Here is a 270,903-nt window from a genome sequence, read left to right on the forward strand (position 1 = left end):
AGAATCCATTCCACTTCATTCTGCAATATTATTTGTCTAGGACAGTTAATGAATGTGGTGTATGGCCACCAATTCATCAAAAAAATTAATCTGTGTCAGATGAATTTAATGTCCAGTGTAAATGTTATATTAGCTAATATGTCAGCAATGATGGATTGGAACATAGGCATTACAAGCCAGGGAAAGGTCAAAGCCCAGCATTGTTCTAATTCTACCATTCTGGGGACTGAAGCAGAGTTTTCATTTAATAGCAATCCAGAGGCAGACCGAGAGCTCCTGAGACATGAGTTCAAACCCCACCTCAGCCAAATTCCCGAATAAAATTGCTAGTTTCTTAATAATTTGAGCTGGATTTCATCACGTGCCAGGATCCCTGCTCACCTGAAGATGACATTCCAGCAATTTGTGCTGCCATCATTTGACATTCCCGTGAGCGTTAATCAGCTTTAGTTGGAACATTCTTCCCCACCCTCTGGGTCAGAGAGTTGCTGGCTGCTAAAACTGCCTGGCAGGCCTCTGGTCCCAGCAGCATCACCAGGAGCTGTGGTCACAGATAGGACTGCAATAGACTGGTTGACTCCCCAAAGCCCTCCTGATCAACTGGGGGCCTTGTCCCAAAATTATAAGAGCTATATACAGATTGGTCAAACAAGAGCTTGACATAGTCACACTCATGGAATCATACCTATAGCATACACCGCTATCACTCTACCTGGATATGTCCTTTCCCAGTGGCCGAACAGACCCAGCAGAAGTTGCAGAACAGTAGTATATAGACAAGAAGCAGCCCTCAGCATTGACTCGAAGCTCCATGAAGGCTCATAGCATCACATCAAACATGAGCAAGAAAGCCTACTGATTATTATGTACATAATAGCCCCACCTCTTCCTTTGCTGAGGAATCAGTTCTCCTCCATCTTGAACACCACCTGGAAGAAGCAGTATGGGTGGCAAGGGACAGATTTCAATGTCCACCACCAAGTGTGGCTCAGTGGCACCAATACTGCCCATCCTAATCATGTCTGAAAGGACACAGATGCCAGACTTGGACTGTGGCAGGTAGTGAGAGAAAAACATATTTGATCTTATTCTCACCAATCTGCCTGTCACAGATGTCCATGAAAGCATTGATAAAGATGACTGCCAATGACATTAAGGCAACATTCAATCACGTATGGTATCAAGGAGCCCTAACAAAACTGGACTCAATGGGAATCGGGGGTGAGGGGATTGAATTCTCCACTCATATTCTTACCTTACTCAAAGGAAGATAGATGTTGTTATTGGTCAGTCATCTCAGTTCCAAGACATCTGGGCAGGAGTTCCCCAGGGTAGTGTCCTAGGCCCAACCATCTTCAGCTGCTTCATCAATGACTTTCCCTCCAACATAAAATTGGAAGAGGATGTTCACTGATGGATTCATAATATTCAGCACTATTTATGACACCTCAGATACACTGAAGCAGTCCATGTCCTTAAGCAGAATGATCTGATTCCTGATGAAGGGCTTATGCCCGAAACGTCGAATTTCCTATTCCTTGGATGCTGCCTAACCTGCTGTGCTTTAACCAGCAACACATTTTCAACTGTGATCTGGATAATATCCAGGCTTGGACTGAAGCACCAAAGAAATATTCACAACTTACAAGTACCAGGCAATGACCAAGAGAGAATCTAAACATTGCCCCTTGACATTCAATGGCATCACCATCACTGGGGTCCCCCGTTATCAACATCATGAGTGTTACCATTGACCAGACACTGAGTGAACCAGCCACTTAAACATAGTGGCTACAAGAGAAAGTCAGAGGCTAGGAATACTGCAACGAGTTACTCACTTCCTGATTCCCGAAAGCCTGTCCACCATCAACAAGGTACAAGTTAGGAGTGTATTGGAATACTCCCCACATGGCTGGATGGGTGCAGCTCCAACAACACTGTAGAAGCTTGACACCAATCCAGGACAAAGCTGCCTGCATGATTTGCAAATTGTGCCAAAGTTGCACAGGGTTGGCAGCATTTGGCTCCTGAACAGGGGGCTCATGTGGTGGGTTCTGCCACTTCCACGCTGCTACATTGGTATCTTTGGTAATGTATTTTTGTTTTGGTTGCCCTGGGCCCTCCTCCTGATGTTCTCCTGTGGGACCCTAGGGCCCCGTGTATCTCCATCCTCGCTCTATCTCAGCTGGCAGCAACGGAAGACCAGCCAGGACCCCACTGGTCAACCCAGAACCAGGAACCGTCAGTCAATGCCCAGCGTCGGAGGAGGTTGTGGGACCAGTGCGGGACTGGAGGGAGCGGACAAGGAAGCAATGGTGTCAGAGGCAACAGGAAAGGAGCACATTGCTGGAAACAATGTCGGACAGCGGTGACTGGAGGTGCAGAGAGGGTGAAGTCTACGGAGCAGGAGAGATGAACTTCTGAAGCTGTTTCAGTCTTAATATTAATATTTATAATTTTAACGTTAATTTATTCTGTATTTAACCATTTATACAATTCATTCAGTAACTTCCTCTGTAATCCAAGGTGGTGCCAGAACGTGTCAAAATTATCCACTTCTCACAGTACCTAGGTACATGTGACAATATTAAATCAATCTAAATCCAAATCAAAGCATCACCCATCAACTTAAACATTCACTGCCCACATTGCTGACCGCACTTTGTAAAAGATAAGTGGCATCAAAGAACTGAGGCCCCTTTGACAGCACCTTCCAAATCTGGCACCTGGGAGGACAAGGGCTGTAGATGCATGCTAACACCACCTCCTACACCTTCCTTCCAAGTCCCACTTCCCTCCTGTCTCGCTGGTCCTTCGTTGACACTCGCCCATTTTCTGAGAACAGCATGTAGGTATCCCTATACCCCAAGGACTGCAACAGTTCATGAAGGCTACTCACCACAATATTCCCCAGGGCAATTAGTGATGGGCCGAAAATACTGGCTTCGCTGGCAATGATCAACATTGCCTTAAATGAATAAAACAAACTTCCCATCTAGGCAGAGCTGAAGAGGAAAGACAGTGATGATGAGCTTTCCAATGGTGTCAAGGTACCTTGAGGAAGCAACCCATTTACTTCCCTTCAGCTGGCCAGTGCATTAGGAGCTATTGGCCTGGATACTTGGCATAGACTTTTCGTACTGTTTGTTATAAATCCAACTGACTCTGGATTGGGGCCATTAATTGGTTTGTCGCTAGTAAAATTGCAGTGAGGTAGATGTTGCAATCAGGGAATTATGTCATGGCTTAAAACTGATTAGCTCAGTTGGCTGGATGATAATACAGAGTAAAGCCAACAGCGTGGATCAACTAACTCCTGTACTGGTAGAAGTTACCATGAAGGAGTCTGCTTCTCAACCTTTTGCCTTCCTGAGGCATGCTGACCCTCACCACCAGTTGTTTCTCTCTCATGAGAGAGAGAAGTCATCTGTTCTGTAAAGGCAGATGACTTCTATATCATTCTCTTCAACGGTGACTTCACTATCACTCTCTCCATTGGGGTTAGGCTCAATTGGCTGGATAGTTGGCATGCAAAGCAGAGTGGTAATAATGGTGTGGGTTCAATTCTCATCACTAGCTGAGGTTATCATGAAGGACTCCCCTTTTCAACCCCTCCCATTGCCTGAGGTGTGGTGACCCTCAGGTCAAATTACCACCAGGTATCACTCTCTCTCTCCCTAATGCGAGAGCAGCCCCCTGGTCTGATAGGACTATGACAACTCACAGAATCTCCTGCCAAGCCATGTAACATTTAACATTAACAATATACAGAAAGACCTGGAATTAATCTACATTTTAACACCCATAATTGTAACAATCCATGAATTTGTTTGGTGGGGAAGAGTCTCAGCTACTGGAGGGGTCAGCCTAGCGTGAGCACTGCAGCTCTGGAGTAGGCATTTGAACTGCAAGCCCCTGACTGTGAAACAAGGGAGTTAGCTGTGAGTGGACACTGACAACTGCAATTGCTTGCATATGAAATTAGGGTGTAAGTTAAATCTGGCAGGTTCTGTGGGTGAAATCCCAGACCTGTGTCCGCTCCCTTCAATGTTAACCTCCGATCCTCCCTCCCACTGCTTTGAGTTCGCAAAAGACTGCAGAAAATAATTCAAATCTGTGTAAGCACATCCAACGAAGTCTCTTCAAAGAATAGTAAGGTGGCCTCACCACTGTGTATCGCTCAGATAGAACCTAAATCAACGGATTGTCTGGAATTTTTAAATCTTTCTAAAGTTGCTTACTGCGTCCTCCAGCCAGCCCAAGGTTACAAGCAACACGAGAGATTCATGCATTCAGGATTTGCAAATTGTGCCAAAGCAAAAGCACAGATTAGATGGGCCGATTGATCTTTTCCCTCCCATTTTCTTCAGATTTTACTGTTGCTATTTGCTCTGCTTTACAATGTACAGGGAGCCTGGCAGGCCGAGCTATGGAATTTGGACAATAAGACAAGCCAATGTTTCACTCAAGAAATCTCATACACTGAGACTGAGCAGTTCCAACTATAAGAGATATGGTGAGCAGATATATAGACTCTCTCTGGCATGGAAACATTAGTGAATAGCTTCACACAGACATCTTGACATTCAGAATGATGGATAAGAAAATAAAACCTCCAACACTGACAATCCAAACATCTGACAAAATAAAACTCCTTTTATCTCTTCCTGTTTTGCACTTTTGCCAAAATTCTGGGACGATTTTAGAGAAGTTTCTGTTTCTCAGTTTTGAGAACAGATCACAGCGTGTACGCTGCCAATAATCCATCTCTTTTGTATCGTTGCGAATGCTTTCTTGTCACAAATAAAAGAGACCCTTGCACTGTGCACTGACAACAAAGCACCGGGATTATTTCTTAACTCATCCTTGGTTAACCAGTCAGCAGGGAACAGATTGGATGATCAGGGATGTGAAATAATGTTTCAAACATTTTCCTGCTGCCCTTGCTCACTGCAGACATGCACTAGCTATTCGCAAATGTTATCTTGTCCACAGCATGTTATAACAACAAGAGCACCTTGCATTTATATAGTCTCTTTAATACAGTAAACGGTTGCAACATGTAACGGACAAATGTGTAAAATTTGATCGAGCAACATTTAGGAATTAATGGGGAAGCTTGGTCAGAGAGGTAGGTTTAAGGGACATCTTAAGTTTGCAAGTGTTGCTTTCAAGGTAAAAAATAAACTGGATGATATGAGCACCTTCCTCTACTACTGCCTCATTTCCTTGTGGCTTTGTTCTACAGTATGGAAAAGGTCAGAGAATCAACAGTCATCTGCCTCCATTTTTATTTCCATCAGAGTGAATGGGCTGAATCTAATGTTTCTTTTGGCTAAATATCAGTTTTGTCAAGTTTCATACAAGTTTTCTCTCTGTGAAATGTCATGAGATCTTTCAGCATGTATTACCAGAAAGCAGGAGAATGGGATTGAGAAACATATCAGCCATGATCAAATGACAGAGTCGACTTGATGGACCGGCTAGCTAAATTCAGCTCCTATATCTACCAAATTTGCTTCACCAAATTACCTACCCTGCTCCTATGGTGTTACTTTCATCTGCTACTAACCCCAGTCAACCATTTGCACAACCCATCATGACCAGGATATCCTGGAACAGACCAACTTCCCTGGCACCAGTGCCATCTTTAAAAGACTTGTGCACCTGGCCAAACCCTTTCTGCGCAAAGCTGCCCTCACCACAGCCTGCCCCACTCATGACAGAGGAGGTGAATTGGTGCCATCTTTGAAGGCAGAGAGTCAGAGGTCTCGCTGAACAGGGGGGTACTGAGTCCCCATGTCCTCTTCCTTGGAGCAGTGGAAAGGGTGACAATGCCACAGCATGCCAACCTAGTCCAACGTTATTACCCAGGTCAGTGCAGTCTCAGTACGGCCCTGTAGGAAGAAGGTCAATGACCTCCACTCTGCCAAGGTGACTGCCACCATCTTCTCTCTGATACTTCACACTCACTCTATCTCTGCCAATGTACCCACCTCCCACCAGGTGATGCACTCCCCCACTCACTATTGCCTGCACCATCTTCCCTCACTCACCTTCACACATCTCAACATCTGGTGCCACTAATCCTGCATATCCACTGTGCTGCCACCTCATTCACTCAGGACACCTCCCACCTGCAGTAAAAATAACAGTTGAACCATTCACATTCATCCCCCTAAATACCTACAGCTTTCATTCCAGGAGATTAACAGTCCCCAGCAGAATCATGATGGCTGTTGGGTAGTGTGACATTCAGCTCCTCGCCTCTCATGAGGAGAGGATCCTGACTATGATGGCGGGAGCAAGCCTTTGATTGAATGAGCTGAGATCCCCTGTATGAAGGATGCCTCTCTTGACTTAACTGGGGACTCCTGACAAGCTTCCTGGCTTTGTGATTGCGCTAAATTGCAAAATAATACAACAGGATTGTGAGCTTGAAATCTCTGTCTAAGGACAAAGGTAATGCATGGTAGGGTTGCTGTGAGCTCTAGATAGCCTCAGTGTGAGTGAACATGAAGAGAGCAAGTGAATGGGGCTAGAGATGCAGCTTGGTCCAGTCTATAAGCTGGGTGTGAATCCCTGAACACACAGTGATTTTGCTGCGCCATTACAATGATAGTTGCCATTGCACCATGAGGTGCATCATTTAAGTACAGAACCATCCAGTAATCCAACCCGGCCAATTTCTAGCCCATCGGCCCACTCTTGATCATTAGTAGGGTGATGGAAGGTGTCATCAATAGTGCTGTTAAGCAGCACCTGCTCAGCAATAACCTGCTGATGCCCTAGTTTGAGCTCCATTCAGCTCCTGACATCATTACAGCCATGGATTAAACATGGATAAAAGAGTTAAATTCCAGAATTGAGGTAAGAGCCTTTGTTTTCAGGGCTGCATTCGACCAAGTGTGGTATCGAAGAGTCCTAGCAAAACTGAATCAACAGGAATTGGGGGAAAACTCTCCTTTGGTTGGAGTTATACCTGGCACATAGGAAGATGGTTGTGGTTGTTGGAGGTTAATCATCACATCTCAAGGACATCTCTGTAGGAGTTCCTCAGAGTAGTTTCCTAGGCCCAACCATCTTCAGCTGCTTAATTAATGAACTTTCCTCTATAATAAGATCAGAAGTGAGGATGTTCACTGATGATTACACAATATTCAACAGCATTCACAATTCCTCAGATACAGGTTGACATTCAGTCCCTTATCTATCTGGTACACTGGGCTTGAGCAAGTCATTGCTGAGCAGATGCTGCTTGATAGGACTATTGATGGAACCTTCCATCACTTTATTGCTGATTGAGCGTAGACTGATGGGGTGGGAATTGGCTGAGTTGGATTGTCACTGACAGGATGCTTCTGTACTTAAATGATGCACAACTATCATTGTAATGGTTCAACAAGATTACTGTGTGTCCAGGGATTCACAGCCAGCTCATAGACTAGACCAAGTTGTATCACCAGCCCCATGCACTTGCTCTCCTGTACTGCTTTCTAGGTATAATTGTTCTTTAATTGTGGATCAAAAATACTCTCCAAACTAACCTGACATCACACATCACTACAGAAAGCAGCGAAGGGGTTTGTTTAGCTCAGCTGGTTGGACAACAGCCAAGTCATACCCACAGCATGGGTTTATTCCCACACTGGCTGGGGTTGTCAGGAAGGTTTCTCTTTCTCAATCTCATCCCTCCCCTGAGGTGTGGCGACCCTCAGGCTAAAGCACCACCAGTCATCTCTCTCTAAAGAGGGTGTGGTATTGAGGTGGCTCTGTTTTTACCTTTGAAAATAACTGTCATAATATATAAGAAGGACAAATTAGCACTTCAAATCTTTCAGTGGAGAATTGCTCAGATTTGACTCCTGCAGTTCATTGAGGAGGCCCAGAACTGTGAGGATTGATGTATTTATGCTGCATGCCCACCTCCACACAGAGCCTGTGTGAGTCAGGGCAGACACGGTTCATAACTTCATTTTGACAAAATGTTGGCAGTAGGTAGGACGAGTCTGGTAACAACGTTAGAACACTTGTGTTCCTCTGAGCCCCTCTGTTCGATGCTGCGTTTAGCTGACAATCATTCCTGGTAAAAAGATTACAATGGCTTCAGTTGTCAAGGAGAACGGGAGCTTTCTAATTACGGCTGATTTTAATGATTACAAGACCGAGTGGAGTATCTTTCAAGGGACAAGGAGCGAACCATCAATATCACGCAGAATATTAGTGCAACGTGTTTCAAGATGTACAAAGGAAGATGGAACGTTGCTCTGGAATTCAGTTAGGTTGAGGGAAATGCAGAGATTAGACAGCACTGGTGAAACAGCAATCAGAATGGTGTCAGGTTTGACCTCACAACGTTGGATAAAAAAAGGAATAATTACAAAATGTGTCTCAGCAACAGGGAGGCTGACATGGAGCTGTGAAGATGGAAAATGTGGAGAGAAAAACGCCTGAAACAACTTGAATGCGTAGTGAATATGTATAAAAGATATATCAAGTTAAATGCAGATGTGTTTGATATAAATGAAAAGATGGTATTAAATCCCAAGATTAAGTAATGATGTTTTATAATCATTAAGTTGAAATATTAATTAAAATGGACAATTTCAGAAGGTGAAAATAACGTGCAAAAGAGGTTCCTTTACCAGAAAAGGGATGCCAAATGCTCAGATTTTTCTGAGAAAAGTTTTTTTTTAAATGTGCAACTAGATAAATAACGCTGATGAATAATGCCTAAATTTTACAGTCTTAAGAAAGGGGATACCATTCTAATAAACCCTATGCTGAAGAGAGCTTTCTTGTAAGTGGTACTCAGGACAGAAAGAAGCCATTTGGCTGACGATATATTTGATGGCTCTTTGGTAGAAGAAATAAAGAAAGCCTTCCATTTGTGTAAGACTTCTCACAGTTTTTAGGATGTGCCTAAGCAGCTTACAGCACAGTGAAGTATTTTACCAAGTATAGTCATGGTTGTAGTGTGGGAAAGATGGCAGTCAACCTCCTGCCCACAGCAATATGATGGCCACATAGCTTATTGTGGTGATGAACATTCCTGATGAAGGGCTTATGCCCGAAACATCAACTCTCCTACTCCTCGGATGCTGCCTGACCTGCTGTGCTTTTCCAGCAACACACTCGCGACTCTGATCTCCAGCATCTGCAGCCCTCACTTTCTTTCTTGCTGTGGTGAAGTTTGTTTGAGTAATCCAGGGAATCATAGGAATAGGAGTAGGCCATTCAGCCCCTGGACAGAAGTGGGTACTGCAGATGCTGGGATCAGAGTCAAGATTAGAGTGGTGCTGGAAAAGCACAGCAGGTCAGGCAGCATCCGAGGAGCAGGAGAATCAACATTTCGGGCAAAAGCCTTCAACAGAGCCTCATTCCTGATGAAGGGCATTTACCTGAAACTTCGAATCTCATTCAGCCTGGAGCTGATCTGTGGCCTAACTGCATACACCTGCCTTTGGCCCATGTCCTTCAATACGTTTGCTTAACAAAAGATATCTTTCTTGGATTTACAACAATCAATTCACCTAGCGGTAACTGCTGCTTGTGAAAGAGATTTCCAAATATCCACGAGCCTTTGTGTGTAGAAGTGCACCCGAACATTTCTCCTGAACTGTCTGGCCCTAATTCTCAGACTATGCCCCACAGTTCTGAAATCTTCAACCAATTGAAATAGTTTATCTTTATCTACCATGTCTTTTCCTGTTAATATCTTGAAGACTTCGATCAGATCACCCTTACCCTTCTATATTCTGAAAGAAACAGGCTAATTTGTGCAATTTCTCCCCATAACTTAACCCCTGAAATCCAGGTATCATTCTTGGAAACTACATTGTATTCTCTCCAAGGCAAATAATATCCTTCCTCGTGTTCCCAGACTTGCTCACAAGGCTCCAAGTGTAACTGTATCAAAACATTTGTGTCACTATGCTCCAGTTCTCTGGATATAAAGACCAGCACTCCATTAGCTTTCTTGATTATTTTCTGTCCCACGTACATTCGGGACACCACCCACACCCTCCACCTCCTCCATGACTTTCGTTTCCCCTGCTCTCAACGCCTCATCTTCACCATGGACATCCAGTCCCTGTACACATCCATCCGCCATGATGAAGGCCTCCGTTTCTTCCTCTCTCTCCGTCCCAACCAGTACCCCTCCACCGACACATTCATTTGATTGGCTGAACTGGTCCTCACCCTCAACAACTTCTTTTTCAAATCCTCCCATTTCTCCAGACCAAAAGGGTAACCATGGGTACCCACATGGGCAGCTATGTTGCCTCTTCATTGGATACGTGGCACAATCCATCCTCTACAGTTACATTGACACCATTCCCCACCTTTTCTCCACTACATTGATGACTGTATTGACATCACAAGGAAGTTGAACAGTTCATCAACTTCACAAATACCTTCTACCCTGACCTTGAGTTCACCTGTATCAATTCGGACACCACCCTCCCCTCTTCCTGCACCATTTCATCTCCATCTCCGACGACTGACTCAGCATGGACATCTACTTCAAACCCACCTCATCTGCTGTGTCCATTGCTCTTGATGCGGTCTCTTCTACAGGAGACAGGATGCCAACTCGCGGGATGTTTCAGGGAACATTGCCGAGACACACAGACCAAACAACTCCATCGTCCTGTGGCCGACCACTTCAAACCCTCCTCCAACTCTGGCAAGGACATGCAAGTCCTGGGTCTCCATCACCAACCAATCCATGCCACCCAATTCCTGGACAAAAAATGCCTCATCTTCTCCCTTGGGATTCTCCAACCACACAAAATCACCAGTTTCCTCATGTCCCTCCCACCACCTCATCCCAGATCTAACCCTTCAACTCAGCACCGCCCTCTTGAACTATCCTACCTGTCCATCTACCTTTCCACCTATCCACTTCACCCTGCCCTCCAACCTATCGCCATCACCCTTCACCTGCATCGACCTATCGCCTTCCCGGCTACCTCATCTCCAGCCTCACCCCCACCCTCCTATTTATCGCACAGCCCCCTTCCCTCCACCCAAATTCCTGATGAAGGACTTATGCCCAAAACATATCCTTCCTCGTGTTCCCAGACTTGTTCTCCTGCTCCTCGCATGCTGCCTGACCGACTGTGCTTTTCAATTGTAATCTCCAGCATCTACCATCCTGACTTTCTCCTATTTTCTATACCTGTCTAATTCATGTCACTCCTTGGTTCTTTTGTTGAAGCTCCTTTACAAATACATATTTAATTCCTTATTGAAGGTTCCCTTGAAATTTCTTCTGCAGCCTTCCCAGACTGTGCATTCCAGACTACATAAAAACTCACCACAAGAAATTAATTATCTTCATTCCTTTTTGTAGTTTCCTTTGCCCAATATTATAAAATTTGTTGAAAGGAGAAAGACAAAGATTCTTCCTGCTAACCTACAGAGGGGGAGTGGGTAGGTGTAGTGTTTGAAGGATCTGATTCATGTTTCATGTACTTCAGAGCAGCACTTCTCAATTTTCATGTTCAAAAACCCTGGTTCCACCATGAGAAACAAAATCCCACTTTTTCCACATGTATTTTATGTGTATCTGCTTTTTTGTATTATAATAAACATAAGTGGAATTTTTTTAAGGACATTAAAATTTGCAATGATTTTTAAGAGAATACATTTTCTTGCTGAATGCATTGACAAATGCCTGGACAGCACATCCTACTAATTATTGCCCCCCCATCAATTGCTACACTTCCTTCATTGCTGGAGTTGATGCATAACTAATTAAAACTGGTTAAGGAAGGGGTTCCCAAACATTCTCAGTACTTGCATTCAGCTCCCAGCTAAAGACCACTGAACTTTGTGCTCGGTAAAAGTGGGTACTGCAGATGCTGGAGACTAGAGTCAAGATGAGAGTGGTGCTGGAAAAGCACAACAAGGCAGTATCTGAGGAGCAGGAAAATGATGAAGGGCTTTTGCCCGAAATGTCGATTTTCGTGCGCCTCGGATGCTGCCTGACCTGCTGTGCTTTTCCAGCACTACTCTAACCTGAGCATTGTGTTAGCTAACTCAATGTAGGAGGACATAGAGTCATACAGCCCAGAAACAGACCCTTCGGTCCAACCAGTCCATGCTGACCATAATCCCAAACTAAACTAGTCCAACCTGCCTGCTCCTGGCCCATATCCCTCCAAACCTTTCTTATCTTACAGAATCCCTATATTATGGAACGTGTACTCATCTATATGTCTTTTAAACATTGTCATTGTACCCACATCCATCACTTCCTCTGGAAGTTCATTCCAAGTGCAAACTTCCTTCTGTATTAAAGAAGTTACCTCTCATGTCTTTTTTAAAGCTCCCCCTCCCACCTTAAAAATGTGTCCCCTAGGGAAATCCTCCATTCTATGGAAAAGAAAACCACCATTACTCTATCTAAACCTCTCATTATTTTAGAAACTTCTATAAGGTTACCTCTCAACTTCTATGTTCCAGTAAAAAATATCCCAGACTATCCAACCTTTCTTTATAACTCAAACCTTCTATACCAATGCCCTGGTAAATCTCTTCTGAACCCTCTCTAACTTAATAATATTCTTCCCAAAACTGGGTGACCAGAACCGGACACAGTATTCCAGAGGAGGCCTCACCAATGTCCTACAACCTCAACATGACTTCCTAGCTCCTATATTGAAAGGACTGAGCAATAAGGATAAGCATGCCAAATGTCTTTTTAATCACCTTGTCTATATGTGACACAAACTTCAAAGAACTTTGAATATGCACCCCTAGGTAATGTTCTACAACACTACCCAAGGCCCTATCATTAATTGTATCAGCCCTAGCCTTGTTTGTTGTACCAAAATGCAACACCTCACATTTATCGAGATTGAACACCATCTGCCATTTTTCAGTACATTGACTCATTTGATCAAGATCCTTTTGTAATCTAAGCAAACCTTCACTGTCTACTTTACCACCAATTTTGGTGTCATCTGCAAACTTAGTAACAATGCCTGCTATATTCGCACCCAAATCAATTGCAGAAATTTCAAACAAAAGAGAACCCAGAACCGAAACTCTGTCAAACACCGTTGGTAACAGGTCTCCAGTCTGAAAAGCATCCCTCCACCATCACTCTGTCTCCTGCCATTAAGCTAATTCTGTATCCAATTGGCAAGCTCAGCCTGAATCCCATGTGACCTAACTTTACTAATTAGACTACCATGCGGAACCTTAGCAAACGCTTTACTAAAATCCAAATAAACAATGTCAACTGCTCTGCCGTTATGAATCCTTTTCGTAACTTCCTTACAAAAACTCGATCAAATTTGTGAACCACAATTTTCCTCACACAAATCCATACCAGGACAAAGCGTGTCTGATGGGAAACATGTTTGACAAATTAATCAGAAGAAAGTGAGGACTGCAGATGCTAGAGATCAGAGCTGAAAATGTGTTGCTGGGAAAGCGCAGCAGGTCAGGCAGCATCCAAGGAACAGGAGATTCGACGTTTCGGGCATAAGCCCTTCTTCAGGAATGAGGAAAGCCACTCTGGCCTATCACCCTCACCTTGACCTCCTTCCACCTATCGCATCTCCAACGCCCCTCATATTAATCTTAACAAATTAATCAGCCTTATCACCTAACCCTTGAAGAAATTCTGTAATACTAGTGACGATGATGTTAAAGGTGATATAAAGCAAACATGTGGAAGAGGGAACCAAAGAACAATAGTATTTAAATGGAGAGAAATTGCAGAAAGGTAGATCACAATGGGACTTGCACAGAACACAGAAAGCTAGCACACAAGTGCAACAGGAAATCAGGAAGGCTAATGGAAGTTTGGCCCTGATTTTAAGGGAGAGTGAGGAATGGAGATATTAGAGAGTCAGCGTTAAAAGGTTTGGCACTGGAAAAGCACAGCAGGTCAGGCAGCATCTGAGGAGTGGGAGAGTCAATGTTTCGGGAATTCCTGATGCTGCCTGACCTGCTGTACTTTTTTTCCAGCACCATACATTTCAAACCTTATTTCAAGGGAGTTGGTGTATATAATTAGGGAACTCGTATCACACCGTAGAAGGTGCTGGTGAGACCACATCTGGTGTGCTGTGAGCAGTTTTGACCCTCTTACTTAAGAAAAGATATCATTTCATTGTGAGCAGTTCAGAGGCAGTTCACTAGAATGATTCCTGGCATGAAGGGATTGTCTTCTGATCAAAGGCTAAATAGATTAGGACTCCATTCACTGGAGTTTAGAGAAATGAGAGGTGATCTCATTGAATTATAAAGGATTGTTAAGGGGCTTCACAGGGTAAATGCAGAGAGGATTTTTCCCTACGTGGAAGAGTCCAGGACCAGCGGGTGTAGTCTCAGAATTAAAGGGCGTCAATTTAAGACTGAGATGAGGAGGAATTTCCTTTCTCAGAGGGTTCAGAGTCTTTAGAGCTCCTTGCCAGGAGAGTCCTTGTGTATAATTAAAGCTGAGATAGATAGATTCTTGATCAGTACACAAATTAAGGGTGAAGTAGAAAGGGCAGGAAGTGGACATGAGAAATCTCAGTTCAGCCATGATCCTATTCAATAGTGGAGCAGGTATGTGGGGCCGAACAACCTACTCCTGTTTCTATTTATAATGGTCTAACTATTTTCCTTATTTGTTGACCAAGATTTTCATTTACCACGGATAATGAATTCCTGATGATATTCATTCTCAATAGAGAATGATCTTTTCACCATACCATAGAGTCATAGAGATGGACAGCACGGAAACAGACCCTTCGGTCCAACCTGTCCATGCCGACCAGATATCCCAATCCAATCTAGTCCCACCTGCCAGCACCTGGCCCATATCCCTCCAAACCCTTCCTATTCATATTCCCATCCAGATGCCTATTAAATGTTGCAATTGTACTCACCTCCATCACTTCCTCTGGCACCTCATCCCATACACATACCACCCTCTGCCTGAAAAAGTTGCCCCTTAGGTGTCTTTTATTATCTTTCCCCTCTCACCCTAAACCTATGCCCTCTAAATCTGGACTCCCCGACCCCAGGGAAAAGACTTTGTCTATTTATCCTATCCATGCCCCTCGTGATTTTATTAACCTCTATAAAGTCACCCCTCAGCCTCTGATGCTCCAGGGAAAACAGACCCAGCTTGTTCAGCCTCTCCCTATAGTTCAAATCCTCCAACCCTGGCAACAATCTTGTAAATCTTTTCTGAACCCTTTCAAGTTTCACAACATCTTTCCGATAGGAAGGAGACCAGAATTGCACCCAGTATTCCAAATGTGGCCTAACCAATGTCCTATACAGCAGCAACATGACCTCCCAACTCCTGTACTCAGTACTCTAGCCAATAAAGGAAAGCATTCCAAACGCCTTCTTCACTATCCTATCTACCTGTGACTCCACTTTCAAGGAGTTATGACCCTCACTCTACTCAGCTTGCTTAAATGATTAGGTCCGTCCTTCCTACAATACATCAATATTTTTAATCAACCTATTAGTATCCACCTCTGGAACAAGTGGGCCTTTTTGTTCAGAGACTGGGACACTGCCATTGTGCCACAACAACCCTTCGCTACAATATATAACCAGTTGCATGTACATTTCCTATATTCTGTGAACTCTTCCATGGGATGTGAGATAAGGCCTGTATTAGCCGTCCACCCAATTTGCCTTTGATCTAAATTGTTTGCTGGGAAAACAGAGGGCAGTTTAGAATCAATCACATTATGCTGGTCTGGAGTCATATGGAGGTAAAGATGGCAGATTTTCTTCCCCAAAGGAAACAGATAGGCTTTTTATCACAATTGGTAGAGTTGTAGAGGTATACAACACAGAAACACGCTTTGGTCCAACTCATTCATGCCAACCAGATATCCGAAATAAATCTAGTTTCATTTGCCAGCATTTGGCCCATATCTCTTTAAACCTTTCCTATTCATATACACATCCAGATTCTTTTTGCATGTTGAAATTGTACCAACCTCCATCATTTCTTCTGGCAGCTCATTCCATATACGCACCACCAACTGCATAAAAGGGTTGCCCCTGAAGTCCCATTTTTATCTTTCCCCTATCTCCTTAGACCTATGTCTTTTAGTTTAGGACTCCCCCACCTCAGGGAAAAGTCCTTGCCTATTTACCCTATCCATGCCTCTCATGATGATATAAACCTCTATAAGGTCACCTTCCAGCCTTCGACACCCCAGGGAAAATAGCTCTAGCCTATTCAACCTCTCCCTAGAGCTCAAAACCTCCAACTCTGGCAACATCCTCATAATTTTTTTCTGAAGTTTCTAGTTTCACAACATCATTCCTAAAGGAGGGAGACCAGAATTGAAATACTCCAAAAGTGGCGGAACCAATATCCTCTATAGCCACAACATGACCTCCCACCTCAAAATTCTGATATGATAGCCTGATGGTTACCATTACTCAGACTAGCTTTCAATTCCAGAATTTTCTTTTAAATCTAGGTTCTATCAGCTGTTGAAGTGGGATGAAGGTAACTGTAAAAGGGTGAAAACAATGACTGCAGATGCTGGAAACCAGATTCTAGATCAGTGGTGCTGGAAGAGCCCAGCAGTTTAGGCAGCATCCAACGAGCAGCGAAAGCCTGATGAAGGGCTTTTGCCCGAAACGTCGATTTCGCTGCTCGTTGGATGCTGCCTGAACTGCTGTGCTCTTCCAGCACCACTGATCCAGAATGAAGGTAACAGTGTACTGGGGAAGTTCCACCCACATACTCATGCAAGAGATGTCATCAATACCGATTCTTTCTCTCACCAAACTGAGGGATGCTCTTAATTCAAGAGAGGATTGGACAATAAAGAAATTAAGAGTCTAATAATAACCACAAAACAATTGTTGATTGTTGGAAGACTACCTGGTTCATTAATGTCCTTTAGAGAGTGAAATTGCTGTCTTTACCTGGTCTGGCCTGTATGTGACTCCAGACCCACTGCAATTAGAGATGGGCAGTAAATGTTGGCCAAGACAACATATGCCCACATCCTATGAATGAATGACAAAAAAACACAGGAACAATGCATCTTAGAATAATAACCATGTAAAGGACATCCTGCTTCATCCTTGCTGTAGGAACACGACATTTTGAGTTAGAGGGTGTGCATCAAGTTTTACAGACATCTGAAAAAAGTTATGGGCTTGTCACCAGAAAATGAATTAAAGAAAACAAAGGCTTCCATCTCTAACTCCTTTTTAGGACCTCAGTATGCAACAAAGCATTTTTCAAACAATCAAGCCCCTCTGAAGTGTAGTTGTTGTAATGAGAGAAATGCAGCAACCAAATTATGCATAGCAAATTCCCCACCAAACATTATGATTGTAGCATGATCATGATTTGAATTTACCAATTAAATAAAAGATAAGCATGTAATTGTTCTTCACAAGATTTAGAGGACATGTAATCGTGATTCAACATCACAATCTCTAAACTTATTGAAAGACTAATCTTCCACAGCCCTCTGGTGTACAGAACTCCAACGATTCACCACTCTCTTAGTAACATAAATTGTTCTCATCTGCACGGCATCCTATTTAGTTATAAATTGTGTCCCTGGGTTCTGGATTCCCAAACCAGGGGAAACATCTTATCTGCATCTACCCTGTCCAGCCCTTTAAGTATTTTGTAGGGTTCAGGAGATCAGCTCTCATTCTTCAAAGTTCTAGACAGTACAAGTGCAGTTTGTCTAATTCTTCTTCTGAGGAAAGTCCTGCCATCCTGGGAATGAACGTGGTGAAGCTTTGTGGCATTCCCTCGATAACAATATTATCTTCCTTGAGATAAAACTGTGAAACCATAAGATGTAGGAGTAGAAGTTGGCTATTCAATGTCTGCTCCACCATTCAATGAGATCATGGCCTCATTTAATGTTGTGGCACGGTGGCTCAGTGGTTAGCACGGCTGCCTCACAGTGCCAGGGACCTGGGTTCAATTCCTACCTTGGGAGACTCTCTGTGTGGAGTTTGCACATTCTCCTTGTGTCTGTGTGCTCTGATGAGAGAAATGGAACCTCACGTTAAATTCCATCTGACATGTTTTTTGCCCATTCACTTAATCTGTCTATATCCCTCTGCAGACTCTTTGTGTCATCCTCCCACCTGGCTACTGTACATTCACTTTCTTCCCTCTTTGTGTCATCCTCCCACCTGGTTACTGTACATTCACTTTCTCTACCTAAATCATTAAATAAATTTTGTAAACATCTGCTATCCCCCGCCTTTATTCAAATTAACACACTTGACTGAGCTACCTCGCTTGCTAGTCTCCCTAGCAGCTTTGTAGTTCCAGTTGCCAACTTAACTGCCTTCAAATTTCAGTTGCCCCTCAGGTTCTCATCCTGGACCAACTAGTTTATTCCAGGATGTTGATTTAATCTCATGTGTGTTTGAAAACACGTAATGATCATTCAGTAGGAGGCCATTCGGCCAATCAGCAATTGGAGGATCTCACTTATGTGCAAACTATTTACCTACATTACAAAAGTAAATCCTTTCTCAATGTAATTAACTAGCAGCAAAGTAGGGCTTATTCCCAAAATGTCAATTCTCCTGCTCCTTGGATGCTGCCTGACCTGCTAGGCTTTTCCAGCAGCACATTTTCAGCTCTGATCTCCAGCATCTGCAGTCCTCACTTTTTCCTAGCGAAGTAGTTTAGTTTGATATGAATGGTGATCTCCGAAAGAGATGCCCATTTGTGCTCAGATGTCCTCCCACAACCCAATGATGAGAGGTTAGGTGGATTGGCCATGCTAAATTACTCATAGTGTCCAGGGATGTGCAGGCTAGGTGGGTTAGCCATGGGAAATGCAAGGTTACAGGGATAAGGTGGGCATGGGGGTGAGTCATCTTTGGAGGGTTGGTGTGGACTCAATGGGGTGAATGGCCTGATTAGACACTGTCAGATTCTATGTCCTTTATGATTTGGCAAGTTTGTATATATTGTCTGTATACAATCTGATGACACATTAAGGGCAGTACTCAGAGTGAACTCACAGCCAATAGAATGAGGTGGTTTTCACAGCTGGTAGTCAAAGGCGATGCTAAAAACATCATGGGATGTGGGAATACGCAGGAAAGTTGAAGATCAGCTGTGATCCCACTAGGTAACAGAACAGGCATGAGTGGCTGAATAGCCGACTCCTGCTCCTACTTCATATGCTCACCTCAACAGGGGGACTGGAACACAAACCCCAAAGGCAAGAGATAAAACAACTGCATGCTCATCATCCCACCTCATTTGCATCTGTTAATATTTTATGAAACAATATCTTTCTCTATCTCCTCCTGAAGACATTGACCCAGCAATGACTTATGATCCCATTGGTTATAGCACAGACAAATGCTCTTTAGCCCAGTGCATCCACATCAGTCAAGAACAACCATAAGACATAGAATCAGAAATTAGGCCATTTAGCCCATCGAGTCTGCTCCACCATTCAATCATGGCTGGTAAGTTTATCAACCCTATTCTCCTGCTTTCTCCTCATAACCGTTGAACTCCTTTACAATCAGGAACCTATCTATCTCCGTCTTAATTATACTCAATGCCCCGGCCTCCACAGCCTTCTGTGGCAGTAAATTCCATAGATTCACCACTCTCTGGCAAGAAGTTTCTCCTTATCTCCGTTCTAAAAGATCTTCCCTTTACTCTAAGGCTGTGCCCTCGGTTCCTAGTCTCACTCACCAATGGAAACATCTTCCCAACATCCACTCTGCCCAGGCCATTCAATATTCTGTATATTTCAATTAGATCCCCCCTCCCATCCTTCTAAATTCCATCGAGTATAAACCCAGAGTCCTCAAACATTCCTCATAAATTAAGCTGTTCATTCCTGGCACCATTCTTGTGAACTTCCTCTGAATCCGCTCAGGGGGCAGTACATTCTTCCTGAGGCATGGGACCCAAAACCATTGGCCAGGCCAGACCATTATACAGCCTCAGAAGTACATCCCTGCTCCTATATTCAAGTCCTCTCAAAGTAAATGCCATCATAGTATTTGCCTTACTAACTACTGACACAACCTGCAAGTTTACCTTGAGAGAATCCTGGACTAGAACTCTCAAGTCTCTTTGCAGTTCAGATTTCTGAATTTTCTCCCCATTTAGAAAATAGTCCATGCCTCTATTGTGCTTACCAAAGTGCATGACCTCACACTTTCTCACATTGTACTCCATCTCCCACTCTCCTAACCTGTCCAAATCCTTCTGCAGCCTTCCCACCTCCTCAATGCTACCTGTCCCTCTATCTATCTTTGCATCATCTGCAAATGTAGCTAGAATGCCCTCAGTTCCTTCATCTGATCGTTAATGTATAAAGTGAAAAGTTGCAGTCCCACCACTGAGCCTTGCGGAACACCACTTGTCACCGGCTGCCATCCTGAGAAGGAACCTTTTATCCCCACTCTCTGCTTTCTGCCAGACCGCCAAGTTCCTATCCATGCTAGCACCTTGTCTCTAACACCATGGGCTCTTATTTTACACAGCAGCCTCCTGTGTGGCACCGTGTCAAAGGTCTTCTTGAAGTCCAGGTAGATAAATCCATTGGCTCTCCTTGGTCTAACCTGCTCATTATGTCCTCAAAGAATTCTAGCAGATTTGTCAGACATGACCTCCCCTTGATGAAATCATGCTGACTTTGCCCTAATTTACCATACACTTCCAAGTATTCATACATCTCATCCTTCACAACTTTCCAGGATCTTACCCACGACTGAGGTTAGGCTAACTGGTCTGTAATTTTCCATCTTTGCCTTACTCCTTTTCTAATCCCATTTTCCAGCACTTGGCCCATGGACTTGACACAACAAGTGCACATCTAAACACTGTTTGTGGGGGTTTCTGCCTCTCCACCCTTCCAGGCAGCAAGTTCCAGATTCTCACCAGCCTCTGAGGGAAAAAAAACGTTTATTCCTCACATCTTAAATCCACGTTGGTGGCCCTGCAGAATTTAATCCAACTGATCACCCTTCTTCCAGCACATGGAACACTGTGCTATTCCACTGTGGAGGCCATCACAGTGGAGGCAGATCAGTCCTCAACTGACAGCCACACAAATGCATTTGCTATTGGAGTCCCTGCTTAATGAGCAGAAGCAGAGATGTGGATTTTTTTTATCGAGTTATCATTAACTCATAGAGATGTACAGCATGGAAACAGACCCTCCAGTCCAACTCGTCCATGCTGACCAGAGAGGCTAACCTAATTTAGTCCTGTTTACTTGAATTCAGTTTCACTGCTCCTGAAACAAAGCCAAGTCAGTAAAAATGATGAGTCTAGTTTGGTTCTTTTCTGTCTGATATCACATCTGGCAAAGTCTTTCCCCACGAGTCACTGAACAGCTCATCGTTTATTTCCCAATGGCTGTAAAACTAACACCATCTATCACTAACCACATCCATTGACTGAAAAGATTATGAAAATGTCCCGTGGTGTGAAAAATGCTTTATAAATGCAATGATTTGGAGGTGCCGGTGTTGAACTGGGGTGTACAAGTCTTTCTACTTTTATTAAAATTATTTCAGAAAAATGTCCAGCTTTAGGACAGAGCATATATTACAAAGATAGTGGCCAATTCTTGAGACTGCAGTATGTCTGAAAGACTAGTAGAAGCTGCTTTTCCGAGTTATCTTCACTTACTTACTAATCATAGACTCCATACAGTGTGGAAGCAGGCCATTTGGTCTATCAAGTCCACACCAACTCTCCAAAGACTATCCCACCCACACCCACCCCCACCTTTTCCCCGTAGCCCTGCACTTCCCGTGGCTAATCCACCTAACCTGCACATCTTTAGACTGCAGGAGGAAACTGGAGCACCCAGAAGAAACCCACACAGACACGGGGAGAATGTGCAAATTCCACACAGACAGTCGCCTGAGGCTGGAATCGAACCCAGGTCCCTGGTGCCATGAGGCAGCAGTGCTAACTACTGAGGACCTGGAAACAATCATTATCACAAACAAAGTAGTGTTGGGCAAGTTAATGGAGCTAAGGGTAGACAAGTCTGCCGGCCTCGATGGAATGCATCCCAGAGTACTAAAAGAAATGGCAGGAGAAATAATAAAAGCACTTGTGCAAATTTTCCAAAATTCAATGCACACTGGGGCAGTTCCAGCAGATTGAAAAACAGCAAATGTGATGCCACTGTTTAAAAAAGGAGGTAGACAAAAGATGGGGAATTATAGGCCAGGTTGTAGTGGGGAAAATGCTTGAATCCATTATCAAGAAAGAAATAGCAAGTCATCTAGATAGAAATTGTCCCATTGGGCAGATGCAGCATGGGTTAATGAAAGGCAGGTCTTGCTTAACTGGAATTCTATGACGACATTAAGAGCTCAGTGGACAATAGGGACTCAGTTGATGTGGTGTATCTAGGCATGTGGCTGTGTTGTCCCTGTCAAAGTGGTGTCCTTCCTCATCTGTGTGGAAGGATACTAGTGAGAGTGGGTCATGTCATTTTGTGGCTAGTTGGTGTTCATGTATCCTGGAGGCTAGTTTTCCAACTAGCCACAAAATGACATGACCCTCTTTCACTAGTATCCTTACATACAGATGAGGAAGGACATCACTTTGACTGGGACAACACATCCATCCTAGGACAAGCCAAACAAAGACTCGCACGAGAATTCCTAGACTATAAGACCATAAGACATAGGAGTGGACGTAAGGCCATTCGGCCCATCGGGTCCACTCTGCCTTTCAATCATGGCTGATAGGCATTTCAACACCAATTACCCGCACTTTCCCCATATCCCTTAATTTCTTGCGAGATTAAGAATTTATCAATCTCTGCCTTGAAGACATTTAATGGGCCTCCACTGCGCTCCATGGCAGTGAAATCCACAGGCCCAAATCTCTCTGGCTGAAGAAAATGTCTCCTCGTTTCCATCTTAAATCGACCCCGCTCTAATTCTAAGGCTGTGCCCACGGGTCCTAGTATCCCTGCATTACGGAAATAAATTCCCAGCGTCCACCCTTTCTAAGACATGCATTACCTTGTAAGTTTCAATTAGCTTTCCCCTCAACCTTCTAAACTCTAATGAATACAATCCCAGGATTATCAGCTGTTCATCGTATGTTAGGCCTACCATTCCAGGGATCATCTGTATGAATCCCCGCTGGACACACTCCATTGTCAGTATGTCCTTCCTGAGGTGTGGGGCCCAAAACTGGACTCAGTACTCCAAATGGGGCCTAACCAGAGCTTTATAAAGTCTCAGTAGCACATTGTTGCTTTTACATTCCAACCCTCTTGAGAAGAATGACAACATTACATTTGCTTTCTTAACCACAGACTCAACCTGCTAATCAACTTTTAAAGAACCCTGGACTAGCACTCCCAGATCCCTTTTACTTTGGCTTTATGAATTTTCTCACTGGTTAGAAAATGGTCCATGCCTGTATTCTATTTTCCAAAGTGCAAGACCTTGCATTTGCGTGCATTGAGTTTCATCAGCCGTTTCCTGGACCACTCTCCTAAACTGTCTAGGTTGAGTCGAAGTTGAGAGGGTCGACTTATAAGGAGGGATTGAGTCAACTGGGATTATATTTGCTGGAATTTAGATGAATGAGGGGGAAATTTTATAGAAACATATAACATTATGAAGGGAATAGGTAAGATAGAAATACAGAGGATGTTTCTACTGGCGGGTGAAACCAGGGCAAGAGGGCATAGCCTCAAAATTAGGGGGAGCAGATTTAGGACTGAGTGGAGTAGGAACCTCTTCACCTAGAGAATTGTGAATCTATGGAATTCCCTGCCCAGTGAATTCATCATTGAATGTTTTTAAAGCCAATATAGATAATTTTTGAACAGTGAAGGAATTAAGGGTTATGGTGGGAGGACGGGTAAGAGGAAGTGAGGCCACAAAAAGGTCAGCTGTGGTCTCATTGAATGGCGGAGCAGGCTCAAAGGGCCAGATGGCCTGCTCCTGCTCCTGGTTCTTGAGTTATGAGCCGTCTCATGCACTAGTCCAAAGGACAATCTAGTCTTCAATCTGGGAAAAGAAATGAGCATCTGGAGCCAAAATTCTTGATTATGACCCTTAATCTGATGTTTCCATTTTTATACAGTGGTGCCTTGAGGAATGTTTTCAGTCACATCCCTCAGGGTAGTTACATGATGAATATGAGTTAAATAAAGAGCTCTGATAAACCTGATACTGCATTGGTTTGGGGCATTTTCCTGACTGTATCCTTTCCGTCATCATTCCTACTGTTGCATTTTTCTGGAATTGACAGTATGCTTACTGACCTGAGAACATACTGTTGAGAGGTTTTGGACTTGAAAGGGAGATATTAACAGCTAAATGCTGGTAAGATGAGTTGGAATGCTGCTGTGACTGTGTACCTGATTTCATTCTTGATTTCATAGCTTTCTTGTTATGAAGAGACTTACATAATTGTCTTTTGAGACCTCATGCCTAAAAGATTGATTCATTTGAAGCACAGAGGAGATGGCTGGACAAGTTTTTTTTTTCATTGTGGAAGTTCCTTACTGGAAAGCAAATTACTTCAGTAACTGCCTGACCAACTGGAAGTCACATGTCTGAGTTTATGACTGCCAAGAGTGTGGCCACTTGAATAAATAAAACAAATAACTGTGGATGCTGGAGATCTGAAACTTCAAAAAAAAACAGAAACTCACCAGCACACGTGCATCAGAAAAACAGTTCACTTTTTCAGTCCACTGACCCTTTGTCAGAGCTGAAGGCAGCTGGGAAATGATAATATTTCTGCTGATTATAGGGTGGGGGTTGAGGAATTGGGTTGGGGTAGGAGGAGTGAGACCGATAGATGGAGACAGTGCTCTGACGCAGAGAGAGAGTAAAAGGAGTTAGACAAAAGGGCTGTTGATGGTAATGTAGGGAAGTTGAAGTGACAATGGGGATTGTGGATGGTGGAAAATGGGTTGTCTGTGCTCAGAGCAACACATACAGGACAAGGATCTGACCATATGGGGGTGGGTAGCATTACTGGAATGAACCCTCTGAAATTGAGGACAGATATGTGGGAAATAGAACAGACATGGCTGAAGGCACTGTCATCTATGGTAGTGGGGAATCCTCCATTGTGGAGAAAGGTGGACATGTCTGAGTCCTCCCTTTTCCCTCACACAACAACAAATGTCCTCACTTTCCACCCCATCAGCCTCCACATTCAAAGCTGCCATTTCTTCCACCTCCAGAGGGATGACATATATTCCCTTCCCTTCCCTTCTCAGCTTTCCACAAGGGCTGCTTACTCTGGGACACCCTGGTCCACTTTTTCTCCATTCCCATCAACCCCCTGCACCCCCGAGGTACCTTTCTATGCAATTGCAGAAGGTGCAGCATTTGTTACATTTCTCCCCTTCCTTCTCTTTTCAAGGTCCCAGACACAACTTCCAGGTGAAGCAACAACTTACTCACACTTCACTCAATCTCATCTGCTGTAATCGCTGCTCACGATACAGCTTCATCAATATTGGGGATTACAAAGCACAGATGGAGCGACAGCCTTGCAGAACACCTACGTTCTGTCTGTAATAACTATCCCAAGCTTCCAGTCACCTGCCAGTTCAACACATCACCATGTTTCCATGCCAACATTTCTGTCTCAGGCCTACTGCAGTGCTCCCCACAAAACTCAATGCAAGTTGAAGGAACAACACCATGTCTTCCACCTAGGTACCTTACAGCTTTCAAGACTCAACATTGAGTTTAACAATTTTGGAGCATAAGTATGTCTGTCTGCTTCCCTTTTCTTCGTCTCTCTCCAGATATTTAAACATCTATCAGTCTCACTTCCCCCGCACCTCCAGTCATCAGAATAAATACCACCATTTCCGAGCTGATTTGAGTGCTGATGAAGGATCACTGAAACCATAATCTTTTTCCTATTCACAGATGCTGCCAGACATACTGAGTTTTTCCTGCATTTTCTGCTTTTGTTGTGGCTCTTTAAGACTGTTTTGGGTTCACTTGTGGTGTAGTCTGTGAAGAGATAAGGTGCCCAGCTCAGCCTTTTTCGCTTTCTGAAAGACCTCTTGAGGATCCTATTTGAGTAATGAGAAAGCAAAACAGCTACTCTCCCTAAAGAGCAGCCTGAACAAAGTATATCAGAAGAGATCTCAGAGAGATGCTGTATGTGTATAGTGACAATGGTGAGTGAGCAATCTGCATGTTTATTCTCTGAGAATTAACAACTACTCAGGCCAAAGCTTTTGCTTTCCAGAGCTAATCTCTGCAGAGAAAGTTTCCTTGTTTTTTTTTATCTTGTGAACGTGTGTGTCTATGTGTGTGCATGGGGAGGGGGTTGTGCTTGGGTGTGTGAGTGTGTGTGTTTGCATGAGTGTACAGGTTTGTGCGTGTGCGTGAATGTGTACATGTCTGTGTGTGTGTATGTCATAGAATCATAGAAATGTACGGCATGGAAACAGACCCTTCGGTCCAACTCGTCCATGCTGACCAGATATCCCAACTCAATCTAGTCCCACCTGCCAGCACCTGGCCCATATCCCTCCAAATCCTTTCTATTCATATACCCATCCAAATGCCTTTTAAATGTTGCAATCGGACCAACTTCCACCACTTCCTCTAGCAGCTCATTCCATACACATATCACCAACTGTGTGAAAAAGTTGCCCCTTGAATCTCTTTTATATCTTTCCCCTCTCACCCTAAACTAATGCCATATAGTTCTGGACTCCCCCATCCCAGGGAAAAGACTTTGTCTGTTTATCTTATCCATGCCCCTCATGATTTTGTAAACCTCTGTAAGGTCACCCCTCAGCCTCCGATGCTCCAGGGAAAACAGCCCTAGCCTGTTCAGCCTCTCCCTGTAGCTCAAATCCTCCAACCCTGGCAACATCCTTGTAAGTCTTTTCTGAACCCTTTCAAGTTTCACAACATCTTTCCAATAGGAAGGAGACCAGAATTGCTTACAATATTCCAATAGTGGCCTAACCAATGTCCTCTACAGCCACAACATGACCTTCCTACTCCTGTACTCAATACTTTGACCAATAAAGGAAAGCATACCAAACACCTTCTTCACTATCCTATCTACCTGCGACTCCACTTTCAAGGAACTATGAACCTGCACTTCAATGTCTCTTTGTTCAGCAACACTCCCTAGGACCTTACCATTAAGTGTATAAGTCCTGCTAAGATTTGCTTTTCCGAAAAGCAGCACCTCACGTTTATCTGAATTAAACTCCATCTGTCACTTCTCAGCCCGTTGGCCATTTGATCAAGATCCTGTTGTAATCTGAGATAACCTTCTTCACTGTCCACTACACCTCCAATTTTGGTGTCATCTGCAAACTTACTAACTATACCTCTTATGCTCACATCCAAATCATTTATACAAATGACGGATTCTTGTGACACTCCACTGGTCACAGGCCTCCAATCTGAAAAACAACCCTCCACCACCACCCTCTGTCTTCTACCTTTGAGCCAGTTCTGTATCCAAATGGTTAGTTCTCTCTGTATTCCGTGAGATCTAACCTTGCTAACCAGTCTCCCATGGGGAATCTTGTCAAACACCTTACTGGAATCCATATAGATCAGGTCCACCATTTTGCCCTCATCAACCCTCTTTGTTACTTCTTCAAAAAACTTGAGTGTGTGTACATTGGGGTTATTCACAAATGTACTTCTTTACATTTTAATATTTCAAACTGCATGTTCATCAGTTTTGTTTCTTTGGTGGCTAATTATAATCAATCAATAATTTTGTTTAATTAAGAAACTTTGTTGATGGACCTAATACAGATAAGTTAAATAATCTGCCATGTCAGTTACTGTGTAAAACATTTAAATATATTTGATGGCCAATGGAGTAGTGGGTTTAAAAAGAGATAGGGCCCTCCTCTAGCAATAGATAGAAATTTCGTGAATCAAACCACGAGTCTATTGCAAAACCTTTACAAATCATTGTGGTCAGTACTGGCTTCCATTAATTAGGAAGGATATCAGAGTCCTAGACAATATGCAGAGGGAGTTTTCTACAGCTGTACTAAGGATAAAAGATTTTGGTTTGTGTGGAGAGTTTAGCGAAACTGGGACTAGCAAGGAGATTTAACAGTATTACTCCACAATCTAAAGGGTTCTGAAGATCAGACTATTCCAAAAGGGTCAGTAAGCAGAAGGCACAGATTTACCTTAATTGGCAAAAGAGCAGTAAGGCGATGAAAATGACTTTGTTTAAGCAGCACGTTATGACAAACTTTGGGGGCACTCCCAAAGGTTGGTGGATTTAGATTCAATCATGACATCGGAAAGGAAATCGAGTAAGGGGCTTGAATGGGAAAATGTTCAAATCAATATTAAAGACATTATAGCAGGGCACTGGGCAGAGTTGAAGATAATCAGGCAAAGTTAACATGGCTTTCTGTAAAAGAAGTCATGTTTAATTAGACAATTGGAGTTCTTCAGAGAAGTAATGCGCTGAGCATGAAGGAGAAATGTTGGATATACACTACTTGGATTTCCAGAAGACATTTAATATGGTGCTGCGTCAGATGCTCTTGCAGAAAAAAAAAGTTCCTAGTGTCGGGGATATCATTTTGGCATAAGGCAGAAGATTGGCTAGCTAACGGGAAACAGTGGGTAGCCATAGATGTATCATTTTCTTGTTAGAGACAAATATTATGCCACGGGAATTGGTGCTCAGACCTCAACTTATTACAATGTATGTAAGTAACATAGATAAAAACATCAATGGTATGATGGTTAAATTTTCTGATGATACAAAGACAGTGAATTGTGCAGGGAACGTTAGGAAGCTTCAAAGTAGAATAGATAGGTAATGAGTGAATAAAGATCTGGCAAAAGGATTATAAAGTGGGATAAGGTGAAATTGTCCAATTTGCCAGGAAGATTAAAAAGAAGCATATTATTTGAATGGTGAGAGTTTGCAGAGTTCTGATTTGCAGAAGGAACTGGATGTACTGGTGTATGAATTGCAAATGACCTGGGTGCAGGTACAGCAAGTAATTAGAAAGGTAAATGGAATGTTATGTTTATTGCAAAGATAATTGAATACAAAATTCCTGTTAGGGTGAAAGGGAAGGCTGGTAGGTATAGGGAATGCTGGATGACTAAAGAAATTGAGGGTTTGGTTAAGAAAAAGAAGGAAGCATAAGTCAGGTACAGGCAGGATAGATCGAGTGAATCCTTAGAAGAGTATAAAGAAAGTAGGAGCATACTTAAGAGGGAAATCAGGAGGGCAAAGCGGGGACATGAGATAGCTTTGGCAAATAGAATTAAGGAGAATCCAAAGGGGTTTTACAAATATATTAAAGACAAAAGGGTAACTAAGGAGAGAATAGGGACTCTCAAAGATCAGCAAGGCAGCCTTTGTGTGGAGCCACAGAAAATGGGGGAGATACTAAATGAATATTTTGCCTCAGTATTTACTGTGGAAAAGGATATGGAAGATATAGACTATAGGGAAATATTTGATGACATCTTGCAAAATGTCCAGATTACAGAGGAGGAAGTGCTGGATGTCTTGAAATGGTAAAAAGTGGATACATCCCCAGGACCTGATCAGGTGTACCTGAGAACTCTGTGGGAAGATAGAGAGGTGATTGCTGGGCCTCTTGCTGAGATATTTGTATCATCGATAGTCACAGGTGAGGTGCCAGAAGACTGGAGGTTGGCAAACGTGGGGTCACTGTTTAAGAAGGGTGGTAAGGACAAGCCAGGAAACTATAGACCAGTAACTCTGATGTCGCTGGTGGGAGGGACTCCTGAGGGACAGGATGTACATGTATTTGGAAAGGCAAGGACTGATTTAGGATAGTCAACATGGCTTTGTGCGTGGGAAATCATGTCTCACAAACTTGATTGAGTTTTTTGAAGAAGTAACAAAGAAGATTGATGAGGGCAGAGCAGTAGATGGGATCAAAATGGACTTCAGTAAGGCGTTGGACAAGGTTCCCCATGGGAGACTGATTAGCAAGGTTAGATCTCATAGAATACAGGGAGAACTAGCCATTTGGATACGGAACTGGCTCAAAGGTAGAAGACAGAGGGTGGTGGTGGAGATTTGTCTTTTAGACTGGAGGCCTGTGACCAGTGTAGTGCCACAAGGAACAGTGCTGGGCTCTCTACTTTTTGTCATTTACATAAATGATTTGGATGCGAGCATAACAGGTACAGTTAGTAAGTTTGCAGATGACACCAAAATTGGAGGTGTAGTGGACAGCAAAGATTACAACAGGATCTGGACAAGATGGGCCAATGGGCTGAGAAGTGGCAGATGGAGTTTATTTCAGATAAATGCGAGGTGCTGTATTTTGGGAAAGTAAATCTTAGCAGGACTTATACACTTAATGGTAAGGTCCCAGGGAGTGTTGCTGAACAAAAACACCTTTGAGTGCAGGTTCATAGCTCCTTGAAAGTGGAATCGCAGGTGGATAGGATAATGAAGAAGGTGTTTGGTATGCTTTCCTTTATTGGTCAGAGTATTGAGTACAGGAGTTGGGAGGTCATGTTGCGGCTGTACAGGACATTGATTAGGCCACTGTTGGAATATTGCATGCAATTCTACCTTTTTAGCCAGTTCCAATCTGCTTTTGAAAGTTCTTGCCTAATACCGTCAAAATTGGCCTTTCTCCAATTTAGAACTTCAACTTTTAGATCTGGTCTATCCTTTTCCATCACTATTTTAAAATGAATAGAATTATGGTCACTGGCCCCAAAGTGCTCCCCCACTGACACCTCAGTCACCTGCCCTGCCTTATTTCCCATGAGTAGGTCAAGTTTTGCACCTTCTCTAGTACATCCACATACTGAATCAGAAAATTGTCTTGTACACACTTAAGAACTTACTCTGCATCTAAACCTTTAACACTATGACAGTCCTAATCGATGTTTGGAAAGTTAAAATCCCCTACCATAACCACCCTATTATTTAGTTACATAAGGCATTGGTTAGACCATAGAGTATTGTGTCTCGTTGTGGACCCTGTATGTAGGCGAAAAACTGAATACATTGGGAGCAGTTCAGAGAAGGTTTACTGGACTAATAGTTGGAATGGGTGTGTTGTCTCACAAGGAAAGGCTTGACTGGCTCATCTCATACCTGGGTTTAAAAAGGTAAGTGGTGATTTGAATGAAACAAATGAGATCCTGGGGGGTGTTGACAGGATAAATATGGAAAGGTTGCTTCCTCATGTTGGACAATTTATAAACAGGTGTCACTGTTTTGAAAATAAGGATTCACCCATTTGAGAGAGATGCAAAGACTTTTTTCCTCTCACATGGGATTGTGAGTCATTGACACTCGATTCCTCAAAGAACAGAGTCTCTTCGTCTCTTTAAGACAGAGTTATGTATATTTTTGAACCTTTGAGACTTGATTCCTGAAAAGTTAGGATCCGGGGGACTGTTGCTGAACAAAGATATGTAGGTTCACAGTTCCTTGAAGATGGAGTCAGGATAATGAAGAAGTTATTTGGTACACTTGCCTTCATTGGTCAGCCATGATATGGAGGTGCCAGTGTTGAACTAGTGAGCCAAGACCTTCCCTATGCCTTCACTTCTCGCCTCCACACTCACACCCATGCACTCACCCTCTTACAGGTTTATACTCCGTCATACTCATGCACACACTGTACTAAACACGCACACAGGGAAAAACACACACACACACACACTTTCTCTCACTCTCTCTGTCCGTCACATACACACACACACACACACACACACACAAGTCTATGAGGTGATTTTGCATTTGCAGAATTGAAATTGCAGACACAGTCTATTTTGTTCAAAGCACACAAGCTGCAGGCAGTCAATGCAGGCTGTCAATCCATGTAACATTTTGTAAATTCCTACTTTGAAAATAGAACCAGTCTGACTCAGACGGACTCTAACCTCACACCTTTATTGCATTGTCTGAGCTGACTTTTTTTTATAAAGCCTTAAGTTATTTCGAGAATATGACTTGAAAGAAGTTCTGGGATTTACATATTAATGAACTGAAACCTGCAATCTATTCTGAAAGATGAAAGACTTAACAGCAATTTAGGTTTGTTCAATATATTGTATCAGTTGCATTACACTGTGATCTTTTGCTTTAAGTTCTGTATCTTATGATCCTGCTCCACAGCTACCTGATGAAGCAGCAGCGCTTTGAAAGCTAGTACTTCCAAATAAACCTGTTGGATTATAGCTGAAAATGTGTTGCTGTTGTTGGAGGTTGGGTTGGTGGGGGGTATGGACCTGACGAGGGAGTCACGGAGGGAGTGGTCTTTGCAGAACGCTGATAGGGGAGGGGAGGGAAATATATCCCTGGTGGTGGGGTCCGTTTGGAGGTGGCGGAAATGACGGTGGATGATACGCTGTATACGGAGGTTGGTGGGGTGGTAGGTGAGAACCAGTGGGGTTCTGTCTTGGTGGCGGTTAGAGAAGCGGGGCTCAAGGGCGGAGGAGCGGGAAGTGGAGGAGATGCGGTGGAGGGCATCGTCGATCACGTCTTGGGGGGAGTCTGCGGTCCTTGAAGAAGGCGGCCATCTGGGCTGTACAGTATTGGAACTGGTCCTCCTGGGAGCAGATGCGGCAGAGACGAAGGAATTGGGAATATGGGATGGCGTTTTTACAGGGGGCAGGGTGGGAGGAGGTGTAGTTCAGGTAGCTGTGGTAGTCAGTCGGTTTATAGTAGATGTCTGTGTTGAGTCGGTCGCCCGAGATAGAAATGGAAAGGTCTAGGAAGGGGAGGGAGGAGTCTGAGACAGTCCAGGTGAATTTGAGGTCGGGATGGAAGGTGTTGGTAAAGTCGATGAACTGTTCCACTCCACTCCCGGCACCTTCCCCTGCAACCGCAGGAAATGTAAAACTTGCGCCCACACCTCCTCCCTTACTTCTCTCCAAGGCCCCAAGGGATCCTTCCATATCCGCCACAAATTCACCTGCACCTCCACACACGTCATCTATTGCATCCGCTGAACCCGATGTGGCCTCCTCTATATTGGGGAGACGGGCCGCCTACTTGCAGAACGCTTCAGGGAACACCTCTGGGACGCCCGGACCAACCAACCCAACCACCCCGTGGCTCAACACTTTAACTCTCCCTCCCACTCCACCGAGGACATGCAGGTCCTTGGACTCCTCCATCGGCAGAACATAACAACATGACGATTGGAGGAAGAGTGCCTCATCTTCCGCCTGGGAACCCTCCAACCACAAGGAATGAACTCAGATTTCTCCAGTTTCCTCATTTCCCCTCCCCCCACCTTGTCTCAGTCGGTTCCCTCAACTCAGCACCGCTCTCCGAACCTGCAAACTTCTTCCTGACCTCTCCGCTCCCACCCCACTCTGGCCTATCACCCTCACCTTGACCTCCTTCCACCTATCACATCTCCATCGCCCCTCTCCCAAGTCCCTCCTCCCTACCTTTTATCTTAGCCTGCCTGGCACACTCTCCTCATTCCTGATGAAGGGCTCTGGCTTGAAACGTCAAATTTCCTGTTCCTTGGATGCTGCCTAACTTGCTGTGCTTTAACCAGCAACACATTTTCAGCTCTGATCTCCAGCATCTGCAGACCTCACTTTTTACTGTTGGATTATAACTTGGTGTTGTGTGATTTTTAACTTCATTGGTCGTTTCATTGACTACAGGAAATGGGAGATCATGTAGCTGTACAGTATACTGGCTCGGCCGCTTTTGAATACTGCATTCAGTACTGGTCTCCCTGCTTTAGGAAGAATGTTGTTAAACTTGAAAGAGTTCAGAAAAGATGTACAAGGGTGTTGCCACGGTTGGAGGCTTTGAGCTATAGGGAGAGGCTGAACAGGCTGAGGCTATCTTCCCTGGAGTGTCGGAAGCTGAGGTGTGATTATAAAATCATGAGGGACCTGGATAGGGTGAATAGTCAAAGTCATTTTCCCAGGGTAGGGGAGTCCAAAACTAAAGGACATAGGTTTAAGGCGAGAGGGGAAAGATTTCAAAGGGACCTAAGGGACAACTTTTGAGCCCTTCTGCTCATGCCCGAAATGTTGACTCTCCTGCTCCTTGGATGCTGCCTGACCTGCTGCGCTTTTCCAGCAACACATTTTCAGATCTGGAAGTTTATGCCCAACTCTGTACAATAATGTGACTTGTTATGTAATATTACAAGCGCAGCTGCCTGGAAGACTTACTGAGTGTCAGGCCTATTGCCAATTGAATCTACAGAGAGTCTAATCTTTTACACTAGAGCATCACATCTCATGATTTCATCGAGCTGTCTTACAAGGTATTGTGCCTTTCTGAGATCGGTGTAGAAATGTTACAGGAACACCATCACGTGCCCCACCCGATGAAAACAGCCTCCCCAGCATCCCATTGACATATCGAGATAATGACACCCGCTCAGAACTTGGTCAAAAGTCTTAAGTTGCTTTGAAAACCAACAGTGGTCCTTGAAAAACAACTTGATTGTAAAAATGCCAACGCAGTGAGTGAGGCGTGGTCCATTAACCTCCCTGATATATTTCAGATGTACAAAGCTCCCAGTGAAGGCAGTAGATTGTTCACGTTTTGGGTCGATTTTGCAACTAGTAGTTGGAACCCTCAGTACGTTGAGGACACGGCAATAACTGATCACTCACAGGGGGTCAGACTGATGTAGATTGTCCCAAGCATCCTGCTGTGTGTGTCAGCAGTTGCGGAGATTATCCTGCAGGAGGCGGTGCGCCGCCTGCAATGTGAAAGAAGCATTTCCAGTGCAATACTCTTTCTTAGTTTCTTTTTGCACCCCGTCTCTCTTTCCTTTTATTTTGAGCAGGCTGTTCTCTGACGTTTCACGACCAACGCCGAGTGTGAAGAAACACACCCGTCGATGAACTAGTCGGGAAGAGAGAGAGGTAGAGAAAAGGCAGGGGAAGAGTTAAAGACACGGTAGCAGCGCGTAGACCTGAACTGGGGGGGGGAGGTGGTCAGTCTCTGTTTCGCTCAAACCTACAAACGGCTCAGAATTCAGGGAAAAAAAGAATGCAAACTGATCGCCCCTTGCCAGACTGCAGAATCAGGAAAGTTTGTGCTGTTTTCTGCAAACCAGAACATGCATCTTTAAGAAGCAACTGAAGGCATCCTTACTTATCCATTTATTTATTGTCTTCCCAAAATCTGCTGGGCTCGGGACTGAGTGTTGGGAAACTCCCCTTCAACAAGCTGGCGGCAAGCTCGAAGGAAAACCCAGCGGCAGAACAACATTGAACTTTCTCCCAATGCGGAGGATTCATCCGAATGGGAGACTCTCTCTGGTGAATTAAGTGGAAAGAGGGTGAGTCTTGCTTCCTTTGAAACATGTGCGGTATTTAGATTGCTTGCTTTGTGCGTGTGTTTGTCGTCAAAAGTATAGTGTTTTTGAGTCAGGATACAAAGCGTGATTGCAGCTCGTGTGGGTTTTCATAACTGACGGGTTTTTAAAATATATATGAGTAACGTGTGCACAGAGAACCTAGCTGCCCCTAATTTGGGATGCAAAGTATTGTTTATCTGAGTTTAATGCACAACATCCCAGTGCGCTGGCTGGGGGGATTTAAATTAAAGTACAGGACAAAAATATGTATTCACTCTACACAGTGTTCTGGCATGGGGCTGCTGCGATATCAGATTGAAATTGTTTTTCAAAGGGTTAACTCTGCACGTTGTGAAACATGATCGATTATATAAATTTGGTGAGTTTTAGTCATTTCGAAAACTCTACAGTGTTAGATTATTTTGTTTGCAGCTAGGAATGTATTTGGCAAGTTGGCTGTTCAGGAAGGAAGCTACTTGTGTTGAATGTTGACAGAATCCACTGCACGGTGAATATGCGTTGGTCACTTAGAGCAGGAGGTGAAATTCCCTACTCAGTGAAAAGTGGTAGATTGCCTTTTTTAAAAAAAGGAATTGCGTGGTTAGTGCACCTCAAAGCTGCAGATTCCTGTAAATATTAGCGCTTTAGAAAAGAAAGCAGTTCATTTGGAGAAAATAGGCAGCCTTGTCTTTTATATTCTTCACTGATTGGATTTTTTTTTGTTGCAAGTCGTAGAACTACAGGAATTTTTAATCGGGAAAACAAACTTGGGTATAGTTGGTCATAAAGAAAAAACTTAAGGACAGTTAGGTTTAATCAGAATATGTTCAGCAGCTTGTTATTAGCTTGCTCAATTGGCTTTTAAGTATATTTTTAAAAAAAATTTTCATCAAGTTTTATGTCGTATACAACATGGGGATTTTTGAAATTAATAAGGTGACAGGAAAATGCAAATGAGGGATAGGAGGCTACACTGATTGCGTTGTTGAAGGTGTGTGGAGTATAAGTACCAGCATACATCCATCATTTGGGCCAAATGGCCTGTTTCAACACATTTTATGACAATCCACACCAAGTAGCCCAAACATGTACAAAATCCAGTGCTTAACTAATAACCTCCTTGCAGCACACTTTATAACTGTGAACACCGGTATACTGAAAGTATGGAGCTACTTAAATCCTCAGCATTGTGCAAGAATTACACGAAACCAAGGTGATTCCCAAATTATTCAACCTTTACAGAGGGCCTGACCATGAATGTGAACTACGTTTACAGACAAGAGTAGTAAAATGCTGGTGCACATCATTTGTTGCAAAAGGTTATTTAGTAAACATTGTTACTGCTTTTCCTTAATAAATATCCTTGACATTTTGAACTAGTTCTAGTGCACAGGGAACACAGCATTGAGCTGGAATGACTAGTGAGTGCTCAAGGAACAGGCTGAGTTTTCAATGGAGTGTCACTGTTGATGTGCTTTTAAATCAATATTGATTTTTTTTTTCTTTTGAGCTATTGTTGACTAATATGTCACATTTGCCTAAGTATTTCAATTCTGCAATCCATTTAGTAATATAGTAATTGTGTTTAATTACATGCAGGTTGAGGAAACTAATTGAGGTCTTTATTTGATCAGAGAGAGAGACAGGCATGGAAGCTGGTTGAGTTTGGAGGTGTATGTTTGTAATGCTCCACACCGTAAATTAATGTTGCCCTCTGTAAAGATGAGCTCCAGTACTATCCTTCACCAACTGGCTTTCTTGAATTTAGCTTACTTGAGACAATTTGAGCTAATTTTCACTGTAGCTAGTCTTGTGAAGTGAGACAGAATGACAGTGAGTTCAGTGGAAATGAATGACACTATTGTACCAGTCTGAGAGGTGGTCTTAATCACACCTTTCTGCCAACAAGGCATATTTATGTCTGTAACAGCATTATAGTTAAGTATTGCTATATTAATTTTTCATTAAGTATCTTTAACACACAATGGAATTGTATATTTTTTAATTTCAGCACTTGCCTATTTTAAGTTAAGTTTGCATTTTCCCTTTTCCCCCCACCCAGATTAATAAAGTAGATCTTTGAATCCTGGCTTTGCGGATCTTGCCACACGAGATTTGGTGATTGTGGTGTTTTGCTGCAGTACTTCAGGCCAACAGATCGTGGTGTGGACAGGACTGTTTTTGAACCTTCAGCTGGTGAGAGGACTAATGTATGACCTCAGTTAACCATCAGTGGTTTCAGACGTGATCCTCTCCAAGTGCCTTCAATACGTTAATACTTCATCCAAGCTGAAGCATCATTATGTTGATGAAAGAGTACAGGATCTGCATGCCTCTCACTGTGGAAGAGGTGAGTGATTTCCTTTGTTCATCATTTAGTCACCACTTTCTTTGAGAGCGCGAGAACGAGTCCTTAAAGTTCCTCTGTGGTTCAAATTAAAAACATGAGTTTGGGATGTAAAAATCTTCAGAACACTCCAGTTCCTTTGGAGTTGAAAATGCTCAATTCTTGAAGTGGGTTGTTTGAAAATACATGACGTGCCTCGTTACAATGTGACCCTTGGGAAAGTGACTACTGAACATTGTGTAAAGTGCACACTGCTCTACCAAGTGCAGTTACTTATCAACAGCAGCAATACTGTAATTAGTTGCATTTTCATGCGTGTGGAAAGATAATTTTGTACAATTCTGTTATTGGTAGTAAAACGTAGAAAACAGCCCTTCTGTTTCTGTCCATCTATGAGATGGTCACGAGTAAATACAAGTTAGATAATGACCCATTTTTGTCCTGTAAATTGCATGTAATTTTATCTAATATTTTCACTTTTTAAAATTTCTGTGCCACTTTATTTTTAAAACATTTTAGTTTTGGTTCTATGATTGAAAGCTAGAGAGCGTAATAAATGATTGAGCATCTGAGGGCTTCTCATTTCAAGAAGTCTGTACTTTGTACTATAACCTCCCAGTTTTAAAAGGAAATGTTTAACGTCAGAAAGAAGCAAGAAATGGTGAAAATGTATGCATGAGTTTCAAGAATTATACTTGCAGTGTTGTCAGTTTTTGTTTAATGTTCACCTGATGTGTAGGTGGAAGATGTGAAGTCCAGTTTTGTGCCAGTGACAGTTGCCATTTGTTCCCATGCACTTGTTGGATGAGTGAACCTTGTAGCTAGGCTGCAAATAGCGTTAATCCTGCATTTGATGAAGTAAATGTAACATAGTGCAAGGCAGGCAGTGTGCCTTGGTAAGGATTGCTTTTGACTCGTTGCTGAACTTAACCGTGTTTCAAAATCTCCATAGCAAGCTGATAAGAATTATGTATCTTCTGCAGCATCTTGGTGAGGTACAAATGATCTTGTAGAATGGCGCCAAGGCACTGAATGGCCTCCTTCTGTTCCAGGAGAGTAGACCCATTCCCTGGAGGATCACATCTCGCGGTGATAAATCTTTAGAGGTCAAGAGAATTTGAGTTTCCCTGAGAGTGGGCTGGAAGTTGATCTATTCAACTTGGGTGGTGGCAATTTCCAGCTAGTGGCAGTTTTCCTGTTAAGGGCTTGGTGAGAGTACTCTAGAACTGAGCAGAAAGGAACCCAGTATTGAAGGAGCTCCTTATCCAGATTTATAAGAATGAGTCAAGCTGTGTGCTTAGCCCTCAGCAAAGGTTGCAGATCTGCCTGTGGATTGCAGCTTCTACTACAGAGGGTTGCTCTGGCTTTGAACATTCACGGACGGTGTCAAGGATAATTTGGTCCCTCACTAGATGTGCAGCATATATCAGGGGATGACACAACTGTGTTAAAGAGCAGAACTACATGCTGTAAAATGACTCTGTGCCTTTGAAGTTCCTTGGGATATTTTGCTATCTCACATGCACTATATAAAATTGTGTTGGAATTGTTGTTTTAATGGGAGAATAGGTGGCAGTTTCACCTATTTCTCTAACTAGGGCCTAGACACATGTCATATTGTCGAGTGGTAACCCCACCAGATGACGGTTCCAAGCTGGCCTTTCTGAAATCCAATTCTAGTTGGCAAAGATTAGATTAGATGACTTACAGTGTGGAAACAGGCCCTTCGGCCCAACAAGTCCACACCGACCCGCCGAAGCACAACCCACCCATACCCCTACATTTACCTCTTACCTAACACTACGGGCAATTTAGCATGGCCAATTCACCTGACCTGCACATCGTTGGACTGTGGGAGGAAACCTGAGCACCCGGAGGAAATCCACGCAGACACGGGGAGAACGTGCAAACTCCACACAGTCAGTCGCCTGAGTCAGGAATTGAACCCGGGTCTCAGGCGCTGTGAGGCAACAGTGCTAACCACTGTGCCACCCACTAAGAGTCCTCTATACGAATGAGAATTTACTTTTTGTGTAACCTACAGCCCAGACCCTCCTCCAGCTATCATCCCAAGTATTACATATGTCTTCAGAGTGTTGAAAATGCCTGCACAGAGCATTTTGCAATGTGCCAACAGTTGTAATATTATGAGCATCAAAGTTTGTTTCATTGTTATATACAATCCTTAGTGATCCAAACTGGGGGTGACCAATGGCAGGCCAGTATGGAGAGACTTAAGGATTGAAGTGTCCCTGGCCTTGCACCCTATCAGACTCCACCCAGAGGATGTGGAGGCAAGCAATTTGTGGGCGGCAGTGGAGACTTTGTTCGCTCCAATTCCACAAAATAATAAAAACATTCACAACTTTTTGGGGTGGTATTTGTGGGACCTCCAGCAGTTGATTTTCAGTATCTCTGGCCTGGTTGCTCCATACACCAGGTATTATAATTTCCAATGTGGAGCTGATGGATTTGATCTTCGTGAATTGAAGCCTGCGTTCATTTCCAGAGAGCCTGCTGTGGTTCGTGGTCCCTCAATGCCTTAGTTTTAAATCGACCTCAATCTTAAATCCCTCTACAACCCTTGCCCTCTCCCTTTCTCTCCTCCATCCTCACAATTCTCCCCAATCTCTGTGCTCCTCCAACTCAGGCGTTCTCAGAGTTCCCACTTTTCATCACATTGCGCCTTTTGGTGCCTAATCTTAAAGCTTTGGCTTTCTGTTTTGCTATCTCAAACCCCTCCTTTATGTACCTCCTTCAAACCTATTTCCTTCACCATATTTGAAACTGCTTTATGTAGCTTCACATTGAATTTTGTTTGACAGTGCCTCAAGCCAACTTGACTTCGTTCATATATTTACATGTTACTTTTATCTTCATCTTGGGATTAGAATATAGAGCAGTCTAGAAATTCCCCAGTAGCATCCTATGGGATTAGTGCATTTATAAATTGTCTCCTATACTAACCATCAGGACTCCAATGAATGCCTTCTGTAGGATAGCATCCTGGGGGTTATCATTGACCATAAAATGACTGGAAGCTGCCATATAAATACTCTGAATCTGAGGGCAGGGCTGGGGCTGGGATTTTGCAGTAAGTAACTCCCTTCAAATCCACAGGATATAAGTCAGGAGTGTGATGGAACACCACCCACTTACTTGCATTCGTGCAGCTCCTACAACACTCAGGAGCTCAACACTATCCAGGTCAAAGCAGTCTGCTTGATTGGTATCCCATCCATCACCTTCAACCTTTGCTCCCTCCACCATTGGCTGCAGTGTGTGCCATCTTTTAAGATGTGCTGTAGCAATGCACCCAGGCTCCTTCAAGTGCACCTTGCAAATCTCCCAACCTCTACCATCTAAGAACGGCAAGGACCAATGTTACACCAATACCAACAAGATCACCTTCAAATCTCACACCATCCTATTCCTTCAGCATTATTTCATAAAAATCTCCCCCCCCATCCCCCCCCCAACTGAATTGTGGGTGTCCCCACACCACACGGACTGCGGCAGTTCAAGAAGACAGCTCACCACCACAACTCAAGGGACATTAAGTGTGAGCAATCAATACTGGCCCAGCCAGCAAATCTCACATGCCATGGAAACTTTTTAAAATTCCAGTTGTTTCCTATCTGGGGGACGCTACTCACTTCCTGCTTGAATTTTGGAAGGAACTGGAAAGTGAGTGAATCCGCAAGGGAGTTTCAGAGTTGTCCCAGCGATGGTTGGTTCTGTGATGTGTCCAGCAAAAGATGAACGTTAATAATCATAAAGCATGAATACAATTCATGTGACATTTGTGAAATCTAATTTTCATCAAAAAAGAATAGAATTAAAATGAATGTGACCTGTGCATGAGATTGAGACTTGAGCCATGTAATTACAATGGCACAATTAAATTTACATCACAAAATATCACTTTGAGAGAGCTATTTATATAATCGCTGTATCAGTCTGTTGACAATTTATTTACAATATCCAGTAAATCACTGAACTTGTTATGCAATATGATTTGAATAACTGGTTACAGTTTAATCTTATATGGGATGATATGCCCCTCTTTTATTTCATGTTGCAAGCATTATTCTAATTTTTAAAATGTGCATAATTAAAATTTGACACCTCTGTGAGTTGTTTTATTAAAATGGTTCTCTGATTTTTTATAACTCTTAATAGCATTTTTTTCCCTTTCTCTCCCTTAATTATGCACATAATATCATCATGAAAATGATTGGAAGAAAAAGTTGCATGTATATGGAGTTAGTGTCTCAGATCAGTCACCTTTTCACCTGCTCCAATGGAGGGTCACTACCCCAAAATGTTTGTTTCTTTCCACAAATGACTTTTTTTCCTTATTTTAGATTTTCATTTATGTAGCGTCTTACACATCAGAACATCATAAAGTAGCAGGAGTAGACCATTGAGTCTCTCTATCCTGTCCTGCTGTTTCAGTGCAGTCATGGCTGATTTGATTTGTTGCCTTTACTTCACCTTCTTGCCAGCCATAGCTCCCTTGCCAGTCAAACATTTGTATTGCTCATCCTCCACTCATCTGCTCAAAGGGTGGCTCAGTTTTAAGGGTGGCATCCCTGGATGCTATGAGCAATTCAGCACGGCCAATCCACCTAACTTGCACATCTTTGCACTGTGGGAGAAAGCTGGAGCACCCAGAGGAAATCCATGCAGACTCTGGGGAAGCTTAGGGCTAAGGGTGACACAGTGGCTATGGGGTTAGCACTGTTGCTTCGCTCTGCCAGGAACGTGGGTTCAATTCAATTGTTGGTTGACTCTGTTGGGTTTGTACATTCTCCCTTGTATCTGTGTGGGTTTCCCGTGGGTGCTCTCGTTTCCTCCTACAGTCCAAAGGTGTGCAGGTTAAGGTGGATTGGCCATGGGAAATGCAGGGTTAGGGGGGTGGGATGTTATATAGAAGGTTGGTGAGTTCCAAATGGTGTGCTCCTGCACTGTAGGGATTCTATAATTTCAATATTTTCAATGATCTCGCCCTCTCTGATCACTGGAGAAGAGAATCCCGAAGAATATCCACTTTCCAAGAGAGGGGGAAAAAAATGCCTTCCTAATCTCAGTCTGAAGTGAAGGACCCCTCATTTTTTTAATGATAACTCTTAGTTCTGGACTGTTTTATGAAAGAAATCATCTTCTCACCTACTCTAACAGATCCCCTCAGAATATTTCATGTTTCAAAATGATTGCATCTTACTCCAAATGATTAGAGGCCCAATCCTTCAACCTTGCCTGATACATCAAACCCATTATCACCAGAACAAAGTCAGAAACTGCTGTGAAAGCTCAGTTGGTCTGGCACCATCTGTGGAGAGAAAATCGAGTTCTCATTTCAGGTCCAGTGACCCTTCTTCCAAAGGGTCTGTTCTGAAGGTCCATGTACAAAGACACCCACATCTCTCTCTACCTCTGCACTCTGCAAAACACCTTCATTTTAAGTAATATATTGCTTTTCTGCAATGACATTTCAAAGCACTTTACAACAAATATTTTCTGATCTTGTCACTGTTATAATGGAGGGAATGTCAGCTATCTCGGCTTCCTCCGGTGTTCCCCAGCGTTATAGATACCAGTTTTCAGCCAATCTGATTCACTCCTCCTGATATCAAGAAATGGTTGGAGGCACTGGATGCTGCAAAGGCAATGGACCCTGACAACATTCCAACAATAGTACTGAAGAATTGTGCTCCAGAACTTGCTGCTCCCTGAGCCCAGCTGTTCCAGTACAATTCCCACACTGGTATCTACTTAACAATGTGGAAAATTGCCCAAGTATGTCCTGTCCATAGAAAGTAGGACAAATCCAACCTAGCCAGTTACCACCCAGTCAGTCTACTCTCGATCATCAGTAACGTGACGGAAGCTGATTTGAAAATATACTGCCATTCCTTCACTGTTGCTGTGTCAAAATCCTGGAATTCCCTCCCTTATGGTCAACCCACAGCAGGTGGACTGCAGTGGTTCAAGAATGCAGCTCACCCCCACCTTCTCAAGGGTAACGAGGGACAGGCAATAAATTCTGGCCCAACCACTGACGCCCACATCCCACAAATGAATAAGAAAAGATGTGCCAACCCATCTACATATAGCAAGGTTTCAGGTACAGCAATGATCAGACAACCTGCTTTATTGATGTTGAGGAATTAATATTGTCCTCAACAATCCTGCTTTTCTTCAGAAGGGCAACATGGTGCCTTTTCCATCATTCTAAGATGGTGGCAGAGTAGGACTCCTGAACCTGAATTCATTAGCTCCATCCATTTCTTTTGTTTTCTCCTCTCTTTCTTTTCATTTTTTTTCTTTTTCTTTTTCTTTTGACCTTCTGTCCTCAGGTGGTAATGTCTAAGGTGAAAGTCAGTGTGGACTCCCAGCCTCAGCATGGATTTGACTCCCAGCCTCAAGGTGAGGCCCAGCCTGGTTTGGGTCTGAAGGACTGATATTTTGAACTCTTACTTCTCTTTTTTTTACTAATTTATTGCTGGACTTCTTATTTCTTTATTTTTCTGACTTTTTTTTCCTAAGAATTTGAACTTAAGAATCTGTACCTGGCTACCTTAATACCTAACATGGCGCCATAAGTGGCAACTTGTAAACGTTACTCATGTGAGTACATGAGACAATAAAGCTAATTCAATTCAAACCATTGAGCATTGGTTCAGCTATTGTCTTAAAATTGCATTTGACAAGCAGTTCTTCCTCAATATTGTGTTGGCAACCCTGACCATAGATTTGATAACATTTCTGCAGGTGAACCTCCTATCCCCTGTGACTCAAGTAAGATTGCTAACAGCTGAGCCAGAGCTATGTAGCACCAGAGAGACCAGGACAAGGAAGGATCTACACTAATGTTGCACAGTGGCTCAGTGATTAGCACTGCTGCCTCACAGCATCAGGGACCTGGGTTCAATTCTATCCTTGGGTGGCTGACTGTGTGAAGTTTTTACATTCTCCCTCTGTCTGTGTGGGTTTTCTCTGGGTGCTCAGGTTTCCTCGTACAGTCCAAAGATGTGCAGGTTAGGTGAATTGGCCATGCTAAATTGCCCAGGGATGTACAGGCTAAGTGCATTAGCCATGGCAAAAAAGAAACTCATGCAGGTTTATGGAGTGGGTGCGTGTTATTGAGATGCTCTTCTGGGGGGGGGGGGGGGGGGGGTTGGTGTAGACTTGATGGGCAGAATGGCCTCTCTCTGTATTCTAGTAGTCTAGTATAAGACCATGAACTAAGTATAGTATAAGACCATGAACTAATTAAGATGTGTATGTACAAAATGGATAGACAGCAAAGTGGAAGTTCGGAGAGTTGAAAGGGAATGGCTTGGCCGACCGGAAAGGTGTACAAGTATTGCCAAATGGGCGACTTAGCGTGTGGGAGAGACACAATGGTTAATGGGACCAGAGTTTGGTGAGCGCTTGGAGAAATGGGTGATGAGAGAATTTGTGGTGAGAGAGCCTCCATGTGGAGCAGCAAGTTCTGGGGAGCAGCAATGAAAACATTGACTTTGGTGGCACATGCAGGATAGGCGAATCGGCCTCCTTCTGTGTGACCTATGACAGCAAAGATACAAAGTGTTTCTGCACAAACCATTATACCACAACAGTCATTGTGAAAACTCACTCTGATAAGGAGACATTGGGCAACTCCTCAGTCATGTTACATTAATAACGAAAGCAAAATGCTGAGTACAGTAGTCCATTAGACGAGGCCTCTTGCCTTAAACTTGAATATCTTCTGCATGTCTGAGAATGACAGCATAATTATTCATCTGGCTTTGTCTGCGTTTCAGTTCTGCTGCTTGGCTGATTTGATTTGTTTTGTGTGTTGCATTCAGTGCTAAGTTGCTTCACACTGGCTAAAAACCAACTGGTTTACTGCCAGTGCGCCATCTCCTGCCCTCTTGTATTCCTCAGGCATTTGGATTCCTACTTCACCTCTTAAGCAGGAGACTTTCACTTGTAGCTTTGTAGTGTCTGAAAGTGCGATAATGTCCTAGCACACCATGAGGAAGCTCCCTGTTCTTCAAGGGGTGGACTGGTACATGGAGAATGGAAATGATGAGGCAGGCAAGGGGAGAGAACTGCTGTGATGTGGCGGCAGTAATGTCTCTTGCCAGTGTATGGAATGTTCCCAGGTAACTACTTCTGGTACCTTGTGGAATTTGTGCTGCAGTTATGTGGTACCATTCTCGGTAAGTTGCTGCTACAAATCCTTCTTTGTCTTGGGTCAATCTGGTGATTAATGGTTGAGCATATACTACCATGTTCCTCTTGTCTTTTGTTCTGGGCACCCTTGCAGTCTGTTCAAATCATGACACCATCCCCTTCTGGGAGAAAGTGAGGTCTGCAGATGCTGGAGATCAGAGCTGAAAATGTGTTGCTGGAAAAGCGCAGCAGGTCAGGCAGCATCCAAGGAACAGGAAATTCGACGTTTCAGGCATAGCCCTTCTTCAGGAATTCTTCAGGAATTCCTGAAGAACGGCTTATGCCCGAAACGTCGAATTTCCTGTTCCTTGGATGCTGCCTGACCTGCTGCGCTTTTCCAGCAACACATTTTCAGCACCATCCCCTTCTGTGAAGATCAAAAAGAAAATTTCAGTTTGAAAGAAGAATCATACTGCACTCAAAACATTAACTCAGTTTCTTTTTCTACAGATGCTGCCAGCCTTGCTGAGTTTCTCCAGCATTCTCTGATTTCATTTCCGATTTCCAGCATGTGCAGTATTTTGCTTTCAATTGCCGTTTTGTTTGTCTTTCTCTTTTGGGCAATGGTTCTGTCTGTCAATGTGATTTGAGGAAACACTCATGCCCTCTATACTAACAGTTGTGTTGCGATTCTGTTTCTCATTCATTCACGGGATGTGGGCAGTGCTGCCCAGACCATCTTTTATTACCCATCCTAAATTACCCAGCAGAGTCAACCACATTGCTGTAGGAAGGAGTCACGTGAAGGTCAAACCAGATGAGGATGGTAGTTTCCTTCCTAAATAACAAGTGGATATTTCCCCGACGATCGGCAACTGTTTCATGATCGTCATTAGCTTCTTAATTCCATCATCTGCAGGACTCAAACCCAGAAACCTCCAGATTACGAGCATAATGGTAATACCACCAAGCCATCTCCTCTGCATTGGACTTCCTAAATATTGTCAGGACTGGATAGAATCCACCATGGAGACCCTATAGCCAATGCAGGCACTGGCCTCTCACTCACTGGCTCCCAAGAGGAATTAATGAATAGAAGAATGAATGAAAGCTGGTCGATGGCTTTTGGAAAGGATAGCTCACTGGAGACTCATCAAAATCACCATAGCATTGATATGAAATTGCAATATTGATTTTTTTTTTGCTGCCACCAGCTTCAGTTGATGCAAGTATATTTCAGTGGAGTTATAGCAGATTTGAACTTGCCTCAGCAGAATTCACTTGGTTAATTTTTTTTTCTCTTTTGGACTGAAGGGTAGATTGACTTGCGGTCTGCAAGTGTGAGATTCTGCCTTTCTCTGGGTGGAGGCATATGACAACATTATCTCTCTGGCCTGTTGCTTTATGTCAGCAAAACAGCTTCTGTTCCACTGATTAGCTTTTTCTTCAGTGGCTAAACCCAGTGGCCTCTAGTTCGCTGGAAACTTAAAACAGTTTACACAGCAAAAGAGCAGCATGAGGAAGCCAATCTGTTAGCAAATAGTGCCTGTAGTTACATACGTCATAAACAGGCAAAGTAGTGGGGGATGTCTGAGGTTTTGTAAATGCCTAACGGTGTGTACAGAACTATTAGGAGAAAATGAGGACTGCAGATGCTGGAGATCAGCGCTGAAAATGTGTTGCTGGAAAAGTGCAGCAGGTGAGGCAGCATCCAAAGAGCAGGAGAATCGACATTTCCTGAAGAAGGGCTCATGCCCGAAACGTTGATTCTCCTGCTCTTCGGATGCTGCCTGACCTGCTGCGCTTTTCCAGCAACACATTTTCAGCTCTGTACAGAACTATTGTCTAGTATGGTACGCTTGGCTTATTACTGATATTTTCAGCTCCTCTCTGATGCTTACTCTGAACCGAAGCAATCAACTGTCAACCCTTGGTTAAAACTGTTTGCATTAACCTGTCACCTGTTTAGCAAGGAGTTGAAGTTTGACTGCAGTAAGATGCTGACTTTAACACTTGCATTATACTTTTGTCCTGGAAATTTCTTTGTTGCAAAAAAAAGCACTTTGTCCTACTTTAATAAAACCAAATGTGAAGACATGATATGGAAAGGATCTTCATTTCAGCCTCCTCTTTGGGTAGAACCCATACAAGAGAAAGGGGGAATGTTAATTCTGCTCCCTATTGCATTGATAAACAGAGATGGAAAGGTAAAGAGTTGAGGCAGGGGGGTTATTACTTTGTCCTTTTACTTCAGGATGTATCCAGGCTGGGTCAATGGGATGAGCATTTGGCCTCTTCACTGGTAGGAAGTATTTTAGGAGAACATAAAATATAGAACAGGACCTTCAGCCCATCATGATCTGTGCCAAACATGATGCCATTTTAAACTAATCCTGTCTGCCTAGATTTGGTCTGTTTCCCTCTATTCCCTGGCTGTTACTCTGTCTGTCCAGAATCATAGGCTCCCTACGAGTCCACACTGATCCTCCCAAGAGCATCCCACCCAGACCAAGCCCATCCCTGTAGTGCTGCATTTCCCAAAGCCAATCCACTGATTTATAGACTGTGGGAGGAAACCAGAGCATCCAGAAGATAACTAGACGAGACATGCAAACTCCACACAGGTAATCCCTGAGGTAGGAATCGTTCCCAGGTCCCCACTGCCTTGAGGCAGCTGTGCTAAGCACTGAGCCACCCTGCCTATCCAGGCGTGCCTTTAAAATGTTGCTATTGTATCTGCTTCTACAACCGTCCCCGGCAGCATGTTCCAGATACCTATTGTGTTTAAAAAAAGGTTACCTCCCACATCTCTTTGCTTCTCTTGCTTTAAATCTATGCCCTGTTGTATTTGACATTTTCACTCTGAGCAAAAGACTCCACTATCCACGCACCTCATAATATTATATCCCTCTAACAGGCCACACTTTCACCTCTGACACTCTAACGAAACTGAACTCATTTTCTTCTGGTGTAGAATGGGGTTAGGGTGGCTTGAACATGTGATCTTTTGACACCCAAGGTGTGTATGACACCCGTGGCTGACACACATATTTGTATAAGCACTGTATGTAAGGTTTGAGAATAGTTGCATGCTGGAAATGATGAGAGGGAGCTGCCCATGTTTTGATACGCATTTAGCAATGTTGACTATTGGTCACATGTTGCATCCAGTTTCGGCTCTGCAGGAGCCTGAGTTTTAAAGTCTGGTCACCTATTCCGAACCTGCATTTCCAAAGGGATTTGTGTTCTCAAATGTACTGGAGATGGTACTGAACACAACATGACAGCAATGATAGAATATCTGTGTAGGGGGATGATCTGTTTGCATTCCCTCCCAGTTAATGAATGAGGAAGTTTTAGCAATGAGGAATCCAGAAGTTTAAATACTAAGAGTTTCAGTGCTGAGAATTAATTATCATTGTCTTTTTCAGTGTGAAATTGCTTTTGAAAGTGGCAGCAGCAGCAGAACCAACTGAGTCACTTTGAAATCTTGTTCACTTGGGTCAACACCTCTGTGACATCTCTCTTTGTAAGGGCTCCCGTCAGTCCTGCCGACTTGGCTATGCTGTACCCCACTGCCTGAATGCACCGAGCTCAGCATGTCACTTATTTTACGCCTCTTCAGACGAGGGGTTTATCTGAGCCGATGAAAGTTTTAACCCTTGTTGCAACACCAGCAGTTCTTGAGGTTGGACGTGAAAGGGTTCTGTTAGGGTGGGATCAGAATCCATTTCTGCTGGTGAGTGAAATCAAGAATCTTAAAACTGGACTGTAATCAGTGCGAATCTTTTCTGCATGCAGAATAATAGAACTGAGAATCCTCTTCCCCAACACACATGATTGTTCGACGTTAATGCCTATAGGGATGACTGGCTCTGGAGGATTAATTTTGAGGTCAAACATCAACTGAATCAAATGATGAAGCTGATGGTGTAGTGGTAATATCATTGGATTAGTGATGCAGAGTCCCAGACCAATGTTCTGGGAGCTATGTTTCATATCACACTAGGGTAGATGGTGAAATTTGAATTCAATAAGATATAGAAAGGATATTGTTAAGCTAGAGAGGGTTCAGAAGAGATCTACCAGGATGTTGCTGGGTGTGGAAAGTTTGACTTTTGAAGTACTTTTCTTTACTGAAGGTGACCTTTTATAGGCGCTTATAAAACCATGAGGGGTATAGGTAAGGTAAATGGTAGTCTTTTCCCTAGGGTGGTGGGGAATTTCAAGTCTGGGGGGCATATTTTTAAGATGAAAGGAGAAAGATTTTAAAAAGACATGAGGGGCAATTTTTTACACCGTGTAGAGTGAACTTCCAGAGGGAGTGGTGGGTGTGAGTTCAATTCCAACATTTAAAAGATATTTGGATAAATACATGAAGAGAAAAGGTTTACAGGGATATGGGTCAGGAGCAGGCAGCTGGGATTAGTTTAGTTTGGGATTATGTTCAGCATGGATTGATTGGACTAAAGGATCTGTTTCTGTGCTGTATGACTCTATGAAAAAGAGCGTCTTACTCCAAACGAATGCCAGCGAATTAGTAACTGTGTAGCCAGTGTCAATTATGTTGTTTAAAACCTCCAATTGGTTCACTAATGTCCTTTTAGGGGGAAAAAAATCTGCCAACCTTGCCTGGTCTAACCTATATGTGACTCCAGACCCACGACAAATGTGATTTCCTCTCCAGTTGCTCCCTGGGGAATTATGAATGGACAATAAATGTCAGCCTGCACTTCCTTTTAAAAAGATTTTTAAAAAACACTAATGTTCTACCTTATCAGATTTTGGTCAGGCCACTGATAGTGACCACAAGGGTTGAGGTTTACACTCTGCCACTCCTCAGTAGGTTTGAATGTGGTGGGGTTGAAAATGTGTTGCTGATTAAAGCACAGCAGGTTAGGCAGCATCCAAGGAATAGGAAATTCGACGTTTCGGGCATAAGCCCTTCATCAGGAATGAGGAGAGTGTGCCAGGCAGGCTAAGATAAAAGGTAGGGAGGAGGGACTTGGGGGAGGGGCGATGGAGATGTGATAGGTGGAAGGAGGTCAAGGTTAGGGTGATAGGCCGGAGTGGGGTGGGGGCGGAGAGGTCAGGAAGAATGTGGTGGGGTTGGGGATGGGTGTGGGGGAAAAGAAAGGAGAAACCTTAAAAAAAATCCTTTTGAAGAGTCTTCAAGCCACCTAATCTCAAAATGTCTGGAATTTTAGGTGGGTAAAGGGTCAGGGCTGGCTTCAGGAGTCTTTCCCTCCCCAAGTTCCTAAAGTGGCCAGTTAATTGCCCTATCTCCAAGGGGTGATATCTACTTGTTTGCAGATGGCATTGGAGCAGATGGCAGAGAGCCAGTGGCTAGGCCTGCGGGTATGTAACAATTTAAGGGAAGGAGTGGAAGTAAGGGGAAGGGTTTGACCCATTCAGAGAGGCTGGATCAGCTGGGGCTATTTTCCGTGGAGGGCCAGAGGCTGAGGGTTGACTTTGTAGAGGTTTATAAAATCATGGGGAGCATGAATAGGGTGAATAGCCAGTGTCCTTTTCCCAGGGTAGGGGAGTGCAAAACTGGAGGATATAGATTTAAGGTGAGAGGAAAAAGGAGAAACGTTTTAACACAGAGGGTGGTGCGTGTGTGAAATGAGCTGCCAGAGGAAGTGGTGGAGGCTAGTACAATTACAACATTTAAAAGGCACCTGGATGGCTATATGAAGAGGAAGGGTATAGTGGGATATGTGCCAAATGCAGGCAAGTGGATGGAGATTAATTTAGGACGAATTGGGCCAAAGGACCTGTTTCTGTGCTGTACATCTCTATGACTTTGAGTGGCTGTGCAGCGTGGAGATAGGTCTGCTTATCTCCCTTTATCTCCTTCTGTCATCCAGCAAAACTTGGTCTGTGATATGTTAGTGGTTTGTTGCTGATAGTAACCCCACCATTCATTTTAATTTGACTTTACCCCTGCCAAAGGACATTTTACTTTCACATTCTGCTGGTCTCCCATGGAGATTTGGATTGCCAAAGCTCATTTTTTCAGGCATCCTTTGTTCGCTCCATTGCTTTTTCTGCACTCCTGAAATTTTTAGAGCGATTTATTCAGCACCCACTTTCTGACAAGTTAGCAGATGATGGTCAGTGGTATTTTGGATTCCACATTATCCACTTGCACAGCTCAGAATCCTATCTATATGCAGAAGTTCGTGGATGGACAGGTTTTCATTATAAAGACAAAACAAAAATAAATGACAGATGCTGTGTGGAAGGTCTACTGTGAAACTAGGTACTGGAGAATTGTCCAATTACAAATCAAGGCCACAAACAGGTCTAGTGAAATTGACGAGTACTGGTTTATTTCTCCCAGTATGGTGGGGAGGAGAAATTGAACGGACTGGTACAAAATGGGCACTTTGCACAGTTAAGTCAAGGACTCTCCTCCCTGAGCTTCAGATACAGACAGTTCTTCTAGGGTTACAGTAGTGAAATGCTAATTACAAGACAATGCGGTTTCAATTACAGTTAATAGAAAACAATAGCTTGTCCAGCAGTATCCATTAGTTAACAATTGTAACAGGAGGTTTAACGAATCTGCAGAAATGGGTGCCAATGCATCCTAGCTTCATTAGGTCACTAGTGTAGTGTTCATTCCCGTCCGGTATCTTGGTGCCACCTAGTCTGCATGGGCTTTGTGGGGACTGCAAAGTTAAAAATCACACAACACCAGATTATAGTCCAGCAGGTTTAATTGGAAACACTAGCTTTCGGAGCGCCACTCCTTCATCAGGTGGTTGTGGGGATTGAGTGCCTGGGGAGACTTGGAATGCCCTCGGGGTGTCAGGGTTTCTATTGTGAGGGAGGGAAACCAGTGAGCAGATCATCTAGGTAGTGTATTCCTTCAGTCAGGGAAACCGCCTAGCTAATGTCTAATTTCACTGTTAGCTCCTGAGCTGAGTGGAGTCAAGTTGAGGTGCCAGTGGCATTATGGGTAGGCTCTATGGGTTGACTAAGAACAGACATGGTTTCCTTGAGCAAGGCAGAGTGGATGGTCTTCTCCCACAGTTGAAAAGGTGAAACATTCATGAACATTCGAGAGCTCTGAATGTCCAAGAGTCCACAGCTCAGAGCCACCCCAAGTCCACATTATTCTACATTTCAATCAGTATTATCAGTTGGATGAAATAATAGCTCACTTTTTTTGTTGTGGGATCGTTTTCAGTTGGTCCAAATGACCTACACTCAGAACTGAAGGGGCACAGATCCAGTGATATGATGGATCGAGGTGAGATGTCTTAAGTCTTTAATCATGGCATTGACAATCAAAGTTACAAGTGAAAGGCACCTGAAGCATTTTGTTTTCATTCAGCGATTTGGTGAAGAGTGCATTAAATTGCACATTGATTTGCTTACCCCTAATGGCATTTGTTTCAACCAGAAGGATTTTCCCATTTATGCAGCAGAGAGAGAGAGTGTTCAGCTCTTGCTAAGACTTTTCTAAATCTCCACGCCCACCATATCAAACAGGAGTAATAAACTCCTAAGCAAATGGAAGCTTGCCAAACTTTTTTTCATAAAACCCACTTTTGGGTAGCTTACAGTGAGATGGTTGGATCCTCTTGTGGTGTGATGGTAGTGCCTGTACCCCTGAGCCAGGAGGTCTGGGTTCAGGTCCCACCTGCACCAGAGATATGTACAAATATCTCCGTGCTGATTAGAACATTTCTACATGAGGTAGTTGGGAGTTCGTGTGGTGCAGTGATAATGTCCATCATCTCAGAGCCAGGGTACCTGGGTTCAAGTCCCTCCTACTTCAGAGGTGTGCTTTAACACGTGAAGAATCATAGAATCCCTACAGTGTGGAAGCAGGTCTTTCAGCCCATCAAGACCACACTGACCCTCCAAAGAGCATCCCACCCAGTCCCATTCCCTTCTCTGTAACCCTGCATTTCCCATGGTCCATCCACCTAACCTGCATATCTTTGGACTGGTGGGAGGAAACCCACACAGACACAGGGAGAATGTGCAAACTCCACACAGACAGTTGCCTGAGGATGGAATCGAACTGGGGTCCCTGGTGCTGTGAGGCAGCACTGAGCCATCGTGAAATTAATTGTTATAGAAAAAGTCTACAATTAGATAGTTCAGTATGCTATAAAATCCCTACACTTGGATTAAAATCTATTGCATAAACTGCATCTTTTCGATCAGGATGTGCTATCAAGTAATTTTTGCACACACTGTTTGTGTGAGAATCATGGGAATTAATTACCTTTATATCAGGCTAACATTTGTACTGGTTGTCATAGCAATACTTATACTATGCGTTTGTAAAGCTGAGATTTATTCACCGTACCTTGTAGGATTTAACATTTGTATTTTATCTGACTGCCTGAACATTTTAAGATTTCCTTTAGGATGGAGAATTTGGCACTAGAAATTTTTTCGAGAGCAATTTTTTAAAAAGCTGATTTCAGTTCAAGTTGCACTGTCCTTTTTATTATGTATGAGTGTAAGGTAATATTTAAAATTGCCAAGATTTAGTACTCTCAATGTTATTTTTCCACTGACTCATCATTTTCAGTGCTAATTGCCTATTGTGTTCTGCATACTCAAACTGCCTTGAGTTTGCTGTGGATTGTAGGCAACAGACTACCTTGACAACAGAGGGAGAAAGCAAGGATCGCAGATGCTGGAGATCAAAATCGAGAGTGTGATGCTGGAAAAGCATCAGAAATGTCATTTCTCCTGCTCCTTGGATGTTGCCTGACCTGCTGTGCTTCTCTAGCACCAGACTCTTTATGACTATCTTCACAACAGAATCTCTTCTAAAAACTGCTCAATATTAGAACTTTAACTGCAAGCAAGGGAGCAAAGCAATCTGATGGACTGAATAGCGGTCTGCCCAGTAGGAGTATTGGTGATAGGTTTTGAGTTGCAATTTTGAAGGAAGGTGTTGCTTTCACACTTTTAAACATTTAACATGCTTCTCATGGACTGTGACAATAGTGGCTTCCAGTTAATAGTGAGCATCGTTTTTGATTTTCATTTATTGTTCATTGGACATAGGCGTCAGTGGCAAGACCAATATTTATTGCATGCTTCTGATTGCCCTAGAGAAGGTTGTGATGAGCTGCCATCTCAAACTGCTTGGGGTATATGGACAAGCTGTATTACTATAGGGAAGAGATTTTCAGGACACTTGATCTGCTGATAGTGAAAGAACAGTGATATTTGCAAGTTAAGATGATGTGTGGCTTGGAGGGGGACTTCTAGGAGGTAGTGTTCCCATGCATCTGCAGCCCTTCTCCTTCATAAATGATGTCAATTACTAATTGTTCAAAATTTGTGTGTGTGTGAGAGAGAGAGGAGAAGAGGAAAGAAAGTGTAAGACTACATATAAAAAGAAGACCTTTTATGATGTACATTTGTAGATGTAAAGTTTGTCTGTTGCTGTGGATCTTAATTAAGGTGGTCTGTACTTACCAAACGTAGTCAATTATAATGTCAATGGTAGTTGCTCATGAAGGAATCTGAATGATATGGTTTCATACTGCACTGTTCAAGGGTTTTGAACAAACTCTCAGCTGACCTTCTGGTGTAATGCTGTGAGAGTGCTGCACTGTCAGGGGTGCTAACTTTCAGATAAGATGTTAAACTCGGTGTGCCCTCTGCAACAGACTGACCAGATCCCATTGTGTTGTTCCAAGAAAAGCAGGGAGTTCTCTGGGGTCAAAACCCCTGGAACGTCCTTTCTAACACCACTGTCGGTGCAACCACACCTTACGGAATTGTAAAGTGCTGGAAAGTGAGACCAATGCAGGTTGAGAATAGTGTGCCAGTGCAGATTGAATGGGCCAAAGGGCCTCTTCCATCATACAAGATTCTATGACTGCAGCTCACCTTGTCAGGAGTAATTAGGAATGGGCTATTAATTGTTGACCTAGCGAGCAATACCCATATGCCATGAAAAGATATAAAAGATGCCATTTTGCCAGCAGTGAGTTCAATCTCAGCTTGAATTCCATTGATCTTGATGGAATTGATACAATCATAGAAGCCTTACAGTGTGGAAACAGGCCTTTCAGCCCAAGTCCACACCAACCCTCTGAAGACTAACCCACTCAGACCAACTCCCCTACCCTGTTATCCTATATTTACTGCTGACTAATGTACCTAACCTACACATCCCTGAACAATTCACCCTAACCTGCACATCTTTTGACTGTGGGAGGAAACCAGAGCACCCGGAGGAAATCCACGCAGACAGGGGTGAAATGTGCAAACTCCACACAGACAGTTGCCTGAGACTAGAATTGAACCCAGGTCCCTGGCGCTGTGAGGCAAGGGATGATCTGGTCATTTAATTCACTGCTGTTGTGGAAGCTTGAATATAAATTGGATGTTTTCCTGCATTGTATCAGAACAGTTACTGTTGTAACGTAAATTCTTTTGGGGTCATATTTTAAAATGCTGCACATCACCATCCAGTTTGAGACGGAATGTGATGGAAAATCCCATGACTTCGTTGGTAGAATACAGCAGCTGTCTTACAGGTCAAATGTGTCAACATAGTCTCCTGCTTAATGTTATCTGTATCTGGTCTCATTTTCAAATAAAGAAGCTACATCCGTGCTTTGCCAGTTGCTACAAGCAGACACTGGGTGAGGTTACCCAATTTTGTTCTGGTTTCAAATCAGTTACCGAAAACTGTTATACCCCCGTCGAGGAAGGATGAACTGGGGCTTCTCTTCTTTATCCTTTTAACCCATACCTTCAGTTAGTTGCCAGAAGGATTATTTGAAATGAATCTATTTCCTTTTCAATTTCTTTCCCCATGACAACATGAACTTATGTTTCAAAAAGAGCCAATTTAACCAATCTCTCTTGAATTAACAAAAACAGTGAGTTTATTAATTAGTAAAAGATAAAATATTAGTCCCTTGTTCTCTCCTCTTCCACCCTTTTAAAGCCCTTCCCCTCCTTCGTCCCCTCTTCCCTGCACTTTTCCTACCTCCTACCTCCCCATCTAGTCTTACTGGACCTCCTCCCCACCTATTCCCCCCCTTTTGCCCCCACGCATACTTCTGTCTCTCTCTCTCTCTATTGCTCTGTCACTCTGTCGCTCTCTCTCTCTCTCTCTCTCTCTCACACATATACACTCATGCATTTGAAATAAGAGGTGGGTCAATAAAGAAAAAAGTAAAAGAAATCACACAGATCAGTTTGAGTTCTTCATGAAAAGCAGGTAGGACAGTATTATGAATATTATTGAGTTGGACCAGGGTTATTCATGTTGATATTTGAACAGGCAAATGTTGAGATTCTGAGTTTTGCAGGTAGATTGAAATCCCTTTGTCCTAATTCCTTTTTTAACAGGTTTGTAACAGTTGGAACATAGGTTGTTACTTACTTTTACCTGTGGTGCAAGGGTGCTTACTGGCTGTTCTCAAACTGTGGCTTCGACAGCAGCCTAATAACAACACACAGCCCAACTAGTATTGAAATTTTATTTTACCACTTCTTTTGTCCATTCTTGGAAGAAGACATCTCAAAATTGTCTGCAAGAGGTTACTATCTGTTGAGAAGGGTGGGTGCAAGGAGAATGATATTTAACCCCTCATTTGGTCAAGTCACACATGCTCCCTCTTTTCAAAGTTTCTTTGACACCTCACATTCAATTGGTCCCCCACACACATTTTGGCAGCCTATCGTTGAATTTATACTTGCTGTCATTTTTGTCCCTGTAGCAGACCTCTTTCTAAAAATAGCACATTTTGAAATTAAGAAATAAAAGTGGCCATAGTGCTTTGGGATTCTGACCTGTCATTGTAATCCTTAGTTGGTCCGTTTGCAACAAATTGAACATAATAGTATAGACGTAACACATTGGATATCCTGAGGTTTAAATAGATGCCAAATAATAACAAGTCTATATTGCATAAATGTTAGTGAAAGAGCTGAGAATCTTCTAACCGTTGTATGTGGGAACGTAGCAGAGGATTAGGTCACTTATACTCATCAGTTTGTTTAGCTATGCAGTGGTGAACTTACATCTTAACTCCGTCTACCTGCAGTGGAGCCGTCATGTTTAAAACATTCTCACCTAACAAAAATCTATTAAACTTCATTTCGAAATTTTCAGTTCATCCTGAACTTCAGCAGCCTGCAGAGAGTTCCAGATTTCGGCTATCCTTGTTGGGTCCCGGTGTCACATCTGAATGGTCTAGCTCGGATTTTAAGGCTGTACCCACATGTTCTGGACTCTACCCAGAGGAAATAGTTTCTCTGTATCCATCCTGTTGCATACTTCAATAATTTTAAACATCTCAATGAGATCTTCACCAAATCTTCTAAACTCGAGGGAATACAAGCCCACTGCTTGCAAGCAGTGCTCAAACACTTTCGTCTTTGTACCTTCCTGGTTGAGCTATTTGCAAAACCGCTAAATGTTGTTAACTTAGCTAACCACTGAACTGATGAATAGGAGTTGTTAGACTCGGAAAACCGTATGATGCTAGACGCCAGGATCGACATGGAAATGAGAAAAGCAATGTGCACTTTCCCTCTGCCGACCTTTGGAAACCAGATTGCTCAATTCAAACAAGATATCTTGATCTGAAAAGGTTTTTAATTCAAAAATGCATTGGGAGTAACCAGGCAATCAACTTTGTTTTTCTTAAGTGTTTGAGGAATACTTCCTGTTTTTGGGAAAATTCCATTGCTGCTAATATCAATAATGGAGCAGACTGCAAGTCTTTGTACACAATGGTTCTGGAATTTTTTTTTCCCTTAATTTACATTCTTTGTGGTTTTATCTGATCCTGGCTTTTCACTATTGGCTTTACTCTTTCTGATGTAATTCTCAAGTGCTTCCTGCAATTTTCCAATGCCGTTTTTCCTGGGTATATTTGCTGATTGCTATTCTAGTCCATTGGATTGATGCACATGAATGCTTTCAGAGTTGGGAAATGAATTGTTCAAGGTTGAATTGAGAAAACATTTTCCTAGAGTCTTAGCTCAGGGAAACAGACCCTTCGGTCCAACCAGTCCATGCTGACCATAATCCCAAATCAAGCTAGACCCATCTGCCTGCCCTTGGCCCATATTCCTCCAAATGTTTCCTATTCCTGTACTTATCTAAATGTTTTTGAAATATTGTAACTGTACCTGTAACCACCACTTCCTCTGGAAGTTCATGCCACATACTCTGTGTTTTAAAAAAAATGCCCCTCATGTCTTTCTCCTGTCACCTTTAAAAATATGCCCCCTAGTCTTGAAATTCCCCATTCTAGGGAAAAGATACCTCCCATTAACCCTATCTATACCCCTCATGATTTAATAAACCTCTATATGTTAACCTTCAGTGAAAAATGTCCCAGCCTTTATAGCTCAAACCTTCCATTCCCAGCAGCATCCTGCTAAGTCTTTTCTGAACCCTCTCCAGCTTAAGAATATCCTTCCTGTGTCCTTTCCCTTAGGCTTGTTGGTGTTGACCTTGAGATTATATTAACCCAATGGGAAATCCATGGCATTGATGAGATGCTAGTGTTGCATCCTGTTCCATATCGACACCAACAGACTGCAAATCAGGGAGGAAGCGGGATGTAAAATAATTGTTGTACCAACTCCTGCCAGTTTTGCATTGAGCACATTTCATTTAAAATAGTCCCTGTTATCTCTATGTGAATGAACCTGTAGACGCTCGGAATTCCCTTGAAAAGTAGCATGCTTGAGAATATCACCACAATGCAGCAAATGAGCTAGCACATGAGATCCCACAGTTGTCACTCAGAACATTTCCAACAAGCAGTCATCCTTTCAACAGGGCACTGAGGGCTTTGTGTTCTGCAGGAGTCAAGCGGAACCTGCCTAGAGTGGGTTTCCTCCCAATGACGTACTTCCCCTGATATGCCACTGTTTATGTTATCTCAGTAATGTAAGGAACTGGGTATGAATATCATATTCTTGAATAATATAATGGGTAATTATTATTACTGACTATTATGTGGTTGAGGAATGTCATGTTTATGTGAGAGTGTGTGGCTGTGCTTTAATTATATTAAACTATGACGTAGAAGTATGCTTCCACTAGACTGTCATGCTTCAATAAGAGACCTTTATGCCTTTATGTCACATGGTATGATACAGTGTTGACATGAGCATTTTTTTTAAAGGAACATTGACATACTGTTCGTGAAACATTAATACAATAACACGAACCTGTTCTGTTCTCAAAGATTGAAGAGCTAGATAGATTGAAAGTTCTGTTTGTGTTGCTGCCTTTTAGTTGCTCAGAATTCATTCTTTTCCTTAGTCATTGTGGGAAGGAGAATCTAGCGACCATTGTTTAAAAATAAAAAGAAAGTGTTAACCATTTAAGATATAGGTTTTGATTAGATTAGATTTCTTACAGTGTGTAAACAGGCCCTTCGGCCCAACAAGTTCATACCAACCCTCCGAAGAGTAACCCACCCAGACCCATTTCCTTCTCACTAATGCACCTAACACTATGGGCAATTTAGCATGGCCAATTCACTCTAACCTGCACGTCTTTGTGACTGTGGGAGGAAACCGGAGCACCTGGAGGAAACCCACGCAGACACTGGGAGAATGTGCAAACTCCACATAGACAGTCACCCGAGGTGGGAATTGAACTCTGGTCCCTGGTGCTGTGAGACAGCAGTGCTAACCACTGAGCCTTGAGATTTTTTTTCTGAATTGCGACCTTTTGGAACTCTCTTGCTCAACTGATGTTGGAAGCAGAATCTTTGACTAGTGCAGAGGTGGGAGCTGAAAATGTGTTGCTGGTTAAAGCACAGCAGGTCAGGCAGCATCCAAGGAACAGGAAATTCGACGTTTCGGGCCAGAGCCCTTCATCAGGAATGAGGAGAGGGTGCCAGGCAGGCTAAGTTAAAAGGTGGGGAGGGGCGATGGAGATGTGATAGGTGGAAGGAGGTCAAGGTGAGGGTGATAGGCCGGAGTGGGATGGGGGCGGAGAGGTCAGGAAGAGGAATTGCAGGTTAGGAGGGCGGTGCTGAGTTCAAGGGAATCGACTGAGACAAGGTGGGGGGAGGGGAAATGAGGAAACTGGAGAAATCTGAGTTCATCCCTTGTGGTTGGAGGGTTCCCAGGCGGAAGATGAGGCGCTCTTCCTCCAACCGTCGTGTTGTTATGTTCTGGCGATGGAGGAGTCCGAGGACCTGCATGTCTTCGGTGGAGTGGGAGGGGGAGTTAAAGTGTTGAGCCATGGGGTGGTTGGGTTGGTTGGTCGACCAACCAATCCAACCACCCCGTGGCTCAACACTTTAACTCTTCCTCCCACTCCACCGAAGACATGCAGGTCCTCGGACTCCTCCATCGCCAGAACATAACAACACGACGGTTGGAGGAAGAGCGCCTCATCTTCCGCCTGGGAACCCTCCAACCACAAGGGATGAACTCAGATTTCTCCAGTTTCCTCATTTCCCCTCCCCCCACCTTGTCTCAGTCGATTCCCTTGAACTCAGCACCGCCCTCCTAACCTGCAATCCTCTTCCTGACCTCTCCGCCCCCACCCCACTCTGGCCTATCACCCTCACCTTGACCTCCTTCCACCTATCACATCTGCATCGCCCCTCCCCCAAGTCCCTCCTCCCTACCTTTTATCTTAGCCTGCCTGGCACCCTCTCCTCATTCCTGATGAAGGGCTCTGGCCCGAAACGTCGAATTTCCTGTTCCTTGAATGCTGCCTGACCTGCTGTACTTTAACCAGCAACACATTTTCAGCTCTGATCTCCAGCATCTGCAGACCTCCCTTTTTAGTGCAGAGGTGGGTAGAGTGCTGATAACTTAGTGGTGAAAGGCTTTCGGGGGCAGCTGGCAATATGGCATGATTGGATCTGCCATGATCTTATTGAATCATAAAATCCCTATAGTGTGAAAGCAAGCCATTCAGCCCATTGAGTCCACACTGACCCTTTGAAGAGCATCCCACCCAGACTGGCCCCATTCCTGTGGAATCCACTACGACAGAAAGTGGTCGAGGCCAAAACATTGGTGGATGTTTTCAGGAGGATGATAAATATCATTGTTCGGGCTAAAGGGATCATCAAATGGCATGGGGAGAAAATGGGAACAAAGTACTGAGTTAGATGATAGGCTTAAATGAAGCAGGTTCAAAGGGCCAAATGGCCCATTCCTGTTCTTATTTTTAATGTTTCTATGACTCCATGTGGTTGTCCCTTTTTATTTTCCATGTGTTATTTAATTCTGGTAGTACTTCAACAGGATTTAATTTCCTCATCACTTCCACGTCCTGCTCCTAATTCTTTCTTTCCTGTTGGCCCCAGTGATAATCAGTTCATTGCCATACAGGGGGACGAAAGACAATCACTGAGTACAGACAATCGGAATTGACTAAGAACCCCACCATGGATTGGAATCCCAATCAGACTTGGAAATCTATTATCCATCCTCGGGGGATGATTGACAGGAAACAGTGTTTCAATCTTCTTTGATGAGTCAGAACAGTTGAAAATTTTGCCAATATGTTATTTTTTGCTACTGCTTTCCCTGGCTTAAGTGGCACTCTGGGAGATGTGTTCCGGATCCTGTCCTCCCTCTCCGGCTCTGTGTGACATTAGCATAAGCTGTTCATCTGACGTCCCAGATTTTCATTGTTTCAACATTTTAATGGCCTGGCCTTCAGCTGTGTAGATGTGGTACCCTGGAATTCTGTCTTTAAATGGCACTTCTACCCTGCGTCAGTAAATTGCAAGTTCGTTTGTAATATCCGCAAATCATCACCATCACAATTACGCCACACCTTAATATGAAACAATAAAGAACAATGTTAAGCATTCAGTTCCCATCTCCTGTTACAAACCAAGGCTGGTCAGAATACAAGAAGTAAAGGCCAATTGTTTCAGAACTGACTAGGACCCATGTTCCATCTTTTGGGCTCTCTTCTGATGACACTGTCTTAAGCTGGAATTTCCTTGTTCTGAACTATTCGGACCACTGTCTCATTTTTATTTCCCTGATTTGGAGATGCCGGTGTTGGACTGGGGTGTTCAAAGTTAAAAATCACACAACACCAGGTTATAGTCCAACAGGTTTAATTGGAAGCACTAGCTTTCGGAGCGCCGCTCCTTCATCAGGTGGTTCATCAAGGAGCAGCGCTCTGAAAGCTAGTGCTTCCAAATAAACCTGTTGGACTACAACCTGATGTTGTGTGAATTTTAACCTTTTATTTTCCTAGAGAGCATGATGACCTGTCACCTCTGTCACAGCAACTTTACATAAATTTTAATGCTGTGAGGTAAACTGTGGGATTTATATATTGCATAATATATTTAATATTGTTAATTTGTAAATTTTGAGTTTCTGGGTCTTGGGTTAATAACCTGTGTGCTTTCTGTGTTTTCAAAGTTATTCATTAACTTTATAAATTTTTTTAAAAAGCCTGAACATTTTGTGGCCTGGGTGATTTAAAACCGATTTTGTGGCCTGGGTGTGGAGTGAACGGGTTTTTGTGCATTTTTTTTGTTTATTTTTGGATTGTTTTGTAGCCCAGCAAGATAAATAATATTAGGTCTTAAACTCTGAAACTTCAGCTTAAGCTTAAGGGAAACACCCATCTTTTGGAGAGGGAGATTTTTCTTTTTCAGTTTTACTTCGAGTTTTTGGCAGTCTTGTGAAGTCCCTGGAATAAGACTTAGGCCACAGTTCAGCCCCAATCTCAATGAATGGTGGAGCAGGCCCGAGGTGCTGAATGGCCTCCTTCTGACAGGAGAAAGTGCATATGCTGGAGATCAGCACTGATGAAGGGCTTATGTCCAAAACGTCTCCTCTCCTGCTCCTTGGATGCTGCCTGACCTGCTGTGCTTTTTCAGTGCCACACCTTTTTGGCCTACTTCTGATCCTATCAGAAGAGGGAGAGGCTTTCATCTGGCACAAGATGTTGTTTGGTATGTGATGGCAATTGTAACATTGTAGTTACATTGTAACTCAGCCTGTGAGGAGGCCTAGATGACAGGTCTGTTCTTGTCAAGATACAACGCTGTTCTGTCTTTTCCCCCTACCCGTGTCCCCTTAATGACATCATGTTGGGTGGAGGTAGAGGCAGTCTCCAACACTACCCTTTTCGGAACCATTACAGTATACTTGATAATGAGATCGAGGCAGTGGAAGCAGAGGGCGAGTTTGACTCACGTGAAGGGAACAACATAATGAAGCGCAAGTCGGTGTGAAGGCTGTGGTGCCTTGAGACAGAAAACAAGGGCAGATGGGGGTGGTGCGGGGGGGCATTGACTCTGGTGTGTGTGGAGGAGGAACCTGGGGTAGGTTTGGGGTTTTTTTTGAGGGGGAAAGGCAAAGAGTGGGTTTCTCTGGGTATTTTTCAGAACATCCTCCTGCCATTCCCATTAAGAAGCACTCACTCCCTGCTTCAAGTGGAGTGAATGTATGCTGATAGGCCACCACCTCAGCCCCAGCTTCCTAACTTCCCTTGCATTCAAACCCATGAACAGCGCAAGGATCATCAGAGGTCCTCCCATGAACCCTAACCATTTGACGACCTAAATGATAAAGGCGTCACTGCTTGAAAATAAGGCATTTTCTCAAACTGGTAGACTTTAGGACTCAAGACTTGTGTTCAAAGGTTCCCTTGCATTGACAGTACGTTACTCGGAATGAGAAGTGGTAGTGAACTGAACTGATAGCTTTGTAGGTGTGTGGGCTTGTCATTGTGATTGTGATTCTCACCAAACAATAACCAATGTGAACCCAGGCATTGAGAACAGCTGCAACAACAGCTGCCTGATGTTTCAGGATCAGTGGTGCTGGGAGAGCACAGCAGTTCAGGCAGCATCCAACGAGCAGCGAAATCAACGTTTCGGGCAAAAGCCCTTCATTAGGGCTTTTGCCTGAAACGTCGATTTCGCTGCTCATTGGATGCTGCCTGAACTGCTGTGCCCTTCCAGCACCACTAATCCAGAATCTGGTTTCCAGCATCTGCAGTCATTGTTTTTACCTGACTGATGTTTCAGCCTGCCAACCACAGAACATTTCAAGCTGCTCACAAATGGGTAGATCAGAGCTCACTCTCTCAAGACCTGGCTGGATTGGAATATTCAAGAGAAGTGTACCAAGTGCAAGTTTCCTTAGTAGCAGTTCTTTTAGCTTCGAGTCCTGAAGTTAGCACTGCTTAATAATAGGTCAGTGATTCCTTTTTAAGAAGGCCTTCCACTAGAACGGGAAATGCCACCTCTGAAAACCTTTCACATGAGTGGCTGAGCTGGCTTCCATCCATTGAGTGTTGTTTTTCCTCAGCTGAAGATGACTACAACCTGAAACAGTGACCATCATTTTACTTCCTTTCGTCATTTTTGACGGGTGTTTGGTGAGGTGAGCAGCCAACCCATGCACAGATGAGGAAATGAGTTCACAGCATGGGAGGTGTTGCTCTGTTCATTTCCTGCCAACTCTTGGATGAAAATGGGCTAAGGTGTGGTCTTCCACGGAGTGGGATTCCCAGCCTCTTCCCTTAGAGGCAACTGGGGATAGGGTTTGGGAGGGAATACAAAGCATTGAAGAACTGCTTCTTGAAGCCCAGGTGAGCAGTCCAGGTGAAAAGTGGAGAAACCCTGATGGGGAAGGTGTACCTCCAGGTGTTGGATGAAAACTGCAGGCTTTAGGGCCTGATTTACACACAGATAAAGTCAGGCCCAATCGAATTGGGTGAGGATTACTTGCTGCGTGTTTTGTAAATCCTGATTTACTCCTGGACGGGTAAGTGACTCTCTGTTGCTTTTTACCTGCCTGTGTTCTAGCAAGAATGCATGGGTCAAATCTTTCCTCATTATCTTTGACCAGTGTTTTGGGCCTGCTCATTCAGTTTGACTATACCCTAATTACGGAAATGGTGATTCCGCCTCAACTGTGCTCGGTTCTGGGTCAATGTGAAGGCGTTTGCAAAGGTACAGAAAAGATCCACGTTCGAGGGAAGAGGAACTGGATAGATTGGAGAAGCTGCAGCTATTCTCTGTGGAGAAGAGGGGAGTTGATGGAAATGCTCAAAGTAAAATGGAAGAAAGCATTCCAGTTGGAAGGAGGTTAGCAAATTAGACAGCCCCATTTCAGGTGATGGACAAAGAAAGCAGCAGCTTGTTTTTGAAAGTGGTGAGTGATTAGGACCCTGAAGACACTGGCTGAGACTAGTGGAGGCAGATTCAATATGACATTGCAAAAGGGACTTGGATATTTATCTGAAGAGAAGAAATGATCAAGGCTGCAGGAAAAGGCAGATAAATGAGACTGTGTAAATTACTTGCAGAAACACCAATGAGCTGAACGTCTTCATTCTGTGCGGTGACTGTTCTCTGATCAGAGATCACATGGCTCAGTAAGTAGCACATCTACCTTTGCGCCAAAGCCTCCAGCTTCAATTCCCACTCCAGGACTTGCTGTTCACTATGGGAGTTAGCTGGCGAGGTTCATTATGCTAAACCTGCTGACATGTCCCCAGTATTTTTCCCATGGGAGAAGATCGTCTGTGAAGCTACCAAACAAACACATTCTGTGAAGTGGTAATACATCCATTAAAAATTCTCTCAACCTACAAAAGCTGTTCATTCTAATGCAACTGAAGTGGCGTGCCTGTGAGAGTTGGCTGGTCAGAAGTCCATTTACACTGTGCAAAATCAAATGTAACACATTGAAAGAAAATAACTTTAACCTATTACTAAAGTGTAAAACTTACCGTTGTTATCCTCTACTTGTTAAAAGCCCAGAGACACTTCAAATGCATCACAACAATAACAAACACTTCATTATCTATGGTGCACTTTGGAATGGCTTATAGCCATGAAAGGTGCTATTTAAATAGTGGCGCTCAATCCCTCCAAGCAACTTCTGCAATCATTTAAGATGTCTTTCTTGAAGTTTGAGGGGCTGTGATTTGAGAAAGTCTGCTCCCCTCCATGATATTAATCTTTTTTAATCATGACCACGTGCGTAAAAGGGAGTAAGCAAAGCCTGCAGATGCTTGGCAACCTGTAACAACAAAAGCCGAAGATGCTGGAAGCGCTCTGCAGGTGAATTGAAGATGAATTGATGTGTCATCATTCCTGACGTAAGTGAGATCAGAACTCACCATGCCACCAATCTTGGCGAGTTTGCCTGGCATGCTGTCTCCTGTTGCAATATAAATGCACCAAAAGGAGGGGAGGTCTAATTGCAGTCTGTAATGACCTATAGAGGATTTACGCTGTGGACATGGAAAGGATGTTTGCAGGGCTATGTAAGATGAGAGATTGTAATTTTAGGATAAGCGATGGTAAATTTTAAAAAGAGATGAAAAGGAATTATTTCTCTCAAAGAGTCATGAATCTGTGGAATACACTACCCCCAGAGTTGGACATTGAGCAAATTTAATATGGAGATGGACAGATTTTAATTAGTAATGGGTTAAAGGGTTATGAAGAGTGGGCAGGAAAATAGAGTCGAGGCCAAGATGAGATCAGCCATGGTTGTGTTAAATGTTGGAGCAGGCTCCAGGGGCTGAATTGTCAACTCCTGCTCCTAGTTCTTTGTGTTGTTTAATAGGCAAGTCCAGCAGTGAAGAACTGTACCAAGAGCCCTGAATCCCAGTGGAATTTAACCAATGGATTCACTGGTCTGTATGTGCCACACTATCCTTTCTGTAGCTCAGTGTCAAACTGTTGTCTAGTTGTTGCTTCTGTTAAAAGTACTCTACAAATGCAAGTTGTTATTGTTGTTGTTGTTGTTGTTATCATCAAAAAGATTAGGATTATAGTGGAATCCCATGCCTTCCTTATAAATAATAACACCGTTTCGTTGGTCGTTCTTGTGAACAAGCAAACATGGTTTGGATTGAATGTCTCGTCACCTGAAGATGATACAGCACTGCCCTGAAGTGCCATCTAAAGCAATGGGCCATGTGACCTTTCAATCCTCGACCTTCTCAGGTTTTACTTAGATTAGATTACTTACCATGTGGAAACAGGCCCTTCAGCCCAACAAGTCCACACCGACCCGCCGAAGTGCAACCCACCCATACCCCTACGTTTACCCCTTACTTAACACTACAGGCGATTTAGCATGGCCAATTCACCTGACCTGCACATCTTTGGATTGTGTGAGGAAACCGGAGCACCAGGAGGAAACCCACGCAGACACGGGGAGAATGTGCAATCTCCACACAGACAGTCGCCTGAGTCGGGAATTGAACCCGGGTCTCAGGCACTGTGAGGCAGCAGTGCTAACCATTGTGCCACTGTGCTGCCATCTTCCTTAGGAGAAGATGGGCAGGACCTGATTCCAGCAGCTGATTCCTGAGTTTGGGGTCAATCCTGTCAAATTCCAGCACTGATCATCACCAACTTCATAATAATCTTCCATGGGACTGTTAGAAACCGAAAGAACTGCAGATGCTGGAAATCAGAAACAAAAATGGAAATTGCTGGAAGAGCTCAGCAGGTCTGTTAGCATCTTTAGAGAGAAATCAGAGTTAATGTTTCGGGCCTAGTGACCTCTTTAGGAATTAGTAATTTCTGTTTTTGTTCAATGTTAACCTGCCTGGTTCAGTACTTCTGTGGGATTGCTGTGAAACACATTGGGTCATTTTCCAAGATGGAAGGTAAGCCATTGTGGTTGATCACTCCACTATAGAATTGACAGAGTAAAAAGTAAAGATTTCATTGCCGAACTCCATCAGAGAGGGAGAGAGAGAGAGAGAGAGATGTCTGATTGGTGGTTTAACTTGAGGTCACCACACTTTAGGTGAGGAGGGAGCTCTAGTCCTTAATGGTAACCTCAGCTGTTGCAAGAATTAGACCCTCGCTTTGGCATGACTCTGCATAGCTATCAACTATCCAGCCACCTGTGCTAACTAACCCCACTGCCTTGCTTGTTATACTGTTTCTCCGACGATACATAAAATGTCAGTCAGGCCTGCCCTCATAAAGGGCTTTAGATTTTCGATTACATTGTTTTGAAGATGAACTGGAGTTCTTCTCAGTCTCCTTGGTAGCATGGTTGTTCAATAGTTGCACTGCTGCCTCACAGCTTCAGGGATCCAGGTTCAACTCTAGCCTCTGGTGACTGTCTGTGTGCAGTTTGTATATCCTCCCTGGGTTTCTTCCCATAGTCCAAAGAATGTGCAGGTCAGGTGGATTGGCAGTGCTAAATTACCCATAGTGCCCAGAGATGTGCAGTACCTTGTATGACTTGGCTTTGCAAGAGCAGGTCTACATACTAGATTAGATTAGATTGCCTATAGTGTGGAAACAGGCCCTTTGGCCCAACAAGTCCACACTGACCCTCCAAAGAGTAACTCACCTAGTCCCATTTCTCTCTGACTAATGCACCTAACACTATGGGCAATTGTACATGGCCAATACTACTTCAATGCTGTGAGAGTTACTGCCTCTGTCACCTTTTACAGGTGGATTAACATAGGCAATGCAGAGCTACAGGGATAGGGTAGGCGGGTGGGATGCTCTTTGGAGGGTTGGTGTAGAATCAATGGGCCAAATGCCTGCTTCCGCACTATAGGGGCTCTATGATTCAGTGATCCTGGGTAAATCTAATGCCTCAATCAGCATTATGAAGACAGATCATATGGTCACGTGGTATTGCTGTTTATTAGAAGATTATCTGTTGTGTGGGCTACATTGCAATAGCGGCACTACATTTCACAAAAGGCTTCGCTGGCTGAGAAGGGCTTTGAGACAGTCAGACAGCCACAATAGGAGCGCAGTGGTTTTTTTTCCTTTTTGTCTGTTCTTTCTTTGAAGCAGTTACCCTCATTTAAAAGGCACATTTCCAGAACCAGAAAACATAGTAACCAACAAGGGAAATGTAGCAGCAGACTTTACAAGGACACAGGCAGGATATCGAAATAGCTGGGCTGATGGAATTCAGCACAAACAAGTGTGAGGTGATACTGTTTTGTCTTGTTGTGGGATGAATGAGGAGTGGCAGTACCTTATGACTTGGCATTGCAAGTGCAGGTCTAAATACTACCTCAGTGCTGTGAGGGTTTATGCCTCTGCCACTTTTTATAGGCAATGAGTTCTAGATTCCCACCACCTGTATGCAGCCGAGCTGATGCAAAGTTATGGGCATGGCACTGTTTGCTAGAAGTAAGACATTGGGAGCAATGATGTGCTTTGGCAACTAGGGGGACCCTTGTGTGGAGACCCTGGAATCTGCTGCTGTATCCCATTCTCAGCAATAGCATTTTGATTGTTAGTGAGAGCTTATTTTGATCTGCGCATTGGAGCTGGCAGATTCATGAGCTGTAGTTGCAAGGTCTTGTATGTGTGGCAAGTCAGTTTTCATATTAACCCTCTGTGGCATCACTCCTCCTTATCTCTGTCACCTCCTGCTCCTTCAGTCCTGTAAGTGTTTGAGAGCCAAGAATACCTCCTCTGCGTCCAACTTTAGTCATCTGTTTACACATGCCCTTCAGGAAGGGAAATCTGCCATCCTGTGCTGATCCGGCCTCCATATCATGCCAGATCCACAGCAGCATGGTTGACTCTTAATTGCCCTCCGCAATGGTCCTAGCAAGCCACTCAGTTCGAGGCTAATTAGGGATGGAAAACTGGCTTTGCTAATGACGCCCACACCCTATGAAAGAAAAAGTTGGGGAGAAAGATCTAAAACACTTGTCATCTCTGGTAAAAAAAGTATCTTTGGATGTAGGATTGCCACAGTGGACAGATATGTAAGGAAAGGGACTTAAACGGACAGTAACAGTTGGGGAGGGGTGGGCTGAGATGCAGGAAGACCAGATTATAGCCTTAAAAGGCACACTGTCATATTGACACCATGTAGCTCAAATAACCTTGAAGAGCAAGCTGAAGGATATATAACAACATGCGGTACTGTTAACACATGGATGTTACATTGTCACTGGCTGTGTGCCTTGGGCTCAGTGCATTACCAAAGGGGTTATAGCTGTTCCTTCTGCCTGCTGACTCTCGAGCTGAATGAGGCATACAGAGCATCTGTCAGTGTTCAATATGGACAAGTCAGCCTTTCACCCCATCTGCCAAAATGCAAATGTTTCACGGCAAAGCCCAACAGAACCCTGGATGCTGGAAACTAGACACAAAAACAGAAAATGTTGGAAACTCTCATTCTGTGTGACAGCAACTGTGGGAGAGATATCGGAGTTAACATTATGGGTCCAGTGACCCTTCTTCAGAACTGATGGCAGCTAGGAAAAGGATGGTGTTAATGCAGAAGATAGGGAGGAGGAGGTAAGGAGTAAATTCTAAGTTGGGATAGAGCTCAAAGAGGGAGATGGACAGTAGGACGGACAAAGGAGTGGGTAGCAGTCTGATGAAAGAATGAATAGCTGCTAAGGGGGATGTTAGTGGCGAGCGATGAAACTGTAAATGCTCCACCAAGCAGCTCAATGGTCTGCATTTGAATCAGAGGTTCCTGGTATCAACCCAACTGAACTCAGTTGATGGGCAGGACCCATCTGAGGCCATCAAATGGACATTCGCGTGGTCAGTGAGAGAAAATACTCTCATTCGCAGAAGGTGTGAAGGATGTTCCACTTGAAGTTTACTAAACCCTGTGAAGTATCTAGGGTCACATCACCTGGCTTCCAGCCGGAATATATGACAGACAGAACCTAGATTAAAGATGCTGAAAATGCAAAGCAAGTTGGGCAGCATCTATGGAGAGAGAAAGCAAGGCCAGATTTGAGATGGAGATCGAAGACAGCTAATATCAGCTCTAGCAAAAGACGTGGCAGGATCTTGACTTTTGGCAAAGTGACAATGATTTTACAGGAGCAGCTGGAGGAGATTCCTGGCATTGTTGCTAGTTTGCATACAAGGAAGTGAAATGAGCACCTTTTTGATTACAAATCTCTTGATGGCCCCATTTCCCCCATGTATATCTCAACAAAATCAGAAATTACTGGAAAAGCTTAGCTGGTTGGGCAGCATTTGTGAAGAGACATCAGAGTTAATGTTTCCTCAGAATCCTATCTCTTAATCCCGTTCAACATTCCACCTCTCTGGATCCCTCCATCCCTCCCTGTTCTAATCTTCACAAACAAGCCTAGGCCCTGAGTTTTGGAATCCAATTCTCAATGTCTCTCTTACTCTTTCCTCTTTTCAAGACACACTGTAAAACCTGTCTCTTTGACTAAACTCTGGTTCACCTGCTCTTGTACCTCTTTATATGGATTGTGACACATCTTGTGCAATATCAAGGATGCCATCTCAATGTGGGTTGTGGTTATTCACCTCTTCTGTGCAACATCTTCCACTGTCACAGAAAAGCAGTGGCTCATACAGAAATGCCGCCTTGCTATAGGAAGTGAAGGTAATGGAATCCTTTCTGGCATTTCACATGTACTGCAGCATGTTGGCCTTGGCAAAAAAGAAGTTGAGGCACCAGATTTGAATGAATTGGAGACAGATAGTTTTTGATTGTCTGTCATCCCTGTGTTCACTGATCCACGTTGGTACTTGACCAAGTGACATCTTTTTAACATTTTCGTCCTGGCTTTCAAATTCCTTTGTAGCCTTACAATCTCTGAGATATCCATTGTGTTCCTTTTAATTCTGGCCTTTTGTCCATTCCTGGCTGTGATTGCTCTGTCATTGGTGTCTACACTCTGGGTTTATCTCCTTGGAAGTCTCTACTTAATTTTTTTTTCTTTTAAAACACTTCTTAAACCTTATTTGACGCAGCATTTAGTCACCTGACTGAATAGCTCCCTATGTTTCTTAGCATTCCGTTTTAGAGTCGTAGTGATGTCCAACACGGAAACAGACCCTTCGGTCCATCTCGTCCATGCTGATCAGCTATCCTAAATTAATCTAGTCCCATTTGCCAACATTTGGCTAATGTCCCTCCAAACCCTTCCCATTCATATACCCATCCAAGTGCCTTTTAAATGCTGTAATTGTACCAGCCTCCACAACTTCCTCTGACAGCTCATTCCATACACATACCACCCTCTGCGTGAAAAGATTGCCCCTCAGGTCCTTTTAAGTCTTTCTCTTCTCACCCTAAACCTATGTCCTCTAGTTCTGGACTCCCCCACCCCAGGGAAAAGTCCTTCTCTATTTACCCTATCTATATCAGTTTTCTCAAGTTGTTATGAAACCACCTTAAGCTGTTTCACTACCTTATAGACCTCTTGCACAACTCCAGTTTGTAAATATAACTAGTTGCTCTAATCACAACAAACCTTTGTGTGTGTGGGGGGGGTGGTGGGGGGGGGGGGGCACGGTGGAATGGGCTTTGTGAACTCACACTCTCATGATGTTGTAAGAAATGAAAGAGTGGGTGGCACTGAATGTGGTGTTCCAGTATGAAGACCGCACTGTAGTGTTTAGGAAGAATTTTCTTCAAACGTTTTGTAAAACCCACAACATGAAAACCCAGCAGGAGGGATATTGACTTTGCTTTGGACATATAGCGTGGGTGAGAGAAATGGGCACGGATCTGAAAGACATTCATTGGAAGTGCACAGCACATTGAGTAGTTTTCCCCAGGTTCAACAGTGCTTCCTTTACCCTATAACATTTTGTTCATAATTATGTCAAGATGCAGTGCTACGTTAGCTGATTTCTCCCCTGGGATAGTTTCTATTGGCAAGTTAGCTGGCACCCAGAGACACTGATTTTAAATTAATTGACAAAACAAATGACGTTACTATCCGCTAATGTTCTGATCTGGAATGCTCTGCCTGAGGGAGTAATGGAAGCAGATTTACTGGTAACTACCAACAGAGAATTGAAGCCTAAAAATAACATTTGCATGTGTGTGGTGTAAAGAGCAGAACTGCAGGATGCTGTTCAGAGGATTGTTCGAGACTTAGTGGGCTGAATGGCCACTTTCTGCACTATAGGGATTGTATTCTATGAAGTTTGCCTTTTGTCCACTCCATCTGGGTGAACTAACTTGTCCTAGTTCATGTTTATCAACTAATCCACTGGCATCATGGCTGCTCTGAACCTCAGTTCCACTTATTTGCCTTGATTTCGTGCCCTTGCCCATCAAAACTCTGTCCACTGGTGCAGTTTTCTATTGCCATCTCAGTTTGAATTTGACACAGGTTCAAATCTCTCTATATCATGCCGTGTGCTGCTTTTATCATCTGAATTAGAATAAATGTAGGAGAGTCTATCTTCTATTGTGAAAAGTATACTTTTTTTAACATAAATTTCTACACTCTGTCATGAGATCACACTGACCCCTTCAAGAATTAGTAAAATTGACACATAATTGATGTGGTTTTTGTATCACTTGCATCCAGCTTCAGCATGAGATGTTGTGTGGCATAAGGCACAGTACATCCTGGTCTCTGAGCCCAGTTACAGAAAGGTCAGCGCAATATCAGGAGAAACTGACTGGAGCTTTAAAGGTTCCAATTCAGACTTTATAAATGCATCATTCCAGCTGCCTTTGAAACTTCACCCTCATTGTGCTTCAGGAAACACCTTTGACACTATATCCTGTTCAGAAGCAATCTTCAATGTCGCGACAATGCATCATGGAAACCCACATCAAGCAGTGGCTCAGTCGAGTCGTGTGATCTACAATTGGATTGGATGGTTACGCAAATTGGTTTAATTAAAGGTGATGTGGTACATTGACCACACAGTATGTGCAGCTTGATTTCACACAGCCCCATAACAATTGCATGATGTAGAGCCAGGAACTAATGCTCATTTCTGGTGTGTAGTCCCATGGGCTGTTTGTCATCTACACAGTGTACTTGATAATGGTGGAGGAGGCAGTGTTGTAGGGGTAATATGACTGGACTAAGGCCCAGGTTAGTTCCCTGGGGACATCAGTTCAAATTCCATGACAACTGGTGGAATTTAACTTCCATTAATAAAATCATTGATCCTTTTTCAGAAAAACCTATCTGGTTCAACTCCTCCCCCTTTTTAGGAAGGAAAATCAACCATCCTTACCTGGCTTGACCTGATAGATCTGACACCATATATATGTGGTCTACTCTTGACTGCCACTCAGTTTAATGGTTATTGAGAATGGACAATAAATGACGACCCAACCAGGGAGCCCACATCCCATTTACAAGTAAAGTTTAAAGAAATGGTTCCCACATTTCAATATCCATTGTAGCATGGAGAGGCCATTCAGCCCTCTTTGGTCCATTGAGCCAGAAAGGTAGACTGGGGCGGTTCTGCTCTCAACTCCATCTATCCATTTTGGTTCTGTAATCTCTAATAGCTTTGTGGAGGTGCCGGTGTTGGAGTGAGGTGAACAAGGTCAGAAGTCACACAATACAAGGTTATACTCCAACAGGTTTATTTGAGTTCAGCTTTAGGAGAAACTTATGCAGCCAGTGAGTGGGGAATTCACTGCCACAGAAGGCTGTGGATACCAGTTATTAAGTATATTTAAGATGGGTCCTTGATTGCCAAGGGGATCAAGGGTTACGTGGAGAAAGCAGGAGAGTGGGTTGAGAAACGTATCAGCCATGGTTGAATGGTGGAGCAGACTTAATGGGCTGAATGGCCTAATTTCTGCTCCTATGTCTTATGGTCTTCTGGTCTGTTGGACTATAACTTGGTGTCATATGACTTCTGATCTAATATTCTTGCTTAACTTAAAAAAACTATCAGTCTTTGTTTTTGATATTTTCAATTCACATTGGCCACAGCAGGGAGAGGGAGTTACTGATATTTGCCATTCACTGGGCAGAGGAATTGGGAACAGTCTGTACACAAACAACAATAAATCTCAGCTGGTTCTTCTTTCTAGGAGGCAGGCGCTGATGGTAATCCTAAATAAGTGAGCATTGTATTCTGTCTGGATGAATGTTTAAGACAATTAATTGAGTTGAGATCTCCATGGACAGTGATTGATAAAGCATATGACATAATGTTGGGAATCTTAATAATGGAATTAACATTCATTTAAAAAAATACAAAGCTGTAGAGTTTTATGGTTCACATCCATTACTGTATTGTCTCCACAGATAGGTCAGCCTGAACCAGACCAGGGGTTTTAGATGCTGGTTAAGTTGCTGTATGAATATGTCAGACCATATTCAAAGGGGACCCAGAGGGAAGGCATGCCCCTTGGATCTGAGCAGCTTAAGACCCCAAAGATCCAAAGACTTTGAGCATGTGCGTTGCCTACCATGTGGACCATGCATGATGTTTTATTGTCAATTGAGAAACCACTATCAGAGAAAAGAGACTTTGCCAAAAACAGCAACTGGTGCTAGTTCTGGTGAAGGGTCACTGGATTCCTGATGAAGGGGTTTTCCCAAAATGTCGATTTTCCTGCTCCTAGGATGCTGCCTGCCCTGCTGTGCTTTTTCAGCACCACACTCTTGACTGTAATTTCCAGCATCTGCAATACTCACTTTAGCCAACTGGATTCAAAACATTAACACTGCTTTCTCTCTTTACAGATGCTGCTGGACTTACTGAGTTTCGCCAGCACTTTCTGTTTTTGTTTCCGATTTTCAACATTTGCAGTTCTTTATTTTTATTGGAGTTTTGGGAATTGATCTTTAAAAATCATTGCAGAAAACAATTCGATGGAAGAATTATAAATAGGTAAAGGATTGGCAGATGCCAATTCAAGCTCCATTCATTCATGTTACCCAGTTCTGCATACTTAGTGTCCTCCTTGTTGTAGAGTACATTATGAAACCTATGTTGACATTTGTGTGGAAACCTATAACTTTAAAAGAAGTTCTAACTTTCAATTGAAATCTCATTTCAAATAAAATCTCCCTTTTTTAGTTATCATCTTTACGAATTTCACGACAATAAACAGACTCAAAGCATGATTGACTAAGCACTTCTTTTTGTGGGAGCAACTTGTTCTTTGGCTGAGATAACTTTCCCATTTTTTAACTTCTAACATCAGAGACTTACGGCCCAAGCTTCTCTCATGCTCTCTCACTTATTCTCTTTTTTTCTGTCTCCTCTCTCTTTCTCCTCTTCTCTCCCTCCCTCTCCTTCTGTCCAGCATGACGTTGGAGGGAATCCTGAGGGACAGGATGTCCATGTATTTGAAAAGGCAAGGACTGATCAGGGATAGTCAACACGGCCTTGTGTGTGGAAAACCATTGATTGAGTTTTTTAAAGAATTAACAAAAAGGACTGATGAGGGCAGAGCGGTGGATGTGATTTATATGAACTTCAGTAAGGCATTCAACAAGATTCCCCATGGGAGACTTGTTAGCAAGGTTAGATCTCATGGAATACAGGGAGAACTAGTCATTTGGATACAGAACTAGCTCAAAGGTAGAAGACAGAGGGTGATGGTGAAGAGTTGTTTTTCAGACTGGAGGCCTGTGACCAGTGGAGTGCCACAACGATCACTGCTGGGTCCATTACTTTTTGTCATTTATATAAATGATTTGGATGTGAGCATAAGTGGTATAGTGAATAAGTTTGCAGATGGCACCAAAATTGGAGGTGTTGTGGACAGCAAAGAAGATTACCTCAGATTACAATGGGATCTTGATCAGATGGGCCAATGGGCTGAGGAGTGGCAGATGGAGTTTAATTTAGATAAATGCGAGGTACTGCATTTTGGGAAAGCAAATCTTAGCAGAACTTATACACTTAATATAGGGTCCTAGGGAGTATTGCTGAACAAAGAGACCTTGGAGTGCAGGTTCATAGTTCCTTGAAAGTGGAGTCGCAGGTAGATAGGATAATGAAAAAGGCTTTTGGTATACTTGCCTTTATTGGTCAGAGTATTGAGTACAGGAGTTGGGAGGTCATGTTGTGGCTGTACAGGACATTGGTTGGAATATTGCATGCAATTCTGGTCTCCTTCCTATCAGAAGGATGTTGTGAAACTTGAAAGGGTTCAGAAAAGATTTACAAGGATGTTGCCAGGGTTAGAGGATTTGAGCTGGAGGGAGAGGTTGAACAGGTTGGGGCTGTTTTCCCTGGAACATCAGAGGCTGAGGGGTGACCTTATAGAGGTTTATAAAATCATGAGGGTCATGGATAGGATAAATAGACAAGGTCTTTTCCCTGGTGTGGGGGAGTCCAGAACTAGAGGGCATAGATTTAGGACGAGAGGGGAAAGATATAAAAGGGACCTAAGGGGCAACCTTTTTATGCAGAGGGTGGTATATGTATGGGATGAGCTGCCAGAGGATGTGGTGGAGGCTGGTAGAATTACCGTATTTAAAAGGCATCTGGATGGGTATATGAATAGGAAGGATTTGGAGGGCTGTGGGCCGGGTGCTAGCAGGTGGGACTCAACTGGGTTGGTATATCTGGTTGGCATGGACAAGTTAGACCGAAGGGTCTGTTTCCATGCATCTCTATGACTCTAAGACTCTCTCTCCTCTATGCCTCTCTCACTCTTTTCTCTCTCTCCCTCTTTTTTCTCTCTCTCTTTTTTCTCTCTCTGTCTCTTCTCTCTTTCTTCTCTCTGTCCAAATGGCATCCCAGGGAAGACTACACATCAAGCATGGGACAGGCTGGTACAATTGCAACATTTAAGAGGCATTTGGATGGGTATATGAATAGGAAGGGTTTGAAGGGATATGGCGGGACTAGATTGGATTGGGATATCTGGTTGGCATGGACGGGTTGGACCGAAGGGTCTGTTTCCATGCTGTACATCTCTATGACTCTATCTCCTAATAAATATAGAGTTTGGTTAGTTACTTTGCCTTAAGTAGACGTCAATCCTGCCCTCAGGCTATTCATCAGCTCACTCCAGGGAACTCAGGGGTGAGGGTCTGTTCCAGACTTGGTGATCCCTGGGAGTCTGGCGTTTGGGTTCAGAGACCTATGGGATAAAATCTTCAGATCCTTCAGATCTACTGCAAAGAAGGGGATTCAGCAAAGGAACAAGAAAATACTTAACAGAAGGTACAAATAGGAATAGCCCCAAATGAAGGCTCTGATTAACGTTCCATTCTGTTTAGCGATACTTTATAGGCTAGTTTGAATCTAATTGTCTGATGAGGATTCCAGCATTACTGTGATTAAAGCATCATATCTAATGACTTGTGTTTTGTGCATTGGACCAGAGTTAAAAATGTACCCATTTTATTACAGTCTGCATTTCAATTAGTCTGAAGTGGTGATTAATAAGTTATAATTAAGTCATTTATTTTATTAACATATGGTGTTCGTAGGAGGCATCCCAATAAGTAAAACCAAATAACCTAATTACTTGGTAATTTTAACAATTTCAGGCATGGTGGGAAACTACTGATTTTAATGTGATTAAGTTTTGCAAACCATAAAAATAACCAAATAAATCTTGGCGCTTTGAGCAAATTCAGTGTCTTTCGAAGCTGTTCAAACTCCCTCACAAACTGTCCATGCTGGTTTTGTTGTTACAATAAAGTCCTGACTTTGAATGGCTACCTGTTTCTTTTCGGGGAAGCGGGATTTCGGTGATGGCGAGTTCTGCTCTGTCGTGTTTTATTTTTCCTGCTGTGGTTGCAGGATTGACTCAGAGAATTGGAGCAAGGACACCTCTTCGGTGCCATCAGCTTCCTGTGAGGTAAGGGCACCAACTGCACATTGCGGAGACCGGGAACTAGAGGTTAGAGTCTGAGGATGCAGCACAGGCCGTTTAGGATTGTCGTGAGGATAAAGTTAATCGCCCAGGGAGTGGTGAGCCTGTGGAATTCTCAGCCATGGCACTCATGTTGAGGCCCAAATATTTGGAAAATGTAGATACACTGCTTAGGATTAAAGGCATCAAAGGGTAAAGCAGAAACAGGGTGCGATGATCAGCTGTGATCATAATGAATGACACAGCAGTCTCGAAGGGCCACATGGCCTACGCCTGCTCCTATATTCTATGTTTCTATCACCATTTAGGTGAGGTGATGGCCTAGTGATATTATCACTGGACTGTTAATCCAGACGTCCTAATGTTCTGGTGACCTGAGTTCAAATCTCACCATAGCAGATGGTGGAATTAGAATTAAATTTTTAAAAATCTGGTTGTAAGAGTCTAATGATGACCACAAATCTATTGCCAATTGTTGGAAAACAAGCATCCGGTCCAATAATGCCCTTTAGGGCAAGAAACTGCCATCCTTACCTGGTCTGGCTTACATGTGACTCCAGACCCACAGCAATGTGATTGACTCGGAACTGCCCCTCTGAGCAATTGGAGATGGGTAGTAAATGCTGGCCTAGCTAGATGCCCTCACCCTGTGATGAATGAATAAAAGAAAGCTACCAGAAGGATGCAGCCTGGGCAGATGGTGGCACTGACCGTGTGTAATACTATTTGGCATCAGAGCAGCCATTTTGATTACCCATCTGTGTCGTCTTCATTTCACACAACTCGACTCCTGCGGGCAGTAGCAGTGAACACTCCCCATCGGTGTGATTTAAAGGAATTGCCGAGGCCTATAGGAACTGGAGCAGTATGTTCAGGAGGACTTTGCTCTTATTTGAAGAATTCTGCACAAACCACCTGCTCCCACATGTGTGCACTAGAACCCTGGACTAATTACGTGGACTCAGGAAATGCACAGGGTTAACACTGGGCCCTTATTCCCCTTCAGGGCAGAATCAAGAACTCTGGTCAAAATTTTAAAATAAAAAGGTCAACCATGCAATACAAGGAATTTCTATTTTTATTTCCAAGAACTGTTCATCTTTGGAATTCTTTATCCCGCAGACCAGCCATTGAATTTGTTTAAGGCTGAGTTAATGTTTCTGGTCCAGTGACTCATCCTCAGAACTTGAACTGAAATATTCGATCTGATTTCTCTCAACAAATGCTGCCAGACCTGCTGAGCTTTTCCAGAAATTTCTGTTTTTGTTTCTGATTTCCAGCATCCACAATTCTTTCGGTTTTTTTAATTTAGTGAGTTTGAGTTTTTCCAATAATTCTCAATGCTCTTGTGGTCATTGGCCTCAATGTAGTCTCTTAATTCCAGATTTCTTTTTTAATTGAATTCAAGATCTACCCTGCGAGAATTCGTATCCAGGCAAAAGGATGAGTAGAGAATCCTAATGAAGGCTTTTGCCCGAAATGTCGATTTTCCTGTTCCTTGGATGCTGCCTGACCTGCTGTGCTTTTCCAGCACCACACTAATCTTGACTCTGATTTCCAGCATCTGCAGTCCTCACTTTCACCTTGAAAGGATGAATAGTTGAGCGATAATACCCCCAGAGCATGGCTTCCCCAGATTAACACTGCCAATGCAGTGCTGAGGAAAAAGAAGCCCTCCTGATGAAGGGCTTTTGCCCGAAATATCGATTCTCCTGCTCCTCGGATGCTGCGTGACCTGCTGTGCTTTTCCAGCACCACACTTTTCGACTCTGATCTCCAGCATCTGCAGTCCTCACTTTTGCCTAGTACTGAGGGGAAGCTGTATGGTTGGAGGTGTTGCCTTTCAGATTTGCAACTCTGATTTTAAAATGTTAATTGTGTGGGCAGGTAGCAAAGGTCAAGTGGTACATGGTGAACTCCTCGGTGGTCTGGGCAGTACATACCCACTTAAAAGCTTCACCAAAACCAATCCGCACATTGTGGGTTGGTGGAAGCTTGCTGCGCAGGTTGACAAATGTATTTCCTGTACTACTGCACCTCAGATATATCCCAGTGACTGTAAGAGGCTTCCGGAAGCCCCGAGTTTGTGGAATTTGCTGTATAACAGCAAGGCTTTCTTATATAACGCCAAACTATCAAAGACACAGATTGTTGTGATTTAAGCTTATGATTCTGGCTTGAGCTGAAAATGTGTTGCTGGTTATAGCGCAGCAGGTCAGGCAGCATCCAAGGAACAGGAAATTCGACGTTTCAAGCAAAAGCCCTTCATCAGGCTTTTGCCCGAAACGTCGAATTTCCTGTTCCTTGGATGCTGCCTGACCTGCTGCGCTTTAACCAACAACACATTTTCAGCTCTGATCTCCAGCATCTGCAGACCTCATTTTTTTACTCGAAGATTCTGGCTTGATGCAAGGATGGTCAGTCCTAGTTTTTTTTTCACCTTTAAAATGAAGCACTAGTTATTATTTCTGCCATGAGTCCATCAGAATGATTGGTCCACTTGAACAGGATGCTCAGAGTATTTGTCTGTAGTAGTGGTTTGAAATGTGGACAGATGCAATGGTGTTGACAGCTGATGTTTCTGTTAGTGCAGTATCATTTCACTTTCCATCCTACTTTAGCCTGTGAAGTGCTACACATTGAAATCATGAAGGTATCAATCTCTGAACTATGAGGGTTAAGTCACCAAACATGCAGTGTCCTAACACTTTTTCCATTTTGGATGTTAAAAGTTCCCTTTATTTTTACCCCCCTTTTAACATGCAGAGACAGCTTAATGATGGAATGTGCTCAAACAAACTGCGTTATTAAATTAGTGTGGTTAATGCCAGTACTAAAATCAAGCCAATTAAATCTCAAGCACAATTTTTGTAGGCTGTTTGCTTTCAAAGGATTTATTCCAAGTCTGCCCATGAGATGTTCTTTCTCAAATAAAGCTGAAAATGTGTTGCTGGTTAAAGCACAGCAGGTCAGGCAGCATCCAAGGAACAGGAAATTCGACGTTTCGGGCATAAGCCCTTCATCAGGAATGAGGAGAGTGTGCCAGGCAGGCTAAGATAAAAGGTAGGGAGGAGGGACTTGGGGGAGGGGCGATGGAGATGTGATAGGTGGAAGGAGGTCAAGGTGAGGGTGATAGGCCGGAGTGGGGTGAGGGCGGAGAGGTCAGGAAGAAGATTGCAGGTTAGGAGGGCGGTGCTGAGTTGAGGGAACCGACTGAGACAAGGTGGGGGGAGGGAGGAGGTAAAGGCCCATTATTTCAATTGGTGGCTTGAAATGCAGTGGTGTCTTGTGCTCTGATGGCTTGCATTCGTCACTCGTCAAGTGCTGGACTGGTTTAAATTCTAGCTGCAATTAGTCTTCAAGTAAAATGTTACATTTTAGTTGCTCCATCTGTCAAATTCAGTTTATAGCTACTGAGTTTCTCTCTGCCAGGTTTTGTTTAAAATGGCTGAAGTAAAAGCTGGGAATACTCAGCAGGTGAGGCAGTAGCTATGGAGAAACACAGAATTTAAACATTTCAGATCCTTGCCCTTTGATCAGAACTGTTCAAGCAGCTAGGGTAGTCACAGTGCCAATGGGGCATTGTAGGATAGTGAGAAATGGGGAATCAGACCTGATAGCTACTGGTTTGCCCTTGGATGGGAGTGGGGTCGGTGGCTTCATTACCCCAACAGCAATCCATATGCAGGACTGCAAATTGTTAAGACTGAAACAACATTTGCTTCCTGTCGTACAACGTGGGGTAAGCTGATACCAGGTGTGGCAATGTCAAAGCTCTTGGCCTTTGACCTCTTCGTTACTGGGGTGATGTGTTGCCAGCTTTTGTATTGATCTTTTAACTTGCCCCAGCTCTCTGTCAACACTCCAAATATTTAGGGCTGATGTGAGTAAAATATCGTTGGTTAAACTCGTTAAACTAATAATAACCCGACAAACAATGAAAGGCAAATGGCAGCTTTGGAAAATCAAGACCCAAGGTTTTTTTAAAAGGATCTCTCATTGCAGCTCCAGCAGGAGAGCATTAGGATTGTGCACGTTTAACTCAAATAGACAAGATGTTATACGAAAGCTAATAGAATGGTGGCTCCTATATCTCCAAGGGCTGGAGTACAAGGATGCAGACATTATGCTGTAGTTAACCTGAAACCCTGGTCAGACCCCACTTGGCCTACTGTGAGCAGATTCGGGCATCATACCTTAGGAAGGATAGATTGGCCTTGGAAGGGGCCCAAAGTAAGTTTACACGAATGATAACTTAACCCTTGACATCCAGGTATAAGGTACACAACTTAGACCTGTTTTCTCTGGAATTTAGAAGATCAAGGAGTCATCTGATCAAAGTCTTCAAGATATTAACAGGAAAACACAGGGTAGTTAAAGATAAACAATTTCCACTGGTTGAAGGTTCTAGAACTAGGAGACATAGTCTGAGAGTTAGAGCCAGACCATCCAGGAGAAATGGTAGGAAGCACTTTTACAAACAAAAGATGGTAGAGGTTTGGGATTCTCCTCCACAAGTGGCAGTAGATCCTGGATCAGTTGTTTAATTTTAAGTCTGAGATGGATAATTTTTTTGTTCAGCAAACGTTTAAGGGATATGGACCAAAGGCAGGAGTGTGGGATTAGGGCGTGGATCAGCCATGATCTCATTGAATGGAGGAACAGGCTGGAGGGGCTGAATTGCCGACTCCTGTACCTATATTCGGCTGAAAGTGCAGTGGAATGTGTGTTTGTCATCACAAAATGTGTCAGGCATAACTAACATTCTGCCATTTTGTTTCATGGAGGACTGTTTGCCTCGATAGTTGCTGAGATTTTCTGGTGCATGGTATCACTTTGTTGATATCACTGCATCCTTGATGCACCTTAGTATTGAATCATTCCCAGATTATTTTGTCATCTGTCACAAAATGTTATGAAATTACTTTCTCTTTAACCAAGTAGTTTTGCTCCCCCCGCTCTCTTTTCAGTGAATTGTGCTGCTGCACAGCTAAGGTGATTTCTCTGCCTTAAAGTAGCTCTGATCCATGATATTCCCAGAGATTTCCAATCCTGTTCCCCAGACCCAGTGGGTCATTCACCACAACCGCTAGTGAACCTTGCTGCTTTTGGGTATCATGTTTTGCACCACAGCATAATGTCACTGCACTACTGAAGTGAATTACTGTGAAGCAGGCCAGCACTTTTTGCCCTGTTAATTATTTTGATTAACAGCAAGTTGAGCACCAGAACAATACCTTCATTTAATCAAACCAAGGCAGAATAATTGGCTGTCATCACTTGCTCTGGCAAACTGCCGCTGATTCAGTAGCGTGTTCGCAGTTCGTTTTTCCTTAGAAGAATTCTCCTAGCTCTCTCTGAAATACTAAATGGCAAAATTTGAAGATTTGATTATTGCTGTTAGCTTGAGGGTAAGAAAATGGTCAACCAGATTTGTGCTATTTGTCCATCAGGTTTACTGCAGCTATATCTCTGCCCAGCTACCAGGCTCGAAAACAGCATCTGAATAATACCCAGTTACTCACAGGGGATTGAAAGGTGACAATAATTGAATATTTGTTAAGTGTGGTTTTATATTTAAAAGACGTGCTCCCTGATTGGAGGTAAATTTATTGCTACTTCCTATTCCATAAGCAGCGTAGGAGTAGAAGTGCATCACTGAGATTTTTCCATGACAATAACAGAGTATTATGGTGCAGTGAAAGTCTAACTGCAGAACTCACTTGGCAGTGTATTCCTGGAGGTAGTTGCAAGGACAAAAATGTGTTCCTGGTGATGGGGCCAGCAATGCTTTTTAAAACATCTTTCTCAAGAAGTCGTCACTGAAAAAGTGCTGCCCATTCCTGGTTTGCACCAGTGGAGTCACTGTGCGCTGGCGTTGCTATCTGGGAAGAGTCAGTCTCATAGGCCAGACTGTCTACGCGGTACTGTAGATCTAAAAAAAATTAAATCTAACTGCTTCATGATACCAATTTGCTTAATTTGTTTTCATTTTTAACTGAATTCATTCTCTTACCGATGAGATATGAACCTTCTCCAGATTGTTGCCAGCAGAGTAACGTTCACCCTATTCCTTGGCATGGCTGCATGAGAGGGAAAGGGCAAACGAGTTACTAGCATCTCCTCATGTATTGCAAACCAATCTGTAAATTCATGTGGTGTTTTAGGGCAAGGTTAGAAAATAGAAGTACTGACCTCTCCGTGGAGGGTAAGCAGCCAGCAGTCATGGTCCACGTTGGTCTGAACCACATAGCATTGAGGACCTGCAAAAGGTTTCAGGGAGTGAGGGAGGAAGTTGAAAAGCTAGGTTGTAATAATCTCCTGTGTCATGTACTATTGAGGTGAGAAATAGGAAGATCATGCAGTTGAATGTGTGGCTATGGAGTTGGTGTAGGAAAGAGCTGTAAGTAATCTAATCTAATCTAATCTAATCTAATCTAATCAGGGCTTCAGATATCTGGATCATTGGACAGGGCAGGAGTGGCCTGTACAACAAGAACATTCTGGATCATGTCATTATTAAGAAGGAGGATGTGTTGGGTATCTTGAAAAGCAATAAGGTCAATAAGTCTCCAGGGCCTGATGAAATCAATCCCAGGATACTGAGGGAGGTGAACGAGGAGATTGCTGGGGCCTTGATGGTGGTCTTTGCATTGTCTTGGCAACCACAGGTGGATCCCAGAAGACTGGAGAATAGCCAGTATTGTTCCTTTGTTCAATAAGGGCAAGTGGAATAATCCAGGAAATTATAGGCCAGTAAGCCTGACATCAGCGGTAGAAATTATTGGAAAAGATCCTGAGTCGCAGAATTTACTTGCATGTGAAAAATAATGTACTTATTAAGGGTAGTCAACATGGGTTTATGCAGGGGAGGTCTTGTCTTACAAGCATGCATGTTTTTGAGGAAGTAACAAAGGTGTTTAAGGGGGGGGCAGCGGATGTTGTTTACGTGGACCGAAGCATTTGGCAAGATCTGGATGTAAGTTTGCTCAGTGAGCTGGAAGGTTTGTTTTCAGATGTTTCCATACTAGGTAACATCAGTGAGCCTCCGGTGAAGCACTGGAATTAGTGACCCGCTTTTTATTTGTGTGTTTAGGCTTCCTTGGATTGGTGATGTCATTTGCTGTTCTTTTTCTCAGAGGGTGGTAAATGGGGTCCAAGTCAATGTGTTTTGTTATTGAGTTCTGGTTAGAATGCCATGCTTCCAGGATTTCTTCTCTGTTTGGCTTGCTCTAGGATGGATGTGTTGTCCACTTGAAGTGGTGTCCTTCCTCATCTGTATGTAAGGATACTAGTGAGAGTTGGTTATGTCTTTTTGTGGCTAGTTTTCTACCTGTTTGTTCAATGTCATGTTTGTTACAGTTCTTGTAAGTTATTTTGTAAATGACAATAGTTTTGCTTATTGTCTGTATAGGGTCTTTCAAGTTCATTAGCTGCTGTTTTAGAGTATTGGTGAGTTTGTGGGTTACCATGATGCCAAGGGGTCTGAGTAGTCTGGCAGTCATTTCCAAGATGTCTTTGATGTAGGGAAGTGTGGTTAGGGTTTCTGGATCTGTTTTGTCTGCTTGTTTGGGTTTGTTGCTGAGAAATCGCCGGACTGTGTTCATTGGGTACCCGTTCCTTTTGAATGCACTGTACAGGTGATTTTCCTCTGCCCTGCATAGTTCCTCTGTGCTGCAGTGTGTGGTGGCTCGTTGGAATAATGTTCTGATGCAGCTTCGTTTGTGGGTGTTGGGATGATTGCTTCTGTAGTTCAGTATATAGTCAGTATGGGTTGTTTTCCTGTAGACATTGGTTTGAATAAATGAAACCAGATAGATCCAACACTCCACACTTCTAAGGATTACCCAAACTTCACAAACCAGGAGCCCCCCTCAGACCCATCGTCTCACTATCTGGAACAACAATGGACAGATTAGCCAAGGAGCAACATCAAAACACTTAGTAGAAGACTCACACCACTCCATCCACTCCACCCAAGAACTCCTGAACACCAAAGACGCCAAGATAAAAGAGGATGAAATAATGGTCTCTTTTGACATAACAGCCCTGTTCACATCAATCAACATCAACCTGTCCAAGGAAACAGTGACTACACTATTAGAAGAACCAAAGACACAATCACCAAACACCACCAACTTCATCAACAAGGACAGTATCGTCACGCTGGTGGACCTATGCCATACCACCCACTTCACCTTCAACAACAAAACCTACAGACAAACCAACGGAACACCCATGGGATCTCTGATATCAGGGCTCTTAGCAGAGGCAGTAATGTAGAGACTTGAACAAACAGCTCTGCCAGCCAACCATCCAACCCAAACTTTGGGTCCGCTATATGGATGACACCTTTGTCATCATTAAACGAAACAAATTGGAGAAAACCTTCAAGACCATCAATAATTCCCTTACTGGCATAAAATTCACTAAATAAGAAGAAAACAATAACAACCTGCCATTCCTCGATGTCGCAATAGAGCGACCAGCCTGAGGGTGAACTGACCAAAGTATATAAAATTGAGATAAGGTGGTTAGTTGGAGTCTTTTTCCCAGGGTGGGAATGTGAAATTCTTGGGGGGATTGGTCTAAGGTGTTTAAAGGAGATGTGCAAGGCAAGGCTTTTTTTACACATGTGCTGCCAGGAGAAGTGGTAAAGCAGTACAATTGCCAGTTCCTTGGATGCTGCCTGACCTGCTGTGCTTTTCCAGCAACACACACTCAACTCTGATCTCCAGCATCTGCAGACCTCCCTGTCTCCCAGACCATGTACAGGCAGGGAATAGAGGGAAGTAGGCAATGTGCAGGTAAATGGATTTAGTTTAGAATGGCATCATGGTTGGATCAGACATGATGGGCCAAAAAGCATGTTTCTGTGCTGTACTGTTCCGATGTTCTGTGACTGTGTTTTTAAAGGAAGAACAATTTTTTTGAAGCTGTGAAGTTATTTTGGGCCACTGTTGAAAGCTAGAAATATTCTTTCGTCTGTGGTTGTTCAGTTTTGCTGTTGAATTGGTGTATAGTCAAAACCTTGCTGAAACATTCCCACAGTTCTGACTCTTGAGTGCTGGTGTCTTTTAGACAGTCAGTCACTCTATTTGAATGGTTCTAATGTAGACTGTGGACTGAGTGGTATCTAGGAAAGATCTCTGTGTGGTTTGTGAGCATTGTGTGTGGTGAATGGCTTGCTTTTGGAGTCAGGGCTTCTTTAAGGACCAAGTTAAAAATCACACATCAGGTTATAGTCCAACTGGTTTATTTGGAAGTGCAAGCTTTCAGAACACTGCTCCTTCGTGACGCAGCAGGTAGGCAGGATCATAGAACACAAAATTTAGACTAAACGATCACAGTGTGGTACAACTGATGTGATTTATTGAACAAACCCAGATTGCTGTTAAATCTTAATTGCTTAGAATGGGTTGCAGGTTTCAATTCATTAATATGTAAATCCCAGAACTATTTTCAAGTCACATTTCTGAGATAACTTAAGGTTTTAGAAAGGAAAAAGGTGACATCTCAGCTCAGACAATGCATTAAAGGAATGAGGTCCGAGTCTCTGTATCCCAATCTTGAGTCAGACTGATTGTATTTCCAAAGTAGGAATTTATAAAATGTCACGTAGTCCTGTGTGATTTTTAACTTTGTTCACCCCAGTCCAGCAAATGGTGTGTGTGTGTGTGTGTGTGTGTGTGTGTGTGTGTGTGTGTGTGTGTGTGTGTGTGTGTGTGTGATATGCACAGGTTGAGTATAGGTTGTACATTCCTACAAAGAAGGGTTTGGAGTCCACAGCCCTTCAGTCTGTCCACACACAAAATCTTACTTTTCTCTGCACCTCCCTCCTCATGACGCCATCAGAGTAAATGGGACTTACTTACCTCCAAGTATTGACCCTCTCCGATCCCTCCAGACTGGCCTGGCTGTTTCTGAATGAACTCAGCAAAGTCTTGTTTGCAGACTCCACACTTATTGAAGTGGAATTAGAGGTATGAAAGCATAATGATTAATCAAGCCCCCTTTTTGGAGAACGGAAGATGACTGCTGCAGTTTTAATGTGAAGTAACTTTCCTTGATGAGTTTATAAAATATTGTACATGGCTTCATCCATTTCACAATGAGGGCATGCTATCACCAAAATGTCTCAGGCTGTAAAGGAAAACATTTATATATTGAAATTTAGAATCTTCTGAAATAAATATGTGTGGTTTTCAAAGTCCATATGTGCACCTCATAATTTTCAATGCCTTCTCAACCTTGTTCCCTTACCACTTGAAGGTTATTTTCTGGGAGTATGTTCACAACTTGGGAGGTCAACAGTCACCTCATATTAACAGAACACCGTGGCAACGATTGTTGTTTCAGTACGGAACCACAGATAAATGGGTTGCGCGGTGGCTCACAGTGCCATGTACCCAGGTTCGATTCCAGCATCAGGTGACTATGTGTGGAGTTTGCACATTCTCCCTGAGTCTGCGTGGGTTTCCCCCAACAGTCCCAATGGTGGGTTGCCCATGAGGATATGCAGGGTTACAGGGATGGAGTGCATCTGGGAGGGCTGCCGTTTAGAGGGTCAGTGTTCGATGGGCCAAGCAGCATTCTTCCAGTCTAGGATTCTATGATGCTTTGTTCTTAAATATCCTCTTGGAACATTGCAACAGGAGTAGGCCATTCAGCCCATCAAGCCTGTTCTGCTATGCTGCTAGCTCATGGCTGATCTGTACTTTTACTGTACATACCTCATTGGTTCCAAAACCTCTCAAATCGATTGCTCCTTGATCATGTAGCTGGTACAGAAACAATGGGATGAATGGCTTCCTCCTGTCTGTGAAATGAAGAAATGCAGAGGGCTCTGATGGCACAGTGGTAGTGTCCTTACTTCTGAACCAGGAGGTCCACGTTCATATGTAGAGGTGTGTAACAGCATGTCTGAACAGGTTGATCTGAAACTACTTACAAGCCCAGTTAATGCAACCCATACAGTGTTAGATTTCAGGACATCATTAAGTTGCATTTTGCACACATACTAAACTGTAATGATTGCAATTGCTGCCTCTGTGGCAAATTCTGTACTTTATAATTAATAAAGATATTAAGCTGTCAATTACTGATTAATTAGGTACCATTCCCTTGGCACAATATTCTAATTGGCCCAAACTGCAGAAGCACATACAGTACTAGCGAACCGAAGCTTGCAATGTCTTCAGCATACCTTGTGTGATCGCTCTCTAATGATATCGCGTTAACGTGAATTGTTAGGTCAGTCACCTCTCAGTCTCCGTATAGGTCCAGTAAAAAGTCCAGGTGATCATGAAACCCCACAACAACGTTTGGCATCTTCACAGCTCAATTTAGCAATTGGCATAGAATCACAGAATCCCTCCAGTGTGGAAACAGGCCATTAAGCCCAACAAGTCCACACCTACCCTCTGAAGAGTAACCCACCCAGACCCATTCTCCTACCCTATTACTCTACATATACCCTTAACTAATGCATCTAACTGACACATCCTTGAACACTGTGGGCAATCTAGCATGGTCAATTCACCTAATCTGCACATCTTTGGATTGTGGGAGCTATGTTTGTGGTAGAGCTGTAGGCTGTGAACTCACCACCTTATTTATAAAGAAATGCTTCAGAATGGAAGTTCGGAGCCTACGCTTGAAGGGACAGAAACTTGCATGTGAGGCAACCTCCTCCATTTTTCAGGCATACAACTTGAAAGAAATGCAGGCGGTGCCAATCAATTGCTATGACTTCACTGAGCACGTGGAATCTGACTCCATGGAGTCGCTGTTGCCCAGGGACAAGGAGTGGGTAAGTAGCGAGACCCAGAACCGTGGGGATGGAGAGCGTTGAACCGTTGCCGGAAGAGAGAAATGTCAAGAATGTGGGAAATCGAATGCAAAATTTTGGAAAATGCACAGCAAGTCAGGCAGAAACAAAGTCAGGAATTGCTGGGGAAACTCAAGCAGCATCTGTGGAGAGAAAGCAAAGTTAACATTTCAGGTCTGGTGACTGGTCTTCAGAGCTGGTCAGGCAGAGTGAGTCAAGCAGCTTTTGTGGAGAGATGATTTGGAGCTGCTGGAGTTGGACTGGGGTGTATAAAGTTAAAAATCACACAACCACCTGATGAAGGAGTGGTGCTCCGAAAGCTAGTGTGCTTCCAATTAAACCTGTTGGACTGCAACCTGGTGCTCTGTGATTTTTAACTCTGTTGAGAGAGAACTTCTCAAGTCAATGACACTCCTTCAAAACTGATTAACCATTGGGTTAAATCTACATTGAACATTCCAATATGACGACTGTGGTAAAATGCTCAATGCAGAACCTTGATGTAGCTCTTTTAATTAGCCATCACTATGCCCCCAAATGGCTGCAAAAACTGATCATTCAAAAAGTGGAATGATATCGAGGTTTGGAGAGCTACACTCTAATCAGGGAACACTCTTTTTTTGCCTTATCTCCAAATACAATCACTCTTGAGAAAAACGATGATTTACTAAGACAACAGCCTGCTGTATCCCAGATGGTTATCACGCAGGTTTGCAAGCCTTTATTCAGCTTTTTTTATTTATGGTGCAAACACTAAATAAATACGCCTACAATTACCACTCAAAGAAACCATCAACTTTAATCTGATACACTTCAAAAGGAACTGATTTATTTTCAAAAGATAATCTCGTTCTAATGCTGATTTGCGTATGAGTACAGAAATGTTGGTCTTGATGACCTCCTGGGTAAAAACAAGGACTGCAGATGCTGGAAACCAGATTCCGGATCAGTGGTGCTGGAAAAGCACAGCAGTTTTCAGGCAGCATCCAAGGAGCAGTGAAATCGACGTTTTGGGCAAAAGCCCTTCATCAGGAATGCAAGATGAAGGGCTTTTGCCTGAAACGTCGATTTTACTGCTCCTCGGATACTTCCTGAACTGCTGTGCTTTTCCAGTAGCACTAATCCAGAATCTTGATGACCTCCAGTTCCATTCTTGCCATGGTCACTTATTTGATAAAAACCCGATGTAAGAAATTGTTGATTCTTTCCTTATGAAGCACAGACAAAACCGTGTGGGCGGCACGGTGGCACAGTGGTTAGCACTGCTGCCTCACAGCGCCAGAGACCTGGGTTCAATTCCCGCCTCAGGCGACTGACTGTGTGGAGTTTGCACGTTCTCCCCGTGTCTGCGTGGGTTTCCTCCGGGTGCTCCGGTTTCCTCCCACAGTCCAAAGATGTGCAGGTCAGGTGAATTGGCCATGCTAAATTGCCCGTAGTGTTAGGAAAGGGGCAAAAGTAGGGGTATGGGTGGGTTTCAGCGGGTCGGTGTGGACTTGTTGGGCCGAAGGGCCTGTTTCCACACTGTAAATAATCTAATCTAAAAAAAACAGCACGTGGGTGAAGTTCTGATGGCATGTGGGTGAAGTTCTGATGGGGCCAGTTGGTAATTCTTTATTCCTCCCCCTTTTGTCGTTGTCCGAAGGTTTCCCTCACTCTTGATCTCATCACTTCATTCTTTAGCTTCCACATTCAAAGCCCCAACGCATCCGCAACATGAAAAACATTGAACAATATTCTTCCCCTCCCCCCAACGACCTCAGCATCCCGCTGGTATTGAGTTAGTTACCTCAGCTGCTCAATGATAACTGTTAGAGAAATGTCATTTAAACTGTTAGTGCACATGTTTCTGCTGATTGGAAATGCCCCCAAAGGAATTTTAATCACCAGTGTCAGATCCCAATGAGGCGCTTCTATCTCCGAAAGGCTTTATCTCTGTAACTGAATACACTCAGCAAGTGCTTTAATGGAAACCCAGATGCGCAGGAACAGTGAGAATTTATTTTTGATTCTCCATTATATGAATGTACAAAGGCTTTGTACAGGATTTGATCAGGCCAGAGTCCCCTAATGCAGAGAAAGGAAGATGGGTTTCTTTAAAGTAAGTTTCTGTTCTTAAATTACAAACAAATTTATTATCCTGTGGAAGATGTGATTCACCCGAAGAAAGCATTAACAGTAACATGCGATCTGATTGAATTTCGTGTCTCATAGCTGCTCCACTATGTGTACAACCAAGCTGACTGCAGCTGCCTCAATATCCTGCTCAAGCACAGATAATTAATGTTTCCCCAGCGCTGATCAGATATTAAAGGTTGCTTTGAGCGACATTAATAGTATAATTTACTATTATCAACAATGATCACTTTCATTGCACACACACAATGCAGGAAGTGGCAATTAGGACAGTAGAAAAGGAAGATTCATGTTCCTTTTCTATTGAGTGACTGCAAGGAATTAAGTGTTTTCTTCAAGGTGCTGGTAAGTCACTGATGACACAAGGCTATATCTGACATCTAATGCTGCTCAATGTCTGTCCCACACCCCAGCTAATGAAAGTCGGACTAGCCCAAATGGATGGGCGATCTGCTTTGTCAAAGTAATGGCCACTGAGTGCAAAAGGTAACTTCGACCCATATCGTAATGTCTTTCTTTGATACAAGATCTTACTCCGTGAAATTAGCCTTGCAAGTAGATAGAGTAGTAAAGAAGGCGGGGCAAAAGTGAGGACTGCAGATGCTGGAAACTAGAGTTTAGATTAGAGTGGTGCTGGAAAAGCACAACAGGTCAGGCAGCATCCGAGGAGCGGGAAAATCGACGTTTCAGCAAAAGCCCTTCAACAGGAACGGAAACAGGGAGCCGCCAGGGTGGAGAGATAAATGGGAGGTTGGGGGAGGGAGAGGTGCTAGGGAGAAGGTAGCAAAGAGTACAGTAGGTGAATGGAGGTGGGGATGGAGGTGATAGGTCAGAGGGGAGGGTGAAGCGGAGAAATGGGAAGGGAGATTGGACAGGTCATGTGGATGGTGCTGAGCTGGAAGGTCGGAACTGGGGTAAGGTGGGGGGAGGGGAAATGAGGAAACAGATGAAGTCCGCATTGATGCCCTGGGGTTGAAGGGTCCCGAGGCAGAAAATGAGGCGTTCTTCCTCCGGGCGTCTGGTGGCGAGGGAATGATGATGGAGGAGGCCCAGGACCTGCATGTCCTTGGCAGAGCGGGAGGGAGAGTTGAAATATTGGGCCACAGGGCGGTGGGGTTGATTGGTGCGGTTGTTCCCTGAAGCGCTCTGCATGGAGGCGTCCGGTCTCCCCAGTGTGGAGGAGACCACATCCGGAGCAACGGATAAATGACATTGGTGGAAGTGCAGGTGAAACCTTGATGGGTGTGGAAGGCTCCTTTGGGGCCTTGGATGGTGGTGAGGGAGGAGGTGTGGGCGCAGGTTTTGCAATTCCTTCAGGTCCTGAAGTGTGGACCTGACCAGGTTGTCACGGAGGGAATGGTCTTTGCGGAAGGCGGAAAGGGCTGGGGAGGGAAGTATATCCCTGGTGCTGGGGTCTGTTTGGAGGTGGCAGAAATTTCGGCAGATGATGCGGTTTATGGGAAGGTTAGTAGGGTGGAAAGTGAGGATTGGGGGCGGGGGGGTTTCTGTCCTTGTTACGGTTGGAAGGGTGGGGTTTGAGGGTGGAGGTGCGGGATGTGGATGAGATGCATTGGAGGGCATCTTTAACCACGTGGGAAGGGAAATTACGATCTCTAAGGGAATACAGAACAAGAGTCAGGATGACATGTTGCAGTTTTATAAGACTTTGGTTAGGACACACCTAGAATATTGCATTCAATTCTGATTGACTCATTCCAGGAAGAATGTGGAGGCTTTGTAGGGGATGCAGAAGAGGGTTACCTTTACCGCTGCCTAGATTGAAAGGTGTGAGCTATAAGGAGAGGCTAGAAAAACTCTCAGATTATTTTCCTGGAGCGGCAGAGGCTGACAGGAGACTTGATAGAAGTGTATAAAAGTATGAGATACATAGATAGGGTTGGCGATCAAAGTCTTTTCCCCAGAGTTGAAATGTCTAAAGCTAGGGGGCGTGAGAGGGGAAAGTTCAAAGATGATGCGAGGGCCAAGTTCTTTTTTTAACCCAGAGAGTGGTAGGATTCTGGAACATGCTGCCAGAGGTAGTTGTGGAGACAGATACAATAGGGGTGTTTAAGAGGCTTTGAACTAAGTACATGAATATGCAAGGAATGGAGGGATATGGACCAAGGGCAGGCAGAAGGGATTAGTTAAATTTGATGTCATGTATGGCACAACATCTAAAAATCTGAATTCCTTGTGTTCTTCACTTTCTCTGGGTTAGAATTGTTATGGGGCAGAAGGAGGCCATTCGACCTACTGTTTCTGTACCAGCCCCCTTCAGATGAACGTTACTGCCTTTTCCCCATGATCCTGCACATAGTTTCTGGTCAAACAATCATCTGATGCATCCCCCAAGTGGCTTGATTGAATCTACCCACTTGCTCACTTCTGGGGAGTGCACATCAGAGCCGAACTACTTACTATGTCAAAGGTATTTCTCATCCTGCGTGCTCCTTCCTGCAAATTTACATTTAAAACCATGCCCTCTCATTCTCAATCCTTTTACGAGGAGGAGCAGCTTATCTACTCGGTCCTGGCTCCTCATGATTTTGAAAACTTCTGTCCAAGCTTCCTCTGTACTTCCTCCTTTCCAAGGTAAACAGTCCAGACCGCACCAATCTATCTCCAAAACTGAAGCTTCCACTGACAGAATACAAGTTTGAAATGGGAGTTGTATCAGTTAACTCAGCTGGCTGGCTGGATAGAGCACCATGTGGAATGATGCCAAGCGTGTGGGTTAAATCCCCTTTCCAACTTTATGGTGATATAGTGGTTAGCTCTGGTGCCTCACAGTGCCAAGGACCCGGGTTCAATTCCACCCTCAGGCAACTGTCTGTGTGGAGTTTGCATGTTCTTCCCATGTCTGCATGGGTTTCCTCTGGGTGCTCCGGTTTCCTCCCACAGTGCAGGGATGTGTAGGTTAGGTTGATTGGCCGTGCTAAATGTGGAGTTACAGGAATAGGGTGGGGGAATGGGTCTGGTGGAACACTCTTTAGAGGGTCAATGCAGATTCGATGGGCCGAATGGCCTCTTTCCACACTGTCGGGGATTCTATGATTCTCGTGGAGTGTTCCTCCAGAAGATGTTTCTTGCATCTCAACCATAGTCAATACATAACCACTTGTTCCCCTCCAAAGTGGAGGCACCTGCTGTCTCTTGTGGACTGTGGTTAATGAGGCAGGAGCATGAAAGAAATCTCCTTTTTAATACCTTTTCTAAAGAATTTTCCTTGCATGGCAGAGTTTCTGCCAAATTGTTTTGATGCAGTTCATCAAAATTCAAGAAAATTATGCAAAGGATTGATGAATTTCAGTTGCATGTTAAGTTCAATGTCCTCACCATCTTTTACACAGGTTTAAAAAAATGCTTTGAAATTGCCCAACCCAAACACTGCTAATATCTTCCTTTTCTTCTCCTTATTTCAACTCATCGCTATTGAGCAAATCTTCAAACTGCGCCCATTTGCAGACCTTAAATGTTAAACCTTATTTTAGGTACTTTTAGAATATTGTAAATATTAAGCAACAGTTAGTTTACTCAGGAACATATTACTAAATGCCAACTAAATATTCTTTTAAAGTTGTTTTCAGTACTTGAAATCAGTAAATTCACAGGCAATGGGCTGGAATCTCCTTTTCTGATATAATCTTAGAATTAGCTTTATTGTCACACGTACTCAAATGAGTACAATGAAAAGTATACAAGTTGCCACTTGCATCTTAGATTCAAAGGTTCCCAGGTACAGATTCTTAAGGACAAATCTGAGGGGAAACAAAATTTAGATAAATCGAGAAATAATGAGTCCAGCTTTACAGGTTGTAGGAGTATATTCTAAAAATAAAGAAATAAAAAGTTCTGAATAACAGTCCTTTCAACCCACACCACCTGGCACCTAGCCTCTAGTCCATGCTGGGCCTTGATTCCAAATCGCGTTGGACTTCACCTCAAGGCTTTTGAGGCTAGGAGATTGCTTCCAGAATCTTCTCAAGGCCAGAAGTCCATGCTGAGGCCTACTCTGCCGCCATCGTGGATCTGATAGCAACCCCTTTCACAGTCTCATTCAATACATGGTATCAGGTTACCTGGTGAATTTAGTATTGAAGGATTTTTAATGCAAAAGGAAAGAATGCTTACACTGCCAGATTTGCCTGGTTGAAGGGATATCTTCTGTTGTGATGTGAATATATTTAAATGAGAGCTGGCACCATAACTCAAAAAAGTAGCACAATTCTGAGCAGTCTGCACCCAGAATGTTGTTTGCACCCAAAATGGACATGTGATTTGGACAGGAAGTAAATCCCTAATTGCTAAAAATAAACAAAAATATAAGACAAGCCAGACCCTCTGTGCAGTCAACCTCCACTGCAGAGGCCTCAATACGAACCCCTTGTGCACTTGTAGAGAGATACAAACAATGCAGAGTAAGTGGTGGATTAATCTCCTTCAACTCAGCAAATGAGGAGGAGGTCACTTGGCTGTGGTAATCTGTATTTGCTGAATAAATATGTGCACCACAACTGTGATGCCACATTTCCTGAGACCAATGTTACAACTAGATACATGTGTATTCTCAGACGGGATAAAAGGTGCCAGGCTGCTACCTTCCGACTGGGGGAGCAGAATCTCCCTCCTGTGAGATTTCTGCAGTGCCTTGGCAAGCACCCTGGTGCCTTTACACAGTCAACCTTCACTTGTGACATTCCTGGCCTCTGTCCTGACGATTCCTGATTCGTTCTGATCCTTGAGTGAGGTCCCTGAAACTGAAATAGACTGATCACTTTCACTGCTGCGTCGCCTCAAGTGGGTGTGAAAGTTACAATTTACCCTGTTCTATAGTCTGAGATCAGGGTCTTAAATATTTTTGCATTCTCTCCCAAACTGTGTTGCTTTACATAAATTTTTACATAAATCTTTAACATAAAGAACAATCCGCACTTTTAAAAAAATCCACAGGAAATTTTCCTTACCTACAATGTGATTCAAATGTGAAACCGTATGGATATAATTTATATATGAGCAGTACAAGTGCGGTTTAAAGAGAGGAAATAACAAAAGGTTAGTGATATGATTGTGGAGCTTAACCACTGGTGCAAATCAAATGGGCTGAATGGCCTGTTTCTGTACTGTAAATTTAACATAAATATACATGTTCTTCAATGGCAAGCCAGCATTGCAGCTAAACTGCTTCAATCTCTATCTCAGTGTGGATAATAGTTATTGATGCCTTTTATGTTATCTTCTCTCAGACTGTAATGCTGAGACATGGAACTTTTTATTTGGTTTCTCAAGTTCCGAACCAAGCTATATACATGAGTAACTCAATACATCTTGTGGCATTCATTTTGAATATCTAGTCATCAATAAAAGAATTCAGTGTGGAGATTTGCTAGAGCTGCTTGGGAGGATTTAAACTAGTAAGGTGGGGTTGGGGGTGGGATTGGGACCCAGGGACATATTGAGGAAAGAGATCAATCTGAGACTGGTACGGTTGAGAACAGAAGTGAGTCAAACAGTCAGGGCAGGCAGGGACAAAGCAGAGAACAAGGTAGGACTGATAAATTAAACTGCATTTATTTCAATGCAAGGGGCCTAACAGGGAAGGCAGATAAACTCAGGGCATGATTAGAAACATGGGACTGGGATGGGCAGGACTGGCAGCTTAATGTTCAAGGATACAAACGCTACAGAAAGGACAGAAAGGGAGGCAAGAGAGGAGGGGGAGCGGCATTTTGATAACGGACAACATTACAGCTGTACTGAGGGAGGATATTCCCAGAAATACATCCAGGGAAGTTATTTGGGTAGAAATAAGAAAGGGATGATCACCTTATTGAGATTGTATTATAGACCCCTTAATAGTCAGAGGGAAATTGAGAAACAGATTTGTAAGAATAATAGGGTAGTTATGGTAGGGGATTTTAACTTTCCAAACATAGACTGGGACTACCATTGAGTTAAGGGTTTAGATGGAAAGGGATTTGTTAAGCACGTGTAAGAAAATTTTCTGATTCAGTATGTTGATATACCTACTTCAGAAGGTACAAATCTTGATCAACTCTTGGGAAATAAGGCAGGGCAGGTGACTGAGGTGTCAGTGGGGGAGCCCTTTGGGGCCAGTGACCATAATTCTATTAGTTTTAAAATAGTGATGGAAAAGGATAGACCAAAGGATATCTAAAAGTTGAAGTTCTAATTTGGAGGAAGGCTAATTTTGACGGTATGAGGCAAGAACTGCCTGGAGGAAGAACGCCTCATCTTCCGCCTTGGAACATTTCAACCCCAGGGCATCAATGTGGACTTCAACAGTTTCCTCATTTCCCCTTCTCCCCCCCCCCCCCCCCTCACCCTAGTTCCAAACTTCCAGCTCAGCACTGTCCCCATGACTTGTCCGGACTTGTCCTACCTGCCTATCTCCTTTTCCACCTATCCACTCCACCCTCTCTTCCCTGACCTATCACCTTCATGCCTTCCCCCACTCACCTATTGTACTTTATGCTACTTTCTCCCCACCCCCACCCTCCTCTAGCTTATCTCTCCACAGTTCAGGCTCTCTGCCTTTATTCCTGATGAAAGGCTTTTGCCCAAAACGCCGATTTCGCTGCTCCTTGGATGCTGCCTGAACTGATGTGCTCTTCCAGCACCACTAATCCAAGAACTTTCAAAAGCTAACTAGGTGCAGATGTTGGCAGGTAAAGGGACAGCTGGAAAATGGGGAGCCTTCAACAGTGAAAAAATGAGTCAAGAGACGTATATTCCTATTAGGGTGAAAGGAAAGGCTGGTGGGTATAGGGAAAAAGAAGGAAGCATATGTCAGGTATAGACAGGATAGATCGAGAGAATCCTGAGAGTATAAAGGCAGTAGGAGTATACTTAAGAGGGAAATCAGGAGGGCAAAAAGGGGACATGAGATAGCTTTAGCGAATAGAGTTGAGGAGAATCCAAAGGGTTTTTACAAATGCATTAAGGACAAAAGGGTAACTAGGGAGAGAATTGGGCCCCTCAAAGATCAGCAAGGCACCTTTGTGTGGAGCCGCAGGAGATGGGGGAGATACTAAATGAATATTTTGCATCAGTGTTTACAGTGGAAAATGACATGGAAGATATGGAATGTAGAGAAATAGATGGTGACACCTTGAAACATGTCCATATTACAGAAGAGGGAGTGCTGGATGTCTTGAAACGCATAAAAGTGGATAACTCCCCAGGACCTGATCAGGTGTACCCGAGAACTCTGTTGGAAGCTAGGGAAGTGATTGCTGGACCTCTTGCTGAGATATTTGTATCATCGATAGTCACAGGTGAGGTACCGGGAGACTGGAGGTTGGCAAACATGGTGCCACTGTTTAAGAAAGGTAGTAAGGACAAGCCAGGCAATTATAGACCAGTGAGCCTGAAGTCAGGGGTAGGCAAGTTGGTGGAGGGAATCCTGAGGGACAGGATGTACATGTATTTGGAAAGGCAAGGACTGATTAGGGATAGTCAACATGGCTTTGTGTGTGGGAAATCCATGTCTCACAAACTTGATTGAGTTTTTTGAAGAAGTAACGAAGAGGCTTGATAAGGGCAGAGTGGTAGATGTGATGTATATGGACTTCAGTAAAGCGTTTGACAAGGCTCCTCATGGGAGACTGGTTAGCAAGGTTAGATCTCATGGAATACAGAGAGAACTTGCCATTTGGATACAGAACTGGCTCAAAGGTAGAAGACAGAGGGTGGTGGTGGAGGGTTGTTTTTCAGACTGGAGGCCTGTGACCAGTGGAGTGCCACAAGGATTGGGCCTGGGTCCACGACATGTCATCATTTACATAAATGATTTGAATGTGAGCATAAGAGTTACAGTTAGTGAGTTTGAAGATGACACCAAAATTAGTGGACAGTGAAAAAGGTTACCTCAAATTACAGTGGGATCTTGATCAGATGGGCCAATGGACTGAGGAATGGCAGATGGAGTTTAATTTAGATAAACGCGTGATGCTGCGTTTTGGGAAAGCAAATCTTAGCTGGACTTACACATTTAATGTGTTGCTGAACAAAGAGACCTTGGAGTGCAGGTTCATAACTCTTTGAAAGTGGTGTCGCAGGTAGATAGGATAGTGAAGAAGGTGTTTGGTATGCTTTCCTTTATTGGTCAGAGTATTGAGTACAGGACATTGGTTAGACCACTGTTGGAATATTGTGTGCAATTCTGATCTCCTTCCTATCAGAAAGATGTTGTAAAACATGAAAGGATTCATAAAAGATTTACAAGGATGTTGCCAGGGTTGGAGGATTTGAGCTACAGGGAGAGGCTGAACAGGCTGGGGCTGTTTTCCCTGGAGCATTAGAGGCTGAGGGGTGACCTTATAGAGGTTTATAAATTCATGAGGGGTATGGATAGAATAAATAGACAAAGTCTTTTCCCTGGGGTGGGGGAGTCCAGAATAGAGGGTTTGGTTTAGGATGAGAGAGGAAAGATATAAAAGGGACCTAAGGAACAACTTTTTCACTCAGAGGGTGGTGCATGTATGGAATGAGCTGCCAGAGGAAGTGGTGGAGATTAGTACAATTACAACATTTAAAAGGCATCTGGATGGATGTGTGAATAGGAAGGGTTTGGAGGGATATGGGTTGGGTGCTGGCAGGTGGGACTAGATTGGGTTGGGATATCTGGTCAGCATGGATGATCTGGACCTAAAAGATCTGTGTCCGTGCTGTGCGTCTCTATGACTCTAAGGTATATTGTGATTTTAATTTGGTCAAGTTTATTCTGCCATCTGATAACAGCTATGCTCTGATGATGAATTACACTGGCACGCAATTACTCTTGTGTGATTCTTAAAACCATTTCTTGTGGTTTTTCCCTGGAATTGATTGAATTCCAGTAAACAATAATTAGTAATTATGCATCAAAGCTCCATACTCTGGAGTGCTCTGCTGACGTCAAGCATTATGTAACGCATGTTCAACCCTTATACCAATGTTTCAATATATTTTGAATAAGTGGATTATAAATGGATGAAAAAGAATTGGGAATCATTTAGAAATGATTTATATTAAAAGAAAACTGGGTCAAAATGGAAAAGAAGAGAAATTCAGCAAGAGAATTCTGTGGGGTATGAGAACCAAGCTGGAGAATTAATTAGCTTTGGATTGTCCTGGTAAAGACCTGACCCAAATCCACTGGGCCATCCCTGAGATGACAATAGCAACAGTATGGATTTATTTAGCACCTTTAACACAGGAAGATGTCCCAATTTGACCCCTAACCACGAAAATAGGTATTAGGGACAATAAAGCTTGTTCAGTGAAGTAGCTTTTCAAAACGCATTTCTTCCAAGAGGAAGAAGAGAGAGAGAGATGGAAAGGTTTGGGGAGGGAATTTCAGATCTCCGGGCCTGTGAAGGTAAAGGCACAGCTATCAATGGTGACAGTTAAAATTGTACAAAAGTCTCAATGGAGAAGCACTGAAATAACTCCACAGAAGTGGAGGTGCTCGTGTCGGACTGGGATGGACAAAGTTAAAAATCACACAACACCAGGTTATAGTCCAACAGGTTGATGTGGAGATACTAGCGTTCGGAGCGCTGCTCCTTCATCAGGTAGCTGTGGAGCAGGATCATCAGACACAGAATTTGTCGCAAATGATCGCACTCTCATGCCACTGAAGACAAAAGACTTAACAGCAATTTAGGTTTGTTCAACGTTGCGTTTCAGTTACATGACACTGTGATCTTTTGCTGTGCATTCAGTGTTCTATGATCCTGCTCCACAGCTACTTGATGTTGGAGCAGCACTCCGAAAGCTAGTGCTTCCAAATAAACCTGTTGGACTATAACCTGGTGTTGTGTGGTTCTTAACTTTGTCCACAGAAGCTGGTATCCTGTCACCAAGTCATCTTTTATTTGCATGTGGAAAGTCTTTGACACTGGTACTGCCTCAGCAGAGTCCATTCCCAGAGCCAACTCCCAGGATGTCTACAGACATTGCAAGTATTTTACCTCTGAGCTGTGGGACTGTAAGAGTTGACAGCAACAGAGTAGGGCTTGGCCATGGCGGGATTTCAAAACAAGTGAGATCAATTTTTAAATCAAACTGTTACTTCAATGGGACCCAATTAGGCCAGTGAGTAATGGGATGGGTGGTAGCTGAGCAGGACTCAGTACTAGGCAGGATATGGGGAGCAGAGGTTTGGATGATCGCCCATGGATAGAGAGCAGAAACCAGAAAATAAGTCAAGGTGTGTTCAAATGATCAAGTTCGGCGATAACAAAGACATGGATGAGGGTTACAGCAGCAGATGAACTGAAGCAGGGATACTGTCAGGAGATGACAGGACAGCACAGTGTCTCAGTGGTTAGCATTACTGCCTCACAGCCCCAGGGACCTGGGTTTGATTCCGCTCTCAGCCTTGGAGTTTGCACGTTTTCCCTGTATCTCTGTGGGTTTCCTCTAGTGCTCCAGTTTCTTCCCACAGTCCAAACATGTGCAGATCACAAGGGTGGATTGGCCATGCTAAATTGCCCATTGTGGCCAGAGATGTGCAGGCTAAGTAGATTAGCCATGAGAAATTCAGGGTTATATGGATAGGATAGGGGATTGGGGCTGAGTGGGATGTCTTCACAGTGTGGACTCGATAGGCTGAATGGCCTGCTTCCATGCTGTAAGGATTCATGATTTTGTGTGGAAGTAGGTGGCCTAAAGTGAGAGTGCAAGTATGTATTTAAAAGGTCCTCTCCAGATCAACTTTGAAACCAAGATTGGAGGCAGTCAGTTCCAGAACAGGCTTATCATGGAGAGGGAGAGAGTTGGTGCCCAGAAGGGCTTTTGCCCAAAACGTCGATTTCGCTGCACTTTGGATGCTGCCTGAACTGCTGTGCTCTTCCAGCACCACTAATCCAGAGCCCAGGACATGGAGATGACTACAGAATGACTTGACCCATTGAGACTATATGCTTTTTTAAATTGGATTTGACCATCATAATTTGGGCCAGCACTTACTACCCTTGAGGCGATGATGGTAAACTGTTTTTTCTGAGGAAAGTCATCAATGGCTTTATTTGTTTGAATGTTTCGTTCGAGGAAGATTTCTCAATCCAGTACTGAATGTTGGATAAGCAGTCTGATAAAATTAGTGAGCGCTGTGGGCAATTTGGAGACATAGTTATGAGGTGGAGTTGGGTGTCATCCTTATATGTCTGAAAGTTTTATTGGATGTTCTCAGTGTTGCCATTGAAGAATGACACTATTTTAACAAATGGGAGATGGTCAAGGGTAGATCATCGGGGAGCACAGGAATTAATGGTTTGGGAGTGAAAAGAGAAGCCTTTTAAGGTGATTCTCTACTACCACTGAGGAAATAAAGAATAAAACAGAGTCTTACCAAGCTGGACGATAGTGAGGAACGTTTGGAGGTGGATAGTCATGTTATATGCCAGGTCGTATAGAAATAAGGGAGAGAGGGAAAACCGATCTCTGCATTGTTTAGGAAACCACAGCCCTCTGTTTCTGATTGGTACACCTGGAGATACAGTCAGAAGTCACACAACATTGGGTTATAGTACAACAGGTTTATTTGAAATGACAAGCTTTCGGAGCACTCCTCCTTCGTCGGTAGGAGTTCACTTTGTCCATCCCAGTCCAACGCCAGCATCTCCACATCTTGAGAGATATAGTTCTTAATCAGCCTTGAAACGTGTGGAGGGATTAAAGTGCCTTTGGACGACTGAGATTTTGGGCTTGCTTTTTTGGCAGGACCATGATTATCATTCCCGCTTCTCTAAGAAATCAGTGGACACTTGGTGCTACATGAATGGTGTGCTATCATAAGCAGTGTCTGTTCCATCGGCACCCCATCTCACTTTGTATAAATGTAACAGCATCTTGGTGACAATGACTGTGCTGTGTCTCAAACTACAAGCCTTGATCAAAAACAATTTCTAGAGAAATGGGATTCCAGGAATATGGCCGTGGCAGGATTTCAAAACGAGAGATCATTTCTTAAATCAAACTGTTACTTCATTGGGACCCAATTAGGCCAGTGAGAAATGGGATGGGTGGTAGCTGAGCAGGACTCAGTACTCAGCCGGATTTGGGGAACAGAGGTTTGGATGTACAGAGAGCAGAAACCGGAAAACATTAACTTTGGTTAATGGTAAGAGCTTCTAAGGAGAGCAGACATCATTTTCATTAATCTGGAATTATTTTTTTCCCCTCAGCAGCTGTGAGGTACCATAATTCTTGCTTCTGCAGAATTTAGTTTGGCTGTTGATTTATTGTTCAGTTATGTTTTGTACTCTATTAATGATATTGTGGTGACCGCAGCAGAAGTACTGATAATTTTGCACATTGGGCCAATAAGTGTTTCTTGTTGAACATGAATATGTTGAGTGGTCCAAATGTATTGTACATTTGTGAAAAACTGTTTTGGGGTTGAGTGCACATTAGAAACACTTTTTTCCCCCTAATTTATAGAATAATCCACCATAATGGTATGTGATTGAACTATTGTGGTTGGTCAGTGAGTGAATTGACGGCATTGTTCCTCATGCTCAGAGCTTGAGGGCGGCTGGAGTCACTGTTGGTGCATCCATGAGGTTGACTGTTACATGGTTAGAGGTCATCACATCACACCACAGCTACAGGCCCTGGAGGCTGGAAGGGAATGGGTGACCACCAGGCAGTCCAAAAGGAACAGGCCTCTAGTGTAAGAATCTCCAGGGTCGCAGTCTCTGTTTTCCATTTTGGAAGCTAATGAGGATATTGGTCCTTGAGGGGAAGGCAGATAGTGCCCCAAATGTGGCTGCATGAGCAGCTCGGCTATACAGGTGGAGAAGAAGAAGGAACTAAGAACAATGTAAGAATGATCTTGATCAGATGAGTCAATTGGCTGAGGAATGGCAGATAGTGTTTAATTTAGATAAATGTGAGGAGCTGCGTTTTCGAAAGGCAAATCAGGGCAGATCTCATACACTTAACGTTTAGATCCGATAGAATGTTGCTGAACAAAGAGACCTTGGAGTGCAGGTTCCTAGCTCCTTGAGAGTGGAGTCTCAGGTAGATAGAATAGTGAAGAATGCGTTTGGTATGCTTTCCTTTATTGGTCAGTGCATTGAGTATGGGAGTTGGGAGGTCATGCTGCAGCTGTACAGGACATTGGGTAGGCCACTTTTGGAATATTGTGTGCAATTCTGGTCTCTCAACTATAGGAAGGATGTTGTGAAACTTGTAAGGATTCAGAAAAGATGTATGAAGCTGTTGTCAGAGTTGGAGGGTTTGAGCTATAGAGAGAGGCTGAATATGTTGGGGCTGTTTTCCCTGGAGCATCTAAGGCTGAGGGGTGACCTTATAGAGGTTTATAAAATCATGAGGGGCATGGATAGGATAAATAGACAAAGTAATTTCCCTGAGTTCGGGGACTCCAAAACTCGAGGGTGAAGGTTTGAGGTGAGAGGGGAAAGATTTAAAAGGGACTTGGGGGCAGCTTTTCCATGCAGGCGGGGATGCATGTGTGGAATGAGCTGCCAGAGGAAGGGGTGGAGGCTGGTATACATTTAAAAGGCATCTGTATGGGTATATGAATAGAAAGGGTTTGGAGGGATATGAGGCCAAATACTGGCAAATGGGATTCAATCTAATTAGGATATCTGGTTGGCATGGACGAGTTGGACTGAAGGGCCTGTCTCCATGCAGTAGCTCTCTGTGAGTCTAAGACAGCCATTCCTGTACCCATGGAGATGACTCCATGTGGGTTTGTTGCCAGGGTTAAGGATGTCACAGAACAGCTGTAGGACGACCTGGGGCAAGGCAAACAGCCAGGGGTCATGGCGCACATTGGTGCCATTGACCTAGGTGGGAAGAGGATTATGGTCTTGCAATCTGAATTCAGGGAGCTAGTTAGAAAATTAGTAAGCAGGATCTCCAATGTTGGAATCTCCAAACCACTCCCAATGATACATGGAAGTGAGTACAACAAGAAGAAGGTAGAATAGATGAGTGCAAGACTGTCGAGAGAAGCGTTTATATTCCTGGGACACTGGTACTGACTCTGGGGCAAGTGCCACCTGTACAAGTGGGAAGGGTTGCTCCTGAATAGGGCTGGGACTGGCTTACTTGCAGGGTATTTTGTTACTGCTGTTGGACAGACCGTAAACTAACTTAGTAAGGCATATGGGAAGCAAGAGAGAATGTTAGACAAGAATTCCAGGTGGGCAGAATACTTTGACATTTGTGATGTATTTTTTTACATTTACGTCCATCTCTTTGAAGCTTCCTTTTAACACCTTCTTCAAACGTGACATTTCACACTCTCTCTCTCTCTCTCTCTCTCTCTCTCTCTCTCTTCCATCGTCTCATGCAGCTCTCTGTAGCACTAATGCATCAATGTGGAATTTATCCGTGAGTGTCTGTCTGAGAGGCCTAACTGTGTGACTGCGGGTGAGGCAAAAGTGAGGACTGCAGATGCTGGAAATCAGGGCTTAGATTAGAGTGGTGCTGGAAAAGCACAGCAGGTCAGGCAGCATCCGAGGAGCAGGAAAATCGATGTTTCAGGCAAAAACCCTTCATCGGGAATTAACCTGATGAAGGGCTTTTGCCCGAAACGTCGATTTTGCTGCTTCTCAGATGCTGCCTGACCTGATGAGCTTTTCCTGACTGCTGGTTAGGCTGTCTCTCCACTCCATGCGCTCAATATAATTGAATTGCTTGTTCCAATAATTGATGAAGGAGGTGCACTAAAACGAGACTGTTTCACAAAAGTATAGCGAAGCCCTGCATGAGTGAAAATGACCTCTGACTGAACCAAGGCTGTGTGCAACTGGAAACCCCGTTGTTTGTAGTTTGTCTGTTTATAAGTAGTTATGTATGTTGACCACAACGGAAGTGTTGTATGTATAGATTGTCAGTCGATCCATCTTTCTTCCACAGTGATCTTAATTGGAGAGTGTCAGCAGCAATTATTTGTGTGTTTTTCACTGAAAAGTCTTAGATTTGGCCCGACATGCTCACACTTGTTCTAGCAACCATAAAGTATCACCCTTTTTATTTTCCATGGCCCTGCAATTTTACTTTCTTTTCAGATCATTGTCCAATTACCTTTTGAAAACCATTAAAGAATCCACTTCCACCACATTCTTAGCTGGACCATTCCAGAATCCGAACCACTTGATGTAAAAAAATGTTTTTCCTCCTGACCCCTCAGCTTCTTTTGTCAAATCGGTGACCCCCCCACCCACCTTGGCCTGTTTTGTCCTTCCCATGTATTCTATCCAGACCCCTCATAACATCTTTACCAGGTATCCTCTCCTCTTCCCAGGGAAATTGTCCTAAAACATTTACTGCGCTGTGGGGAAAATACTTTCAGATTTCAATTATTAGGAAAACAGGTGGTTGCTTGTGAAACGTGACTGCGGAGTTTGCAAGGAGACCCCTGGCTTTTCATTGCTTTCTGCAGATCTTTCCCCACCCCCACCGTGGTTTTTTTTATATCAAAGTTACAAAGCCGTCTGGGTACTTTTAGGAGAAAGTGAGGACTGCAGATCCTGGAGATCAGAGCTGAAAATGTGTTGCTGGAAAAGCGCAGCAGGTCAGGCAGCATCCAAGGAGCAGGAGAATCGACGTTTCGGGCATGAGCCCTTCTTCAGGAATGAGGAGAGTGTGCCACGCAGGCTAAGATAAAAGGTAGGGAGGAGGGACTCGGGGGAGGAGCTTTGGAAATGCGATAGGTGGGAGGAGGTTAAGGTGAGGGTGATAGGCCAGAGTGGGGATGGGGGCAGAGAGGTCAGGAAGAAGATTGCAGGTTAGGAGGGCGGTGCTGAGTTCGAGGGTTGGGACTGAGACAAGGTGGGGGGAGGGGAATGAGGAAACTGGAGAAATCTGAGTTCATCCCTTGTGGATGGAGGGTTCCTCCCTGCAACCGCAAGAAATGCAAAACTTCCGGCCACACCTCCCCCCTCACTTCCCTCCAAGGCCCCAAGGGATCCTTCCATATCCGCCACAAATTCACCTACACCTCCACACACATCATTTACTGCATCTGCTGCACCCGATGTGGCCTCCTCTATATTGGGGAGACAGGTCGCCTACTTGCTGAACGTTTCAAAGAACACCTCTGGGACACCTGGACCAACCAACACAACCACCCCATGGCTCAACACTTCAACTCCCCTTCCTACTCCGCCAAGGACATGCAGGTCCTTGGACTCCTCCATTGCCAGACCATAGCAACACGACAGCTGGAGGAAGTGCGCCTCATCTTCTGCCTAGGAACCCTCCAACCACAAGGGATGAGCCTAGATTTCTCCAGTTTCCTCATTTCCCCTCCCCCCACCTTGTCTCAGTCAAATCCCTCGAATTTCCTAACCTGCAATCTTCTTCTTGACCTCTTCGCCCCCACCCCCACCCCCACTCCGGCCTATCACCCTCACCTTGACCTCCTTCCACCTATCGCATTTCCAGCGCCCCTCCCCCAAATCCCTCCTCCCTACCTTTTATCTTAGCCTGCTTGGCACACTCTCCTCATTCCTGAAGAAGGGCTCATGCCCAAAATGTCAACTCTCCTGCTCCTTGGATGCTGCCTGACCTGCTGCGCTTTTCCAGCAACACATTTTCAGCGTCTGGGTACTTTTTAATGAAAAGTAATAACCTAAATCGCTTCGAGTTGTCAAATACAGGGTACTGATTCAGTTATTTTGTGAGCTTTGGAATCCCAGTCTTCCTGATGTAACTTCTTATTGAATTTATGAAAATTGAGATGATTTGAAGATATGGTGGCCCAGCTAAGAAATGAAATGTCAAGAGTTGAGCTCACTACACAATGTCTTCCTGGATGGAGGGGAAGACTGGTGTTTATTCATCTCACAATGGGAAGGTGGGACAGAGATTGACGGGCATGGGTGTGTTATACAAAACTTGAAACCTGTTATGTGCGTAGAAGGAGTTTACCTCTGCTCCTCTTTAGAAAGCAGGGTTGCTGGCTCGCCATAATTATCAGGAGAAGTCCAAGAATTCAAAATTAATCTCCTGGATGCAGCTGCAAGCAACCCAGGCGGAAAACTGTAGGGGATTTGTGTTTCAGTTACATGGAGTGCTTGGCTGCAGTGAGTCACAGAAATGGCACAAAGGGTGATTTTCTCTTTACCTTCGGAATGAGCCATTGGTAAGAACCAATGCTCAATTGCATTGACAAGAAAGGCCTGAGTTTTGTCAATCAACGTTGGCATTACAAACAGTGTTGACCCTGTCCAGTTTTGCAGTGAACTTGATAGAATCCTAATTTATCTGTATTTCTTATGTATTTTAACTACATTACGAATCAAAGGAAACTTTTTTTTTCCTCTTTCTCCCCCTTCATCTCTGTGCAAGCATTGGCAAGAAAAATTAAACCAGTCGTATGGCACCTGGTTGGCGTCATGTTGAGTTGAAAAGGCCACCTTTTGATGAATTGGTGTTGAAACCTCTCTATTGATTTTAATAATTGATCAGTCTTCCTTGTGCAGTGTGCGAAATGAGGCTTTACTGTTGAGTCAGCAAAGTAATGCAGGCTAATAATAGCTTATTGACCACTCTGTGAAGGAGAAGGTTAGGATTAACACCATTAGTATAGCAGGCTTGTCATCTCTTAGGTCTGTTACAGTGTGATAGAATTGTCAGAATCTTCCACTTCAAACAAAGACTTTTCCACTTCAAGCGAAGGCAATGTGGATGGAAAAGGTATGGTAAAGTTGGACTTGTTCTTCCTATTCCCCTGCATCAGCTTTGTGTTTGGCTCCTGAGTTGGGAAAGTAGACGAAGGAAATCGCCACCCTTTGCCTTATACCTCATAGGTTGGCCTCAGGTCTTTGGCTGATGTGAAATAGAATAAAGTTTGAGCATCTATTGTTGAATTCACAACTGAAAACAAATTCTGATTTTAAAAAAAAAGGTTTGTTACATTTATATTCCTTGAACTAGCTAATCCCTTCTTAAAAAGTAGCGTTGATATTTATAGGCTCAATGCAAAATCTTTTGTAAGCATTTGGAACTGTCAGTTGCAAGATGACAGGCACTCCACTGTGATTATGATTGATTGTGAAATAAGTCATGCAGCACAAATACTAAAGTAACCTTCAGGCTTATGTCAGCAGACAGAGTGAAATAGCACCATTCAAAGATTAGGAGATTTAAATGTCTTGATCGCATGGCAGTTCTCTTACCAGTTTCATTATATTTTTCCTATTTTTCCATGCTAACATGTCAATCTTAACAACCCCCCCAAGGGCACATTAACTCTCCCAAAGGTATCCTTTGATCTATCCAAAACCTACCCATTCCCAAACACCTCTAGTAGCTTCAGAGCTTCTCATGATAAGTGTCAGGTGCCAAAAAGTCTTGTGTTAATTCCCCATGGATATGGTTGAGGGGAGCTGCACTTCATGTGATTCCCAGATGTACAAAGTCTAACAAATTTCTGTTCCACCCCCTCCCGTGACAGTGGTGGGTGCCAGATTTTGGGGGCAAGACCTTTGAATTTGGGACTCAATTTCCGTTTTGGCTCAGCTAAGGTGTATCTCCAGCATTGCGAGGATTTACGTCCTAGTACTTCCCATACTTCATGTTCAGACTGATGGGGAGGGACAGATGCAGCGATAGAAAGACAATATTATACAATCTGTTATCTCGGAAGGTCATTGTTGGTTGGATAGGTGGTTTGCAATGCAGAGTTGAGACCAACAGCGCAGGCTTAATTCCAATAGCAGCCAAGGTTACTATGAAAGACTTTCCTTCTCAACCTCTCTCCTCATCTGAGGCTGGTGACCCTCATGTTAAACTACCATCAGTCATCTCTCTTTCTTTCTTCTCTCTCTCTCTCTTTTTCTCTCTTTTTATAGACAATAGGTGCAGGAATAGGCCATTCTGCCCTTCAAGCCAGCACCACCATTCATTATGATCATGGCTGATCATCCTCAATAAGTATTCTGTTCCTGCCTTATCCCCATAGCCCTTGATTCCACTATCCTTAAGAGTTCTATCCAACTCTTTCTTGAAAGAATCCAGAGCTTTGGCCTCCACGGCTTTCTGGGGCAGAGCATTCCATACACCCACCACTCTCTGGGTGAAGAAGTTTCTCCTCAACTCTGTTCTAAATGGTCTACCCCTTATTTTTAAACTGTGTCCTCTGGTTCGGGACTCACCCATCAGCGGAAACATGCTTCCTGCCTCCAGAGTGTCCAATCCGTTAATAATCTTATACATCTCAATCAGATCCCCTCTCAACCTTCTAAACTCAAGTGTACACCAGCCCAGTTGCTCTAATCTTTCAGCGTAATACAGACCCGCCATTCTGGGAATTGGTCTTGTGAACCTACACTGCACGCCCTCAATAGCCAGAATGTCTTTCCTCAAATTTGGAGACCAAAACTGTGCACAATATTCCAGGTGCGGTCTCACCAGGGCCCTGCACAGCTGCAGAAGGACCTCTTTGCTCCTATACTCAATTCCTCTTGTCATGAAGGCTAGCATGCTATAAGCTTTCTTCTCAACCTGCTGTACCTGCATACTTGCTTTCATTGACTGATGTACAATAACATCTAGATCTCATTGTACTGTCCCTTTACCTAACTTGACTCCATTTAGGTAGTAATCTGCCTTCCTGTTCTTGCCACCAAAGTGGATAACCACACATTTATTCACATTACACTGCATCTGCCATGCATCCGTCCAATCTACTAGCCTGTCCAGGTCACCCTGTATTCTCCTAACATCCTCATCACATTTCACCCTGCCACCCAGCTTTGTATCATCAGCAAATTTGCTAATATTACTTTTAATACCTTCATCTATATCATTAATGTACATTGTAAAGAGCTGTAGTCCCAGCACCGATCCCTGCGGCACACCACTGGTCACCGCCTGCCATTCCGAAAGGGAGCCGTTTATCACTACTCTTTGTTTCCTGTTTGCCAACCAATTTTCAATCCATGTCAGTATTTTGCCCCCAATACCATGCGCCCTAATTTTGCTCACTAACCTCCTGTGTGGGACTTTATCAAAGGCTTTCTGAAAGTCCTGGTATACTACATCTACTGGATCTCCCTTAACCATCTTCAGAGTTACATCCTCAAAACATTCCAGAAGATTAGTCGAGCATGATTTCCCCTTCATAAGTCCATGCTGACTGTGACCTATCCTGTTACTGCTATCCAGATGTGTCGTAATTTCATCCTTTATAATTGACTCTAGCATTAACCTCAGTGGTGGGAAAAGACTAACTGGTCTATAATTTTCTGTTTTCTCTCTCCCTCCTTTCTTAAAAGTGGGACAACATTAGTCACCCTCCAATCTGCAGAACATTGGAAAATGATCACCAATGCATCCACGATTTTCAGAGCCATCTCCTTCAGTACCCTGGGATGCAGACCATCAGGTCCCAGGGACTTATCAGCCTTCAGGCCTAACAGTCTCCCCAACAGCATTTCCTGCCTAATATAAGTTCCTTTCAGTTCAGGTCCTTCAGCCACTATTACATCTGGGAGATTGCTCGTGCCTTCCCCAGTGAAGACAGGTCTAAAGTACCAATTCAACTCTTCTGCCATTTCTTTGTTCCCCGTAATATATTCACCCGTTTCTATCTTCAAGGGCCCAATTTTAGTCTTAACCATTTTTATTCTTTACACATACCTAAAAACACCTTTACTATCCTCCGTTATATTTTTGGCCAGTTTACCTTCGTACCTTATTTTTCCTTTGTGTATTTCCTTCTTAGTAATCCTCTGTTGTTCGTTAAAACCTAGTCCTCCGATTTCCCACTTATCTTTGCTATGTTATACTTTTTCCCTTTTGTCTTCTTATGGTCCTTAACTTCCCTCGTCAGCCATGGTCGCCCCAGCCTCCCCTTAGGATCTTTCTTCCTTTTTGGAATGAATTGTTCCTGCATCTTCTACTTTATACCCAGAAATACATGCCATTGTTGTTCCACTGCCGTCCCTGCTCGGGTATTACACCATTGAACTTTGGCCAGCTCCTCCATCCTAGCTCCATAGTTCCCCTTATTCAACTGAAATATTGTCACTTCCAATTCTACCGTCTCCCTTTCAAACTGCAGATTAAAGTTTATTATATTGTGGTCACTACCTCCTAAAGGTTCCTTTACTTCAAGATCCCTGATCACTCTTTTTCTCTGTCTCTTTTTCTCTCTCTCTCTCTATCTATCTATCTATCTATCTATCTATCTTTCTCTGTCTGTCTATCTCTCTCTCTCTTTCTTTCTCTCTCTCTCTCTCTCTTTCTTTCTCTCTCTCTCTTTCTTTCTCTTTCTCTCTCTCTCTATCTATCTCTCTCTCTCTCTCTCTCTCTCTCTCTCTCTCTCTCTCTCTATCTCTATCTCTCTCTCTATCCCTCTGTCTCTCATTAGAGAGCAGCCCTATGATCATCATGTTTGTATGTAACTGTCCCAGTGTTAGAAAGGGTGCTATACAAGACCAATTCTTCGTGTTCTCCTCAGGTTAAAAAGAGTTATAAAGATAAAGAGTTGAAAGCCATATCTCTCGGATGTTCCCGGGAGGACCCCCATCTAATTTAGTTCTCTGAAGTGCGGTCACTTTGTAGACAAAGTGGCAAATGTTTTGACAATGGCAATTGTTCCCCACACAGCCATAAAATGAACAAGCAGTTCTTTTGTTGTTCGATGTTGTGCAGGAATTCTTCGTGGCTGAATATTGATGGAACACAGCGCAGTCACAAACCAATAAATGCTCCGACTGCTCAGAAGGTCATTTAGTGGTGTATGTGTGGGGTCATTCAGGGTCAGATGAAAGGGTGATCGACTGTTAGTCTCCCAATCTCCCTGGTAGTTAACTGTTTTTGTTTCCTTATCTCCAGTGTCAAGCGGGTTATTTAGTCCTTGGTTTCCCTTCAGGCAACAATTGATAAAGACTGGCAACATTTTGCATTGTCTTTCTGACTTTGAGTCATCACCTGGTATCTCTTGATGAAGATTAGGTTTTGAGGCAACATTATGTCAGCTGGGTTTGGAATTTGGAACGCCAGGGAGTGAACTGTGGTGTCTCAGGACTTTGAGGGGAATTGGTTTAGTAACTGGTCAGAGAAGTTATCCATGGATGAAGGAGTCAAACGCAAAGAGGCATCACCTTATAATCAGTCCATTCAGGAATGCAGTTGAGAAATACCTTTGCATTAAAGAGGGAGATTTTGTTTTTAACCTGTTTGAGTTGTGATGTGGAATGTGCCACCTAAAAGGCCAGGGGAAACAGATTCAGGAGGACCTTTCAAACGCATTTTTACTTTTGCCTATCTTTAATCACCCTTGAACTGAGTGGCTTGCTAAGGCCATTTCAGAGGCCAGTTGCAGAGACAACCACATTGCAATGGGTCAGGTGTTGGCCAAATCAGGTAAAGCCGGCAGATTTCCTTCCCGAAAGAACGTGAATGAGCTTTTTTTCAGATTACTAAGAGTGGAAACAGGCCCTTCGGCCCAATAAGACCACACCGACCCACCGAAGCGCAACCCACCCATTCCCTTACCTTTACCCCTTCACCTAACACTACGGGCAATTTAGCATGACCAATTCACCTGACCTGCACATCTTTGGACTGTGGGAGGAAACCGGAGCACCCAGAGGAAACCCACGCAGACACGGGGAGAACGCGCAAACTCCACACAGACAGTTGCCTGAGTCAGGAACTGAACCCGGGTCTCTAGCGCTGTGAGGCAGTAGTGCCACTGTGCCGCCCGTAAAGGCCCGTAAAGCTGGAAGGACTTTCACAGCAACAAAATAAAGCAAAGAACTGCAGATGCTGGAGATCGGAAACCCAGCAGAACAGAAATTGCTGGAGAAACTCAGCAGGCCTAGTAGTGAGGAGAGAGAAAACAGTGAACGTTTCGAGTCCAGTGACCATTGTTCTGAAGAAAGTCACACTGGACTTGAAACATAGAACAATACAGCACAGGAACGGGCCCTTCAGTGCATGATGATGTGCCGAACATGACACCAAATTAAACTAATCCCTTCTACCTGTCCTTGGTCCTTATCCCTCCATTCCTTGCATGTTCATGTGCTTATCTAAAAGCCCCTTAAATGCCCCTATCTTACAGGTTGTTCTGCTATAACGAGCCTTTCGTTAATGCGAATTGTCAAAACACAATTGACGAATTGCGGACACTGTTTCTATCACGCAAATGCATTAAGTGTGTATTGGTCCTAACGCGATTCTGGCCCCATCAGTTTAAATTACACAATTTTCTTATGGCACACGGGGTTGCACAGGATGGAACTACCACTTTACAGCAGAACAGACTGTATCAGCAAACATTAACTCTGTTTCTCTCTCCACGGACACCGTCAGATCTGCTGAATTTCTGCAATAATTTCTGATTTTATAACAATCAATGATTACTTTCGTGGTCAGCTAAGACTAATTCCAGATAAATTGTAAGTTTACAAATTGAAATTAATTCCATGTCCAAAGGACATGGTACCTAGGTACCCAGGTGAAAGTGAGGACTGTGGATGTTGGAGATTAGAGTCGAGAGTGTGGAGCTAGAAAAACACAGCTGGTCAGGCAGCATCTAAGGAGCAGGAGACTCGAGGTTTTGGGCAAAAGCCCTTCATCAGGAAGGGTTCTAGTACCGAGTCTAGTGACATTGCAACTGTGCCTACATCTCCCTTGTTTAACCCTGAAAGGTGGAATTTAATTGAGGGGTTTGATATGGTTTATATACAGAACAACATATCTCCGGGTGTTTGGCAGGTAAAGCAGCCGAGGTATACAAGTATCGTCTTTTATCATGCATTGATGAAGTGTTGATCACTCTGCATCTCACTTGCAGCATCGCTGGGTATAACCAGGTGAGCTGTAAGTGCAGTTGTTCCATCCTGGAGCTGAGAGAGATTTGGGGTGTCTTTAGGTTAGATGAGTTTTTTGCTCTGTTTTGGTTGCAGGTGGCAACTTGCCAAAAGCTGCAAAATGGGTACAACAGGAGCTTTGTTTCTTATGGAAGAATAATTAGAATCACTCATGATCATTCCTGTTAGCGGAGGAGAGAGTTTATCGAGATGGTGATGTGGGAGGCGTGTGAGTGGAATCTGAGCTGCTGAGCAAACTGCTCTAATCTGAGAATTTAAATGGCCCAGTATTACTCACAAGAAGCAGTTCCACACCGCTCAGCTCAGGGTATAGGAAGCAGGCAATAGCAGATAAATAAAATCTGCATTGCTTGGACTCTGCCTGGCCTTGAAAGTGGCAGAGGCCAGCTGCAAAATCAATAGGAAGCCCTCATAATACTGAAACGCTTTTTGTAAAAGTTGCTTTAATGTCAGCCTGGTAAATTTCTTAAATGCACTTCAAATCTTCCTTGTTCATTTCTTAGTGTTTCTTTTAAGCAAGCTGCTATTTTCTTTTTGACTCTGTGTCTCATGTCTTTGAAAACATCCATCTTTTAATTTATTTCCACTGTTGTACCAATTTTCTTTTTTACTGAGTTCATCATATTTCATCCTGTGAGTTTCCTCTATGTGTGGGAGACTGCTGCCAGGGAACTGGAAGGGGAATGAAAAGGATGGGGATCAGCAGGCAATTGGTTAGGTTCCTTAAAGAGTCAGAATCCTCTCTTATCTGTTGGGTCCGTCCATCGCCTCCCTAAAATACACACTGCTTGTCACAGCTTTGATGCTTATTCGGTGATATTAATTGTATCTCACCTGCATATTGAAAGGACATTCATTCAGATTGGTGAAGAATGCAAGGACTTGCATTTACTTCGTGACAATTTGCATTTGCGTTATCGTTTCATCAGCTTCCCAAGATGCCTCCCAGGCATTTTATCAAACACATACAGTCAGCAGGTCCCTGCAAAGGACAAATGAGCAAGCAGTCTGTTTTTGATGGTTTTTTTGCTGGTCATGGAGGCAGATTCAATTACTCATTCTGTATGGTGTGAACTGCACTGTGATGTGCATGAAGCAAGCTGGATCTTCAGAAATAGCTTTGGTTAAAGAGACTCTCTGCTAATTGAATTGTCAGAGTGATTCGTGTTCCAATGTTTTATTTCTCTTCACAGGCTACTGTACAGAACTGAACTGCCTTAGTGACTATGCATGTATACAAAGATATTTTTATGAATAAAGTACATGGTTGAAATTTTTAAAATGCAGTTTCTGGGTTCAACACTAAAGCTTGGAGCAATTGTTGCCAAGCTGCAGTGGGGAAAGACCACCGTCTAAAGTCTTTCTTCCAAAGTATAACGAAAGTCTGTTTCAGTTATCAGACCCCCCGAAAATGAACATGAACAGTTTCCTACAGAAGTAGGAAATGCCTTTGATTTTGCAACAAAAGAGAAGCTAAGAAATGTCAGAATTTTGATGGGCTTGTTTTCTGAACTGATTACGAACCTTTGTATTTACTACTTGTTGTTGTTTTTTTTAATGAATAAAGTATACTTTGAAGTGGGAGATTTTTTGGGTTCAGACCATAAACTAAGACACACACACCAGACTTCTTTTAGATCAGCAATATGGCCTACCCATCAGTCTCTTCACTCATTAAGAAGTGAAAGGTGACCTTATATACACGCTATTGGGTAACCTGGGCATTAGGCATGTTTTCCGGTAATTGAAGATCAATCCTCTCCCTGATTATGACACTTGAGCTATAACCTATGAATTCAAGCTACCTGAAGGGAAAACCAAGCAGGACCCCTTCAAAGTAGATTTCAGCACCTATCTTGGAAATCTTTAAGGCACTCCAAAACGACTTCACTGAACCTTGGCAAGTGTATGCAGCATAAAATCTATTCAGAAGGTTGAGTCCACCTACCGAGGCTTCACATGTTTTCCCCTTCTCCCTGTAGTTAGGAAAAACTGAGCGAGCCAAACCTGCTACATTTTGTTTTTTGCCTGGGCGCAAAGCCTTTCCAGCAACATATTCCCCAAGAAATATCCCTTTGGACGTCTGGCTGTGTGAAGTGGGTTAATGAAGTTCTGATTTTGGAGACATCTGAAGTTATTACTCATCAAACACAAGGTACTGTGGATAGCTGATGGTATTCCAACCAGCCTGGATGGGGTGGCTCTAGTTTCAGTGATTAGCACAGAGTCCAAAATAATGATGACTTTGCTGTTTGCTTCTACACAGCCACTGTACTCCAGCAGCTAACCTGTCATGGTTAGAGTCTACGTACTCTAAAGCTGTTTCATGGAATCCCTATAGTGTGGTAGCAGGCCATTCAGCCCATCGAGTCCACACTGACCCTCTGAAGAGCACTCCATCCAGACTTTCCCTATCCCTGTAACCCTGCATTTCCTTCAGCTAGACCACCTAGCCTGCATATTCCTGGAAACTATGGGCAATTTAGCATAGCCACTCCACCTAACCTGCACATCTTTGGGCTGTGAAAGGAAACCGGAGTACTTGGAGGAAATCCACACAGACACTGGGAGAATGTGCAAAACCCATACAGACAGTCGTCGAGAGTAGAATTGAACCCAGGTCCCTGGTGCTGTGAGGCAGCAGTGCTAACCACAGACCCATGTGCTGCCTAGTGATATTATTATGCATTTCTTGGAGCAGGTGAACCTTGAACCTAAGCCTCCTGGTTCAGAGGCAGGGACCTGCCAAGGCTTCACTAACAGCCTTCACCAAACTATGACCTCCCCCACCCAGAAGGACAAGGGCAGCACATGTATCAGTACAGGGTCTCTTTGAAGATCACTTTCAAGTCGTTGAAATATATTTCATTGCAGGGTCACAATCCTGCGGCTTCCCTATTTAACAACATTATGAGAGCACCATAACCACAGTCTGTAGGAGTTAAAGTGTACAGTTTCCTACCACCACCTCAATCAGAAATTGGCAATAAATGCTGATCTTGCCAGTGAAGCAGATAACCAGAAAATGGTTTTGGAAAAAGACATGAGAGTGGAGCAGATTTGATTATTCTTCAGCTTTATTAATCACTGTTTCAGTGGGGAGAGGGGAAAAAGGGTAAAGAAAGTTCAAATCTAATTAGGGGGGAGTAAAATTAACTCAGTTTGACTTCTACGCTATTGCATCATTACAGCGACATGCTTTTAAGGCAGGAAGTTACATTTTAGAAAATATTGATCAGCTCTGTGAACCAACTATGAGACATATTTTATAGTCAGGTCTTGACTCGTGTTAGTTTTAATAACAAGCTCTGCCATTTGATGCTTGCTATTGATTTTTGACGAGATTGCTGCGTCATTTGTTACAGTCCCAGAAATTGGGTAAAGGGTGACCGTGGACTTTATCTCTCAAAATAATGCTCTGAAATTGTAGAGGTTCAGCAGAAAGGTTTGTGCAGGTTAATAACCTGAAGACCTAGATATCTGCTGGGTTGGCTGCTCAAGATTTAATGTTCAGTTCAAATGCTAGAGCTGTCACTTCCAAGACTGTAATTTTAGATGACCAGCTCTCAAACTGATGGACAATCGTTTTCATTTTTCTTTTGTTTCTCCCCATGATCTCTTAAACTCCCACGCTCAACATCAGATGATGGGAAATCCAGCATTTTGAAGACTGATGCACTGCTGTTAATCAGAGAGGGTTAGGATGCACATTTGACATCCACTCTCCCCAGGTCCCCAACTTTAGATATTCTGTTGTGAATAACAGAGGAAGGGACAGAGCCTCTTCTGCTCAGTGGGAATAAGGGGACCTTGTAAGGATTGGCTGCTTCTGTTATGTGCGCTTCTGCCTTCATATCTCAATACAGTAAAACAACCACATTTGAGTTCATGTGACTATGGCAAATCTCCAATGCCTGGTTCCAAGCAGGGATATATTCTACACTGCAGCATTGATCAGACTTACAAAAGTGCTTCTGCAAATCTTTCTTTATTTTGTCCAGGGATCGTTTCTGAGTGTTGCTCTTCAATCAGAACATCATTAATAGAGCCTTGGGAAAGAGCCTTTTCCTCTCGCCTGGAGCATGTTCCCAATATAAGCTGATCAAGGGAAGCAACACTACCTGCGTGTAACCTTTAGATTATTCCTGTTGACTCTCTCATTTAATCAGCAACCTTTTCACAGGTTTAGCATCTTTAGAAATGGTACTGAGAAACTTCAATGACTGTGTAAGTTGAGCTTCAATTATCAAAGTTACTGGGCCGTACAGCTGGGAGATGTTGCCACACTGTGCTGTTGGTGGAGGCACTGAGTGTTTATTCACCATAGAATCACGGAATACCTACAGAGGCCATTCGGTCCATTGAGTCCAGATTGACCCTTTGAAGAGCATCCCACTCAGACCACACCCCCCTCCCCTATCCCTGTAATGCTGTACTTTCTACGGCTAACCCATCTAGCCAGCACATCCCTGAGCACTATGGGCAAATTAGCACAGCCAATCCACCTAACCTGCAGATCTTTGGACTATGGCATAGGGAACATCATGATTCTTGCATCTAATAATTCTGCAGTGTAGCACTTAGAGGATTTTGTCTCTAATATTCATCCTTTCTATTGGTTATACTTTTTATTTCACAAGCACAGAATCATACAGTATACAGGAGTCCCTCCAGCCCATCCAGTCTATATTGCCAAAGACATTTTTCTAATGAATTAGTTTGTAAATTCTCTCTGTAGCAGTTGCCCGTAGTGTTAGGTAAGGGGTAAATGTAGGGAAATGGGTGGGTTGCGCTTCGGCGGGTCGGTGTGGACTTGTTGGGCCGAAGGGCCTGTTTCCACACTGTAAGTAATCTAATCTAATAACCTTTGACCATTCTCTCATTGGATTAGGAGAAGTAGTTGCATCAGTATTTTAAATAAAGGTGCATATGTGCAAGTATCAAAGGGAGGTTAGAGCTGCTTGGTAGATGCTAATGAGCTAACTCTTATATTGCTTCGGAATTTATTGCAAACAATAAGATATGTCTTCCCTTATCTCTGTGGTTAATGATGTTCATTATCTTGGATAGTCTTTGATCCCTTTGTGTGTGTTAACAAAAGGGAACAGTGGCAGGTTCACAAGCAACAGTAGTGACAATAATGTGTATTTATGCGGAGCATTTATAATGAAGTAGAATCTCCCAAGGTGCTTCATTCAAGCATTATAGAACAAAACATGACATTGAGGCCACATCTAATGATCAAAAATCTGGTCAAAGGTGACAGGTTTGAGGAATGTCTTAACAGAAGTGAGGTGAGGCAGTGTGGTATTCCAGAGTTTGCAGTCCAGAGCCACTCGTGATGGAATAGTTAAAAATCAGTAATGCACAATTTGCCAGAGTTAGAGGAGCAGCAACAGAGTCACAGAGATGTGATGTGTGGAAACAAACCCTTTAGTACAATTCATCCATGCCGACCAGATACTCTACGTTATTCTAATCCCATTTGCCAGCATTTGGCCCATATCTGTCTAAATCCGATTCATATCCCCATCCAGCCTTTTAAATGCTGTAATTGTACTAGCGTCTACCACCACCTCTGGCAGCTCATTCCTTAAACGCACCACCCTCTGCAGGAAAAGGTTGCCGCTGAGGTCCCTACTAAAATTTTCCCCTCCTCGCTTCAAATCTACACCCTCCCGTTTTGGGCTCCCCTACCCTGGGAAAAAGACCTTGCCCCTAATGATACTATAAATCTCTATAAGGTCACACCTCAGCCTCCGACACACCAGAGAGAATAGCCCCAGCCAATTCAGCCTTTCCCTCTAGCTCGAACCCTCCAACGCTGGCAACATCCTTGTAAATTTTTTTCTGGATCCTTTTGAGTTTCACAACATCTTTGCTACAGCAGGAGTGATATGAACTCACAAGCATCTCTGGACATTGGAGTTCGGTCCAAGAAAAATAAACGATGTTTAAGGGCTGGACGACTTTACAAAGGTAAGGAGAAGCGAAGCCACAGGGAGGTTTGAAAGAAAGGGCATGAATGTTGAAAGCAAGGAGTTTCTTGACCAGGAGTTCGTGTAGTTCAGCACACACATGGGTAATGAGGGAAGTGAACTTGTAAAACTGAACTTTGCACATGGAGTCAAGCTTTTGAATAAGACTAACTGTAGCACTGGAAACCTGGGGGAAGGATGAAAGGCAAAGAGCAGTTCAAAGTGTTTTTTTTTAAGAGACAAGGCTATCTTCTGATGCATAATAGCACAGTATGATGATTGTTTTTTGTACCATAATGTGAAGAACACTTGAACGGATTGAGATCTATTATAAATATCGCTCTGCATGCATTCTCATGCTGAAATAAAGCAGTATAATGATTCGGATCTATGCACCGAGTTGTTCATCCAGGCCACCTACAGAGGAATTATAAGTCAACACGTGCAAAAGACTCAAAACCACTTCAGATCGCAGAGGGATATTATGATTATTGTTGTGTCCCTCGGCCAGGCTAAGGGACGCTTAATTATATGAGTCAACTCCCCTTAAAAACAACAGAGAGGGTGGGGAATTATAGCATTGAAGCCAGCAAATATATATGTATATATCTTGTGTGCTGGCCCCAGATTTGAAAAAGCCTTCCATCTTCTTGCTGGTCTTGATACAAGCGTTATTGGAATTGCTATCGTTGGACTATGCAGTAGCCACTGGTACAGTATGCTACAACAAAGTGAGGCATATTTAAGCCGCGCAACATTGACGTCAGTGGAAGTGAGAATCGCTCAGTTTCAACAACAGGCCCCTTCCATAATGCTTGTTGTAATCATGGATGCCAAGCTAGTGATCTCTCCCTGTATTGGACATCAGATATAATGGCCTTGATTTATTTCAGTAATTTTAAATAATTACTTTACAGTAAGAGGACACAAGACATCAAAACACTTTGTTTTGCACTCATCAGGACTTGGATGCTAGAAAGCTACTTGTAAAAGAACACTATCATTGCTATGGCGATACAGCAAGAAGTTAACTGCGAACTAGGATTGACAGTTAACTGTTCTTGCTGCATCTCCATGCCAATGCTGACTGACTAATTAGCGCCACCTCCTCATTTTGTATAAATTGGTGACCCTTTTTTCCAGGCCTATCTTTACCGTCCTATTCCTGATTATTGCAGGATGATAAGCTTCAATTTGTATCTCCTTTTAGCAATGTTTAAGATTAGTTACTGCCATCCCATGTACTATGAATTGTAAATCCCCTCTCGAATTAGATTGTAGAGTGCCAAAAGGAGGTCATCAGTGCGATCAAGCAGCATTTGCTTCTCACGACCTGTTCACTGATGCTCTGTTTTGGTTCTGCTCGGACCACTCACTTCCTGGCTGTTTGAACTGGTGTGGTATCCCACAAAACTGGAGTCAGTTGGAATCAGGGGATCATTTCTTTGCTGATTGATGCAAGAGAAGATGATTGTTGGAGGTCTGCCATACAGTCATGTAGAATGGAAATGGACCCTTCGATCCAACTTGTCCCAGCTGAACATATATACAAAGTAAACTAGTCTCACCCCTCTGCATTTGACTCGTATTCTTCCAAACCATTCCTATTCATGTACTTATCAAATGTTTATTAGGTGTTGTAACTGTACCTGCATATAAAACTTCCTCTGGCAGCTCATTCCACAACTGAACCACCCTCTGTGTAAAACGTTGCCCATCCTGTCTTTTTTAAAGCTTTCTCCTCTCACCTTTAAAAAAAAAAGCCCCATAATTTGAACTCTCCCACACTAGGGAAAAGACCCTTGGTGCTCATCTTATTTATAACCCCGCATGATTTTATAAACTTCTATAAGGTCACCCTTCAACTTCCTGTGCTGTGGTGAAAAAAGGTCCTAGCCTATTTTTATAACTCAAACCCTCCATCCCTGACAACATCCTGGAGAATCTTTTCTGAATCCTCTCCTGTTTAATGATATCTTGTTGTCCAGAACTGCACACAGTTACAGAAGAGACCTCACCAATATCCTTTTCAACCTCAACATGACGTCCAACTCTATACTCAAAGATCAATGAAATCAGCTCAGCCCTGCATATGTTCAGTGTGGTGAGCTAGGCCCAACTACCTTAGCTTCTTCATCACTGACCTTCCTTCCTTCTTTCCTTTATAAAGTTAGAAGTGGAGATGTTCCCTGATGATTGCACAATGTTCAGAATCATTTGTACCATCTCAGGTAGTGAAGCTGTCCATACTCAAATGCAGCAAGACCTGGACACACTTGAGATGACAAGTGACAAGTAACATTTGTGGCACATGCAAGCCTGGCAGTAACCATCGAGAGAGAATCTAACCACTGCCCCTTGGAAAAATCAGTGGTGCTACCATCACTGAATCCCACACTATTGACATCTCGGGGTTACCATTGTCCAGAAACGGAACTGGACTAGCCATACACAAATACAGATGTTACAAGACCAGGTCAGAGGCTAGGAATCCTGCAGTAAGTAACTCACCTCCTGACTCTCCAAAGTCTGTCCACCATCTGCAGGCACAAGTCAGGAATGTGATGGAATACTCCCCCCCTTGCCTGGATGAGTGCAGCTCCAACAACACTCAAGAAGCTTGGCACCATCCAGCACAAAGCAGAAAGTTTGATTAGTACTACCTTCACTAAATATTCATTCCTTCACCGACACTCAGTAACAGCAAATGTGCACTATTTACAAGATGCACTGCAGAAATGCACCAACACTCCTTATCACCTGCCAAACCTATGACCACTTCCATCAAGAAAGTCAAGGGCAGCAGATATATGGGAGCACCACCACCTGCAGGTTGCTCTTCAAGCCACTCACCGTCCTGACTTCAAATATATTGCTGTCCCTTCAGTGTCGCCAGGTCAAAATCCTGGAATCACTCCCTGACAACATTGAGGGTCTACCTACAGTGCATGGACTGTGACCATTCAAGAAGGCAGCCTACCACCCTAAATTACCTTGAGGAGGTGATGGGTAGCAAATGGGTACCAAGCCAATGACAGCCACACCTCTTAAAGGAATTATTAAAAATAGTGGGAATATTACAGGGAACACTAAAGGAAATATTTGTTGCACAGCTCGTGGCTGGTTTGAATGAACTAAATTGAGGGATTGTATCTTCACATTGCAACTCTTTATAAGGACGGCCGTTGAGTGTATGTTGCACCTGTTGGATTAGAATATTATCGAACAACAAATGACCCACGAGGAGATATGAAGGGATGTGGCTGGAAGCTTGGTGAGAAGCAGATTGAGGAGCACCTTAAAGCAGAAGAATGAGTATGAAAAACAGAGAGGTTTCAGCAAGGAAATTCCAGGGCTTAGGATCTTGTCAGTTGCACACACAGTATTGCAACTGACAAGGGTTGCATTTTTAAGGTGAGAGGAGAAAGATTTAAAAATACGTAAGGGGAAACTTTTTCACATGTGGAATGAATTTCCAGGGAAAAGGGTGGATGTGGCAACAGAACCAATATTTCAAAGACATTTGGGTAAGTGCATGAATAAGAAATGTTTGGAGGGATAATGGCCAGGAACAGACAGGTGGGACTAGGTTAGTTTGGGATTATGGTTGGCATGGACTGATTGGACCAAAGGGTCTGTTTCTGTGCTGTATGACTCTATGAATGAATATTGTCCATGGTATCAAAGATAGTTCCCTGCCCCTCTGACAGATACACCCATCTGACAGAACAGGTACGGCCTTGATTCAGTGTCTGATCCAACCGATGGTATCGTAAACCGTGTCGTGACCCTTCAGTACAGAGGAACCTCAATTATCCGGTGATCAATTATCCGAATTTTGGATTATCCAGGAAAGATTGCAAGGTCTGGATGCTTGGCTAAACTGTTACCTGGCGTTCGATTGTCCAAACACTCGATTGTCTGAACAAAATACTCCCGCCCGTGTTGTTCGGATAATCAAGGTTTTTTTTGTACTGCAGATCTTTGCACTCCATCTGGGAAATGGGTCCCGATCCTCCACAACTCTGAACTCAGAGGTGAGAGTTTCTCCAGGCAGGTAACATGTATTTACCGTGTTCATTCAGGTTCTTTTGTTTAATGCTATAGAGATCTCAACGATGTACACAATGCTTTCAGATTGCACAGAGAATGCAGTGCAGTCCTTTTTGCCCGATTGTATGGAGTGGCACAGCAAATTGTGAAGCTAATTGATAACCTCTCCTTGTACATTGGAAGATTTATTGGCGAGTCTTGCAGCCCTTAGCACTTTTCTCTGGAGAATGTGCTTGAACAGCACTGAAGTGTGGCCAGTTTTCTCATTTGCAACCAAATCATTAACTGCAACAAAGCAGGCAGCTATTTTTAGCTGGCTCTTGACATCAAAGTGACGTGGCTGCCTCACTTGTGTTATTTTAGGAGCCCAGGGAGGAAAGAGCTCATCTGTTAAACATCACACTGCCTGGGTGAGAGGGGAGTTAGACCCTGGTTGAGATGATGGATTGTGTGTGTGTGCGTAGAATATTGATAGGGGCAGAATTGGAAAATTTGGCTCCGAGCTCCCATTTGAAGAATGAATGAATGAATGATTTTTTATTGTCACATAGATTTCACAGTGAGAAAAGCAGTAAAATGCAGTGGAAAGCTTTTCCACTGTCACCACGGTCGGGCACCATTTTGAATGGTTTTAAGAATAAGAATAAGATATGTGGATATGGACCAAGGGCAGGCAGAAGGGATTAGTTTATGTTCAGCGTCATGTTTGGCACAACACTGTGGGCCCATTCCGGTGCTGTATAATTCTATGTTCTATAGCGTAAAGAGATGCCATCAGTCCGAACCACTTCATCATCAATGACACCTGAACCTCCATCCCTCCTCCCACCACCTCATCACCATCTACACTGTACCCAACCAGTGTTGAAGTAGCCAAAGTTCAGGTGCCGTATTTTGCCGCTGAGCCGATTCTCCTCTGCCCACTGTTTCACTGCAGTCTGCACCACCCCCATCAATATCACAGCCCACCTGTGATGCCCCCTCACCACTGCCAGTGCCGGACCCAACCAATCATGATTTCGTCAATCCTCAGGTGCCATCTTTCATTGCTGGGCCTACCTTGTCAATGTCATCAATGTAGCAGGCGCTGATTCCAACGTCAGGCCCAGTGCTTGACCTGGAAACATAAGTAGTCCCCTACTTATGTTTCCAGGTCAAGCATGAGTCCTGGCATTGGAATTAGCGTCTGCTACATTGGTGATGTTGGTGAGGTAGACTACCACGAAGCCTGCGCTGGGCCCATTCAAATCCGCACCGGGATTCCTCGTTACTGCCAATGGGAAGGGACGTAAGTCAGTTAGTAAAGTTTAAAAAAAACCAAGAAATGAAATAAAGAACAGTGAAGCGATTGGAGGACAGGAGCCCTGCTCCCACCACCAACTTGATGATGTGAAATCTCACGTGCACATGTCTGAAAGAGCCATCTGCTCCTTTGCAATCTCCCAAAGTGTAAGTTGCAAAACCTTCGCATGACATTGTCAGTTCATTCTCTTGACAGTAAAAACACTCGCTGACCCCACTGCGCGCTGAATTGTTTCAAAATAAGTTTGGCCCACTTGAAACAAAGGCGTGCATTTATGTCGCATCTTTTATAGCCCCAAAACATCTCAAAGTGGTGGAGGTGGGTGCTGCAAATGCTGGAGATTAGAGTCATGATTAGAGTGGTGCTGGAAAAACGCAGCAGGCTCAGGCAGCATCCCCGGAGCAGGAAAATCGATGTTTTGGACAATGATGAAGAGCTTTTGCCCGAAATGTCGATTTTCTTGCTCCTTGGATGCTGCCTGACCTGCTGTGCTTTTCCAGCACCACTCTAATCTAGACTCAAAGTACCTTATGGCCAGTGAAGTACTTTCAAACTAGATGTTGAAAGCAGCCAAGCAGCAGTCTCCGACAGAGAAACGGAGCTATTTTGGGAAATGACATTTCATCAGATTTGGGGAAACATTAGAGGTGTAACTGGTTTTAAACAAAGGACTGGGCTGTGGTTGATGAGTGTGTGAGAAAAGGAACTAACCAAAAAGAGGATGTGATCTGAAATTGTTGGGCTGGACGTCGAGTCTCAATTGCTGTGACATGTATGGGTGAAGATCAATACCTTATTGTTTGGATTAGCCTTTCTCAACATGCTGCCTGTCACTGATCCCTTCCTGCTGTCCTTTCTTCCCCATCCCTCCCCACATCCTTGCCTCTGCATTTGTTTACAACCCCATTCCATCTCTCAACTTCGCCCCCCCCAGCCCTGAAGAAAGACCATTGAGCTGAAATATTAACTCTGACTCCCTCGTGACCTGAGCAAGTCCTGCATCTCTACTGCAAAGAGGGCACCATTCTTAGGCAACAATCAATGTACACACTGCAAGCTCCCACCAGCAGTAAAATAATAATAATAACGACCCAGACAGCACAGGACTGGTGGAACTTCAGTGTAAAGTCTCATCTGTGACACAGCAGCTCAGACAAATTGGGGCTCCCAGCCTCAATTTTGTACTCAGGGGGGGACTTGAACTCACAACTTTCTGATCCAGGAGTGGGGATGCTATCCACTGAGCCACAGACCTCTCATTGCAGCCTCATCCTTAGAAGGATGGAGCTCTCTTGCTGTTCCTACTCCATAACTCCCTGTCAATTAAAGTGCTACCTCATCTTCCAACCTTCTCCCACCTCAGCCCAACCATCGAGCTGAGCGGATTCACCTGGAGGTTAACAAAACCAGATTTCTGGAGAGAACCCCGAGTTTTATCCTTGATCATAATTTACCGATCGGAGTTAGTGAGTTAATGGCAGGAAAAAAGGAATTTAAATGTTTCCGGCCCCTTAAAATGAGTCAGGACATCCTAACTGTCCTTGCAGTCAATAAGTGAAGGATTCTGAAGTGTGATAAAATCATGGAGACCCTATAGTGCAGAAGGAGACCATTTCAGCCGTCAGGTCTGCACCGACTCTCTGAAAAGCATGCCAACCAGACCCACCCAAATTCTGTAACCCTGCATTTCCCATGGCCAGTCCACTGAATCTGCACATCTCTGGACTCTATGGGCAATTTCCCATGGTCATTCCACCTAACCTGCACATTTTATATGCTTCTGTACACTTTTGTACCTAAGATGACGCGAAGGACTGTGTAATGCTTCCAGGATGGTAGCAGAGTAGGGCTTCTGAGCCAGACCTTGTCTGCACTGAGTACTGGAGGGTAGGTCCACCGTAGACCTTGAGTGAGCCCTATGTGGATCTCGAGTGAAGCCAGCATTGATCTCGAGTGAGCCCAGTGTTGAATGCGAGTGAGCCCAGTGAACATCAGCGGAGGTGAGGTTGGCAAGGTAAGCCCGGTAATGATAGATGGCAGCTAAGGATCAGCAACTTTGACGTTGGTTGGGTCCAATGTGGATGGTAGCAGAGGGATGGCCATGCAGCCGCCATTGATGATGAGCTGGCTGGGGACTGATGAATTCTGGTTCAGCTGTACTTTTCTACTTCTTTCCCTTATTCTTAAATTATTCAAAATGGTGCCAGACTGTGGCGACATTGGAAATATTTTTCACTGTATTTTATTGTTCTCATTGTAAAATATATATGACAACAATTCAATCCAAGTTCTCAAATATTTTTCCGTAAGAATTTGTACCATACTTAGTGTGGAAACAGGCCCTTCGGCCCAATAAGTCCACACCAAACCTCCGAAGAGCAACCCACCCAGACCCATTCCTCTACATTTACCCCTTCACCTAACACTACAGGCAATTTAGCATGGCCAATTCATTTAACCTGCACGTTTTTTGGACTGTGGGAGGAAACCAGAGCACCCGGAGGAAACCCACGCAAGCACTGGGACATTGTGCAAACTCCACACAGACAGTTGCCTGAGATGGGAGTTGAACCTGGGTCTCTGGCGCTGTGAGGCAGCAATGCTAGCCACTATGCCACCATGCCACCCGTAAAGGTGCTATAACTGGCGACTTGCAAATGTTTCACTTTACATGTAACAATAAGGTTAATCCAAACCTAATGTGGGAGGAAACCCATGTAGACACGGGGACAATGTGCCAACTCTTATGCAGTCGGTCATCCAAGTCTGGAATCAGACCTGGGTCCTTGGTGCTGTGGGGTAGCAGTGCTAACCACTGTGGTCACTATTATAACATAGGATGAAGTGAATCTGTTTTAAGCATCAACACAAACCAATTCTATTGATTAATTTTCTCACATTTGGGACAGTTTAAGGCTGAAAAACAATCTGAGACTCATTATGGCTTTGATTATTTTGTATAAGGACAGGCATAATCCATTCAGCTCATCAAACCTGCTCCACATTCATTAGGACTATGCTCGGTCATCTACTCCAATGTATCTCTCCCCCACACAATTGCCGTTGGTGTTTAGAAATCTCTACTTTGAAATATATTTCCAGATTGCACTTCCCCAGCCCTCTGGGTAGAGAATCCCAATGATTCACCACCCTGGATGTCAAACCAAATAAAGGTTCTCCTCATTTTTGTCTTAAATAAGTTCCCCTTATTTGGAAATTACATTCATGGTCAGAGAGTCTTTACTCTTTCATGAGATGCGGGCATTGTTAGCAAGATCAGTATTTAGTTGAATGTCATTCCTTTTCCCCCCCCATTATTAGGTCAGGCTTTGGGATGTTCATTGATGATTGAACAGTATCCTACTCTGGGGAAAGATCCATGGCTGTAGAAAAGGTGAATAGGGGTAGGGGAGTCCAAAACGAGAGGGCATAGGTTTAGAGTGAGAAGGAAAAGATTTAAAAGGGACCTGAGGGGCAACTTTTTCACACAAAGTGTGCTGCATGTATTGAATGAGCTCATTGCCAGTTGTTCTGGTGCAGAGTGGCTCGTTTACCCATTTCAGACTTCACTACATTGTTGTCCATCTGCACTCACATATTGACCAGACCAGGCAGGGACAGCAGATTTCCATCCTTAAAGGGTATGACTGAACCAGATTGGTTCTTGCTGTAGAGTTCATAGTAGTTTCACATTCCCCGTTACTGAAAGTAGCTTTATCTTCCAGATTATTAATTAAATGTACCTGGTAGAATTTAATCCTGCATCCTCAAGCATTAATCTGACCTTCTGAAATATTAAAGCAATGACATTACCTCCTCCCACCATCTCACATCTCTGGGACACAAGAAGCAGTTCACCTCTTGAGTCGCTCCATCCGCTTTCTGACAGAGGTTCGTATTTTCCCAATTACCCTTTTCGTTTCAAAAAAATTTAAACAAAGCTGCTAACAAACTCATTCTGCTCCCCTCACGGTTCCTGGATGGCAATCACTGCTGAGTCAGACAAGAATTGAGCAATGTGGTACTGAAATGGTTTTTCTTCTCTCTCTTTCCTGCTCACAGTACAGAATAGGACAACTGTACACCATCAGCAAACACAGTCACGAGCAGAGCGATAAAGGCGAGGGGGTGGAGGTGGTAAAGAACGAACCCCACGAGGACCCTGTACACGGAAAAGGACAGTTCACGGAAAAGAGGGTCCACTTGTCCAGGTAAGCCATCAGTCACCTGCGAGGGAGAGGAACCATTCTGAGGTTTAACCGGGGGAGACTCCAAGTAGGCCCCAGAAACACTGGAAGATTAAAAACCTGGGAAATGAAGCATGTCCATTGCTCTCTTGAGACAGCCATAATGCAAAGTTTTTAATCTGAGGTGATTGGAAAGAATGATAACATTGGTTAACAGAGAGGATAGATGCTATAAAAGGGATGGAAGGATTGAAGGTTACTTATTTCCAGAGTTCACCTATGAATTTCTCTCCATCATAAGGTTAGAGGTTGTGATGTCCATTGATGATTGCACAATATCCTACCCAGAGGAAAAGACTCTGGCTACAGATAAGTTAAATATCCTAGGTCTTTTCCGCAGGGGAGGGAAGTCCAAAACTAGAGGGCATAGGTTTAAGGTGAGAGAGGAAAGTGTGAAAAGAGACCCAAGGGGCACCATTTTCATGCAGACGGTGGAATGAGCTGCCAGAGGAAGGGGTAGAGGAGAGCACAATTAATGTTTGAAAGACATATGGACAAGTAAATGGATTGGAAGGGTTTAGAGGGATATGGGCCAAACACAGGCAAATGGAACTAGTACAGCTTGGTAAGCTTGGTCAGCATGGACAAGTTGGGCCGAAGGGCTAATTTCTGTGCTGTATGACTCTATGTCTCTCTGAATAAGTAAGTACTGACTACAGTTTTGGACAGAGGCTGATGGAAATACTCCCATGTTGGTTGCTGCGGTCTTGTCTTCTTTTTGAAATCCCACTTGCGCTTTCATGGAACTTAAGGGAATTGGAAGCTTGTGTAACTTTTTCTTTTCTTTTCAGTGTTTGTGAACTGGCAAATAGCAGGGTTTTGTGATCAGGGTGTGTTGTACAGTTGTGGCAATCAACTCCAACCGATTCTGGAGCCAAGATTAACATGTGTGCCAGATGTTCAGTCCCTTTCAGGAATGCAACCTCCTGTTTTCAAAACAAAGTAAAATTATCCCTGCTGCACGCATTTCTCCTTCTGTACAGTTCAAACCAATGCACATTACACTTTAACCCAAGTGTGGCTGCCAGACCTTAATCCCACGTTCTAAACCCTGCCAGAAAATATTTGGTATTCCCATTGTTCTTCTTTTTCCAAAGTTATCTATAACTCAAACTTTGAGACAGGGAGCAAGGCATCCAAATGATTCAACTCAATTGGCGTGCTGTTCCATCTTCCAAGCAAATAGAGTTTTGAGTTTGCTTCAGAATGATTCATACAATCTAATCTTCCAGATGTTAATAGTTACACTCACAATGGGAGAAATGTGCCAGTGGGAAGCTCATCAGACACTGAGAGAAAAAATCCTCCTATTCCTAATTCCCTCTCCCTTCCCATTGTTGATTCAATTGCTTCATCATTAATCTGTCCCTGTTTTTGCCTGCTGTACACAGGAATCCTTTCGACACATCAGTCAATCTATGTAGTAAGAAGCTGTTGGTACCTGTACTCGGCTTAAGTCTCCTGTGTCCCTTTTTGACTCAGAATTAGTTTGAGAGTTTTTCTGATCCTGCCTTTTTTGTGCATTTTTCACCTCCTGCACTGTTTTACAATGTTATCTTTCAGCTGCCATCTTCCCCACTTGCAAAGGCCATGTTTTCTGGGCATGTTAGCTCTTGGATCACTGTATCTGAATAGCCTCCACCATGCCGCCATATATGAACACACTAATCCGAAGGATGTGTACTGCGCATTTGGCGCGTTGAGTCTGTATTAGCAGCATACTCTGGAAAAACCGAAATAACTGCGGATGCTATAAATCAGAAACAAAAGCAGAAGTTGTTGGAAAAGCTCAGCAGGTCTGGCAGTATCTGCAGAGAGAAATCAGAGTTAACATTTCAGGTCAAGTTCTGAGGAAAGGTCACTTGACCCATAACTTTTTTTTTATTATAGCATCCCTACAGTGTGAACCATTTGGTCATCGAATCTACATCAACTCTCTGAAGAGCATCCCACCCAGACCCATTCTCCACCCCTGTATTTTCATTGCTCACCCACCTAGCCTGCTCATCCCTGGACACTATTGTTAATTTGGCCATTCCACCCTAACCTTCGCATCTTTGAACTGTGAGAGGAAATCAGAGCACCCAGAGGAAACCCACACAGCCCCAGAGGGAAATATGCAAACTCCACGCAGACAGTCACCTGAGGATGGAATCAAAACTGGGTTCCTGGTATGGTGAGGCAGCAGTGCTAACCAGTGAGCCACCACTTGACCATTGTTAGCTCTGATTTCCCTTCACAGATGCTGCCAGACCTGCTGAGCTTTTCCAGCAATTTCAGTTTTTTGTTAGCAGATCTTTTCTGCAATTGATTTGTCCACATTCAAGGCCTTTAACCAGTCAGAGTGATGTGTTTGGGCATGAGAGATGAGGTGCAAAGGGCGACAAAAGTGCAGGAAGTGAAAAGTGAAAGAGTGCATACAATGGGCCAAAGGTGGATGAACACATAGAGTCATATGTCTCTGTGAAACCTGACATTACAACCCAACACTGAGATTGATCCATGTTCTCACAAGGGAAGCCTGGAAGACTGACGGGCCATTTGGTCAGCACGTCACTCAGGCCTGGTAAGACCACTGCATTTTTTGCAAAAGGAAAGGGCCCTTGGTTTAAAGTGAGGCGCCCTTGATTGCCTTTGCCAGCTCCTTCTCTGCCTTTTTAAAATGTATTCACTCCTGGGATGTGGACATCGCTGGCTGGCTGGCCAGCATTTGTTGCCTGTCCCTAATTGCCCTTGTGAAGGGGGTGGTGAGCTGCCTTCTTGAACCACTGCAGACCATGTGCTGTAGGTAGACCCACAATGTCCTCAGGGAGGGTCTTTGGTGAATTTCTGCAGTGCATCTTCTAGATAGTATACACTGCTGCTTCTGAGGGTCAGTGGTGAAGGGAGTGGATGCTTGTGGATGCAGTGCCAATCAAGAAGGTTGCTTTGTCCTGGATGATGCCAAGCTTCTTGACTGTTGTTGGAGCTGCACCCACCACACTCCTGACTTGTGCCTTTTAGATGGTGGACTGGCTTTGGGGAGTCAGGAGGTGACTTAATTGCCACAATATTCCTAGTCTCTGATCTGCTCTTGTACCCACCATGTTTATGTGCCGTGTCAAGTTCAGTTTCTGGTCAATGGTGATCCCCAGGGTGTTGATAATGTGGGATATAGTGATGGTAACATCATCAAGGGGCAGTGGTGAGATTGCCTCTTGATGGAGATGGTTATTGCCTTGTGTTTGTGCGGTACAACATTACTGCCTCTTAGACTGAGAATTGCCTTAATTCAGCCAACAGCACTATCATAAAGTGATCATCCAGTTTTGTTTCCCCTGTTGGACGTGTAGCCACCTCCTGTCAATGACTCCATTCCCTGAGCTCAGGTTATCCTACTGGGACTGTCCCTTTGGGACCCAGTGATGTTTATGCTGTTCTCAAAGTAGGAAAACTGTAGAACTATGGCCCTGGTACCTCAGTGGACTCGGCTAGTGGTCTCGCCCTGTCAATGGACTGAATCTTCCACATTAGCTTTCAGTGTGGTGATCTGTTACAGCACTAGCCCCATTGGTCCTGAACCCGTCACTTTAATGAAGCCCTGCAGTTTTCACAATTACTCTTTCCAGCGAGCGGTTTCAAGTGAACTGTTTAGGGGTCAGCAGCCTTTTCACACTGTCCTGCTCTACTAAGCGTCAGTACACAGTAGATGACAGAAGGCTGAAAATGACCAAAGGTGGGGACAGACCACACTCACCGAATGGTTCGGCAGTTCTACTGTCAGCTCAGCTAGGGCTGACTGACAGAGCTATGCAGAGTTCTACGGCTCTGGGTTTTGAGAAGCCTCAAACCACTTCCTGCCTTCTGTCTGTAACTGACCTGCATGGGTCTGCTGGTGGAGTTTGCAAGATGAATTGTGCACAGGTTTGGGGAGGCGACTGCCTAGTGGTATTATCACTGGGCTGTTAAATCCAAAACCCAGAGAATGTTCTGCAGATTCAAATCCCACACCACAGATGGTAGAATTTTAAACCAAATAAATAAGTCTGGATTTAAGAGTGTAATGAGTTCATTGTCAACTGTTGGGGAAAACCCTCCTCTAGTTCACTAATATCCTTTAGGGAAGGAATCTGCCATCCTTACCTGATCTGGCCGACACGTGAGTCCAGTTCCACAGCCATCTGGTTGACTCTTAACTGCCCTCTGGGCAATTAGGGATGGGCATATAAATGCTGGCCTGGCCAGTGGTGCCCACGTTCCATGAATTAATTTAAAATATATAATGTCCTGTCAGTGGAACTTCTTATATCAGTAAAAGAAGAATTAGAATTAAGGAGAAATGGTTACAGTGCAGGAAGAGACCATTTTGGCCCATTGGCCAATGCTGGCTCTCCCCAAGAGCAGAAGATTGATGAAAAATTATCATGGTCTGACAGCAGTCCCCACTGATGGCCAAATATTGGCTGGGGAGCACTAGCAGGATTCAGGTGAGAAAGATTACTCACCTGTATGTAAATATTTTATAATATTTACACACATGTGTGTAGAAACAATGAAGGAACCTGGGAATGGGGGTATCATAGATTGCAATGCAGAAAGCTCTCTGCAAGAATAACTCGAGCTAGCCTTACTCCCCAGGCCTTTTCACATAAGCGTGTCATCAGATAATGATCCAGTTCCCCTATGGGAGTCACAGTTGCATCTGCCTCCACCACACTGTCAGGCAGTGCATTCCAAACTCCTCATGTTGGCTTGACATTCACCTGACATCAGTGTCGTCTGATTCTCCCCTCTTCCTCCAATGTGTCCCTATCTATGCTGTCCAGGCCCCTCCTGACAGAACGCCTTCATCAAATTTCCTCTCAACATCTCTTTTTTTCTCTCACCAACAGTAATGCCAGCTTTTCCAAACAATTTACATAACTGAAGACTCTGTTCTCTGAAGCCATTCTCATGAATCTGTTCTGCATCCTCACTGATGCTTTCATATTCTTCCCACACTGTAGTGCCCAGGATTGGATGCCGTGCTACTGTTCAGGTCAATCCAGTATATTGTGAAGGTTCAGTCTCCTATTGTCTTTCGTTAGTTTTTGATGCTGGGATTTTTGCAGACAATCCGTTTCTTATTCTTGAATTACAACCTGTGCTTGGCTTTCCAGTTATACCAAGTGCTGCAACATTGAGAAACCTTGATAGATTTCATTTCAGGTGTCAATGTGATATCGATCGAACCGTGCGACATATGGTGTGTTGCAGGAATGGCTGAACTTTGTGTCAATAGTCGGGTTGATGAGGAGGGGGGAGAAAAAAGGTTTGTAAGATATGTGTTTCACCAGCTGTTCCCAACACATTGTGATAATTAATTTATCACCTTAAATTGCTGACTGGAAAACTGGTGCTCAAGCGATTTGATCAAATTCATTTGGGCTGACCAGTAATCCTTCCTAGACCTTCAGAAACTTGGTAATGTAATAAAAGACTGTTTAACTCTAAATAGGACTGCATATAATTTTTTTAAGTTTTGAAATTTGCCGTTTAAAATACACTAAATAAAAGCTTTTAAATGAAAGGTGTACTCTTCCATATCCCAAATGACAGCTCTGAACCTATTACCGCCTTTAAGTGGCTGAAATTACAGTCCACTGTGATTATATTGCGTGGGTTTCATGTTTTTCTCAACTTGGACTCCTCCACCAGGAAAATGTGGGAGCATTTTCATCAGCGGCCTGCTTTAAATCTGCAGCCTGCTTTATAATCTCCCTTCGTGACACAAGGCGAGTGTGAACAGCTTTCATCCCCTTCTCCTCACTTGTGAAGCAGGCCAAGAGCTGCACTGGTTGAGTTGTGAGCTGCTCAAATGTACAGAATATTTCACATGAAACAAAAGAAATCAACCTCACAGCACCAGAGTCCCAGGTTCGATTCCAGCCTCGGGCGACTGTCTGTGTGGAGTTTGCACATTCTCCCCATGTCTGCGTGGGTTTCCTCCGGGTGCTCCGGTTTCCTCCCACAGTCTAAAGACATGCAGGTCAGGTGAATTGGCCATGCTAAATTGCCCATAGTGTTAGGTGCATTAGTCAGAGAGAAGTGGGTTTGGGTGGGTTACTCTTCGGAGGGTTGATGTGGACTTGTTGGGCCGAAGGGCCTGTTTCTGCACTGTAGGGAATCTAATCTAATCTAATCTAAAAAGACTGCAAGGGTCTAGCTTATAAGGAAAACATGTAACAACAATGGAAGACCTGCAAAAATAGTGCACCAGAACAGCAAAAACAGGTACAGCGGAACTAGCTGGAGTTGTCTGTTTTTCCTTCATTTAGAATAGACTGATCTGTTTCCTGGTAGAAGTGTTCAACATTTTGAAGGTTTGATAGGCTGAATGCAGAAGTGTTTCCGCTTGGGGCAGCACGGTGGCTCAGTGGTAAGCACTGCTGCCTTATAGTACCAGGGTTGCAGGTTCGATTCCAGCCTCGGGTGACTGCCTTATGGAGTTTGCATATTCTCCCCGTGTCTGTGTGGTTTTCCCCTGGGTGCAGTGGTTTCCTCCCACAGTCCAAAGATGTGCAGGTCAGGTAAATTGGCTGTGTTAAATTGCTCATAATGTTAGGTGCATGAGTATGGGGTAAATATAGGGTGCGGGAAATGGGCCTGGGTGCGCTACTCTTCGGACAGTTGGTGTGGACTCGTTGGGCCGAAGGGCCTGTTTCCATACTGTAGGGAATCTAATCTAAATTTGAGCAACTTAAGTATGACAGTCTCTAATAATCATGTGGAGAATTTGGGAGGAATGTTTTCACATAGTGAGAAGTGTAGAATGAGCTACAATAAGGAACGGTTGAGGCAAGTAGCATGGATGCATTTTAAAGGAAATTAGATCAGGGAGGGGATGCAGAACAGAACAGTGGCGTTTGCTGATAGCTTGGAAGGAGGTGTGTATAGAACAACATAAAACACTTAGCCTGAATGACTTGTGTCTGTTCTGTAAATTGTATGTCCTTAATATATTGTCTCTGCTTATTTCCTTGTTAAAAAATTGAAGACCAGTAGTTGAAATACTCTGCACCGATTGATGCACAACATATGAGGAAGTCAATGGCCATTCATACTTGCAGCTTAGCACTGTCTCTTCTGTGCATTTCAGGGCCTGACCTACATACAAGGGCAGATTCCACTGTCTGTAGGCCATGTCTTCCCTTCAGATGTGTTACTTTTATCGGGGCTATATCCTCAAATAATTTTCTTTGTCAAAAAGATCCATCTTGAGAAGTCAACATCCAATAACAGTCACTGCCTTGTTAGCCCAGCCACAGAAATGATCCTACAATGGAGCATCTCTGTTGTTGAAAGCTGGAGTAGCCCTTCCTGTTAGATACCATGTTGCTTAGAAACGAGACATTATGTCTGACCGGCTAGATGCCGTCACTACCACTTTGATCTTTGTACCTTTTTTATCTCGCCAAAGATCTGTGTGCTTTTCTGCGTGGTTAAAAAGGTTCGGCGTTTTACAAAAGTGAGTCGTAATTTTTCCATTACAGATGTAAAGGTCAAATGACCACATTTAATTGAAGGAAGAAATTATTACTATAATCCTCACAATTGCACGAATGCAACATAGTTATCAGAGTTTGCGGAAGCAATGGAATCTGCTCACTCTGGCCATATTAGTAACTTTAATTAGTGCTTAATGGCTTGTTTCAGTCGTGCCCTGGTTTTGTTTTGCTACAGTAAAGTATACTGAAGGAAGTTCTCTTTAGGGCTGACTGTAATCTCCCTCGTATTTTAATCGAGTTGTTTCAATAGAATGCTTATCTTGTCAAGTGTTTCTTGAACTGAGATCTTTGTTGAATTCCTTTCTTGCTGTGAAACCAGTATATAAAGGCCAAATCTTGACTACTTGGTGTCAAGTGTGATAACGAGTCAATGTCTGACTCTTTTTGCATAAGAACAAAGGAATTGGGAGCAGGAGTAGACTCTTTGACCCCTCCAATCCACTTGGCCGTTTAATAAGATCATGGCTGATCTTTCATGCCAATTCAACTTAACTTTGCTTTTAATGTACTCAGTGATTGAGCATCTATGGCGTTATGGGTGGAGAATTCTGAGTAAACAAATTTCTTTTCATTTCAGTCTGTAATAATTACCCCTGTAACCCTTCTGGCTGAAAGCTGATTCACTGGTGCCTATTTTACCTTGGTTCACAAACACCAGGTTGGTTCCCAAGAGGGTTAGAAATGGTTGTCTTTCAGCAGGGGGTAATCTTCTCAGATACATACTGGCTCTTGTCTCACGACTTATCTGTCCAGTCATTAGATATTCAGCTACCTATACAGACTGTGTCCATTAATTTGGAATGAATTTTCTCGACAACGTGGCAAAAACAAAGGTGGATAAGCATATACCTGGGAGGGGTGATGAGGAGGGGGGGAAGTTTCGAAGGGTGGCTGGGGATAGAAGCAAAGGCTTTCACAAAGACATCAAGGCAAAGGACAATAGCCTGTTTATATTGAATGGAAAGGACATGTTGATTAGTTGCCAAATAGAATTGAACAGTTAGATGATGATTAACTACCACGAACAAAAACAATTTGCTGGAAAAGTTCGGCAGGTCTGGCAACACCTGTGAAGAGAAATTGGAGTTAATCTGAAATGCTGCTCCAATTTCTCTTCACAGATGCTGCCAGACCTGCTGAGCTTTTCCAGCAACTTTTGATTTTGTTTCTGATTTACTGCATCCACAGTTCTTTTGTTAACTGCCACACTTTGTTTTAATGTAATCCAGACTGGCTGACTCTAGAAAATATTGCCCTGAGGAATGATCACATATTATTTTGATGAGTTGGAGTAGGCACAGTGTGTGGAAAATTATTTTGTCTGCAAAGCATAGATCCCTGTGTATTAATGTACGCAACTTCCAGTTTGCAAAGTGTGCCATAAATGAGCCCAACTAACACCCTTTAATTGTCAGCTTAATTCTTAACACGCTCTGGATTGTTTCGCACATGCTGTCCATTATCAATGTGATAATCATCAAGGGCTACATACTGCCACCATCACAATCGTCCTCCATTATTCTACAGGGTTTGATTCCTGATGAAGGGCATACACTTGAAATGTCGATTTTCCTACTCCTCGAATGCAGCAACACACTCTCCAGAATGCCATACTTCTTTAATAGTTTAGTTCTGGGGAAATTAGAGTATGGGTCTTCGTTAGCGTGAAGCTGAATACATCCAATCTTTGTTTCCCTTTGATCCATCAATTGTTCCAGAGTTCTCATTCTGTATCCTTCTGTAAAACTCTGAAAAATGGGACTAGACAAGGTAAACACAGGAATGATGTTCCCAATGAGTTCAGAACCAGGGGGTCACAGTCTGAGGATACAGCGTAGGCCATTTAGGACTGAGAGGAGGAGAGATTTATTTCTTCACCAAGAGAGTGATGTGTCTGTGGAATCCTTTGCTACTGAAAGCCGTTGAGATCAAAACATTGAATGTTTTCAAGGAAGTGTTGGGGATATAGGGATCAAGGATTGGAAGAGAAAGCGGAACAGGGTAACTGAGTTGGTTGATCAGCCTGAATGGCAGAACAGGCCCGAGTAGCCTACTCCTGTTCATATTTTCACCGTTTCTGTATAAAATAAAACCTTATTTGTAAATAAACCAATTTTTCCGATCTGACACTTGATATTTGCTTCCTGTTAGAGTAGGTTAAGATGTTTTAGAGTGCTTTGCAGCACAATGTCTTGAGATGGTGGCATGGCGACCAGGTACTGGGTTAGTAGAACAGAGACTGAAGCAACGATCTGTGTTCAAATCCCAACATGTCAGCTGATATAATTTAAATTCAATTAATTTATCTAGTGGCAGTAATAGTGAGCATGAGGCTATCATTGATTGCTTCACTCATGTCCTTTTAGGAAAGGAAATCTGATGTGCTTACCTGGTCTGGTCTACATGTGACTCCAGCCCGAGTGCTGTCTGAAAGGCAAAACACAGCTCAAGGAGCCGTTAAGGATGGTAAACAAGTGCTGGGCTTACCAGTGATGCTCTCGCCTTGGGACATGTAATCTCTAAGGAGATGTAATGTTTAATAGCGAGTTTGCAATATTGTGCATCCAGTAGCTGCCTATCTGCTGTCCACCAAGCACATCAACACTAATTGTGACACCTCTAATGACATCCGATGACTGAGAGTATCTCACAAACATGAAGGACTTCAAAGATAAAGCAATATCCTTCAGAGAAGCGTCAAGTTACTGCTGGTAGCTGTGATTTACTGAGTGTCTATTTTCATTCAATTTGTTAACTTTTTTTAATATTTGATTATCTCCATGCTCAGAGATTTGCCTTGAAAACAAATTTTTCAAGGAGCACCAACATTTGGGAAGGGCAGCAAAAGATTGAGTGAAGTATTTATGGAACTACACAAGTAAATAAACAGATTTCCACAGTGGGACTGCAAGATCTAGAGCTACTGATATATACATCCACACATACTGTCTTGCAAATAGATTTCCACTGCAATCTTCCCCAAAATTTCATACTATACTGCTCATTCTGTTAGTGCTACAGTTTTGCATGTGTTTAAACTGCAAACTAGTAAAAAAATCAGAAAATGTAATTTCCTCTAGCTTAATGTTAACTGTGTGCATTGTACATGAAATACATGGTAGCTGTTGCAGCAATACACTGCGTTACATTATAACGTGCCATAACATAGATTCTAATGTGTATTACACCTAATCTGGATCCTATGGAAACTGACAGCTGTGAGTATGTCAAGCTCCATTAAGTTCTCATTCTTTGTGTAGAATGAGTCTGCAATTGCTGTTCCTGCTAAGGTATTTGTTGGCATAGTTTGCAGTTCACCTTTTCCTTAGGCCTGCCTTGAACATTCATCATCTGCAACTGTGATTTTATGTCCATCATTCGATCATGCCTGGATCAAACTCCCTTTCTTCAGTCCTGCACTGAGTCCTCTCAACCGCTCCTTTTGTCAGTGTTCATTCTTGTCAATTAATTTGAAGGTGGTGTTGGTGGCCATTGTTGATTGTCATAAAAATATTTGACTCACTAATGTCCTTTAGGAAAGGAAATCTGCTCTCATCCATGATCTGTTCTACGAGTAACTCCAGACCCACATCAGTGTTGTTTCCTCTTCATTACCCCCTCAAGTGGCCTAGTAAGCTACTCCTGTGTATCAAGCCACTACAATATCTATAAAAGAGATTTAAACCAGAGGGGCCACTTGGTATTTTCCTGAGCATTGCAAACACCAATGGTAATTCCAATCCTATAGCCCCAGCAGAATCTTCCTTAGCGACACCTGGGGACTTGTGGCAATGTTTGGAAGAGCTGTCTCATGGATCCATCAAGCAACATCCTGACATAAAGATACCCATGGAATCTCAGCTTGCAGTGTCATCAGCATTCACTCCCTCTACTACAAACACACAGTGGCAGCGTTGTCTACCATTAACTCGGATGAATTGAAGCACTCACCTAAGCTCTTCTGATAACACCTTCCAAATCCTTGACTTCTGCCATCTAGAAGGAAAAGGACAGCAGATACATGGGAACACCTTTCACCATCCTGACCTGGAAAAATATCATCACTCCTTCACTATCACTGGGTCAAAATCCTGGCACTCCCTCCCCAAGAGCATTGTACCTACTCCCATGGGTCTGCAGAGTTTTCAAGAAAGCAGCTCACCACCACCTTGGGGCAAATAGGGATAAGCACTAAATAATGGTCTGGTCAATGATCTCCAGATCCCATGAATGAATAGATAAAGAGATAAAGTTAAAAATCACACAACACCAGGTTATAGTCCAACAGCTTTAAATGCAAGCACTATCTTTCAGAGCGCCACTCTTTCATCAGGTGGTCCTTCATCACCTGATGAAGGAGCGGCGCTCCAAAACCTAGCGCTTCCAATTAAACCTGTTGGACTATAACCTGGAGTTGTGAGATTTTTAACTTTGTACGCCCCAGTCCAATACTGGCACCTCCAAATCATAGATAAAGAGAGCCAGTCAGATCTTGATCTTATCCACCAATCACACTTCAGTTAATGGCAGAACTCTCTGCTGGGTCATTCAGGGGGATTGTGGTGAATTTTCATTTCGAAATGATATCTCTATAATGTGAACATTTGTAATCAAAACATACAAGACTGAAAATACTCAACTGGTCAGGCAGCATCTGATCAGAGAGAGATAGCTGGCAGTTTGGGTCAAAGATCCTTTAGCAAAACCCTTGCTAGCATTTACGCCTGTCATTTCAGACCACCATCAGTATTTTGCTTTGAGTGCCTTGTTTATTTTGGTTTCCAAACCCTATCTTTGCTTGTATCTTTATTTTTCAATTGTATTTTCAATTGGAACCACTCCCAGGAGGCTCATACACAATGCATTGTCAGTATGAACAGAGCTATATTTTGACAGCGTGCGAATTGCCAAAGCTAAGCAGTGCATCCCTGTTAACATATACTCTGATTTTTACATTCTCTAGCCAGCTACATGGTGCCTTTGTGGTCTCTTCCTTAGCAATTCCAGTCGACTTCACCCTGCAAATTGCACCTCAGGGCGAAACTGTATCGAGCCAGATTATTGTGTCAGTCGTGATCAAACAGTGCTATGTAAGCCAGTGATGGGCAGGAAGAGTTTCCTGGTCAGCAGGGCCCTGTGTTAGCTGCAGTGCAGCCTTCCCATGTTAAAAGACTCCACACACCTGTATTTGGCATCAGCTGTGATGTTAAACAGTGGCCAGGAGCAGGATGTCTGACAGATAACTCCTGTGATTCGAGACACCAACGGTGGAGATCCAGCTGATTGGTTTGGTTGTGATTAGTTAACTCTGCCCTGGCTGGCAGAGATATCTGAGCTTCTCTGATCTGGGTGGTTGAGTTACACCCCCACTTTATCATCGAGTCATTGCAGGAGCTAAAGTGCAAGGGATCCAGGTTTGATTTCATCATCAGAGAACTGTCTGTGTGGAGTTTGAGCATTCTCCCCGTGGATTTCCATCAGATGCTCCAGTTTCCTCCCACAGTCCAAAGATGTGCCAGTTAGGTAGATTGGCCATGCTAAATTGCCCCTAGTGTCCAGGGATGTGTAGATTAGGTGGATTGGTCATGGGAAATGCAGGGTTACAGGGATACAGTGAGGGTGTGGGTCTGGGTGGGATGCTCTTTGGAAAGTCCGTGTGGACTTGATGGGCCAAATGGCCTGTTCCCACACTGTAGGGATTCTATGATTCTAAGCAACTCCATCAGCAATGAAATCATAAAGTGCACTGCTTGACAAAGATCGAAGTGCTCTTCTTTGCAAAACAAAAAAGGCAGCAATCAAATAAATAGGTTAATCTGAGCTTTTCGGATAATTATTACACAAAGGCTCATTGTAAATGTTGTGAAGGGCAAAGGAAATGTTAATGAAAAACTGAAATGCATACCCCAAAAAATTGATTTATTACACCACTTTGTTGTGACTAAAGATTTCAAGGTTTGGACTCGGTGTGTGCTGCTTTCTGATTTTCCTGCTCCTCGGATGCTGCCTGACCTGCTGTGCTTTTCCAGCAGCACTCTGATCTAAACTCTGGTTTCCAGCCTCTGCAGTCCTCACTTTTGCCTAGTTTCTGTCACTGTCAGGACCAATACAGGCTGAAGAGGGGCAAGAGTGCCTTGTTTGTGTTTACCAGCAATTCTCCACTACATCATTCTCCCCATACCATTCTCCCAACATTTCTTGTAGACTGGGCGCAGGGATTGACCCTTCTCTACTTCTCTCTAATTCAGTGGATTCTTCATGGGATACTGATCCTTTAGCCTGGCATCTAGAGTTTTCTGACTGGGAATGAAAGTATCCCTTTTGTCAGGCTCCCAGACATCTGCAATTACCCTGGTGTCTCCAAGAATAAAATTAATCCATAGGACACCGTAGTGGGAGGTCATTAAAAGGGACATTAAAGAATTGTGTTTTAGAACCATTTTATTGAATTCTTTTGCTTGCCTTTTAAAGAATAGAAATTGGGGCTGCACAGTGGCTCAGTAGTTAGACCTCTCTACACCCTGGGTTCAATCCCACCCTCGGATGACTGTGAGGAGTTTGCACATTCTCCTCATGTCTGTATGAGTTTCCTCTGGATGCTCCAGTTCCCTCCACAGTCCAAAGATATGCAGGTTAAGTGGATTGGCTAAATTGCCCGTTGTGGTGCCCAGGGATGTCAGCAAGATGGACTGGCCATGGGAAGTGCATGGTTACAGGGGTAAAAGGTAAGAGGATGTGTCTGGGTTGGGACGGTGTGGACTGAATGGCCTGCTGCCACACTGCAGGGATTCTGTGATTTATGAAATACATTAGTCGTGGAAAATGTGGTGTGAAAGTGATGGAATGATTCTTGATTCATGAAAGGTCCAATCATCTTCTGAGATGGCAGTGTTATTTGAGGATGACTATGTTGGATTGCCGGTGGTGGCTGTTTGGGGGGGTGGGTGCAGAGCATTTGGAGGCAGTGGGTAATGTGAAGGTGCATATTCAGCCTGAATTGGCAACATTCCCACTTGGGGAGAAGAGTATCCTTTTTAATCTTCTGCATCTTTAACTGGGCAGACATTAACATTCTGAAATACTTTAGCGCATTATGAAGTTCAAATTGGTTATTAAGCTTTACCGAGATGTTGTTTACACACTTTGAAATGCAAGCGCTTTGTTTCAGTGAATGTTGGTATGTTATCAATCTATTACAGTTCTCACAGAATTGATTTGTTGACACCAGTCCATTTCTGATGAAAGAATCACAGCCATCCATTACTGTGAGGTGAAACATATTTAATAACTCCCTGGATCAAATCTGAGCAGGTCTTTCTATTCTTTAGTGTGAATTTAATAATTAATAATGTTGCACTCTGGTTTTCTTTCACTCTAAAGAAGCACAGACTTCTCAAAGATAAATCTTCTCAAAAACCTTAAAGCACAGACCTCTCTATTTAACAGTCTGTCCTTTTATTAAGTCTTGAAGATCTACTAGGTGAAGGATGGCAAGGGATGGATTGCATAAGCATTCATTGGTGACATGTGCAATTGGTTTCTTCATTAAGCAGACATTAATCTCTGCAGCTAAATATAGAAGTGTTGAAGCCCATTATCCAATTATTTTTGTCTCGCATTTCCCTAGTGCCGTTTTCCAATTTAAAACCCGAGGCTGCTATTTCTGGAACCACATTATTCAAAGCTACCTTGAAGCCTTGTACAGGGAATTGACAATATTTTGCACAATGTTAATAGATTGCCTGCTGCCGCCATTTTTGTCAGAATTGTTTAGGTAGCAATTTGACATGATGCTCTGGTCCTGCATGTGTTATTGGGCCGTATTTTAGCACTTTGGGGTCAGACGTCACTATGTGCTAAACTAGAGTCAAGACTACTGTGCCAATACATCATGTGGAATTCACAAGACCGTCCAGAGCTGAACAACAAAGAACCACAGAATATTTACTTTTATTCACAGAATGTTATTGAATGAAAACGTCCCAAGTCAGGATGGAGAATTAATAAACATTAACTAGTAAATGTTGTCAGGACTATGACCTCCATTTGTTCCAGCCAACTTGCTGGAGTTGACCCGCAGAATAAATGCAACTATATAGAACATTTTATTCACAGATTGCTTGTATATTAATTGTATGCAATTCCAGCCATTGAAGAAGCCAGTAGCAACCAACGCATGTTTGGCATGGTTTAAACTTGCAATGACTCTCCTTTGCTGTCCTTGAAAACATAATTACCAGTGGTATGTGGAGGATGGTCAGGTAGTATTGCTAGCAGTGGTGAGTCCTGAGTTAGAAGGTCGAGTGTTCAAGTCCTATTTCAGAGAGTACAATATTGGGCTTCCTATAACTGAGGGTGTTGCTACACTCTCAGGGGGTTCCTCCTTCAAGATGAGAAGTTAAACTGAGGCTCTGTCTATCCTCCCAGATGGATGTTAAAGATGTCATCGTACCATATTGAAGACGAGCAAAGGAGCACTTACCAGCTTTGTGATATACCTCAATCAACACTACTAGCACAGATTATCTTGATGCTGCTGATGGGACATCTTGAAGTTTTGACAGGCACTGTATGAGTGCAGGATCTTTGTTTGAAGCCTTTGGTAGATACAATGCAGAAAGGCAATGGCCTAATGGTGTTATTGATATACTGTTTACCCAAACAACAAGGTAATGTTCTAGGAACCCATGTTCAAATCCCACCACAGCAGATGGTGAAATTTAAATTTGATTTTAAAAAAATCTGGTTGTAAGAATCTAATGATGACCATGAATCTGTTGCTGATTGTCAGAAAATCCATCTGGTTTACTAATGTCATTCAGAGAAGGAAACTGACTTCCACCCTTCAGGCTCTCGGCCTGTATTCCTGATGAAGGGTTTTTGCCCGAAACGTTGCTTTTCCTGCTCCTCAAATGCTGCCTGAACTGCTGTGCTTTTCCAGCACCACTCTAATCCAGAATCTGGTTTCCAGCATCTGCAGTCATTGTTTTTAACCAAGGAAACTGCCTTACCTGATCTGGCCTACCTGTGACTCCAGACCCACAGCAATGTTAACTGCCCTCTGGGCAATTAGTGATGGGCAATAACTAGTGATTAAATGCTGGATGCAGATGCTGGAAACCAGAGTCTAGATTAAAGTGGTGCTGGAAAAGCACAACAGGTCAGGCAGCATCTGAGGAGCAGTAAAATCGATGTTTCAGGCAAAAGCCCTTCATCAGGAATAGATGCTGGGTGCCTGCAGAGTGGAGAGATAAATGAGATTGGGGTGGGGTGGGTAGAAAGTAGCATAGATTACAATCGGTGAATGGGGGTGGGGATGGAGGATGATAGGTCAGAGAGGAGGGTGAGGGAATATAGCAAAGAGTACAATAGGTGAATGAGGTGGGGATGGAGTTGATAGGTCAAAGAGGAGGGTGGAGTGGCTTGTTGCCCTCATACCGAGAAAGACCAAACAAAAATAAGGTTTAATCTGTTGAGAAGAGAAATGACTCAGTAGTATTTAAGGGACTGTGAAATGGCACTATCTATTTTAAGACCATAAGACATAAGGGCAGAACTGAAAAATGTGTTGCTGGAAAAGCGCAGCAGGTCAGGCAGTATCCAAGGAGCGGGAGAATCGACATTTCGGGCATAAGCCCTTCTTCAGGAACCAGAAAGGGCAGAAGGAGACCATTCAGCCCAACGAGTCTGCCTCACCTTTTGATGAGATCATGGCTGATCGGATAATCCTCAAGTAAAAAATGAGGTCTGCAGATGCTGGAGATCACAGCTGCAAATGTGTTGCTGGTCAAAGCACAGCAGGCCAGGCAGCATCTCAGGAATGCTCGAAACGTCGAATTCTCTATTCCTGAGATGCTGCCTGGCCTGCTGTGCTTTGACCAGCAACACATTTGCAGCGGATAATCCTCAACTCTATTTCCCAGCCTTTTCCCTGTAACTTTTGATTCTCTTAATGATTAAAAATCTGTCTCACTACACAGTCTCTGTAGACCTCTGCAGTAAAGAGTTTCATTGATTCACTAGCCTCTGAGAAAATCCTCCTTATCTCTGTTTCAGGTGTGTGACTCCTTATTCTGAGATGATGCTCTCTGGGGCTGGTCTCCCACAAGGGGAAATATTCTTTCTACATCTACACTATACCTCGTGCTGTAACAGTGGCTTGCATGATTTCAAATCTTCCATTTTCTGAGCATTAAATGTCAGGGAAAGGCTCACAAGAAAGAAAGAAAGATAAAGTCTCCTGTTAGCCACCTTGGCAGATGACCATAAGTAGAATTTTCATCTTGATGAGCGAAATAGCTGGGGAACCGTGTCTCCAGACTGAAAGGGAGGAAAATGGGTAATGCCCTACACAACACAGTTCTGGTCATCCTGTTAAAGGGAGGATATTATTAAGCTGATTGGGTTCAGAAAAGATTTACTAGGATGTTGCTGGGTGTGGAAGGTTTGAGATACAAGGAGAGACTGCATATACTGGGTCTTTTTTCACTGGAGCATAGGAGGTTGAGCAGTTTAGAAAATCATAAAGGGTAAGATAGGGTTAATGGTCAGCATCTTCTCCCTAGGGTGGAGGATTTCAAGACTAAGGGTTATATTTTTAAGGTGAGAGGAGGGACATTTTAAAAAGACATGCGGGCAATTTTTTTTTTACGCATGTGGGATGACCTTCCAGAGGAAGTGGCGGATGCAAGCACAGATACAACATTTAAAAGACATTTGGATAAGTAGATGAACAGGAAAAGGTTTGGAAGGATATGAGTCAGCAGCAAGCAGTTTAGTTTGGGGTTATGTTCGGTAAGGACTGGTTGGACGGAAGGGTCTGTTTACATGCTGTAATACCCAATGACTCTATAACAGGAGTAACGGGGAGATATCTTTTTCCTGTGTTTGAGGCTGTACAATGGGGTGGAATGCAGTACTGTTTGCTATATAGAGATTGTGACTTTGTATCAGAAACTGGATTGCTGTCAGTTGCAGTCTTGAAAGTTTATGTAACCACATTTTATAACTCTGCGTGCCTGGAACATTGAATTATGCCTTTTCAGTGAAGTTGATTCTTGCAGAATACACCACATAATTGATTATGAAATGTCTGTCAAAAGGCAGCCAACTGAATACACACAGTCCCATTTTGTCACTGTTTGGTAAATGCTTTGACTGAGTCCCTTGCTTATTATCTGTGAAAGCAGCATTGTATAGAATTGCCTTTGTTATTCCTATACTTCCTTGTGGCTGTATTTCCATAATCTGAAAGCCAAATGTCAGAAATCACGTTTGTTCTTCTTGACAGGGCCTGCCGCTAATTGGTTTAAGTGTCTGTTTGCTTTTCATTTGCTGTCATTATTTTCTTGGTCTCCCAATTAAAGTTGCAACTGAGGATAGCTGGTCAGGAGATCCTCTTCAAAGCCTCCGTCAGTACCACTATGTTTTTGACGATTACCTTGTCAGAGCCAGAGAGTATTCACTCACCTTCTCATAGAAACCTGGAAACTAGCAGCAGGAGTAGGCCATTCAGCCCTTCGAGCCCGCTCCGCCATTTAACGTAATCATGGCTGTTCATCCAACTCTGTACTCTCTCCCACTTTCTCCCCAAACTTTTTGATTGCTTTAACACTAAGGATCTGTTTTCGTCCTGTCTGTCTCTTTGACTACACTGTATGATTTTATTACAATTTCTAACTCCTTCTTGAAAACAATACTTTGGCCTCAACTGCTTTCTGTGGCAGAGAATTCCACAGGCTCTGGGTGAGGGCCTTTCGCCTCATCTCAGGTCCTAAATGGCCTATACCATATCCTTAGACTGTGACCCCTTGTTCTGGATAGGGCAGACCTATCTCAACACATCTTCACAGTGAGATTGTTGTGGTCAGGAACTCAGCAACAAGAGGGTTTTTTAAGGAAACCAATCAATTTGCCATCACTGTGGAGCCATTGTCACTGTTATTATCTGAAACGAGACCCAATTTCTTGGTGCAATGTCAGCATCTCTTCTTTTGGTCAGAAGCTCAGTGTTCAAGTTTCGGTGCTTATTGGTTTTGAGTATGGCTTCCTGATGCAGTTCAAACATACTTACTGTTCCCTAAAAGCTAAAAATAGTGTTTACAAGCTGGATGAATCACTGCTTGGTATGGCAACTGCCCTGCCTAGAAGCAGACAGTTTTAAATACAACCCATTTCACCACGCAAGCCAACCTTCCATCCACTGACCCCATCTATACTTGCTGCCTCTGGATGGCAGCCAATGTCACCAAAGTCCCCTCTTACCCAGTTAGAATCTCTTCCAACCTCTTCCATTGGGCAGAAGGTACAAAAGCTTTAATCACACATACCAACAGTTTTAAGAAATTTAATTTTGGTCTCGTTCTTTGTGCACCTTCTCTGCAGCCATAACATCGTATTCCTTACTTTGTTAGACCATAAGACCATTAAACATAGGGGCAGAAGTTAGGCCATTCAGCTCATTGAGTCTACTGCGCTATTCAATCACCCCGTAACCTTTGATTCCCTTCGCAATCAAGAACTTAACTATCTCTTTAAATATACTCAATGACCTGGCCTCCACAGCCTTCTTTGGCAATGAATGCCTCAAATTCGCCATTCTCTGGCTAAAACATTTCTCCTTATCTCCATTTCAAAAGGGTCTTCCCTTTACTCTTGGGTTGTGTCCTCTGGTCTCTTCTCTTCTGCCAATGGAAACATTTTCCCAACATCCACTCTGTCCAGGCCATTCATTATTCTGTAGGTTTCAATCAGAACCTCCCTCATCTTTCTGAAGTCCATCAAGTATAGTCCCAGAGTCCTCAAACATTCCTCATAGGTTAAGCCTTTCATTCCTAGAATCACTCTCATGATTCTCTTCTAGACCCACTCCAGGGCCAATACATCTTTCCTGAGATATGGGGCTCAAAATTGCTCACAATGCTCTAAATATGTTCTGATTAGAGCCTATAAAGCCTCAGAAGTAAATCCGTGCTTTTATGTTCTAATCCTCTCAAGATGAATGACAACATTGCATTTGCCTTCCTAACTACTGACTCAATCTGCAAGTTTACTTTAAGAGAAACCTGAACTAGGACTCCCAAGTCCCTTTGCACTTCAGATTTCTGAATTTTCTCCCCTATTTGAAAATAATCCGTGTCTCTATTCTTCCTACCAAAGCGCATGACCTCACACTTTCCCACATTGTATTTCATCTGCCACTTGTTTGCCCACTCTCCTAACCTATCTAAATCTTTGTGCATCCTCCCTGCCTCCTCAGTGCTACGTCCCTCCACCTATCTTTTTAATCATGATTTGGAGATGCCGGTGTTATAACCTGGCGTTGTGTGATTTTTAACTATCTTTAAATTATCTGCAAACTTAGCCAGAATGCCCTCAGTTCCTTCATCCAGATCATTAATGTATAAGCGTTTTGCACTAGATTACATTTTTGAGAAAGCAATCACTTCTCCTTCATTATATTACATTTGGCCAGGTTCCATAAAATCTCACTTTCACAAATTTATCTATCCCCCTTATGCACTTTGTATGGTATGATCTGCCCATACTACGTGCAAAACAAAACTTTTCACTGTACCAAGTACATATGACAGTAATAAATCAAATCAAATATATACTTAACATTGAAGATTTGGGGAAGTGACTAGTGAAGAAATATAAAGGGAATCTGGCATTAATACTTTCTGTTTGAGGGTGAGAAGAATGGATCTAAGACTAATGTTTTACACTTAAATGTGGCAATAGTGAGGATATAAAGACAGAACTGGCTAAAGTAGTGCGTAAAAATAAGTTAAGGGATAGGTTAGTAAAGATAAAAGGGCAAACATTTAATGAGATGTTTCATAAAATTCAACAAAAATACATTCTGGGGAAGCACACATTATCTGTGAATACCGAGGAAGGGGAAAGATAAAGTGTGGCTCTGGATAAAGCACAGCAGAGTGACCTGCTTTGCTTTTTCCAGTGTCACACTTTATCGTCTCTGACCTCTCCAGCATCTGCAGTCCTCACTATCTCCAAATGAAAGATTATGAGGACAATTCGCCAAAGATTAGTGACATATCAGAATTTAAAAAACTGGTTCTTTAACATATATTTACATAGGAAAGCAGTAGTAAAGTGAGCATTAGTCATCCAGCGGGTCCAGGAAATTAATAGAAAACAGGAAACTGGTGATGCATAGCACAGTGATTCCTGGATACTTATAACACAGAGGGAGGCCATTCAGCCCATATTGGCCATACTAATAAATCATGATCTGATTGTGTTTCCAGCTCTATGCCCATTGTCCTGCAGGCTGTGGGAACGCAAGTGAATACTTAAAAGCTGCTTAAACGTTATGAACATTTCTGACTCAGCGTCTTTTCAGGCAGTGAGTTCCAGACTCCCACCACCCTCTGGATTAAAAACATTTCTCTTTAAATCTGTTTCTCCTGGTTATTGACCACTCTACTAATGGAAATTAATAGATACCTTCCTATCAACCCTTTCTATGCCCCTCATAATCTTAAACACCTCTATCAGGTCCTGTCTCAACCTTCATTGCTTCAAGAGAAACAACGTAGACAGGCAGGAGGCTGGAAGAGCACAGCAAGCCAGGCAGCATCAGGAGGTGTAAGTGTAACCCTTCTTCACTTCCTAGCTCAGACTCTCCAGACTAGGCAGCATCCTGGTAGATCTCCTCTGCAATCATATCCTTCCATATAATGTGATGATCAGAACTGCATATAGCAAAAACTGCAGATGCTGTAAATCTGAAACAAAAACAGAAATTGCTGTAAAAGTTCAGCAGATCTGGCAGCATCTTTGGAGAGAAATCAGAATTAACATTTTGGGTTGAGTGACCCTTCCTCAGAACTGATGGTAGCTAGAAAAATGTCAGTTTATATGTAGAAGGTAGGGTGGGGGGGGGTGAAGGAGTCAACAATAGGTGGAATAGAGCCCAAAGAGAGAGAAGAACAGTTGGGCAGACAAAGCAATGAATAACGATCTGGCTAGGATGTTAATGGGGACTGTCAGTGGCTAACGATGGGTTGTGATAACAAGATCTGACGTAACCTCCTTCTCTCTTTTTGGTTGCACTTCAGTCCCACGCTCCTGATCTTCGGGCACCCAGTACGGAGGAGGGAGGGAGGTCTGAAGACCTCCTCGTGGATCTGCTCCTGGGCCTGACCAAACTGGCCATAAACAGGTCCAGGTAGCGGGCCGTGGAGGAGGTCGTTAGGGTCGACTGCCTGCCCCTCTTCCGTGGTTACGTTAGAGCCCGGGTGTCCTTGGAGAAGGAGCACGCAGTGTCCACCAACACCCTGGAGTTGTTCAGGAAGAGGTGGGCGCGGCAGGGAGTGGAGTGCATTATTTCCCCCTCCAACTCTATTTTGATTCAATCCCTGCCCTCCCCTTCACTGTTTGATCACACAGTATTGTGCTTTGAAGTGAAGGGCACTGCTTGTCACTGGCCACTTAGGTGTTCTCTTCCTTCCTGGTGGTGAAAATTGAATAAAGATTTGTACACCTTGTGTCTTTCGCTGTGTCTCACACCTGCAAACACACAACATGAAAAAAACAAGGGCTGATGTGTGGGGAGTGGGATAATGACATAGGAAAACTCAAGCCCTAAAGTCATTGAACTCGATATTGAGCCCAGAAAGCTGCAGGGTCTCCAAACAGAAAATGAAATGTGGGTTCTTCCAGCTTGCACTGAGCTTCACTGGAGCACAGCAGCAAGCCTGAGACAGAGAGGTTGGCCAGGGAACAGAGTGGTGTGTTAAAGTGGGCAGGCAACTGGAAGCTGAAAATGTGTTGCTGGTTAAAGTACAGCAGATCAGGCAGCATCCAAGGAACAGGAAATTTGACGTTTCGGGCCAGAGCCCTTCATCAGGAATGAAGGCTCTGGCCCGAAACGTCGAATTTCCTGTTCCTTGGATGCTGCCTGACCTGCTGTGCTTTAACCAGCAACACATTTTCAGCTCTGATCTCCAGCATCTGCAGACTTCACTTTTTACAGGCAACTGGAAGTTCAGGTTCTTACTATTCCAGTAGTGGTCTCGTCAGAATAGCTGCTGAGATAGTTGCAACAGTTTTTAATCTTCCAAATTCTGGAAGGGTGCAACCAGGTTGGAAAATTACAAATGTTATTTCTGATTTCCATAAAGGAGTTAGACACAAGCAGGAAACTGTAAATCCATTAGCCTAACACCTAGCATAGGGAAAATGCTGGAATCTATTATTAAGGAGCTTAAAGTGGGGCACTTAGAAAATCTGAATGCAATCAGGCAAAGTCAGTGTGGTTTTCTGAAAGGAAAATCATGTTTGACTAATTTATTAGGGCACATTTGAGGAAATTACAAGCCAGGTGAATGTATCATCAGAAGACAAGGAGCTATGGACCTGCGCTCAGGCGGTGCACACAATGTGCTGTCTGATAACTTGGGATGTATTACATCTTGTTTGGGATTCTGAGGTCTGTGGTTGTTAATTCAAAAACACAAAAATATAAATCAGCTCAGCCTATCTTGGCTATTGCACACCCTTCATGCTCAGTGTGGGATTCTAACACTAACAATACTGTTTTTACTTTCCTCTTTCTTCACAGCAAACTCCCAGGCTGGGCAAGGGCTGTGGTACCCCGAATATTTTACATCACAGAAAAGGCATGGAACTACTATCCTTATACCATCACAGGTAAGAAGACGTTCCAAATACTTCTCTGGCTATTCAAAATCATTATTAATCATTAGAAAATGTACCAATTTACCTCCAAGAGCACTAGGAATCATAAACCTATATTCTTGATGAAGGGCTTTTGCCTGAAACGTTGATTTTCCTGATCCTCGGATGCTGCCTGAGTTGCTGTGCTTTTCCAGCACCACTCTAATCTTGACTCTGACCTCCAGTATCTGCAGTCCTCACTTTCACCTGTCATAAACCTATACCCATCTGCACAGCTTTTCTGATTATGTTTATAATTTGCATTTTCCCCCAGTGTTCATTTTGGGATACCTTTGCTTCCTGCCTGCCCTTTGGATATGAGTTACTTTGGACAAGAGGTAGACTGCATTCAGCTGGAAAACAAACTCAAAGAGGGCAAGGTGTTTTGGGACAGATTGATGTGGGCAGAAATGATGGGCCAAATGGCCGCCTCCTGCACCATGGCACGTCTGCAATTTTTTGATTTGCCATGATAAATGGCTGGTACAGGCACAAAGGGCTGAATGGCCTCTTTCTATGGCTTCAAGTGGTCAGATTTTAGCATTTGCATCAGTATTGGCGAAAGTAAGTACTTCAGATCTGGAGGTTAGAGTCAAGATTAGAGTGGTGCTGGAAAAGCACAGCAGGTCAGGCAGCATCCAAGGAGCAGGAAAATCGACATTTTGGGCAAAATCCCTTCATCAGGATTCCGCCTAGCAACCGGATTGTGAAGAAACACATTCCCTTCAAATTTACTAAAGCTGCCAAAAGGGCATAATTATAGTAACACCAACATGTCATATCATTCATGGGGTGTGGGACTAGGCCAGCATTTACTGCCCATCCTTAATGCCCAGAGGTAATAAGAGTCAATCCTTGTGCAGGTCAGGAGTAGGCTAGCCTCAGTAAGGACAGCAGATTTCCTTCCCTTTATGAACCAGATGGGTTTTTACAACAACTGACAGTGGTCATCATCAGACTTTTAATTCCAGACTCTTAATGAAGGTACACTCCACCACCTGTCGTAGCAGGATTCAAACCCAGGACCCCAGGGCATCAGAATCAAAGCAAAATACTGCAGATGCAGGAAACTTGCAGCAAACTCACAATGCTGGAGAAAATCAGCAGGTCTGGCAGCTTCCACAAAGAAAGCAATGCCATCAATATCTTGAGTCGAGAATGGCTCCTCTTCAGAACACCTTCCCCAGCCTGTGGATTCAAAACGTTAGCTCTGTTTCTCTGTCTGTTGATGCTGCCAGACCTGCTGAGTTTCTCCAGAATTCTGTCTTTTTCCCTGGAGCATTAACCAAGTCTCTGGTTTGCTAGTCCAATGACAATACTATTGGTCATCACCTCCCCTAAGGAGCACCATATCCAACTGCCTTGGGGACCTTATCATATGAGCGTTGAAAGTTCTGATTAGATTAGATTCCCTACAGTGTGGGGACAGGCCATTCAGCCCAACAAGTCCACACCGACCATCTGAAGAGTAACCCACCCCACTCTGACTAAAGCACCTAACAACTATGGACGATTTAGCATGGCCAATTCACCTGACCTGCACATCTTTGGACTGTGGGAGGAAAACAGGGTACCTGGAGGAAACCCACACAGACATGGGGAGAACTCCACACAGACAATCACCCAAGGCTGGAATTGAACCTGGGACCCTGGTGCTGTGAGGTAGCAGTGCTAACCACTGAGCCACTGTGCCACTCTTTCAGTGTAGTCTTTGTGGGGCTACCAGATTTTAATTCTGCTGATGATTGATTGAAAGGAACACACCTCCTTTGTGCTGATCAGGGATCATGCTTGGAACGATATCAAATTCTCAAGCATTTCTCGCAAGCTAAATGCCACGAAATTTGATTAGCAGACTTTATTTTGAGTCGCGGGTTTGTTTTCCTTTTTAGCTTGTACTATAGTCGACACTGAAGTGTGAGGTACAGTTCCACGCTGAATCAAAACTGGAAAATGTGATGCTGTTCTTTCTCAGGACCTTGCTACTAGGCAACCACTCTTTGTTCTCGATTCGTAAAAGACTGCAAAGTCCTTTAGGCGCAGGGTGAACTCACTTAAACCTACTTGTTCAAGCATTTTCAAATCAGCTTATATATTAGACATGTTGATTGAAATTGCCTCCTTGGGTAACTTTTGGATCTGACGTCACCTTGAGATAATTTTAATTATTTATTGTTCCTTTTTTTCCCTCTTCTCTCCCTGTTCGTTGCCTCTGTTCCATTCTGTGCAACTAGAATACACTGTAAGTACTTTCATGATTCATATTCTGTACATGAATAAGTAATATGGTGCGTAATGTCAAAATGGGTAAAAAAAAGTCTGTAAAAGGGAACTGCTCTACACTGTTACACTGCCCTGCTAATGGATGGCACCACTGTTTACCTGCAGCCATCACTCTCCTGAATAGGTTATCCAAGTTTAAACATGCTTGTATAATTTAGCACGAGATAGCTGTCTGTGTTAAATATGTCAGTGTCCCCCATACCTGTCTTTAGAACAGTCACTGATTCAGGAGTTTTTGGAGTGATGTACAGTATGATGAGGGATTTGGAGCAGGTAAATCAGGAGAATTATTTTGACTGGAATCAGGGTTGGTGACCGTATGATATAAAGAACGTTTTAATATAAAGAACCAGAGATGAGGTGAAGGGACAAACCTTTCATGCTGTGAGCTGGATCGTAGCGCTTAAGTGACCAGTGGAAGCGGATTCAACACTCAGTGTCAAAACAAGAGTGGGAGAAATATTTGAAAAGAACTTTGCAGGGAAAAGCAGAGAGTGGAGCTTATTGGAAAAGCGTCAAAGAGCAATTCGGTTATCTCATATGTGCTGGACTTGGGAGCTGTATTTTTCTGTGATATCATTGTCTGATTATTATAACAGCATGCTGTTCATGCAGTCACCATCAACCAGTTAGACAATTCATTTTCAAACCCAGAAATTCAAACCTACTACAGGCAGAAGGAGGTCAGGGGAGTAAAACAGTTCACTCAGCATTTCCCAAGACTTTACCAACTCACTAGTTCTTCAGATCCTGTTGACCTATTCTCCTCTCCATCTCCTACTCCCACCTTCAGTGTCTAAAACTACCCCTCACCTCCACCATCCCTTGTAAGTTCCTCTCCAAGACACACACCATCGTGACTCAGGACTATATCACTGTCCCTTCATTGTTGGGTCAAAACCCTGGAACTTCTTCCCTATCAGTATTGTGGGTGTAACTCCATCTCATGGACTGCAGCATTTTCCACAACTAGCTCAGCTTCATGACGACATTTAGAGTTGGTCAAAAATGTTGGCTTTGACAGTGATGCCGTTGTCCTGCAAACAAGCTTTTAAAAAAAATCCTGATTCCTCAATTGTGCAACGAGTTGGGATGTCATGTTAAGGTTGTATATGATGTTGGTGAGGTCTCTCCTAGAGTTGAGAGGGTGGTGCTGGAAAAGCACAGCAGGTCAGGCAGCATCCGAGGAGCAGGAGAATCAACATTTCGGGCATAAGAGCTTCATCCTGATGAGGGGCTTATGCCTGAAACGTCGATCCTCCTGCACCTTGGATGCTGCCTGACCTGCTGTGCTTTTCCAGCACCACACTCTCAACTCTGATCTCCAGCATCTGCAGTCCTCACTTCCTCCTAGATCTCTTGTGGAGTACTGTGTGCAGTTCTGATCAATCTGTTAGAGGAAGGATATTTCTAAACTGGAGAGGGTTCAGAAAAGATTTGGAGGCTGAGAAAAAATGGAGGGTTTGATATATAGAAATAGGCTGGGACTATTTTCACTGGAGTGTAAGAGGTTCAGGGGTGACCTTATTGAGGTTTATAAAATCATAAGGGGCATAGAAAAGGTGAATGACAAAGGTTTGTTCCCTAGGTTGGGGGAGTTCAAAACTAAGGGACATATATTAAGATGAGAGGAGAAAGATTTAAAAAGGATATGAGAGGCTACTTATTTCTATAGGGAGTGCTCATATGTGGAATAAACTGCCAGAGTAGTGGATGCAGGTATGGTTACAACATTTAAAAGACATTTAGGTAAATGCATGACTAAGAAATGTTGGAGGGATATGGGTCAGGAGCAGTCAGATGGGACTAATTTAGTTTGGAATTATGGTTGGCATTGACTGGTTGGACTGAAGTGTCTGTTTCCGTGCTATATGACTCTATAACTGGCTAAAACTCCCTGATACAATGAACGGAAGCAGCAGAAGGTACCCTTTTCTCTTGCTGAAAACACAAATAAATCTTAATACCACATTAGGTTAAGACACAAGCTAAAAAATACCCAGTCTCTATAATTAGATCAATATTTTTCTCAGTTATTATGACTAAAAAGACTTACAGTAAAGAGTGTATGTCGAAGCAATAAATAACTGACATTGAACTTGCATAGAGGAAATAATTTTGAGCAAAAAAACTTTATTTTAAAAATAATCTCCTCAGCTTCTCATCAGTTCTTAACATAGCTTTTAGAACTTCTTGATGAAGTGTTACGATGGGATTTTCAGAACATTTATACCATATTAAGACTTCTTGGGCTAAAAAGACCTGGTTTATTATAAATCCTCAATTTAAGTCACCCACTTAGCATTATTTCATTTTAAAGCTGTTTTACCTCTAATGCTTTTTCCCTCAAATTACATTGGCATTTCTAGTTTGCCACAACCCTATTCCATTTGCTATGGACCCAAATTGGTGGGCATTGTGCAAAGGTTGTGTGGTCTTAACTACATTACGCCCAGGGAAAGTGCGACTTGACCTTTGAACTTCTGACCCAGAGTCTGGGACACTACCACAAGACCCCTCACCCTTCTACTACTCTACCTTCTCCCTACCCCCCCCCCCCAACCTTGAAGCTGCTTTTCCCTGCCTTGCTTCCAATCCCCTGGCTTTGGTTCTCTCAGGCATTGCCTCCCTCTGACTTTGCCTCCAGTATTTCCCCGCAACCGGCCTTGCCTCATTCTGCCCTTGTCTCGCCAATGCTTCTGCCCTCTGTCCTTTCTTTAGGCTTCTCCCCATTGATGCCCCTCCCATGCCATTCTGAACTCATGCAGAAGTGCCTCATCTAGTGGCAGAAGTTGGTCGATGCAGTCCGATGTACTCTGACTAACTGTGACTCAATGGAGCCTGGTCAGTCTAAAAGCACAGACAGATGCAGTTTTTAAAATACTTTCTAAAACATTGTGTGTGGGAAATACTATATTGTATTAGTATTGTATATCTTATGTTGCAAGTTATTTCAGCCAGGATTGCAGAGTGCTGGACATGTATGGGACACTTATTTTCTTACTGACAAAAAAATGTCTGAAGGAACCTAACTCTAACCTTATCATTATTTCTTATGAGAACCTATGATTCACTTAAAATCATTTTAGTTCAAGTTACAATTTTCCATAACTTTCGCGAGGACTTGCTATAATTGAAAACAACTCCATTATCCAAATGTGCCCTGGTCAATGTGACTAATTTTGAAATGGAATCCCTCAACTTGCATCAGGGACAATTTTGAAATGTGCAATCGAACTTGTGCCTATTCTAAGGAAATATGAATGGGTGAGGGGTCTTGTGGTAGTGTCCTAGACTCTGGGTCAGAAGTTCAAGGTTAAGACACACCTTCCAAGGAGATAATGTAATTAAGGAGACACAACCTTCATTCAGTGCCCACCAATTTGGATCCAAAAGAAATGAAATTGATTTGTAATGTCTTCATCATTGAAAACTGAAGGATTCTAAGCAAGGTTGACATGTTGCTGGCTGAGAGGATGTTTCCACGTGTGGGGAAGTGGAGAACTAAAGGGCATCATTTCAAAAGAAAGGGCCTCCCACTTAAGATGAAGGAATGGAAGAATTTCTTCTTGAAGAGGGTCACTGATATCTGGAATCCTCTCCCATAATGAGCAGTAGAGCTTGCATCATGAAATATATACAAGGTTGAGGTAGACAGGTTTTTGGTTGAGTGAGTAGAGAGAGATGTGGGCAATTGGGTTAATGCCAAAATCAGATCAGCTATGATTTTATTGAGTGGTGAGCAGGTTCAAGGGGCTGAGTGGCCTACTTCTGCTTCTATGTTCCCACAAAATGCAAAGTATCAGGTGGTTAGGTAAAACTTGGTTATCGTGTTGAGTAGTTCCATTGGTAAATGGCTGTGACCATTTTGCTATAATATGATCATAGACTGCTTACCATAAAATGCTAATGTCGTAGGTCAGTCTACTCACTAGACTGGTAACCGATTCCACTGGGTGGTGTTGCAAGATTAGTAAGTTAGTTCTATCATCATCTTGGAAAATGAGAGCCACATTGTTTGCAGCACTGAATCTCTCCCATACAAAATGCAGCAACCCACAATTCTCATCTCTTTAAACCCTCAAGTTGAATCCATCAGTAAGGAGTTGCTTTTCACTATGAATCCCTATTGTCTGCTGTTTGGGTTAAATGTGCTGCACTTAAGTCACTTGTTAATCCTACTTTCGCACTATGACCAGCTGCAGAGTACATGTTCGCTGTGTTTATCGAGTACAAACCTGCCCACTTGTTCTATACTTTGAACTTATCATCTGTTTCAGCATTATTAGAGCTATGAACTGCCCCATTTTGGAGAGATTAAGCTTTGACAGTGAGCCTAAGTAAATCTGAAGGACTGAAATCCTGAAAGATGCTATTACTGAAATCTGATACTGATTGAATTGTTACACAAAGAAATCCATCTTGTTCATGGGATTGGAGGTGGTTTTCAATTAAACCAGGGATTTCCAACACAAGATTCAGTTAGAAACCTTGTAATAATGTCAATTGTCACAAACAGCTGTAGTCATTTAAGAATATTGAATACTTGTGAGAAAGTATAGCATCCAGTGTTTAAACCTTTTCTTCCCAACTGCATTTTCCAATGTACTTTATTTTTTGTTGTAATCCACTTCTTCACAGATAAAGAGTCTCTATCACGGTATTAATTGGGAGGAGGAGGTTAACCTATTTAAGGAGATTGGGTACTTTCTCATTTGTAAAACTGATGCCACATCGACACAATGTTAATTGGATAGGTTTTACTGCTTGCTTTCAGTGGGATAATTATCTTCATTTCTTTCTCTGTCTTGTGGTGTGGGCTTGCGCTGAACAAAGGTGGTTACAAGAGGCAGCTCACATTAAACAGCCCTGATGGTAGCTGGGGCAGTGAACAGGCACCTGGCACTTGGACTGTTGGCACTGCTCAATGATCTGGTGGATCATAGGTTGTCTACAGTGTTTCTATATAGTCAACTCATGGCAATGTCAGTGATGCAGTCACCTAAGGTGTACCTAGTTATAAATGAGCTCAGAACATTGATCCCAACTTTAAAGGGAAGATCTTGCATGTTTGCAGGATGTTGCACATTTGATCTCAGCCTGAAACCTCCAGTGTGTCATTCAATATCATTCACTGCTGTGCTGGTACTAATTGGAAACGTTTCCTTCATTAAATCTCCAACACCTGATCTGATGAAGAATTGAATGCTCATTTGAGAGAGTGTGCAGCGTCAGAAGCCCGTTCAAGCAGTATCAGCAATAGTAAGGTCTTCATTAAGGACCTTGGCTAGGTCCTATCAAGTAAGCTTTATTCCAGCCCTTTCCCTGCTTTCGTTACTCCATCTTTCAGGGCAGGAAGGAGCACAGATTATTAACCCTTTTATCCCAGTTTGATGTTACTTTATTCATTAAAGTGTAAAAGAAAGCACAAGTACAATTAGTCACTGTCATTGAGAATCCACTGAGTCTGAGTCTGGATGTAGATCCTTTCTGACCACAGTGCATTATAAATGTGTTTAGGGAGCTAATCTGATAGGATCACAAGAACACTACCTACAGTGAAAGTCTTTTTCCTAGGATGATGACGTCAGCTTGTACTAGGGGTCATAACTACAAATTGAGGGGTGATAGCTTTAAGACAGATGTTAGAGGCCGGTTCTCTACTCAGAGTGATAAGGGCATGGAATGCCCTACCTGCCAATGCAGTTAACTCAGTCACATTGAATAAGCACATGGATGATGATGGGATAGTGTAGGGGACGAGCTGAGAATAGTTCACAGGTCGGCGCAACATTGAGGACCGAAGGGCCTGTTCTGCGCTGTATTGTTCTATGTTCTATGTTCCAAGTTTAGAAAGAACAAACCAGAAACTTGCTCAGTGAGTAATGGAGAGGCAGTGGTGTATTGGTTACATCACTGGGCTATCAACCCAGATCCCTACGCTAATGTTCTGGGGACATCGGCTTGATTCCCATCATGACAAATGGTGAAATTTGAATTCAATGTTTATTTTTTTAAAAAAGCCTGCACATCCCTGGTCACTGTGAGCAATATAGCATGGTCAATCCACCTGCAAATCTTTGTACGGTGGGAGGAAAATGAAGCGCGCAACTGTAACCCACAGAGAGAATGTGCAGACTCCACACAGACAGTTGCCCTAGGCTGGAATCGAACCCAGTTGTGTAGTGCTGTTAGGCAGCAGTGCTAACCACTGAGCCACTACACAATCCCAAGGATCAGTTGCATGGTTGTTGGCAGGTGAAAGGTCTTTGTCGTTGATAACTGGTCACTAGTCCATTGACCAGTCCTTTTCTTGCCAACCAAATCTCCATCTGTACACCACCCCTCAACTCCAGTTTGTCTGCAAACACTTCTGTAACCCACAGCTGTATGAACCATGCTCGCTTTCCAACCATGCCTCAACCCTTGGCTTTTAAACTGTTCTTTTGTCATTGCAATTCATAATTAAAAAACACAAAATAAAAATACACGGTCTTTACACAAGAGCACGGTAAAGAGTTCTAGGTCATCTGAAATTTAAAGTCTGTTTTGCCTCAGATATCCCATGTAGTTTATTGGTTCTTCAATTATACATTTCTAAAAAAAAGAAACAAATCATCAAAAGCAAAAATAATCCCTTAATATAGGGCAGAAATATCTCCAATGTTGAGTTTAGGATTTTGCTAGCTTGTCAAGTTAATGTTTAGTTCAGTTGGCGGTTGCGTTATGATTTGGGTACTTGATCTCTTGAATAAGAATCCTCTGTTGAAAGTGTGTTTGGTACATTAGGTATATTCCACTGAATAACATGCTGCCTATTTGATTGACTTGATTTGATTAATTATTGTCACATGTACCTCAGCACAGTGAAAAGTTTTGTTTTGCATCCAGTGCAGGGAGATCATACCATACAAAGTGCTTTAGAGTAATAGAACAGATGGAGGAATACAATGTTATAGCTGCAGAGAAGGTGCACAAAGAGCAGGGTTGACATTAAGTTTAAAATTTGAGAGGTCCATTCAGAAGTCTAATAACAGTGGGGAAGAAGCTGTTCTCGAATCTGTTGATATGTGTGTTTAGGCTTTTGCATCTTCTGCCTGTCAGAAGAGGTCGGAAGAGTTTAAAACTAGGTTGGTGATAGTTATCATTTAGATTAGATTACTTACAGTGTGGAAACAGGCCCTTCGGCCCAACAAGTCCACACCGACCCGCCGAAGCTCAACCCACCCATACCCCTAACCTAAAACTATGGGCAATTTAGCATGGCCAATTCACCTGATCCACACATCTTTGGACTGTGGGAGGAAACCGGAGCACCCAGAGGAAACCCACGCAGACACGGGGAGAACGTGCAAACTCCACACAGTCAGTCGCCTGAGTCGGGAATTGAACCTGGGTCTCAGGCGCTGTGAGGCAGCAGTGCTGAGTATTCTCAGTCTTTTAGAAATAAATAGCTGCTTCCCTCCCACTCACCTACCCTCTTGTCCACTGATATGTAAAAGATGACTTGTTAGCGATCTGAAATAGGTGCCATGTTGATCAGTCCAAGAATGAAAAGTCTATGATTCCACAAACAGTGATGTGCTAGTAGGCAGGAGCTATCTTCTCTCCTGTTGTCCCCATAATACTTCATCTCAGATACAGGCAGGATGCTGCCAGACTTGAACTTAGATCTGAATTGAAAGAAAGAATAACTTCCATTTGTATAGCAATTGCCAAAGCCACAGGACATTCCAAAAGTACTTTACAGTCAATGAAGTACCTTACTGAAGTCTAGTCATTGTTATCCTGTAGGGCACCAGATTTGCACATGGGAAACTCAAAACCAGCAGCATCCATAATGGCTGGATCATCAATTTGAATGCATTTTGGTTGAGGGAAAGACATTGGCCAGAATGCTGGGGAAACATCCCCATTCCTCCTGCTGTCAGATCTTTAACATGTGCCAGACAGGGTCGACACGTCCTCAGTTTAACCAACTGTTTATGCTGTCTCAGTGCTTCCTTTAGTGTTTTGTTTTAAGCCAGAATACTGACGCTGAGGCCTCCTGAGCTTTAATGTTAACAAACATCTGTTTGAAATAAAAGCTCTCGGGTTCGACAAAGTTCTTAACATTGTTGTGTAGGTGGCAGTCAATGACGACAGGGTGAATGTTCACCATCAGATCCACACAGTCTCAATCTCAGCCCAGCCTTCTGCAGAGATCCTGGATGAAGGCCAGGCACAGCGTGACAGACAAGGGGTGGAGGTAAATTCAGGAACGGATCGCCTCCAGGATCTTGCAGCCCCTCCCACTCCCGGGCTCGCCAAGCAAGGCATGAACACTCCAACCCTTAACTCAAGTCAAAGCTCTCTCCACTGAGAGAGGGAAACCAGCTGTAGAGGAAATGGGGGATTAGAAATAACGATACAACATATAGTCATTTGAGATGTGTGAGCAGTTCTTTCACCTTGGGTGGAGTGTGCTGTAAACTGTAAATAGGCTCCCTCCAAATGTCTCCTCCATGTACAGCAATAGTCTTTATTAATTCAGGCAAGTGGGCATCACTGGCTGGGCCAGCATTCTTTATCTGTCCCCAGCTATTCTTGACAAGAGCTGCACATCAGTATCTTTTTAAATTCACTCACAGGATATGGCCAGGCCAGCATTTATTGTGCATCTCTCAATGCCTAGAGGATAGTTAAGAGTCGGCCACATTGCTGTGGGTCTGGAGTCACATGTAGACAGACTCAGTAAGGATGGCAGATTTCTTTCACCAGTTGGTGAACCAAATGGATTCTTCCAACAATTGACAATGGCTTCGTGGTTCATCTTTGGACCCTTAAATCCAAATTCTTTATTGAACTCCGATTCCAGCATCTGCCATGGTGGGATTTCAGCCCAGGTCCCCAGAACATTAACTGAGTTCCTGCAATTAATAGGAGAAAGTGAGGACTGCAGATGCTGAAGAGTCAGAGTTGAAAAGGGTGGCGCTGGAAAAGCACAGCAGGTTGGGGAGCATCCAGGAGCAGGAGAGTTGACGTTTCAGGCTTAAGCCCTTTGTCAGGATGCTCTGATGAAGGGTTTATGCTAAAACGTCGACTCTCCTGCTCCTCGGATGTTGCTTAACCTGCTGTGCTTTTCCAGCGCCAACCTTTACAATTCTGGGATTAATTGTCTACCGATGAGATCACTTGGGGCTTCCCTTCTATGCATTGACTGCAAAGCATTTTGGGATAGCCCCATGATGCAAAAGGAGCTATATAAATGAAAAGCAGCTGAGGTAAATTGAGCGGAAATTTCCCTGAGGATAAACGATTGGGCAGCCAGCTCAAGAAAACTGGCTGAACCTTGACGGGTTTAACTGTGTTCTCTCAACCCATTTAGCGGTGTGCGGCCCAGGAAAGGTTTAAGAATCTTTTTGCTGAACTTGGAAGATTAGAATGTTGCCCAGTCACCTGAATCACAGCTATCAGAATAGTTCCTGAAGTTTTATTCAAGACTGTGTGTAAAACGTCTACAATTTCCATTTAGACATGATCCAGGCACAGTTAGTGGTGGCGACTGAAGCATAGTGAGAAGCTGACTTAAGTCGACTTCAAGGGTTACCTTCGGAGGATGGTTACATAAAGTTTGTGCTGCCTTAAATAGACAAGGTTTAAGAAGTGAACTGATTTGATGTGCTTCATGTGGTTCAAGGACTTGTCTGGACTTGGAGAGAGAGAACTGATTTCCGTTGATGGCAGAATCCAGCGCAAGGGGCTTGGCTTTAAAATTAGAACTCAATTGTTCATGTGTCACATCAGGAAGCATCTCTTCACAGGAAGTATAATAGCAATCTGAAACACTCTGCCCAAAATGCAGTTGAATACAAGTCAATGGTAAATTACAGAATGGAGATTGATTTGGTTTGTTATTAATCAAACATATTAATCAAGCATATTAATTAAAGATATGGATTTGAGTTGGATAGATGAGAGTAACAGTCAACCATGATTTAGCAGAGTAACAGAAGCAGCTTGAGGTTTGGAACAGCCTCCTGTTGTTCCTATAAATATCAAGCAAAAAATTAAGAATTAAAGTCTCCATAGTCTGGTAGGGCTGCTCTTTCATTGGAGAGAGATGATGGTGGTGCTTTAACATGAGGGTCTGCATGCCTCAGGTGAGGGGAGAGATTGAGAAGGAGAGCCCTCCATGATAACTCAGCTGGTGAAGGTTTTTTTTTAATTTCAAAAATATACTTTATTTATAAAATATCTTTTTGTATATAGTTGCTGAAGCAGTTCGGTTCTGTACAATACCACGTGAAGGAAAAAAACATATATTGGAGTAATCCAGCAAACAAACAAAGGCATTTCTTACTTGTACAAAATAATATTTGAGACGTCACTGAGCTGATAACTGAACAGACCCCCATTTAATTTCAGCAGAAAGACCTTAGGCTGTGGTCTTTCCCCACTGTGCCTTGGCAGTAGCTGCCTCAAGCCCTAATGCGTCCCTCAGCACGTAGTCCTGGAGCTTGGAATGTGCCAGGCTGCAACACTCAATCAAGGTCAACTCCTTCAACTGGAAGACCAACATGTTTCAGGCAGACCAAAGATCATCTTTCACTGAGTTGATGGTCCTCCAGGCACAGTCAGGATTTGAACCCACACTGTCAGCGTTATTAGATTGCAAACTGGCCATCTAGCTGTATTGTTTAGGTGTAAACAATACCCTTAAGGAAGTTAAGCTTGTTCTTAGTTTTGAGTAAAAAATTATTTTTTTTTGTCTGAGCCAGTCAATTTGCTGCTGTTACGGGAGTGATTCTTGTGAACCTTGAAATTAAAAAAAGTGTTTCAATCTTCAAGAATAACACCTCGCGTCTTGATGAATTTGTTAACCACCTGTTCAAGCCAGTCCTTTAATGTATAAAGATTAATGGAGAACTTGCTCCTTGACTCCGGATGTATTTTCACAAGAGACGTGTGAAGGGTCTGTGCTTGTGTTTTACTTACTTATTTACCCAACTAAAGCAACACATCAGTGTCACCAGAACACAAAATAACCCTGCTATAATGGATATTGGGACCCAATCTTTGCCACTATGTTTAATAGCTACTGCAATAGCAGAGCGACATCAGAACACGCAATATTTCTCTGGGCAAAATACCAGGTAGAAGTAGACATGGCTACATTAGCATTCTAGCTGGTTTCAACTGGCATTTTTTTCCACCAAGTGGTACTTGTGTCCCTGAGCCACAACTCAACATGGTCCTTTAATCGAATATGTACATGGGAGATTTACCAGCCCAGTTTATTTTGTTTCAGTCTACTGCCTTGACAGAATTGAAAGAAGCATTAAAAGACTCTTTTGTCAAATCCACTCATAAACCCATCATTAGAAACCAAAAAAACAACAAGCTTCATCACCTTCTCAAAAGGTGTTAAAATATTTGGTGTGAAAATGCTTTGGTTAGCAACAGTCAATTACGTGTGAAGGAGCGAGCTTCCTTACTGAGTTGCTGGCTCAAAGTTATCGTACCATATTCAAGTTGGTTTCAGAATAAATTAGTGCTCTGATAAATGGCCAGATCCCTTTCTTCTGTTGCAGGATTATCTTCATCACGTGTGAGTGAAAACCAAAGATAATTGATCCCTTCTCACATGATGAAAAGCAGTCAGTTACTTCAGGGTGTGAGAGCTAACCCCCAAATGTGATTTGACCCAGGTATATTGGAGCACGGGAACTTTCTGTCTTTATGACCCTGCCTCACCTCAACACATACCCTTCAATCCTTCAAATCAATTTTGGTCAATTCGGAATCAAAGTAGTATCTATTAAAGGATGCAAAACAAATACCAAATGGAAAACAAGTTCATAATGTGAGTCACACAGACAGTGAGTAATGACTGACTGTCTCTCCAGCCCATTGTGGTGAATGTAGGTCATAGAATCCCTATTGTGGGGAAGCCAGCTATTTGGTCCATCAAGTCCACACCAACCCTCTGAAGAACATCCCATCTAGACCCACCCCATCCCCCGTAATCCTGCATTTCCCATGGCTAATCCACCCACCCTGAACATCCCTCGACACCCTGGGCAATTTAGCACAGCACTCCACCTAACCTGTACATCTTTGGACTGTGGGAGGAAGCCAGAGCACCTGGAGGAAGCCCACGCAGACACAGGGAGAATGTGCAAACTCCACACAGACTGTCACCCGAGGCAGGAATCATACCTGGGTCCCTAGCCACCTGCTAACCACTGAGCCACCATGCTGGCCGAAATGAATGTGACCAGCTGGTACTAGGGTGCTTGACAATTTTTTTCTAACTGTGGTGCAGTGAATGACTTGACCTGAGATCAAAAGCCTTTAAAAGTAGTAAGTTGAAAGTGAAGATCACTCCAATGTCTCAGTACTCACTGGAGCTTGAAAATTAAATACTCTTCGAAAATTCAGTGGTGACAACTGAGAGATTGTGCTCAGCAATTTCTCAATCTCATAGTCGCCCTTTTCTTCCAATGTTCAGGCTTGCAGTTTTCTTGAAGGAAACATTAATGTATTAATGCAAAAAGTTTCTCTTTGCAACAGAGAAAATATTGAAGTCAAATAGAGAAAAGACCTCGGACTAAACTTGAACAGTTGAGTCAATGATCTGAAGCATGGCCAATGGAGTTTAATTTGCATAAATGTATTGCATTTTGAGAGAAACAGACAAGGGCAGCACTTAGACAATTAAAAGTAGGGCTCTGGGTAGTGTCGTAGAACAGGGAGACCAAAGGCATCAGGTACATAATTCTTTGAAAATTGCCTCAGATGTCGACAAGGTGGTTAAGAAGACATTTAGCACACTTCATTGTTCAGACCTTTGAGTATAGGAGTTATGTTGAGTTAGTACAGGATAGTGGCGAGGTCTATTCAAGTTCTGGTCACCCTGTTAAAGGAAGGATATCATTAAGCAGCAGAGGATTCAGAAGAGATTTACCAGGATGTTGCCAGAATGGAAGGTTTGAGTTATAAGGAGAGACTGGATAGGCTGGGACTTTTTTAAATGTGTGTAGGAGTTTGACCTGAGAGGGGTTTATAAAATCATGAGGGAATCACATAAGGTGAATGGCAGGTGTCTTTACCCAGTGGTGGGAGATTTCAAGATGAAAGGGATAAATTTTAAGGTGAGAGGAGAAAGATTTAAGAAAGACATGAGGGATTTCTTTTTACACAGACATTCATGTGTGGAATGAACTTCCAAAGAAAGTGGTGGGTACGGGTACAGTTACAATATTTAAAACAAATTTGGGTAAGTACATGAATAAGAAATGTTTGGAGGGATGTGGCCCAAGTGTAGGCAGGTGGGACTAGTTTAGTTTGGGATTATGGTCAGCGTGGACTAGTTGGACCCAAAGGTCTGTTTCCACACTGCATGACCCTAAACCCTCTAAGCCAAGGAGGGATTTAGTTTCGGTCTTCCTGATCTCAAGTAATGGCAAGGAATGTTAAAGTTGTTTTTGGTCTGGCAATGTCTGCTGTCAGCTCCTAACTCAGCAATACCTGTTCACACATTTCTCCTGCACTCGCTGGTCTACATTGGCTCTTGGTCCAGGAACATCCTTGAATTTAAAATTCTCGTCCACGTTTAAGTCCTTCTACTGCTGTAATTTCCTCCAGTCCTGGGACACGCTGAGATCTCTCTGCTCTTCCAAGTCTGGTAGATTTGTGCAAACCCTGAGTGCCATCACTCTATCATTATCAGCAGTGACTTCAATTGTCAAAGCTTTAAATTGTAGGATCCGCTCTGTAAACCTCTCCATCTCCATACCTCATTCCCCTCCACAAAGACACCTCTTAAAAATGACCACTTTGACCAAATGTTTAGCTCCTGTTCTAGCGCCCTTATCCCATGTGGCTGTGTCCATGTTTTCTTCAACTCTGTTCCTGCAAAGTTCTGTGGAATGTTTTCCAATGTCAAAGACACTGGATAACTCCAAATTGCTGATGGAAGAAGACCCAAACGAATATTGAATTGAGACGATCATTCTCAACTGAAAATGTGTTGCTGGAAAAGCGCAGCAGGTCAGGCAGCATCCAAGGAGCAGGAGATTCAACGTTTCGGGCATAAGCCCGAAACGTCGAATCTCCTGCTCCTCGGATGCTGCTTGACCTGCTGCGCTTTTCCAGCAACACATTTTCAGCTCTGATCTCCAGCATCTGCAGTCCTCACTTTCTCCTCGATCATTCTCAATTACCCTGCAGCCTAACAGCAGTTCTGTAGGTAATCCTGTTTAGTCATTATCTGTTTCACAGCTCCTGATGAGTAAAGGGAAACTGCTAGTCAAGGTGTAGAGCATAATAAATTTAGCAGGTACAAGGTTGGTGCCCCATAAAATGTACTCAACCCCCGTATTGATATTTCTAAGTTCCCTTTCCATCTTAAGAAGACTCCATAAAGAACCAAATTTAAAGATTTAGATATGTTATGCGCATCAAAGATGGAGGACAACATAAGGTTGCCAATCCTTCAAGATTGACCTGGTGTCTCCAGGAAAATGGGATTAAAATTCAGTGCACTGTTATGAGAAAATACAGGAGAGAAAACACCACAGGACATTAAAAAGGAATCACGTATTGTTTTTTGTATTTTTCTTCATATGTTTCTGTTGAATTGTGATGATGTTTGGGGAAATCTTCCCATTGTATAGTCAACAGTTTTTTTTCCCCCAGTTGAGTAGGTGGGCACTGCAGGAATGGACAGGTCCGACAACCAATGGAAACCATGTGAAGTGGAACATTTGGAGTTGGGAAGTCAAACGATGATACCCAGAATTGTCCACCTTAGAAGCATGTAAAATATTGCTGTGTGGATGATGCAATGCAGTGGTGCATGGTGGGAGGTAGATTAGCATGAGCCGTTCATTCTTAATGGCTGTACCATCTTTAACCCCAACACCAGGTTAAAGTCCAACAGGTTTATTTGAGGCGTATGACCCTCTGGGTAAACCACCACCAGCCATCTCCCTTTATTGGGAGAGTAACCCTATGGGCCAGTAACATTATTACAACTATTGATCATAATTGCCCTGATAGTCTTTGAATATTCAGTAGATTTTGCTGGTTTTTAAGTTTCTGTTTAAATGTGAAGCAGAGTTTTCATGTGATAACTATCTTTAGTTGAACACATAGTCAAAATTCCTCAAGGGTGTGTTGCTCCTTCATCAGGTTCACTTCCAAATAAACCTGTTAGACTATAACCTAGTGTTGTGTGATTTTTTTAACTTTGTCCACCCCAGTCCAACACCAGCACCTCCACACTATCTTTATTCCTGACATGGTGCCTATTCAGTTGAACTTCTTGTCAGTAAAGAAACTTAGTGAGTCTTGATAAGTATTGTCTTTATCCTGAATGCAATAACATTGCTCTGAGGAGATTAGCAAAATACCTTATGCTGGAATAAAATTGCAGGCACGTTAAAGCAAATATGACACATCTGAATTAACCAATATTAGCACACGGACTTCTGCCTTCTGAATTCTAGAATATTATTTATTTATTTGGGTCCCTGAGGAATTAATTATGAGCCAACTTTTAACAAGTGCTGAAGAATATTTACCATAAGAATCAATTCACGGATTATGTTATAGCATTGATTCCAATATCAAAGAGAATAGAGTAATTAAAGATGGTCAATTTTTTGTATAGTAAATGATCTACATGGAAGTGAATAGTCAATAATTTTCTTCCCTTGAGGAATTTTCACTATGTGTTCAACTAAAGATAGTTATCACATGAAAACTCTGCTTCACATTTAAACAGAATCTTAAAAACTACCAAAATCTACTGAGTATTCAAAGACTGTCAGGGCAATTATGATCAATAGTTGTAATAATGTTACTGGCCCATAGGGTTACTCTCCCAATAAAGGGAGATGACTGGTGGTGATTTACCCAGAGGGTCATACGCCTCAAGCAAGGGGAGAAGGAGAATCCTTCATGATAACCTTAGTCACTGCAGGAATTAAACCCACTTTCCCAGCATCACTCTACATTGCAAACCAATGGACTGAGCAAACTGATCCCCTGTCTTTCAACTTTTGTTTAAGAGGGCATCCTGACAGACTTTGACTTTCTGTGCTGAGAAACCGTGGCTGTTCTGCTGCTGCTTTATCATGCACAATGTTGCCTTGAGTTAGGTTTTTGCCACTTTGGAAATGTCATTCTTAACAACAATATTCTTTGTTGATTATTCATGGTCTAGAATTTGAGAAATAAAAAAAAACATTATTTTCTGTTCAGGCGGCTATTACTTTCCAGCATTTAAAATTATTTACAAGTTTGTGTTTAGCAAAATTTCTGATGCCTATTCTGCCTAAATCCACATTTAAATTTAACACTTTCATTGCTGGTTTAATCTCATAATTTTATTTACATCATCATAGTGACCTCACACCCTTAAGATTTTGAAAGCTTCTTAAGTTGAGAGGGCAAAGAATCTGAGCATGAATCACTATGGAGCTGTCTGAGGCAATTTATTATGTTTTCTCTGGATTTTGGAGAACAGTTAAGAGAAAGGAGAGAAATTAGGAGCTCAGAGACAACCCATTGCTATTTGTGAAAAAAGCGTCATTTGAATTGAAATTATTTCAGCCAGTTTCCAATTATCGTAGCCACTCCACCAACCACAACTATCTGATTTTTCTCCCAGTGTTGCTTTCACTAATTATTGTTTCCAATGTTTTAGACTCCAAAAATCGTGACTTCCAATTTACAGAATGTGCACACATGAGCAGAGATGGGGCATGTCATTTTTGAGAGTAACGTTTTGGCAGCTAATACAGACACTTCACCAGTGTAGCATGGTGGTTGCTATGACGAACTTTGAATTGAAAAGCACAACCCAGCTCACTGAACCTTGCCAGTGATATAATTAGAAAAAGCCGTCCTTTTGTTCAGCTCCATTGAGTTGATAGAAAATGGACAAGTCACTTTCTATCTTCCGAAACTCGGCGCGTATCAAAGTATCAGTCCACTGCTTGTACTCTGAGGAGTTCAACCATTTGCATCTTTCCCCATTTGCAACCTTTGCACTTTATTTTCCCCAGTGCGTACTTTCCCTGCAGCACTGCTATTGGAAAAATAATGTTTGTTATGCGGCAGAATTGCAAAGCTGTCAGCATGGTTCCAGGCTGGATGTTGCAGTTGAGAGCTGATCAGAGATGAGTGATGCACTTATAGGGGACTGTCGTAGCTACTGTAAATTATAGGGGGAGGTCATGTTGCAGCTGTACAGCACATTGGTTAGGCCACTTTAGGAATACTGTGTGCAATTTTGCTTTCCCTGCTATAGGAAAGATGTTGTGAGACTTGAAAGGGTGTAGAAAAGATTTACAAGGATGTTGCCTTGTAAAGGGTTTGAGCTAGAGGGAGAGGCTGAATAGACTTGTGCTATTTTCCCTGAAGTACGGAGGCTATAGGGTGACCTTATAGAGGTCAATAAATCATGAGGGGCATGGGTAGGATAAACAGATAAGATCTTTTCCCCAGGGTGGGGGAGTCCAAAACTAGAAGGCATAGGTTTAAGGTGAGAGGAAAAAGGTTTAAAGGGACCTAACGGGCAACTTTTTCATGTGGTTTGGAATGAGCCGTCAGAGGAAATGGTGGAGGCTGGTACAATTACAACATTTTAAAGGCATTTGATGGGTATGTGAATAGGAAGGATTTGGAGGGATATGGACCGGTTGCTGGCGAGTGGGGCTAGATTAGTTTAGGATACTGGTTAGCATGGATGTGTTGGAACGAAGGGTCTGTATCTATGTCGTGCGTCTCTATGGCTCTATGACTTTGTTTTTGCTTCTTCCATCATATGATTCGGACACAGAAATCTTGGTTAGCACTGACATGACATTCCATTCATCAAAAAAACTGAGCAGGATGTAAATAGATTTCTTTTTGCTCCATCCCTGGATATAAAATACAAAGGATTGCTATGAAATGAAAAGAGCCATATAAATCGGAAAAACTGTGACCAGGATTCATCTTGCAACCGTGTTTCCCCAGACAATTAGATCGTTTATTGACTCATTATCCCTTGATACCTCTAACTAATGAAAGCCCAACTATCAATGTATTGAATGCTCCCATTCACTCATGTTCTTGTGGCACAGCGGTAGTGTCCCTGCCTCTGAGGTAGGAGGGCCAGGTTTGATTCCCATCTGCTTCAGAGGTGTGCCCCAGCACTTCTGAACACTTTGGGTGTTTGTAGTCATTCTTTAACCGGTATGATTTGGTTATTATCACACTGTGGGATCTTGTTGTGCATGTACCTGGTAGCTGCGTTGCGTATGTTAACAATAGTGACATCTCTTCAAAAAATATTTCATAGATTGGAAAACCCCTTTGGGATGGGGTGGGGGTGGGGTCCTGAGGTTGTGGAAGGTTGTGATAAAGGCAACTTTTTCTCAGTTCATTAAAACAAAAAATGGGCTGAAAGATGACATGTTTAGTCTAGTTTTAGCGTCTGGTGCTCATCAAGACATTTTGCAAGAATAGCAATGAGAAAAGGTGAGTAACATTTTTTACTTGTTAGCTGTGCTCCCAGTTCCAGTTTACTTGGGAAACAGCGCAGCCTGTATATTTGGTTAGCAGCCTGGCCTGAGTGACGGTCACCCCCTCCCAGCAGCTTGTTGAGTACCTTGCTATTGTGCATGGCCAACTGGAGAGGTCTGGGATTGAGGTGGGTCATCTTGTTGTCCATTTTATACCTTTGAGAGAGGAGGATGCTGAATTGTTGGTCAGTCGGCCCTGATTGGTAGAGATGTTGCCATGGAGAATTCACACCAATCAATCAATCAACGCTCTCTTCTTGTGCAGTTGAAAGTATTGTTTCCCTCGACAAAGAAACTAGGCGCGGAAGTAGGCCATTCTGCCCTTCAAGTCTGCCCTATCATTCAGTATGATCATGGATGAGCCTATACCTCAGTGCAATATTCCCAGTGCAATTTCCTTCATAGCCCTTGGTCCCTTTAATATCTAAAAATTAATCGTTAATTGTTTTCTTGACATTGTCCTTCTTGATGAGCACAAGATGGAAAATCTCAAAAAAAGTCTTTTGTTTTCCAGCAATACTCAAAGTCTGTATTACCAAACAAAAACAAGAGAAGTTGGCTTTCACAGTGCTTTAGAGCTGAAAATGTGTTGCTGGAAAAGCGCAGCAGGTCAGGCAGCATCCAAGGAGCAGGAGAGTCGACGTTTCGGGCATGAGCCCTTCTTCAGGAATGCACAATGCTTTCACAGTGCCTTGTATGTTCCCTATAGGTTGGTGGGCATTGGTAACTGCTACAGGAGGGCATGTCTGATGAGGTCTCATTTACAGCCCTAAACACAACAAGTGAATTAACAGACTTAGAGTTGACAGGTCCTTAGCAGTGAAGAAGGCCCTTTGGCCCATTGAGTCTGTGCCAGTCAAAAAACAATCGCCTAACTATTCTAACCCCGTTTCCAGTACTTTGGTCCATAGCCGTGGCATCGCAAGTGGACATCTAAATATTGGTGGAAATTTAGGAGAGTTTCTGTATCTACCACTTTCACAGGGAGTCTCGTGTGCATTGGGAGCTAGATCTCTCTCTTTTCTCTGTCTGGCACCAAGAGTTCCAAATTCCTATCACACTCTGACTTAAAAAAAAGATTTCATCTCCTCAATCTTCTGCTGATTATTGTCAATCTATAACCTTCCGGTCACTGATTCCTCCATCAGTAAGAAGATTTCTACACTATCTACACTGTCTAAGCCCCCCCCCCCCATGGTTTTATGCATGTCAATCATGTCCCACCCCCTTTCAGTCTCCTGAGCCCCAAAGAAACTATATTGTGGTTTCCTACTGATGGAGAGAGACCAGATTCTACCCTGTCGGACATTATGGAAAGGGTGGTCCAGCACTATCACCAAATAACAAACCATCATCGGTGTGGGGATTGACCACAGTGCCGGATCCACCAAAGCCCCCAGAGTCTGCAGCCTGTAGCTGCAATTGGGACAAAGAAGAGAGGGGGGATTTAACGTAACAACCTGCAGTCCCCCAACATTCCCCGGATACGGGTAGAAAGAATTTAGAAACATTCACTAACACGACACGAGTGAGACACCTGCAATGATAAAGATTACTCCTTGTGTGATGAGATCCATTGAATCTAAAATGGGAACATACCCCGACTCAAGATATAACACCTTCTTTCCAACACATTTCGTGATTTCACAGTTTCCCCAGGTGCCTTACAGCTAATGAAGATGATAGTAGAGGAAAACATAACAGTCATTATGTGCACAGCAAGATCCCACAATGCAATAAATGGCCAGATTAAGACATTTAGATGTTAGTTGAAATATTGGCCTTTAGGATGTTGGGTAGAATTTAGCTATTCTAAATTAGGTAACGCCACAAATTTGTTTTGTTTTACTTGGTTGAAATTGTAGATGGGACCTTGGGTTAAGGTCTTATCTGTAAGACTGCCCTTGGAATTGAACTGAAGTGAGCTTACCAGTGCAGGCATGATGGGCCAAAAGGCCTCTGTCTCTGAGATTCTCATACATATACCATTCGAAGCATGCGAGTTCATTGAATCATTTTACTTTTTCTCCTCCCTTTTCCCCAGTGTTCCTTTTTGCCGAAATTCTCCATTTACATTGAGACAAAATATGAAGACAACAACGGCTGCAATGATCATGTAAGTCCTCTTGTGGGTCAGAGCATTAGACACCGTCACACCGAAACCATCGCACTGTCGAGCTGAGTACATATTTATTCTAATGTTTGTTTTTCCTGATTGAAGGTTGATCTGCCCTGACTTACATTTTTCATGTTTGTGTTGCATGACTCGTTGTGGTGCTGCTAAGCTACTGGGGACAAAGTCTTTGTCATGCAATCACGCGTGACATCGAGAGCCCGATCTCTCTCTATACCCGGTCTGGCACCAGGAAAAGTAGCCAATCCTGCTGGTCAGCCCCAAAAGGCCACAACACCAAACTCAGTCTGGAGAGGGGAAATATTAGCCATTCTTGCTATCTCCTGGCCCCTTTCCCAGTCCTGGCAGAAATGGAGTCAGGGATTAAAATGGAGCTGTTCCAGTTGTCACACAGTTTTAGCTAATTTTAGACATTGAGTAAGTTTCGCCTTGCCCCCTACCTAATGACTTTTGCCGTCTGCCTGAAACCCGAAACCATCTGTTCCTGCCCATCCACCAGCCCCTGCTTTCTTTACCCATTTTGGAGGTGAAGGAAGGGTACCATTAGTTAAAGGCTGGTGTATGTAGGCATCAAGAACCAACAGTTCACCTCTCCAATGTTATAGAGCTCCAGTAGATGCCTTAAGAGAAAACCTGTTTGGGACAACACTGTAACAGAGCTGGGTGGGCAACTCACATTAAACTGTGTAACCGATGCCCCAATTACTCCATCCATGCACAGAGGAAGGTGTGAGCTGTATCCCCTGTGTAGACTGGGAGGGTAAAAAATCTGAAAGAAGTGCACATCTGTCCAAAGATGTGCAGGTTAGGTGAATTGGACATGCTAACTTGCCCGTAGTGTTAGATGCATTAGTCAGAAGGAAACGCATCGGGGTGGGTTACTCTTCGGAGGATCAGTGTGGACTTGTTGGGCCAAAGGGCCTGTTTCCACACTGGAGAGAATTTAATCTAATAACTGTGTTCCCAAATGCTCCATTATGGTGGAGGCACTTACTGACTCAGAAGGAGCACTTCTGAAGAAGAGTCAGTGTTCGTTCTGTTTCTCTTTCTGCTGCTGAGATCCTCCAGCAATCCCGGTGTTTATTTCAGATTTCCAGCATGTGCAATATTTGGTCTTTAATCGCTCAGCCGATTCCTCTCCTGTATCCCGACAGATTTTCGACTCAGACAAAAACCACACGGATCACGAGGTGTGTTTCCTGGACATCGCTTATGACGAGATTCCGGACCGTTACTACAAGAGTTCAGAGGTGAGTGTCCCTTCGCGGGTCCAATCCCAACAACAACTGGGAGTTGATGCTGACCGACCAGTTCACAATGCTGCTTATTCACAATGCAGTTTCCCATTTTGTTGATGTTTTTGCACAGTGAGGCCGCTGCACCTTAGAAATGAGCCTTTCTGTGTTTATGTTACTCAAGAACTTACGCTCGGAACGTTGACACTCCTGCTCCTCAGATGCTGCCTGACCAGCTGTGTTTTTCCAGCAGCACACTGTTTGACTCTGGTTTCCGTGTCCACCATTAATTACGCCTCTCTGCATAAGTCAGTCTGCATTGGGCGGGGGAGGGGAGTGGTGAATGGGCTGGTTCTGTCGTGGGCATACACTCATGTCTGTGTACACTCCTGTCTCATTGAGCTGAGCAGTAACCTCACCTTTTCATTGGATAAGATGCTGTGAAATGCTGTTTGTCAGCATGTAGGCTGTTTGATTCTCAGCAAACTTAATTTGGAGTAGCACAAGCAAAATCTTTGTTGTCCATATTCCAGGTTCCTTTATTCCTTTATTCTGTGAGGTGACTCCACTTGTTGGAACTGGATTAATAATCTGTGGAACGGCAAGCACTTGTTGGGGGAGGATGCAGAATGGGCGATGTATGTCACCTAGGATCACTGTGAAAAGAAAAAAATGATTTGTACTTAAACAGCACCTTTCACATCCCCAGAATGAAACATCTTACAGCCAATTGGTGCACAGCGAGGTCTCAAAAACAGCAACACACTAAATTGTTTGAATGATTGAGGGACTTAAATGTTGTTTGAAAAGTGTGGCACTAGAAAAGCACAGCAGGACAGGCAGCTTCCAAGGAGAGTCACCGTTTCAGGCATTAGCCCTTTCATAATGTTGACAAGGCATTGTGGGGTGGGAAAAGGATCTTTTATGTCTTCACTGAACCCAAAAGACAGCACCATCGACCATGTGGCCCTCCCTCAGTGCTGCAGTTAAGAATCAGCCTAGATTGATCAGCCAGCTTCTGGAGTGGCATTTGAACCCAGAACCTTCTATTTCTGAGGGAATAGTGATACCCTCCAAGCTATGGCATCCCAATAATGAGGGGCACTTTGGCTCGATGGTGCGAGAGCGGTCTTCTGGATGCCAGGATGGAAGGGAAGTGGGAAATGTCAGTTACTTTATTTATTAATATCATTCATGGGACATTCCTGTCATCCATAATTGCCCCAGAGGGCAGCTAAGAGCCAATGATATTTCTGTTGGTTGGGAGTGACATGGAGGCCAGACTAGGTGAGAATGGTAGATTGTCTTTCCCAAAGGCTATTAATGAACGAGTTGGGTTTTTCCTGACAATGGTCATCATTCCAGATTTTTATTGGATTCAAATTCAAATTCTACCATCTGCTGTGGATTTGAACCCAGGTCCCCAGAATATTTATTGGTTAATAGTCTAATGATTTAATACCTTTCCATTACCATTACCTCTCCAATACACAACATCAGCTAATGACCTTCCCCAATGTCTAATACTGATCCAGTTGGTTTCACTTCCACTTGCCCTTTGAAAACCTTTAACATGGCCAGGAGATTGTTCACCCTGTTTGCCTGGCAATGCCCACTGCTTTTCATCCGTTCCTACACTTCATCAAATGAATGTCTTGCACCAACAGGACCTCCGATATTTTGCGTCGGTGAAGACTGGACGGGGTCCGCTGAAGGAGGGTTGGAGGGATGACCCCTCACCCGTCATGTGCTCATACAAACAAGTGACAGTCAAGTTCGAAGTCTGGGGTTTGCAGACAAGAGTGGAGCAGTTTGTTCAGAAGGTGAGCAACACCGAAAGGTGATTGTGTGCCTGTTGTGATTGTTACTTCTGTTTGCGTTTGATCTGTTAAGGTTACCTCGGAGTAATTATCTTAATGATACTCTTAACCTCCCCATTGCACCTCAACGTTGTAAAGGTGAAAGCTATAACCAAGAGCAGAATCAAAAGTTGCTTCTATAGATTCTAAGCCCAATTTTCATCTTGCTGTGCTGGCAGTAAAGGGGCAGGCACACAGTTAAAATATTAAAATGTTAACGTTGCTCAGATCATTGAGTATCGGAGTTGGGATGTTATGTTGAGGTTGTACAGGAGGTTGGTGAGGCCTCTTCAAGAGTACTGTATCAGGTTCTGATTGTCCTGTTATAATATCCTTCCTGTTAAGCTGGAGAGGGTTCAGTAGAGATTTACCAGGACATTGATAGGAATGGAGGACTTGAGTTATAAGGAGAGGCTGGATACATTGGGACTTCTTTCACTGGAGCATAAGAAATGAGGGATGTTTGAGTATCAGGGGTTCTGTTCACCCTGAGCTGGTTCTAAGGGAATTGGATCAGTGTCAAGTCCTCTCCACATGTAAATGAAGGGTGACTTGGTGACAGGATACTGGCCTCTGGAGTTATTTCTGGTTTGAGAACTCAGAACCTTTGGTTGCACAGTGAATGCCTTAAACTGCTCAAAAATGATGAGGTCATCAAATGCTGTTGCAGGGGCAACACTGTCCTCGGTTTCCTCACTGAAATAGATCAGTAACGGCAAATAGCTGAGTTATTCATTCATGGGATGATGTTAGTCCACTTCAAGAGGACTCTGAAAATGGTCAGTTTTTCTCCACATAAGGTCAGGTTTTAGTTGCTGAAGTTGTTTGGTGTTAAATCATTTCCACTGGCTTTATCATCTGCTTGGAAAGTATGTGATTGGATTTGAAAGAAAGCCCTCAAGATTTTTCTGAAGCCAACGTTTACAAGCCGGAAAATGAAACCACTTTATGGGATTAAGGGAGCACTGATTAAATATAAATGTCTTCATGGCAGCTTGACAAAGAGCTGATTTACTCACTCATCTGGGATCTGGGACAGCTGGCTTCATGCAGTTGAACGTCACACACACATTCACTGAGCTACCATAGAATCCCTACAGTGTGGGAGCAGGCCATTTGGCCCATTAAGAGACAAAGAGGATTTTACCCAGACCCACCCCATCCCTGTAACCCTGCATTCCCCATGGCTTATCCATTTAACCTGCTCATTCCTGAATACTATGGGCAATTTAGCCTGGACAATCTGCCTGATCTGCACATCTTTGGATTGTGGGAGGAAACCGGAGCACCCGGAGAAAGCCCACACAGTCATGGGAAAGAACATACAAACACCACACAGGCAGTTGTCTGAATCGAACCTGGGTCCCTGGTTCTGTGAGGCGGCAGTGCTAACCACTGAGCCACCATGCTGCCAGGAACAGGAAGATCCCAGGTTTGATTTCCCAGTCTTTGCTGAGGCATAGTGCAGTGATTCATGTTAGTACACCTCCCCACACACCATTTGATCTGTGGAGGAGCTCGGCTTCCTACTAATCCCCTGCTCGACAACATGTCTAGATAGAGATCAAAGGCAGCAGTTACAACTGAGCCACTTGGGAGAATACTCCTTGAGTCTTTGGATCTGAATGCTGGTTTTCCACCCAGTCTGATATCTCTCGCTGTTGATTCACAGAGAGTTAAGTGAGGCAGGAAAGAAAGCAATCCAATTGATCCATGAATTTTCAACCCTTAGACCAAGACACAAGGATCAAACTCCACGAGGACACCTTCCTGGTTTGTTTGCCAACTTCTGTACATGAGTAATGGGGAATAGGGCAAGGGACTGTTCATCACAGGAAAGAACCTGTCAGGAGAATAATTCCAGGAAAGAAAAGGGACAGGATCCTGGCGGTAAGATCAGGAAAAGACTGATTGATGATCTCCCAGCATTTGCAAAGGATTTATTCTCAGAGTGATGCATGCAGGAAGTATGGGTGGATTCTCAATGACCTCATTTCCATTCTCACAGTTGCTGCTGGGCTTTGAAATGTGTCAAACTCCCCAATGACGTCCTGCAAACCGCGTGAATGCCGGAGGTACTCAACAGGTCTGGCAGCATCTGTAGAGAGAGAAATGGAGTTAATGTTTTAAGTCCTGTCTGACCCTTCTTCAGACCTGATGATGAGGAACTGGGACAGAGTGATAGGAATGACCTGTACATGTTAACAGAGGGATCAATGTCCGTAGGGCGTGGATTGAAAATAATCGGGAGAAGGATTCAAGGGAAATTGAGAAACTCTTCCACCTGGATGACGTTGGGGGATCTGCAAGTCGCCTACAGAGGTTGAGAGAGATGGAAGACTTCAAGAAATTTAAAAATCGTTTGATCTACCATAGGCTACAGGGCTACAGGTCAAGAGTTGGAAGGTGGGAATAAGACTAGATAGGCCCAATGGATGGTTTTTGGTGCAGTTAATATCTAATGTTCCTATAAATTGATCATTACTCACCTGTTTCTCCCACAGCCACCCAAACTCTGTCGGTCTCTGGTAACATTTTGCATTTTTGGAATCAGTTCCTTAAATGGTTATTGCTTTGGCCTCTTTAAATGTAACAGATATGAGTTACTGGTCTGACTTCTTATTTTCACATAATTGTTATCAAAGAGTAACTGAAGACATTTGCAACCTGCAAAAATGGATTGGAACCAATTGTACTTCTTTAAAGAGACTGACAGATGTTCGTGTCAGTGTTAGACACTAGACTGGGCCGAAACAGAACCACTCCGAATCGGGATGGAGTTCCTTGGCAGTCAGGAACTTTGTCCATGTCCAAGAACCACAGTGGAGCCCCCTGCTGGTTGTTCTCCTGCACTACATTAGGTGAAAATAAAGGGTGGATTTTAATGCCCTCCCTCAACCCTGATTAAGTAACTGGTGGGAAGGGTAGTTTAAGGCCCTATCTCACTGCGACACAGATTGCAGTGGATGGAAGTGGCACACTAATTGTGAGAAACAAGTCGGGGACTGGATTGTGGGCAACCAGAAGCAAGAATCTGTCAGTCGCAGGCACTCAGTGGCTGATTGAGAGGCCCCACTACCCTTGCTGATCAACAATGCACCCGACCTGTGAAGATATTAGACATGGAATGGTGGTGGTGCTTCCTACAATAGAGTTGTTATCCTGTCATTCTGATAGACTGACCAACAGAAAATAATCACGAAGGCTAATGGAATATTGGTCTCAATGTCTAGAGGGCTGGAGTACAAGGATGCAGACATTATGCTGCAGTTATACAAAACCCTGGTTAGACCCCACTTGGAGTAGTGTGAGCAGATCTGAACACCACACCTTAGAAAGGAGAGATTGACCTTGGAGGGAGTACAATGTAAGTTTGCAAGAATGATGACTGGACTTCAGGGGTTAAGTTATGAGGAGAGGTTATACAATTTTAGGCCTAGTTTTCTCTAGAATTTATAAGTTTAAGGGGTGATCTGATGGGGGCGGCACAGTGGCACAGTGGTTAGCACTGCTGCCTCACAGCACCTGAGACCCGGGTTCAATTCCCGACTCAGGCGACAGACTGTGTGGAGTTTGCACGTTCTCCCCGTGTCTGCGTGGGTTTCCTCCGGGTGCTCCGGTTTCCTCCCACAGTCCAAAGATGTGCGGGTCAGGTGAATTGGCCATGCTAAATTGCCCGTAGTGTTAGGTAAGGGGTAAATGTAGGGGTATGGGTGGGTTGCGCTTCGGCGGGTCAGTGTGGACTTGTTGGGCCGAAGGGCCTGTTTCCACACTGTAAGTAATCTAATCTAATCTAATCAAAGTCTTCAAGTTATTAATGGGAAAAAGAGAGTAGATAAAGATCTACAATTTCCACTGGTTAGGGATTCTAGAACCAGGGACAATAGCCTGAGAAGAAAGCACTTCTACAAATAAATGGCAGTGAATATTTTATCAGTTCATTTTAAATCTAACATTTTTTTAAACAAAGAGATTTGTGTCAAAGGCAGGTATATGGCGATAGGCCACAGATCAGCTATGATCGCATTGAATGGCCTACTCCTGTTCCTGTATTCCTTCTCCTAGTATGATGGATGCCTGCACATCAGGGGTCCTTGGTTCCAGAGAAAGCTTGCTGCCAGTCTGGCAATTAATCTGAGGCCAAAAGAGAAAATGCTGGAAAATCTCAGCAGGTCTGACAGCATCTGTAAGGAGAGAAAAGAGCTGATGTTTTGAGTCTAACTGACCCTTTGTCCAAGCTCTTGTCAAATCTGAGGGGCTTCACTGAAAGAGACAAGACTTGGAGGTGGTTGAGGGGGGGAATTAGCTAGCCCTGGTTTGTGAGAGGGAGAGCAGGCTGAGAAGGAGAGTGTTTCATGGTAACCCCAGCTGGTGTGGGAATTGAACCCATGCTATTGGTGTTGCCATCCAGCCAACAGAGATAAACTCCATCTTCAGCTTTGAATGCCAGCCTTGATTTGGAATAGGAAAGATACCTTCACATCAATAGACTTCAGACCCAGGGGTGGCTTTGGAAACTTTTCTGTTGAACTTTTAAGGCCCCTTTGTATTTGGCAATTAAGGTAAACCACTACAGGGATTTTCAAACTGCCTATATTGAGCTGTAATAATTGTGACACATTTGTCTTTATGCTGAATGTTTAACAGTCCTTTATTGTAATTGATCCTTGCAATCAAATGAGGGCTTTTTTTTTAACATGTTGCTGTGGAGATGAAAATCCATTTCTGCCCTTGGCTTACAGTTTGTCTTCTCTTTTGAAAATGTAATTACTTGAACTAGAAAAGGTGTCATTAGTTAAACTTGTCTAACTGTCGATCTATGGGAAAATAAAATCACACTTCATATTATCACGATTTGTTTCAATTTAAAAATAGCTTTGTAATGCTCCAGATGCCCTGCTGTTAATTACTATGAAAATTCATAAGGAAAAGCAAAATGCTGTAGTTGCTGGGAACATGCAATAAAAATGGGAACTGCTAGAAATACTCAGTAGGTTTGGCAGCCTCTGAGGAGACAGGAACAAAGGTAAATCTTTCAGTTAATGAGTTTGTGAGAGTTGAAGGAAATTGCAGACTTTAAGCACAGTTTTTAGCATCAGTAGAGACTTCTCAAATATTAAAGTAGTCCGAACCTACATTCAGCAAGACCTGAACAACTTCCAGCTTTAGACTGATTTATAACGCAAACATCAAAGCAGTTACCAAAGTTCCAGGTTGACCATCTTCAACAGGAGAAAATCTAACCATCTCCCCAAGGCATTTAACAGTGAGGAATCCACCATCAGCAACAGCCTTGGGGTCACCACTGAGCTGAAATTGAACTGGATCAGCCGGATATGTCATGTGGCTACAAAAGCAGGTCAGAGGTTGGGAATTCTGGGGAGATTAACGCATCTCCTGACTCTCCCAAGCTTGTCCACCATCAACAAGGGGCAAGTCAGGAGTGTGATGGAATAGTCCCCACTTGCCTGGATGGGTGCAGCTCCAACAACATTCAAGAAGCTTGATGCTATCCAGGACAAAGCAGCCCATTGAACAACACCTCATCCAACACGTTCAGTATTCTCTCCCTCTGCCAGCAGCACACAGTGGCTGATGCTTGCATTATCTGTAAGATACACTGCAGCTTCCTTCAACAGCACCTTCCAAACCTGTCACCTCTGGAAACACACACAGCATGGTGGCACAGTGGTTAGCACTGCTGCCTCACAGCACCAGAGATTAGATTACTTACAGTGTGGAAACAGGCCCTTCGGCCCAACAAGTCCACACCGACCCGCCGAAGCGCAAACCCACCCATACCCCTACGTTTACCCCTTACCTAACACTACGGGCAATTTAGCATGGCCAATTCACCTGACCTGCACATCTTTTTTTGGATTGTGGGAGGAAACCGGAGCACCCGGAGGAAACCCACGCAGACACGGGGAGAATGTGCAAACTCCACACAGTCAGTCGCCTGAGTCGGGAATTGAACCCGGGTCTCAGGCGCTGTGAGGCAGCAGTGCTAACCACTGTGCCACCGTGCCGCCCACAATTTCCACCTCAATTTCCACCTCATGCGACTGACTGTGTGGAGTTTGCACATTCTCCCCGTGGCTGCGTGGGTTTCCTCCCACAGTCCAAAAAATGTGCAGGTTAGGTGAATTGGCCGTGCTAAATTGTCTGCAGTGTCAGGTGAAGGGGTAAATGTAGGGGAATGGGATTGGGTGGGTTGGGCTTCGGCGGGCCAGTGTGGACTTGTGGGCCGAAGGGCCTGTTTCCACATTGTAAGTAATCTAATCTTAAAAAAAACAACTCCACGACCCTGCGGCCGACCACTTCAACATGCAAGTTCTGGGCCCCCTCTTCTGCCAAATCCTAGCTACCGGACACCTGGAGGAAGAGTGCCTCCTGTTCCACCTTGGGACCCTCCAACCACACAGGATCAATTTCACCAGTTTTCTAATTTTCCCTCATCCCAGAGCCAACCCTCCAACAGCTCAGCACCGCCCCCTTGAACTATCCTACCTGTCCATCTTCCTTCCAACCCCCGCTCTGAACTATCGCATGACCCCCCCACCTGTATCTATCTATCACCTTTGCAGCTACCTTCCCCCAGCCGCACACCCCTCCCATTTATCTCTTAGCCCCCTTGCCCCCCCCAAACATTCCTGATGAAGAACTTATGCTCAAAATGTCAACCCTTGTGCTCCTTTGATGCTTTTCCAATGCCACACTTTTCAAACTTGTGAACTCTGCCAATTTAGAAGTAACATTTCCCTCAATGACCCCCTTTCCACACGGGTACTGCATCTCCCGCTCTCTGCCTCCCAGAAGTGCCCTCTCCCCAACTATTTGTTTTGATTTGATTTATTACTGTCACGTGTACCGAGGTACAGTTAGAAGTGGTGCCTTATCTGCTTTACAGGCAGATTGTACGATACAAGTGCATCAAGGAAATGGAACAGAGCGCAGGCTACAGTGTTACATCTCCGAGAAAGTGTGGAGAGAGCTCAACATTAACATTAAAGAGGTGCATTCAAAAGTCTGATAACAGTGGGAATCAAGCTTTTCTTGAATCTGTTCATACGTATATAGAAATGTTTGTATCTTCTTCCCAATGGAAGATGGTGGAAGAGAGTATAACCAGGGTGGGAAGCGGTCTTTGATTACATTAGTTGCATTCCTGAGACATCAGGAAATATAGATGGAGTCAGTGGAAGATTGGTTTGCATGATGGTCTGGGCTGTGTTCACAACACTCTGTACTTCCTCTCGGTCTTGGGAAGAATAATTGCCTATCAATCTGTGATGCATTCATCCATGATGCACGATAAAAATTGATAAGAGTCATTGTGGACATGCCTCCTGAGAAAATAGAGGCATTGTTGCGCTTTCTTAGTGTCAATGTGGTTGGACCAGGACAGTTTGCTGATCACTCCCAGAAACTTGACGGTCTCTGCCATCTCCGCCTCAGCCTCATTGATGCAGTCGGGGCGTGTTCTCCACTCCACTTCCTGAAGCCAATGACCAGCTCCTTTGTTTAGCTGATGTGTGTATAAGGAGTATAGTGTGGGGCTGAGTACACAGCCTTGCGGGACACCAGTGATGAGGATTATCATGGGGGAGGTTTTGTTGCCTATCATACTGACTGTGGTCTGTCCGTCAGGAAGTTGAGAATCCAGTTACAGAGGGAGAGAGCAGAGACCTGAGTGTCTGTGTTTGCTGATGAGTTTGTTTGGAACTATGATGTTGAAGGCAGAGCTGTCGCCAATAAGTAGAAGCCTGACGTAGGTGTCCTTATTGTCCAGATATTCCAGGGATGAGTGTAGGGCCAGGGAATTGGCATCTGCCCTGGATCTGTTGTGCCAATAGGCGAATTGCAAAAGATCAAGGCAATCTGGGAGGCTGGAATTGATGTGTGCCATGAGCAAGCACTTCATAATGACACAGGTCAGAGCCACTGGGTGGGTGTCATTGAGGCACGCTGCATGATGTTTCTTTGGCACTGGGATGATGCTGGTCTTTTTGAAGCAGGTGGGAATTTCAGATGGTATTAAGGAGAATTTGAAGATGCCTGCGGATACTCCCGCCAGCTGGTCCACACAAGATCTGAGTGCACAGCTAGGAACTTCATCCAGGCCATTCGATTTCCACAGGATCACCCTTAAGAAAGTTGATCTAACATCTGCGGCAGTGACCATGGGTACAGGTGCATCTGAGGCTGAAGGGATAGGTGATATTGTTCCACTGCCTTTCTGTTCAGAGCAAGTGCAACCTAGCTAACCTCTGTGCCAAGGTGCCCAGCTCATGCTCCCACTCCTCCTCTCATCGTACCAATGACTTCACCCCTTCCCTTCTCCCACTTTTCCTGGTCAAGAAACTGGGTATTGTTTGTAGTTCCATTTCTGGCCACTGATGGCACTGGTGGGACAACAGAGCTGCAGTCCAATCAGATTGGCCATCATCCTTGAGGTGGGGCTTTATCTGGGTGTGACTGGCGGCCGTGAACTCCAATCAGTTAACACTCCTCAGGGTGTTAAGTTGCTGTAGGACAGCCAGTATTCCCACTGACTCTCATAGTAAGGTGGAAAACCCTATTCATGAGAAAATACTTCTGTGAATCCTCAACATCTTCTAATCACCGGCACAGAGATGTTATTACCCACCAGTGACGTGGGTGGGACTTGAATCTGGGTGTCCTGGTTCAGAGATAGGGACAATACCACACCATATGAACCCTCTAGTGTATTTTATGCTCTTAATCCTTTGAGAATTTCCTGGATACATTGTCAAGTTCCAGGACGGCTGAATGTGACAGACCATAAAGTTCAACTGAAACTGAGACCCTGTTGACAGATATAAACAATACTCTTCCCACAGATAATAATGTCTGATTAATGGGAAGCAGCAGGACACAGGGTTATTTTGAACAGCACAGAATTATACACGGTGGTGACTGCTGATATTTTCTTCTGCCTTGATTTCTGGGACATTGCCCAGAGTGAGGCAGCTTTCCACAAGGATGTTTATAGAATGAGAGCTGGGAGCTAAGGACTCGACTTTGAGCAGTCATTTTCATTCAGATAGACTGTTGGGTGTGAGAGCCCAGCGTTTGGAAACTTTATACAGATTTGTTACATTGTTGATTGTTTAATATTCCATTACTATCGATCAAATTGTTGGAGAGGAATGATTAGATTAGATCCCCTACAGTGTGGAAACAGGCCCTTCGACCCAACTAGTCCACACCGACCCGCTAAAGAGTAACCCACCCAGCCCCATTTCCCTCTGACTAATTCACCTAACACTATGGGTAATAAAATCTGATTGAAGATTTGTAGCTCGGGTATCCGTTGTTGTGGTTCTGCTCGCCGAGCTGGAAGTTTTTGCTGCAAACGTTTCGTTCCCTGGCTAGGGAACATCATCAGTGCGGTGGGAGCCTCGTGTGAAGCGCTGCTTTGATGTTTCTTCCGGTATTTATATTGGTTTGTTCTTGCCGCTTCCGGGTGTCAGTTTCAGCTGCAGTGATTTGTATCTGGGGTCCAGGTCGATGTGTCTGTTGATGGATGTTCTTGCCGTTTCCGGGTGTCAGTTTCAGCTGTAGTGGTTTGTATATGGTGTCCAGGTCAATGTGTCTATTGATGGAGTTTGTGGATGAATGCCATGCTTCTAGGAATTCTCTGGCTGTTCTCTGTCTGGCTTGTCCTCTGACAGTGGTGTTTTCCCAGTCAAATTCATGTTGCTGGTTGTCTGAGTGTATGGCTACTAGAGATAGCTGGTCGTGTCGTTTTGTGGCTAGCTGATGTTCATGGATGCGGATTGTTAGCTGTCTTCCTGTTTGTCCTATATAGTGTTTTGTGCAGTCCTTGCATGGTATTTTGTAAACTACGTTAGTTTGGCTCATGCTGGGTATTGGGTCCTTTGTTCTAGTGAGTTGTTGTCTGAGCGTGGATGTTGGCTTGTGTGCTGTTATGAGTCCTAAGGGTCGCAGTAGTCTGGCTGTCAGTTCTGAGACACTCCTGACGTATGGTAGAGTGGCTAGTCCTTTTGGTTGTGGCATGTCCTCGTTCCGTGGTCTATCTCTTAGGCATCTGGTGATAAAGTTGCGTGGGTATCCGTTTTTGGTGAATACCTTGTATAGATGTTCCTCTTCCTCTTTTCGCAGTTCTGGTGTACTGCAGTGTGTTGTGGCCCTTTTGAATAGTGTCCTGATGCAGCTTCGTTTGTGTGTGTTGGGGTGGTTACTTTCATAGTTTAAGACTTGGTCTGTGTGTGTTGGTTTCCTGTGTATCCTTGTGGTGAATTCTCCGTTGGGTGTTCTCTCTACTAACACGTCTAGGAATGGGAGTTGGCTATCCTTTTCAAACTCTGGATCAGATATGTTGATGACACCTTTGTAATCATCAAAAACACAGATATAGAAAAAACACACAGAATCATCAATGCCACACTCACAGGAATCCGATTCGCACGAGAAGAAGAAAAGGATAGCCAACTCCCATTCCTAGACGTGTTAGTAGAGAGAACACCCAACGGAGAATTCACCACAAGGATACACAGGAAACCAACACACACAGACCAAGTCTTAAACTATGAAAGTAACCACCCCAACACACACAAACGAAGCTGCATCAGGACACTATTCAAAAGGGCCACAACACACTGCAGTACACCAGAACTGCGAAAAGAGGAAGAGGAACATCTATACAAGGTATTCGCCAAAAACGGATACCCACGCAACTTTATCACCAGATGCCTAAGAGATAGACCACGGAATGAGGACATGCCACAACCAAAAGGACTAGCCACTCTACCATACGTCAGGAGTGTCTCAGAACTGACAGCCAGACTACTGCAACCCTTAGGACTCATAACAGCACACAAGCCAACATCCACGCTCAGACAACAACTCACTAGAACAAAGGACCCAATACCCAGCATGAGCCAAACTAACGTAGTTTACAAAATACCATGCAAGGACTGCACAAAACACTATATAGGACAAACAGGAAGACAGCTAACAATCCGCATCCACGAACATCAGCTAGCCACAAAACGACACGACCAGCTATCTCTAGTAGCCATACACTCAGACAACCAGCAACATGAATTTGACTGGGAAAACACCACTATCATAGGACAAGCCAGACAGAGAACAGCCAGAGAATTCCTAGAAGCATGGCATTCATCCACAAACTCCATCAATAGACACATTGACCTGGACACCATATACAAACCACTACAGCTGAAACTGACACCCGGAAACGGCAAGAACATCCATCAATAGACACATCGACCTGGACCCCAGATACAAATCACTGCAGCTGAAACTGACACCCGGAAGCGGCAAGAACAAACCAATATAAATACCGGAAGAAACGTCAAAGCAGCGCTTCACACGAGGCTCCCACCGCACTGATGATGTTCCCTAGCCAGGGAACGAAACGTTTGCAGCAAAAACTTCCAGCTCGGCGAGCAGAACCACAACTATGGGTAATTTGGCATGGCCAATTCACCTGACCTGCCCATCTTTGGATTGTGGGAGGAAACTGGAGCACCCAGAGGAAACCCACGTAGAATGTGCAAACTCCACACAGACTGTCACGAGAGGCTGGAATTGAACCTGGGACCCTGGTGCTATGAGGCAACAGTGCTAACCACTGAGCCACTGTGCCATGCAGCCAAAGCTGACGAGAGGATGAGCAACAGTCCCTCAAAGTGACAAACTGCACACATTTGTTTAATTGGTCCTTGCATATAAACGTGATGCATTTATATAGCAACTTCAATGTAGTGACGCTTCTTGTGATGCTTCACATGTACATTCTCAAACAAAATGTGGCGCTGTCATGAAATATTAAACAAGTGACCAATATGTTGCTCAAAAAGACACAGAATTTATGGAAGCTGTTACTACTCTCCAGCAGATCTAGGCAAGCCATTTTATATTCACATCAGAACAATATTTTTCAGAATTATTATGCTGTGTGTAGGAGGCCATTGGGCCCATCATGCCCACACCACTTCTATTATCTAGTGCCAATCTACTGCCTCTTCCCCAAATCCCTGCACATTATTCCCATCCAAATAACCATCTGAGGCCTCTTGAATGTCTCCGTTTGAACCTGCCTACACCTCACTTCTAGGCAGTGCATCCCATACCCTAAAACTCTCACCTCACATCCCTCTTGTTTCCTTTTCGAGCTTCACCCTATCTAATGTATCCAGCCCGCTTATAATTTTAAAAACCTCTAACAGCTCTCATCTCAACTGCCTTCTGTCCAGGGGGAAAAAGTCCCAGCAGTCAATCTGTCTGCGTAGCTGAAGTTTCTCATTCATGGAACATTCTAGTAAATCACTTCTGCACTCTCTCTAGAGTACTTACACCTCTCCTATAATGTGGCACCCACAACATTTTCCATCTATTTCCCAAACCTGAGACCTCAGCTCCTATTCCCGAGGTTGACGACAAATTCTGAGGACCAGCAGTCACCAGCGCACAGTTTGCTTTGCACCAATCATTGGGGTTGATGGGATTCGAAGAGGCAACTATCCATATTACCTGCAAATTCTCCCTCCCCCGTACTAATCACAGCAGCAACAACGTTGGGCATCTAAGACTCGTCAAGGTACTCCTGAGGAGCAATTATCAACCACAATTTGATTTTGAGCCACACAAGGAGCTGTCGACAGGCTTATGGCGTGTGTCCCTTCCTCTGAGCCAGGAGCACTGTGTTTAAGTCCCATCTGAGGATTTGATGGCTGACCACTGCAGATTCTTCCAATACAGAAGATGGCGCCATAACCATCATACCACTGGCGCAGGCTGGTGGTAGGAGGGTAAACATGGGTTGAAATCCCATCATGACAGGAAGTGAGATTTAATTTAACTGTATGAAACTTGAAGTGAAAGCTACTCTCAGTAATGGGGCCCCTGAAACTGTTGTCAATTGTCAAAAGTTCATTCATGCTCCCCCTATCCTGGTGATTATCATTGACCAGAAACTGAACTTAACTCCTCATATATGATAGGGGTCTTTAAGAGACATATAGATAAGCGCATAAATATGCAAGGAACGAGGGATATGGACCAAGGGCAGGCAGAAGGGATTAGTTTAATTTGGCGTCATGTTCAGCGCAACATCATGGGTCGGAGGGCCTGTTCCTGGTCTGAATAGTTCCATGTTCTATAAAAACTGTGGCTACAAAATAAGTCAGAGACGAGGAATCCTGCAGCAAGTAACTCACCTCCTGCCTCCCCAAAGCCTGTGCACCATCTACAAGGCACAAGTCAGGAGTGTGCCTGGATGGGTGCAGCTCCAACAACCCTCAAGAACCTTGACACCATTCAGCACAAAGCAGCCGGCTTGACTAGCAACGCATCCATAATCTTCCACTCCCTCCACCACTGACGCTCAGCGGCAGCAGTGTGTACTAGCTACAAGGTGCACTGTAAAAATTCGCCAAGACACTTTCAATAGCACTTTCCAAACCTGAAACCACTACCACCTAGAAAGACAAGAGCAGCAGACACATAGCAACCTGCAAGTTCCACCCCAAGCTACTCACCATCCCCACTTGGAAATATATCGTCATTCCTTCACAGTTGCTGGGTCAAAACACTGGAACTGTCGCTGTAATGGAATAGTGCGTCTACCTAAAGCACATACACTGCAGCAGGTCAAGAAGGCAATCGAGAGTCTGGTGCTGCAGGTCAGGCAGCATCCGAGGAGCAGGAGTATCGACGTTTTGGGCAAAAGCCCTTCATCAGGAAGATTCCTGATGTAGGGCTTTTACCAGAAACATCTCCTTCTCCTCGGATGCTGCCTGACCTGCTATTTCAGCACCACACTCTTGACTTGAATCTCCAGCATCTGCAGTCCTCACTTTGGTCTAGTTCAAGAAGACAGCTCACCTCAAGGGCACCTTGGGATAGGCAAAAATGCTGGCCAAGTCAGCAACACCCACATCCTATGAATGAATATTTTTTTTCAAAAATGTCCTTGAGGAAAGGAAATTTGCTGTCCTTCTCTAGTCTGGGCTATATGTGAGTCCAGACCTTAAAGAATGTGGTTGACTCTTAACTGCCTTCTGAAATGACCTCACAATGATTCAAAGTTAATCCTGGCCTTGGCAGTGATGCCCACACATCAGTGAAATGGGGTTTGTTTTTGAAGTGGCAGGCAGTAAGACTGGGAAAGACTCCTAGGCAGCCGTGTGAAGGAAAGGATATCGGAGCCCACACCGTCTTATCCAGAGCTTCTGAGGACAGCATGTGGAATTAGTCAGGAATCTGGAAACGCAGACTCCCTGAGTGAAATGTCTCATACCACCATGTAAGGACAGTGACCAAAAGCATGGATCACGTCAGGGCCCTTAAGGGACATCTTAAAGTTAAAGAGAGAGATGGGTATGTTTAGGGAAGGATTTCCAGAGTTTAGAATCCAGGCAACCAAAGGTACAGTCATCATTGGTAAAGCAATTACACTCACGGATGCTCAATGATAAACAATTGGAGGAATGCGGAGCTCACAGAGCAGCACTAAAGTCAGGCATTGAAAAATGTTTGATCAGAAATTCCAATTCCTTCCAAACTAAAGAATTCCCATTGGGAGATGCCATGCAATAGGAGGAAGTAGGCAGTAATTTTCTTTTATTCTTTCATGGCATGTGAGCATTGTTGGCAAGGTTAGCACTTACTGTGTTGTCTATCCAAGGAGGTGGTGATAAGCTGCCTTATTAAACTGCTGCAGTCTGCCCTGTAGTGCCAGCAGCAAGGGAGCTCCAGGACTTTGGATCCAATGACATTGAAAGGTGATGTATTTCCAAGTTAGGATGTTGACAGGTGATGGTGTTCTTAATTGTCTCAGTGGTAGAAGTTGCAGGATTGGACAGTGCTGTGTCAAATGAGCCTGGCCGAGTTGCTGCAGTGCATCTTGCCAATGGTACACAGTGCTGTTGGTGGAGGAAGTGGTTAGTTTAAGATGATGAGTGGGATCCCAGTCAAATGGGCTACTTTGCCCCCATTTCTGTCCACCTTCTCAAGTGGATACTTCAGTTGAATGAGACAATGGGATACCCGAAGAGTGATTTTAAAAGGGAGGGATTCATAATAGAGAAATGTTTAATCAGTAAGGGAATCCAATGTTGTGGGGAATAGGCAGGGAAATGAGAATGGCAGGTTAGGCAGCATCCAAGGAACAGGAAATTCGATGTTTCGGGCCAGAGCCCTTCATTCCTGATGAAGGGCTCTGGCCCGAAACGTCGAATTTCCTGTTCCTGGATGCTGCCTAACCTGCTGTGCTTTAACCAGCAACACATTTTCAGCTCTGATCTCCAGCATCTGCAGACCTCACTTTTTACTACAGGGAAATGAGAATGATCAAGTCAGCCATGATCTCATTGAACGGCAGCATAGACTCAATGGGCTGAATGGCTTATTTTTGCTCCTATTTCTTATGGTTTTATTCCGCCTCAGTGATCCACTTTGCAGATACTTTACACTCTGTGAGAGTTGAGCTTATCAAAGATTCACCTTCACTAGCCTGAGACGAACCAGATAAATTGTGTTAAAATGTTTCATTGTTTAACAGCTGAAAGAGGGATATTCAGCTGAATAAAATTCTAAGTAAAATGTTATCACCAGTGCTGCAGTGCTTAAGCAAAGAAACAACTGCAAAAGTGATCTTAATCATGATATCTTCCTTGGTTTCAGGTTATCAGGGATATCTTATTAATAGGCCATCGGCAAGCCTTCGCCTGGGTTGATGAATGGTGTGGTAAGTCCATCTAAGTAATTGTACTTGTTTTTAACATTACATATAGTACTTCATCAATATCGAGTAACCAGAGCTCTCTCTCGTATTTTAAGTGGGAAAGGACAAGCAAAGATGTTTGGCGTCATTGCTGGGTGGATTAGGATATTTTGCAGACTTGCTGACAATAGTACATGTCCATTTTCCAATAAATCCCAACAGGAGCAATCTGGCACTTAGTGAACACAATAGCATACATATCAGTGATAGTAAACACTCCATTAGTTTTGGATCATCCATTTTGTTTAAGGTTATTGTGATCTGAAATGTTCACTCAGTTGCTTATCACTGTTGCTGTCTGACCTGTAACTATTCCAGCATTTTCAGATTTTGAGCAGTATTTTGCCTTTGTTTAAATCTAATTTAGCTTAACAGTCCAGATCAGTCACCCTCACTGCAACTGAGAGGGCTACAGGCTCCTGGTCTGAATTCACGTGTTCAATTTTTATATAGCTGAGTACATTCAAATAAACAGATTCCTTCTACACTTCCATAACTGGGAGATTAATCCAATGTTAATTTCCAAGATGAGAAATGGATATTGTTTGTGTTTAACTCACAGATGGATATTCTCATAGATATGCTTACTGCCAAGATACCCAGCCTCAATGCTTATCATTCATGTTTTGTTTTAAAATAATATTCTAAGAAAAAGGAAGTACATGACTAGACACTTATTTTGACTGTCAATTCAAAACAAGAAGGGGAACATTTAGTTAAACCCTTCAATTTGCTAAACCCTTCAGACCATTTCAATAAGGATTCGGACAGCAGTTTGAAAAGGTCAATAAGTTTACTGACAGCACTGCTGCATTTTGTTGCAATGGATCAACTGTTTATAAATGAACTTGTGTGTTCCACTAAGTTTTAACTGGAACACTTCGACAGCATGGCAAAATACCATGGAAAGCAAGGTAATGGTCTGCGCAGTGTGTGCCCTGACTTTGCAAACAAAACCATTGTAAGAACATCAGAATGAGGAGCAGTAATAGACCATTCAGCCCCTCAAGCCTGCCCCACCATTCATTACAATCATTGGCTGATCTCATCTCAGCCTCAACTCAACTTTCCTGCCCTTAGCCCATAGCCCTTCATTAAAAATTTATCTCTTTCTTAAACTTACTTACTGTCCCAGCATCCATCACACTCGTGGGTAATACATTCCACAGGTTGATGACTATTTGAGAGAAGCATTTTAATAAAATTATGAAGGATAGAAGCAGGGGGGTTGTTTCGACTGAACTAGAACTGGAGGGAATAGCGTCAAAATAAGGGAGAGCAGATTTAGGACTGAGCTGAGGAGGAACTTCTTCACCCAAAGGGTTGTGAATCTGTGGAATTCCCTGCCCAGTGGAACATTTGGGGTTTTCTTGTTGAATGTTTTCAAGGCAAATTAGGTTTTTGAACATTAAAAGTTATGGTAAGCAGGTGGGTAAGTGGAACTGAGTCCTCAAAAAAGATCAGCCATGATCTTGTTGAAAGGAGCATACATCCTTTCCCCATCTATTCTGTTAATCCCCTTCAGCATCGTATGTACTTCAATTAGGACACCTCTCATTCTTTCAAATTCCAAAGGGTTTTAGGCCTAAACATTTTTCCTCATTAGCCTCATCCCTGGAATCAATCTAAATGAATATCCTCAAAACTGCCTCCAATACAAGTCCATCTCTCCTCATGTAAATTATGTGCAATACTCCAGATGTGGTCTCATTAAAACCTCATACAGTTGCACAACACTTCTATATTTTTATACACTATTCCTTTAGCAATGAATGTCAAAGTTCCATTTACCTTATTACCTTCCATACTTAATATACGAGCTATCTGTGATTCATGCACAAGGGCACCCAGATCTCTCTGCACTGACACACTCCAAAGTTTTTCTCCATTTTGGTAATAATTTCCGATTTATCAGGAATAAATCTCATCTGCCACATGTTGACCAATTCACCCACCTAACATTAGTGAGGTCTCTTCTGGAGTTCTGTGTCCAGTTATGGGTCATCCTGTATTTGAAGGATGTGGAGAGGGTGCAGTAGAGATTTACCAGGATGTTGCAGGGAATGGAAGGTTTGAGTTGTAGGGTGAGGCGGGATAGGCTGGGACTTCTTGCAGTAGAGCATAGGAAGTTGAGGGATGACCTTATAGAAGCTTATAAAATCATGAGGGGCATGGTTAAGGTGAATAGCAGGTGTCTTTTCCTTGTGATGAGGGATTTCAAGACTTGGGGCCATATTTTTAAGGTGAGAGGAGAAAGATTTAAAAAAGACGCAGAGATTGTGTGTGGGATGAACTTCCAGAAGAAGTGGTGGATTATGAGGACAGTGACAACATTTAAAAGATACTTAGATAAGCGCATGAGTAAAAAATGTTTGGAGGGATATGCTGCCTGACCTGCTGTGCTTTTCCAGTGCCACACTTTTTGACTCTAACTCTCCAGCATTTGCAGTCCTCACTTTCCCCTTGGAGGGATATGGGCCAGGAGCAGGCAGGTGAGACTAGCTTAGTTTGGGATTATGGTCAGCATGGACTGGTTGGACTGAAGGGTCAGCTTCTATGCTGTATGACTCCATGACTCTATGGCCTACTCATGAGGAAGTCCCAGTTATATACTTGTTTCACAGTAACCACACACGTCACAGATAGGAGTTGTCTCAGAACATGGAGAGGGAAAAGATGTTGAATATGGCTGTGGGGTCAGGACCCCAACATTGGGTGTCCTAGTGGGTTGTGATCCACATTGCTTGATGTCCAAAGTGAGTTTCAACAAGCAGTCCATTTAAATGGAGAGTGTGTCTGATCATTGTCACGTTATAGATGGCGGGATAATGGGAACCCTTCCAATGCTGAAAGACTAGCAGTCCGACCGTCTGAGGTAAGCAGGAGGGTACAAGGGCTGAAATACCCTTGAAGAATTTTTTTAATGTCCGTTCCCCATCCCCAGGCTAATTTCGCCTCCAGGGGCCCAGCAGCCTTAGCTGTGGTCGTGTGACCAAGGTGGGTAAGGGAGAAGGGGAGGGGTCTCCCAATTGGAGCATCTCTCTCATTCCTCTGTCTGCCTCCAGGGGTCTTCATACCAATTGGAATTTAATCAGCATTTGGAGCGTGACCTTAATTGGTCCTATAATCGGCACTGTGAATTACCCTGTGCACAGGTAACTAGATCCTCTCCTGCGACAGGATCAAAACCTTGTTCAAAAATTCAGCCCGTTGAATTTGTGGTTTTAGTCAAAGCTAAAGGATTGGAAGTGTTCACTCCGCCTCCCCCATGCACTGCCACTGCCTTGTCCCCCTGTGTGCTCCTCATGATTTCTGTTTCCATTAGTAAGGTGACTGGCTCGCGAGATGCCAGAGACATGAAATCATCTCAAGTGCAGGTTGCCAGGGCAACCGAATCGGGAAAGAAATGACTTTGACGAATTCTCAGTAAAAGTGCTGCAGGTTAAATTGGGACATCAGCAATGTGAAGTCAGGATTAATTTGCAGCTCTTTGACATTTCTGCTAGTCCACCTGTCCCTGTTAAAGGAATAAAAGTGCTGAATTAGCACTGTTAATTAAACTGTAAAATGCATACACACCAATCTGTTACTATGATGAAGAGCTGTTGTGGTGCAGTGGTAGTGTTGCTAGTAAAAAAGGCTGGGTTCAAGTCCCACCTTCCCCAGAGTTGTCATCGCAGGCTAGTTGAGAATAACTTAAAACCAGTTGATACTTTCTGCCATGTGGAGTGTGTTATACCCCCTTGTGGGGCCGGGGTGGGGGTGGGGGGGTTGGAGTGGAGGGTGGTAGTTAGACTGGTGAGACCATTGAAAGGTTAAGGGTTTGGAAAGCAAACTCAAGAGGTTCTGTTACAGGTAATAGCTCTGCTAAATAATTCTGAAGCTCATCAACAACAACTGCATTTGTCTAGCACCTTTTTATTGCAGCAGGCTCATGCAAAAGTGCTTTGCGAGCGATGATCAAATAAAATGTGGCATGGAGAGATTTGGCCAACTGATCAAAGGCTTGCTCAAAGGTTGACATTTGAAGTAATATTTTAATTGAGAAGACTGAGGGAATCATTTAAGAAGCCTTTGCCCTGTTGAGCCTGTTCAGTCACTAAGATTATGGCTGAGCTCATCCGCGGACAACATTTTCATTCCCCAATCCCAAGATCTCTCAGTGTTCAATGATGTGTCACTCTCACTGTTGTCTTGACTGAGCATCCACTGGGCTCTTAGACAGAGAATCCCTACGATTCACAACACTCTTGGTGAAGACATTTCTTTTCTCAGACCAAAATGGCCGACCGCTTACTCTGAGACTGTGCTTCCTGGGTTCTAGAACAGCACTTCCCAACCTCTGACCCTTAATCGAGGCTTGAAATCCTTAGTGGAAGAGAAAAAGGCTGTGAAAGCGAGAGCACAGTTGTCACAACTCATTTCGAGAGCCATGGTAGCTGTGCTTGGCAGCTCAAAATTTCAGAGCTAAACCAATGCCCTCCCCAAAGCCCGCTCCCCTCCCACCTCCTTCAAGCTTTGGGAAGCTGTTCCAGGTTTTCCAGTTGGGACAAAACAGCCTGCCACTCCATCTTAGAAACGTTATATGTTTCAATGAGAGCCCCTCTCATCCTATTGAAACCGAGAGAATATAGGCTCATTCCACTCTGTCTCTTCCCATATGGCCCTCTCATCCCAGGAAGCAGAGAGGCTGAGGAAGGGGATTGCAGTGCTGAGAGCCCAGGCAGTCAAAGGCCTGGTCACCACTGGCAGAGTGAAGGCAATTGGGAATGTGCAGGAGACCTTAATAACCAGCCAATGTGCCATCTCTGGGTTCACTGAAACCAGGACCTTTGGTATTGAGGGGTACATCCCAGTAGATCAGTAAAAGAAGACTTGAGGATCAGGAAAGGTAAGCCCTCATAGGCCTTTTATTCCTTCTTTCAGAACAAATTACTGAGATGTGAAAGTAAGGGTCCTGTAGATAGTTTCTAAACTGAGGTGTTATGGAACAGATGGTACTTGACTCCAGACCTCTTAACCCAGAGGTAGTGGCGCTACCAGTGTGCCACAAGACTCCTCAACGTGATTAACAAATTGATCGGGGTAAAAGACTGCTGATGCTTGCAGTAAGGAAGAGGAAGTGAGGATAAAGCCTTAAACCTGATCTAATATTAATTCTGGTTAGTGGGATTTTCTGATGATCCCAGTGATTATAAACTGCTTCAGTCCTATATGCCTATTGACAATTTCATTTCCCCAAAGAATATGAATGATACTGTGGCGTGTAGCAATGCTGTGTCATTATTGATTTGCCTCTAGACCCCTGTAATTGATGGAATCGTGTTAAGACCTATTAGCCAAGGCCATTTTCCAGGTCTATTTTCGGATACCTGGGCTGACAACCATTGATTACTTGCTGTAATGGACCCCACCCTCAAAAGCATTTGTGAAAGACCGTCTTATTTTGGAGGTTCTAGTTGAGCTCCTTCCCTAACTCGAGTCACATGAAGATGCTAAATGACTTTCTGTTACAATCTCCCAGACAGGGTCGCCACCTCTGGTTGGTTGGAGGTGTTGCATCGAATGAGTGCCATTTTCCAATCAATGAACACCTTTCTCCATTGGTTGAATCTGAAAATGAAAACTGAGGCTTTGTTGTTTTTAGATTAGATTAGATTCCCTACAGTGTGGAAACAGGCCCTTTGGCCCAACAAGTCCACACTGACCCTCCGAAGAGCAACCCACCCAGACCCATTCCCCTTCATTCACCCCTGCCTAATGCACCTAACATTACTATTCCCATTTTACACAAGAGATGTTCACACAGTGTTACCCAGGTCACTAGTCATTGCTTGCATTTCATTTTGCACAGTTCCCAAACTAACACTAATAAACATGGTGGACTTCCCAGGGTGCAGGACAATGAGTTAGCTGGAAAGCAATGGGGAGAGAGAAGATGGGGGAAAACATTGAACGATGAGGAAAACTTGAGTTGTTTTGAACTCACAGGGGAACATGGGAATCCTCTGTTTCAGGTTCTTTTCCAGATCCAATTTTTCTGGATGGTCGAGTGGTATTATGGCTCGATCATTAATCCAGGGATTGTAATAATGTTCTATGTTCAAATCCTGCCCTGGAAGAAGATGGAATATAAAGTCAATAAATATCTGGAATTAGAAGTCTGATGGTGACTGTGAAATCATTGTTGGTTGTCAGGGGAAAACACTATCTGGCTCACTAATATCCTTTAGGAAAGGAATCTGCTTACCTGCTCTGGCTGACATGTGACTCCAGACACACAGCAATGTGGTTGACTCTTAACTGTCCTGTGGGTAATTAGGGATGGGCAATAAATGCTAGCCTGGCCAGTGATACCCACATCCTGTGAATGAAAGTACATGGTGGATTAAATGTAAGTGTTTGTTTTTGAAACTGTGCTTGACTTGCTGAGTTATACTAATTGACACGTTTACACCACCAAAGTAACAACCAATTTAAACATTGCTATTGCTGTTTAGATTTAGCCACGTTCCCTCGAGTTCACTGTCACGTCACTGTGGTGTGTAATGAACTGTGTGTGCATTATGTAAGGTCTTTTTCTCAGAAATATTTGCATTGTCTTGGCAAGACTTACTGCATTTAATTGCTTACGCACTCGATGTTCTCCATGTTGGTCTGAGATCTGATAATCCCACTAGGCCGATGGTGGTGCTGGGGGAGGTCCTGACTCATTGTGAAGTGTTTCTGATTGTGTACGTAACCCATGAAGAATTCCTTTCAGTCCGAAGGTGACCATTTAAATCCCACTGGGTTGTGGCTTGCAACCTCTGACCTTTCCTCTCACCCCCGAATTCTGCAGGCCCAACCTTTATGAGAATGAGCAGAAGCAACCTTCTTGCTTTTGGATCACCAAAGAGTAGGCCTCACCTGGCAGGCGTTAGACCTCAGAATCTACTGACCCCTGATGAACCTGCGGTTCCTGGTGACCCAGGGTCATGAACCGTCAAGGCCTGTGATAAGGCCTTGGCTCCTGTGCCTGTCGGTTCTCAATGAGCTGATTGGACCACCCATAGCTGAGTTACCTTGCTTGTAGGGGAAATTGCCACCAAACATGCTAACTTTAAAAAAGGAGAAATTCTGGTGATGTTAGGAGCAAACCTATTTAATTCCAATTAGGCCTCAGTTAGAGAAAATGATGAAAGACAGAACAATGGAATACAATGTTCAAAACAACTAACATCACCAACGCTAACTGCTAATTGAGCCTAAAAGATGTCATTTGAGGCACCTCCTCCCCCCACCTTCATGTATACCTGTTTCTCAAGCCTTGTTTCAAAAGCTACCAATATGATTCAGAGGCATCATCCCATTATTTGTACAGATTATACTGCACAGAGCAGTATTACCAAAAATAGAATATTGTGCAGTTCCTCCCGCTGGTTCCGTTGGGCAGAACAAAACCTTAGTCAGACACTCTTTTGTTTCTTGAAGCCTGCGGCCACTTTAAATTGCAGCACCTTGAGCTTTCACTCTGTCCTGCCCTTTCTCCACCTTCACGTAGTGCCCGATGTTGATGCTGAACTGTGGCGGACAGCAAAGCAACATTTAAGAAAAGCATTCAGGCTCACATCACCAAAGCAGTTTGCAAAAGAGAAATTCAGATCTTACAGCATCTGAAACATTTCATCGGCTGTACGAGGAGGTCCTGATTTACAAATGTTCACCTAACAGCACCCGCATGTGGTTTTAAAATTTGAAGACCCCAGCGTATTAACGTTTCCTGTACTTACAAACAATTTCTTCATATTGTTTTCTACCTTGTGTACAAATCGACTTCATAGAATCCCTTCAGTACATTCAGCCCATCAAGCCCACAACAACCCTCCAAAAAGCATCCCATCCAGACCAACCTCCACCTACCTTATTGTCATAACCCTGTATTCCCCATGGTTAATCCACTAAGCCTGCAAATCCCCAGACACCATGGGCAATCCAGCATGGCCAATCCACCTAAGTTGCACAGCTTTGGACTGTGGGAGGAAACTCACAGGACGGAACCCGTTCACTGCCCAGGACTGTCTGTGAAGCTCTGTGGGATGTCCTAAAATGATGACAGACACTTTTACATTTGTTTAAGGGTTTCACAGTGAATGATTATTTTTTAAAGTGTGGCCACTATAACGTAGTGAAAAATTCACTGTTACTTTGTGATCAGCAAAGCCTCATATCACAGAAATCCCTACAGTGTGGAAGCAAGCTGTTGGGCCCATTGAGTCCATACCAACTCTCTGAAGAGCATCCCACCCAGACTCAACCCCCTACCCTTTAACCCTGCATTTCCCATGGTTAATCCACCTAACCTGCACATCTCTGGACAATTTAGCATGGCTAATCCACCTAACCTGCACATCTCTGTACAATTTAGTATGACTAATCCACCTAACCTGCACATTTCTCCACAGTTTAGCATGGCTAATCCACCTAACCTGGACATCTCTAAACTGTGGAAGGGAACCCTGGCAGATGTGGGGAGATTGTGCTAGCTTCACACAGGCAGCCACCCAAGGGGAGAATCAACCCCCCCCCCCCCCCCCCAGTCTCTGATCTTGTAAGGCAGTAGCCCTAACCACTGAGCCACCATGCCACCCACAAATGGGAAATGAGCATATAGCAGCTTGTCATGAGAAAGGAATGTTGCTTGAGACTCCTGTGCTTCTTTGAGTAGTGTGTTGGGACCTTTTGCCCTTGAGCATTCAGGTTGTCATTGGATCATTTTGTGAAGGACAGCACCTTAGACCAGTTGGTATGTGTCCAGTATCCGTGTCTATCTACCAGATTTGCTCAAGTCCTAGTGAAGGAAGAATGATTGGAATGAGCGAAGTGAATGTCCTTTAACCTAGTTGCAGGTGACACAAAAATAGCTGGCAAGGCAAATGGTGAGGATGACACAGAGTCTGTAGAGGGATATGGACAGGTAAATCGAGTGGGCGAAAACTTGGCAGATGGACTGTAATGTAGGAAAATGTGAGGTGATGTGCTTTGGCAGGAAGAATAGAGGAGTTGAATATTATTTAAATGAAGAACGACTGCAGAGAGCTCTGGAACATTTGGGAGTCATCATTCATGAATCACAAAAAGCTAACATGGAATTCATTGCCATGGAACGCAGTGGAGGCCGGAACATTAAATGTCTTCAAGGCAGAGATTGACACATTCTTAGTCTTACAAGGAATTAAGGGATACAGGGAGAGTGAGGGTAAGTGGCATTGAAATGTCCATCAGCCATGATTGAATGGCACAGTGGACTTGATGGGCCGAATGGCCTTACTTCCACTCCTATTTCTTATGGTCTTAACATCCAATGTTGTGGTTCTGTTCGCCAAGCTGGGAATTTGTGTTGCAGACGTTTCGTCCCCTGTCTAGGTGACATCCTCAGTACTTGGGAGCCTCCTGTGAAGCCCTTCTGTGATCTTTCCTCCGGCATTTGTAGTGGTTTGAATCTGCCGCTTCCGGTTGTCAGTTCCAGCTGTCCGTTGCAGTGGTCGGTATATTGGGTCCAGGTAGTCCAACCCAAAGGACTAGCCACACTACCATACATCAAGAGCATTTTCGAACTGACAGCCAGACTACTGCAACCACCAGGTCATAATAGCACACAAACCAACAGCCACTCTCAGACAACAACTCACCAGAACGAAGGACCCGATACCCAGCATGAACAAAACCAACGTAGTGGACAAAATCCCATGCAAGGACTGCACAAAACACAACACTACATAGGACAAACAGGAAGGCAGCTAACAATCCGCATCCATGAACACCAACTAGCCACGAAACGACACCACCAGCTATCCTTAGTAGCCTTGGACCCAATATACCAACCACTGCAACGGACTGCTGGAACTGACAACTGGAAGTGGCAGATTCAAATCACTACAAATGCCGGAGGAAAGATCACAGAAGCGCTTCACAGGAGGCTCCCAAGCACTGAGGATGTTACCTAGACAGAGGACGAAAAGTCTGCAACACAAATTCCCAGCTCGGCGAACAGAACCACAACAACGAGCACCCGAGCTACAAATCTTCTCCCAAACTCTTAACATCCAAGTTCAGCAGGTAATAGAGCAGACAAAGGAAACGTTGGCCTTTATCTCCATGTAGAGTATAGAAGTAGAGAGGTTTCTTGAATACTGTGAACAGTTTTGGCCCTTTTATCTAAGGAAGTATATACTGGCATTGGAGGCATTCCAGAGTAGGTTCACTGAGCTTATAGCAGATACGGAGGGAGGACCTTACGAGGAAACATTAAGTTAGGCCTGTATTCATTGTTACTTAAAATGATACGAGGAAATCTTACTGAAATTGACAAAATTTTTAGGGGACTTGACAAGATAGATGAGGAAAGGTTGCTTCACCTTCTGGGACAGTCTACAACCAGAGGGGACAATCTCAGAATAAGGGGATCATGCATTTAAGACTGAAACAAGAAGGAATTTCATCTCTGAGGTCAGTGAATCTGTAGAATTCTTTACTACAGACAGCAGTCAAGTATAGCCAAGACTGGGATGGGAATTGTTTAGTCAGTTTGGGAATCTAGGGTTCTGCAGAAAAATGGAGATGAGGATTATCAGATCAGCCATGACCTCACTGAATGGTGGAGCAGACATGATGGTCTTCCGGAAGTAAACTCCATGGAGCCCCCAAAACAAGTGAAGCATGATAAGAAAGTTATTTGTTGCGATCGTCAAGAACATTGTCAAGATCGTCAAGGGCGGCACGGTGGCACAGTGGTTAGCACTGCTGCCTCACAGCGCCTGTAGACCCGGGTTCAATTCCCGACTCAGGCGACTGACTGTGTGGAGTTTGCACGTTCTCCCCGTGTCTGCGTGGGTTTCCTCCGGGTGCTCCGGTTTCCTCCCACAGTCACAAAGATGTGCGGGTCAGGTGAATTGGCCATGCTAAATTGCCCGTAGTGTTAGGTAAGGGGTAAATGTAGGGGTATGGGTGGGTTGCGCTTCGGCGGGTCGGTGTGGACTTGTTGGGCCGAAGGGCCTGTTTCCACACTGTAAGTCTAATCTAATCTAATTTATCAGGCTAGGACACTGAACCGTGGTTTTCCTCCAATTAGCAACTAAGCACCTTTTTAAAGGTAATGAGGACCAATTCATTAATACATGCTCCCAGCTGGGAACTGCAATTAAGCAAAGCTGTCCTGTTTGTATTGGAGCTCTGTCTGGAAAAAGCACGCTGTGTGAAAGGAGCTGCCTGCTGCAGCTTTGACATCAGGGAATGTCTGTTCCGTTGAAGTGGAATATTGTTTTCTGTTTCTGATGGATCCATACTGACTTTGACAGTTGATGAATCAAATTTCACAATCTTCATGTCTTTCACTACCCCTTTCTCAAAGGTGACTGCTCACTTCATGGTGAGAGCATTACCCAATACCTAACCCACTCAGAGCTTTGACAGTTCAATTTCCGAAACTATTCCGTGACCTGTCTTTGCAAATTGGACAGATGAGGTTGCTTGTGGACTGCCAAAGGCCTGTTTGCCATGCAGCTCCATTTATTTTTGTTTAATTTAAATCATGGAAGCTTAAGGTTTTGTTGACTTACAAAGCTCCTTATTAATCATCCAATCGATGTGTAACCAGGATGTTGTGGCTGAGTGATAGGCTCCCTACCTCTGGGCTAGAGTTTTGGATCCGAGACCCATCCAAAGAGATGTGCAAACAGAATGAATAAAAGTTAGTTTAGAACCAAATGCAAAAGCCTTTCCTTTTTTAAAATGTATTTCCAGTCAGTCACCGTCCAAGTGATCAACATGTGTAAGTTATACTGCATGTTACATTATTTGCATGGCAGTTCCTTGCTTTCAGTAACTGCTGGGTGTTTATTACCTATTATTGGTGCCCAAGGAATGGCTGGCAGGCTTGTCCTGGTTTCCAAGACCTAGTCCACAGATCTCCCATGAACCCTGCTTATGGACATAATCCTGCTGTGGTTTGCAATTACCTCCTGTAGGGTGGCCGAACATGAGACTCTCCCACTCCTTCCACCTGCCCACAGCCATCGTGAAACATACAAAACAGGAGGAGGCCATTCAGCCCCTCGGGCATGCTCCACGCATCAACAAGATCATGGCTGACCTGAATGTAATCACACTTCCACACCCGGTGCCCTTTTACCCCCTCGTTTAACAACAACCTATCTTCCTCCATTGAGGTTGACAGCATGGAAACAGGCCCTTCGGCCCAACTTGTCCATGCCACCCAGTTTCCATTATTAATCTAGTCCCATTTGCCTGTGTTTGGTCCATACCCCTCCATACCTATCCTATCCATGTACCTGTCCAAATGTTTCTTAAATGACAAAATTGTACTCACCTCCACCGCTCCCTCCCGACACTCACATACTCTGTGAAAATAAATTGCTTCTCATGACCCTTTTGTACTTCTGCCCTCTCACTTAAACTTGTGCCCTCTAGTTTTAGACTCCCCTACCATGGTGAAAAGCTGCTGGCTATCTACCCTACCCACTCCTCATGATTTTATAAGCCTCCATTAAGTCACCACTCACTCAAGATCTTGACCCAGTGGGCAAGAGGTTCAATAACAGACACACCAGTTGCAACTACAAAAAGGGAATTCAGAACAGGTATCGGAGCTCAATTTACATGGCCACCTTCTCTAGGGGAGTGCTGGCCATGGAGACATAGAAAATAGAAGCAGGAGTAGGCTATTCGGCCCTTCAAACTGGCTGCATCATCCAGCTCTATACCCTGCTTCCACTTTCTCCCCATACCCTTTGATCCCTTTAGCCCCAAATGCTTTATTCCACTCCTTCTCGAAAGCATTCAATGTATTGCCCTCCACTGCTTTCTGTGGCAGAAAATTGCACAGGCTCACCACTCTCTGGGTGAAAATAGTTCTACTCATCTCAATCCTAAATGGCCTACCCTTTATCCATAGACTGTGACCTTGGTTCTGGATTCCCTGACCATTGAGAACATACTTTCTGTATTTACTTTTGTAGTCGTGTTAGAATTTTAGAGGTTCCTATGAGATCCCGCCTCATTCTTCTAAACTCCAGAGAGTATAACCCTAACCGATCCAGTCTCTCTTCATTCATCAGTCCTGCCATCCCAGGAATCAATGTGGTGAACCTTTATTACACTCCCTCCATCACCAGATAAGGAGACCAAAACTGTGCACAATACTCTAGGCCACCCATTGGCTTGCCGAGAAACCAAGTCATGTGGGTGATACTGAACACTGATTGTACTGTCTCCTATTAGCCAGAGTAAAAGGAACAGTCATTAAAAGTCATTCCCAGTGGCACAGTGGAAATTAGGAATGTGGTGGGATGGAGAGTATTCTTGTTGGAGTAGATAGAAAGAGACTGTTTCTACTGACAGAAGGAGTCAGAGACCAGGGGACAGAGATGAGCATTGATTGGGGAAAAAGCTAATTGGGGAGAAAAGATCATGTGGCTGCCATGTCACCACTAGGGGGAACACTACACACTCATATATTAAATTGATGTGTTGCTTTTGAACTCACGTTCAGTAGCTCAGTGCCATTAACCAAACTGATCAGCCAATCCTCAATTTGATAGACAAATATCTAAACCTTCCACTGTTACAGTGAATCCATTTGGGGCAGCATGGTGGCTCAGTGGTTACGCATTGCTGCCTCGCAGTGCCAGGGATCTGGGTTAATTCCACCCTCATGTATAGAGTTTGTACATTTTCCTCATGTCTACGTGGGTTTCCTCCGACAGTCCAAAGATGTTCACGTTACGTGGATTGGCCACATAAAATTGCCCATAGTGTCCAGGGATGTGCAGGCTAGGTAGATTTGCTGTGGGAAATTCAGGGTTACAGAGGTTAGGTTGAATGCTCTTCAAAGAGTCATTGTGGGTTTGATGGGCTGAATGGTCTGTTTCCACACTGTAAGGATTTAACAGGAACAGCTGCTCATTCTCATGAGACCCATAAAGAAAGAAGTCTGTTCTTCATCAGCAGTGGTAGCTGCTTACCAACAACAAGGTCTTCAACCGAGTATAAAAACGCAGCTCTTGTGACAGTGCTAGTGCCCTTGTCTCTGGATCAGGAGACCTGGCTTCAAGTCCCACATGGCCCCCGTGGTCAGTCATAACATCTCTGAACATGTTGATTAGAAAACTTCTTAAAAACCCAGTGATCAGAGTAAAGCCCGCTGAATTTCAGATTGGTCATGTATTCATCTCCATACAGAATGTAGGCAAAGGTGGGGACTGCAGATGCTGGAGATCAGAGTCAGATTAGAGTCTGGAAAATCACATCAGGTCAGGCAGCATCCGAGGAGCAGGAAAATCGACGTTTTGGGCAAAAGCCCTTCATCAGGAATGAAGGCCTGATTCCTGATGAAGGCTTTTGCCCGAAACATCGATTTTCCTGCTCCTCAGATGCTGCCTGACCTCCACACAGAATGTGTTGCAACGATCATTTCACATCCAGAATACCCCTGCCTGTTGTAACTGTGTTTTGGTTCCATCTAAATAGGTATATGTGGATTATAGTGGCCACTTTCAATCACAGCACCCTGCCTTGTGTGTTGGGAACAGACACTGCGTTTTTGTTTCAGTGAATAGTTATGTTCAGTCACGTACTTAGAGAAGGATGTTAATGCCGTTGGAAGCAGTTCAGAAAAGATTACTTACTGGACTAATGGCTCGAATGAGCAGATTTCCTTATGAGGAAAGACCAGACAGGGCTCGGTCTTTATCCTCTGCTTTTTTTCTCTCAGAGGGTTGAGAATCTTTGGACTTCTCCTTGCTCAAAAGGCAGTGGATGCAGAATCTTCAAATATTCTTCAGACAGAGGGAAATCGATTCCTGATTCCCAGTGGGATGGAAGATTATCTGGGGGACAAGCAGGAATGTAGAGTTAAGGTTAAAATCACATCAGCCATGATCTTATTGAGTGGGTGAGCAGGATTGAAGGAGCGAGTGGCCTAATCTTGTTCCTTATTTGAATGTTCTACAATACACTACCTGAGAGGGTAATGGAGACAGATTCAATTGTGTCTTTAAGAGAGAATTGAGTAGGCAGCTCGAGAAAACATGTATAGGGCTGCAGGCAGAAAGGGTAGAGTCATGAGGGAACTGGTCACTTGCTCTTGTAGAGAGTCAACACATCTGAAAGGGCCAAATGGCCACTTCCTATGTGGTAGCTATTCTATTACTCCATGATCTGTGTCACCATCATGTAGTTTCATGCTCCCTTGCTCACATTCCTGGTCAGACATCTGAAAGTTAAGAAAACGACGTCAAGGATTTTAGCCCGAGAACCTGTCTCAGTGAGTATCCCTGCAAATTAACTGGCCAGTAAAGGTCATTAATCGCATCAATCACTGCGCACAGTTCTCCACAAGTCCAGCCTAAGGCTATTTTAATAAATGCCAGTCATGATAGGCTTCGTGTAGCGCACAGGCATTTTTCATCTGTGCGTCAAGTGAAAGATGCTCACAGCAGAGAATGTGATTTGTCTGTCTCTATATTCAGGGGGTCTGTCTACAAGCAGGTCTGTATGACCAGTTAGCACATGGAAGGTTATGGGAACTATCTACTGCATTAGCTACTCCTTGGTTTTAACACTCCATTAAAAACCAAAAGTCGGAAGGTTCTCTTTATCATAGTATCCCTGTAGTGTGGGAGCAGGCTATTCATCCCATCGAGTCCACTCCCACCCTCCGAACAGCATCCCCACCAGACTTGGCCCCTTACTCTATCCCCCCTACCAGATCAATATCTAATGAGCCAGGAAAGCTAGAATCCAGGGGCAGATGGGGAAGGGTAGTTTTTGCCAGGTCTCCAAATCTGTAGACAGAGTGCCTTGGCCTGAGTTGTGCTTCTACATCTCTGAAGATTGTGGGCAATGACACACCAATCCTTTAATGTCAATGGACACTAAGTTGTTCCCCTGGGTCTACACCACTCTTCTGCCAAGTTTATGTATCATCTATTTAGTCTCCGAGAGGGCACCCTGGCCCCGGCTTGTCAATTCTGAATTGAACATTAGGCACACCTGACTGAGCAGCCTGGTGAATGAGAGAGAGAGAAGCTAACCTGCCCTTGGAAGACCTCAGTCGATGGTGCTTCTGTATTTCCTGGTCTGAGGAGCAGCAAATCCCCTCCTGACTCCACCAAAAACAGCTCGAGCCACGAACACTGAGTTTGCCCCGATCGTTTGAAACAATGCATGTCAAAGTAGGATTGCCAGTATTTCTCTCATATTCTCCCTCATATCTCACTCATTCTCTCTCATATTCTCACTTTCTCATATTCTGTCACTCTCGTTCTCTCACTCTTTCACACTCTCCATCATTCCCTCATATTCGCACTTACTCTCACATGTTCATATTCATTGATTCACTTTCATAAACTCTCTCTCACTCTTTCAATCTCTCCCATTTCCTCACTTTCTGTCACTCCCTCAATCTCTGACACTCCCATTCACACCCTCTCACTCTCTCTGTTATGGACTTTGATCGAAATATAAACAGAGAGACATGCAAAATGGGAGCAGAAGTATACCATTCGGTCCTTTGAGCCTACTCTGCCGTTCAGTATGGTCATGGCTGACCATCGAACTCAATAGCCTGTTCCTCCTTTCACCCATATCCTTTGATGCCTCTGGCCCCAAATGTCATATCCAACTCCTTCTTTAACTCATGCAATGTTTTGGTTTTGACCAGTGTCTGTAGTAACGAATTTCACAGGCTCACTACTGTCTGGTTGAGGGAATTTCTCCTTATCTCAGTGCTTAAGTGGTATACCTCATTCCCTCAGATTGTGACCCCTAGTTCTGACTCCTCAGGAACATCCTTCGTCATCCATCCTGTTGGAATTTTATCGATCTCTGGGAGACCTTCCGAACTTCAGTGAACACAATCCTAATCAATGCAAGTTCTCTTCATTAGAGCATGACTTGGAGGTGCTTGTGTTGTACTGAGGTGAACAAAGTTAAACATCACACAACACCAGGTTCATGTCCAACAGGATTATTTGGAATCACTGCTTCCAATCACTGTTGGACTATAACCTATAAATGATTTTAACTTCATTAGATAAGCCACACCATCTCCAGAATCAGTCTGGTAAATGTTTGCTGCACTTCCCCTGTAGCAAGCATATCCTTCCTCTGATAGGGAGACCAAAACTGTAAACAATACTCTAGGTATGGTCTTCTGAAGGCCCTGTACAATTGCAGCATGCCATCCTTGCTTCTATTCTAGAATCCTCTCGCAATGAAAGCCAACATCCTGTTTGCCTTCCTTACTGCCTGCTACACCTGCTAGCTTACCTTTGGTGACTGATGCACAAGGACACCCAGGCTTTGCTGCACATTCCCATCTCTCAGTTTGCAACCATTCAGATAATAAACTGCCTTCCTGTTTTTGCTACCACATTTATCCTCATTGTACTGCATCTGCCATGCCTTTGCCCACTGACTCAGCTGGTCCAAATTACACTCGAGCATCTCTGCATTCGCCTCACCAGTTCATCCTCCTACCCAGCTTTGTGTCACTTGCAGATTTGGAACTATTACATTCATCATCCATATCATCAAAATATATTGTGAAGAGTCGGAGATCAAGCACTGATCCGTGTGGTACCCCAGTAGACACTCCTTACAGTTCGGAAATAGGCTCATTTATTTTTAATCTTTGTTTACTCCATGCCGATCTGTTTTCTATCCATCTCAATGCACTTCCCCACACACCCCCTTCACACCACCGCTGCTGTCTTAAAGTCTCAGAGGAAGGGTCACTCGACCCGAAACATTAAGTCTGATTTCTCTCCACACATGCTGCCAGACATGTTCAGCTTTTCCAACAATTTCTGTTTTTGATTTGTGATTAACATGTGTGACACTGCTGGGAGCAAACCACGGGGAAAGTAAACATCCTGGGGATTTTAGAGGAAAACAATATGTTTCACTTGTGTACTTTGAATGAGCAATGCCAGTGATGGGAAAGAAGACTGATTGCGTGGGGTAGGGTGCTTGAGAGAGTCATGTAATGTGATTTGTACAAGTCAACAGCAAATAGTTGGCATCCTTAGTGAGAAATGTCCAAATCGAGAAATTGGCCTCTCATTTCCTCTTTCCTGTGCTCAATTCTTGAAATGAAGAGCTTGGGCATATCTCCATTTCCTTTTTCTGTTCTCTGACATTGTGATATAATAGTTACAGAGGAGTTTGCTCGAGCAATGTTTGTGGTTACATTTAGAATTCAAGGACTCGGTGATTAGGGAAGGTGACATCATGCCTTTTGGATTGTGCTGTTGTTACAGTACACTGTATCACCATGACAACAAGGCTATTCTGATTTAGACTAGATAATCATGACTATTTCAATCAAGAGCATACTAATCCATTTTCAGTCATGACCAATTGAGATATTATACCCCCAACCACCCATCCTGGCCGAACCTCAGTCTAAAGTTGATCAGTGAAGGGCACCATCTTTGTATTGTCTAAAATGTAATTGCAAATTATATGAGCATTATTTCCATAATCTCAGACACTGAATTTACATGTAAACAAGAGGATGTGGGCGTGAACGAGGGTTTATAACAACTGATCCTCATCAGTGAGGTAGGACTAGGAAGGATAATAGATAACAGGAGCTTACAGACAGAAATAATTCATATATTTTGATGTAAGAGCATTCAGAAACTGAGGTTCTGCAATGTCAAAAAAAAGCTTAATGAGTTATTGTAGTGCTGTAGTCTAATTTATCTGACTTAAAATCCAGGAACAGATTATTCCAGTTTATTCATCCCATTGCCTTTAAACATGATTTAGTGAAGAAAATGGGAAATCAAAATTTACATCAGTACATTTTTACCTGATGGTTCTTGCTGTTCTAAATCGAGTCAAACAGAAGCCGTGTCGTGACTATTCATTGCCATTTACTTTCTTGCAGTCTAAAGGAAATGGACTAATGAGATGTCACACTGTATAGCTCGCAATACCAGAAATAACAGCCTTGCTTCTTACATTATAGTTGGACTAAAATCCCTCCATAAGCTTCCAAGAGATTACTTTGCAGAAAGATTTGTCTTAAAGAGGATGTCTGCATTAACTCATTTTTCCAGTCAGATAGCTTGGCAGACCAAATGTTGATCTGAGTCACAGCTCATAAACATTATTCTAGACTCTGATTTTACAAGAGGAAGTATTTACATTTCAGCACATGAAAAGGCAAGTTCCTCTGTGTCATCTTGCTTTCAGCCTTACATACAGGATTCACTGGAAAATGGCACCTGAACCTTTTGAGAGCTCTGGTTAAAATGAAATTGGTGAAACTGTAATCGAATTGTTCTCAATGTATTCTTGCTCATTCTCAAGTCCCCACAGTAGCCCTTGGGTGATTTAAACTGTGGTTAATATTGTCTCCTGTCAAACTGCTCTGGCAAATTAAGCAAAGCTCTTAACCATTCGCTGCTACTAATTGCTCACTTACACAAAAAAATGTCAGCAATCTGGCTGTTTGAGTTGCTGTCAAAGTATTCTACAGGAATATGGGATGTGAAAATCACAATGCTGCCCCTTTCTTAGATGTGACATTTCCTCCGAGATTTTGAAATAAATATGGTTGTCGTCTGTTCTTTTCTTTCCTGACCTTTACTAACAACAATGCTTGGTCATCTTGACAATCGTCCCAAAATGGACAAAGCTGATGGCTGTACCACTTCCATTGAATTGGCTGAGTTCGTCTGTTCAATACAACTCTGGGGTTACAATACTGTGACACTGAATTAAACAAATGCAATCCTCTGTTACTTCAGTGTGCCACTTCTTAGAATTTGAACCTGTCGCACCAGGACGAGAGACCCACAAGATTGCGTGACGCCAGCAATTAAAATTGGGAGGTTGTAAAGCTGATGCAGTTGGTTTGGTTGGGTTGGGCTCATGTTTTGTATTTGAGAAGTGGATGAAGTTTATTTCACCCACCGTTTGACTTGAACGACAGGGCAGTTAGTGTTCCCATAGAATGCAACAGTCCTGCTGTAGTTCCAGCTGAAAGGAGGTTTTACTCTGTCAAAGGATTGGACAAGAAAGGTCCTGTTCCTTCCTTACATGGCAGCAGTGCTTCTCTTGGGCAAACTGACTAACCATGTTTCAGTAGTGAAGGTGCTGTTGAACATCAGGTGGATGTAAATTCTTCATTATGCTGACAGGGGAGGGAGATGGTCCTTCACTGTGTCCTTGGGTGGTTCAGTTGGTCATCGAAGGGGTGATTGTACTCCCAGAATCCCCATCATTGACTATATGTCATGGCAACTGGAAGTCATCAGGCTCCCCAATGAATTAGACTGTTGCTTGACCATGAGTGGAGGGCTATGAGAGAACAGACCCAATGGGGCAGAAGGCTTAGTGGACCAGTTGGTATACTCCTGTTTCCCAAGATTGGATGGCCCCAACATCTTCCACTGCCACATTGCCCGTTCTCCCACCTCGGGGCAAACTCCGTTCTAATGAGTGTAAGAGTAACAAGGTTGATCTGACATGCTGCACATTCCTGATCTTTTGCCACCTCCTCCCTGTCACTGCCTCTTGGAAATAGGGAGAAGCTCCTTGTGTGCGAGTAGAATCTCCTGGAGAAGAAGGGCAATTCCCCTGGACCAGCAAGATGTGAAGCATGAATTGACCTCCATTTTAAAGGAGCTGTCTTCGTTCTGTTGTAATCGTTGGAAGGAATTTTCCAGGGGAGGAAGCATTATGAGTGACAAGGAAATGCACAGAGGAGGTTCAAAGCCTTCTGAAGTTGACAACTATGGACTGTCCAAGGGAATGGATCACCTGAGTAGAAGAAGGAGTATGACTCATGGTCTTCAACAGGGATTTTATGACCTGTTCCAGGATTATGCAGCATCTGACATGAGGTCCTTGCTGCTGATGTTGTTGTGATGCCAGCACCTCACATTCCTGCAGATCTGAAACAAAGACAGGTATTGCTGGGGAAACTCAGCCAGTCTGACAGCGTCTGTGGAGAGAAAGCTGAGCTAATGTTTTAAAGGAGGGTCACTGGACCCAAAATGTTAACTCGACTGACTGCTGAGTTTCTCCAGCAATTTCTGTTTTAGTCCAAACAGGTCATAATTGTGCCATTCAGTCCTTCCACCATTCTAGAGTAATTGTACCAAACAGTGTTTAGAATGAGCTGAGGTACGTCACCATTGATTAGACCCAAGCTATGTGAATCGACCTCAGTTCAGAGTGTGTTACGTGACTGGCGAGAGGCTGAAAGTATTTGAAAAATTAAGTGTTCTGTTTATTTTAGGTCTACCAAATGAAAAATACAGATATTTAAAGGGGACTGGATCGATGGGTATTTAATTAAATAAAAGTCACCATAGTCTTACGAGACAATAGGGGTGCTCTCTCATTAGAAAGATGCCGGGTGGCAGTTTAATCAGACAAAGAAAGAGGTTAGGGAAAAGTTCTTCATGGCATCCTCAACTGGAGTAGGAATTGAACCTATACTTTAGGTAACATTCTGCAGTGCAAGCCAGCTTTCCAGCCAATGGAGCTACACTGACCCTTGTAGTGTGGGAGATATTTGGAAGCTGTTTGAGGATGGACAGTGCTGTTCAGAATCTGAAGAGCAGTTAGTGGCAGCAAGGGCAGGTCAGAGGGTAAGAATTCCGTGGCCAGTAACTCACCAACTGACTGTCCCAAAACCATCTGCAAAGGTCAATACAACAGGGCAATTCTCCACTTCCTTGGACGAATACAACTCAAACAACCTTCAGGAAGCTTGATGCTGCCTAAGGCTAAGCAGCCTACTTGTTCACCATCAGGCACAGTGGCAGCAAAGTGTACCATCTGCAAAAGGCTTTCAAAACCCTGTACCACCCAGAAAGATGAGGGTAGCAGACACATGGGAATACCACCATCTCCAATTTGCCCTGCAGAGATCGCACACTGTCCTGATATTACTGTGTGCCTTCACCATTGAGGGATCACAATCCTGGAACTCCTTCCCAAACAGTTTGCGTTTACAGCCCAGGAAGGTTAAGAAGGCAACTCACCACCACCACCACCACCTTAAGGGCACCCAGGGATGGGCAAACAGAGCTAACGATGCTTACAGTTTTTAGATTAGAGTGGTGCTGGAAAAGCACAGCAGGTCAGGCAGCATCCGAGGAGCAGGAAAATCGACATTTCAGGCAAAAGCCCTTCACCAGGAATGGAGGCAGGGAGCCTCCAGGGTGGAGAGGTAAGACGATAATAACGATAGTCCAGCAATGAATAAAAATCAAATAAAATTGATTTCCCACCAAAAGCTAAAATGGAAATGAATGGATTTAATACCTTTGCGTCGTTGAGAGATATAAATAACGGCATCATGCAATGGAACAAATCTCATAGCAACCAACTCCCACAGCAAAATTGGTGCTGAAACTGGAGGTAACAAGCTGTCTGCTAGGTTTAGGTTGCACTGTGTTTTCAATGCTACATACAGCAAAAGACTTGGGACACAGGATTTGCGGCTTTATTGCCATTCCCTCAATGCCACTGTGTGAAAATGTTGGCAATCCCCTCCCTGTGGATGTATCAGGTGCTATAGCAATTCACAAGCAGTGCACCATCATCTTCTTGAGGGCCATTAGAGGGGTGAGACATAAAAGGTGACCTTGCTAGCGACACTCTCCTCCCAAGAGCAAATAAAAAAGTTAAATGGATCAAATGTTAAGCCTTTCTAATTGAAAAGAACCTCAGTACCAGCTTAATCCTTAATGAGCATTTTTGTGAAAGTGCAATTATTGTGCAGAAGACAAGGTAACACAACAAAGCAGATTTGTAAGCAGCAAATGAGTTGGCTAGTTAAATATCAGCAGCTTTAAGCTGCTAATGCAAATAAAAATAATTTGATCTCCTTACGAAGCCAGACATTTATGAATTTGTGAGGAAAGAAATAATTAAAGGTTTAAACCATACAAGTCATTTTCTATGTGATGCATATTAAATTTGGCCGATTAATAGCAGCATAATCAGATTGACAAGCTTGCTAATCATCGTGCCAATTATATTGTTGTATCTGGACCTCCATCCTTCCCACCCTTTGGTGCTCAGGCCAACTCTCCAAAGTGGGTTTGTTCTCATACAGTATCCAGATGCCTTTGTGGGCAAGTCCTCAACCCAGCTGTGAACACAGTTCCTCACAATGACCTTTCGTCCTCCTCTGTCCTTGTTCAAAGGGAGAGGCAGGAAATGAATATCCATGTGGCACAGTGGTTAGCACTGCTGCCTCACAGGGTCCCAGGTTCGGTTCCAGCCTCGGGTGACTGTCTGTGTGGAGTTTGCACGTTCTCCTTGTGTCTGCATGGGTTTCCTCTGGGTGCTCCAGTTTCTTCCCACAATACAAAGTCCAAAGATGTGCAAGCCAGGTGAATTGGCCATATGAAGTTGCCCATAGTGTTTAGGTGCGTTAGTCAGAGGGAAATGGGATGGGGTGGGTTACTCTTCAGAGGGTCGGTGTGGACTGGTTGGGCCGAAGGGTCTGTTTCCATGCTGTAGGGTGTCTAATCTAATCAAATGACAAACAAGAGATCACCAGAGTAAGAGTGTCACAGGCTGATGCTTAGTTGAAGCTGCCTTCTCCTTTTCTGTTTTCATGAATGAGTCATCCCATTTGTTTGGAACCCAAGTGTGGGATACCAGAGTTGCCAGTGGGTGATCCAGCAGTTGTCTGAGGTAGGAGTTGAGGGTGGGGGATTGGTGTCTGACACTTGCCCTGAGGGCTCCCTATATATTACAGAGAGGTAACATTGTGCAGCATTCCAAATGTCCCACTGCCCAGGCCCACCCACAGCAAACGTGGCACCCATCAACTGTGCATCATTGTGGACTTGCGTGGTCCGTCTTTGGGAGGCAGTAGGTCCTGCCATTCGAGGACCTGGGACCTTTGTGTCCCGGCAGAGCGTAGGGAGAAAAATGCCCGACATCAGAGCTGTTTGGAAGGAGCTTTGCCAACACTGACAGCTGATCCTTCAAAGATCCCTGAAGACTGTGCCGAAGGAAATAAATTTCTGTGAATTGCAGCTATTCCCACATTTTGTATACGTTTCACCAAGCTGTGTCACAATAACACATTTGCTGTTCGATAAACAGTACAGTCAGTACCTGGACTCTGCCTGATATCGAGAATATATTGTAAAGGGATCACTACATCCAAAACGATACCTTTGTAAATGGTTGTCAATTTTTTTTTAAAGAAAAAGGCAGTTTTATTTTGTCAGTCTCACAATGTAATTATCATTAGCAAAGCTGTCATGTATTATATTCCCAGCTACCCTGAGATGGTGCTGTTGGATTAACTGAATAGCCCATCTGACCTGTTCAGAGAGCAGTAGAATTTCATGTTGCTATAGGATTCGAATCAGACTGGATCAGGTCAGCAGCTTTCATTCTCTCAAAAACATTTGCAAACGTGTTAGACATTTTCTTATGATGATCTGACAAAGATTCCTTGCTTTTACTGATTCCAGCTTTTTGTTTTAAGACACTTTTTTTTTGATCGCACCCTCAGGCATCTCCCCGTGTCTGCATGGGTTTCCTCCCACAGCCCAAAGATGTGCAGGTTAGGTGGATTGGTCATGCTAAATTGTCCATAATATGGCAGGCTAGGTAGATTAGCCATAGGAAATGCAGGGTTACAGGGATGGGATAGGATAGGATAGGGGATGTGGGTTTGGGTTGCATGTTCTGCAGAGGGTCAGTGTGGACTTGATGGGCCGAATTGCCTGCCTCCTCTCTGTAGAGATTCTATGAAAAAGCAGCTGAAATATTAGCATTTTGGTGTTTTTGAATAGCTGTTTGGGCAAGGAATTGCTTAATTTGCCAAACTGAAACCTCCATATACAGAGGCTATATTTAATTTACCCTCAGCTATTAAAAGGAACAATTTGTATTTATATTGTACCTTTCACAGGCTTAGAGCATTTCAAGTACAGAAGACAATTAGTACCCAGAAACAACCATGTGATCATGTCCAGTTTTTTGGGGAAACTGTGTTGAATGAGGGATAAAATTGACCAGAATAAGTGGGACAATATGTCATAGGACCTGATGAAGGAGCATCGCTCCAAAAGCTAGTGCTTCCAATTAAACCTGTTGGACTATAACCTGGTGTTGTGTGATTTCTAACTTTGTATACCTATTCAAAACATTGGTTGATGAAGCAAAGGCGCTAGCAATGACCATTTTTGAGGCACTAAGGTGAAATTTCACGAGCACCTGGGAAGTGATCGAACCAACTTGCCTGTTGAACAGCACACTCGACTTCACTGCAGGCAATAATCAATAATCAGCGTCAATCCTCCAGATTCCAGGGATCTGCACCTCTACTCAGTATTCACCCAGTTATTGATGTGTGAGATTGCACGTAGCTGCAAGGAATATGAGATGAAGGAGGAAGGTGTAATTTCAGAGTGAGTCAGATTGCTGATGAAGGACTTATGCCCGAAATGTCGATTCCCCTGCTCCTCTGATTGCTGCCTGACGTGCTGTGCTTTTCCAGCACCACACTCTCGACCCTGATCTCCAACATCTGCAATCCTCGCTTCTCCTGAGGTAGACTGATATCTAACTATTAAGGAAGTAAAGCAGGAAAGTGGAGTTGAGGATTATCAGATCAGCCATGGTCTCGTTGGGCTGAATGGCCTCAGGTGTTTTGTCATGTTGCCATGAGTATTGTGAGATGTGAGACAGCTCTGATTAACCATGCCTGCCAATCCTACCTGGTTGCGCGAGAGGTATCTATTAGTCTGGGTCTTCAGTAAGTCTGTGACTGTCAATCAGTGCATCGGCGCCGAATGATTTCTTACGGATTGTTAAATGCACAGCTTTTGCCTCCACTGACTAACCTGCCATTGCATCGCGCATGTCGCAGTCTTAATGCTGCACATTGGCCTTCGCTAGATACTCACCGTGTAATCGCTCGCCCATCTCCCTTGGCTCTCTTTCTTTCTCCTGCGGTGGTTTTGAACTTCTTCCCAGTAAAACATACTAACACCCTGATCCAATCTCACCTGCTGGCTCTACCCTAACCCTTGCTGCTACTCACTGTTGTCATTCTCGATAGCCCACCCTAGTGAACCTACGGAAGGATTACATCACTGCAGTCAGCACCTTGTTTGACCTTTTCCACAGATTTGACTTTGGAGGAAGTCCGCAAATACGAGTGCCAGATGCAAGTTGAAACCAACCAAAAAATTGGATCCCAGACCCCTGCTACCCCCGACCCATAAAGTTTCTGTTGGACAAATGTATGTTTTTTTAATGATTTCTTTGTTTCCTTTATCATTTTTATGTATGTTTACATATACATTTTAATTTACGCAGTTTTTTTCGAAATGATGTTTAAAACCTGCCCTTTCAATGTATGTTCGAACTGTAAGTGTTGTCTGTGTATCAACTCATCAGTGTTCAACTTTATAGTGTTGAGGCATCTGAGCCTCTGAGACATTTATACAACAGCTGAAGGCAGAGAAGTAATGTTCCGAGGCTTCCTGAACTTCTGAAACTAACAGTAACCATCCAATTTGGGAACAAAAAATATTGCTGAGATAAAGCTTCTTGTCTTGCCTTCATCAGGACAGATGCAAAACTGCAAAGGGAGCAACAATTTATACTGCATGAGAAAAGGGTGATGATTGGGTGGCAAGTTAGTTCTGATTGGTTAAAACATTGTCATAGCAAATGTGCCAAGGAGCTATTGTCCTCCATGCTTTCGTTATTCCAAAACTGCATTGTGCCTAGAAAGGGGAAGCGGTGGCATTGTGGCAATGCCATGGCATCGGTAATCTGGAGGCCCAGGCCAATTAATGATCAGGGACATGGGTTCAAATCCCACTGTGGTAACTGGTAGAATTTAGATTCAGTTCATAAAATTGAAAACGATCAATTGAAAAAGGTAATCTGGCATGTTAACATCCTTAGGGGTGGGAATTCTGTCATCTTTATGTGGTCTGGCCTACGTGTGACTCCAGGCCCACAGTAATGTGGTTAATTCCTAACTGACCTCAGATGTGAACCCTTAACTTGCTCATCACATCATATAGTGAGCCATTCAATTCAAGGACAGTTAGGGAAGGTCAACAAGATTTGAGCTCACCAGCGATGGCTACCTTTCCTGAAAGAAACCAAACATATACCTTTTGCCTGCAGAGCCTGGTTCATGTGTAAGAATATCCATGTAGCTTCTTGCAAACATAATGAGCCCAATTGTTTAGCTGACTGATGATCTTAAATTGAATGTTAGTGCAATTCATGTTTAACAAATGTTATCCAATACTGGAATTGCATCAAATGTTCAACGTTGCATTCTGAATCTTGCAAGTGCAGACTGCTTAAGTAATGTTGGTATGTCTGAGGATATTGAAACAAAACTCCTGGTATGGTGCTGGGTCTCCACTCAGAGTGCTGGAACCTTCCTGCAGAATGCACTACAGCTGAGAATGAGCAAGGTTCCACAGCCAGACTTGGCAAGGTCTGAGGTTGGAGTCAATCCTTCCTTGCAATCCGGGCTCCTCTGAATCAGCAACTCAGAAATTCTCTGCAATTATGAAAATGTCCTTGCACAGAAGTTTACTTCAGGGAACAAAGTTTGGTGTAGGAATCATGGGAATAACCCTGCACAGGTAAGAGGATTGGTCAATATGAGGTCAGGTCCAGTGATGTATAAAGTCCAAGAAGGTGGTGATGGTCCTGAACAAGCATTGAAGTTACCTCAGAGTCTGAGATTGTCACAGCGAGGGTCATGGCATCGACACCTTTGCCACCTGAAGAGGAGAGTGAATTTCTTCCGAGAGTCTCCAGGCGCAAGAGGTGAGCTACCGTGCCTTACACGCCCCCCCGTTTGAGAGGCAGAGCTGGAGGAACCTGGCCCGGTGCTAAAACGTTCCGGCAGAGCTACAAAACCCATGTCCTTGGACCTGGGGGGGGTGGGGGGAGGTGAGGGGAAGGGGCACAACGACTGTAATGAGGTCACACAGGTGGGCCTCATAGAATATGAGCTCCCTGATTGGGGCTGTGAACCTGGTCCAATCAGGGAGCCCTGGCTGACAGATAAGAACAGGATGTTTGGGGTGCTGCTCACACTGAGAGCTGGCTCTGAGGGAGTGGATCACTTTCAAGTGCTTTCCAGGTGTAAATAAAGAGTAACTTTGTGACAGGATACCAGCCTCTCTGGTGTTATTTCAACATCCAATGAGGTACTTTAAAATGTAGTCAGTGTGGAAACATAACAGCCAATGTGTGCACAGGACTCTCCCAGAAGTAGCGAGATAATAATGAACAGATAACCTGTTTTCTGAGGGTTAAATACTGGCTAGGCCACCCAGGATAAGCCCTTGTTCTTCACCAGCATCCCATGAGATGTTTTACATCCACTTTGAGAGTGTAGACCAGGCCTTGGTTAACATCTCTTTCCAATAATGGTATCTCCATCAGTGCACCATTTGCTTGTTCCACACTGAGGCATTGGCATTGCTGTTTATGCTAAAACACAGGAGCACAACTTGAATTCGAATGGTTCAAAGGCAATAAAGCTGCCAGCTGGACCATTACTGACACTGGGGTCAGTACTATGCTCTCTCCTTCTAATTCAATGTCCTGTGTGAATGCAGGCTGTAGAAGGAACAGGAGGAAGGTTTGCCTATGCTTTGCTGCCCCTGACTTTTGAGTTTCTTGCCTTGACCTGACCCTCCAGTATTGGTAAAGGTAGAAACTAGGTAAAAATAGGTAAAATCTAGGTAAACATAGGTAAAAACCCTCCAGTATTGGGTGTGGTGCTCAAAATCCCAGAGCAAACGGAATGTCTATCATCATGTTTGTAACTTGGCTGTGCCCTGCCTGTCCTTGGTTATGTCAAATATATTACATGCCTTTTCTACATAATTGTGCTCAGTTTCCACATTCCCAGGTCAAAATCTCCCATGTTCCAAATTGTTAAGGATCAAGGCCCATCTCCCAACCTAACTGCACTCCCTCAATAACCAGAATGTCTTTCCTCAAATTTGGAGACCAGCAACTTCCACGGCCTCCATATTGACACCATCATTTTTGCCATCCTGTTTTGTATTCACAATAGACAATAGGTGCAGGAGTAGGCCATTCTGCCCTTTGAGTCTGTACTACCATTCATTATGATCACGGCTGATCACCCTTAATCAGTATCCTGTTCCTGCCTTATCTCCATAACCCTTGACTCCACTATCCTTGAGAGCTCTATCCAACTCTTTCTTAAATGAATCCAGAGACTGGGCCTCCACTGCCCTCTGGGGCAGAGCATTTCACACAGCTACCACTCTCTGGGTGAAGAAGTTTCTCCTCATCTCTGTCCTAAATGGTCTACCCCGTATTTTTAAGCTGTGTCCTCTGGTTCGGCACTCACCCATCAGCAGAAACATGTTTCTTGCCTCCAGAGTGTCTAATCCTTTAATAATCTTATGTCGCAATCAGATCCCCTCTCAGTCTTCTAAACTCAAGGGTATACAAGCCCAGTCGCTCCAGTCTTTCAGCGTAAGGTAGTCCCGCCATTCCAGGAACTGACCTCATGAACCTACACTGCACTCCCTCAATAACCAGAATGTCTTTCCTCAAATTTGGAGACCAGAACTGCACACAATACTCCAGGTGTGGTCTCACCAGGGCCCTGTACAGCTGCAGAAGAACCTCTTTGCTTCTATACTCAATCCCTCTTGTTATGAAGGCCAACATGCTATTAGCTTTCTTCACTATCTGCTGTTCCTGCATGCTGACCTTCATTGACTGGTGTACAAGAACACCCAGATCTCATTGTACTGCCCATGTTGGCTTTGACCCGTAGGCCTAAGCAGGCCATAGGTTGCAGTCCAGGCCCAGGCCAAGTCCCTGCCATAGCACACACACACACCATCCAACTCCAAAGGTTCTAACCAAAGTAACAATCCAGTATTATAAAATCCTCGTAGTGTATTCAGCCCATACCAACCCTCTGAAGCACATTCCACCCAGATCCATCCCCATCATCCTGCATTTTCCATGGCCAATCCACCTAACCTGCACATTTTAGATTCGATTCCCGATAGGCCCTTTAGCTCAACAAGTCCCCACCGACCATCTGAAGAGTAACCCACCCAGACTCATTCCCCTACCTTTTACCCCTGACCAATACACCTAATCTACAAATCCCTAAACACTGGGCAATTTAGCATAGCCAATTCACCTCATCTGCAGGTCTTTGAATTGTGGGAGGAAGCCCACACCGACAAAGGGAGAATGTGCAAATTCCACAGAGGTAGTCCCCTGAGGCAGGAATCAAACCCAAGTCCCTGGCGCAGTGAGGCAGCAGTGCTAACCATTGAGCTACCTGAGATTTCGGAGATTGAGATCTATTCATACAGAAGCAGTTAGATAAATCCACACTGACTTTCTTGCTCTAAACTGCCCTGTCTCTGGATTTGGAAATAGTAAATCATCCCAATAGCAAAGGGGTTATTGTTTGCGAAATGGAAGCTGTAACCTTCTGTATTTTGTATCAAATACCACAGTTAGGTTAAAAGCAGCAAATTAATAACGCCTTTGGGTGACTGAAATATTCCGTACAATTTTAACCAGCTTCAAAAACTGAACTGTTAACCCAGACAAGGAAATACTGAGTTTCAGACTCATAAAATACAGCAAGAGGCCACTCAGTCCAATCTGCCTATACTGGCTGTTTCAAATTACTGTCTAATTAATCCCTTTACAAATTATGCCTTGAGCTTTCTCCACAGCCCTGTGATTTTGTTTTTCTCTTTGTCAGTTCTTCTACAATGCGATGGTTGCGTTCTTGTGCAACCCCTTGTTATAGAAAAATCACACTTTAGAAACAGCACTTAAAGTGTTGGTGCTGTAATCCCGTTACAGCCAATACATGTTTTAAAAGTTCAGGCTGTCGAAACAGCGTTCTCAGTTCATTAATCACATTACAGCGCATTTGCGTTGACAAAACGCGCATGAAAACAGAACAGCCTGTATTTGTTCAACTCCCTGTTGCAAGTTACCATTGAAACCGCTTCTGTCACCCTTTCAGGTGGCACGTACCAGATCACAACTCATGCTGTTTTGAGAAAAAAAACCCATCTTGCTTCTGTTTTTTTTAAGTCAGTCTCCTTAAAATGGCATTACCTTCCGGCATAGAATCCCCACGGTATGGAAACAGGCCATTCGTCCCATACTAACCCTCCAAAGAGTTCATCTTTCCTGATGAAGGGCTCTGGCCCGAAACGTCGAATTTCCTGTTCCTTGGATGCTGCCTAACCTGCTGTGCTTTAACCAGCAACACATTTTCAGCTCTGATCTCCAGCATCTGCAGACCTCACTTTTTACTCCAAAGAGTTACCCATGCAGAACCCTCCAGGTGGGTTTTTACGACCATCAACAGTGGTCACACTGGCCAGCTCTTTATTTGAGATTTTATTTTCCCCACATTTCACCATTTGCCATGGTGGGATTCAAGTAAAAAGTGAGGTCTGCAGATGCTGGAGATCAGAGCTGAAAATGTGTTGCTGGTTAAAGCACAGCAGGTTAGGCAGCATCCAAGGAACAGGAAATTCGACGTTTCGGGCCAGAGCCCTTCATCAGGAAACCATGGTGGGATTCAAGCCATGTCCCCAAAAAAACACCACGGCTTGGGGTTCAGGATCCCTATCCCAGTAACACCACCAATTCTCATAAATGGGGCAGAAATATTCCAGTTTGTCATTTTGTCGAGGCAGAATGAACATGAGCTGGTGTATTCCAAAGAGGTAAAGAATCGGGGGAGGGTAAAAATTAGTCAAATCATTTCTCACGTCCAGGTCACCCCATGTCCCCACTGATCAATAGAATTGCAAATAGACTCAGCCTTGAGTGCACTAATCTGGATGGTTGACAAACACAGCGTGTTCAGTGATCAGCCTTTGATGAAAGATCTATAAAGGAAAACTCAGAGCTCAGCTGGAACCAAACCTCAATAATATATTGCTCGTTAAGAAGCGAAGGCAGAGAAATGAAGGGAGCATGCTTCCTCAGATTGAATTATTGTGTAGCAGACTTTTCTTTTCGCAATTTCCAAAAGAAGGAAAAGCAACAGAGATGGAAGTAGTTTTGACAGGGCCTGTAATTATCTGATGAAATGCTCACACAGTGAGTGATCTGTCAACGATTAAGCTCCTTTTGAGGCAGTGACAGAAACTATCATACGATGTTTACATACCTAGTTCTTCTGCAGCGATTTGTAAGAAACAGATTGAATTCTCCTGACAGCTGTGTTCTGTTCAGTTTAATCGAGATTTAGTTCGCGGTCACTCACATGGTCCTATTTCCAGAGAGTAGGTGATAGTGCTATGCCTTCAGTCTTTATTCATCCATGATGGGATCTAGAATTTCCTCCCAAGGTAATGGTTATTGCCCATCCCGAATTGCCTCGGAGAAAGTGATCCCATGCATCTGCTAATCTTTATCTTGTCTACAGATCAAGTGAGACATGTTCAGCAGCAACCTGCTCATTGATGTGCAGTTTGGGTTCAATCACAACCATCCGGCCTGACCCTAAAGCCCAAAGGTGCATGGGACCACCATCTCCTCCAAGCCACACGCGATCCACACTTGGAAGTATCTCATCGTTCCATCAGTGTTCCTGGGTGAAAATCCGAAAACGCTCCACACTAACAGCACCGTGGACGTATCTGCACCCCCAAGCATTACTGAGGATCACCACCATCCTCTCAAAGGCATTTGGGGAAGAGCAAGAAATACCTGCCTTGCCAGGAATGCCCACATCCCAAGAAAGCAGTTTTGAGAAAGATGGTAGAGGCTGTGGATTTGGAAGATGGTGTTAAAGGAGTCTTGGCCAGCTGCTGCAGTGGGCATCTTGTATTAAGTACACATGACTGCCATTGTGTATTGGTGATGGAGGAGGTGACTGTTTAAGGTGGTGAATGATATGTCAGTCAAGTCCAGCAGGGCGTTGACTCTTGAGAGGCTTTTTGGAGTTGCATTCCATGCAGAACATTCAATCGCAGTCCTGACTTCCTGAACCACTGACATGACACATTGTCTGGTGGCACCGTGGTACAGGACGAGAGTCACATTTTGGTGTGCACAGGAACGTGTGCACATTTCCTCCACAAAGCGGTGAAGTAGCTTCATAATTACTGTAACTGGCTCCTGTTTTAATTGTCCGAGTTTGCTTTGACAAATCCAGATCAAATTCTTAAACCATTCTCTCATTCTTGGAGAATTATATTCACAGGCACTGACTTTGAAAGGATTCCTCATTGGTTTTATGTCTCATTTGTGGCTAGAAACCGCAGCTATGCACTGTAGCAATAAAGGTCATCGGGTCATCTCTGAAATATTCATCTGTACAGACCTGACTATTCTTTCTTTTCCTATCATCTACCCAGAACCGTTTTAAAGAATTCAGCTGCAGTGCCTGCCATCTTCCCATTTATCCCAACAGAATCCAATGCCTCTCAGAAACGATCCCCAGGTCGTCTTAATCCCACCAGCAGCTTGTTGAATCTCGACAGCGAGAGAGAGGAACCTGCCAAAACCCAGCGGCTTCGATAGAATGCTCTCTGCAAATTCCAAAGATACCTCCATAGCTGTGGTTAACGAGGAGAAAGTGAGAACTGCAGCTGCTGGAGAGCAGAGTCGAGAGTGTGGTGCTGGAAAAGCACAGCAGGTTAGGCAGCATCCAAGGAGCAGGAGAATCGATGTTTCGGGCAAGAGCCCTTCATCAGATTAATGAGAACCCGATTGCCCATGGAAACCCTTTCAATGATTAATGATGGCATATAGCAATAATATATATGTTTGAGGGTCATTTTACTGTAATTTGACATTCTTGTAAGCCAACGCAATAACCTACTTATTGCACTTCACCTATCTAATGATCATCTTCACAACATCATAATCCACTTCTGTAGCAGTCCTTGATTGCCCCAAAGTGGCTTCAAGGAATGTTTTAAAAGCCCTCTGCTTTCACCTTCATTTCAGAGTTGCATAAGATAAGTAAGAACATTTTCAGTGTTCTGGTTCAGCTTGCCAACCTCGCATCCAATTGCGTGCAAATATTATTCCAAGTACCTAATTCCAAATATTTCTCTCTGCTTTTCTGAGATCAGCTTTCAATTTGCACTCCATGTTTTGTCTTCCCCATTTTCTATCGCTCGCCATTTAAAACCTTATCACCCCTAACAAAGTCTGTCTTAATCTTAACTATTTCTCTTCTGGAGAATTGAAACTTCCCTGGTCCTTTCTCATGCTTCCTAGCTTTCACATAGGGTCTCAGTCCTCCTGGGGTATAGCCCAGCATAGTCTATCCTTTAAAGTGTAGCAATGAAATATATGCCTAATTACAGGAAGAATATTATAATGAAATATATGCCCGGTTACAGGAAGAATATTATAAAGAAATATATGACCAGTTACAGGAAGGATGTTATGTAGCAGGAGAGATTTACCAGGAATGGCAGATTTGAGCTATAAGCAGAGGCTGCATCAGCTGGATCTTCTCTCACTGGGGTACAGGAGGTTGACGGGTGACTTGACTTATAAAACCGTGAGGGGTATAGATAAGGTGAATGTTAGGGAATCTTTCCCCAGGGTGGGGGATTTCAAGACACACAGGCATATTTTTAAGGTGAGAGGAGGATGGTTTAAAAAAGACCCGAGGAGCAATCTATTTACAGAGAGTGGTTGGTGTGTGGAATGAACTTCCGCAGGGAGTGGCAGGTGCAGGTACAGTAAGAACATTTGAGAGTCTAGATTAGAATGGTGCTGGAAAAGCACAGCAGGTTAGGCAGCATCTGAGGAGCAGAAAGCATTCCTGATGAAGGGCTTTTGCCTGAAACATCGATTTTCCTGCTCCTCAGATACTGCCCGACCTGCTGTGCTTTTCCAACACCACTCTAATCTAGACTCTGACCTCCAGCGTCTGCAGTACCCACTTTCGCTTAGAACATTTAAAAGACATTTAGATAGTACATGAATAGGAAAGGTTTGGATGGATATGAGCCAAACACAGGCAGATGGGACGTGTTTAGTTTGGGATTATGGTCAGCATGGACTGGTTGGACCGAAGGGTCTGCTTCCATGCTGTATCACTGTATGCCTCAATGTTCCAGTGTTGTCTTACCACAGATCACAGAGATAATCTCTTAACAGCTGAAATTAGTCTTGGTTGTCAGTGCAAGATTGGAGATGGTGGCTCAGTTGGCTGCTGTATATCCCACGCATGTTTCTTTTCCATGATCAGGTTGATAACAGAACTAGCCATACATAATTGCATCCAGGTACACTTGTAGTAGCTGATCATGACAGAACTGAATTAGTCATATGGTCTTTCTTTTCTGTTTCCTTTTATTCCCCATTTAGTTCAGATAAATCAACATTTACGCGATGCCAACAAAACAACATGCGTCCCTTTAAAGGATCGAGCTCTTCGTAAACATTACATACCATAATTATTATTTCTTGAGTGCATTTTAGTTTGTGTACCACAGCTGCAGCTGAACAGCTGAAAGCTTATCAGCTTGAGATTTTGTATTGTGGATCCTTGCAGAGGCTAATCTGCTACTTCGGTTCTGACAGTTAATGTGAAAAGTGATGTTTCTCGCAAAGAGGGCACATCTTTTTTGTGTTCTTCATCTCGAGACAAGTTGACAGCCTAATTTTGCAGTTTTGTGCTGAAAAGAGGAAATGCATTCGGAGCCGCCCAAGTGTTGCTGAAAGATGGCTGAAGAAAACTTTTTATTCAAGTGTCATCCTTATTTCTTGTTGACAGTTATTCTAATCGCCAAAGGAAATTTGATTACATTTGACAGTAATACAGAAGAAGCAAGTGCTTCAGTAGGTCACTGAGACCCTGAAGGACCCCATTATGGTTTTTGATTGTCACTTCAACAAAGGTTTCAGAAGATGTTGAAATGTTCAAGGATTGTTGTCTTTGAATAGACCTGGTGAGCATTCCCTTTGTATTTCTGTTTATCTCTACACCAAGTCATTTTTAGCGAGAAACAATAGAATTAAAAGCAGTTTTCTGTTGTTGCAATCCCTTTGAGATGTAGCATTGCAGGCAATTTCATCTCCTATTCTCCCATCTCTTTTTGTCGTGTTATTAAAGCTAAATTGCTAGTTTTTTTTCTTCTTCAAGCTATTCAGCAAACACTTATCGGACCGAACTGAATCTTTTGTAATGGAAATCACATCTCACAATGCAAGTTGAAGGAAATTTCGAGCTGACAATTTTTATGCTTCTCATTTTAACTTCTTTCACCCACATTTTCTGCAAAACCATTAATTCATGGAATGTGCAGGGTACTGGCACGGTCAGTATTTGGTGCCTGCCTCTAATTGCCTTTGAATAATCTGGCTTGGTGAGGACAGAGTAGTCAGAATCAACCACAATTACTGTGTGTTTGGAGTCCCATACAGAGAATGCCAGGTTAGGATGGCAGATTGCCTTCCCTAAAGGGCATCTGTGAACCAGATGGATTTTTAAACAACAATCGATGGTCACCATCACTGGGATCAACTTTAATAGCTCAGATTAATTTAGTAAATTTCACAAGGTGTTGGGTGGGACTTGAACCCATGGTCCACAGAAAATGGTCTGGGCTTATTCGGTAGCATGGTGGCTCAATGGTTAGTACTGCTGCTTCACAGGGTTCAATTCCACTCTTGGGTGACTGTCTATGTCTGGGACACATTCTCCCCTGTTTGCATATGGATTCCTCCCTCAGTCCATAGACATGCAAATTTGGTGGATTGGCCGTGCTAAATTACCCATAGAGTCCAGCGATGCACAGGCTAGGTAGATTAACCATGGGAAAGGCAGGATGATGGGGGTGGAATGCTCTTCAGAGGGCTGGTGTGAACTTGATGGGGTAAATGGCCTACTTCCACACTGCAGGGTCTCTATAATACTGGATTGTTACTCGCATGAAGTTGCCACTACTTTAAAGTTTCTGTATATAACATGCTGTGCTATGTCATACTTACTCCTCATTGTTGTGAAGGAGACCAAAACTGGGGGCTAGAGTTGGAAGGTAGTAAATCCAATTAAAAATTTAAGAGAACCATTTTTATTCTGAGGCTGGTGAGAATGTGGAAATCACTGCAACATGGGGCAGTTGAGGCAAATAGCACAGAATGTATTTAACAGGAGGTTGGATAGAAGGAAAAGAATTGACGTCATGTTTAGGATGATTTGGGCCATCAACTCCATTGAGCAGAATGGCCTTTTTCTGAGCTGCATCATTTTTGTTTGTATGAAGCCCAAGGCTTTGGGAGCCCCCTACTGGAATTCAGTAGGTTTGCGCCCAAAAAACATCAGGGTGAACGCATTAAAAGGTCGTGAACAAGCAAATTTTCACATGACTGGCACGTTTCAAAAGAGTTACCAAAATAAATCTCTTGACTAAAGCTCTGAATCTTACTTGGATGGTTTGAAATTTAGTTTGGTTCCAGTGGGTGCTTTTTTAGTCCAGTTTATTCAATATTAATGTCTTTGTTCTGGATCTCCTGTTAGGAATTCCCTGGCAGCCACTTCCCCAGGGTTTCCCCTGCAATAATGGTAAAGCTCTAGTGTTGGAGTGGCGGTAATCCTGAGGGAATTCCCAGAATGTGTTGCATTCTATGCAGCAGTTATGATGAAGGTGCCACAATCAAATCAGGCAATTGGGTTGCTCTTTCGCTCAAGAGAGATGAAGGCACTGGCTTAGCCTGCAGGTCATCACACCTCAGGACAGGGGAGGCATTCCGAAGGAAAGGTGTTTGTTATAACTGCAGCTGGTATGGGAATTGAATCACTCTGCATTGCAAACTAGCCATCCAGCTAACTGACCTAGTCAATCTCCGAAAGTAGCGATAGAAAGATTTCTTTTGAAATGCACTCATGAGACGTGGGCATCACTGGCTGAGCCAGCATTTATTGTCTGTCCCTAGTTGCCTTTGAGAAGTTGGTGATGAGCTGCCTTCTTGAACCATGATTTGGAGGAGTCGGTGACAGACTGGGGTGGAAAAAGTTAAAAATCCTGATGAAGGGCTTCTGCCCAAAACGTCGATTCTCCTGCTCCCTGGATGCTGCCTGACCGGCTGTGCTTTTCCAGCACCACTCTAATCTTGAAAGTTAAAAATCGCACAACACCAGGTTATAGTCCAACAGGTTTATTTGGAAGCACTAGCTTTCGGAGAGCCGCTCCTGATGAAGGACTATAACCTGGTGCTCTATGATTTTTAGCTTGTTGAACCACTGCTATGGGTTGACCCACAAGGAGGGAATTCCAGAATTTTCATTCAGCGACAGTGATGGAGTGGCGATACATTTCCAAGTCAGGATGGTGAGTGGCTTGGAGGATGTTCCCACCAATGTACTGATATATTCATATAGGATGGTATATGCTGAGACAGTACAGGTCATTTAATTCTGTTGTTTCAAGTTGTTCAAATGTCCATCATTAATAATGAGCTGCAGAAAAAGCCAGTTAAGTCATGAAGGAGTATGTTTATTATTTAAAATGTTATGACATTTTATAATATTCTGAACTCATTTATAAAAACAGACACAGAGAGGAATTAAATATCTGCCCCACTGAGTAAAAGTAGATTCAACTTCATTCAGGTGATATATTCATGTCTGAGTGAGTTATACAAATATTAATGTCCGCCTATGCAGTATTCTCCTGAAAGAGCAGGGTGCTAATCATAAATACATAAAACATATTTTCCAAGCGCTTTTGTTCATTAGGTTCCAGATATATTCATCTGGATGCAGTGAAGCTTTAAAACTGAGGAATTATGGTGCCATGCACTGGCTCAGAACAATGTTTTCTGTCTTTTTTTTGTTCCACAGATGGAGAATGCTATATCCTGATGCGAGACCTCACATTGATTTATCAGTGTTCCTGTGCCTGCACAGTTATTCACTGTTCCACTATCTACTGTCAGTCATGTAGCTTGTTTTAAAATAAGGACTTGCATTTATGTAGCGCCTTTCACAATTGCCAGGTCACCTCAAAGCATTTTATAGCCAATCCAGCACTGCTATAATGGTGGAGATGCAACAGTCAAATTGTACACAACAAGCTCCCTATAGAGGTGCCAATCAAATCATCAGTTTTGATGGATCACTGGACCCGAAACGTTAACTCTGGTTTCTCTCCACAGATGCTGCCAGACCTGCTGAGCAATTTCTGTTTTTGTATCAGTTTTACTCCTGTTGGTTGAGAGATTAATACAGACCAGAACACTGGGGAGAAACCCACGCTATTCAAATAGTACCCAAAAAGGAAGACAGAGCCTCAGTTTAAAATCTTGCTCAAAACGCAACACCTCTGGCAGTATTGTGTCTCCTTAGTGCTGCACTGGGAATGTCAATTTTTAATATGTATATGATCCTCTGAACGGGGCCTTGAAACCACAATTTATTGAGTTCAGAGAGCCATCGCTTTGGGGAAAAGTATTTGGACAGCTTTTTTCCATTCATTGATAGACCCACATGAAATGACAAATCATATCAGATAATATTCATATTATTGATATTTCGGTGCTTTGGTTAAGTTCCCTCGCATGATGAGAAAAGACTTCAACAGATGCTCGCTCCCCAGTTAAAATGCTGCCTCTTTCAGTCAAAATGCACATTAGAAACTTGTCTGGATTTTCACAGGGCTTTCTAACAAATCTCCCAAGCAGCGTTGGGGACAACATGCTGATTAGAACTCCCAGAACGAGAAGTTCCAGCATCTTTTAACAAATGATCTTCAACACTTCTGTGCTTCTAGAAAGTTCTCTATTGCTGAGGTCGGGTACTAACTGTTGAAAGCTTCAAAACAACATGGCAATATACTAACTGGAACCATTTTGTTTCACTGGGTTGCCTCAAACTTCCCAAAATGTTTGATCTGAGCTATTCAAAGAGTATGCAGACCTTGAGCTGCATCTAGAACTAGAACAGTACAGGCCCTTTGGCCCACAATGTTATGCCAAGCATTTATCTTAATCTAAGATCCACCTAACCTACACACCCATCGATTTACTGCCATCCATGTGCTTGTCCAGCAGTCGTTTAAATGTCCCCAGTGTCTCTGACTCTACTACTGCCAGTTTTTGAATAAATAGACAATAGACAATAGGTGCAGGAGTAGGCCATTCTGTCCTTCGAGCCAGCACCACCATTCATTATGATCATGGCTGATCATCCTCAATCAGTATCCTGTTCCTGCCTTATCCCCATAGCCCTTGATTCCACTCTCTTTAAGAGGTCTATGCAACTCTTCCTTGAAAGTACCCAGAGACTTGGCCTCCACAGCCCTCTGGGGCAGAGCATTCCCCACACCCACCACTCTCTGGGTGAAGAAGTTTCTCCTCATCTCTGTCCTAAATGGCCTACCCCTTATTTTTAAGCTGTGTCCTCTGGTTCAGGACTCACCCATCAGCGGAAAGATGTTTCCTGCCTCCAGAGTGTGCAGTCCTTTAATAATCTTATATGTCTCAATCAGATCCCCTCTCAGTCTTCTAAACTCAAGGGTATACAAGCCCAGTCGCTCCAGTCTTTCAGTGTAAGATAGTCCCGCCATTCCTTGTGAACCTACGCTGCACTCCCTCAATAGCCAGAACAAAGAATAATAATTAAAAACATCTGTCTCAAACTTGTGTTGTAACATGTCAACTGAAGAGAAAAACACTTGGTTACGAGTTTGTTCTTTGTTAATTGGGTTTTTTAAAAAAATGTTGGTTCTGACTGCAGGAGCTGGGATACGTTATCTCCTCCTCCAACATAATGTTGATTCAATTCCCTCTATTGTTTTCCCTGCCCTTTTTGATCTTATTTTTTGTCATTATTGCAATGTCCTGGCATTTGTAACTGGATGATTGCTGATTTTGTATGGTAGGTTATTATTTTTTGTTAAAAGGAGCTGTTTCTTCTGTCCATTGCCCCTGGTGGGCAGAGTTTGTCATTTGATTACTTGGGAGAATTCTTAAACTGACGGTAGATTAACTTTTTAAAAAGAGACCTGGGTTCTTTTCCATAGAGTCATACAACATGGAAACAGACCCTTGGGTCCCACCAGCCCATGCCGAATGTAATGCCAAATTTCCTTGGATAACAAGGACATAATGTTCACTAATATTATTGAAGAATAGGTGGGAACCTGTGGGGACTGGGTGTACTCTATATCCCTCCCGTGAGATTTTGATTTACCCCACCCCTACCTTGTTGCACTCTTTCAATGGTAGGTTTTGATTAATGTTATGGTGCCCCCAATGAGTAATTCTTTTGCCATTTGTAATTTATTTTCTTAACAAAGAACTGGGGTTACCCTTAGTTAGGCATCAGTTTCTGGGTAGGGAAAGGATCTAGAAGGGAAACAAGGAAACTGGTGTTTGTGCTAAACTATAAATTGACAATAAAACACAGAAATCTTTGAAAGATGTCTGATGCCTAATTCATTTGGATATTGATCTGTTTAACATGATATTGAAAGATGAGGTTCTTTGTGCACAGTGGGATTTTGGTTTGACTGAACAGGTGGAATTTGAATTGATCTGATCTGACAAAGATGATGGTTATAAAACCTGCAAAGGCTGCTGTACGTGAGAAGATTTTTTTAAAAATATGCAGCTCACCTGTTATTTGTTCATTCCACTACCTCCCCTCCCCCCCACCATATCCCACCCACCCCCATCACCATTTCCTTTGGCAGATATGACAATGGACGAGGTTCGGCAATATGAGAAGCAAACGCAGGAAGCGACAAACAAGAAGATCGGAATTATGGCCCCCACTATCTCCGTCAGTGAAGCTGCCCAGCCTCCAGCTACCCGCAGTGCCCCTGCCAGTGCGCCGTCCACACCGCTCAGCGGAGACCCGCCCGATTTCCTCACTGTGCCAAAGGACAGACCGCGGAAGAAGTCTGCCCCAGAAATGCTGACACTGCCAGAGCTCAGAGAGCGTTCATCCAATAAGTAATGCCACCTCCATGCCAACCTGGAGGTTCCGTTCCTGTGAATTTCCAGTTATTGAATTCATCTAACGCTACTTAACTGAGAAAACTAAAAAAAAGCCATCTGTTAAGGGGTTCTCTAAAGCTTTAGCCTGTAAAGATGTTGGGCAGTGATCTTTACAACAGCAAGCCTGCATTAATACTGACTGGCCATTAAGATTTGCATTCTGAATTTGAGATAAGGATTTCAGATGAGGCTATGTTCTTTAACAGTATTTTACTACACTCTCTTTATCATTCCTTGTTAGGACTCTTAGGCAGACTCAGGACTTAGTGTTAGCATGATTGATAGTGTACGCTGTCACATAAATGCATTTCAGTTTATAATCTAGCCATCAATGTTAGAAAGGAGAAAGATGGAGTGAACCAACATCTTGCTGCTCTAAAGTGATTCACTCACGGTGCAAACTTACTCCTTGTCTGTAAGCATTAAGGAAAGCAGAATTACGTTTCTCTTGCTAAAAGAATGATACATCATGCCACACACCCAATGAATCAAAGTCACAAGTTAGCTACAGCATGATATTCCGAGTTGGTTATTAAACATCTGATTTTATTGTTACTTCACTTTCCAAAGGTATTTGCAGTAAAGCCATTTCATTACTGTATATGACAAACTTCTCTTCCCACGCACATCTTCTTGCTGTATAAAAGCTTCAGTCTTCTTGAAGGTTACGTTATGTTCCCATATCTGGGCAAGCATCTCTGACATCCCATGGGAAAGGTTTCGGTGATGTTTGACTTGGTTCTCACTCACCTGGCCATCCACTTCTCACTTTGCATTTTGAATCTTGTTTTAGTGGCTGCCTCCAATTGCACCATTCAAACCGATATTTTCCTTTCTGCGATGGAATAAACCTCATTGCAATTGATTTCTAACTGGAATTCTTTTTTTTTCCAAGAATTGTAAAACTCTGCACCTCCCTCAGGCTTCCCTTCTATCTAAAATCATGAATGCCTTTAAAATCTACCTGATAACAGGAACCAAGTTTCTCACCAACTGCACCCAACCTCCAGTCACAGGTCAACCTCTCCGGGAATTAAGTAATGTCAATAGGTATTGGGGTGGAATATGCAATTGGTTTGAGTCAGCTGAAAGGAGTAGGTTTGTGGTTGTTGGAGACCAATCTCCTGTCTTCATTTTTCATTCAGTGTGCATTTTACAGCTGTGGTGGCCCACGCTTTGTAGCATGCAAGTGAACTAAGCCAGTCGTGCTATCTCTCAAGAACTTGTAGTCACTCCACTTTGCATAACATTCCAAATATGGCAGCTCCTGAGTCACCATCACTTGCATCACACAGAATGGAAACATGACCAGAAGAGAGCAACAGTGGAACTTGAAGGGGATTTCTGTTCGACCTGACTGAAACAGTACTGTTGAGCTATCTGTTTTCCATGAGGAGACCTGCAGCTAGGTTAACTGCTTCATCCCAGCACCTGGATTACGATTTTTCATCATTTAGAGTTGATGGACCAATAAACTGGTTGCACGGTCAATATTGCTGTTAATGCAGTGCAGTAATCCACATTGCTCGCCCAGACTTCACATTTAAGTGATCAAAGTATTCTCCTTATTAAAATTAATTGGTTATTGTTTGGGTCAGAAGTAGCATGATTGCTTTTGTTTGTAATGTTAATTTGCGATATTTCTATAAAGTCTTTGAAAAACACAATTAACTTGAATTTTCCCCAGACGGCAGAGCCTGTACAGTAACTGTGGGAAGTTACCAAGTGCTGGTTCAGGACCTTCCTTCACAAAGGCAAGAAACTCCAGCTTTTCTCACCAAACGGAGACAATCCTATGTAATTGGTCTAACAAATCGTGATGTCAGACAATTATTCAGACAAGGCATGACATCTTAGGTAGATCCAAGGGGATGAAGATAATCATTTTTTTTAAATCACATTTTTTTTCCCCTACATGACTCAACAGCAAAGAACATTTCGGTGTACCGAGGCCAATTGATAGAGAAGTCTGCAAAAGTTCAAATGCAGCTCTAATTGTTAATTTACCTGGGGCACTAAGACTTGCAGGAAGCTCCCTGGCAACCTTTTCTTTAAAGATCTGATCTTACTTTCTGTGCTGTTGAAACTGCTGTTTATTCAGAGTGACTCATGTTGAAATGCATCTGTGCTATTTCTTTATGAAACAGACTGTACAATCAATGACACTGTCTACACTTGCTACCTTCTGCCTAACCCACTGAAATCATCATGCAAGGCTGAGTTAACATTGTGTATATAAGGAAATATAAGCAGTTTTGAATGGCCTTCATATGAGTGTCTGTTGCAGTAGCTGTAAATAGTACAGAAGATGTATAATTTTAGTTGAATGCATTGACATCACAGAAAGTGAAGGAATGTCTTAGCTTTCTACATAATAAATGTTGTTCATGGTGGTAAATGAATATATTACTACATATTAATGGTTCTTGGTTCTGAACTTTAGGGATTAAGTTATAATTAAGCTTCATGAAGTGTACTGAAGAATAAGGGTTTGCTTATATTCATTAAGACCATTGTGTAGTTACTCTTTTAATAAAAGAAATGTGCAAAGCAATGATTTTGCATTGAGCTGTTTATTGTATTTGAAGTCACTGTGCTACTCAGTGTATAAAAAAAAGTTGCACACAATTTTTGGTTGTTATTGAAGCAATCTGTTATTGTAAAGGCTCAGTCTGTTGTCATCTTTGATGGGTCAAAATCCTGGAACTCCCACCTTCAATAGCACTGTGTGTGTACCTGCACCAGAATGATTGCGCTCAAAAGACAGTTGTAGAGTCATACAACACAGAAACAGACCCTTTGGCCCAACCAGGCCATGCCAACCATAATCCCAAACTAAACTAGCCTCACCTGCCTGAACTTGGGCCATATCCCTCCAAACCTTTCCTATTCATGTACTTATCTAAATGTCTTTTTAACATTGTAACTGTAGCCACATCCACCACCATTTCTGGAAGTTCATTTCACATATGGACCATCTCTGTGTTAAAAAAAAAGCCCCCACATCTTTTTTAGATTTTTCTCCTCTTACCTTAAAGATATGCCCCTTGGTCTTGAAATCCTCAACCCTAGAGAAAAGACACCTGCCATTTACCTCATCTATATCCCTATATCTTATCTGTATTATTTTACAAACCTCTATAAGGTCACCCCTCAACCTCCTACACTCTAGTGAAAAAAAGTCCCAGCCTATCCATCCTCTCTTTGTAACTCAAACCTTCCATTCCTGGCAACATCCTGGTAAATCTATTCTGAACCCTCTCCAGCTTAATAATATTCTTCTTATCATTGTGCAAACAGAGCTGGACACAGTACTCCAGAAGAGGTCTCACCAACATCAGTGAGTGATGGGCAGTGGATATTGGCCTTATCTTTGAATGAATCAATGCAAGAAATAAAAGAAGATTCTAACAGAAGCTGGTCCCACTTGGCAAGGCCAAATGACCAACTGTGTTTCCTTTTAGCATGCATCTCTATGAGATCAAAATTAATTTCAGTCCCTAGGGAGTAATGCACATGTGGAACAAGCTGAGTGAAAACAATGACTGTCACATTAATTCAACTCTTTCCACAAAAATTATAGATGACAATTGGCTTCAGAATGGGGTCAGTAATTTAGGATGATTCTGAAACTGCTGAGTGGTAGAAATTCATGAAGCTGAAATTTGGAGCTTGTATTTTGGCATTTGGGGATGTAGGAAAGAACTATAAAGGACTCAAGAGGGTTGGAATATCAAAGCACCGCTGTGCTACTGAGACTTTATAAAGCTCTGGTTAGGCCCCATTTGGAGTACTGTGTCTAGTTTTGGCCCCCACACCTCAGGAAGGACATACTGGCACTGGAGCGTGTCCAACGGAGATTCACACGGATGATCCCTGGAATGTTTGGTCTAACATACGAGGAACGGCTGAGGATCCTGGGATTGTATTCATTGGAGTTTAGAAGATTAAGGGGAGATTTAATAGAAACTTACAAGATAATACATGGCTTGGAAAGGGTGGATGCTAGGAAATTGTTTCAGTTAGGAGAGGAGACTAGGACCAGTGGACACAGCCTTAGAATTAGAGGGGGTCAATTCAGAACAGAAATACAAAGACATTTCTTCAGCCAGAGAGTGGTGGGCCTGTGGAATTCATTGCCGCAGAGTGCAGTGGAAGCTGGAACGCTGAATGTCTTCAAGGCAGAGATTGATAATTCTTGATGTCACAAGGAATTATGGGCTATAGGGAGAATGCCGGTAAGTGGAGTTGAAATGCCCATCAGCCATGATTGAATGGCGGAGTGAATTCGATGGGCTGAATGGCCTTACTTCCATTCCTATGTCTTATGGTCTTATGGACTTTCAACATATTGGGCTGGAATTTGTATAAAAATGATGGCCAGGTAAGGGGTTATTACAGAGTAAATCAAACAGCAACATCCAGCATACACAATTGTGCAGTTAAACACAGTAATCAGAAGGTTACAAACTGTACCACACCAATAACTTCACCAGGGACTTGTCTTTGAAGTGCACACAACATGTGAGAGCTACCTTTACCCATGTGTTACCCATGGAGCATGCAAATATCAACAGCTTCTCCATTTGAGAGTAAATTCATATTTTAACCAAATACCAGCACTGAAAGTTAATATTTTAAAATAGGAAGTCTCATTCCTTAAGGTTTTAATTATTGGTGGAGATTTAAAAGAAAATAACAATTTAAAAATATTTATTTCCAGCTTTTTAAAATCAGTTGTCCCTGTCTTTTATTTCATTTTCTGTCAATGCTTTAACAGTGAATTTCTCTAACTTCTACATCCTAGTCCAGAGATTGCAGGCCTCAGTAAGGACTCTTCCAATCATCAGTTGAAGATATACACTGTTGTTCATACAAGAGGCATGTTTGCTATCGAGAGCTGCTCAGAAGTCCACATGAAGTCTAAGCACAATGAATACTAAGCACCATTCCTTCATTACTGACCACAAAAGCCAATCCATTAAATTTGAAATGAGCTGGTTATTCCTTTGGACAAATCACCCTCGATCATTTGGAAGACCACGCTCAATAAGCTGTAAGATCTATTATTGTCACATATTCTGAAAACCCACCTGAATGGGTTGCTCTTACAGTGACTTGCTTCATTTAATGCTACAATTAGTCTTGTTAGTTTTCTGCTGACTTTTTGATTACCCCATTTAAAACTCCATGGGTACAACAACAAAACAGTCCCAAATTAGATCAGGAGTTGCTTAAGCTGTCCCTTGGCCTTATTTCAGAGTTGAAAGTTTGCTCTGATGGAGATAAATCTTGCACTCATCTATTAGTGCCTACCAATTCAGGCTGGAATGGCAGGTTCAGGAGCTCCTGTGTTGTCAGTGTAGCGGACTGTGAACGACAGACTTGTTTTCCAGGCGAGACAACAATGTCAACTTTGCCCGCAGAGATGCCAGTCAGAATGAGCGAGTGCTCAGGTATGTACCTCTGGCTCCCTTCCAACAGTTGCAATGTGAGAATTGAGGCACCATGGATCTTTTATGAGTGTTTGTCAACCACATTGGTACCCACTCCACGTGGAGTTGCTGTGTAACCACAATAGCGATTTCTATGCAGATGCACACAAAATTCTAAGACAGCTGTCATGTTATGTTGTCTTGCACAACAAGTTGAACTATCTCAATGCCTACACCACTGAAAACACTTCAGTAGCTAGCTGCTGTTCCCTAAAGGATATTGACTCAGTTATCTTATGTCTTTTAGAGAAGGAAATCTGCCATCCTTACCGGGTCTGGTCTAACAGCGACTGCAGACTCAAATGTGGTTAATTCTTAGTTGCCCCATTGCATAAAATATTGGCCCAGCCAGTGACACCCACACCCCATTAATGAAACTATGGGGGCAGCATGGTGGCTCAGTGAATAGCACTGCTACCTCACAGCATCAGGGACCCGGGTTTGATTCCAGCCTCGGGCGACTGTGTGGAGTTTCCACATTCGCCCCCTGTCTGCATGGGTTTCCTCCGGGTATCACAGTCTGAAAATGTACAGGTTTATTGGATTGGTCATGCTAAATTGCCCATAGTGTCCAGGGATGTGCAGGCTATGTGGGTTAGCCACTGAGAATGCAGGGATAGGGTAGGGGGAATGGACCGAGGTGGGATGCTCTTTGGAGAGTCGGTGCATACTCAATGGGCCAAATGGACTGCTTCCACACTGCAGGGATAATGTGATTTTATTTTTAACTGTTTCTGTAAGGTAACCTGAATTCTTTATCCATTTCTGGAGCACCCAGGCAACTTCACGGCAGATTAACCGTTTCTTTTGCAGAAAGGCTGCTTGTTTGAGTAGTGTGTGTGCTCTCTGCTGTTATGTTTGTGTTGCCTCAGTTGAATTTGAATGATAAATTTTGTTGGTGATGGTTCCTTCCTTGAGGACCAGGGGTTTCCAGCCTGAGGATAAACTGGTCAGCTATACTAGAGAGATGAGAAGATTCTTCATTCAAGTTGGTGAATCTTTGGAATTGTCTGCTCCAGAGGAAGTACATTTCTGGGAATTTAGGGGAATTAAGGAATTATGAGGACTCCTCTAGGATTATGGAGTTGAGATGGGAGATCACCTGGATGAATGGCAAAGCAGGCATGAGGGGCTGAATGGCTGATCTTCAACTAGAGGGTGGTGAATCTGTGGAACCCATTGCTGTAGAGGCTGAGGAGGCCAAGTTATTGAGTGTATTTCAGACGGAGGTAGATAGCTTCTTGAATTGTAAGGGGTTTAAGGGTTATAGTGAGTCAGCAGAAGGATGGGGTTGAGAAACATATCAGGGTAAAAACAATGAAGGCAGATGCTGGAAACCAGAGTCTAGATTAGAATGGTGCTGGAAAAGCACAACAGTTTCAGAGCCTGAAAGGTGGAGAGGCTCTCTGCCTGTATTCCTGATGAAGGGCTTTTGCCCGAAACATCAATTTTACTGCTCCTCGGATGCTGCCTGAACTGCTGTGCTTTTCCAGCACCACTCTAATCTAGACCCTGAGAAACATATCAGCCTTGATCGAACGGTGGAGCAGATTCAATGGGTAGAATGACCTAATTCTGCTCCTATATCTTGTCCTTCTCCCATTTTTTTTAAGTTCTTCTATTCTACTGATAATAAAAATCATTCACAATAACAGATAGACTTGAAATTAAGACACTCTGAGGAATGGGGAACATGGTCAGCATGGACCAGTTGGACAAAAGGGTCTGTTTCCATGCTGTGTGACTCTATGACACAGGGACAGGAGGAGGCCATTCCACACATTGAACATGCCCTGCTAAGGGGAAGCTTTTTCATGGTGAGTGCAGTGTGTACGTGGAACAAGCAGCCAGAGGAAATGGTAGGTACAGCTTACAACATTTCAAAGACATTTGGAACAGGTACTTGAACAGGAAAGGTTAGAAGGATATGGGCCAAATGTAGGCAAATGGGACTAGGTTAGTTTGGGAAATTTGGTTGTTATGGAGTGGTTGGACTGAAGGGTAGGTTTCCGTGCTGTATGACTCTGACTGTATGAATGAAAGCTTGAATAACTTGGTTTTTTATAACTGTGAGTCCTGAACTAAAAGTTGTTGTTTCAAAAATAGGGGTCATCCTTTAGGACAAGAGATGAGGAGCATCTCTTTCTCTCAGATACAACTGTGGAACTCTCTGCTTCAGGAGGTAGTGGAGGTAGGGGGTCACTGAATATTTCTAAGGCAGGGGTCAGTAGATTGACGATTCGGAAGTTGCTGTCAAAAGAGATCTTGGTGAGTTGTTACAATCCACCTGTTAGTTGGTACACACAGCTGCTGCTGCGCATCAATGGTGAAGGGAGTTTGTGGTTAAGGCAGTGGCTGTGTTGCCAATTAAGCAGGGTGAATGATTTCAAGGTTCTTGAGTATAGATGGATGTATGGAGCAGGGGAATCAAAGGTTATTGGCGGGAAATGGGAATGTGGAATTCGAAACGCAAACAGATCAGACATGATCTTATTGAATTGAGGAGCAGGCTCGAGGGGCCGAATGGCCTAATCCTGATTTTTGTATTAGCCATGGATGGCAGATACACAGAAAGCAAAATGCTGCCTAGAAATCTCAAAACAAAAGGTAATGCTGAAAACAGCAGCTTGTTCTTGTACAGAACCTTTTACACAATAAAATATTCCTAGGTATTTAATAATGATGCCATCAAGCAAAGGGTGCGTGCTGTGGGATCAGATGATAGGATAGGTGACCAATAAGCAGTCTATAAGGATCACAAGTGTGTCCTCAGAAACCTTGGACAGATGAGGACAGGGCCCTCAGTGCGTGCAAATGGACAAACACTTATTATCGATTTTCACGATGTACATAGGCACAGTTGAGCTGGACTTCACTTGCACTTTCTTCAGATCCCAGTGCCATGTGATCTGATGTAATCTTTAAATCATTGATGATCCAGTCTAGACATGAGCCTGTAGCAATGAACCTATATCTACAGGAATAAGGAATATTTCAAAAGAGGAAAGGGAGGTATCAAGACATGAAGGGTTTTAGGAGGTCAAATGAGGAATTTAGAGGATTTTGACCTCTCCTGAGGTCGAGGTCAACAGTGGTGGAACAATTGAAAATTGGACATGCACCTCCACTCACCTGGATAGCTGCATCTGCAACTAAACTCCAGGATCTTGAAACCATTCAGCCTGTTTGATTGGCAGCACAGCCACCAACTTAAACATTAACTCCCTTCTCCACTCATGCACAGTGGTAGCAGTGTGTCCCAACTAACAACTCACCAAGATCTCCTTTGATAGCACCTTCCAAACCTTCAATTGTTACCATGTAGAAAGACAAGAGCAGCAGATGCGCAGAAACATCACTTAAACCTTCAACTTCCCCTCCAAGCCACTCACCATCTTGACTTACAAATATATCACTGTGCCTTTATTGTCACTAGGTCAAAATTGTGGAACAGCAATATGCACGTAACTACAATACATACACTGCAGCACTTCACAAATAGAGGTTTCCACCACTTTCTTAGTGGCAACTAAAGGCTTGGCCAATAAATGTTTGTCCAGCCAATAAAGCCCACAGTTCATGAACAAACAAAAAAATCTGCACGTGGAGGAACAGAAACAATTAGATGCATTTGAAAGCTAGAGGGGTTTGGAGAGATATGGAAGGGAAAGGCAATGAATTGATTTGAAAACAAAATGAAGATTTTAAAACTGAAATGCTGTTGGACTGAGCACAGGGCGATGGGCAAACCATGTTTGCTGTGAGTTTGGGCTTAGACGACACACTGCAGATCACAAAATACTGCAGTGGCTGAATGTGTGAAAGAAAAATGGAAATTGCTGAAAACACCCATTATGTCGGACAATGTTTGAAAGGCAAGAAATATGTCCATTAGCTGTGCTCACTCATCCTTTACTCTGGAGCAATGATGCACAAATGCTGGGTTGGTTATCTGCCAGATTGAGAAAGTTACATTTATAATGGCTTCTTTATTCTGTTCATTCAGTGTTAAAATTAGAGAATCAGATCATTTGTAAAAACATGTTTCCATTCTTGGATGTAACAGCATGTTCTGTTTACCATCTCCGACATGGCTAATTGAGATGGAACTCAATGTCTATTTCCAATTCAACTCAGTGTACTTCATGCAAATTGTACTTTGTGTCCTTGCTGGATTATAACAGCACCAATAACGTTCACCTGTAAAGTATCTTTAACTTGGAGTGAAATCATGAGCCACTTCACATATCTGAGAGTAGGAGGTGACCAAAATAGATCCGTTTTGAAGAACCTCTTAAAGATAGGGGAAATAATGGTATTACGTTATCAATTATTATGGATAAATAATCATAAATTAACAAAGCACAGTGAAAAAGACTATCTAAGATTGCAAAGCGATCTTGGTCAATTGGCCTGAAGAGTGACAGATGGAGATTAATTTGGATAACTGAGAGGTATTGCAGTTTGGTCAAACAAATAAGAGCAGGACTTATACAATTAAAGGTATTGTGTTAGAACAAAGAGACCTAGGGGTTCAGGTACATAATTCTTTGAAGTTTGTACCACAAATAGATAGGTTGGTTAAGAATGCATTTAGCACGCTTGCCTTCACTGCTCAGACCTTTGAGTGTAGGAGTTGAGACGTTATGTTGAGGTTGTACAGGATGTTGGTGAGGCCTATTCTGGAGTACAGCATCCAGTTCAGGTCAGCCTGTTATAGGAAGGATGTTATTAAGCTGGAGAGGGTTTGGAAGGGATTCACCAGGATGTTGCCAGGAATGGAATGTTTGAGATATAAGGCGAGGCTGAATCGGCTAGGGCTTTTTCTCCCTGGAGCGTAGGAGGTTGAGTGGCGACCTTATAGATATTTTTAAAATCATGAGGGGTACAGATGAAATGAATGGCAGGTGTCTTTTCCCTAGGGTGAGGGATTTCAAGACTAGGGGGTATGCTTTTAAGGTGAGAGGAGAAAGGTTTAAAAAAGACATGGGGGCATTTTTTTTTACATAGAGAGTAGTTTGTGTGTGGAATGAACTTCTAGAGAAAGTGATGGATGGAGGAGCAGTTACAATATTTGAAAGACATTTGGATTAGTACATGAATAAAAAATGTTGGAGGGATATGGTCCAAGTGCAGGCAGGCAGAACTAGTTTAGTTTGGGATTATGGTTAGTATGGACTGATTAGACCGAAGGGTCTGTTTCCATGCTGTATGATTCTATGATTCTCAGTTTTCTGGGTATTGGGTGTTATATTTCCACATTTGCAGATGACACAAAACTAGGTAGGAGTGGGAGTGGGAGTTGAGGAGGATGTAAAGACACTTAAGGGGAATTGAAGAGGCCAGTGGGTCGGAAAATATTTGGCATACGGAATACAATGTGGGGTAATGCATGGTTATCCATTTTTGAAAGAGAAAAAACAAAATAAAAGAGTATTTCAAAACTGCAGAGCATTTCAAAACATGGTGAATGGTTAGGGCCGGAGGGTTCCCAAGGGCTTATGCTCGAAACGTCGAATTCTCTATTCCTGAGATGCTGCCTAACCTGCTGTGCTTTGACCAGCAACACATTTGCAGCTGTGATCTCCAGCATCTGCAGACCTCATTTTTTACTCGAATGGTTAGGGCCATAAGGAGTGTAGTGGAACAGGGGGACCTTGGAGTTCAGGTGCACGATTCTCTGAAAGTGGAGTCACAGGTAGACAGGGCAATGAAGAAGGATTTTGGCACACTGACCTTCAACAGTCAGGGCATTGAGTATAGACGTTGGGAAGTTATGTTGCAGTTATACAGGACATTGGTGAGGCCACACTTGGAGTATTGTGTTCAGTTTTGGTCACCTTGTTATAGGAAGGATGTTAATAAACTGGAAAGAGCGCTGAAAAAATTTACAAGGATGTTGCCAGGACTCAATGGTCTGAGTTGGAGGGAGAGGTTGGACAAGCTAGGACTTCTTTTCTTTAAAATGTAGGAGACAAAAGAAACTGGTCTCTTTAGGGGGCATCATATAGAGGTGTATAAGATCATGAGAGGCATGGATAGGGTGAGTACACTCAGTCTTTTTCCCAGGATTGGGGAATTGAGGACTAAAGGTCATCAGTTTAGGGTTAGGGGGAAAAAATAAAAGGGAACCTGAGGGACAACCTTTTTACACAGAGAATGGTATGCATAAGGAATGAGCTGCCCATGGAAGTGGTTGAGGCGGGTGGATTAACAACATTTAAAAGTCATTTGGACAAATGCATGAAAAGGAAAGGATTGGAAGGATATGGGCCAGGGGAAATGGGGTTACTGTGGACGGACATTTTGATCAGCAATGGACCAGTTTGGGCCAAAGGACCTGACTCCGTGCTAGAAGATTCTCTGACTCTGACTGTACAGGAAGCTTAAGAAAGGTGATGGGGTAGCTCTGTAAATTCAGAGTGGCATTATTAAAATAATCAAAGGTGACCCCACCTCAAGAGGGCAAGAGTTAGAATCAGTTGGATAGAAATCGAAAATATTATGTCTAAGAAGTCACCTACAGGAATAGTGCATAGCGCCCCTAACAATGGTTACGTTGTAGGACAGGGTGAACAGGAAATGATGAATGGGGCTTATAAGAAAATGATTGCAAAAAACATGGGCGACTTCAAATTACATGTTGATTGGATGAATCAGTTTGGGACATGAGTTCCTAAGAATGTATTCAGGAAAATATCTTAGAGAAGAGCATTCTGTAGACAACTAGTTATATGAAAACATGATAATGAACAATAAGACAGAACTAATCAATAAACTGATGTTAAAGGAGTGTCTAGGTGACAGCAATTATTAACTAATAAACTTCGATATCTGTTTTGAAGCAGAGAACTATTACATTTTAAATCTTATAAAGATTTGGTGGCACAGCTAGCTAAGGTAAACTGGGAAATTAAGCTAAAAAGTAGAACAACTGCAAGTGGCAGGTCTTGAAAATCCTATATAATTAACAGCAAAGATTTATCTCAATGTGAAAGAAAGATTCTTTGAACAGGATTCATCAACTGTGATTAAATAATGAACTTATGGACTGTATCAGGTTGAAAGAAATACTGAAAAAATCTGCAAAGAATAATGACTGGTCAGAAGATTGAGCTGAAAATGTGTTGCTGGAAAAGCACAGCAGGTCAGGCAGCATCCAAAGAACAGGAGAATTGACGTTTCGGGCATAAGCCCTTCTTCAGAAATGAGGAAAGTGTGTCCAGCAGGCTAAGATAAAAGGTAGGGAGGAGGGACTTGGGGGAGGGGCGTTGGAGATGCGCTAGGTGGAAGGAAGTCAAGGTGAGGGTGATAGACCGGAGTGGGGTGGGGGCGGAGAGGTCAGGAAGAAGATTGCAGGTTAGGAAGGCGGTGCTGAGTTCGAGGGATTTGACTGAGACAAGGTGGGGGGAGGGGAAATGAGGAAACTGGAGAAATCTGAGTTCATCTCTTGTGGTTGGAGGGTTCCTAGGCGGAAGATGAGGCGCTCTTCCTCCAACCGTCGTGTTGCTATGGTCTGGTGATGGAGGAGTCCAAGGACCTGCATGTCCTTGGTGGAGTGGGAGGGGGAGTTGAAGTGTTGAGCCACTGGTTGGTTGGGTTGGTTGATCTGGGTGTCCCAGAGGTGTTCTCTGAAACGTTCCGCACGTAGGCGGCCTGTCTCCCCAATATTGAGGCCACATCGGGTGCAGCGGATGCAATAGATGATGTGTGTGGAGGTGCAGGGGAATTTGTGGCGGATATGGAAGGATCCCTTGTGGCCTTGGAGAGAGGTAAGGGAGGAGGTGTGGGCGCAAGTTTTGCATTTCTTGTGGTTGCAGGGGAAAGTGCCGGGAGTGGAGGTTGGGTTGGTGGGGGGTGTGGACCTGACGAGGGAGTCACGGAGGGAGTGGTCTTTTCGGAACGCTGATAGGGGACGGGAGAGAAATGTATCCCTGGTGGTGGGGTCCGTTTGAAGGTGGCAGAAATGACGGCGGTGGAACGCTGTATATGGAGGTTGGTGGGGTGGTAGGTGAGAACCAGTGGGGTTCTGTCCTGGTGGCGGTTGGAGGGGCGGGGCTCAAGGGCGGAGGAGCAGGAAATGGAGGAGATGCGGTGGAGGGCATCGTTGATCACGTCTGGGGGAAATCTGCGGTCCTTGAAGAAGGAGGCAATCTGGGCTGTACGGGATTGGAACTGGTCCTCCTGGTCAGAAGATTGGCCAAATTATAAGAACCAACAAAAAATGACAAAAAAGGATGAAAATACATTCCGAGAGAAAGCTGAGGAGAACCATAAGTACAGTCCCTACAGAGAATTAATTAGGAAGATAGTAATTGAGTAGTGCTGGTCATTCAGATTTATTCCAGTGAATTTGAAAACACCGAATTTAACACCTTCATTCAAACAACAAGGGAGACAGAAAGTAGGAAGGTATAGGTCAGTTATCTTAACATCTATTGTATGAAAATTGTTAGAATCAATTATTAAGGAGGTTTTGTCAGAATACTGAGAAAATCATTATATTGTCAAGCAGAGTTATGTAATTTTGTGGAAAAAAAATCCTGTTTAACAAATTTAATCGACATCTTTGAGGAACTAATGTGCAAAGTTGATAATGGAGAAGTAGTAGATGTGTATGTAGGCTTCCAAAAGGCACTTGATAAGGTTGCTACACGCGTTAAGAGGATATGATGCAAGGGATAACATATTTGCCTGGGTAAATATTTAGATAGCAAGCAGGAAGCAGGGAGTATGAACCTTTTTTTCATGTTGGCAGCCTGTAACTAGTGGCGTGCCACAGGATCAGTGCTAGTACCTCAACTATTTACAATCTATTGCAATGATCTGAATTCGGGAGCTGAATGTATCTGAACTAAATTTACCAATGGTACCAAGATAGATAGGAGAGTAAGTTGTAAAGAGATAGAAAGTCTGAAAAGAGATATAGATAGATTAGCAAATTGGCAAAAGGAGAATAAGGTGGGAAAATATGAATTTGAGCACTTAGTCAGGAAGAATTAGAAAGCTTTATATCATCACGGAAGTCCATTATCACACAGATCATGGCCAAGTTTGGAGACAAAGATTACAAATTCACACCAGCTGTTTAGCTAGGCATCTCCACATGATGGGTGAGGTGAGAGACAGAGGCTCCAGCTGAATTTGGTCTTGGGATGGGGGGAGAGCTTTGATAGCATTGAGGAGGTAACCCCTGCTTCACTGAATGCCCTAGGACTGCCTTAATAGACCATCTTTCTTCTTGGAAGACAGTTGCATCCATGATATAACACTGCCAGGTAATGTTTATGTGCCTGTATTCCTGGAGGGTTTTATGAAAAATGAATATTTTCAATTTTTGTGGAAGTACCTGGAGTGGTTTCTTTGGAAGAAGTCTTTGAAAATTCATGGCGGGGATTGGAGTTTTTTAACAAAGCTTCCTGAAAATCACATGACTGGTGAGAACGGCTTGTTTTACTGTACACTCCTGCTTAGGCTGTTTTGAAGAGTGACTGTCCTGGAGAGGTTCTTGTTTCGTCCCATTGAAGAGAAACCTGCTGAGAACGAACTGTGTCAGAGAATAACTTGCTAAGAACAAGCTGTTCAACTGATTATACTCATTTCTGAAAAGAAAACCCTTTTGTTGAGTTCAGGGTGAAATCTTTGGAAAGTATGATTGAAGAAACATCTCAGGATTGTATTTCCTAAGCAAAGCATGTCTAAAAGACTTTAAAAGCAACTGTGCATGCTTAGTGATTTGATCACACTTGCTAGAATATCAAGGCAACAAACTTTGGATCATTTTATGCATTATCCATTTCCCTTCAAGAATAATCCTTAGGTCAAAGTGGTGTGTGTGTGTGTGTGTGTGTGTGTGTGTGTGTGTGTGTGTGTGTGTGTGTGTGTGTGTGTGTGTGTGTGTGTGTGTGTGTCGGTGTGTATGTGTCTGTGCATGCATGTGTGTGTGTGTCTGTGCATGCGTGTGTGAGTGGGTGTGTGTGTGGGTGGGTGTGTGATGGTGTGTGTGGGAGTGTGTGTCAGTGTGTGTATGTGTCGGTGTATGTGTGTGTGTGTCTGTGTATGTCTGTGTGTGTGTTGGTGTGTGTGTCTGTGTGCGTGTGTGTGTGTCAGTGAGTGTGTGTGTGTGTGTGTGTGTCGGTGTGTGTGTCTGTGTGTGTGTATCAGTGTGTGTGTGTCTGTGTGTGTGCGTCTCTGTGTGTCGATGTGTGTGTGTCGGTGTGTGTGTGTTGGTGTGTGTTGGTGTCGGTGTGTGTGTGTGTGTGTGTGTGTGTGTGTGTGTGTGTGTGTGTGTGTGTGTGTGTGTGTGTGTGTGTGTCGGTGTGTGCACTTCGCTTCCAAATTACTGATAATGAACATTAACCATTTACATATTTATTAAATAAGTTTTGTTTTGATAATAATCCGATAATTATGCTTTTTTTAAAGTGAGCTGATAGATCAGTTGTTTAAAATCTGATTTCAATAAGGTATTTAGTTGGTCATCTTGAAAACTAAGAAAGATATTTTTATTTGACTTTTTGACCTGTGGGATAATGGGATTTGAGAGACAATATACTCCTCACGTCTCAGTTTTAACTCATTAATTTCCTCAGTTAACCTCAGATGGTTTATCCTTCCCCTAAGTCCTTCTTACTTCATTGAAATATATCTTTTCAGAGTGTTCTGAAGTATCTCCTTAGATATCTACCACTGTACCTCTACCTATCAGCAAAAAATAAGAGACATGTTGTTATCATCCTCCTTTCTATCAAGGTCACTGTAACCTGTTGGGATGGTTACCTCTTCAAACACAAAGACAAAATGTTCTCGACCATGTGGAAGCCTGTTATCACTTGGTTCAAGATATTGTGAATTTGATTATAGCGCAAGGGTCTCTTCATATAGTAAATTTTCATATAAATCATCATTTTCCTATTTAAAACTGAAGTTGTCTTATTAATCTGTCAAATGAAAACATAACAGTGTGAATGCAGGAAACCTGAAATGTAAGCAGACATTTCTGCTATCACAGATACTCCAGAATTGTGATGGTACAGAAGGAGGTCATTGGACCCATCTTTAGAAGAAGAACAGTCATATTGGACTAAAAACAATAACTCTGTTCCTCTCTCCACAGATGCTGTTAGACCTGCTGAGTTTCTCCGGTACTTTCTGTGTTTATCTATTATTAACCTGGCCCAGGTATACTGTTGCCTCACGTTTTGGACTCCAACATCGCCATGCATTTGGAGGTTGACTAATACATGTAGCTGCAAGGTCACATGGTTGAAGCAGTGATTACTTTACTCAAGAATATCATTGCAACACATGAAATCCCTGACCTTGCGAGCATCCACAATGGACCAGTTTGTCAATGACTGCTTTAAATAGTTTGTAAGATCATATAGATTTGGTCATAGTACTAGATCACCGAGTTACTCTCATAGTAAAGCTGCATGAAGCCTGTATAGAGTGAAAGCATTATTGGAAAATAAAATGTCATTCAACTTGCATGATCCTTTATGTCCACTTTAAAAAGTTATGATCTGTGTGATCGCCTCAAGGGAAAGAGACTAAAACTCCACTCCCTTCTTTCTATAGTCATGCTATGATGTTGACTTGAAAAAGGTGAGAGAAAAAAGAGAATAATTTTCATTCCAATCAGATGTGACACTGTGACAAATATCACAAAGCCTGCATCCCACCAGACCTAGCTTGCATTTGAGACTAAGCTAGTTATGGATAACAGGGACTGATACAGCACCAGAGAATCCCTTCAGTGTGAAAACAGGCCATTCAGCCCATTGAGTCCACACCCACTCCTTACCCCTGCATTTTCCTATGGCTAATTCATTAGCCTACACATCACTGGACCCATAGGGCAATTTAGCATGGCCAATCTACCCAACTTTGGATTGTGGGAGGAAAGCAGAGCACCTAAAGGAGACCCGTGCAGATGTGAGGAGAATGTGAAAACTCCATACAGACAGTCGCCCCAAGGCTGGAATTGAACCCAGGTCCCTGGTGCTGTGAGGCAGCAGTACTAATCACTGAGCCACCGTGCTGCCACACAGCCCCACCTCTTACAAACCAATAAAGAGATATGATGTAACTCAGCAAACATCCACTTCCTCCCACAGGGAAGACACCTTCTTGACAATTGAAGCAGCCATCAATACAGTCAAGAGATGCAGATGACAGCTTGATTGTTAAACCAAGGTCATCTGACATTTACACTTTTGCACAGATAGATGCCTTGAATTCCCAGCTTCCACCAAACGAGTTGAGAACATGTTCAGGTAAATAAGTGAAACCACTGAAGCAGTTGATCCTGTCAATAAGAAATTAAAGCTGGAGACTTTGAGGAGATGATGCAGCATCGGGGTTAGGTCTGGCTGTGCATTAGGCTAATAAGACACAGCGTGCATGTTCTGTGATCTTGTTCTTTCTTGTAGCCTCGTGGCAAGGTGAAGCCGCAGTAAGATGTTTCTTAAATAAAGTTAACGCTTTCCTTATCTCAGCCGACTCTCTAAATACTCCTTTGCAGCACAAGACCAACATATTAGTGTGTGTGTTGTGTTTTAGGGTTGGATGAGATTACTAATAACAGGGAAGAGCAAAACTAGGATGAGTATGAGAATTTAAAATATCATTTAAAACTCTGCTGCCTGCAAGCTAACTCGCTTAAGTTACTTTCACCCATCCCCTCTCATGCTCACTGACCTGCATCAGTTACTTTTCTAGCAAAGTCTTTTTTAAAAAATTGTATCCTTGTATTCAAATTCATTTATTGCCTTACCTCTCCCTCATCATCTCCAGTGTCCTTCTGCATTCCTTCAGTTGTGGCCAATTATGAGTCCCTGATTTTCCTCATTTAATCACTGGTAGCCTTTCCTTCAACTCTTTAGGCCATAAGCTCACATTCCTAAACCCATCTCTGGCTCTTTTCACTCCCTTTTTAACTCCTTAGAAGCTTTCTCGGATGTTTTCTCGGTTTGGAATTTGGACACAATTTTAAGTGGCCTCCAGCAAAGCACCAATTATTATCCCCTTCACCCAAGATACCATACACATCATTCACTACCTACCAATTATTACCCACCCCAGCAACTTACCACCTACAAGCCACCTCCTGCTACCAATGCCAACATATATCTTGTCCTTATCTTGCTAATTTTTACTCTTTTCATTTTTAATTTCTCCTCTCTTTTCCAGCCTCACACACCTGTACCTTTTATTTACTTTTCCAAATAGCTTCCCTTTCTAAAATACCTCTGAAGGCTTCTATACCTCTTCTTAAAGAGAATTGTTCACAGGACGCGGAATTGCTGACTACAAGCAGCACTTTGCCCGTCCCTAGAGGGCAGTCAGAAGTCAACCATACTGCAGTGGGTCTGGAGTCACATGTAGGCCAGACCAAGTAAGGACAGCCAATTTCCTTCCCCGAAGGGCATTAGTGAATCTGATGAGATTTCTCCCCAACAATTGGCAAAGGTTACAATTAGGCTAGTCTTTTCAATTGAATTCAAATTTTAACCATCGGCCATGTTTGGATTTGATCCCATATCTATAAGGCTCAGGTTTGCTCACCCAGTTCCATTATCACTCCTCTTCTGGCTCTACCTCCTTCAATTCCTGTTACTCTTTAGTAATGTAGCTTTTACCTGCATGAATCTAAAACCGCAAAATTTTAACATTTCCCCACGTATGAGTCACCCATACATATTGACTCTTTTGACATTTGAAAGCTTCCTGCTTGAAAAGCCCTATTTTGCCTTAAAAAGGACATAGACCATTTTATAAAACCACTTGATCTGTTCTGGTGAACTAGACTTACTCAAAATGACATGTATTTGCTGCAGTTACAGTTTTGTCAAGCCTTTAACGTGGTAGAAGATTGCATAAAATCAGATAAAATTAAAGATATGCAGATCCATCCCATCAATCACTGGGGCCAATATTCTGTGAAAGGCAATATATAAAATGTTAAAGATTAAGCCAACTCCTATCATTTTTTGACTAATCCTTCCGTAGCAGTGCACAGTGTTTCCAAAAATGTATTTATATTCAGGAGAACTTTATCTTTTCTCAGTAATAAACACATCATCCAAAATTTCTCACTGTCCTGTAGGCTATTTCCCTGTCATTTATGATTTTATGTTCTTTCAGTTTACAAGGGGAAGAGATTGCTATATTTGGAGGTTTGAGGCATGCACTATTTGACAGCTCAAATTCAGATTCACTAGCACCTCATTCAGTTGAATTTAATTTTGAAAAATGGATTACAAAAGATTCTCGGCCTGAAATCATGGTTTCATTTCTCCCTCCTTCTGGTCAAAATAAGATTATCAGTGGCTAAGTGTTGTGAAGACACACAATTTACCTTTTTTTAAAACAATGGCATGGTCACAATATGCATTTGCTGGCAAGATCACCATTTATTCCACATCTCTGTTCTTGAGAAAGTGACAAAGCACCTTATACCATGAACCTCAGCTGTCCATGTGCTAAAAGGGGTCATGGACACATAGAGTCATAGAGATGTACAGCACAGAAACAGACCCTTCGGTCCATCTCATCCATGCTGACCAGATATCCCAACCTAGTCTAGTCCCATTCACCAGCACATGGCCCATATCCCTCTAAACCCTTCCTATTCATATACCCATCCAACTGCCTTTTAAATGCTATAATTGTCCCAGCCTCCACCACTTCCTCTGGCAGCTTGTTCTATACACGCACCACCCTCTACATGAAAAAGTTGCTTCTTAGGTCCCTTTTAAATTTTTCCCCTCACCCTCAACCTATACCCACTAGTTCTAGATTCCACCACTCCAGGGAAAAGATGTTGCCTATTAACGCCATCCATGCCCCTCATGATTTTATAACTCCATATGACGTCACCCCTCAGCCTCTAACGCTCCAGGGAAAACAGACCTAGCCTATTCAGCCTCTCCCTGTAGCTCAAATCCTCCAAACCTGGCAACATCCTTGTAAATCTTTTCTGAATCCTTTCAAGTTTTACAACATCCTTCCTACAGGAAGGAGACCAGAATTGTACACACTATTCCAAAAGTGGTCTAACCAATGTCCTGTACAGCCACAACATCCAACTTTGACAAAAGATCAGTTAGACTCGAAACGTCAGCTCTTTTCTCTCCTTACAGGTGCTGCCAGACCTGCTGAGATTTTCCAGCATTTTCTCTTTTGATGACCATCCAACTCATGTACTCAATACTCTGGCCAATAAAGGAAAGCAGACCAAAGCCTTCTTCACTATCCTATCTACCTGTGACTCCACTTTCAAGGAACTATGAACTTGCACTCCAAGGTCTCTTTGTTCAGCAACACTCCCTAGGACCTTACCATTAAGTGCCCCTCAATGTTTTTAAAAAGAGAGCTCAAAGATTTTTTTCCCAATGGCAATGAAAGAGTGTAGAAATCAGGATAGTGTTTGCTTTGGAAATAGATGAGTTTCCATTGTCCTTTGAGGTGGCAGAGATTTGAAAGGTGCTATCAACGCAGGCTTGGTTAATAGTTCCAGAGGTTCCTGTAAATGGTGCACACTCTCACCACCGTGTGGCAGCAATGAAGGTTGTACATGTTTCATGTGGTGGATCCTAAATTTCTGCTCATTGATACATTGAAAGTAGAAGCAGGAGTCAGTCTGGCTTCCAAATGCTGTTTATTTATATTGAAAACAAGAAATGCTGAAAATCCCAGGCAGCATCCATGCAGAGAGAGCAAGCTAATGCTTCGAGCCTTGACTCTCTCTCCACAGATGTGCCCAACCCACTGTGATCTCCAGTATTTTTTGTTTTCTGTACGGATTCCACACCTGCAGTAATTTGCTCCTATACTCTGTTTATTTATGTAGCTGAATTCAATATAGAGATTGGTTTGCTCTTTCGTCTTCTGAATCTTCTCCCATTACTGGGAAATTCAGTTTGTTTATACTATAAAACCATAAAGATAGTTATTTCAGTGAAAGTTGACAGTTGGTAAGGAAGATGCTTGGTACAATCAGTAGAAATTCTCTCTTCCAGACACCAGTTATTTATCATTGGCAGAGTCGGCAGGAATCTTCCTCAGTGACATTTCATACTCATTCATGGCCCAGATATAAATAAGTAATAATACCTTAAACAGAGGAGCATCCTGTAACAATTGATCCTTAAATCACCTCCAAAAATTAGGAATGCCATTGAAGAAACAGTTTGCAAGTGCCTTCTGGTCAGTGAGAGAAGTGCTATAGGTCATGATGTGCTGCAACTGAGTTAAGTTTTCCATTTTGTAGCCACTTATTTGAAAGTTCTCCTCCATTCTTATCATGGCTCTGATGATAATAGAGGCAGCCCCTCTGCCTTAAACCCCACCAGAAACCAACGTTTAAATGTGAGCCCCACTGAGCATCACATGAACGTATCCTTCAAAGGTCCAACTGTTACAATCTCGTCATGGTCAGGCTGCCGATCATGTGGACTTATTAATCCTGGATGCTGTCCACTTCCTGAATGTTGCCAAAACTGTAACCACCTGCTAACAGAGGAATAGCAAACTTTGCAATGTTGTAAACCAGGAACATTATATCAAATTTCACAAAGTTCACTGCATTATTCTGTCCACTTTTCGGAGATTTTAAAGCCTAGTTCCTTAATGTAAATATAGTTGTTGTTTAATCAAATAGCCACATGAAATATCAACAGTTGATTCAAGTTTGAGCCAATTTCTCCTCAAATATCGAGGGGTCAGTTGAGGGTGAGTGAGAAGGTTCTCTAATGGTAAATTTTATTTAAGCCAAAGTTGCCTTGTTATTTCAGTGATTTATGCTGTAAATAAAATATAACAGTCATATGTATACCCACCTGAATTATGTTTCTGTTCCTTACTGTGTGTTTTTATATTGATTATGTGGACCTCTTGATTATCTGGAATATTTGATCATCTGGCACATTCCTGGTCCCACAGGTGTTGGATAATAAAAGGTTGACTGGTTTACATGGCAATTGGGTTGTTGAGAATACACAAATGTGCTAACAAATGGCAGGAGCAGGCTATTCAGCCCCTCCGGTCTACTGCACCACTTGTACGATCATGGCAGAACTGCTTGTAACTTCAAATCCACATTCGCTCTGACCCTGATAACCTTTCGCCCTCTTGTTTAGCAAAATAACTACCCACCTCTGCCTTAAGACCATAAGACCATAAGACATAGGAGTGGAAGTAAGGCCATTTGGCCCATCGAGTCCACTCTGCCATTCAATCATGGCTGATGGGCATTTCAACTCCACTTACCTGCATTCTCCCCGTAGCCCTTAATTCCTCGTGACATCAAGAATCTATCAATCTCTGCCTTGAAGACATTTAGCGTCCCGGCCTCCACTGCATTCTGCGGCAATGAATTCCACAGGCCCACCACTCTCTGGATGAAGAAATGTCTCCGCATTTCTGTTCTGAATTGACCCCCTCTAATTCTAAGGCTGTGTCCACAGGTCCTAGTCTCCTCGCCTAACGGAAACAATTTCCTAGCGTCCACCCTTTCCAAGCCATGTATTATCTTGTAAGTTTCTATTAAGTCTCCCCTTAATCTTCTAAACTCCAATCCCAGGATCCTCAGCCGTTCCTCGTATGTTAGACCAACATACCTTAAATTGTTCAAAAACTCTACTTCCACTGCCTGTGAGGTCCAAAGACTGTTGACTCACCGCAAGAAAAGGTTTTGCCTCACCTCTGTTTCAAATGTGTGACAATTTCTTCTTAAGCAGTGATCTCTTCATTCTAGATCCTCCTGCAAGAGGAAAGGTCCTCTCCACATCCATCTGTACAGACCCTCAGGATCATATGGGCATGATTATCTGCTCCCTGGGCAATACAAGAAAATCAGAAAACTGCAGCAATGATTAAAAAAGGCAGAATCTCAACATTGAGGACATATTTTCTGATTTTCTTCTTAAACTCTGTTAAGCAGTCATCACCTTTATTCCATGTGTTGTGTCTCATTATTTGCCCCATTCACTTCATTTTTAGACCATTTCCAATTCTCCTCTCCTTCCCTGAGGAACTAAACATCACCAATTCCCAAGAAGTTGCCTGGAGGCAGCAATTTGCCCCCTGCTTATCTGGGCCATCGTCCATCTCTGTCTTCACCACAAACGTTTCTGCCAGCTCCATGGTTACTGTCCTCCTCCACCCTTGGTCCAAGCAAGCCACCAATCTCAGCACAACACAGGCAGCTCAGTGGTTAACACTGCTGCCTCATAGCACCAAGGACCCTGCTTCGATTCCAGCCTCAGGCAAATGTCTCTTTCTACATTTACCCCGTGTCTGTGTGAGTTTCCTCTGGGTGCTCTGGTTTTCCCCTATAGTCCAAAGATGTGCAAGTTAGGTGGGTTGGCCATGCTAAATTGCCCATTGCATTCAGGGATGTGCACGCTAGGTGAATTAGCCATGGGAAATGCAGGGTTACAGGGAAAAGGGCTTGGTCTGACTGGGATGCCACTCGGAGGGTCGATGTGGACTCATTGGGCTGAATGGCCTGCTTCCTCACTGTAGGGATTCTATGCTCATGTCTGTTCTCATCCAACCCTAACTCCAGAAAAGATTTACCAGGGTGTAGGTGGGAATGGAGAGTTTGGGTTCTAAAGAGAGGCTGGATAGGCTGGGACTACTTTCACTGGAGTGTAGGAGGTTTATCAAATCCTGAGGAGTGCAGATAAAGTGAAGAGCAATGGTCTTTTACCTAGGGTGGGGCATCAAAATGAGAGGACATGTTTTTAAGGTGAGAGAGAAAGTCTTAAAAAGGACATGAAGGAAAACCTTTTTACACAGAGATTGGTTCATATGTTGAATGAACTGCCAGAGGAAGTGCTGGATGCTGGTACATTACAACATTTAAAAGGTATTTGGATAGGTGCATGAACAGGAAAGGTTTGGAGGGATATGGGCCAGGAGCAGGCAGGTGGGACTCGTTTGATTTGGGAACATGGACTAGTTGGGCCAAATGGTTGGTTTCCATGCTGTATGACTCTATGACTCTAAGTTGACTCTAATTTCCACTAGATACAAGGAGGAGGAGCAGGAAAATCAATGTTTCAGCAAGAGCCCTTCATCAGGAATTGTCCATTCTCCTGCTCCTCGGATGCTGCCTGACCTACTGTACTTTTACAGCGCCACACTTTGGACTCTAATCTCCAGCATCTGCAGTCCTCACTTTCTCCTAGATACAAGTCCAGCCTATCTATCTTTTCCTCTAAGTCAAATTCATTCCAGTCTAGTAAACCTTCCCTGAACTGCTTCTAATACATTTACATCCTTACTTAAATAACGGCGATCATCTTGCAGCCTCTTTGCGGAGATGTAAATCTCATTTCTCTTGAATCTTGCATCTGCTTCCTTAGTCCAACTGTTCATGTGAGGGAAGCAATCACCCCTTAGACTGGTATTGAAGAGATAATCACCAAAACGTGCAGCAGTACCAAATCCAAGTTCAACTAGCTGGCAAAAACGCTCCTACTGCTGTAAGTCAGTATGTGAAATAAGATGTGTCTTTGCATTCTTGCCCACTGTAATGTCTACAGTAGGTTTCAAGTCTTACAACCTGGGAGCTGCATTGCATTGCTGAGTAGCAGTGTGTCATCTCAAAAAGCCTTAAGTGCGAAGGTTTAACGCCGCACAAGTACTTCAGCAAGATAATCCCAGAACTCGTGTGGCCACTTATCTTCCAATGGGAATCATCCTAATATTGTACCCAATGTGGTCATCATTTGTTTTAGTAAACATGCAAAACCGTCCTTGAAAAGTGACATTTTCTTGGGTTGGCAATGATGGAGACATGACAATGTTACTTGCATGTTGAGTAAATATGGCTTATCCGAATTCAGTGGAAAACAAGTTTGAGTAAACATTGGCACTGTTATCATGAACTAAATTTGAGAAAAACAGTTTGGGCTGCCAATGTCTAAACTTGGGAATGTGCACAGGAATGCAGTAAAAGTAGCGAACTCCAAGACAATCGCTAAACTCAGCACAAAAAAACATCTTGAAGGCTTTCAATGTCATGATACAGGCATATTTAAAGGCAAGCAATCTCGAATTGCACGCCAGTGAGACAGATTTCTTTCTGTCTGACCCTGTGACAGCATTTGTGATTGACCAGGCACCATCAGCTTCAGAGTAGGCACAATCTCCCTCTGGGAAAGGTGTGAAAAACATTGATGGGAGGGTTTTTCAAAGGGCTGCAAAGCAAGAGGCAACCACACAGGCAAGACGCTCTTGTTAGATTAAGCCAGCGGCATCGAATTTCATGGTGCCAACCATTATTTCGTAAACCCTGGTCAAAAAGATTGTCTTCAAAGTAGGGGAAAAGAGGTTAGAAACAACTGTCCAAGCAATTTGCATTTTTGACCCGAGGCGTTCAACTGATACTTGTTACTGAGCTTTTCAGGTTCAGCCATTCCACGTGTAACACCACTTCCTGAAAGGTTTCTCGGTGAGATCGCACATGGTTTGCCAAGGAAGAAGACATTGCTGCTGCCATTGCACCTGAAAACATTCCATTCCAAACCAGAAGGTAAGCAAAGCATGTAACAATCATTTCTACATTGTCAAATGTTAAAACAACATGTGTAAAACTTGAAGATTCAATGGAGGTGTTTAAAGTGGCAGAGGAATGGAATTGAGTGACTAAGGGGCTTAGAATGAGAGGATGAACAAATGGGCTTTTGGACAGTGAGAAGAGGAATTAGAATTTCTTCCCAGAGGATATTAAGGGTGTGCAATGCACCTATTGGAGTTGCTGTTTCAGGCAAACACCATGTCAGTGTTTAAATATAGGTTAGAAAAGTAGTTGAATGACATGGAACAAGTGAGCAAATAAGATCAGGAACAATTTAAATGCTGAAGACCAACACCAGTCTGGTTGGGCTGAATGGCCTATTGAATTGCAATAATTTCTATATAATCCTACATACATTACTCAATCAGGGATCCTTTCCTTGCTCTTGTACAATTATTGAGGGGTTAATTGTTCTTATAGTTTCGTCTGGAGAATTTTTGTTTACAGAGTTACACTGGATAGTTATATGTAATCTGTAGTTTACCCTTTGAAAAGCCAGATGTTTCCATTTGAGGATAGAGAAGAGAGATGTAATTGATAACCCATATCTTCTCCTGTAAACAATTCACCATGACTGGGGGTAATTGCTAGACCTAGCTACTCTGATCCATTTAGACCAGGAGTGTAAAGTATTTTTACTGTGCTTCCAAAAAAATGCTGTCTGCTTATGGAAAATGTAATTGACATGAGAGGGCATTTGAGAGTTCTTTAAAATTGAATACATTCCCATTATAATCACCTACAGAGACAGTGTATGGCTTACACTCATGTATATATGTGCTCCCACAGTCAGCTTGTTCTCTAGTTACACTTAATAGCATATGCTTCGAAGTTTAGATATGGCTGTTCTCACTGTCATGGATGTATCATCAATGCTAACACTTGCACATGCTCACTCAGATACTCTTGGAAAAGGCCTGTAATGTGCTGCTAATAGTCCTTGTGAATAGACAATTCCTCCGGCTCTCATTGTGATGCATTTGTACTCTTCCACACATAGATTTATAACCCACTCCACTCCGCTCACACACAGGCAGAAATTCTTACCTTCAAACATGACTTGTCATGTCTCACACACAGCAGCTGATGTGTTAAAAAATAATTGAGGGGTGTTTGCCTTGCATTGATGTCTAAGGACAGGTTTTCATGGGTAAAGTCACCACTGTTTCTTGGTAACCCACACACACCAGAGAATCTCTACTTACGTTGTGCTGTAGCCCACGCAATTTGTATATCTTTCTTCTGGTATCTGAGTTAATGAGTATAGTGAGCCCAAGCTTGCAGAATAAATCATACAATTTAATGTTGTGAAAGAAATGAGGTCTTCCCGGCAAACATGTGCTTTCTCACAATGTAACTGCAATTGGAATGATTGAGATGATAATGGCCATTTGGTGCTGGAAAGTAACCAGCAGAATCCACAGCAAATACAACTGGCAAAGACTTCTGATGCACTTACACTATAGGTAGTGCTAGGAGTGAATGAATTACTTTCTCACTGGAAATGTACATTCACCAGAAAACTAAACTGGCGAGCAATGTCCGAAGGACAAATCGGGCACAATATCACAACTGGTTTAGTGCTGAACCACTCGCCAATGCGATTTTCTGAAAGATTTTTCTCTGCTTTTCTGTCCTCTCAGTCACATCCGGACTCTGGGTAATGACACGGAAAAGCCAGCTGCCCTCCTGTTTTCCTTCAATGTGCTGAGAAGCATGGACAGAGAAGGAAGGATGTGCAAGTGATAAAGGGAGAAGGCATGTGAATGGTACTCACTGTCTTACTCATTCGGAGAGCTGGGCATAGCCATGATGACCTATACAGCCTCCTTCTGCACCCTACCCATTCTCTGATTCTGTGCGAAAAACCTGCTGATTCTACTGCTTCTTGGTGGTAAATTGTCTAGGCTCTGCTTGGTGCTGTGACTGAGATGAGCAAAGTTTTGCATTTTCTGCTCTGATTCCCATTCAATGAATTTGATACAAAACAGTGATTATCAGGAAATGAAAAGAAATGCTGATGAGAGGAACAAACTAGCAAGACATGGTGGCAATTAATAGTACATTTCCATCTAGGCCATGTGGTCCTCCTGAGTTGACACCGTACCTTAGCTATTAATAATTATGGTACCAAAAACTGCAATCTGATGAGCTTTCTCCATTGTTCTTGGAATGAGACAGAAATGTAATTGCCTCCATCTAACCTAGCGTCAAGTTTATTTTTCGTCTGGCCTATGTGAACAGAGCTCATGAGGTTTGGTGATTGATTAGAATTGAGGGTGTTAAGTAGGCCGCATAGGGACTCAATGTCAGAACTACACGAGTCAGTCTTTGTCATGCGCTCACATAAGAGGAGCTGCTTAGTTGGAGAGCAAAGTAAGTGAAAACTATCACTCTTGTGCAATCACGAGCTTCTGACTGAAGATCAACAGAGGCCTGGGAGATGGTTGGTTGCCCAACATCTTGGCTGAACACCAAGATGATCTCATGAGCACTGTTATTCATCAACCACTTACTTATGTTCTGTCTAATCACATGAGGCTATTTCATGTAGGATGCATATGCCAGCCAACAGATACAGCTATAGTATGATTAGCATGTATTGTATAATATGGTGACAGTAAGTGAACGAATAAACAAGAATCGCTTGAGAATTCTTACTTTAATAAATTATGAATGCACAGCAAATATTTGTAGCCATACACCACAGACATTTCTTGTTACCATATTTTTAAAAAACTCATAAAAAGCACTGACAGGAGAATCCTCTTTTTGTTTAATTCCTCTGGGATTTTTTTTTGCAGACCATTCTGCATTGCAGGATGCCATAAGAAAGTTGGGAATGTAAGGTTGGTGCTTGTATTTTACAGTGCCAGCTAATTACAAGTTCAGAGCAGTGATACCCAAGTTTTGTAACATTTGAATTTAGAAACACAATACAAGGAGAGGGTTAATGCCCTGCCTCTGGTCAAACATCTCTTCTCAGCATCCACAAGGTCTATTCAGGATGTTAAAGACAAAGCAATCGAAAACATTGAATTGAATGGAATGGAATTCAATTCAATTCAATGTTTCTGCTTTGTTTTTAACATCCTGAATAGACCTAGCGGCAAGGCTAATGGCATAGAAACGTGGAGTGGCACAGTGGCTCAGTGGGTAGCACTGCTGCCTCCACGCGCCAGGGTCCCAGGTTCAATTCCAGCCTTGGACAACTGCCTGTGTAAAGTTTGCACATTCTCCCGTGTCTGTCTGGGTTTCCTCTGGGTGTAGCTCAGGTAAATTGGCCATGCTAAATTGCCAATAGTGTTAAGTGACATTAGTCAGAGGGAAATGGGCCTGGGTGGACTACTTTCGGAGGGCTGGTGTGGACATGTTGGGCCTAAGGGTCTGCTTCCACATTGTAGGGAATCTAATCAAGCATGGCAATGGATACTCCAACATGAATATCAGGATGTGAGTTCACAAATGGGATTCTGTCTCTGGTAAATTCTTCATTTTTTGCTTGGCTCTCAGGATTTTCCTTTCCACTGGATATAATCAATAGTAACAGTGAAAAATGAATCGTGAACAGAACTCTTGCTATTTATTTGCGTAGAAAATGTAAAATGTCTTTAATTCATTTCCCTTTACACTTCATTTACAACATCTCCAACATCTACAATGAATGCAATACAAAAATAATCCCAGAATCTGGACACAAAATGTGGCTTAACATCTAGCAACCAATGTTTATGTTACACTGTAATGAGCAAGGATTTGCATTAAAATGGCGCGTCATACATTTATTTTTGTTGTATAGAAGTATGGATTTTTCAGAAAATAATCTGATATTTTCACAAATCATTTCTGCTATTTCAAATGAACATCGTTACACTCCTTACATTTTCTGCCATTAACATTTGCAAAAGTGAACCTGTTCTTGATGACATAAAATAACATCCACCCTCA

The 270,903-nt window shown here is 43.3% G+C and overlaps 1 protein-coding gene across 1 annotated transcript; it reads left to right on the top strand.

The window, feature by feature from the left end:
* Positions 1–34,713: 34,713 nt before the first annotated feature.
* Positions 34,714–243,421, top strand: LOC132825352 (cytoplasmic phosphatidylinositol transfer protein 1-like). The gene is made up of 10 exons (XM_060840514.1): positions 34,714–35,276; positions 37,357–37,644; positions 132,517–132,665; positions 156,819–156,907; positions 159,169–159,176; positions 179,822–179,893; positions 181,066–181,161; positions 182,814–182,969; positions 198,705–198,768; positions 240,561–243,421. The coding sequence occupies exons 2-10, from the start codon at positions 37,597–37,599 to the stop codon at positions 240,824–240,826; spliced, it is 948 nt and encodes a 315-aa protein (XP_060696497.1). The 5' UTR covers positions 34,714–35,276; positions 37,357–37,596; the 3' UTR covers positions 240,827–243,421.
* The last annotated feature ends 27,482 nt before the right edge of the window (positions 243,422–270,903 follow it).

Source organism: Hemiscyllium ocellatum, chromosome 20 (genome assembly GCF_020745735.1).
Source record: "Hemiscyllium ocellatum isolate sHemOce1 chromosome 20, sHemOce1.pat.X.cur, whole genome shotgun sequence".
Taxonomy (NCBI): Eukaryota; Metazoa; Chordata; class Chondrichthyes; order Orectolobiformes; family Hemiscylliidae; genus Hemiscyllium; species Hemiscyllium ocellatum.

Bases quoted from the DNA above. Each gene is read 5' to 3' on its own strand.
- LOC132825352 (XM_060840514.1), top strand. From the start codon at position 37,597: ATGTTGATGAAAGAGTACAGGATCTGCATGCCTCTCACTGTGGAAGAG. The intron at 181,162-182,813 runs GTGAGTGTCCCT...TTGCACCAACAG, and splicing joins GTTACTACAAGAGTTCAGAG to GACCTCCGATATTTTGCGTC. The intron at 198,769-240,560 runs GTAAGTCCATCT...TTCCTTTGGCAG, and splicing joins CTGGGTTGATGAATGGTGTG to ATATGACAATGGACGAGGTT.